The sequence below is a fragment of the Nomascus leucogenys genome, chromosome 14 (assembly GCF_006542625.1).
Source record: "Nomascus leucogenys isolate Asia chromosome 14, Asia_NLE_v1, whole genome shotgun sequence".
Lineage (NCBI taxonomy): Eukaryota > Metazoa > Chordata > Mammalia > Primates > Hylobatidae > Nomascus > Nomascus leucogenys.
Window position 1 is genome coordinate 84,943,146 of NC_044394.1, and position 272,749 is coordinate 85,215,894.

General features: G+C 55.5%; 15 protein-coding genes and 1 long non-coding RNA gene across 31 annotated transcripts; 8 read left to right on the forward strand and 8 right to left on the reverse strand.

Moving 5' to 3' along the window:
• The first annotated feature begins 3,156 nt into the window (after positions 1-3,156).
• Positions 3,157-4,726, forward strand: PPP1R27 (protein phosphatase 1 regulatory subunit 27). The gene is made up of 3 exons (XM_003282164.4): positions 3,157-3,437; positions 3,548-3,698; positions 4,367-4,726. Exons 1-3 carry the CDS (start codon positions 3,248-3,250, stop codon positions 4,488-4,490), a joined length of 465 nt encoding a protein of 154 aa, XP_003282212.1. The 5' UTR covers positions 3,157-3,247; the 3' UTR covers positions 4,491-4,726.
• A 188-nt stretch (positions 4,727-4,914) lies between these two features.
• On the forward strand, positions 4,915-13,840 carry MCRIP1 (MAPK regulated corepressor interacting protein 1). 3 transcript variants are annotated; one of them, XM_030828312.1, is made up of 6 exons: positions 4,915-4,998; positions 11,693-11,749; positions 11,843-11,961; positions 12,755-12,856; positions 12,949-13,058; positions 13,353-13,840. In XM_030828312.1, exons 2-5 carry the CDS (start codon positions 11,742-11,744, stop codon positions 13,011-13,013), a joined length of 294 nt encoding a protein of 97 aa, XP_030684172.1. In that variant the 5' UTR covers positions 4,915-4,998; positions 11,693-11,741; the 3' UTR covers positions 13,014-13,058; positions 13,353-13,840. The 3 variants fall into 3 exon arrangements, with proteins under 3 accessions (XP_030684172.1, XP_030684171.1, XP_030684173.1); XM_030828311.1 differs by having other exon boundaries at positions 12,949-13,840; XM_030828313.1 differs by lacking the exon at positions 4,915-4,998 and adding an exon at positions 11,212-11,270 and having other exon boundaries at positions 12,949-13,840.
• Positions 13,841-21,471: 7,631 nt separating this feature from the next.
• Positions 21,472-30,667, reverse strand: GCGR (glucagon receptor). The gene is made up of 14 exons (XM_030827608.1): positions 30,569-30,667; positions 25,882-26,116; positions 25,591-25,693; positions 24,560-24,667; positions 24,361-24,482; positions 24,164-24,270; positions 23,932-24,088; positions 23,682-23,841; positions 23,546-23,606; positions 23,227-23,296; positions 22,814-22,902; positions 22,533-22,671; positions 22,421-22,462; positions 21,472-22,005 (listed from the first exon to the last, which is right to left on the reverse strand). The coding sequence occupies exons 2-14, from the start codon at positions 25,939-25,941 to the stop codon at positions 21,790-21,792; spliced, it is 1,434 nt and encodes a 477-aa protein (XP_030683468.1). The 5' UTR covers positions 25,942-26,116; positions 30,569-30,667; the 3' UTR covers positions 21,472-21,789.
• Positions 30,668-53,698: 23,031 nt separating this feature from the next.
• Positions 53,699-62,343, reverse strand: SLC25A10 (solute carrier family 25 member 10). 2 transcript variants are annotated; one of them, XM_012512532.2, is made up of 11 exons: positions 62,057-62,343; positions 59,491-59,610; positions 58,952-59,066; positions 58,813-58,861; positions 58,504-58,545; positions 57,693-57,736; positions 57,488-57,558; positions 57,069-57,161; positions 56,700-56,777; positions 54,822-54,878; positions 53,699-54,733 (listed from the first exon to the last, which is right to left on the reverse strand). In XM_012512532.2, the coding sequence occupies exons 1-11, from the start codon at positions 62,147-62,149 to the stop codon at positions 54,632-54,634; spliced, it is 864 nt and encodes a 287-aa protein (XP_012367986.2). In that variant the 5' UTR covers positions 62,150-62,343; the 3' UTR covers positions 53,699-54,631. The 2 variants fall into 2 exon arrangements, with proteins under 2 accessions (XP_012367986.2, XP_030684106.1); XM_030828246.1 differs by having other exon boundaries at positions 59,491-61,313; positions 62,057-62,273.
• Positions 62,344-67,098: 4,755 nt separating this feature from the next.
• On the reverse strand, positions 67,099-71,257 carry MRPL12 (mitochondrial ribosomal protein L12). Its single transcript, XM_003274830.4, has 5 exons — positions 71,056-71,257; positions 70,196-70,382; positions 69,910-69,993; positions 67,583-67,717; positions 67,099-67,497 (listed from the first exon to the last, which is right to left on the reverse strand). The coding sequence occupies exons 1-5, from the start codon at positions 71,127-71,129 to the stop codon at positions 67,381-67,383; spliced, it is 597 nt and encodes a 198-aa protein (XP_003274878.1). The 5' UTR covers positions 71,130-71,257; the 3' UTR covers positions 67,099-67,380.
• A 1,281-nt stretch (positions 71,258-72,538) lies between these two features.
• HGS (hepatocyte growth factor-regulated tyrosine kinase substrate) lies at positions 72,539-90,171 on the reverse strand. Of its 2 annotated transcripts, none has more exons than XM_030828248.1 (22): positions 90,000-90,171; positions 88,415-88,499; positions 87,708-87,783; positions 87,097-87,189; positions 85,375-85,498; positions 83,969-84,021; positions 83,461-83,529; positions 82,628-82,752; positions 80,681-80,759; positions 80,510-80,608; positions 80,317-80,412; positions 79,461-79,499; positions 79,247-79,390; positions 79,091-79,150; positions 78,321-78,534; positions 77,816-77,988; positions 77,601-77,741; positions 77,350-77,524; positions 74,031-74,164; positions 73,829-73,948; positions 73,513-73,599; positions 72,539-73,148 (listed from the first exon to the last, which is right to left on the reverse strand). In XM_030828248.1, the coding sequence occupies exons 1-22, from the start codon at positions 90,034-90,036 to the stop codon at positions 73,038-73,040; spliced, it is 2,334 nt and encodes a 777-aa protein (XP_030684108.1). In that variant the 5' UTR covers positions 90,037-90,171; the 3' UTR covers positions 72,539-73,037. The 2 variants fall into 2 exon arrangements, with proteins under 2 accessions (XP_030684108.1, XP_030684107.1); XM_030828247.1 differs by having other exon boundaries at positions 73,513-73,635.
• A 7-nt stretch (positions 90,172-90,178) lies between these two features.
• On the forward strand, positions 90,179-92,922 carry ARL16 (ADP ribosylation factor like GTPase 16). Of its 2 annotated transcripts, XM_030828249.1 has the most exons (5): positions 90,179-90,409; positions 90,507-90,565; positions 90,971-91,084; positions 91,938-92,053; positions 92,205-92,922. In XM_030828249.1, the coding sequence occupies exons 1-5, from the start codon at positions 90,232-90,234 to the stop codon at positions 92,374-92,376; spliced, it is 639 nt and encodes a 212-aa protein (XP_030684109.1). In that variant the 5' UTR covers positions 90,179-90,231; the 3' UTR covers positions 92,377-92,922. The 2 variants fall into 2 exon arrangements, with proteins under 2 accessions (XP_030684109.1, XP_030684110.1); XM_030828250.1 differs by lacking the exon at positions 90,507-90,565 and having other exon boundaries at positions 90,348-90,409; positions 90,979-91,084.
• A 7,298-nt stretch (positions 92,923-100,220) lies between these two features.
• CCDC137 (coiled-coil domain containing 137) lies at positions 100,221-106,622 on the reverse strand. Its single transcript, XM_003274829.4, has 6 exons — positions 106,407-106,622; positions 105,471-105,604; positions 103,126-103,354; positions 101,760-101,842; positions 101,433-101,512; positions 100,221-101,094 (listed from the first exon to the last, which is right to left on the reverse strand). The coding sequence occupies exons 1-6, from the start codon at positions 106,538-106,540 to the stop codon at positions 100,885-100,887; spliced, it is 870 nt and encodes a 289-aa protein (XP_003274877.2). The 5' UTR covers positions 106,541-106,622; the 3' UTR covers positions 100,221-100,884.
• Positions 106,623-106,693: 71 nt separating this feature from the next.
• On the forward strand, positions 106,694-108,311 carry OXLD1 (oxidoreductase like domain containing 1). 5 transcript variants are annotated; one of them, XM_012512533.2, is made up of 2 exons: positions 106,694-106,789; positions 107,727-108,311. In XM_012512533.2, the coding sequence occupies exons 1-2, from the start codon at positions 106,730-106,732 to the stop codon at positions 108,144-108,146; spliced, it is 480 nt and encodes a 159-aa protein (XP_012367987.1). In that variant the 5' UTR covers positions 106,694-106,729; the 3' UTR covers positions 108,147-108,311. The 5 variants fall into 5 exon arrangements, 3 of the variants coding, with proteins under 3 accessions (XP_012367987.1, XP_030684112.1, XP_030684111.1); XR_001116919.2 differs by having other exon boundaries at positions 106,715-107,166; positions 107,727-107,907; XR_001116920.2 differs by having other exon boundaries at positions 106,715-107,162; positions 107,727-107,864.
• A 558-nt stretch (positions 108,312-108,869) lies between these two features.
• PDE6G (phosphodiesterase 6G) lies at positions 108,870-122,129 on the forward strand. Of its 3 annotated transcripts, none has more exons than XM_030828254.1 (4): positions 108,870-109,138; positions 119,414-119,618; positions 120,914-120,954; positions 121,442-122,129. In XM_030828254.1, the coding sequence occupies exons 1-4, from the start codon at positions 109,087-109,089 to the stop codon at positions 121,516-121,518; spliced, it is 375 nt and encodes a 124-aa protein (XP_030684114.1). In that variant the 5' UTR covers positions 108,870-109,086; the 3' UTR covers positions 121,519-122,129. The 3 variants fall into 3 exon arrangements, with proteins under 3 accessions (XP_030684114.1, XP_003282706.2, XP_012359655.1); XM_003282658.4 differs by lacking the exon at positions 108,870-109,138 and adding an exon at positions 116,895-116,937; XM_012504201.2 differs by lacking the exon at positions 108,870-109,138 and adding an exon at positions 119,067-119,104.
• A 1,691-nt stretch (positions 122,130-123,820) lies between these two features.
• Positions 123,821-135,055, reverse strand: TSPAN10 (tetraspanin 10). The gene is made up of 4 exons (XM_030827472.1): positions 134,824-135,055; positions 129,855-129,996; positions 126,967-127,604; positions 123,821-124,667 (listed from the first exon to the last, which is right to left on the reverse strand). The coding sequence occupies exons 1-4, from the start codon at positions 134,829-134,831 to the stop codon at positions 124,274-124,276; spliced, it is 1,182 nt and encodes a 393-aa protein (XP_030683332.1). The 5' UTR covers positions 134,832-135,055; the 3' UTR covers positions 123,821-124,273.
• A 23-nt stretch (positions 135,056-135,078) lies between these two features.
• On the forward strand, positions 135,079-209,312 carry NPLOC4 (NPL4 homolog, ubiquitin recognition factor). 2 transcript variants are annotated; one of them, XM_003274826.4, is made up of 17 exons: positions 135,079-135,310; positions 139,663-139,743; positions 146,864-146,976; positions 153,160-153,336; positions 156,145-156,193; positions 157,584-157,678; positions 159,578-159,701; positions 161,666-161,845; positions 165,891-165,977; positions 169,027-169,098; positions 170,095-170,221; positions 177,431-177,591; positions 193,871-193,942; positions 196,838-196,933; positions 198,388-198,504; positions 200,536-200,638; positions 206,782-209,312. In XM_003274826.4, the coding sequence occupies exons 1-17, from the start codon at positions 135,296-135,298 to the stop codon at positions 206,934-206,936; spliced, it is 1,824 nt and encodes a 607-aa protein (XP_003274874.1). In that variant the 5' UTR covers positions 135,079-135,295; the 3' UTR covers positions 206,937-209,312. The 2 variants fall into 2 exon arrangements, with proteins under 2 accessions (XP_003274874.1, XP_030683333.1); XM_030827473.1 differs by lacking the exon at positions 206,782-209,312 and having other exon boundaries at positions 200,536-201,422.
• A 4,508-nt stretch (positions 209,313-213,820) lies between these two features.
• FAAP100 (FA core complex associated protein 100) lies at positions 213,821-226,240 on the forward strand. Of its 3 annotated transcripts, none has more exons than XM_030827474.1 (9): positions 213,821-214,068; positions 214,192-214,316; positions 215,039-215,994; positions 216,884-217,040; positions 218,547-219,316; positions 220,346-220,482; positions 222,115-222,231; positions 224,734-224,820; positions 225,177-226,240. In XM_030827474.1, exons 1-9 carry the CDS (start codon positions 213,904-213,906, stop codon positions 225,306-225,308), a joined length of 2,646 nt encoding a protein of 881 aa, XP_030683334.1. In that variant the 5' UTR covers positions 213,821-213,903; the 3' UTR covers positions 225,309-226,240. The 3 variants fall into 3 exon arrangements, with proteins under 3 accessions (XP_030683334.1, XP_030683335.1, XP_030683336.1); XM_030827475.1 differs by having other exon boundaries at positions 213,852-214,068; positions 214,192-214,510; XM_030827476.1 differs by having other exon boundaries at positions 213,970-214,040; positions 225,177-226,235.
• Positions 226,241-228,737: 2,497 nt separating this feature from the next.
• Positions 228,738-239,326, reverse strand: FSCN2 (fascin actin-bundling protein 2, retinal). 2 transcript variants are annotated; one of them, XM_030827477.1, is made up of 5 exons: positions 238,301-239,326; positions 232,284-232,440; positions 229,730-229,851; positions 229,219-229,458; positions 228,738-229,131 (listed from the first exon to the last, which is right to left on the reverse strand). In XM_030827477.1, exons 1-5 carry the CDS (start codon positions 239,124-239,126, stop codon positions 228,926-228,928), a joined length of 1,551 nt encoding a protein of 516 aa, XP_030683337.1. In that variant the 5' UTR covers positions 239,127-239,326; the 3' UTR covers positions 228,738-228,925. The 2 variants fall into 2 exon arrangements, with proteins under 2 accessions (XP_030683337.1, XP_030683338.1); XM_030827478.1 differs by having other exon boundaries at positions 228,877-229,131; positions 229,219-229,386.
• A 10,505-nt stretch (positions 239,327-249,831) lies between these two features.
• Positions 249,832-251,394, reverse strand: LOC115838295. Its single transcript, XR_004033293.1, has 3 exons — positions 251,233-251,394; positions 250,545-250,655; positions 249,832-250,385 (listed from the first exon to the last, which is right to left on the reverse strand). It is a non-coding gene; the product is annotated as an uncharacterized LOC115838295 (long non-coding RNA).
• A 3,159-nt stretch (positions 251,395-254,553) lies between these two features.
• On the forward strand, positions 254,554-257,484 carry ACTG1 (actin gamma 1). Its single transcript, XM_003274822.4, has 6 exons — positions 254,554-254,711; positions 255,090-255,218; positions 255,308-255,547; positions 255,819-256,257; positions 256,340-256,521; positions 256,616-257,484. Exons 2-6 carry the CDS (start codon positions 255,096-255,098, stop codon positions 256,757-256,759), a joined length of 1,128 nt encoding a protein of 375 aa, XP_003274870.1. The 5' UTR covers positions 254,554-254,711; positions 255,090-255,095; the 3' UTR covers positions 256,760-257,484.
• Positions 257,485-272,749: the final 15,265 nt, after the last annotated feature.

Below are 272,749 nucleotides of genomic sequence, written 5' to 3' on the forward strand. Positions count from 1 at the left end.
AGTGCAGTGGCACGATCTCGGCTCACTGCAACCTCTGCTTCCCGGGTTCAAGAGATTCTACTGCCTCAGCCTCCAGAGTAGCTGGGATTACAGGCATACGCCGCCACGCCTGGCTACTTTTTGTATTTTTAGTAGAGACGGGGGGTTTCTCCATGTTGCCCAGACTGGTCTCGAACTCCTGGCCTCATGTGATCCGCCCTTCTCGGCCTCCCAAAGTGCTGGGATTACAGGTGTGAGCCACTGCGCCTGGCCAGTTTTAATTTTTTTTAAAGTGAAGGAGTCTCACTATGTTGCCCAGGCTGCTTAAACCCCTCGCTTCAACTGACCCTCCAGCCTTGGCTTCCCAAAGTGCTGGGATTACAGGCATGAGCCACTGTGCCCAGCCCTCCCATAGCATTTGGCCAAGGCTTTGCACCTAGAGGTGTCTAATATGTTTGCTGATTTGATATTGTTGGATGCAGATCAGCCTAATGATGCAAGGCTGTTGGTGGCCCAGCTCTCCTCTGCCCCTGCAAAGAGCTGCTGGCCAGTCTTGGTTCTGTCCTCATTCAGGCCTTTAGTGACCACCTGCAGGGTTTTACCAGCATTATGGGTTGACTCATGTGTCTCCTTAATTAACGTTGAAGTACTAGCCCTCAAGACCTCAGAATGTGACTGTTGTTTGGAAACAGGATGCTTGCAGATGTCACTGGTTAAGATGAGGCAATACCCAACTATAACCGTGTCCTTATACAAGGGGGAGATGTGAACAGTGACAGACGCTGGGAGAACACCGTGGAGATGAAGGCCGAGATCGTGGCGATGCTGCTAGAGCCAAGGACACCAGGATTGCTGGCAGCACCAGAAGCTGGGGAGAGGCTTGCGACAGACGCTCCTCAGAGCCTCAGGAGGAAGCTGCCCTGCTGAAACCCGGATCCCAGATTTCAGCCTCCAGAACTCTGGGAAGGACGGTCTCTTTTTTTTTTTTTTTTTTGAGATGGAGTCTTGCTCCATCGCCCAGGCTATAGTGGAGTGGTGTGATGTCAGTTCACTGCAACCTCCGCCTCCTGGGTTCATGCCATTCTCCTGCTTCAGCCTCCTGAGTAGCTGGGACTACAGGCACCTGCCATCACGCCCGGCTAATTTTTTTTTTTTTTTTGTATTTTTAGTAGAGATGGGGTTTCACTGTGTTAGCCAGGATGGTCTTGATCTCCTGACCTCGTGATCCACCCGCCTCGGCTTCCAAAGTGCTAGGATTACAGGTGTGAGCCACCGTGCCAGGCCTAATTTTTGTATTTTTTAGTAGAGAAGAGGTTTCACCTTGTTGGTCAGGCTGGTCTCGAACACCTGACCTCAGGTGATCCGCCCGCCTCGGCCTCCCAAAGTGCTGGGATTACAGGGGTGAGCCACCGCGCCCGGCCAACCATCTGTTTTTTAAGCCACTCAGTCTGTGGTCTGTCAAGACAGCCCCAGCGGACTCATCCAGCCAGCTTCAAGTGCTGCAGTGTTTCCAGCACAATCGATGGCTGTCCCTGACCACAAAGACCTCCCTGGTCAACTCTGTGTCTGTGTCCGGTCCCATCCACTTGCTCATGTCCTGTAGTCCAAGCCCCACTTGAGACCTCCACTGGGGCTGTTGCAAAAGTAAAGGCAGCCAGCAATGAAGAGCCTGTTGGAACACCAGTTTTAAAAATTCCCTTGGCTGGGCGCCGTGGCCCACGCCTGTAATCCTAGCACTTTGGGAGGCCGAGGCGGGCGGATCACAAGGCCAGGAGTTTGAGACCAGCCTGGCCAATATGGTGAAACCCCATCTCTACTAAAAATACAAAAATTAGCCAGAGAGGGTGGTGCGTGCCCCTGTAGTCCCAGCTACTCGAGAAGGTGAGGCAAAAGAATCACTTGAACCCGGGAGGCAGAGGTTGCAGTGAACCAAGGTTGCACCAATGTACTCCAGCTTGGGCGACAGAGTGAGACTCCGACTCAAAAAAAAAAAAAAAAAAAAAAAATTTCCCTTGGCTTTGCTTCTAGAGGTAAGATCACAGGGGCCAGGGCAGAGAGAGCACACCACCCAGGGTGTGATGGTCCCTGAACGTGGAGAGCAAACTGGACACCACCTTAAGTGTGAGTATGTGTGTCAAATCTGGAATGCAGAGACACTATGCAGGGTGAACCCATGAGTGTGTATGGAACACCCTGTCCCCCGCAGGGGTGTGAGGCAGGGGAGCCAGGCACATGGAGGAAAAGCCGCAGGACTGACTGGGCAGGAGCCTGAGGCACTGAGATCCCAGCCAAGGATGCCTGTGGGGTTTCTGAGCAGGAGGCCATCAGAGTCATTTTTTTTTTTTTTTTTTTTTTTTTTTTTTTTGAGACAGAGTCTCGCTCTGTCACCCAGGCTGGAGTGCAGTGGCACGATCTCGGCTCACTGCAACCTCCGCCTCCTGGGTTCACGCCATTCTCCTGCCTCAGCCTCCCGAGTAGCTGGGAGTATAGGCGCCCGCCACCACGCCAGGCTAATTTTTTGTATATTTAGTAGAGATGGGGTTTCACCATGTTAGCCAGGACGGTCTCGATCTCCTGACCTCATGATCCGCCTGCCTCGGCCATCAGAGTAGTTTTGGGAAAACCATTGAGAGTGAGGCAAGCCACGCTGGAAGGTGAAAACTGACAGGTAGGGAGATGGAGGGGCTCAGGCCTGTTTCCCTACGGCACAGTGGACCTGTGCTTCTGTAGATGCAGAGAGGGTGGCTGCTGGGGCTCAGGCCCGTTTCCCCACGGCATGGTGGACCTGTGCTTCTGCAGATGTGGAGGGGGTGGCCGCCCCTCACTCTCCAGGAGGTAGAGAGCAAAAGCCCTTCCAATGACCTTGGTACCTACTGTGCCCTTGATCTCACATTCCTAGCTATCTCATGGGTTCTGCACCGGTGCCTCCTCCTGCCCTCGGTAAGGCACCTTCTAGGTCCAGCTGTGGGGCAGGGAGCGACAGGCAGGAGTGATCTGACCCCTTTGGCCGGGCACGGTGACAGATGGGCTGAAAGATGAGTCACTAAACATGATCTGGGGCGCGGGGCGGGGGTGCAGCTCAGTTTCAGCCCCTCGCGCCGGGGAGGATGACCGTGCAGCTTTATATAGCCCCTGAGCCCTATATAAGCAAGTCAGAGGCCGGGGCTCGTCCGACAGGAGCCCTCAAGCTGATCTGGTCGGGACCGGATACATTATTAACCCCAGTGCAGTAGGGTCCCCAGGGGCAACCTGCCCCACAGCGCCCAAGATGCCTAGCAGAACTGCCCGCTATGCCCGCTACAGCCCACGGCAGCGGCGGCGGCGGATGCTGGCTGATCGCAGCGTGCGTTTCCCTAATGATGTCCTGTTCTTGGACCACATCCGTCAGGGTGACCTGGAGCAGGTGGGGCGCTTCATCCGGACTCGGAAAGTCTCCCTGGCCACCATCCACCCCTCAGGTGAGCAAGCCCTGGAAGAGCTGGCCAGGGGCTGTGGGGTGGTGGGGGAGGCCAGCAAGGAGGACCCGACCTGGGGCTCAGCCTTGACCCCTCCCGTCCTCCCTGCCCAGGCCTGGCTGCCTTGCATGAAGCCGTCCTCTCTGGAAACCTGGAATGCGTGAAGCTGCTGGTCAAATACGGGGCGGACATTCACCAGCGAGATGAGGCGGGCTGGACACCCCTGCACATTGCCTGCAGCGATGGGTACCCCGACATAGCCAGGTGAGGAGGCCTGGGTCTACACAGGCTTGAACCCTACCCCGCCGGGCCTCAGTGGGCCCCCAGGATGTGGGCCCCAAAATATAGCCTGGGTGGTGTCGGCAAGAACCCTAGAGGCTGAGCGCGGTGGCTCATGCCTGTGCCTGTAATCCCAGCACTTTGGGAGGCCGAGGTGGGCGGATCACCTGAGGTCAGGAGTTCGTGACCAGACTGGCCAACATGGAGAAACCCCGTCACTACCAAAAATACAAAATTAGCCAGGCGTGGTGGTGCGCGCCTGTAATCCCAGCTACTCAAGGCTGAGGCAGGAGAATCGCTTGAACCCGGGAAATGGAGGTTGCCGTGAGTCAAGATCATGCCATTGCACTCCAGCCTGGGTGATAAGAGCGAAACTCTGTCTCAAAAAACAAAAACAAAAACAAAAAAAGAACCCTGCAAACCCTAAAGGCTTCTGGAATCCTGTTTCTGCCTTTGTCCTCAATAGAGCCAACTTCAAACGCTGGCCACGCTTCCTAAGGGTCAGCTTTCTTCCTCCTCACCCTACCCGGACCTTAGGACCCCAAGGTGGGGGACACACAGGTGACCCCAGGACTCTGGCCCTCTGACCCGGGTGGGGGCGAGCACTCTCCTGGCTCCTTCCCGCTTCAGCCAGAGCGACCTTTGCACCCCAGGTACCTTATCTCCCTGGGAGCGGACAGGGACGCAACCAACGACGATGGCGACCTGCCCTCCGACCTCATCGACCCGGACTTCAAGGAGCTGGTGGAGCTCTTCAAAGGGACCACGATGGACTGAGCCAGCTCTGCCCGCCCGCCCCCGCGCCCAGGGCCGCCTCCCTGGAGAAGCCGCGCGTCGCCCAGGGGCCAGCACGTGCCCCACCTGTGGGCCAGGGGCGGCCGGACCCGTCCCTCCACGACCCCGCCACCCCTCCTAGGCCTGGCTTTGTCTCCAGGTGAATTTTTTACTGTGACACTTTTTACTTTTTCAATAAACGTGACTCCCAGGTGAGGGGGCCTGGGTCTACACACGTGGTGCCTGTGGTGGTGTCCTGATTACTGGGCTCTGGCCGCTGCCAGTGGCCGGCGGCGCTCACCGTTCAGGCCGGGGAGGTCCGGAGCTTCCGCCCCGAGCTCCATCCCCGCACGCGAAGCCCAGCCACCCCCGAAACCCGGCCGCCCCCGCCCTCCGCCAGCCGGGCGGTCACGTGGGAGCGCGCTGCGTCTGCGCCTGTGCAGCCGGCGGTGGCGTCACTTCCGGCGGGGCCTCCCAGCTGGAAGAGGCGGTGGCGGCGGGTCGGGGTGAGGTGAGGCGGGTGCGGCGCCGGGCGGCGGGGACGGGGCGGGGCGGGCGCGGCTGGGCCCCGCCCTGGTGTCGCCGCGCGGCCGCGGGTGCCCTGCAGGGCCGGGCGGGGCCGGGCGCGGGGGAGTGGCCGGGCGGCCGGGGTCCGAGGGAGGGGCCCGCGTTCCCCGCGCGGCACCTGCAGGAGGGCGCGGCCCGCGGGGCGCCTGGGAGCGCGCGTGGGGAGGGCGCGGCTCGGACTGAGCGCCTTTCCCGCCTAGGCCGGGGCAGGGGCCGGGGACTCAGCGCGGCCGGACGCTCGCAGCGGACCCGCCTTCTGCCGCCGTCGGGGCTGTGGGGCTGACAGAGCCCCGCTTTCCCGGTCTCCCGGAGGGACCGTGCCTGAGGATGCCTCCGATTCTCGGAGCGCTGCGGGCCCGGCCGTCCGCATTCTTCTTCTGTCCATTTTTCGGCCTTGCCCTCTTTCCCGTCTCCCCGGGCGCTGATGCTGGGCCTAACGGGGAGAACGGGTCCTCCGCCTGCCTTCGAGGCACTCACTGGGCGGTGGTTGTGACCGCGGGGGTGGCAGCCGTACGGGGCACGGGCTGTGCTTCTCTCCCTCTTGCCCCAGGGTAGCCGTCGCAGGAAGGTGGTCTTTCAACTGGATCCCCAAGGATGAGTAGGATAGTTTTGGGCAGAGAAGACAGCTTGACCAAAGGCCCTGAGGTGTAAAAAGGGCCCAGTGAGTGGACTTCGGGTGGGATGTGGCGAGAACATGTAGAGAGGGTGGGAAGTGGGACGTGAAGGAAGAGCCAACTCTTCCTAAAGGACAGGGCTGGATTTGGGGCGAGTCAGGGGAGGTTGTGGTTTGAGTAGGATCGGGAGGAGGGCGCACACGCTCAGTCTGTTGCTGCCACCACCCAGGGGAGAGGGTGAGGAGGTGGTGCAGCACTTAGAGGCTTTCCCCGTGGGGTCTTCAAGGGACCACGAGGTGCCATTGTGGCAGCTGTGACAGCGGTATCCTCGTGCGCCTGCTTGGGCAGTAGATAATTTTCTAGCCTCGTTGGCTGAAAAAGACACAGAACACGAAGAGAAAGTAGAGTCTTAGAAACTTTGAATCTCAGAAACTCCAGAGGAGCACAGAGTGACTAGCGATGGCATCACTGATTCTAACTCTGGAACCTCACTATTGTCACGTTGCTGGAGTGTTACCTCATGTCCTGTTCTTAAGCATGTGGCTGTGTGGGGGAAAGAATTTGAGACTGGGAGGCCAGAGACTGGGGTTCTGTCCCCTCCCCACCAGTAAGTCTCTAAAGCCCTTGGGTCCCCTGGAGGAGAAAGGTTCTACATAGTTCTACCCAATGCGACTCCCCTCCCTATCTGGAGGGAGGGCCAGTCTCTGAGCAAAGCCACATGGGTATCAGTGGGAGTGGGTCTTTCAGGGAGTCCAGAAACCTGCTGTGGGCTGCAGGCAGAGTGGAGGCAGGCTTTGGGGAGGCTCAGGCCAGCTGCAGCATTCGGGCCGAGCCCCAACTGCTGTGGCCCCGGAGGCCCTCAGAGGGGCACCGCTGCTTGGTGGCAGGCTGCTTCAGCGCTGAACTGGGAGTTCTCAGGGTATCTTTCTGGTCCAGCTGTGGGGACGTGGGCAATGTGTGTGTAAGGGCCCAGCATGGTGGCTGCCCTGCCCTTAGCCCCGACAGGTGTTTGCTGTGGCTGGTGGCAGTCTCTTCTTTCAGTCCTCAGTGCTTTTCTGGGCCTCCACCTCCCTAAGAGTGGGCTGACTCTACATTCCAGTTTACCCAGAAGAGTTGTTTCATTCTTAATAATCAACAGCATCCCTTTCGTTCTTTTTTTTTTTTTAAGGGCGGAGAGCAGAGATGGGTCTCGTTTTTTTTTTTGTTTTTTTTTTTTTTTTTGAGATAGAGTCTTTTTTTTTTTTTTTTTTTTTTTTTTGAGACGGAGTCTCATTCTGTCGCCCAGGCTGGAGTGCAGTGGCACGATCTTGGCTCACTGCAACCTCTGCCTCCCAGGTTCAAGCGATTCTCCTGCCTCGGCCTCCTGAGTAGCTGGGATTACAGGCGCCTGCCACCATGCCCGGCTAATTTTTGTATTTTTAGTAGAGACGGGGTTTCACCATGCTGGGCAGGCTGGTCTCGAACTCCTGACCTCAGGTGATCCGCCCACCTCAGCCTCCCAACGTGCTGAGATTACAGGCGTGAGCTACCGCGCCTGGCCCCAGCCCCTTTCATTCTTAACAGCATCCAGTTGAACGATAATAGCACGTGCTTGTCCTGTCCATCATCATGTTGGATAAGGAGCCACAGAGACTTCACTGAGCTGCTGGCTTTCCGTAGCTGTGCTTCCGTCCCTATTGGAGCAGGCGAGCATCGCTGTGGGCTGCATCACTTCGGATGGATGAGGATGCCGAGGCTCAGAGGAGCTTGCCTGGGGCCCCAGAGTAGGGGAATACCTGCAGCCCAGTAGGCCAGGCCCTGTAGGCTGGACAGCCACGGAAGCAGGCAGTCAGGTCTTGCAGAATGCACAGACCTGCAGGTCACCTGCGCTCTGTGTGGCTGGTGGCAGGTGGTCCTGTGGCAAAGGCTGTTGGGGCAGGAGTGGAGCAGCAGATGACACCTGATAAAACAAGTTGGGGCTGGACAGTGGGCTTGATGGCAGCAGAGGGCCTGGGTGACACCCTAGTGGTAAGTGACTTGGGGATAGGGTTTCAGGAAGATCACGTAGACATCTGTGTCTGCCTGTCCTGATGCTGGGGGTCTGGAACTGGAGGGTGTCCCAGCACTGGGTGGGGTGGGGTGGCGTGGGGTGTGGAAGACTTTGAGGGGAAGGAGAGAAAATACCTAAAGACCATGTAGCCTGGCCGGGCGGTGGCTCAGGCTTGTATCCAGCACTTGGGAGGCCGAGGGGGCGGATCACGAGGTCAGGAGATCGAGACCACGGTGAACCCGTCTCTACGAAAATACAAAAACTTAGCGGGCGTGGTGGCGGGGCTGTGGTCCAGCTACTCGGAGGCTGGGCAGGAGAATGGCGTGAACCGGAAGGGAGCTTGCAGTGAGCGAGACTGCGCACTGACTCAGCCTGGGCGACAGGCGAGACTCGTCTCAAAAAAAAAAAAAAAAAAAAAAAAAAAAAAAGACCATGTAGCCTGAGGGGTTCTGGAAGGGCGGTCCTGGGCCAGGAGAGTGTCATCGAGGGCATGTGAGACTCCAGCCATTGTGAGCTGCGCTGTATTTCACAGTACATTGAGAAAAACCACCATTGGTTAAACTCTGACGTGTTAGCAATTGTCAGGCATAGCCCAGTTTCAAAGATACTAAAATATGAAGACTATGAAAGAAAACTCAGAGACAGTGGGGCGTGGCGTAGCGACTGAGGAGTACGGGGCCGTGGCCGGGACATCGGCATGCTCGGTCTTGATTCTGACTGAAAGGGAAGGAAAACAGGACGGAGGCATCGCCTGACCCACCCTTGCTGCTCTCACCCTGGTGGTGGCCCAGGTGGGATGAAGGCCAGGGGGCCGGGCTGGGTGGGGTCTCGAGACCTCTGAAGTGGGGCTGTCTCTCTGGGCTGAATGGAGCCCCTCCTCCCACCCTTCACCTATGCTCAGCCTCGGTAAGGCCGCCACTCCCCTTTACCTGGGCAGCTGAGGTGTCAGTCTCCTGCTGGCTCAGGGGCTGCCACCTCAGGTGGCCATCTGCCGTGTGCTGGGTCTTTTCTGGCTGCCCCCAGCGCTTCTCTGGATGTGTGCCATTGTCCCCTGCTCACTCTCACCCACTGTGGTCCTGGGTCCCTCCACATCCACCACCTCAGGGACCCCATGCATGCGTGTTGTGCCTCAGGGTTCCCTCTGCTTAGCCAGACACCAGCCTGCTGCCCACCAGGCCTGAGCTAGGGCTGAGCTGCCTGCCAGCCACACTTCCTGCCCTCCCCACTCAGCTGTGTGCTTCACTGTGCTAGGCCACCCCGCTGAGGTTGTTGGAGGCCTTCTCATTGTGGCTCCATGGTGACCTCTTGGTTCAGAGCTCTCTTGACCTCCAGCCTTCTCAGTGGAGGGCTCCTTCCTGCCCTCACAGACACCGTCCTGGCCCTGGCTCCGGTTATGTCCGTGCCTCGGCCCTCTGCAGCTTCCTCCCGTGCCGTGTGTCCCAGGGCCCATCTGTGGCCCCTCAGGTCCTGCCTCTTGTGCTTGGTGTCCGTCTCTGCCGCGGGGGCTGTGGTGCCCCCTCTAGCTGCTGATTACCTTATGGGAATAGGCCAGGTGTGCATTGCTATCCTTCTGTGGTGGCTCTTCCCTTTGGGTAATTACAAGTGGAGATTCTCCAGCTGTCCTTGTACGCATCTTGGGTGTGTGTACCTAGGAGCAGAATGGTTGGGCCTAGGGTGTGCACAGATACTTGATTTTTAATGGAAAATTCCTTCTGGGTCAGAATTGGGCACCTAGTTCCTTGGCAGGGCCCCAGGAGGCAGTGAGGCTGAGTGAGCTGCAGAACTTTCTTGTGCTTCCAGGGGGACAGCAGGCCCCTGGCCTCCTGAGAACTGCTGGCACATCCAGGAAAGCCTGGGGCTATGTGTGCAGGGTGGGGGTGGGGGGTGGGAGGGGCAGTGTGAGGCCCTGGGGGTCGCTGAGCTGGAGGAAGAAATAGGGAGAGGTGGGAAGGGCTCTTCGTGTCTGGGAAGACTTAGAGGACACAGCCTGTGGTATTGAGAGTGTGGGTACATTTCGTCTCCTAAGAAGAGGAGGCAAACGGGACTCGTTGACTTAAAAAACCGTATGGGTGCGGCTGGGCATGGTAACTTATGCCTGTAATCCCAGCACTTTGGGAGGCCGAGGCAGGTGGATCACGAGGTCAGGAGATCGAGACCATCCTGACTAACACGGTGGAACCCTGTCTCTACTAAAAATACAAAAAAATTAGCTGGGCGTGGTGGCGGGCACCTGTAGATGGCATGAACCCGGGAGGTGGAGCTTGCAGCCAGCCGAGATTGCGCCACTGCACTCCAGCCTGGACGACAGAGCGAGACTCCATCTCAAAAAAAAAAAAAAAAAAGTATGGGTGCACAGTAGATGCAAAGGGAGCCCCGGAAGGGTAGTTGCATGGGAGGATGTGGGGGCCATCAGTGGGATCTGGGGCAGGAGTGACAACCGAGCTCAGCAGGGGGACCCCAGGCCAAAGGTGTGGCTGCATAAAGGCCAAGTGGCCACTGGAGGCAGAGGATGCATAGGGAGAAGAGCCACTGGGGAGGGCAGGCTGGGAGGCAGGTACCCCTAAAGCAGCAGTCGGTCAGTGGTGAGAGCCAGCAGGGGGCGAGGCAGGGGGCTGGCCAGTCCACCTGTTACCTGAGCTCTGCCTTTCTCTGTAACGGGAGCTTCCCAGCAGGCAGCGTGTCCCTGTGGGACCCTTAACCCAAACAGGCCTTTCCCTCCGTGCTCTGGTGTTCGTGGGCTGGAGTCCCTGGCAGGAGGACTAGGCAGAGAGGTCCCAGAGTCCAAGAAAGGAGAGGTGACTGTGAGCAAACTGGGTGCTGCTGTGGGTGGGGAGCCCCTGGCCCTGTTTGGACCCCACATCTGGCCTGGGATGGGACACAGAGTTCCAGGGCTGGGAGCTGGTTTTCTGCTCTTTGCTGGTTTTGCCCTTGAGCCCTGGGATTCTGATCACATGTGGTGTTTGAGGGCTGGACCATTGACATGAGGCGGAACGAGCCAGAGAGGACTCGAAGCCTCAGTGCTCCTGGCCCTCTGTGAGGGCTGCAGCCGTGTGCCCTGGGGTGGGCAGGGGAGTTGCTTGTGCTAAAAGCCCCCTCCTGGGAATCCTGGGACTCCCCTCCCCCAGAACCTGGAGGTACCACCTCTGGGGCAGGGCAGGCTGGAGACCAGCCCTGTTGGCTTCCCCACCTTGGGGTTGTGTGTCCTCAGCTGGAGTGGGGACACTGTCCAGCCTGCCAGTGTGAGCGTCTGAGCCTCAAAATAGACTCCCTTTTTCCAGAGCCGTGGATTCCCTTGGGCTGAGAGGCCATAAACGGGCGGCAGCCCAGGGTCCTGGTCACCAGGTCAGGCCCAGCAGCTTCCTCCAGGGCCATCCCCTCTGCCCACCAGGGGAGTTGGAGTTTGGTTCCATCTCCAGGGCACTAATGTGGCTCATGCTCTAGGGAACCAGGAAGCTGGACCTGGGTAGGTGCGGGGGAGCTGGGATCACCCTTAGGAAGCTCATCCTCATTTTACGGAAAGGAAGTCAAGGCTTGGCAGAAGCCGTGTGCCCAGCCCTGCGCCAGGGAGAGCAGGTCAGTTTCCTTGGGGCTGTGGGCCCTCTGCTGCAGTGAGAGGCAGCCGGACATCAGAGATGCTGACGGCCCCACCCGCCCGCGTGGGGAGGGGCTCTGGCCATGGTGCTCCCGGTGCTGGGGCTGAGGCCTCCACATCTTGCAGAGCTCAGGCCGCGAGCCACTGAGCGGGCTTGATCGCTTCAAGTCGTGTGTGTGTCTGGCTGGCTCTGGCCAGCTCCCTGCTACCTCCTAGGGTTGCCTGGAGCCCACTGGCTGCCTGTGGCTGGACCCCAGCCTGTGGGGGACACCCTGGTAGGCAGGGGAACCATGCACTTTGTTCACATCTGAAGGGAGGAGGCAAGTGTGCCCTGCGCCTCCCCCTCCTCCTGTGTTGGAGAGGGTGGCCCTGCGTCCCACTCCTGTGCTGGCTTCTGTTTCAGAGGCTGAGGGGATCTGGCGGTGGAGCGCTAGGATCAAGACGCCCCCGCGATGACCAGGTGGGTCTCAGGCAGGTGGGGTGGTCTCCACCGGGGTAGGGTGTGGGCTCCCACCCTGCTGTGTGCCCTGTCTCATGCGCCAGGCTCCCCCAGCTCCCCCGTCTCCAGAGTCGTGTACAACGGCAAGAGGACCAGCAGCCCCCGCTCCCCACCCAGCAGCAGCGAGATCTTCACTCCGGCCCACGAGGAAAACGTCCGCTTCATTTACGAAGGTGGGTGCGCCTGCCACACACAGCTCCTGCCCTGTCCTTGACACAGTTCCTGCCCTGTCCTTGGCGGAGTCAGCTCTGCCTCCAGCCCAGGACCCACACTCCAAGGAACCTCCTGCGGCCCCTGCCCCTGCCCCTCCAGGGCACAGATAGCCCCATCACTGTGTCCATAGCCTTCAGGGCCCAGGCGGGTGGGGGTGGCCGGGGGGACCTTGTGTGGGGAGGAGACCTGGTTCTGATCATGGGGGGAGCCCGGGAGGAGGGGCTGGGAGTGGGCTATGCCCCAGATAGAGGCCTTGTTGGGAGCCAGTCGTCCATGCTAGCAGCGCTGGAGGAGTTTGCTGGGGAAAGGGAGGGGCCTTTGAAGACAGACAGGCACGCACCCAGCCATGAACGGGCGTGTTGCAGAAGTGGCCAGGAGGTGGTTGTCTGGGATTAGGGGAGTGTGCCGTGTGCTGGGGCTGGGGAGGTGCGTGGATGAGGTGGGAAAGTTAGAGGCCTAGCTGAGGAGGATGCACTGCCCCCGAGGCGCAGGGAAGCCTGGGGTAGGGTCATAGGGGTCCCTCTGACCACAGTCCTGGTCATCTTGGGAAGGGACAGGCCTGCCAGAGGAGCAGGGACGGGGTCTGCAGGTGAGTGAGGCTGAGGCGGGCAGAGGGCTGTGGGGGAGCATGGAGGACACTTCTGAGGGAGAAAAGGGTCTGGGAGGGCAGGAGCTGAGGGCAGGCACTCTCCTCACGTGGATGCCACCCCCTGGGGCAGGGGGCTCTGAGCACACCACTCTCTGCCTCTGCAGCCTGGCAGGGTGTGGAGCGAGACCTGCGAGGCCAGGTGCCGGGCGGCGAGCGGGGTCTGGTGGAGGAGTACGTGGAGAAAGTCCCTAACCCCAGCCTGAAGAGTGAGTGGGGGCTGACCTGGGGGCAGGGCCGGGCCGGGCCTCATGGGCAGGAGGGGCCTGTGCCCACCACCTACCGTGTTGTCCCCTGGCAGCCTTCAAGCCCATCGACCTGAGTGACCTGAAGCGCCGGAGCACGCAGGATGCCAAGAAGTCCTAGAGCGCCCGGCGCCCCTCCCTGGCCTCCGGAAGATCAGGGTGCAAGGTGTCGGTTCCCTCCTGTCCTGTGGCCCTGCTCCTGGGACGGGGGTGCCTTGCTCCAGTGGGCTGCAGACCCCAGCACTGGCGTGACTGACGGCTGAGGCCTGCCCCTCCTTCCCAAGCCCCCTTCCTTCATCCTTGGGGGTCTCAGGCTGCCCCCATCATGGGGGTCTGGGCCCTGCCCACCCTCCTGCCCTCCCCCAGCCACCCGGCTGCATTTTTGAAGCTGCCTGGCCCCCAGGGGCCCTGACCTGACCTCTGTCCTCTCCCCTCACCCTCCTGTCCCTGGCCACTGCGGGATCAGGAGGGGAGAAGAAGGAGCCTCTGCTGCCTCCCAGGCTGCTGGGACTGGGCTGGTTTTGTCCTTGAAAGTGGCCAGGATACAGGACAAGGGCAGCCCCACCCATCCAGCCTGGGCACCCCGCAGACCCTTGCTGCTCCTGTGGCCTGGACACGCTGGGGAGCTTCTCACACCTACCCCTACCGTCCAGCCTGGCCCCTTCCCTGAATCAGCTTCAAGATGGCACCAGCTCTTTAGGTGTAGGATACTGCCGGGCCCCCCAAAGGGGTCCCCAGCAACCAGGCCTGGCCTCCTGGTGTCTGCGGTCACAGTGGCCCCGTGGGCAGGGGCACCCAGGCTGACCCTGAGGTGCTGCTGCTGGGTCTGTCTTGGCTCTGGGGTGTGCTGGGTCACCAGGTCCCTTTTTCTTTCTGTGCCCTCTGAAAACCAAGTGTCTGTGTGGCTGTGGAGCTCGAGGGTCTGTGAATAAAGGCGGCGGCACTGGGTGTGGCCTCTTGGCGGTCTGTCAGGCCTCTGCCCTTGTGGCACACATGCACAGCCAGCTCCCGGGCAGGGCTGGAAACCCCAGATCATGGCGAAGGCTTCTCAAGCCCAGAAATTCTCAGTCTAAGCCACTGGGGGTGCTCAGGTCTCCTAGGGCAGGTGGTGGTGGGGAGGGCATTCTGGAGGGAGAGGCTGGGCTGCCTGATATCACCACCCTTGTTCTGCTACAGGGGGTCCCCAGGGGGCCGCAGAGGTAGTAGGGCTACCCTGAACCCACTCTCTGGGGCACTGTGGCCCCTCCAGGAGCTGGCTCCTCCCCTGTCCAGATGAAGGGGGTGCCACTGGGCTCCTCCCCTGTCCAGAAGAAGGGGGTGCCTCTGGGCTCCTCCCCATCCAGATGAAGGGGGTGCCACTGGGCCCAGGAGAGAGCCACGTGCACTTGACCTTCAAACCTGGAAGCTGCCCTGGCCGGCCAGACAGGGAGCTCTATTCCTGCTCCTGTTGGAAGCCAAACCAGAATTTATTCCAGGAACACCCTTTCCCGGAAGAGTGGCCCCACAGGCGCCTCCTGGTGGGTGGGCTGGTGCAGGAGATGCTGGCGCAGGGCCGGCCTCCCCGGGGAGGAGGAGCAGGGGAAGGTGTTCCAGTAATAAACCAGCCCAGCTGCTGCCTGGCAGCCCTGAGCCAACTCCCTGTAAACACATGGCCTTACCTAGCCCCCATGGGGCCTGTGAGTCTTTTGAGGAGCGTTTCGAGTGCCCATCAGGCTAGGGTGACCCAAGCTGCCTCCCACTGTTGAGCCGATGCAGCTCCAGGGACACCATCATGGGGATGAGGGGCGGGCAGCTCACAACGGTCCTTGTGCCATGTGCCCTCCACTCACCGAGCCTCTTGGGGACAAGGCCCTGCCCTGTGCACCTTCTGTACAGTGGTAGCTGCAAGGGCCAGCAGAGGTCCTGCAGAGAGGGGCCCACTCAAACATGGGGTTCCCAGATTCCCAGGAGGAGGAGGGGTGGGCTTGAGCCCTGGCCAGGCCGTTGCTACACTGTGGCTGTGAGCAGGTTGGAGTCAGCCTTGGTTTCTTCAGGTGGTGATGACTACATCCTGGGTGGCGCAGCGCTTGGTGCTGCTACCTCTACGAGTCACCGTGTGGGTGTACTTGACAAGGTGCTCAGCCTCACACAGCAAGCGTGACCCTCAGCATTCGGCGGGGAGCCTGGGCTCTGCAGTCGGGCCTGGCACGCGGCCAGCCTGCCTCAATTTACCCCTCTAGGTTTTCTGTGTTTTGGTGTTTTTGTTTGTTTTTGAGACGGAGCCTTGCTCTGTCAACCAGGCTGGAGTGCAATGGTGTGATCTTGGCTCACTGCAACCTCCACCTCCCAGGTTCAAGCGATTCTCCTGCCTCAACCTCCCGAGTAGCTGAGACTACAGGCGAGTGCCACCATACCCAGCTAATTTTTTGTATTTTTAGTAGAGACAGGGTTTCACCGTGTTAGCCAGGATGGTCTCAATCTCCTGACCTCGTGATCCACCTGCCTCGGCCTCCCAAAGTGCTGGGATTACAGGCATGAGCCACCGTGCTGGCCTTTGGGTTTTTTTTTTTTTTTTTTTAAAGCAATTTATTAAAAGGGGCCAGGTGTGGTGGTTCACGCCTGTGATTCCAGCGCTTTGGGAGGCTGAGGCAGGTGGATCACAAGGTCAGGAGATTGAGACTAGCCTGGCTAACATGGTGAAACCCCGTCTCTACTAAAAACACAAAAATTGGCTGGGTGTGGTGGCAGGCACCTATAATCCCAGCTACTTGGGAAGCTGAGGCAGGAGAATCGCTTGAACCCGGGAGGCGGAGGTTGCAGTGAGCTGAGATTGCACCACTGCACTCCAGCCTGGGCAACAGAGCAGAGCAAGCTTGTCTCAAAAAAAAAAAAAAAAAAAGGCCGGGCATGGTGGCTCACGCCTGTAATCCCAGCACTTTGGGAGGCCGAGGTGGGCGGATCATGATCATGAGGTCCGGAGATTAAAACCATCCTGGCTAACACAATGAAACCCCATCTCTACTAAAAATACAAATATTAGCACGGCGTGGTGGCGGGCGCCTGTAGTCCCAGCTACTCGGGAGGCTGAGGCAGGAGAATGGCGTGAACCCGGGAGGCTGAGCTTGCAGTGAGCCGAGATCGCGCCACTGCACTACAGCCTGGGCGACAGAGCAAGACTCCGTCTCAAAAAAAAAAAAAAAAAATGAAAGAATGGCTATTCTACAGGCAAAGCAGTGGTTTATCTCTCTGTACAGAGTGTGGGCTGTGGTGATCCAAAGGCCTCTTCCCTGCATGGGTGCTGGGACTCCTGGGTAGCACACAGGAGGTGCCGAGGGAGCTGCTTGTATTAAGAGATGGACTTGATTTGGGCTTTCCTGGGTCATCTTACACTGGACCCTCGAATCCGGGCTTTCCCTACCTACAGCCAGGGGGTGGAGCTCCCCCAGGTATGGCCCCAGCACCTGGGCCTGCCACCAGAAACCTTCAATTTGGAGATCTTTCTGCCAAGAACTCTTCAGAGGGGGGGCCCGGCCTGGCCAGGCACATGCTGGGCAGGAGGGTGAGAGCCTGTGGGGAGCGCTGAGCCCACAGTGTTGCTGGAGGCCCCACCTCTTCACACTCCAGCCCAGTGCACCACATGGGGGATAGGGATTGGGGTGAGGATGGGGAGGGGACGCGGGAGAGGGGGCCTAACCTACCGAGGGCTGGGGAGGTGCACCCAGGGGGACCAGAGCTCTGACCCTGAAGCACACTTGCCCTCCCATCCCCTCTTCAGTGGACCACCCAGTGAGGTGGTCGCCACAGGGTGGTCTTACCCCAGCAGTTTGCCTAATGGCGTGAGAACTCAGTGTAGTCACAAAGGGGGGTCTCTACTTTCAGCTTGAGGAGCACATAAAGGGCTGCCTCAAGCTGAAAGAGTGGGCACCTCTCCCCTGGGCTGCGGGAGCTGACCATGGGGCACGGTCCCAGAGGGCGACGGTCCTCCCACCCCAGCCTGTCCTTTGGCCCTGCTGCCACTGCTTTGTCCGTGCAAGGCACCGGGGCCCTCCGAGCCTCACCCAATCCTGGAGGCTGCTGGGCTAAGCAGCTGGAGACACTCCCCTTTCTGCAAGGGCGACTTGGGGAAATGAGGCAACTGCAACCATTGCATGTTGTACCGTTGGCGTGCACGCACACACGTCACAATCTACTGTGTACCGTTGGCTTGCACGCACACACGTCACAATCTACTGTGTACCATTGGCGTGCATACACATGTCACAATCTGCTGTGTACCATTGGCGTTCACGCACACACGTCATAACCTACTGTGTACCATTGGCGTGCATACACACGTCACAATCTGCTGTGTATTGTTGGCGTGCACATGCACACACGAGTCACTATCTGCTGTGTACTGTTGGTGTGCATGCACACGTCACTGCTGTGTACTGTTGGCGTGCACACACGTCACAGTCTGCTGTGTACTGTTGGCGTGCACACGCACACACAAGTCACTATCTGCTGTGTACTGTTGGCATGCATGCACACGTCACTATCTGCTGTATAATGTTGGTGTGCACGCACACACATCACTATCTGCTGTGTACTGTTAGCGTGCACACACACGTCACTATCTGCTGTGTACTGTTGGCGTGCACACCCACACACAATTCACTATCTGCTGTGTACTGTTGGCGTGCATGCACACGTTACTATCTGCTGGGTAGTGTTGGCGTGCACACACATGTCACTCTTTGCTGTGTACTGTTGGCGTGCATACACATATCACTATCTGCTGTGTACTGTTGGCGTTTCCCCTGTACTTCTGTAAAATGAGGTGTGGTGCAGAGGCCTCCTTGGATTCATAGAAGACTTCGGGTGTCAAAGCATCTGGCTGCTGTGTGGGAATGGGTTGCAGGGTCCGGGGTAGCAGCAGGGGTCCTGTTAGGAGGCTTCTGCAGTGGACAGTGAGAGGAAGAAGCTGGAGGCGGGGTGAGCAGCTCGGTGTGGATATCCAGCTGTACATGCCAAGCTGAAAGCTGGGTCTAAAGCGTGGATTCAGCAGGGCCCCAAGTCGGGGGAGATAGATGAAGAGTTAGCTGAGCACTGCTGGTTTTTAAAGATTGATCAAGAAGAAATGAGGGTGGTGCCTGGTTCCTGGACACAACAGGGAGAGAAAGAAGAAAAAGGAACAGGGGAGGGCAAGGTCAGAGAAAGAGCAGGCAGGGGAGGACCCCGGGCTGAGTGAGTGCAGGGGAGGACCCAGGGCTGAGTGAGTGCAGGGGAGGACCCGGGGCTGAGTGCTGCCAGGGTGTCTGGGGAGAGGTTGAGCCAGCTCACGTAGTGGACCTGCAGCCCTAGCCATCTCCCACCCACCTTGCCTAGAGATGACCACTTTATTTTTGTTTTGTTTTGTTTTGTGAGCCGGAGTCTCGCTCTGTCGCCCAGGCTGGAGTGCAGTAGCGCGATCTCGGCTCACTGCAAGCTCTGCCTCCTGGGTTCACGCCATTCTCCTGCCTCAGCCTCCCGAGTAGCTGGGACTACAGGCACCCACCACCACGCCTGGCTAATTTTTAGTAGAGATGGGGTTTCTGCTTGTTAGCCAGGATGGTCTCCAACTCCTGACTTTGTGATCCGCCTGCCTCGGTCTCCCAAAGTGCTGGGATCACAGGCGTGAGCCACCGCGCCCGGCCACGAGATAACCACTTTGAACTCTTCACCTCATTCTTTGCATTTTTAAATTTTGCTCTGTATTTTTATTTCTAACATGAATTATTATTGATTTTTCCCATTTTGTTCTCTCCCCCACTCCCAGTACATACGTGATATTCCCGTCCACCACCCTCCCTAGATCTTTTTTCTCCCATGATTTTGGTTACATCAGTGTTGGTGTTTACATTATGATGTCTGTGTTTGTATTCAGAACTGAGTCGTGGTAAATTCTGCTTGTTTTGTTCTTTTCTGCCCACTTTTTTCTTTTCTTTGGAGTTATTAATTGCCTGCTTGGTTTTTTCTTTTTTCTTCTTTTTTTTTTTTGAGACGGAGTCTTGCTCTGTCACCCAGGCTAGAGTGCAATGGCACCATCTTGGCTCACTGCAACCTCCACCTCCCAGGTTCAAGCGATTCTCCTGCCTCAGCCTCCCAAGTAGCTGGTATTACAGGCGCCCGCCACCACGCCCAGCTAATTTTTGTATTTTTAGTAGAGACGAGGTTTCACCATGTTGGCCCGGCTGGTCTCGAACTCCTGACCTCAGGTGATTCGCCCGCCTTGGCCTCCCAAAGTGCTGGGATTACAGGCATGAGCGACTGCACCCGGCCTCATTTGTTTACTTTTCTATGTACTAGTCACTAATCAAGTCCTGAATCCTCTCCTCTAAATATTAGTGCACTCAATCACTTTCATCCCCTTGAGGGTGTCTCTCCTGAGCCTTCTGTCTGGCTCAAGTTCCCCTATTCCTGTGACGCACCCCTGACTCTCCTAGATTTGGTCCTTGATGTAGTTCATGTCTTCCCTTTTCCTGGTCTCCATTCACATTTTAGTAGTATTTTTGTGTCCACACACACCAGATTCTAGGGGGCCAAAGTCATCTCCCTCCCAGCCATGCACACACAGCACACAACTCTTGCAGATACCCCTTTGGGACTCCGGGCATCACATACCTGCCTGTAATCCCAGCTACTAGGGAGGCTGAGGCAGGAGAATTGCTTGAACCTGGGAGGCGGAAGTTGCTGTGAGCTGAGATCGCGCCATTGCACTCCAGCCTGGGCAACAAGAGCGAAACTCCGTCTCAAAAAAAAAAAAAATTAGCCAGGTGTCGTGGCACACACCTATAATCCCAGCTACTCGGGAGGCTGGGGCAGAGAATCATTTGAACCTGAGAGGCGGAGTTTGCAGTGAACCAAGATCATGCCACTGCACTCCAACCTGGGCAACACAGTGAGACTCTATCTCCAAAAAAGAAAAAAAAACAGTTCCTCCACCTACCTGCCTGCAGGGCTGCCTGGTTAGGGCCAGTGTTTATTGCCTGGGTGAGTCCACCCCCTGCCAGTCCCCAACTCCGCCCAACTCCACCAGCCTGCTCCAGTTCCCTTAGGGATGAGGGCGGGACAGGGGTGAAAGAGGACAAGGGCAGAGGGACTCAGGAATGGGGAGGACTGTCAGGAGGTCCCAGGTGAGGGGCAATTTCCCCAGGGCAGTCACCAGCCCTGAGCTCAGCTGGCATGAAGGAGAATGTCCACCTCCGTGTGCTGACTCGGAGCAGCCTTGCGCCCACACAGGCACCCAGGCATCCAGGGCTCAGAGGAGAGCCAGGACCTGAAGCTGGAGGGGCGTAGAGCTGGCCTGAAGTCTTAAGGACTGAGATCACAGGCCTCCAGCAGGTGCAGCTCAGGGGGACCGTCTCCTGGCCTTGCCGCCCCAATCACAGCAACCCCAGGGCCCCAGAAGGGTCCAGCGTTGCCTAATCAGCTCGCTTCCCTCCCTGCTGCACGCAGGCCCTGTGGTGGGTGGCAGGGTGAGGGCCCCCCCCCGCCCCCAGGAGGGCCCCAGTGCCTGGCGGGTGAGTAATTCTATTTACCTTTCCTCAGAGGCCTCCTGTCCCCTCATTTGCCCCAATTAGTCTGGCTCTGCCTGAGCAGCTTCAGCCCACGTGGCCCAGGCGGGGGCTGTGAGCACCCCTTCCCTCAGGGCCCAGCAGCACCTCCCAGCAGCTCCTCAGAGCAGGGGCACCTGGCTGGCTCCTTCCCCAGCCCATGCACCCACCTCAGCAGGTCTCACAGCGCCCGCCGCAGGGACTCCCCAGGGGGCTGACCACAGGCCCCTCACAGGCTTCCACCCTGGATTTGTCTCCACCCCCGCCGTGTGGTCCCTGGGCCCTTAGACTCAGGTTGGGCCCCAGACAATGGGAGACCCCACCCTGAAGCACCTCATGTGTCCAGCGTGCAGGAGGCAGCTCTTTCCTGGTGCTCCCTGGCCGGCAAGCAGGGCGCCCACCCACCACGCGGTGGTTCGAGGACTGGCGTAGGCCGGACCTCTCTGTGTGGCGCGCCGCGGGTCCTGTGCAGAGGTTGGGCAACCTGTGCTGCTCGGTCGCGTGGACCTGTGGCAATGTTCAGGCCCATTTCTTCCCGCTTCAATCTGCTACGTGGCCTGCAAATTGCCCGAGGGGGCTGGAGCTGAGATGAAGCAGAGGCCAGGAGGCTCAGAGGAAGGGCGGGCCAATGAGCCAGGTGCCAGTGTCCTCATGGCCTCCAGGGAGAAGATGCCCTCTGGGTGAATCCAGTGCTGATGGGGTTGGTCGGGGGACTGTGATGCCTCATGCCCCCTTAGCCACTGTGCCCCTCACGTCTCTGCTGGTGAATGGTAACCCTCTGGTGGCCAAAGCTTCCAGGGGGACTGCCCGCCAGAACCAGGATGGGAAGGTGGCCAGGGTCTGCTCAGATGGGCACAGGCTGGCTGCCTTTGGGATCCTCCGGGGTTCCAGTGCCAACTCTGTGTGAACTGGGACAGCAGGGGGACCCTTCAACAGCCCACACTGGCGCTGACCACCCACCACTGTTCCATCCCCCCACTGCTTCGGCCCCAGCATTTCCAGCCCTGCTTTCCAGGACACGCACGGTGACCACTTGAGCTCTTTATTGTTGGAGGACATTTCCACGCACACGGGACGTGCCGACATATGTGGGGACACTGGCGTGCATTTCACGGCACAGCCCGCACCCCTGCCCTGTACTCCTCTGCTCGCCCCTGAGCCAGGGACAGGGCAGGTGCAGGGAGGGGAGGCCCCATCTCGCAGACAGCCACACTGGGGGTGGGGGTAGGTGGGGGCTGCTGTTGGCTCCCCCTCCCCCAGCCTCAGCTGGGCGTCCAGTTCTGGGTTGTCCAGCCACGCCCTCTGGGTGCCAGAGTCCAGCCCTAGCTGGGGTCCCAGCAGGGTTCAGAAGGGGCTCTCAGCCAATCTAGGGAGGTCACCAGCCAAGGGGGTCTCCGCAGATGAATCCTGGCTGCCATCACCCCTCCCAAACTGCAGCTCCTTGCTGGGAAGGCCGCGGCCAGACGAAGATGAGGCCTTGTGGTTGCTGGTGCTCCGCTCCTCCCGTAGCACTTTGCCCAGGCGCCAGTGGTGCCAACGCCGCCGCAGCTCCGACTGCACCTGGGTGGGGCAGGGCAGGCCAGTCCCGGGACCTGCCTGTCCTGTCCACCCCACCGGGACCTGCTGTGGGCCTCGTCGGAGATGCCCAGTCTCTGCTCTGAGGGGTGCAGAGCGACACAAGCTCCCTGCTGGGCGCAGGTATGCCACCCAGCATCACCATGGAAAGCACAGTCTGCAGACACCTGGGGACCCCCACTGTGGACACTGTAGCGATGGGGCTGAGGCCAACCTGTCTTGGGGGCCTGACACCCAGCGCCATGGCAACTGCACCCGATAAGAACAGGTGGATGGAAAGGCTTGGGCCCCATGTGTTCCAACCCCTGGGCAGGGAGAAGGCTGGCATCCCGGTGCCTCTCTCTGCCCCTGACCCCGACGGCCAGTGCTGATGGTCTCAGACGCCCCCACTCCCACCTACCTCCTTGTTGAGGAAGCAGTAGAGGACAGCCACCAGCAGGCCCTGGAGAGACAGGGTGGTCAGGGGTGGCATACTGCGCCCCAGGTGGGGGAGCCAGCAGGCGGGCAGGCACCTGGAAGGAGCTGAGGAAGAGGTCGAAAAAGAGCTTGGCAGTGCGCAGGGTGCCCTGGGCATGCTCGTCCGTCACAAAGGCGAAGACCACTTCGTGGACACCCAGCAGGGGAATGAGAGTCAGCGTGGACTTGGCCAGCCTGCAGAGGCAGAGCCTGAGTCACCCACCGCCCCGACCCTCGGCCCGCACCATCCACGTGGAGCTTAGAGTCCCCACCCCCAGCTGCCCTCTGGCCCTGAGGGTCTCCAGGTCTCGAGACGCCAGCCCGCCACGGCACCCACCGTAACTTGTAGTCTGTGTGGTGCATCTGCCGCGCCCGCAGCTTGGCCACGAGCAGGTGAACGATGCGGACGAAGATGAAGAAGTTGATCTGTGTGAGAAGGGTGCAAGTCAGGGGCATCCCGAGCCCCAGGGGACAGCTCTGTGCCCTCGGAAGGCCCCACCTGACCCTCCTGCAGGTGGGCCTGGCAGCAAGATAGGCCCTGGGCCACATAGCCCCGGGGCTGGTGGGCACACGGCCAGGGAGGAGCAGCCTGGCTCAGTGCCCAGGGTGCTGGCCAGTGTCCTGGTGTCCTGTCTGGGTGCCGGCTCCCTCCCGGCCCTCCCTGGCAGGATGCTGCTGTCTCCTGGGGCAGCCTCAGGACGCCAAGGGAGGAGGGGCCTGGGGCGCGCTCCTCGCTCTTCATTTCCTCACCAGGATGGCCAGGAAGACAGGGAACCGCAGGATCCACCAGAAGCCCATGTTGTCATTGCTGGTCCAGCACCTGCGAGGCCAGGCCACTCACATACTGGGGCACAGCTCCCTGCCCCTCAGCCCCTCAGCCCCTCAACACCCCCCCCCATCCTGATTTTGCCAGGCTCTAATTCTGGTCTCAGGAAAGGAAGGGAAAAGGTCACGAATGACCCCCTCCCCAGGCACCAGGCTCATCCCCGGCCCCTCCCTGCCTCGGGCCAGAGCCCCGCACCCCAGCCCCCCGGCCCCTCCCCCAGACTGTCCAGCCACTCATACTCACTGGATGTTCTCGAACAGACACTTGACCACCGCCCAGGGGATGATGAACAGCATGGGGGCACCTGTGGGAGGCAGCAGCTGTGGTCTCAAAGGCTTGGCCAGTCTGCCCTGACCCCCTCCCATGCCAACTCACTCACCCCAGCCGATGCCCAGGTAGAGGCTGAAGAAGCTCCTCTCGGGGAGGGTGGCCAGGCCCAGCAGGTTGTGCAGGTACAGGCCCTCCACCAGCAGCCAGCAGTAGTTGGCCACGATGCCATATTGCATGAACACTGCGGCCACACGGCAGCCAGCCACCGCCTGGCACAGGTGCAGTGTGAGCACGGCTAGGTGGCCACCTGCCTGGCTGCCCACCCACCCGCCTGCCTGGGGCTGCCGAGGGGGGCTCACTCCATCACTGAGCCAGATGCTGACACTGAGGTCGTCACCAATCTTCTGGCTGTAGCGGGTCCTGAGCAGCCCATCAATGACCAGCACGGAGCTGGCTTTCAGCACGAAGGACGCAAACAGGTTCGCGTGGATGGCGTTGCGGGTGCAGTGCAGCGTGCTGTGGGGACAGCCAGTCAGTGCCTGCCCTCCTCCCTGCCCTCTGCGGCCACCCCAGGCACTGGCAGAACCCTACCTGAGGCCCCCCAGGATGGCCAAGGCGAGGATCAGGGCCCCCAGGGACAGGCTGTAGCCCACCGTGTACATGACCTGGAAGCTGCTGTACATCTTGGCCACCTCCTTCTGCGAGTTACAGTGGCCTGTGAGGGCCAGGCGGGGACCCCCATGCCCGTTCCCATCCAGCCCCACCGCGCCCGCCTGCCGCCCGCTGACCTGAACCTCAATCTCCTCGCCATCCATCTGGCACTGGGAGGCGTCACGCCAAGGCTGCCCCCGGGGTCCGCGCACCCACTGACCGTCGGGCCCGCATCTCTTGAACACGAAGCGGTGTTGCACTGGGGGTGTGGGGGGAGGCTGGGATCAGCCCCACCCCGGGCCCGCCCCTCCCACAGTTCCTCCCCTCTATGGGTACCTTTGTGGTGCCAAGGCAGGTACCAGGGGCAGGAGATGTTGGCCGTGGTATTGGCGGGGGTGTCCGGCCAGCAGGAATACTTGTCGAAGGTTCTGTTGCAGACCAGCTCTGCAGGGTAGGGTGGGGTAGGGCAGGGCAGGGCAGGGCAGGGCAGGGCAGGGCAGGGCGGGAGAAGGGCTCCCTCAGCAGGCCTCTCTCCTCTCTCTGGAAGCCTGAGCTTGGCCGTCACCTCCCCCAGGACATGGCCTGGGCTGCTGCCTCCCCCACTTGACCTCCACCTCCCCCATCTGACCTCCACCTTCCTCACCTGACCATCCACCTCCCTTGGGCCAGCCTCTGCTAGCACTCCCAGCCCAGCCCTGAATTCCAGCTCTGCAGGCCACCTTCCCTTGGAGACCCCCCATCTCAAATGTGCCCCAAACCCACACTGGGGTGCCCCATTCTCCGTGAGCTTCTTGCAGCAGCTTCCTCTCTGGGGGCTGAACCCCAGTGCCATTTTCATCCTTCCCAGGTGCACTGCCAAACCTGTGGCTGCCACACCCGCTCCCCTCTGCCCAGTGGAGGCTGCCTCCCTCGTCTGAACCAAGGCACTGCCTCCCGGGTAAGTCCTCCAGCCCTAGACTCTCCCTGCACCGCAAGTGTCCAGGCCATGATATACACTCTCCACCTGAGCCCTCCCAGGCCCCTGGGCCCCACCTTCCACACCCTGGCACTGTCTCCCCACTGAAAACTCCATGGGGCTATAGGTGGTATTACCCATCTGGGCCTGGGGGCACACAGCAGCAGCAGGTGCTGGGGCAATTCCACCGTTCTGCTATTTCCTGGCTCTGCAGCCTTGGGCAAGTCCCCAGCTCTGTGGCTCAGTTACCTCGTTACCTCACCTGCCCATGGTGGTGGGGGCCTGAGGAGTGACAGGGCCCCTTGGGGGGGGTCCTCAAGGGCTGCATAAGCACCCAGGAACCTTCCCATGAAGAGAACTCAGGAAGTGCTGAGGCCAGGCACAGGCTGGAAGGCTCTGGGTGGGGGCTCACCCGTGGGAGGGGGCAGCAGGCTCAGGTTGTGGTGACACTGGTCACCGTAGAGCTTCCACTTCTCAAACAGGAAGTCCATCACCTGAGCGGAGGGGGCCTGTGGCTGGGGGACACATGCACAAGCAGCCAGACAGACAGACAGGCAGACGGACAGGCAGATGGACAGGCAGGCAGATAGGCAAACAGACAGGCAGACAGGCAGGCAGACAGGCAGGCAGGCAGACAGAGAGCCGTCAGTGTGCAGTCCTCACAGGAGGGCCCCTGGGTGCTGCGGGTGCTGTGAGTCCTCACCTGGCAGGCCAGCAGCAGCAGCAACAGCAGCAGGGGTCGGCGTGGCTGGCAGGGGGGCATGCCTCTGGGCAGCTAGCTGCCTCCCACATCTGGCAGGGGCTGCACGGCTGGGGCAATGCAGTCTTGGTGGGTGTGCACACTCCTCTGAGGGCAGCTGAGTGGCAGAGCGGCAGAGCCTGGGGAATCCTGGCCAGTGGGGTATCCTCCCCTTAAGCTGCCCCTCTGAGCCTGAGTCCTACAGATAAAGAGGGAGCTGGGGGCCGGGTGTGGTGGCTCATGCCTGTAATCCCAGCACTTTGGGAGGCCGAGGGGAGCAGATCACAAGGTCAGGAGATCGAGACCATCCTGGCTAACACGGTGAAACCCCGTCTCTACTAAAAATACAAAAAATTAGCCAGGCATGGTGGCAGGGGCCTGTAGTCCCAGCTACTTGGGAGGCTGAGGCAGGAGAATGGCGTGAACCCGGGAGGCGGAGCTTGTAGTGAACGGAGATCAAGCCATTGCACTCCAGCCTGGGCGACAGAGTGAGACTCCGTCTCAAAAAAACAAGAGGGCGATAGGAGGGAGAAGACCCCAGGAGGAGTCACTCTTGCCACCCAGGGCTGGCTGGCTGGCAGCTCTGAGGGTCTCAGAGCCCCTCGTCTCAGTGCTAGTGGCAGCCACCTTCCTGCTGGGTGACCCAATGCTCTTGTTGGGGGAACCAGCATCCGCAGATGATGACCTCCTCCATCAGTTGACAGCCCCCGGGCACTTCCAGTCCTCACCATCCTCCTCACCTATTCTTAGCCCCTGGGAAAGCTGGCTTGCCAGGCTGACCTGAGCCAACGTGCCAAGTGTGAGGGTGGCGGTAGCTGGACCTTCCATCGCTTGGCCCCAGTGCCACGGTGAGCAAAGTGGCCGGGCTGGCTTGCAGCTGTGCCAGGCCAAGTGTGCGGGGCCCACACTCAAGGGTCTGTGTCACATGCATGCCCCCTGCCCAGCACTGGGGTGCCTAGGTGCCTCATGGGTGCCGTGCAAGGCTCAGCTGGCCTTCCTGGATCCCATGGGATGCCACAGGCTGGCTGCACATTCCTTTGAGATTAGCACTGCCGGCGCAGGCTCGGAGGAGCTGGCCTAGGGTGGGGGCACAGGGTGGGGAGGACAGCCCCTGTGGTGCCTGCTAGGGCTGCGGGAGTCACAACACCTGGTCCCCAGGCCAGAGCCAGCATCTGAGCTGGGAGTTTGGGGCAGCAACAGCTCCACAAATTGGCCTTTCACTGCTACAGAGCCCAGTTTCTGCAACAAATGAATTCTGTGGGAGAAGCAGGGAGGGTCTTTCGTGGGTCTGTGTGCATGTGCGGGGTCCTGCAAGTGGCGGCTGTGAGCCCCCAGGCGGCAACAGGGTCTTCTTTGGGGCACCCTCAAACGGAATAAGAGGTATGGATGGATGGTTGGGCAGACGGAAGGCCAGCCAGCTGGAAGGCAGTGCCAGGGAGAAGCCAGGGAGAGGGGCAAGGAGATGGGCGAAGGCTGCAACTGGAGCAGAGGGTTTCCAGGCAGGGCTGGACTGCTGGCTGCCACGGGACAGCCTGGATTTTAACCTCCTCCAGGCAGCAGCTGGATGAGCTGGCGTGGGGCCAGCTCCACCTGGGGCTCCTCTGCTAACGGGGCCTGAGATGCACCAAGCAGGGTGACAGCTGAATGACAGGGACAGGCACCTGCGTCACAGCCTGCTAAAGAGCTCCCAACTGCAGCCCTTGGGCCCTGGGCTCACGTAGGGGCCGATGGGAGGCAGGACCTGTGTGTCGCTGATCCCCAGTCCCTGAGCCAGGTGAGCAGCCATGCAGGCTTAGTGCTGGGGCGAAGGACCCACAGAGTAGGGGCCTCTCCCTGGCGGAGAAAGCGGCAGGCGGCTGGGGGAGGAGGGGCAGTTTTGGGGTCTCCAGCTCTGGGGTCACCCAAGGGGCCTTATCTTCCGTGATTCTGATCAAACAGCCCCATCTGCTGCCACTGCCCTGGGCGGCTCCGGCCACTGAGCCAGGCTGGGTGAGGAGCAGCAGGAGCCGCCTCTCTCCGCTGTGTGCACCCCCAACCCAGAGGGGCCCTGGAGGAGGGGCACTGATAGGTGGGCAGGCTCAGGGGTGCAGGGGAGACCTGGGGCTCTGGGCAGGGGATGGGGAGAGAGACAAGGGGCAGCTGGAGCAGGGTGGATGGTGGAGATGCAGGCAGGGGCCAAGGAGGAAGGACACTGGCCGATAAGCTGTTCCCTGCCTGGGGGCCTCGCAGTGGGGGTTTGGGGGATGCGTGCTCACCCTGGGGGGAGGACCGCCCAGCCAGGAGCTCCCTGGGCAAAATGACAGCCCCTTAGAGCCCAGCGTGGCCAAGCCTGGCTCTGCCCCAACTCTGCCAGAGAAACAGGAGCCATTCAATGCCTGCCATGTTGAATCTAGAGCCACTGGGAGCACCCCCAAGCCAGTGCCTCCACACATGAGGTCCTCGCATGCCAGGGCCCCACCTTCCAGCCGGGCAGCAAGTCTGGAGACCCCAGTGAGCCGAGGGAGGGGTGGGCTACCCAGTCCCCCAGGCCTTTCTTTGAAGCAGTCAGGACCCAGGAGTGGGGAGGAAGAGGGAGCGGGGCTCTCTGTGTCCCCTCAACCTCAACAGAAGGTTGGGAAGGTGGGGCTGGAGATCCTGGAGGATTCCCCTGACAGCTCAGTATCCACAGGCCACAGGTGGGCTCCCCTTAGGGCACCCCTAGTCCCAGATCCCTAGGGGTCAGGGCCTCTGAATACAAGAGGTGGGGTGGGGGGCAATTCTCCACTGGGTCTCTGATAGTGAGGCAGGAGGTGCAGAAGTGTGGGGGTCCTCCGTTCCCTGCAGGTGGTGGGTCCCGTGTGGGTAGGGAGACTCCAGCCCCTCATCCCAACAGGAGTGGGTGGAGCCGGGGGAAGGTACCAATTTCCAGCTGAGCACCCAGGAGAGAGCCTGGCCTGGAGAGCAGGGCTAAGGCTGCTGTGGTCCTGGGACGGGGACGACGATTTAACTTCCCAAGTGGGGACCCTGCCCCGTCACTGAAAGTGACACCAGCCTGAAGGGAAGAAGGGAGGCTCTTCTGTTGATCTCACCCAGCCTTCTCCCCCGACAGGAGACACTGACACCCCCGGGCCCCCGTCAGCCCAGGATCAATGTTTGTTGACTGAAGGAGTGGACAGAAACTCCCAGCTGTGGAGGTGCCACTTGGGGCTCCCCAGGGCCACAGTGCCCCGTATTACCCGCCCGGCGACACAGCTGGTAGGTGGGACGACCCACCAGGGACCCCACCCCTCCACCTTCACAGTCCAGGTGACCAAGCTCCTTCTCAGGCCTTGGAGTCAGCTGATAATTAGGGGAGGGGTTCCCGAGGTGCCCAATGTGGGGGGTTCCCGAGGTGCCCAATGCGGGGGGTTCCTGAGGTGCCCAATGGGGGGGCTCCCGAGGTGCCCTGCCTGCCGTCCCTAGAACCCCCCCACATGCCACCCCCTTCGTCCCTCCCACAGCTGCCTGCCAGGCCACACCAGCCACCACCAGGACTTGGGGCCACCTGAGCTCCACTGCCCCGGCCGCTTTGCAGGGCTGGCACCCCGTGTCCTGTCCCATGTCCTCCCTGGCAGAACACGTGACTCTTGGGCGCTCATGGCTCCACCAATTCCCACTGGGGGCGGCTGAGGGACCCGCAGACCTGGAGCTGGGCCCCCAGGATGCGTGGAGCGGCCACTGGCCCAGGAAGGCAGCGGGGCTCCCAGGGCGTCCGCAAGGGGCCTCTCAGACGCTTTGAGGAGCTTCGGGATGGGAGCCGGGATGTTTTTGTGAAACCAGAGAAGGTAGTGGAAGGTCAGGGCACCGAGGCAGGATCAGGGGCCACAGGCTGTTGACAAAGCCCTATCCCCGTGCCCTCACCCCGTGGGGGCGGGGCAGGCCTGGGTGCCGGCCTGGGTGCGCCCCGACCCCCCAACCTTCATGTCCCCGATACCAAGGGCATAGAGCAGCCCTGGCCGGTCCTTGGAAGATGCGGGCGCCGAGAGGGCCGGGGTCAGTCGGTTCGGAGTCGGAGCATAAGCCCAGGGGCCGAGTCGGCCGGGTGGTGGGGCGCGGGAGAGGCCGGAGCCGGGCAGGGCAGTGACCCGCTTGCCGGGGTCAAAGTCGCCAGTGTGGGCCGCGGAAGAGGAGCGGCCAGGCGGGGCGCAGACACCCATCACCCCATCCTGGGCCGCGCCGGTGCCACCGGGCAGTCCTGGGGGCAGGAGCCCACCGAGGGGAGCGAGCGCTGGTGAGACCCCGCGCCTCGGGGGCGCGTCCCCCGCGCTTTGTGCCGCTCCCAGGGCGGCGGGGCCCGGGGGCCCGGAGTGGGGAATGTGGCTGCTGCAGTATGGCCGCCGCAGGGTGCCAGGCGGCCAGCGACACTCCCGCCCCCAGCCGCGCCCCCGAGGACCAGAGAACGGGGGAGGGGCTGAGACCCCTGGACCTGCCCGACGGTGCGGGACCGGGTGGTGTCCGAGCCGGGGTTGGGAACGGGGGTGTCTGACGGGACTGAGGACCGCAACAGCCCGGGCCCCGGAGACCTCCCGGCCGGCTCCCCGCGCCCCCAGCCCCGCCGCGCCCGCCCCGCAGTCTCTGCCCCCACCGGGTCGACTCCCGAACGTCCCCTCGGGGCCGCGGCCCAGGTGCTCACCGCGCGGCGCTGCTCGGGGCTTGGCTCAGCTCCCCGCCGTCCTCCGGGCGCGCTCGGGTCGGGCTCCGGTGACCGCTCGTCTTCGCCGCGCTGCCGGATAGGGGTCGGGGCAAACTTTCTGGCGGCGACGCAGGGCGAGGGCGGCGGCGGAGGGCGGGCGCGGGGGCGGCCCCGCGGGGGTGGGAGCGGCAGCCGAGGGTCCCCGCCCGCCCTCCGCGCAGCCTCCCGGCGAGCTTCGGTCCTGCCCACCCTGCGCAGGGAGCCGGGGCGAGCGCCTCGTACCCTGGCCATACGCAGACCCGGCGCGCTGAATTCCACCCCGCGGACCCGCGCCCCACAGACCTTTGTCCCACGGGTCCTGGTTTCGCAGACCCTAATCCTGCAGATCCCTGACCCTGCGGACCCTGGCCCGGCAGGCGGTGGTCGCGGTGGGTCCGGGGACGCCCCGGGACGTGGAGGGGCGCGGCGGGCATGGGGGCCGTGGCTCAGCCCCCCTTCTTCTCGCTCCCTCCGGCTCCCTGGGCGCCCCCTCGCCCCCTTCTTCTCGCGTCCCCGGGTTCTCGCCGCTTCTTTCTTGCTACCTTCCTGATTTTCTGGAAGGACCGACACCCCCACTCGCCCCCACCGCGGCTCCTGGTTCCTTCCCCTGCAGAGCAGATGGGGGCTGGAGTGGGGGCCGACATGGGTGACATGGGTGGACCGGCAGGGCGGTCCCTGGGGTGCCCTTTAACTCTTTCTGTGCTGCTTCCCCGGTCTCCGGCCAGTCCTGTCGCGCTAAGGCCCCTCCAGCAGCGCTGACCCTGGTTCCCCCACCTGCTGGTCCTGCAGCCGCGGGGCGCTCTCTCCTCCGTCCCACCCGCTCCTTCCACACCACCTCCTTTCCTGGGAGTGGAGAAGCCCCAGCCAGAACCCCTGCCCTCCCCAAGAGGCACGCACAGGGGGACATTCTCCCCTTCCTCACTCCCCCTAAAGCCAACATCACACCTGGCTTTGGGGCCGCCAGAACCTCAGCCCTTGCCCTTCCCCTTCCACCCCCAGCCATCCCTGCTCTGTGCCCAGTGATCCTGGGGTCACCACAACCCCATGGACTCCTTGAAGCCTCACCTTTCCTGGCCTCTCAGCATCCTGGGACACTGATGGTCATGGCTTCCTTCTAGAAAGTTCTCTCCGAGGCTGTGGCTTCCAGGATGAGCACTCTCCTCCTCCCACTTCCTCCCTTTCTCCTTCCCTCTCCTCCCTTCTCCCTGGAGAGGTCTTCCTCCAAGTCCCAGTCTTCTTCCCCACCCAGAGCCCCTCTCACTGACACTTGTCTGCAGTGCCTGTTTCTGCTCCAGCTAGGAAGCCTCCCCTCCGGCATCTCCAGTCCATCTCCGGGTCCTGCTCCACCTGCATTTCCCTAGACCTGTCCTGGCCACCCTCGCCCTGGGACACCCCCTGCCTGTGAAGAGCTCCTTTGATAGATGCCGTCCTTGGTCTTGGGAGTCCTTTCTCCCTAATTCTACTTCTGTTTTAGGGGGCGTGGGAACCCAGGGTCCTAACCCCAGCCATTCCCCCTCCCAGGGGCCACTTCCCTCTGAAGCTTAGCCCAGCGCTGTGACCCCCACAGGCCTGCCCCCACCTGGTCCTCACTCCCCTGCATAGCCACACTGTGGGGGCTCCATGCTTCCCAGCCCATAGGAAGCCCTGTTCCCGGAGGGGGCCATGCTGTTTTAGTTCGAGCAGTGGCCAGAGGCAAAGGTCAGAAGGCAAAGGTCATAAAAGTTTGTCTCTACCTGCCGGCATCTGCCCCTGCTACCCCATCTTCTCCCCTCTCCACCTAAACCCTCCCTCAGCTCCTGCCCCCACCTCTCTGGAGGCAAAGACAACAGGGTTCTGATCTTGGATCATGGTGCTCCCCCCGCCAGCCTCAGTCCGAGACCTCTGTGAATGGGGGTGATGGCTAATGGGATGAGGGGGACCACCTCCTGGTGGCTGCAGGGACTGGGGTGAGGGTGCTGCAGGCTCTGCCTAAGTCAAGTGCCACGGGGCTGAAGAGTCGGCGCCCCGGCCCTGGAGAAGAGTCCTCCCTGCCCTCCTGTGTCTGGCCTTGTTTCCTGGAGGACAGGTCAGAGGCCCAGCAGTCCCAGGTAAGTGCTGGGTGGCTGCAGTCTGGTACCTGCAGGAAGAGAAGTAGAAAAATAAATTTGGAGTGTGTGAAGGGGGCAAAGCCTGAAAGGTTCGGACTCAGTGTGGGCAGGGAGACTCAGATGGGGTGGGGGTGGGGCCCCTCCCCTGGGCTGGGTGACCCTTATTTATATGACTGAATCCACAAGATTGTTTGCTTGACCAAACTGTAGTCCGGCTTCGGAACCTTCTCCCAGGCTCATCTGCATTCTGCCTTGTAAAATCCAGATTTAGCAAGAACTCTGCTAAGTCAGTTTGGCAAGAAGCCTCCATCCCCCCATATCTGATCAGTGTCCTCAGCCTCCGCCACCCCCAGGCGATGTCTGCTAACCCTGCCTGCCCTCAGCAAGCTTCCTGTTTCCTGGGTTTAGCCAGAATCCTCCAGACAGGTGTTTTGTCCCAGTCATTTTCCACCCACTGACCCCGCCCTGCTCCTCAGATCTAAATCCCCACTTGCCCGTGGCACATTCGGAGTTGAGCCCAGGCCTATACTAAAATCTTTTTTCCCCTATTACAATAGTCCTGAACAAAATGTGTGTTTCAACTGCTATCCAGTTCCGGTTTCCCTTGACATTGGTGAGACATAAACAGAGGGCAGCTGGGAATGGAGGGGGCAGGGCCTTCCCACGCAGCAGTGGGGGTGGGGGGACCTGCCCTCCATCCAGTCCCCAGGGTCCTCCTCATTGCAGGGGGCCCTCCTGGAGGTGTGTTTGGTCCTGTGCTGCAGGGTGGGCTGCAGCGGGGCTGGGGGCTGGTCTGCACCCCCCACCCCTGAGTGGTGAGTTTGTCTATCTGTGCTGGGGATTCTGGAGACGGCACCTTCAGAACTTAATTTCGGTGTCCGGCAAGACTTACGGAGCCCATACTGCCTGCAAGGCTCGGTGCCTGCCAGCGAGATTCAGAAGCCCCACCCTGGAGTTCTGCAAGGGGCTGATGAGGAGGAGGGATGAAAGGGGCAACTGGAAGCCAGGGCGGAGGGACCAGGGGTGGGAGGGGAAGCTGCATCTCGGCCCAGAAAAATGTGGAAATGCAGGCAGGGAAACAGATGGGTGGTGGGGCTGCCCCTCGGAGAGAACTTCTGTGAGCATTAAAGGGCATTTTTTTTCCAGGTGTCTTTACTGTGCATTAATACATTTTTACTTTGATATAGTTTTGTAACCAGCGTTTCTCCCCACAACCTATAACACAAGCATTTCGTCACATTAATTAAAAAAAAATTTTTTTTAAAGTGAAAAGAAAAAGAAGAGAGACTAGGATACAGATACACACAGAGGATGACCCTGTGTGAGGACTCAGGAGAAGAGGGGCCATCTACAAGCCAGGGAGAAAGGCCTCAGGAGGAACCAACTGCAGTCACCTTGGTCTCGAACTTCCAGCCTCCAGGACTGTGGGAGAATGGGCTGCTGCTGGAGCCCTGTTCTATGGCCCCTTGTTACAGAAGCCCCAGAAACCAATGCAGCTCCACCGCACCGTTGATGGCGAGCCTCATTCCGAAAGCCAGAGTGCAGACGGGGCCAACCCGTCAGGCCAAGCTCTGATTCCAGGGCGGTGGAGCCTGGTCTGCCTCCCGTGTTGAAGTCAGGGCCCTGGTGGCAGCGGGGGGTGGGACGCTATGACCCAGATGCGGTATTTGGGTAGAAGCCTCTTAGATCCCTGCCCTCCGTTCCCTCCGCAGTGGCGGGAGTGGCTGCCGCTGCCCGGACCTTGCAAAGGTCTCACCTGAGGCAAGTGTCCTCCTTAGGGTCTGCCCTGTCCCCCACAAAATTCTAGGCCGGTAACTAGGGCGTTCTGTCCCTGCGACTGGAGGGTGTGGGTTATTCTGCAAGGAGCTGCGGCCTGGCAGGACGGGGAGGACGGGTGGAAATGGAGACAGAGGATGCTGGAGGGGAGGGTGGGAGAAGGCCCGCGTGGGGCCTTTATTGATTGATAGGAGCATTTTCCAAATCCCGGTAAGGATGCCGGGAACCAGGCCGAATCCACTGCTGGGTCAGCTCCTGGGAGCTTGGGGCAGATGCACAGGCTGCCTCGGCCCAGTGTCGAGGGAGGGCCGGGAGACGGAGGAACAGGAGTGCTGGGTTGTGTTTTTGAGCTGGGAGGTGCTAGTATTGGAAAAGGAGCCGGAGGACACGCTGGTTGCCAGGCGATAAGGAACCACTGGCCCTCAGCATCAAGGAGGAGCTCAGTGTGCCCCTGGGCCAGGGTTGGTGGCAGGAGAGCCTCCCTCGGAACTGGCTCCTAGTATGTCGGGGGGAGGGGATCCCGGAATGGTAGCAACAAGGAACACGTGGCCCCTGGACAGGCGGCAAGTGAGGCGTGGCTCCCTGGGGCTTGGGCCTGCAGGAGGCTAGAACTTGGTGTCCTAAGGGCAGGTATTAGCTGTCTACTGCCCGTAACAAATCACCCAACACTCAGCGCCGTAGAAGAGCAGGCGTTTATTATCACCAAGTTTCTGTGGGACAGAAGTCTGGGTCCCCTGCGCAGGGACTTTCACAGGGCTGCAGCCGAGGTGTGGGCCGGGCCTGTGGGCATCTCAAGGCCCAACTGCAGGATCCCTTTGCAAGCTCACCCCCCGCTGTCTCAGGCCTCGGGTCCCTGACTGCTGGCTGGAGGCATCAGTTTCTTGCCACGAGGGCTTTTTCTCGGGGCAGCTCAGCACCTGGCAGCCAGCTCTGCTCAGAACGTCTAAGAGAGACAGAGAAAAATAGAAGCCCAGTGTTGGCGTGACCTCCCCTTGGAAGGGCAGCCCGTCACTCTGGCCACATCCTATCATAGAAGCGAGCCCACTCCCACCCACACTGCAGGTGGGGGTAACTCACTGGGGCACCAACACGAGTGGGCTCGTGGGGCCACCCTAGAGGCCGTGATGGATAGAGGGAGCGATGGATGGGCACCCGGGAGTGCCACAAAAGAGACGAGTGGGTGACCTGCCGGGCACAGTGGCTCATGCCCTGTAATGCCAGCACTTTGGTGAGGCTGAGGCGGGTAGATCATCTGAGGTTGAGAGTTCTAGACCAGCCTGACCAACATGGAGAACCCTGTCTCTACTAAAATACAAAATTAGCTGGGCGTGGTGGCGCATGCCTGTAATCCCAGCTACTAGGGAGGCTGAGGCAGGAGAATCACTTGAACTCGGGAGGCAGAGGTTGCGGTGAGCCAAGATTGCGCCATTGCACTCTAGCCTAGGCAACAAGAGCAAAACTCCGTCTCAAAAAATAAAGAAAGAAAGAAAGAAGAAGAGTGGGTGACCCCTTGCTGACATTTCAGACCTGAGCCTGGTCTCAGGCAGCCACACAGGGAGACAGGAAACCACACAGGTCACTTGTGAGCTGTGATTACGGGCCAGGCGCAGCGGTTCACATCTGTTATCCCAGCACTTTGGGAAACCAAAACAGGAGGATTACTTGAGACCAGGAGTTTGAGACCAGCCTGGGCAACATAGTGAGACTGTGTCTCTACAAAAAAATTTTAAAATTAGGCCGGGTGCGGTGGCTCACGCCTGTCATCCCAACACTTTGGGAGGCCGAGGCAGTCGGATCACGAGGTCGGGAGATCGAGACCACCCTGGCTAACACGGTGAAACCCCGTCTCTACTAAAAATCCAAAAAATTAGCCGGGCTTGGTAGCGGGAGCCTATAGTCCCAGCTACCCGGGAGGCTGAGGCAGGAGAATGGTGTGAACCTGGGAGGCGGAACTTGCAATGAGCCGAGATCGTGCCATTGCACTCCAGCCTGGGCGACAGAGCGAGACTCCGTCTCAAAAATAAAAAATAAAAAATAAAAAATTAGCCAGGTGCAGGCCGGGCGCGGTGGCTCACGCTTGTAATCCCAGCACTTTGGGAGGCCGAGGCGGGCGGATCACAAGGTCAGGAGATCGAGACCACGGTGAAACCCCGTCTCTACTAAAAATACAAAAAATTAGCCGGGCGTAGTGGCGGGCGCCTGTAGTCCCAGCTACTCGGAGAGGCTGAGGCAGGAGAATGGTGTGAACCCGGGAGGCGGAGCTTGCAGTGAGCCGAGATCGCGCCACTGCACTCCAGCCTGGGTGACAGAGCGAGACTCCGTCTCAAAAAAAAAAAAAAAAAAAAAAAAAACAAATTAGCCAGGTGCAGTGGTGCGTGCTTGTGGTCCCAGCTAACTGGGAGGCTGAGATGGGATGATCGCCTGACCCTGGGAGGTCAAGGCTGCAGTAAGCTGTGATCATGCCACTGCACTTCAGCCTGGGCAACAGAGAGCGAGACTCCATCTCTAAAAAAGTATCAACCAGGCGTGGTGGCTGGCCAACATGGTGAAACCCCGTTTCACTAAAAATACACAAATAAGCCAGGTGTGGTGGCGCGCACCTGTAATCCCAGCTACTCGGGAGGCTGAGGCAGGAGAATCGTGTGAATCCAGGAGGCAGAGGTTGCAGTGAGCCGAGATCGCGCCACTGCACTCTAGCCTCAGCGATAGAGCGAGACTCCATCTAAAAAAAAAAAAAAAGACAAGAAGGCAAATGCCCATCATATCCCTGTTAAATCCGTGGGCACGATTTCCACAAAAACCACATGGACCCTGGCAGATGCCATGGACGACCGTAAACTCAATAGAGCAGCAGCCACACAGCAGTGGCTGAGCCAACTTGCTGTCTTCCCTGGAGTGAGCCACACAGTGCTGGCCCACAGTAGGTGGAGATGGACCTAGTGGGCATGTTCGTCCCAGCCCGGCTCAGCAGGGTTGGAAGCTTGCATTCACCCGGAGCCCGCTCAGTCTGCAGTCCCTGCCCCGCCCCAGAATGTGTTAACGCTCCTGCCGTCACCAGCAATTCTAGTGCTTGAAAAGCCCAAATATCAGTTGAGATATTATTGGTTGTAAGTCATTGGAAACTCAACTGAAATGGGCTGGAAAGACAAATGGATCACATCACTAGATGATTTGGGGAGCACCCGCAGGAGCAGCTGACTCGGGGGCCGGGCTCCCTCTCCGAAGTTCCCTGTGGTACACCCACTGCTGTGTTGGATTCAGCCCTAGGCAACGGCCACTGTCTTGTCATCTGCACCACCTGCCACTCACACCCCTGGAAGTTAGGAGAACCTCCTCTCCACCAGCCATCAAACCAAAGTCCCCAGTTGCCAAAGACCAGCTCAGCCCAAGTCACGCACCCTCTGCAGCTCAGCCCTTGTGACTGAGAAGTCCCAGGAGACGGAAGGGGAAGTGGGTGTCTCCAGGCATCACGAAGCCTGCTCTGCGGGGCTACATGTGTGGACACAGGCTGGTGGAACGCCTTGCCGGAGAGCAGGGGTGGATCCAGGGAGGTTCCCAGGTCCCGGCTCCACTTTTGGCTGGAGGAAATGCTAGGAAGATGCCCTCCCGTCCGCAGGCTGGCACACGTGACTCAGCAGGGACAAAGCCACCTTTCCCGGTGCCTGGTCCCACAGGGGAAGCCCCAGAGTCTCCCCGGGGAAGGGACTCAGTGAGGTGCCAGTAAAGCTCAGACCCCTTGGGAAGCAGTGAGCCTTCCCAGCAGGGTGAGCGTGCCCTCTGCATCACACAGGGAACTCCCCCCAGGAGGTCCTGAGCCTTCAGGAGGGGATGGTGGGCCCTGGGTTCTGCCTGACCCGGACTCAGGGGTGGGTGGAAGCCCCTGGAAGGGCGGCCTGCAGAGCCCCCAGTGACCGGGACTCTGGGGACCGCAGGGGCTGGGGCTGAGCTGCAGCCGAGGGACCTGCTGTGGGAGGGGGGACCCCTTGCAGAGAGCCCGTCACGGCCCTGTTCCTGCCGCCAGGTGTGGCCTTGGTGTTGCTCCTGGGTCGCGGGCAGTGGTGGCCGCTGCACCAGTTCCCTCACTGGGGGCTCTTGGGGTTGGGTGCTGGGATAAAGGCAGGCCCCGAGCTTCCGGGATCATGGGTCTGGAGTTGTCCCTGGAAAATAGAGTGGACCCCGTTTGTGCCCTGAGGGCAGGTGACCACACGTGGTCACAGGGCAGGAGGGTGGATTGCAAGCTGGAGTGGGTTGGAGAGACCCTGGAGGTGTTGGAAGTCCTACGTGGGAAACAGCTGGGCCTCCTCTGCACCCGCCTGCAGCTGCTTCCCCTGCAGTGCCCACCCCCCGAGCCCTGCCAAGTCCCAACGGAGCCCCACAATCATCCCCCAACATTATTCCTCTCAGGCAGCCAGAGTCTCCCCTCCACACTCGAAGCTGCCGGGGTCTCCCTGCTGCAGACCCTCCCCCAGCAGGGACTCAGACAGACAGATGCTGGTGGCTGGACAGATGGGCTCCCAGGTCTAGGTTGCCCAGCCCAGCCCCTCTGTCTCTAGCGTGGGGTCATACCCCGGGAAGGATGCTGTGGCCTCCATCCTCTGTGGTCGGCCTGTCCTTCCAGGCTCAATCAGACGTCACCCCGCAGCCCTCCTGAGTCGCCCGGCCCTGCCGTGCCCTCCCTGAGGGGCTGACGGGGCCTTTGCTCTGGCTCTGGCATCCACCCATCAGCCCAGTGCCAAGTGGAATCCACATGGTGCCCGCCCAGCGCCGGGTGATGGTGATGGTGACAGTGGTGACTGTGCGGGGCCGTCTGGCCTGTGGAAACCTGATCCCACCCCTGGCCCCACGGCCGGCTAAGTCCCCAAAAGCCCAAAGCCGGGGTTCTAGTCCTGCTTGGGCCTGAGCTGCCCTCTCACTGAAGCCCTGTGGGCTCCTCCTCTGTCAGGTGGCCGCCTGGGCCGGATCTGGACCCCAGAGCTGTGTCGTTGCGTATTTGCCAGACCATTCATGTCCCAAGCAAACTGGAAAACACCGCCTTTGCCAGCTTCTCTGCAGATGGCCTGCAGCAGGCTGGGGTTGGGTGAGGAGGACCCTCCGCCAGGACAGGCCACCCCCGCAAACCGAGCCTGATCACCCTGACCCTGTTTCACCCTGGACAGCCGAGGCCTCCCCCAGGGCTGGCCTGGCATAAAGGAGCCCCCACGCTAGCCCTGCTGGGCAGCACCCCATCTGTCCAGGCTGTACTGGGCGTTGCCACCCTCCTCACTCGGCCTGGTGGCCCAGTCCCAGCACCATCCCAGCCCCAAGCCCTCCTGAGCCAACAGCGCCACATGGCTGCCACCCAGAGGCCACTCAGGGCGTAACAGGCCGCTGGCCAGCCGGGTGCACCACCCACCCCACCGCCTCTGCCGGCTTTTCCTCACTCACCTGTTCGCACACTCATTCATTTACTCAATGATTTGTTCATCTATCCTTCACAAGGCTGGGTCCTTGGCAGGCGGGGCACAGAGGAAGAACAGGCCTTGTGGCCACAGGGACACAGCCAGAGAAGACACACCCAGCCCTGCTCCCCTCCGGCTTCCCAGTGGGGACACAGCCGATGCCTGTAGTTCTTTTGGTTTTTTGTTTTTTTCTGAGATGGAGTCTCGCTCTGCCATCCAGGCCGGAGTGCCCTGGCATGATCTTGGCTCACTGCACCTCCACCCCCTGGGTGCAAGCGATTCTCGTGCCTCAGCCTCCCGAGTAGCTGAGATTACAGGCTAGCATCATCGCGGCCGGCTAATCTTTTGTACTTTTAGTAGAGATGGGGTTTCACCATCTTGGCCAGGCTGGTTTCGAACTCCTGAGCTCGAGTGATCTGCCCGCCTCGGCCTCCCAAAGTGCTGGGATTACAGGCCTGGGCCAATGCGCCCGGCTTAGATGCCTGAAGTTTGTAAAAACAGATAATGTCACAGAGAGGGGAGGTCAATGGAGGAAGCAAACTGCCCCCTGGATGTGTGGGGGGCCAGGGCAGACAGGAGGGGGCACGAGGGGCAGGAGGAGGGAAGAGCATGGTACCTTGAGCAGGGCAAGGGCCGACGGGCGGGGGCGGGGCAGAGATGCAGAGCGACTTCACATCCACCTCATGGGTGGAGGGCTGGGGGCCGGGCAGAAGGTACAGCCTGCATCCTCAGAGACCTCCTGGGCCGCCAGGAGGAGGGGCAACAGGTGAGGATGTGGGTGTGGCCTGGGCAACAGGTGAGGGTGTGGTATGGCCTGAGTGACAGGTGAGGTGTAGCCCTGGCCTGGGTGGCAGATGACAGGTGCAGCATGGCCTGGGAGGAGGGTGGTGGGGCAAGGCGCTCTACACGTCTCTTTCCTGGGTCCACCCGTGCCGCAGCGTTCACCTGCCCCCCACCCCAGGGCATCCCAGGAGTCTCTGGAAGCATGCAGGAGACTCAGGACTCTTCAGCTTTTACAGGCAGCCTCCTGCCCTCTGGAGGCTTCCCAGGGGAGGGGCCACTGGTGTTACTGGATGGAAGGTCTCGACTGTGAGTGGTTTAGGTTCTTGTGCGCAGAACAAAGAATTGAACATGCACAAAGAAAGCAACAAAAGAATGAAGCAACAACAGACAACAAGACGAGCAAAAAACGGAGTGATGAAAGCACAGATTCATTGAAGACCGTAAGGTGCAATTCACAGAGAGGTAGCGGGCGGAGCGGGCGTCTCCAGAGCCTCTCTGGCAGCACTCCCAAGGGTTTTTAGGAAGCCAGGAGAATTTGGTAACACCCCAGGTGCCCTTTAGAGGCCTCCAGCTGTGACTCCTTATGAAGGATTGGCTCACAGCAAATCAGAGGCTGAAGTGGAAACTGTCTTGTTACCATGGGAGCGAGGCCCAGTGTTACCCAGAACCGGCTGCCTTCGCTGTTCTCTTGCTCATGCCTCAACCCTGGGTCACCCCAATTATTCCCTCCTCTCCTGCCTCACTGCGAGAGGACAAATCAGTCAATGCTTCCAACTGTCTCACCTGCAGAGAAGCTCCCCGAGGCGCTCATCCTTCCCGGCAGCCCTGCCCTCTTGTCCTGCCTGACCCTGTCCGCGCCCCATTGCATGCCTGAACCCCCATATTCTCCTTTGTCTCCTGCGTCTGGGCCCGTGGGGAGTGCCCAGGCAGCCGGCAGCTTGGGGGGAGGGCACGATTCTGCTTCAGGCTTCGCGGATTCTCCTCTGCCCCAGCGGGTGCACATTTGGGCACCAAGACGGTACTTCTGCAGGGCACGGATCGGGGGAGGGCACATGTCTCTCTAGGCCTCAAATCCGGGCCAGGAGCAGGGAGCGGCTGGGCTGGGAGTGGGGAGCACCGCCCAGAGCACCAGCAGACAGTGGGCGTCCCCAGCTGTCACCCCTCCCTCCATTGTCTACTTGGTTGCCGGGTGTTTTTTTTTTTTTTTTTTTTTTTGGACGGAGTCTCGCTCTGTCGCCTAGGCTGGAGTGCAATGGCACCATCTTGGCTCACTGCAACCTCCCATTCCCAGGTTCAAGCAATTCTCCTGCCTCAGCCTCCCGAGTAGCCAGGATTAAAGGTGCCCGCCATTACACCCAGCTAATTTTTGTATTTTAGCAGAGACAAGGTTACACCATGTTGGTCAGGCTGGTCTCCAACTCCTGACCTCAGATGATCCGCCCGCCTCCGCCTCCCAAAGTGCTGGGATTATAGGCGTGAGCCACTGCGCCTGGCTCCTGGGTGTTTTTTTTTAATGGCTTTACTGAGACATAATTCACATACCACACAATTCAGAATGCGTCCAGCTCAGCAAGTTTCTGCATCTTCAGAGCTGTGCAGCCGTCGCCACAGGCAGTTTTAGATCATTTCCTCATCTCAGAAAGGGCCCTCCACCCTCCAGCTCCCACCCTCTTCCCGCATCCCTCCCTCCCCAGCCCTAAGAGCTGTCTCCATAAACTTGCTCAGGATGCCCCTGTAAGTGCTGCCACATAGCATCTGTCCTTCGGTGTCTGCTTATTTCACACCGCACAGTGCCCAAGATCCGTTGGTGCTGCCGCGTGGATCAGAACTTCATTCTAAGGCCCAAGAGTCCACTGCACCCTGTGTGACCATCCTCTGTTGATGGACACGGCTGTTTCCGCGTCTCTGTGATTGTGGATGTGCTGCTATGCACAGGCGCGCACAATGTTTTTTGTAGACTTTTTTTTTTGAGACAGTCTCACTCCGTCACCCAAGCTGGAGCGCAGTGGCATGATCTTGGCTCACTGCCACCTCTGCTTCACTGGGCACAAATGATTCTCCAAACTCAGCCTCCAGAATAGCTGGGACCGCAGGCACAAGACAACAACGCCCAGCTAATTTTTTTTTTTTTTTTTTTTGAAACGAAGTTTCGTCTTGTCACCCAGGCTGGAGTGCAATGGCATGATCTCGGCTCACTGCAACCTCTGTTTCCCAGGTTCAAGCGCTTCTCCTGCCTCAGCCTCCCGAGTAGCTGGGATTACAGGTGTTAGTCACCATGTCCGGCTAATTTTGGTATTTCTAGTAGAGACGGGGTTTCACCATGTTCGTCAGGCTGGTCTCGAACTACTGACCTCAGGTAATCTGCCTGCCTCGGCCTCCCAAAGTGCTGGGATTACAGGCATGAGCCACCGCGCCTGGCAATTTTTGTGTTTTTTAAAGAGACAGGGTCTCCCTGTGTTGCCCAGGCTGGTCTTTAACTCCTGAGCTCAAAGTGATCCATCTGTCTAAGGCTCCCAAAGTGCTGGGATTACAGGCGTTAGCCAACGCGCCTGGCAGGACGTCTTCATTTCTCTTGGGTCCTCACCTAGGAGTGGCATTGCTGGGTTGCGTGGCCACTCTATGTTTAATTGTTTGAAGAACCACCAGCTGGGACGTCTTCTTTATGCCCAAACCTGACCCATTGCTGCCCTGTCAAGGCCCCTCCCAGCTCCTCACTGCGTGACCCAGCTCTGCCAAGGACTCAGACGTGGCCCTGGCCGATGCCCTGGCCGATACTTCCCACCATGGCTTCCATTGTGTATATTTGTTTATAGTCTTGTGCCATGCATATTTTTTTAAATATTATATAATCAAATGTGTATCTTTTCTGTAATGCATGGGTTTTAAATTTTGCTACATCTTGTTAAGGAAATGCTCTTTATCAGATCAAGGAATTGTTCTTCTACTACTAGGTTGTAAAGCAATTTTTTTTTTTTTTTTTTTTTTTTTTTTGAGCTGGAGTCTTGCTCTGTCAACCAGGCTGGAGTGCAGTGGCGCAATCTTTGCTCACTGCAAGCTCCGCCTCCCGGGTTCACGCCATTCTCCTGCCTCAGCCGCCCCAGCAGCTGGGATAACAGGCACACACTGCCATGCCCAGCTATTTTTTTTTTTTTTTTTGTATTTTTAGTAGAGATGGGGTTTCACTGTGTTAGCCAGGATAGTCTCGATCTCCCGATCTCGTGATCTGCCCACTTGGCCTCCCAAAGTGCTGAGATTACAGGCATGAGACACAGCACCCAGCATTGCAAAGCGATTTTTAAAAATTGCAAATGAGGCCGGGCATGGTGGCTCACTCCTGTAACCCCAGCACTTTGGGAGGCTGAGATGGGTGGATCATGAGGTCAGGAGTTCGAGACCATCCTGGCCAACATGGTGAATCCCCATCTCTACTAAAAATACAAAAATTAGCCAGGCGTGGTGGCGGTCACCTGTAATTCCAGCTATTCAGGAGGCTGAGGCAGGAGAATCACTTGAACTCAGGAGGTGGAGGTTGCAGTGAGCTGAGATCATGCCATCACACTGTAGCCTGGGCGACATAGCGAGACTCTGTCCCAAAAAATATAAATACATTAAAAATTTTTTAAATTAAAAAAATAAAAGTTGCAAATGAGTATTTTTCTTTTTTGAGATGGGGTTGCGCTCTGTTGCCCAGGCTGGAGTCCAGTGCCACCATCACGGCTCACTGCAGCCTCAACCTCCTGGGCTTAAGCAATCCTCCCACCTCAGACCCCCAGTAGCTGGGACCACAGGTGTGCGCCCTGTGCACATATGCACCATGCTTGCCAAATATTTTCTTATTTTTTTAGATGGGGTTTTGCTACATTGCCCAGGTTGATCTTGAACTCTCGAGCCCGAGGGATCCACCTGCTTTGGTCTCCCAAAGTGCTGGGATTACAGGCATGAGCCATGACCCCTGGCCCCTGCAAATCAGTATTGAATTGCACAAAATGCTGTTTCTGTAGCTGTTGAGATGACTGCAGAATTTTTCTTCCTTTTTTTTTTTGACGGAGTCTGGCTTCGTGCCCAGGCTGGAATGCAATGGTGCGATCTTGGCTCACCGCAACCTCCACCTCCCAGGTTCAAACGAGGGTCCCGCGTCAGCCTCCTGAGTAGCTGGGACTACAGTCACCCTCCATGATGCCCGGCTAATTTTTGTATTTTTACTAGAGATGGGGTTTCATCATGTTGGCCATGCTGGTCTTGAACTCCTGAGCTCAGGTGATCCACCTGCCTCGGCCTCCCTAAGTGCTGGGATTACAGGCGTGAGCCACCACGCCCGGCCTCTTTTACTCTTAATGTAACATGCAGATTACATTAGTTAGTTTCCTGACATTGAAATTCTGATATAACCCCTACATGATCATGAGGTCTGATATTTCTTATATGCAGCTGACTTCAATTTATTAATAGTTTATCTAGGCCGGGCGCGGTGGCTCACGCTTGTAATCCCAGCACTTTGGGAGGCCAAGGCGGGCGGATCATGAGGTCAGGAGATCGAGACCACGGTGAGACCCCGCCGCTACTAAAAATACAAAAAAAAAAAAAAAATTAGCCGGGTGTGGTGGCGGGCGCCTGTAGTCCCAGCTACTCAGAGACGCTGAGGCAGGAGAATGGCGTGAACCCGGGAGGCGGAGCTTGCAGTGAGCCGAGATCGCACCACTGCACTCCAGCCTGGGCGACAGAGCGAGACTCCGTCTCAAAAAAAAAAAAAAAAAAAAAAAATAGTTTATCTAGGCTTTCTACATCTACAGTCATGAAACAGATGTGTCTTTTAATTTTCATTTTGGAGTTGAGATCATGCTAGCCTTCTGTGAACATTTCAAGACACGGATTTTTCTGTTCCCTGAATGTTTGGTAAAAATTCACCCGTAACACCAGCTAGAGCTGGCCAGGCGTGGTGGCTCACACCTGTAATCCCAGCACTTTGGGAGGCCGAGGCAGGCAGATCATGAGGTCAGGAGATCGGAGACCATCCTGGCTAACATGGTGAAACCCCATCTCTACTAAAAATACAAAAAATTAGCTGGGCGTGGTGGCGGGTGCCTGTAGTCCCAGCTACTCAGGAGGCTGAGGCAGGAGAATGGCGTAAACCCAGGAGGCGAAGCTTGCAGTGAGCTGAGATCATGCCACTACACTCCAGCCTGGGTGACAAAGCGAGACTCCGTCTCAAAAAAAAAAAAAAAAAAAAAAAGAAAAATTAGCCAGACCTGGTGGCAGTTACCTGTAATCCCAGCGGCTCAGGCATGAGAATTACTTGAACCTGGGAGTTGGAGGTTGCAGTCGGCTGAGATAGCACCACTGCACTCCAGCCTGGGTGACAAGAGTGAAACTCTGTCTCAAAAACAAACAGGTCAGGCGCGGTGGCTCACGCCTGTAATCCTAGCACTTTGGGAGGCCGAGACAGGTGGATCACGGGGTCAGGAGATCGGAGACCATCCTGGCTAGCGTGGTGAAACCCCGTCTCTACTAAAACTACAAAAAAATTAGCCGGGCATGGTGGCGGGCGCCTGTAGTCCCAGATACTCAGAGAGGCTGAGGCAGGAGAATGGTGTGAACCCGGGAGGCGGAGCTTGCAGTGAGCGGAGATCAGGACACTGCACTCCAGCCTGGGTGACAGAGTGAGACTCCGTCTCAAAACAAACAAACAAAAAATGCTGGGTACTGTGACTCATGCCTATAATCCTAGCACTTTGGGAGGTGGAGGTGGGCAGATCACCTAAGGTTAGGAGTTCGAGACCAGCCTGGCCAACATGGCAAAACCCCATCTCTACTAAAAGTACAAAAATTAGCCGTGGCAGGCACCTGTAATCCCAGCTATTCAGGAGGCTGAGGCATAAGAATTGCTTGAACCCAGGAGGTACAGGCTGCTGTGAGCCAAGATCAGGTCACTGCACTCCAGCCTGGGTGACAGCATGAGACTCTGTCCCAAAAAAAAAAAAAAAAAAAGAGCAGACACCCAAGAGTCAACAAACCCACGAGTAAAACCAACACCACAAAACAGAGGCACACACAATACACCCAGGAAGTAAAACTCGGGCCCCAACCCAGCAGAGCAAACAGAAGAAGATACCAGGAAAAGTATAATGAACCCGGCCTCCAGAGAGGCAGCAGCATGTCACAGCCAATACACAAATATCGGCTCTTTCTCCCTCTCCTCATTGCCTTCGCATCATCGGCTTTGGCCGGAGGCTGACTTGCCTCATGGTCACAAGATGGCTGCCAGCAGCCTCCAAGGCCATTTGCTGCATGGTTCACACACGACAGGAGCAGAGCTTCCGCCAGTAGGGCCGGGAGTGTCATCCTTGCCCAACCAACAAGCTGGCAGAGAAGCTTCCATCCCAGAAGCTACAATAAATATCTTACATATCATTGGCCCAGTTTAGGTGACAGGCCCATGCCTAAACCAATCACTGTGGGCCATGCCGACTGGTTTAAACCAACTCCATTCATGCTGGGAGCTGGAGTCAGGCCCTGGAGTCCCTGAGGCCCAAGGACTGGGGTGGGGTGGTGGCTGCTTGAACAAAATAGCAGGCATTTTACTAAGGGGTGGGGGACAGGATGTCAGATGACCTGAAGCATCACGTGACTATTTTATTTATTATTTATTTATTTTTGAGACGGAGTTTAACTCTGTAGCCCAGGCTGGAGTGCAGTGGTGCAATCTTGGCTCACTGTAATCTCCTCCTCCTGGGTTCAAGTGATTCTCCGGTCTCGCATGCCAGCACGCCCAGTTAATTTTTGATTTTTAGTAGAAACGCGGTTTCGCCATATTGGCCAGGCTGGTCTTGAACTCCTGACCTCAAGTGATCCACCTGCTTCAGCCTCCCAAAGTGCTGGGATTACAGGTGTGAGCCACGTATCCGGCCTGAATCGCCACATGAGTATTTACGCACACCCAAAACAAAATGACCCAGAAAGGCAGAACATAAGGCAGGTACGGTGATATTAACACCAGACAAAATAGAAGTGAAGACAACAATGATTACGTAGGACCTAGAAGAATATTCCATCACTGAAAAAAAGAATGGTCTCCCAAATGTAACTGTGGGACCATCAGAAGTGTGTCCACAGAAGCTCAATTGCATCAGGGCTCCCAGGGCACCTCCCCTCACGTCTTCCCATCAGAACTGGGTCACATGGAGGCCGGGCACGGTGGCTCATGCCTGTAATCCCAGCACTTTGGGAGGCTGAGGTGGGTAGATCATTTGAGGCCAGGAGTTCAAGACCAGCCCGGCCAACATGGTGAAATGTCATCTCTACTAAAAATACAAAATTAGCTGGGCATGGCAGCGCATGCCTGTAATGCCAGCTACTTGGGAGGCTGAGGCGGGAGAATCACTTGAACTGGGAGGTGGAGGCTACAGTGAGCCAAGATGATGCCACTGCACTCCAGCTTGGGCGACAGGAGCGAAACTCCATCTCAAAAAAAAAAAAAAAAAAAAATGAACTGGGTCACATGGTTTGCCACCATTCACCCGCCTCTCCCCTGTCTGGGCAGACTGGTGGGCTCTGTGCCACTAAGATGTTTACCTGAGACTAAAGCGGCAAGTGTAGACACAGGGCTGGATCACGTCAGGAAGGACTGTGAGGTGCACAGAGGGTTGGACAGATCCGGAACCACAGGGAGAACCTTTCACACGAGATCTCAGAATTTACAAGGTCGGCTCAACACAACCAAACAAGGACATAAAAGATTTAAACATTACGGCTGGGCGCGGCAGCTCACGCCTGTCATCCCAGCACTCCGGGAGGCCAAGGCAGGCGGATCACCTGAGGTCAGGAGTTCGAGACCAGCCTGGCCAACATGGTGAAACCCCATCTCTACTAAAAATACAAAAATTAGCCAGGCATGGTGGCAGGTGCCTGTAGTCCCAGCTACTCGGAGAGGCTGAGGTAGGAGAATGGCTTGAACCCGGGAGGCGGAGCTTGCAGTGAGCCTAGACTGAGCCATTACACCCAGCCTGGGCAATAAGAGTGAAACCTTGTCTCAAAAAAAAAAAAAAAAAAGAAGAAGAAGATTTGCACATTATAATTAGCATGCCTAATCAAAAAGTCATGAATACTTAAACTGTGTAACCAGGCTGGAGTGATGCACGTTACTCACTGCAGCTTGAACTTCTAACTCAACGATCTTCTGGCCTTGGCTCCATGCCCTGCCAGGGCATGAGCCAAGGCCCAGCTGGTTTTCTGAAGTTATGGAGATATTCAGCTGCCATGACTTTTGTGCCCTCATCACGTCTGAAAAAAGTGGCCTCTCGGTTACACAGTTTAAGTATTCATGACTTTTTGATTAGGCATGCTAATTATAATGTGCAAATCTTCTTCTTCTTCTTTTTTTTTTTTTTGAGACAAGGTTTCACTCTTATTGCTCTTACTACAGGCGCCCGCCACCACGCCCGGCTAATTTTTTGTATTTTTAGTAGAGACGGGGTTTCACCGTGGTCTCGATCTCCTGACCTCGTGATCCACCCGCCTCGGCCTCCCAAAGTGCTGGGATTACAAGCGTGAGCCACCGCGCCCGGCCGAAAACATTATTTTTTTGTTTGTTTTTTTTTTGAGACGGAATTTCGCTCTTGTTCCCTAGACTGGAGTGCAGTAGCACGATCTCGGCTCACTTCAACCTCTGCCTCCCAGGTTCAAGTGATTCTCCTGCCTTAGCCTCCCAAGTAGCTGGGATTACAGGCATGGGCCACCACACCCAGCTAATTTTGTATTTTTAGTAGAGAGGTTTCTCCATGTTGGTCAGGCTGGTCTCGAACTCCTGACCTCATGTGATCCGCCCACCTCAGCCTCCCAAAGTGTTGGGATTACAGGAGTGAGCCACTGCCCCCAGCCACACAAAAAAATATTTTTAAACTGTGAGGTTCAGGCCAGGCACAGTGGCTCACACCTATAATCTCAGCACTTTGGGAGGCCGAGGCAGGTGGATCACCTGAGGTCAGGAGTTCCAGACCAGCCTCACCAACATGGCAAAACCCTGTCTCTACTAAAAATACAAAAATTAGCTGGGTGTGATGGCATGTGCCTGTAATCCCAGCTACTTGGGAGGCTGAGGCAGGAGAATCGCTTGAACCTGGGAGGCAGAGGTTGCAGTGAGCCAAGATTGTGCCACTGCACTCCAGCCTGGGCAACAAGAGTGAAACTTCGCCTCAAAAAAATAAAAGGAAAATATGGAGAGCCAAGTGATTGATGATAAGGCAGATGCTCAGGCCATGGTGGGGAGCAGAGCCAGCGTTCCAGAAGCTTCCAGAAGCCACTGGTGCCGCCTCCCAGTTACAGGTTTCCCAACCCACACCCTTCTGACTTTATGGGGACTGTTCCCCCTTTTTTGTTTTACCACCTCAGTATGTGCTCCTAAACGCTACATATATTTTCTTTTTGTTTTTTTTTTTGGAGGCGGAGTCTCGCACTGTCACCCAGGCTAAACTGCAGTGGCGCGATCTCAGCTCACTACAACCTCCGCCTCCCGGGTTCAAGCGATTCTCCCGCCTCAGGTGGCTGGGGTTACAGGTGCTTACTACCACACTCAGCTAATTTTTTGTATTTTTAGTAGAGACGGGGTTTCACCACCTTGGTCAGGCTGGTCTGGAACTCCTAACCTCAAGATTAGCCCGCTTCAGGCTCCCAAAATGCTGGGATTACAGGTGTGAGCCACCGCGCCCGGCCCTACATTTTCATTTTGCTTCTTTGTTTATTGAGACAGGGTCTCACTCTGTTGCCCAGGCTGGAGTGCAGTGGTACAATTTCAGCTCACTGCAGCCTCCACTTCCCAGGCTCAAGTGATCCTCCCACCTCAGCCTCCCAAACAGCTGGGACCACAGGCGTGCGCTACCACGCCTGGCTAATATTTAAAAATTTTTGTAGAGATGGAGTCTCACTAACTTGCCCAGGCTAGTCTTGAACTACTGGGCTCAAGCGATCTTTCCACCTTAGACTCCTGGGTAGCTGGGACTACAGGAAGGCACCACCATTTGTGTCCAAGTTTCTATAAATACATGTTTTCTTTCCTCTTGGGTATGTACAGAGGCGTGGAATTACTGGGTTAGATGGTAACTCTGTGTTTAACACTTTGAAGAACTGCCAGACTCTATTCCACAGTGGCCACACCACCTTCCGTTCCCAGTAGCACTAGATGGTTCTAATTTCTCCACAGCCTCACCAACACTTGTCAGTTTCTGTCCTTTTGATTTTAGCCTAGTGGATGCTGTGGCATCTATGGTGGTTTTGATTTGCATTTCCTTAATAACTGATAATGCTGAGTGGTTTCTCATGTGTTTATTGGCCATTGGTATACCTTCTTTCCCATCCTGTGCCATTAACACAATTCTTTCTTGTAAGAGTTTTCTTATATGTTCTAGATTGTAGTCCCTTATCTAATATGATTTACAGAGATTTCCTCCCATTATGCGGACTGTCTCCCACTTTCCTGACAGTGTCCTTTAAAACACAGAAGTTGTTTTTTTTTTTTTGGAGACAGTTTTGCTCTTGTTGCCTAGGCTGGAGTGCATTGGTGCAATCTTGGCTCACTGCAACCTCTGCCTCCCGGGTTCAAGTGATTCTCCTACCTCAGCCTGCCGAGTAGCTGAGACTGGTGTGCTCCACCATGCCTGGGTAATTTTTTGGTATTTTTAGCAGAGACGGGGTTTCACCATGTCGGCCTGACCTCAGATGATCCACCCGCCTCGGCCTCCCAAAGTGCTGGGATTACAGATGTGAGCCCCCACGCCCGTCTTTTCTTTTCTTTCTCCACCGAGTAGACTTTTCTTTCCCCACCGAATTGTCTTGGCATCCTTGTTGAAATTTCTTGACAATAAATGATTATTGTGTAACTTTTTGTAAACTATGAAGTCACTTTAAAAAAATGCATGGAGGCTGGATGCGGTGGCTCATGCCTATAATCCCAGAACTTTTGGGAGGCTGAGGGGGGTGGATCACTTGAGGTCAGGAGTTCGAGACCGGCCTGGCCAATATGGTGAAACCTCATCTCTACTAAAAATACAAAAAGGAGCCAGGCTTGGTGGTATGCACCTGTAGTCCCAGCTACTCATGAGGCTGAGGCACGAAAATCGCTTGAACCCGGTAGGTGGAGGTTGCAGTGAGCCGAGACCTCACCACTGCACTCCAGCCTGGGTGATAGAGCAAAAATCCATCCGAAAGGAGAAAAAAAAAGAAAAAAAAAATGCACGGAAATGACTGCTGACTCAGCAGGTGACTGCTGAAATGCTGACTCAGCAGGGTCCAGATCTGTCCCTGGCGCCCAAGCGTGAAACTGGCTGGCTTCTGGCCCTCGGACCAGGTAGCCTGCAGGGCCTATAGGGTAAGGGCTGTGAAACCCCGGGACTGGCATCCCCTCTGACCTACCCCCATCCTGGGCCTGTGCCCCGGCCCTGGGGAGCTGTGGCTTCTGTGGAGGGTGGGTCAGGAGCCCTGCCCACTGGCCTCCTCTCCCACCCCACCCTCTGCACCCTGCCCTGTGGTGGCCCACTGCCAGGCCTGGCCCTGCCAAACCAGACTGGGCACTTTCATCCTCTGACTGGCACTGTCCCAGTGGGGCTGACTGCAGGGAGGGGCTGGGGGTGATGCCAGCCTCTGGGGTGGCCCTGGTGCCCTGGCATGACGGCTGCTTCCTCCAGGGCTCCCATCAAAGCAGCTCTGAGAATGTGTCCCTGCATCTGCAGATTTTGGGATTTGCTGGCCAGAGCTGCCTTTCTGAACCACCTGGTTTCTCAGGAAGCAGCAGCCTTCCCCTTGAACCTACCCACCCACTCCCTGGCTGTGAATTTCCAACGTGGGCACTGGGTACCATGTACAAACCTCAGAGCTCCCGCTGGTCCCCAGTTCAAACAAAACCAGCTCTTCACAAAATGCACATAGCAGTCGGAGAAATTTGAGCACTGAATGGTTATTCGAGAATATAAAAGATTTTTTTTTTTCTGAGACAGGGTCTTGCTCTGTTGTCCAGGCTGGAGTGCAGTGGCACAATCATGGCTCACTGCGGCCTAAATCTTCTGGGCTCAAGTAATCCTCCCACCTCAGCCTCCCAAGTAGCTGGGACTACTGGTGCGTGCCATGACGCTCAGCTAATTTTTAAATTTTCTGTACAGATGGGGATCTCACCATATCGTCCAGGCTAGTCTCGAATTCCTGGGCTCAAGAGATCTTGCCTCAGCCTCCCGCAATGCTGGGATTACAAGTATAAGAGACCACATCCGGCCCACCATTACATTATTTTGTTGAAATGGGGTCTCGCTCTGTCACCCAGGCTGCAGTGCAGTGGTGCGATCATAGCTCACTGCAGCCTCGAACTTGCAGGCTTAAGCGATCCCACCTCAGCCTTCCAAGTAGCTGGGACTACAGGCTGTTTGTGCCACTGCACTCCAGCCTGAGTGACACAGTAAGACCCTGTCTTAAAAAAAAAAAAAGCGGGGGGGGGCATCTTTGGGAGGCCAAGGTGGGCAGATCCCCTGAGCTCAGGAGTTTGGGACCAGCCTGCGTAACATTGCGAGACCCCAACTCTACAAAAACATACAAAAATTAGCCAGGTGTGATGGTGCACGCCCATAGCACCAGCTACTTGGAAGGCTGAGGTGGAAGACTGGTTTGAGCCCAGGAGGCCCAGGTTAGTAAGCCAAGATCATGCCACTGCACTCCAGCCTGAATGACAGAGCTAGATCCCGTCCCCCGCCCAAAAAAATTAGTGCTTGCTGTTGGTGGGGTGGCCCCACGGAGTCTACAATGTCTGAGACCCTCAACCCCAGCCTCACCGTCTCGTTCCCTTCCTCCCACACCGGTTTTGGTTCCTCCTACTTCCCCAATTCCTTCACCCAAAGGTCTCCCAAATGCACAGCGAGGACCCTGGCTCCTCCCCAGAAGGCTTTGGCCCTGTCCTCCTTAGGGGGTGCAGGGGGTCCTGCTGGTCTGGACAGCAAGGCAGCCAGCGGGCAGGCAGTGCAGGCAGGAACAGACGCGGCAGCTCCCGGCATTTATTGACTGCAGCCCCCACAGAGCACACTGCCCTTCCTAGGTGGGGTGAAGCCCAGCGGCCAGGGAGGCAGAGGATGCAGCATCCACCCCGTCCGACTCCTTGTCGGGGAGAAGGCCCTGAGGAGGAACCGCAGCCCGCCTGGGCCATTCCCCCAGGGAGCCAAGCGGGAGGGCCCAGGGGCCCGAGGGACGCAGGCACAGTCCCTGAACACAGAGGCCGCCTGCTGGTGAGCGGAGAGGCTTTGGCAAAACTAACTGCTAAAGCCACTGCAGGGCAGGTGGCGGTGCGCGGGACCTCGGTGGCCCTTGACCCTCACCCGCGATGGCTCCAGAACCACTCTGGGTCCCTCCCTCCCAGGCACTCGCTCGTGGTTTCTGTTTGTTCATCCCACCCAGCCGCGGGGTCTTGGGGGGAGTTGCAGCTGCCCGAGGACATGGAAGGTCTAGTCGCTCTCAGCGGACACAAAGTGCACAGCTAGCACGTGGGTGAGCAACAGCCTGGGTGCACCCACACTCTGCCACCCGAGTCCTCGATGGAAAGTGCTGGAAGGTGCTGCTTTGGGCCTCGGGGGCAGGAGGCAGGGATAATACCCCTCCCCTGGCCCAGGTGAGGGGAGAAATCAGCCTCCGGTAGCCCCTGTTCCCCGGAGGAGCTGCCAGGGGGAGAGGGGCAAGGCCACGAAGTGCCCAGCCGGGAGAGCCTGGGAGCCAGAGCAGGGGGCTGGTGCAGTTACAGCTGAGAGGGGACGAGGCCAGGAGGAGCTCAGCCAGCAGGTGGGGGGACAGCAGGGGCCTGCTGCGAAGGACGGGTGGCCACGGCCAGGGAGGTCGTGGCCCCAGGATCAGGTGCTGGGCTTGGGACTCTTTGGAAGAACCTAGTGTGGCTGGCCTGGCAGCCCAGCTATTCCCACGGCTGGTCAGGATGGCACTTTGATGCCAAAGTTTTTGCGTAGCTGTTCCAGAAACACAAAAGTGAGCACGGTGTGGGGGATGAGGCGGATGCCAGCTGGAACAAGGCCCTGGAGGGAGACAGGGAAAATGAGAGACACAGAGCCCGAAGGGACCCGCTCCCCCTTGCCCAAGCCACCACTGCCGCCACCACTGCACCTTGTAAAAGGCCAGAGGCCCGAGCTTCGCTGTCTCCACGGCGCAGTGGAAAACGCCCTGCAGAAAACGCAGTGAAACAATCAAAAAGGCTGCTTCTCACCCAAAAGGCAACGAAAATCCCCTCCCAGGCACCAGCCAGGCACGGTGGTCTGGGCACTCTCAATGTGGGGTGTGGGTGTGGGTGTGTGCGTGAGCGGCGGCTGCTGGCTGGTAACAGGTGACCACAGGTCTGCAGGCACCGGCCAGGTCAACAGCCACCCTGCCTGCTCATGCGGTACAACCAGGGCCTGAGGGTGCAGCCCAGGGTCCAGTGGGCAGAGGGGGCGGTGAACAGAACCATGAGAACCAGGGATGCAGCACGGCAGGGTCAGGGAGAAGAACAGGGACAGAGCCACGGGCTCAGCAAACATGGAAGCCCCATGGAGTTGGTGGGGGCCCGAGGCAGGAGACCCAGGGCACCTATGAGGCACAGACTGCCATGAACAGCACCAGCTCTGTTAATCTGTGAAAGAAATGTTTTGGCCGGGCACAGTGGCTCACGCCTGTAATCCCAGCACTTTGGGAGGCCAAGGCAGCAGATCACTTCAGGCCAGGAGTTCAAGATCAGCCTGGCCAACACGGTGAAACTCCGTCTCTACTAAAAATATGAAAAATTAGCTGGGCATGGTGGCGGGCGCCTGTAATCCCAGCTACTTGGGAGGCTGAGGCAGGAGAATCACTTGATCCCAGGAGGTGGAGGTTACACTGAGGGGGGGAAAAAAAAAAAAGAAAAGAAATAGTTTTTTTTTTTTTAAGACAGAGTCTTGCTTTGTCCCCCAGGCTGGAGTACAGTGGTACAATCTCGGCTCACTGCAACCTCCGCCTCCCAAGTTCAAGCAATTCTCCTGCCTCAGCCTCCTGAGTAGCTGGGATTACAGGCATGCACCACCAGGCCCAGCTAATTTTTTCGCATTTTTAGTAGAGACGGGGTTTCACCATGTTGGTCAGGCTGGTCTCCAGCTCCTGACTTGTGATCTGCCCGCCTTGGCCTCCCAAAGTGTTGGGATTACAGGTGTGAGCCACCGTGCCTGGCTGAAAAGAAATGTTTTAAGACAGTCTCACTCTGTCACCCAGGCTGGAATGCAGTGGTGCAATCTCAGCTCACTGTGGCCTGGACCTCCTGGGCTCAAGGGATTATCCCACCTCAGCCTCCTGTGTAGCAGAACCACAGGCATGCGCCACGAAGCCTGACTAATTTTTGTTTTGTTTTGTTTTTTTGAGACAGTTTCACTCTTGTTGCCCAGGCTGGGGTGCAATGGTGTGATCTTGGCTCACTGCAACCTCCGCCTCCCAGGTTCAAGCAATTCTCCTGCCTCAGCCTCCCGAGTAGCTGGGATTACAGGCGCCCGCCACCACGCCCAGCTAATTTTTTGTATTTTTAGTAGAGAAGGGGTTTCACCATGTTGGCCAGGCTGGTCTTGAACTCCTGACCTCAGGTGATCCGCTTGCCTCGGCCTCCCAAAGTGCTGGGATTATAGGCATGAGCCACCGCACCTGGCCCCTAATTTTTGTATTTTTGGTAGAGACAGGGTCTCAGTATGTTGCCCAGGCTGGTCTTGAACTCCTAGACTCAAGCGGTCTGCCCACCTCACGCTCCCAAAGTGCTGGGGTTACAGGCATGAGCCACTGCGCTTGGCCAAGAAGTCTTCTTTAAAAACAAAAACAAGGCAAAGGCATTCAAAGGCACGACCCTCTCCCAAGGCAAGTGCTGTGCAGAGACAGGCAACTAGAAGGGAGGGGCACCCTTCCCCAGGTCCCAGTGTGAGTATCCACCTCCCGGAGAGGTGAGGGGACTCGCTGGGCTGTGCAGCCTGACCGCACAGGCAGGGCCCCACTCACCTGATACTCCCCCTTGGAGTTCATCAGGCGCGTCTTCAGCACATCCAGGGGCTGACACAGGAACGTGGCACATCCACCCTGAGGAGCAGGCTCGTCACCAGCGGCCTGTCAGGTACCCCAGGCACCATCGCCGAATCCCACCCACACGCTGGTCCCTCGACCTAACTCCCAGAGCAGGCCAGGAACATGCTGGCGGGGGCACCAGGCTGACCCATGAGCTCCCAAGGCCCTGGAACCCACTTATGAGCCCCAGGGGGCACTGCCAGATACCCAAGGCCCCCGCCTTCCCCAGCCCTAGCCCCATCCTGGGTGCCCTCAGTGCCCAAGGCTGGCCCAGGGACACCCACCCTAGCCACGCCAGCCACTTACCGCAATAAAGCTGGCGACAAAGTGAGTGAAGATGTTGTCGGAGAGGTACCCGGTGCTCAGGACCAGCTGCTTGGCCTGGTCGTAGCAGGACAGCTGCAGGGGCACAAGGGCGGTCAGGGCTGTAGGGGGGACCCCAGCTTGGGGAGAGCACACAGGGCCCCAAGCGACACCACCTGGCAATGGCCAAGCACCTGCTCCATCCATCCGTCCGTGAGGCCCAGACAGGGGAGACACCTGCCTGAGGTCCTTCACAGGCTGCAGCCCTGACCCACCCATGCCCCCCACCCTGCCCCACAAGGTCACAGCTGGTGGCTCCCCAGGAGGGTTTCAGCGCCCAGTGCCTCGTTCTATGGCCCCTCTGAAGATGGAGGTCAGTGATTGCAGGCACTGCCCACACCCACCCCATGAAGGCGGCCTACCTGGCCCACAGTGACTAAGGCCCCTCGGCTGGATGCCATGGTCGCGCCCGAGAACAGTCTCCTGAGACCCTCTGCACAAGGAAGGGGTGAGGAAAGGGGTGAGGCCAGGCACCCGGCCCAAATCCCTGGGCGCCCAGTCTCATGCAGCACTGCCCACTCTGCCTGCACCCCAGACCCCTGCCTGTGCACAGCACCTGCCCCTCACCTTCACGAGCCACGCGGTACAGGCCATCCAGCGCGTGGGCGTAGCTGCCGGGGACACACAATGACCACATGAGACCCCCCCCCCGACCACCGGCTCCCACAGAGGGTCCTCCCGGGCCCCGCGGCAGGCTGGGGGTTCTCGAGGAAGCAGAGGCCTCATGGGCCTGAAGATCTCTCCCTGGGAACACCTGAGGCTGGTCCTGCCGTCCCACAGCCACCTCGCCTGCCCCGCCCGGCCCTCAGGGAGGAGGTTCCATCTTTTCCAACAGAGTCCCTGGCTGGGCACCACTCCTAGCACGCAGGCCTCCTGCCCGCCAGCCCCTGGGGGCCTGTGGGAACATAGTCTGCATGCACAGCTAGAAGCCAGAACTCCCCAGGGGTCCTTGGAAGGGGCGGGGGAAATGGCTCATGCTGCCGGTGGAGTGGACCCCAGGCCCTGGAAAGGCCCCAGGCCATGGCAGGAGGGCACAGCTGCCCTGAGCTGGGCAGGGAGGCAGCGCCTCCGGGCGTTTCTGTTGCACGCGCTGTCTCCATACCTGGGGCGTTCGCCTCCGCACTCACCGCCCTGGGGTGCAAACAGGCCCAGCCCCCAATCCAACAAGGCTCTCCCCACAGGAAGAACCCAAAGGTCCTGGGGGGGCGGAGTGACACCCCCGAGTCCAGAACAGCCGTCAGGACCCTCCATGGACCGTGCAGGAACCGCGGCCTGCTGGAGTCCCAGCTAGGTCACGGCAGAGCAGCCAGGGGTCCGCTCCCACCCGAGCCTCCTGCACCCCAACCACCCCGAGAAGGCAGGGCCGCCCATGACTCACTTGCGCCGCTGAACCTGGGGCAGCTTCACATCGTTCTGCATCCTGAAACAGAAGCAGGCGGCGGGAGGGGCAGGAGGGCCGAGGGGCATGGGCAGCCCTGGCAGCGCAGGGAAGCTCATGCTGGTCAGCGGGGCCCACAGGACAGGGCACGCCGGGGCTCAGGGACACCCACCCTCCTATGCCCAGGACACCAGGGTCTCAGCGGCTTGTTCCAGGCTGACCCCACTCTGCAGGCGACCCTGGCAGGCCCTGGCCTGTCTGGGGACAAGAAACCCCCTGGCCTTGCAGGTGGGGTGGGGGGACACCAACCTGACGTTGACCAAGTCCGCAGGCGTCCCCACGAAGCCTCCAGCCAAACCTGCGGTGACACAAACCCCAAAGACGAGCCGTGCTGACACATGGCGTCCTCGACCTGACCGCCCCGCGCCCCTCCTGCCCGGCAGCTCACCACTGAGGGAGCCCAGCAACACCTTCTGGTGGAAGGGGAGAGGCCCCTGGCTGCCCTTGGCCACGCGGTCCCGCACAGTCTCGTAGATGGCGAACCGAGTCAGGGAGTAGGTCATCTGGGGGAGAAGGGCCCGGCTTGGAGGGGTGGGCACGCCCCACACCCCTCAGCCTCGCCACCCGGCCCAGCCAGGAATCCCCCCTCAGCCCGAGGGGCCACAGGGACCCTGAGGGGCCTTCCCAAGGCCACTGTGCCAGCATGCGGCTGAGCCAGTTCACAAATCTAGAGCTGCACCCTGCTTTCTCACTCCCTGGGCCTCAGTTTCCCCACCGGTAAGTGGCGGTCTCAGGCCCAGCCCTGCGAACTGGGTGGGTGCCCGTGGAAGGCGCGAACTGGGGTCACCAGCTCTCGGCCTGGTGGGTCCTTCCTTGCACAGTCTTGAAAAGGGGACGGAAGGAGCTTGGATGCCAATGCAGGACTCAGCCCCAGTCTGGGAGCCCTGAGGGGCCATGGGGAGCCTAAGGCTGGCACACAGCACGCACCTGTCTGCACAGCGAGGCGCTCAGGCCACTGTAGAGTGCCAGGATGCCGTCGGTGCGCAGCACCCGCAGCGCCATGCCTGTCATGCGCAGCTTCACCTCCTGCTGCGTCTGCAGATGCACCTGCGGGAGCCAGTGCTCTCAGACCCCACAGCGACCCCGAGGGATCGGTGCCAGGTTCATCCAGAGAGGGGGAAACTGAGGCAGGAGGCAGTGATAAGGCCTCCCACGGCCCTGCCCGGGGACTCCACACCCATGCCTGGAACCAGCTCACACCATTGCTTTCCAACAGCCACCACACCAGTGGACATGGAGCTGAGAGTGTCCGCGAGCCCCGCGAGTGCCCCGCGCACCACCTGAGTACTGGCCGCACTGGCCACAGGGGCTCGCCGTTCTCCTTCTGCAGATGAGAAAACTGAGGCACAGAGAGGTAACTCACCCGCTGATGCCATCAGGATTTGGGCCCAGGGAAGAGACCCCAGAGCCCTACTTTTTATCCACCACACCATGTCTTAAGAGGGACAAACGTTTACGGGCACTCAGAAATGGCGAGGGAGCCTGCAGGACCATGGGAGACTGAGGAGGTAGCCAGAGAAGGCCTTGAAAGGCAGCAGGAGCTCAGCAGCAGACAAGGGGACGGTGTGGCTGGCGGCAGGGCACAGCAGCCTCCTCCACAAAGCACCTAGGAGCTGTGGGCAGGCACTCGGGGGCTGTCAGCCCGACAACCTCCCATTCCGTTGGCCTCCACCACTCACAGAAACTCTGCCTCCTCGCTTGGCCAGCTGAGAGCTCCAGGCAGAAGGCGGGTGGGCCAGGGCCAGACAGGAAGGCCAGCACCTGGCCCAGGATCCCAGCTCCTGGGTCCCACCCCCAGCACTGACCCCAAAGAAGTCTATCCACCGCTCAGTGTGACCTGCACGTGCGTGGCCCCTGTCACGCACGCCCACGGGTCGGCAAAAATGGGTGGGGACAGAGAGGGGCCTCCCATTGTGCGAGCCCAGCAGAGCAGAGGGACTGGGCCACACACGCAGCAGCCCCTGTCCAGGCCAGATGTGACGGTAGGGACTGTAGGGACATGGGACAAAGTGATCAAGAAGCTTTAAAACAATCTTTCCAACGGCCAGGCAGAGAGCCCTGGTGAGCAGTCCTCAGGAGCACACCCTGACCACAGCCCCATATGCTGCCAGCAGCTGGCTTCTCCCGCCCTCCCAGGCCAGAGGGCAGTCCCGCCTCCACGGGGGCGGCCTTCCCTGCCTCTCCCAGGCAGTGTTCTGCAGCCAAAGAGCGCCTGGTGGGGTGGGGCCAAGGGGCAGTGAGGCTCAGAGGGCCTTGGACAATGGACAGCAGCATGCAGGTCCCGCCTTCAACACCCAGAGGCCCGTGGGAGAGGGCCCCTGTGCAGCGTCCAGGAAGAAAGGAAGAGCCCGATGCCAAGGAGGGGCTCCTTCTGCCCATGCCAGCGCCTTCCTGTCACTGTGGCTGCCTCTCACTGGCCGTGGCTGCCTGTGGCCTGGGAGCTCTGAAGGCCTCTCCCAGGACCAGTGAGGTCTCAGGTGCCCCAAGACGCCCATATCTGCTCACCTGGCCTTCACGCAGTGGCCAGCATTGTTGCTCACTAGTAAAGTCAGTCCCCTCAAAGGCTACTGGAATACAAGTCCCCTGGGCAGGCTGCTAAAGTAAAGGTCCCCCAGACAGGCGGCTGCCCAGTGACCACAGCCAGGTTCACAGGGCATGGCCTGCTGAGCAGACTGTGCAAAGCCTCAGGCCCTTTCTTCTTTGTTCTCTGTGGCAAGACACGGTCAGAAAACAACGACCCTTGGCTGTCCCTGGGAAACAAGGAGAGCTCTGTCTTATTTTGCCCCATAAGCATTAAAAAAAAAAAAAAAAGTAGAAAAACAGTGGCTGCTTCTCGTGCTGAGAAACGCCCACTTTCATAGCGCCAGGACCACACGCGTGCAGGGTCTCCCGGCATCTCTCCTGGGGGTGTGCTGGTCCTAACATCGCTTCCAGTGCCCACCCAGCTCTCCAGAGGAAGCAGCCCAAAGCCGGGGCGCCGGGTCACCCCACTTGCCCAGGGACACGGCCGGCGGTGTGCTAAACACCCCTGGGTGGGGGGCGGCTTGACCCACGCCCTGGGTGTGCTACAGCCAGCAGGTCTCTAGATGCCAACACCTGTGCACCTCACATAACTCCCCCCACAACTTCTAACTAGGCGGAAGAAGTGTTCTTGAATGTATGGGGTTGGGTGGCTCAGAGAGGCCAAGTGACTCGCCCAAGGTCACCAGGTATTAAAGTGCAGAGCTGGGGCTGGATCGCCACCTGCCGAGAACTGGGAAGCCGGCTGGGAAGCTGGGGAGCGCGGCTGCGCCCTGCAGGCCTCGAGCTCGGCGGCCACCACTGGAGGGCCACCCGGGATCGGCCATCCGGGCGTCGGGGACCTCCTCGCGCTCTCCAGGAGGGTGCCCCGGGCGCGGCGATCCCCGGGTGCGTGGGGCCGGGCTGCTGCCGTTGCAGGCGTCTCGGCGGCGCCAGGGTCCCATCCTCCCCGCGTCCCGGGCCCCGGCCTCACCTTGAGCAGGTCCAGCGGGTGCGTGCAGCAGGCGGCCCCGCAGGAGGCCAGCCCCCCGAAGTACCAGCGCGACACGCGCGCCTCGGCTGCCATGGCCCAGGAGAGCCCAATCCCGGCCCGACCACAACCCGACCCCGGCCCTACCCCGGCGTGGACCGGCCCGCAGCGCCCCGCGCCCCGCGCCCCGCGCCCGGTTCAAAGCGCCGCCCGCGCGTCCGCACCCCGCACAGCCAATGCGCGCGCGCGCCCCGGGGGCGGGACCGCCAGGCCACGCCCCCCCCTGCGATGGAGGCGGACCCGGCTCCTTAAAGCGGCCGCGAGGGGCGCCGAGCGCTGTGGGTCCGGCCTGGGGACGCGCGGGTGCTCCGGGGCTGCTGCGTGGCCGCCTCCACTTCCCCGGGCCCCTGGCGTCCTCCTTTTCCCAGGCCGGAGTGCAGGGCCGAAGGCCACCGCCTGGGGACCGGCCCCGGGCTCACGGGACCAAGGCGGGCGCCCTGCCAATCCCCAGGAGGCCCGGCCCCTGGCCCAGAACCTGCACCCCTTGGCCACCCCGTCGCGCAGGCGCTGGCTCGTGAGTCACCCGGCGGGGGCCACGTGTGTGCGGCGTGGGCCCTGCCCCCACGAGGGCTCAGCCCCGGCCCAGCTGCAAGAGATCAGAAAACCGGCTTCGGGAGCCGGGCGCGGTGGCTCACGCCTGTAATCCCAGTTACTCAGGAAGCTGAGGCAGTAGAATCGCTTGAATCCGGGAGGCGGAGGTTGCAGTGAGCTGAGATCGCGCCACTGCACTCCAGCCTGGGCGACAGAGCGAGACTCCATCTCAAAAAAAAAAAAAAACAAAAAAAAAACAAAAGAAAAAGTAAAGAAAAAAAGAACCTGGTTGGGGCCAGACTGAATGAAAACTGGGAAAAAAGGCGGTTAGGAAGGACTTGCCTCCCCCTTCCCACACACAGATGCCCGGAAGCTCCTGCTCAGGTCTGGTCTGGCTCTGACCAGACGCCCCAGGCAACCACCCTGGAAGTGGGGCCCCGGGGTGGATCCTGGGGCTCTTGTTCCCAGGAGATGCCTGCCTGCATCTGGGCCCCTGCTTGGATTCCACTTCCCTGCGAAGAACAAGGAGGTGCTGGTGTGTTCCTGGCGCAGGTGCACCTGTTGGGCAAAATTAAATTTAAGTCCCCAAGGCTGCTTTAGGGCTGGGCCACAGGGAAGAAGAACCTGCAGCTCTAGCTTGGTCACTGCTGTCTGGCCTCCCCCACCCTCCAGGGCAAAGGGTGAGGGGCACTGGAAAAACAACTCGTGGTCCCTGGAACCCCTCAAGCACCAGAATGTGTCCAGCCCTGCCTCCGCGCATCCAGCGACGCCCTGGCTGTGTCAGAAGCGCAAGACGCACACTTAGGATTTTCACCTTGGCTGCGGGTTTATTGGGCCGTAACCCCAACGTAGGCAGGCGGGCTGTGTATTTGTCTAAATCGGCCAACCGGAGGAGACTGTTTTCTAGACCCTTAGGTGGCCTCTGACCCCAGAAGTCATCAGTGGAAGATTTGGGCTGGGGAGTGACCAGCTAACCAGAGGCGGTACCCCTGCCCGGAAGTGTGTCCTGGACCTTGGTTTGGTTGGGTCCCTCAGGTGTCGCCCACACAGACCATAACTACCTGGCAATCGAGAAGGGTGCCAGATGGACACTGGCGGTGAAAACACAGCCACGCCTGGCAGGGAAGCGGGTGGAGGTGCTCAGGAGGCAACCAGGAGAGTGCGGCACAGCGCTGCCGGCACCAAGCCTGGGCTGGGGCTCAACAGGAAGCGTGGAGATGGCGCAAATGCACCGCAGGGACTCAGAGGGATCACGCTGGGCTTAAAAGGCCCAGAGCAAACAGACTTCAACAGTTAGGAAGCAGGGGAAGTGGCCTGATCTTAACAGAAATTTCCCAGCAAGAGGATAGGCCTCCTTGTCCGGGGCCATCCAGGCTCACACCTGACTGAGTCCCGCAGACTTGGCTGTGCCCACAGCGCCTGTCTCACTCAGTGTAAACCAAGATGAGTTGCATCCATCGGCTCCCGATTACCAAGAATCAGAGGCGATGGAAACCTTGGGGGAAGCAGGGCCTGGAGGGCCAGTGTCCCCTGAGTCTGTGAGACACTCCAGGAAGGAGGGGGGCAGGCCTGGGCTGCAACCTGTCCCTCCCAAGGCCACCTGCAAGACAGGGCTGAAACCGGCTGCTGGCAGAGACCCCCAACTCACAGAACACTGGCTCCCTGCTGGAGGAGGAACTGCTCCAGAGCAGAAAAAGCAGGGCCCAGCGAATAAGGAGCGGGAACTGAAGAGCTTTACAAAGAACAACAAAGGCTGGGCAGGGCAGCTCTCACCTGTAATCCCAGCACTTTGGGAGGCCAAGGTAGGAGGATCTCTTGAGGCCAGGCGTTTCAGACCAGCCTGGGCAACACAGTGAGACCACATCTCTACAAAAAATCAAAAGATTAGCTGGTCGTGATGGCATGTGCCTATAGTCCCAGCCACCTGGGAGTTGGAGGTAGGAGGATTGCTTGAGCATAGGAGGCTGAGGCTGCAGTGAGTCTTGATCAGGCCACTGCACTCCAGCTCGGGTGACAGTGAGATTGTGTCTATATTAAAAAATAAAAATAGGCTGGGCGTGGTGGCTCACGCCTGTAATCCCAGCACTTTGGGAGGCCGAGGTGGGCGATCACCTGGGGTTAGGAATTCAAGACCATCCTAGCCGACATGGTGAAACCGTCTCTACTAAAAATACAAAAATTAGCTGGGTGTTGTGGCGGGCGCCTGTAATCCCAGCTACTAGAGAGGCTAAGGCAGGAGAATCGCTTGAACCTGGGAGGCGGAGGTTGCAGTGAGCCAAGATCGTGCCATTGCACTCCAGCCTGGGTGACAAGAGCAAAACTCGGTCTCAAAAAAAATTAAAATTAAAAAAAAAAAATAAGCCTGGGCACATTGGCACACACCTGTAATCGCAGCACTTTGGGAGGCCAAGACAGGCGATTGTTTGAGGGAGTTCAAGACCAGCTTGGCCAACAGGGTTAAACCCTGTCTCTACTAATAAAAATACAAAATTAGCTGGGCATGGTGGTGCATGCCTGTAATTCCAGCTTCTTGGGAAGGTGAGGCAGGAGAATTGCTTGAACCCGGCAGGTGGAGGCTGCAGTGAGCCAAGACTGCACCGCCAGCCTGGGTGACAAAGTGAGACCCTGTTTCATAAAAATAAATACATAAATAAGTAAATAAAACATTTAGAAAATAGAACAAAAGTGCAAGGAGCTGTAGGGGACTGAAGTTTGTGAACTCCATGAGCTAGAGATGCCGGGAGAGCAGTCAGAAGGCGAGGAATCCTGGAAAACAGGAAATGCATCCAGGGCCGGAGCCTTTTTGAAATGATGAATTTAGAACTGTAGGTCAGGGACTCACAAGGGTCCCTGATGGATTCTCAAACGGATCTTAAGTTGTCAGTAGGTCCGGGGGGTGGTTGGGGCAGACTGAGCGACCTCACGGGACAGGGCTCCCTGTCCAGCCTCTGACTGCAGCCTGGCACCCACTGCAGTGTCCTGCTGCTTGGCATCCACAGGTTATTTTGGGGGTCCCCCGGCAGGGAGGAAAGGGCCTCTCGGGGGCTCCTGCGAGTGGCCTGGCAGATGCCTGAGCCAGGGTAGACAGTGAGGAGTCACGGGCAGAGATTTTGCTGGTCTATCTGGCCTGGGTGCAGCCTGGATGAAGACAGCATGTCTGTCTGACCCCAAGCAGGGCTCGTCCCTGAGCTCAGATGTTCGCTGCCTTCCAGAGGGGAAAGGCAGTTGGGGTCAGCAGGGCACCAGGCAGAATGAACCCAGCCCCAGGTGGCAGTGTCACCTCCTGAGGGAAGATCGTTAACCCCTCAAAATGGCTACCATGGCCAGTGGGGACTTCCAGGCTTGGCTTGGGACAGCCTTTCCTGGGGACAGCAGGTTAGTCAGAGAAACTCTACCAGAAGGCCTTGGAAGAGGACCTGGGCCAGGCAAGGTGTACATGCCCAGTGAGCATGAAACTCCCTGCTGCTCCTGCTCCCCCAGGAGTCCCAGCCACTGGGCAGCTCCCAGACACACGGTGCCCCTTTCTGGTCCCATCCAAGGCATCCTTCCACCAGGAAAACTGAGGCTGGAGGGCATGGCAGCCCACGGGGCCGTCACACCGGGCATGTTTCCCGAAGCAGGTGCGGAACGTGCCCTGTCTCTGGCCTCGTGGTGGGCCCACAGCCTGGGAGCTGGCCTTGGTCATGGGCCAGCTGAGACAGAAATCCGCTGATTCTCTCCCAGGCTCGGCTGAAAACAGGCGTGTCCAAGAAAAGGTGGCCACGGGTCCTTAGAGCAAGGCCCTGGCCGTTCCAGCCAGTCCATGGGGCCACACCCCCTGCACTCAGCAGTGGCACCAAGGCTGCCCAGCACTGGGCCACACCTCACCAAGTGCACAGTGACCAGTGCTCCAAGCTGGCCCCGGCACTCCCAGTCCCCACGTCCACAAGCCCCTTCTGCCACTTTGCCCAGGTCCCAGGATACCCCACTTAAGGGCCCTGGAGGAACAGCTGACACCCCAACCCTGCAGATGCCAGGTGCATCCCACACCCCTCCCCACTCCCCCTGTGCAGCCCCCTGACTGGGCTTAGGTTCAGGGGTACTTGCAGCCTGAGCTAGGGGTGGCATCGCCGGCTCCAAGGCTGCCTCGGTTTCTCAGGCAAGTGCTGAATTTCCTGTTGCCTTAAAGAGAGGGCCAACACTGAAAACAGGGAGGTTCCCACTGCCCAGGTCCTCCACACCACTGCCGTCCATCAGGCCCACTGTGGGGTCTCAGGAGAGGGCCCTGCACACCAGGGACCCGATGAATGTCTGTAGACTCTCAGATGTCTGCTGAGGAGGCAGGAACAAGCCTCCCACCCCGTACCAGCCCCGATCCCCGTGCTGGCCTCACAGCTCGGCCTGAGCACGGCACTCCACACACTGCCCGGATCCCCGCACTGGCCCGGCAGCCCGGCCTGAGCACGGCACTCCACACACTGAGCTGCACAGTGTATTTTTCTCAGCAGCCACCAGAGGCACATTCAGCGGTGGCGCGTCCTGGTGGGCCTCCTGGTGCCGTCACCAGGCAGCAGCCGCCCCTCCCTCCCGCCACAGTAGGTCTGTGCGGCCTGTCCAGCCCCGCTGCGTGGCGCAGGCAGTTCTCCCAAACGGCTCCACTGGGCGCCTGGTGCTGGGGGTGGAGCCAGTGACCACGGGAGGGCAGGACCTCGCCCGGGTCCCAGGGACCCTTGAACACAAGTCCTCCGAGCTGGAGGCTACTCCAGAACCACGGTGCCGCCCACCGCCTCCAGGGCCGCCTTGATCTTCTCCGCCTCAGCTTTGGCGACATTGGCTTTGATTTCCTGGGGCAGGGACTCCACCAGCTTCTTTGCCTGCCAGAGAGAGCAAAGTCAGGGACTGGGGGCCCTGGGCCGCCACAACGGAACCTGGCCTCAGAACCCCCACCGCGGCGCAGACCTGGACGAGGTTGATGCCCTGGATGTAGTTCTTGATTTCCTTGATCAGCTTCACTTTGTCCACGGGCTTCGCCTCGGTCAGGCGGACGGTGAAATGTGTCCGTTCTTTCGCTATGGGGATATCTTCTTCCACCGCCTTAGGGAGCAGGAAAGAAGGGGAGCCAGGTGACAAAGGGCTGGGGGTAGCTAACACCTCCACTGCTGGGCCACCCCATTCTAAAGCCCCAAAGGGAGGTGCAGCAGAGGCCCCAGCGAAGCCTGGAGTTGGAAGTCATGTCTCCCAACTCATCAATCCTTAACCAGCTGGTGCTTTGTTTTTTTTTTTTTTTGAGACGGAGTCTCACTCTGTCATCCAGGCTGGAGTGCAGTGGTGCGACCTCAGCTCACTGCCATCTCCACCTCCCGGGTTCAAGCGATTCTCCTGCCTCGGCCTTGCGAGTCCAGCTGGTGCTTTTTCTCTCTCATAGCTAGTCAGAGGCAGATCTGCCCACTACCACTTCGTAACCATGCCTCGGACGGGAGTGGTGGCTCCGGGGGCTCACACCTGTAATCCTAGCGCTTCGGGAGGCCAAGGCGGGTGGATCACTTGAGGTCGAGTTTGAAACCAGCCTGGCCAACATGGTGAAACCCTGTCTCTAGTGGTGCGCGCCTGTAATCCCAGCTACTCGGGAGGCTGCGGCATGAGAACTGCTTGAACCCGGGAGGCGGGGGCTGCAGTGAGCCGAGATCGCGCCATTGCACTCCAGCCTGGGTGATAGAGTGAGACTCGGTTTCATAAATAAATAAAAACATGCTTCACAGTCCTTTCCTCAATACTCTACTCCCCTCTCGCTTAGAAAGCGTAACTTATGAGACAGGAAAGAACGACACCAAAAGTGCTTTGTAGATAAAAGCAGCGCCACTCCTTTCTCAGCTACACCGCAGTGCACACATAATGACAAGCTGACAACCCGCCATGGGACTGATGGGCACACTGAGCTTCTGACGTGGCACATGGAGACCCAGCACCACCCGAGGGCAGGGGGCTGCGTGTCCCCACAGCCTGGGAAAGCTATTAATAACATCTCCTCCCTCCTCAAAAGCAATAGTTTACACAACAGGCTCTACAGTAATCCCAACTATTCTTACCCAAACGCTCGGCCTGAATCTAATCAGCCTTTAAACTACCTTCCAGTTCCCAGGCATGAGTGATGACGCCCCATGGGCACCCCACGCATCTGGAACGTGGGACACTCTACAGTACACGACCTGGTTCCCCAGTTGGGGAAAGGGGCTGAGGGGAGGGCTCCGGCGGAGAGGTTCACGCAACCCAATGACCAAACGCAACGGGCGGCTTCAAGTTCACTGGTTTCCTTTTCCTTGCAAAGACCCAAGGACAGAGCTGCTTGTTACACCCCTTCGCCTGCGCCAGCCCCTACCTTGCTGCTGCTCCCTGAGTTGTCAGACACCCTCTTACCTGGTGACTCTGGTGCCTCCCCCTCCTCCGCCAGGAAGGCTGTGCTCTCTTCAACGTCTGCCTCCTCTTTGAAGCCCACCTTGAACTTGGAACTCTCCCTCCCACCTTGAGCCTCTTCCCTCCTTTTCCCCACAATGCTTACAATCTTCTATTTGGTATAATTTCTTCCTTTCTTTTTCCTCTCTTTTTTTTTTTTTTTTTTTTTTTTTTTTTTGAGACAGGGTCTTGCTCTGTTGCCAGGTTGGAGGGCAGTGGTATGATCTTGGCTCACTGCAACCTGTCTCCCTGGTTCAAGCAATTCTCTTGCCTCCCAAGTAGCTGGGATTACAGGCACCTGCCACACTGGCTAATTTCTGTATTTTTTTTTATTTATTTATTTATTTATTTATATTTTTATTTATTTGTTTGTTTGAGACAGAGTCTCCTGGGTTCAAGCTATTCTCCTGCCTCAGCCTCCCAAGTAGCTGGGATTACAGGCACGTGCCACCAGGCCCAGCTAATTTTTTTTTTTTATTTTTAGTAAAGACAGGGTTTCACCATGTTGGCCAGGCTGACCTCGAACTCCTGACCTCATGTGATCCACCCGTCTTGGCCTCCCAAAGCGCTGGGATTACAGGCGTGAGCCACCACGCCCAGCCTTCTTTTTCCTCCCTCAGCTTAGTGTTTCCCTCCATTAGAAACATGGTCTCCACATGCAAAGACTTGCACATCCATGGCAGGGAGTAGGTCCCAGGAGGCTGCATGAGGCCGGCACAGGTGTGCAGGCTGCAGACAATGACGGCAGCTGCAGAACCTGAGATAAGACACCATGGCATATGAGGCCACAGGCGAACTGGACACCACAGAAATGCCTCATTCTGCCCAGGACTCACCTCCTGGGCTGCTGCAGCAGGGACAGCCCCAGGCATCACACCACCCATCGGCACAAGCCCGACATCCTGGATCTTCAACGTTTTCTGCAGAGACAGAGAATAGTGTCCACAGCTGGCCCTCACACCAGCCGGAACCTACTGAGGAGGGGCAACTAGCCTGGCATGGACCTTGCACCTGGACAAACACACTTTTGACAATTTACCAAACTCCCAAAATACACCAGGAACAAAACACAGGGGCCCCCAAACTTCCAGCCCCTGGGTCTGTGCCACCCTCTCACGATACCTTCAGGAGCTCGTTGAGGTCTGAGATTTCCAAGAGAGTGAGGCTGGCGATGTCCTGGACCAGTTGCTGTATCTTGGGGGGGTACTCCTTGGGGGCATTATCCAGGGGTGCACCAGCGAGAGCCTCACACCTCCGATGGCCGCTGCTCCTCATATGTCGCACGGCACAGACACATGGCACCTGTCGCCTAGCCCCCACCCCCAATTAAAACAGACTTGTCAGTCCTGGAATGGAAGGGGCTGCAGAGACTAAGGGGGCAGGACAACTGGGGGACTGGTGGGTGCCATAAGCTCAGGCTGGTAATCACTAGGGCCGGAAATTACCCAGCTCCTTGGTCCCAGTCCAGGGTTCTCACACCTCAGGGGGTCCGTATTGGTAAGATTTGCAAATTACTTTAAATTCTTCAAAGAGCCTTAGAAAGCCACGTGTTTATTTGTAGCCATACCACTCAAACCTCAAGTTTTTGGTTTGAATGAACTACATCAACCCAGGGGTGGCGAAACTATTACTTAGGTGCATCTTCCTGCGCAAAGCCTCCCAAAACATGGGGCCACGTGGCCGCAAAACGCCGCACCCACGGATGGGCCTTTGCTGCGTAAAAGGCTGAGGCCAAGGGAGGAGCAGGGAATCGTCCAAGGTCATCTAGGGCCGACCCCGGCGCTTTCCACGGTCCAGGAGGGAAGGGGCGTGCGCACCGGGAGGCCTCCTCCCCGCGCCCCCGATGGGACCCCCAAGCCCGGCCTGTCCGCTGCAGGGAGGCCGGCCCCGCTGCCCTCCTCCGCCCGGATCGACCCCTCAGTGCCCGGCCGCCCCCTAACCTGCCTGCCGGCCCGGTCCTGGCGCCCCAGGATCCCGCGTACCTGGCGAGGCGGAACGCAGCGGACCGAAGCCCAAGGCAAGGCCCCCACAGGGGGCGAGCGGCCGCCGGCAGCATCGGTCCGCGGGCTGGAAGGTCACACGCGGTTCCCCGGGAGGAGGCGACGCTCTAGCCGCCTCGGCCGCCGAGCATTCGAGCTGAGGAGTGACGCTCTAGCCGCCACGGCTGCCGGGCATTCGAGCTGGGGAGGGACGCTCTAGCCGCCACGGCTGCCGGGCATTCTAGCCGGGAATGACGCTCTAGCCGCACCTCGCGCTAGCCTCGTCTCCCCCTGAGATTACCCACAAGGCGGCGCGCCGCGCAGACGCAAAAGCGTTGTCTGTGGCGGCAGCTGAACACCGGGCGACCCTCGTCCCGCCGGGTTTTGGGGTCGCGCAAACGAGCGACGGGGGCTGGGGGCTCCGGATTCAGGTGTTATTTCTCCAGAGCTCACGGGTTTCTGTCCGTGCGCGATGCGAGCGAACGTCGCGGTCGACGCTAGGGCCCCGAAGCCCGCAGTAACCCGCGTCTCTCGCCCGCTCCGGGCCCCCAGTGCCGCCGTCGCGGGTGGAGGCGTGAGCTCTGGGCCTTGGCGCCTTCGCAGCCGCAAGCGACATCCTCTTTCCTAGCTAAAGCCTCAAACGCCCAGGTGGCTTCCTGGGAGAGCACGGCTGAGCCTCCAAGGGCGGCCTGGGCCCAGTGACTGCTTATCCTGCCCGCCTCTCCACACCTCCTCTTTCCCTGTCCGTTCGAGTTCATTCCTTCCTGGAAAAGCCAAAGCCGCGCTCCCCTAAGAGGCCTGGATGTGAAGGTGCGTGAGACGCCCTGGCCTCTAGGTGCAAAGGCCGGCGCCTGCCGCTTTCAACACTCGGGAGGCGCATTTCAACCCTGCTCGCCCCCGGCCGCGGACTCGGAGCGCTGAGCCCCCACCGTTCCCATCAACCGACTCCCTTCCCAGGAATGAGGAGCACCCGGGAAGCTTCAGCCACTACACAGGAGGAGGCGCCAAGCCCAAACTCCTCCCCAGCCACCGGCGGGGTCGGTGCAGAGCCGCGCAGGGCACAGTTGAACCCTGGCACGCAGCCTCAGGGAGGGACAGGCTGGAAATGACCCTGCCTGCATGCCTGCAGCTGGGCCATCAGCCCGACCACCTGTCCCCGGAGCAAACGTTGATGCAGGTCGGGCTCGGTGGCTCATGCCTGTAATCCCAGCACTTTAGGAGCCCAAGGCAGGTGGATCACCTGAGATTAGGCGTTCACGACCAGCCTGGCCAACATGGTGAAACACCGTCGCTACTAAAAATACAAAAACTAGCCAGGCATGGTAATGGGGTGCACCTGTAGTCCCAGCTACTTGGGAGGCTGAGGCCCGAGAATCGCTTGAACCCGGGAGGCGGAGCTTGCAGTGAGCGGAGATCACCACTCCAGCCTGGGTGACAGAGTGAGACTCCATCTCAAAAAAATTAATTAAAAAAAGAAAAACGCTGATGCTTTCTGAAGTACATTTTATTATCGCTGTACCATTCTGGGGCACTGGAGATCACAGCTGAGAAGCAGAGAAGCTGGAGACCTGAAGCCTCCACCCTTGGCTGTGGCTGCCGAGAGGCCCCTGCAGAGGGAGCCCCAGGCCACACCCAGACGTCACAGCCAGCTCACGGGCCAGAGGGCACAGGCGGCTGGCAGGGGGGTGAGGGTCCCCATTCCTGCCACCTCTCACAGACCATGACCCACAGGGCTGGGGGCTTCCCCTGGGAGAAGGTCCTTCCCTCCCCATGGCCCAGCCCTGGGGAAAGAAAGCAGAGACCAACTCAGGGACTGCAGAAGGCTGAGGACAAGAAAAGAGGTGGGCCTGGGGTGAAGGCCCCCCCTCACTCGCAGAGAAGGGACGCTACCAGCAGTAGAGGACAGGGAGGCAGGACGACGGCAGTTAGAGACGAGGCGTTTCAGGTGAACTGTAGTGTTACTCCGGACGTGAGCATGGCCTGGGTCAGTCGAATGAAATGAGCTGGGCCTCGCTGCCCTGTGCCGGCGGCCCCTGCGCCTGCGGCTGCTGGGCCACTGGGGGCTGCTGCTGGGGGGGACCGCCAGAGGGTGCCATCTGTGCAGGAGGAAAGCAGGCATGGCCCTGGTCCTCCCTTCCCCAGCCCAGGGGAGGAAGGCTTTTGTCCCAGCAGAGCCACAGACCCACAAGTGCTTGTAATCCATGTCCACTGACTGAAGCTCATGTGGCCTTTGCCTTTCAAGTAAATTCACGGTTTTTCCTGTCTACACTTGCGGACACGTGTGTCTGCCCTAAGACTTGCGTCCTCGTTCTGTCTGCTGAGAAGAGGCCTCGGGAATGCGTCTCCCCCTGTGAGCAGGCGTATGGGACAATCCCTACTGGGGCCAGGGGACCCACTGGTAAACCATGAAGCCTGAGGGTGCCCTGTGGATGCCGCTGTGAGGCCCTGGGAATGGCTCACCTGCTGGTACATGGGCTGCTGCCCCGAGATGTAGGGCTGCTGGGGTGGCAGAGATGCGTCCTGGCTTGGGAGGGTGGTCATGAGATTCTGTTGTGAGCAGATGCCAGATGTGAGAGAGTAGCCCTGTGACCAGGCAGGCGGGGTGTTTCTGGCTTGCAACAATCCGAAGGTGACCACAAGGAGCACCCAGAGAGTGGAGGGGGAGGAGCAGAAGGGGTAGAGCCCACCCAGTGCCCGCCAGCCTCACCAAGGGACCCTCAGCATCATCAACTGCTCCCCCACCCCGGCCCCCAGCAGAGCCTGGAGGTGGCTGTACCTGCATGTTGTAAGGCTGGTAGCCCATGGAGACCGACTGGCTCCCCATGTAGCCCATGGTGCTGGACTGCGGAGGCTGAGAGATGGCCGGGAGGCTCTGTGGGGCCTGGGAGGCCACGTTCTGCGGAGGGAATGAGTGCCATGGGAGAAGGGGCTGGGGCTGGGGCTGGCCCTGGAAGGAGAAGAGCGGCCTTCCTGCATACCTGGTAGCCTGCTGTGGGAGTAGGCTGGTAGGATGAGTAAGTGGGGCTGGCGGTGGGTCCGGCCTGGGCCTGGGGGGCCGCCTGCGCCCCAGTGGCCCCTGCTGGGTACATGTAGGCACTCACCATGCTAGGATCTGTGACAAACAAGACAAGGGAAATGGTTCAGCCAGGGCAATGGGGAGGAGAGGAAGGGACACCCTACTCGAGTTTTACTTTTTTTTTGAGACAGAGTCTCTGTCGCGCAGGCTGGAGCGCAGTGGCGTGATCTCGGCTCACTGTAACCTCTGCCTCCTGGGTTGAAGCAATTCTCCTGCCTCAGCCTCCCGAGCAGCTGGGATTATAGGCGTGCACCACCACACCCAGCTAAGTTTTTGTATTTTTAGGAGAGATGGGGTTTCACCACGTTGGTCAGGCTGGTGTCGAACTCCTGACCTCAGGTGATCCACCCGCCTCGGCCTCCCAAAGTGCTGGGATTACAGGCGGGAGCCACCACCCGGCCAGGAGTTTTCCTTTTTGTTGTGACTTTTGGAACCAAGTTCAGGTTTCACGTTTCTAAAAAAAGGAACATAGGCGGAGCGTGGTGGCTCATGCTTGTAATCCCAGCATTTTGGGAGGCCAAGGCAGGCGGATCACGATGGCAGGAGTTCGAGACCAGGCTGTCTAACATACTAAAACCCTGTCTCTAATAAAAATACAACAACTAGCTGGGCATGGTGGCGGGCGCCTGTAATCCCAGCTACGCAGGAGGCTGAGGCAGGAGAATTGCTTGAACCTGAGAGGCGGAGATTGTAGTGAGCTGAGGTCGCACCATTGCACTCCAGCCTGGGCAACACAGCAAGACTTCGTCTCAAAAAAGAAAAGAAGATAAACCAACAAGGATGGGAGGAGAATCCTAGAATGGAACTAAATCAGAAAAAATGAACCAAACTGTATTTGAAATGAGTGACATGGTCTGACCAATGGCACGGGATAGTGAATCCCAGTAACTTCTGAACCCAGAATCTGGATTCCACGGCCTCAGGCTACAAATGACAAGAACTACAGACAAATGTTACACTCCAGTTAGGAGGCATCGTCTCCACAGCAGACCAGGTTAGCATTCTTAAAACTACTTTTTGTGTATTCTAGGGCTGAGCAAGTAAGTATATTGAAAACAATGCCAAAGAAAACTGTGCTATTGGATTAAAATTGCAAGTACTGGAATTAACTCATGGATTTTTTTTTTTTTTGAGACGGAGTCTCGCTCTGTCACCCAGGCTGGAGGGCAATGGCATGATCTTGGCTCAGTGCAACTTCTGCCTCGCAGGTTCCAGTGATTCTCTTGCCTCAGCCTCCCAAGTAGCTGGGACTACAGGTGCACACCATCATGCCCGGCTAATTTTTGTATTTTTAGTAGATGCGGGATTTCACCATGTTGGCCAGGCCAGTCTCCAACTCCTGACCTCAGGTGAGCCACCCGCCTCGGCCTCCCAAAGTGTTGGGATTACAGGCATGAGCCACCGCACCTGGCTGCACTCATGGTTTTTATCATATACAAAGATGCATGTATTCGCACATACACAGACACACCCACAACTGTGCACTTGTATTCATATACACACTTTCCAGCTCTGTCTGCTAACAACCTAGAGCTGTGAGCACACCCAGAATCTCGATCTTGGCTTCTAACCAAGATCCAGACCACCCTCCACTAAAGAGAACAAGGGCTCCTTGGAGAAATGGCTGCTTCCGGGGTTGAGAATGTACAAGACGAGCACAGAGTATCTAGCAACAGAAACTCAGGAGCATCCCAAACAGATGGCCCTACGCAACAAAGAAGCCACTGACGCCTCCCACGGCCACACCTGGGAAACTTTGAGCATCAAAGTAACGGGCCGGGTGCGGTGGCTCACGCCTGTAATCCCAGCACTTTGGGAGGCCGACAAGGGCGGATCACTTGAGGTCAGGAGTTTGAGGTCAGCTTGGGCAAAACAGAAAGACCTTATTTCTACATTTTTTTTGAGACGGAGTTTCACTCTGTTGCCCAGGCTGGAGTGCGGTGGCACAATCTCGGCTCACTGCAACCTCCACTTCCCGGGTTCAATTCATTCTCTGCCTCTGCCTCCCGAATAGCTGGGATACAGGCACATGCCACCACACCCACCTAATGTTTGTATGTTTAGTATGACAGGGTTTCACCATCCTGGCAGGCTGGTCTTGAACTCCTGACCTCATGATCCACCCCCCTCAGCCTCCCAACGTGCTGGGACTACAGGCATGAGCCACTGTGCCCAGCCCTTTTATTTTTATTTTTTTAAATTAGTCAGGCATGGTGGTGCAATCCTGTAGTCCCAGCTACTCAAGAGGCTGAGGTGGGAGGACTGCTCAAGCCCAGGAGGTCGAGGCTGCAGTGAACCATGATCATGGCACTGCACTCCAGCCTGGGTGACAGCGAGACTCTAAAGAGTGATGACAGAGGAGTGTCACCTTTGAAAGAAAAAATAAACATGTCTCCACGCCGCTGTGACTGACGGTAAGTAGGAGAGTGGGGAGCGTACCTCCCGCCAGTGGAAAGACAACGGCAGAATTAGAAGGCGCTATTTGGCAAATACCATAATAAACACAGGCAACATTAGCAAAAAATGCTAGACCTTGAGGAGTCCCAGGGTATTTGGAAAGCCTCCCCCAAGACACATCTGATAAAGGGCAAAACAGTCACTTCACAGTGAAAACCCCCGGCAGACCCCGTCTCAGCCGAATGGCCAGCAATGGGACTGACAAGATGCATGTCACCTCCACTGCCACTGAGGAAAAGCACAGCCTAACGGTCACCACGTGGAGACACCAGACAAACCTAAGCTGAGGACGGTCTGCTGAGGACTGGACAGGCCAGTGCTCTTGGGACAGTCGATGTCACAAAACACAAAGGCTGACTGGGGAACACTCTAGATTAAAGGCGGTGGGGGGGGGGGGGGCGGGGGGGGGCGGGGAAATGCCACGCAGCAGGGGGCGTGCTGTTTACAGGACACCACTGGGACAGTCCATGAGGGCTGAGCCTGCTACAGACGAGGATCGGCAGCCCAGCGCCTTCTGCTTTCAGGAAATGCTCGCTGTTGCATTCAGGGGAGAGGGCAGTACCTGCCACACACGGATTGAAACACGGCTCCAGCACGAAAGCCTGTGTGAGCGCGTTTGTGTGGAAACAGGAAAAAGCAGGGACAACATTCACATCGGGGCGATTGGGAAAACGCTTCGCACCATTCTTACTGCTTTTTTGTAAATTCGGCTAAAATAAAGACGAGGGAAAAAAAGCATGGTCTCTACCCCGACCCGTCCTTACCAGCCGCGGTGCCAGGCATGCTGGGGTAGGGGCCAGCAGCAGGGGCCGGCTGGCTCATGTACACGCCATGCATGGGGGAGCCCTCCACTGAGCCGGCGGGGCTGAAGGTGCTGGGGAAGCTGGCTGGTCCCGAGGGCTGGTAGATGACGCCTCCGGCTGCGGGCATGGCCTGGAGCTGGGGACGAAGGAGACAGTGGTGAGAGTTGGTCCTCAGCCCACGAGCCTCTGGGTGGCAGGAGGATGGCACATGCCTGGGCGTAGGGCAGGGGGAAGGCGGGCATCTGCGCGCGCATCTGGACCGTCTGCTTCTGCTGCTCCAGCCGCAGCTGCCGCTCCTTCTCCTGCTCCTGCAGGCGCTGGATGGCCAGCTGCCTCTGCACCTCCAGGTATTCCTGTGCGGCAAAAACGTGGTTATGCTGCGGGGTCCCCCAGCCCGCCCCGGCCCGTGGCTGGGCAGCCACTGCACCTGCTTCTTCTGCCGCATTATCTCCAGCTTCTGGGCCAGCTGGATCTGGCGCTGGCGCTCTGCCTCCTCGGCTGCCCGGCGAAGCTTCTCCCGGTGCTCTTCACGCAGGGCACTCAGCGCCCCCCGGGCATCGCGGATCTGTGCCAGCTTGTCCTGCAGCCCCTCATAGTACACTGTGGGGAGACGACAGAGCAACCCTGACAACTCTGGCACAGTGCCGAGAAGCTCCTGGGTGGAATGGACACACAGATGGGCTGCCCTGTGCCCAACCTTCTGCAGAGGGCTCTGAAGGCACTGGGCTCTTGGGGAGTCAGGCAGAGGGTCCTGGGCAGGGCAGGCCATGGTCATCACTGAGACCACTTCCTGTTGAGACCCTCTGGAGGAAGCCACGGCCCCAATGAAGGACTCACAAGAGCCCAGCACCCTCAGGGGAGGCCCTGGCCCAAGACGGCACTCACAACACCTGGCTGCCCCTGCGCCGAGGCCCCGTGACGCGGGCACCTACGCCTGCGCTCGTCCAGCTGGTTGAGCAGCTCCAGCAGCTGTGGGTGCATGCTGTTGATGGACTGGAAGAGTGAGAGCACGGCCGAGTCGTTGGTGATGCTGCGGCCCCGCATGTGGTTACTCTTCATGCGGTTCACGAAGGTGGTGACGGCGTTCTGTAGCGCCTTCAGGAACTGCTCGTGGCTCTCCTCGGACTCGCCATTGTGGAACTGTGGCTGCAGGCAGAGCAGGGTTTGGATGAGTGCGGCCACGCTCCAGCCAGCCTCCCTGGTGGGGCCTGGGATGGAGGCACCCAGCTACACTCAAGCCTGGAGCAGAGTCCGTCTGCTCCCTATGCGAGCAGCCCCTTCTACAGCCGAGGAAGGCGAGGCCCTGGAGGCAGGGTCCTTGTCCAGCAGCAAGCCCTGGTCAGGACAGAGCTAGCTCAGGGCCCCACTGCCTGCTCCCTCTCCAGGGACCTGTGCTCTGACAGCCAACCAGCCCAGAAGCCCCAGGCAATGCCAAGGACTCATCCGATGGTTCTAGGCTGCTCTGGAATATTCAGGTCCATGCTAGGTCCACAGAGAGTGGCCCAAGCTCTGGACCACGGCCTGGTATAGAGTTTCCATTGGGAGAGGCCACAAAGGGCAGGGCAGGCTGGGGCCGGGCTGGGGCGGACACCCTTGCTCTGGCACGGCCCTCTGGTTAGGGCAGGCACCTGTGCCATGTGCCTGGTGCTGTGGGCCAGGAGGCCATGTTTTGTCCTGGCCCGTGGAGGGAGCCACAGCTTACCTCACTAAAGGGGCCACCAGAGGGAGGAGTGGGCTGAGAGTCTGTCTCCGGGAGGGGGTTCTGGAAGAGAGAGAATGAGTGGGGCCTCCAACCTGTCCCGCATCCACCCCTTCCAAGGGACCCTGCCACTAGGAATGCTGGGAGTGGCCCCCTCACCTCCACCATGTTGGTGGGGGCTGCGTGCCCCTCCCCAGGCTGTGCAGCCGGCTCCGTCAGGGGCACGGGTGCAGACGGCGTGGGGCTCTTGCGAGCCTCCTCCTGCTTCTTCTCCCAGTAGTTCCGGTTGAGATACCGTGCGAGCTGCAGGCAATGACGGGGTCACTCCCAAGGCCAGAAACCGTGAGAGGACGCACCCCATGCCGGGACTTACCTCAGGGTCAATGTCCTCAGCCAGAGGCGCTGATGAGTTCTGGGGAGAAAGGGGCATCTGAGTCTCACAGGTGACAGAGCCAGTTGCTTCGGCAGGGACAGGGACGGCCCCAGTGTGGCAGATCCTGGAGACCAGAGCTGCAGCCTGGGCCCTCCCTCCGTGCCCTCCTCTGGTTCCTGGCATCTGAGCCGCCATCTTTTCTCCTCTTCCAGATGCTTAGAACTCCACAGAGGCTGGCAGCACTGCTGTCCTACGAGGCTCCTAACCTTGCTATGGGAGGAACAGGGTGGCACCGGGCCAGCCCTGGGGCCTCAAGGTGGACACTGGACAGCCCCCACAGTCCAGCGTGTGCGGCCCCAGCGGACAGCCCGGAAGGAGGGGAAGAAGGGAAGGGGTGGCTCCCTGGGGCAGTGACCTGGCCACTCCACGGAACCTACAAAATGACTTTCTCAACCTGCTGTCCCTGACCCAACCTCCTGCAAAACAGGCTGCCTCTTCACCCTCTACTGAGAGGTGAGGCCAGGGAGAGGTGACGTGGATGCCCCAGAAAGCAAGTCCTTCAGTTCCTGTGGGGCGGGAGGGGTGTGGAAGAGACGGGGTCTCACCAACAAGGCGCCTCCCCCACAGCCTATTCCATGTCCTCAGTCCCAAGGGCCAAACCAGGGACCAGGAGGAACGGGGGCCTGGAGCTGTGGGACTCTCTCCTAACGTCCGCCCGTGTGCTGGGGCTGTCCTCTCTGGGAAGCCCAGGGACCCGCATCCCCCACCAACCTGACTTAATCAGCTCGGGGACCCGCGTCCCCCATCAACCCTACTGCCTTCCGGGAGAGGCAGCTCCAGCCCGAGGGCCGCTCACCACAGGTGAAGAGTACAGGCTGCTGGCGGGGGGCGCTGAGGAGGCCGAGGGCGTGGGCTCCGCCTTGGGGTACGAAGTGTACGTGGACTTCTGTCTCTGAGGCAGAATCAGAAGGGGCGTCACTCTGGCCCCACCGCAGCACATCCAGGGGAGCTGGGCCCTTCCTGAGGCCGCCCCGCCCCACCCAGCTTACCAGCCTCTCCTTCTCCTCCGCCTCTGACTGTGACAGCGCCAGGGCCAGCTGCAGCTCCTCCTCCTCCTGCAGGGCCGTCTCATCCCTCTTGGGGGGCAGCTGAGGACAAGCGGGGAGGGTGAGGGGGGGCCCCAGGGAAGAGGTACCCACAGGACGGAGGGGGCTGAGTACCTGGGACTGCTGAGACAGGGGGCTGGTCAGGTACTCGGGGGGCAGCTCAGTGGTGGAAGTGGCCTTTCCTTCGGCTTTCCTGTGGGCACAAGGAATGCTGCAGGTCACCATGCGCTGACACTGCCCTGCCCCCGCCAAAGCTCTCAACCACACCTCTGCGGGCTCCTCTAAGTGTTCCCACAGAGTGAGGGCAGTGGTTCCACAGCCACAGGTGTCCCAATGGCCATACTCCAGAGCAGAGAGCAGGGCAGGACTCGAGGGCATCACACCAGCCACAAGGGCCCAGGTGAGTCCCTCAGGGTAAGCCCTAGTTCCTCTCCTGAAAATGGACATTGAGGACACCAGCCCGGCCTGTGAAGACCTTCCTACGGCACTCGGGAAACCAAACACGACACCGCCACCGTGGGACGGGCCCCACCCAAAAAGGGGCAGACAGGGCAGTGACTGTCATGCCCAGTAAGCTCTTCCGGGGCGCCCCAGGTAGTCCAAGAGCCACAGGCTCACAGCATGGTCGTAATTTCAAACCACGCATGCTGACCTTTGACCTGGGGCTCTTTTTTTTTTTTTTTTTAATTTGAGATAGAGTCTTGCTCTGTCGCCCAGGCTGGAGTGCAGTGGCGCGATCTTGGCTCACTGCAATCTCCGCCTCCCAGGTTCAAGCGCTTTTCCTGCCTCAGCCTCCCGAGTAGCTGGGACTACAGGCACCTGCCACCATGCATGCTAATTTTTGTATTTTAAGTAAGGATGGGATTTCACTATGTTGGCCAGGACAGTCTTGATCTCTTGGCCTCGTGATCTGCCCGCCTCAGCCTCCCAAAGTGCTGGGATTACAGGCATGAGCCACTGTGCTCGGCCGACCTGGGGCTCTTTTCTAAGAAAAAAGTCCACACTGAGGCAGACCTGCACAGCCCCCAGGACAGGGAAACGCCAGCAAGTGTGTGTGAAGGCAGGAATGGCGTTGGGATACCCTGCCGTGGAGCCGCTGGGTCACAGCAGACTCACGCATGTGGGCAGTGGCTGCGATGGACAGGACATTGACGTGGCTCAAGGCAAGTTCTTCTCAGTTACGAGAAGGAAAAGGAACTTTCCGGGCAGCAGCCCATCACCGGACATGGCTGGCTTGGATGGGACGCCCTGAGGAGGGCATGGCCTCACTCCTGGGCTTCCCGAACCTAAGTGGGTGGAAGCCTCAGACCTGAACAGAGGGCCAGGTGGCCACGGCCTGACCTCCCAGAAATGTCCACGGAGCAAGACAGGGAGGCAGTGACACGTTCCAGGAAAAGGGAACCAAGGAGGGAGCACAGCCCACATACAAAACATGCGCGACCCAGGCCAGACCCACAGCGACGCTGCTGGGACCACGGCAGAAATGGAACTGGACCACAGAGCAGAAGCCAGCATTGGGTGGCAGCGCAGTCCTGAACGACTGCTGTGGCCACGAGAGCACTGTCCCTCTCAGAGATCACAGGCGAAGATCTGAGTGCCAAGGGGCATGATGTCTGCACTCAAACAAATTCAGGATAAAACCTGTGTGAACATGCGCACGCGCAGGAGAGGGGAGGCAGAGTAAACTCTGCGACCAAACGCCGACCGCCGAGGCACTGGCTGCGGCCCCGCAGCTTCTCTGTGCTACTCTTGCACCTTTTTTGTAAGTTTTATTCCAAAAGTTGAAATGCAAACGAACCCAAACCCGAACCCAAGCAACAGGTCTGTCGGGGCAGCCTCGGTCCCTGGAGCCGCAGCGCCCAGTCTCGCACACCCACCTGCCCTAGTGTGGGGCAGGGTCTGAGGGCATGCGGTCGCCCTGGGTTTCCCTTGACCTTCCAGCTGCTGTGCTGTGAGGGCCCTCTGGGGTCTGCAGGCCTCGGGCACCATGGCCAAGAGGGACAGAAAACCCAGACTGGAGAACCTGTCCCGCCTGCAGCCCAAGCGGGGGCGGGGACTCACCTGTTCAGCTGCTCGTAGCAGGGCTCACACACGCGCACCTCCTTCTCAATGCCGAACTTGGGGATGGTGGAGTACTTGGAAGAACACTTTCCGCAGAAGATCTGCCCACATGCCCGGCAGTGGTGCTGTAAGATGGGGCGCGCGGGCCTGGTCACAGGCACTGGAGGACCCTGATGTGCCACCTGGCCCAGAACCACCCCGTACAACGCTGAAGCTGGGCCTCACAGGTGGGGGAAGGTAAGGGACAAGCAGAACAAGTGCCTGGGAAGACATTAAGGCCGGGGAACCTGGACATGCTCCCAGGAGTCTCAACGCCAACCACCGTTTTGGGGAAAATAAGGTAAGTTAAAAATAAGGGCCAAAAAAAATATACATCAATTCTGCTGATAAAACATGAGCTTTTGTGAGTGCAGTGGATGCTAGAAGCTGCTGACACCCCAAACCCCAAACATTCCCGGTTCCCAGCCTGGAGGGGGCTTTGGTGTGAAGATGGCTCGAGGGGTCAGAATCCAGATGGGCTAAGCCACACAGAGAAGGGGGCCACACGGCCCTGGCAAGCAGGAGAGTGACTGTGGCAAGGCCTGCAGCCTTAGGTTTAAGACATTATAATTCCAGAGTGAGGCTGGGCCCAGCCCAGGCAGTGGCATCAGGCCCTTACGTGGGCCCTCACTGTCCCCCTCCTGACGCCACACTGCCACCCGCTGTGAGCTGCACTCACCTCCTGAACCACCCACCAGGAAGGAAAGGCCCAGCAGGGACGGTGGCCTTGTGCACGGCAGGGGACCTGGTGTCTGGCCGGGGCTGTAGACAGAGCCCCCCAGGTGGGAACTCACCTTACGGGTCATCACCCCGAACTGCACCCTGCAGCGGTGGCATTCCTCAGCATCCACCCAGTCCGGGGCCTGAGGAGGGGCAGCAGTCAGGACCACACGCTTCCCGCCCCACCAGCTCCAGAGACACAGAGCCTCCCCCGCCCCACAGAAGGCAACGGACCCAGAGAGGACCCCAGCACGAGCGAGAGCAATGCCCCAGGCGGCCCTTCCCAGCTGCGTGGCCAGGGGTGAAGCTGCCGAGGCCTGAGGAAGGGACTTTCTTCCTCATCAAAAGTGCTTATTTTCCTTTCCCGAGCCCACTAGCCACTCTAAAGGCCCTCGGGCAACGTCTCCACCTCGCCCTGCAGAGAGAGCTGCTACGCCTCCGCCCAGGACACACGGGCATCCTCAGGTCCCAGACAGACAAGAGCTCAGCCACCAACCCTCAAGCAAGCCGGGGTCCTAGCACTCCCCTTCACACTTCCTGAGCAGCCCAACTCCAGGACCCCTGATGGCCGCCCACACTCACTCTCTCGGCAGCAAACATGGCGTCGCTCTCTTTGAATTCTGGAAAGACGTGTCCTGGAGAGATGAAGCCATAGTCACTGCCCACTCTCACCTGGCCTGCAAGACCTCCGGGAGCCCCTTCCTCACTCCTGGCAGCTGCGACACAGCAGTAACCGTGTACCCAAGTGAAGGTGTCTGGGGGCACCGAGACAGCCTCCTGCCCCCAAGGTTGGTGTCCCCATGGGGCCTCTATCCTCACTGTGGCAGCAGACAAGAGCCAGGCCCTGCTGCCCTCTTCTGAGACACTGCTCCCACCCCATCAGGGCGTGAGGCCCCTGCGAGGCCCCGCCCGCTGAGTGGCTCCCTCACCCTCTGCTCTCTGGCCAGGGCTCCCACTGTTCCTGAAGACAAGACCTCGAGCTATGCGTGAGACAAGACCCCAGAAAAAATCCAGGAAAGCTCCCACCCCAGGAAGGAGACAGGAGCACAGACCACCAACGTCCACCACCCCAAAGTTGAGAGTCCGAGGCAGCTCGTGCAGCGCCCCCTGCGTTCTTCCCCTGCATTCTCCACACTGGTCCTGCCCACCCTGCAGCCACAGGGCAAGCGTCCAACTCCTGCAGCGGGGACGCACCACCCCTGGAGCCCACCCCATTCCCCACACTCTCAGCCTCGTCTTCAGCAGAGCTCAGGGCCACACAGGACCCGCAGAGATGGGAGCAGCCATGCCCACCTCTCTCTCACTGAGTGGGCCGAGCACCAGCCAAGACCTGCAAATGCATCCTGAAGCACCCACCTCTCTATACACAATCCCCCAGTTCTCCACGGCCACAATGGCCGGGAGGGACCCTTAAGAAACACACCTTGGCTGCCACAGCCTAGATGAAAACCCACCAGAGGCCTCCTGCTGCGCTGAGAGCAACGCTGAACTCCAGCCCACAGCCCGGAGGCCCTCGGTGTGCAAGCCCGGCCGCACTCTCCTCTGGGCATGCTGGCCACCTTTCTGCCCTGGGGCCTCAACCCTGAGTGTCTGCCCACGGGTGCTGCCTGCCTGCTCACGCCAGCTCTGGCTTCTGTTCCAGTCTCAACACTCGGGGCGGCTCCTCCAGAGGCCTTCCCTGACTGCACAGCCCAACCCAGTCCCCAAGAGTCCTGCTACTCTGAAACAGGCTGTCTGCTGCCTTTTCACCTGTGTGTTGTCTGCCATCACTGCTTGCCCCTGCCCGTGGGCCGTGGGTCCAGAAAGGCAGGAGCCGGAGTGAACTCGCCCTCACACGCACAGCCTTCCCTGGCTCTAGGCCACCGCCCTCCTCCCTCCCACCACGGGGAACAGCCCATCTTCCCAGGCCCCTCACCACTGTGCCCGTTGGGCCTGACTGTCCGGCAGTTCCAAGCCTTGACCTGGTCCCAACCTCGGTCCTGACTCACCCTCCACCTTCATGATCTGGTAGGTGTCCTGGACCACCTTGTACTTGGGCTCGTTCCGGAAGGCATGCGCCCAGGCCTGGATCAGGTACAGGATCTTGTTACGGACGTTTACCTCCACTTGTCTCTGCAGGCAGGGAGGAGGGGGTGTGGGTCGCAGCAGACTCCAGGCGCCAGAGGCCTCGGTGTGAGGAAGCAGCTGGCAGACCTCAGCCTCTGAGTAGACAGGGCTGACACAGAGGCCAGGGAGGGCCCCCCCAAATGGGGCATGGGGGCCGTGCACCAACCTGTTTCCAGACCCTGAGTTCAAACCTCATGCCTGCCTCTACTTGCTGGAGCCAAACAACGCCACGTCTCTGTGCCCCTGACCACCTGTCTCTCCTTTTCCCCACGGGACCTGCCCACCCCAGGATCCCCAGTTCCCGTCAGCCTCCAACAGGCAGGGCCTGGCAGGCCTGACGGTGGCAGCATGGTGTTGGGGCTGAGAACACAGGGGCACTGCGGGGCTCCGGCTACGCCCCTCCTTCCAGTCACAGCCGGGGAGACACGGGGGGGCAGCCGCTCCAGAAACGCCTCCAAATTCAGAGCAGTCTCCAAGCCTCCTGCAGCCACCCTTTCCCCCAGGTTAGAGCGCAGCCTGGCCTCGCATCTAGGGCCCTCTCAGGGACACTGTCCCAGTGTGACGCGCAGGACGGCGTGCGATCAGAGGCTGCCGCAAGCAGGCTCCGGGGCACTTGCACCGCGGCCTAAGCTCCTTTCCAGAACCCCTCTGCATTCTCAGTGGCGCCTTCCATTCACAGCCCTGCCCCACCCCAAAGGAGCGAACCAGCTCATGATCTGCAGCCTGACTGAAGGAGCTCGGGTGCCCCAGGGTCGGGCAGGGCCGGACTCTGGCACCTTCCGCCTCTCAGCCAGGACAGGACGGGACAGGAAGCCAGCCAAGGTGGCCAGTGAGGGCCTTTGAGAGGCCTGGCTGTCCACTGGGATCCCTGGGCAGGTTCTCAGCTGTGTGGGTCCAGGGAGTCTCCTATGAGACCCAGGTCCGGCCCACGGGTCGGGACAGAAGGGGAGCAGCCTGACCACATGGGACACCCTTTCTCCTTGACACCTGCAGCAGCATCCCCGCTGCATCACAGTCCCTGCAGGTGTCCCCAGCACAATCCCTGCAGGTGTCCCCAGCACAATCTCCTGGGGATCTGGAGGGCTTTTCCTCCTCTGCCCAGGAAAGCATGAAGCCCTCGCTCTCCAAAACAGCTCTTAACCCCTGCCAGACATCCGATCTTACAAGCCCCCACTCAGAGCCCTCCCAGGCCCCTGCCTGTGGGATGTGGCCAGCCTGCCCTCCGGACCACAGCCACTCTCACACACGATAGCCACCACCTGCCCTGCCCACCCAGTGGCATCTACTCACCTTCCCTAAGACAGCAGGTGCCTGAGCCCTGCCTCCTGGAAGCTTCCCCCAGGCCCCAGAGTCGCTGTCACCTTGGTCCTCCAGACACAGCACCCCGGGCCGGCTCCTGCTCAACCCTGGCCTCCCTGGATTGGGGCTCACGGCCCTGTCTCTCCGACTCATGAGTGCGACCTCGTGCGGTGCAGGGACCACTGATCTGCACCTGCACATTTCCCGCCACACCTGGTGCTGTTCTGTCATCAGTGCCCAGTAAACACCCAGAGAAGCAAAGGTGCCAGCCTGGGTGGCCACTCACTTGCCCTCATCTCACCCACCTTCAGCAGGTCCTTCAGCTCCTCCATGGTCTGCTTGTTGGCCACCTCGTCATGAACTGTCTGGCCACAGTTCTTTACCACAGACTCCATGACCTGCAGATGCCCAGGAAGGGAAGAGTTGGGCCAGTGGTCAGGGCAGGGCCCCTCCTCCTCCCGGACAGACCCACCTCCCTGTGGGACAGCAGAGCCCTTCAACAGGCCCGTCAGGCTACCGGGCCAGTGGGGATCCCGGTGGGACAGCAGAGCCCTTCAACAGGCCCGTCAGGCCAGTGGGGAACCCACATCTGAGACTCAGCAGCCTGCACGGCACCGCTTCCTGTGACGCCAAGTCTCACTGCCAAGCACAGCGATGAGATCTGCCTTCTGGTGTTTACTCACGCAGGGCCGGCTGAAGAAGTGGTGCCCACTCCCTCCCCCATCTCCTGTCTCTCCCTTAGCATGACCCCCTCCTAGGTGGCACTGTTCACACGGGCACTCAAGGCCGAGTGGAAACTCTCTTGCTTGATGCATGCCCAGGGAGGTGGGCAAGGCCACAGGACAAACTCTTCTCGTGCTGTCATGACTAGGGGGTGGGGACCCTGGGGGCCACTGAGGCACGGGGGTCTACTTACCTCCAGGGCATACAAGGCGACGTGTGGGTTCTTGTCATTGACTTTCTTCTTGATGGAATTCACAGCATATTTTGCTCTGAAAAGGAAACGACATTGATAAAAGCAGACAGAAATGGGAAAAAAATAGTATCAGCAACTAGGATGAGAAAAGGTCATCTGCTGCCAGGTGCAGTGGCTCACGCCTCTAATCCCAGTGCTTTGGGAGGCCAAGGCAGGAGGATTGCTTGAGCCCAGGAGTCTGAGACCAGCCTGTGCATTATGGCAAAAACCCATCTCTACCAAAATACAAAAAATTAGCCGGGCGTGATGGTGAATGCCTGTAGTCCCAGCTACGCGGGAGGTTGAGGTGGGAGGATCGTTTGAGCTTGGGAGGCAGGGGCTGCAGTGAGCTGAGATCACGCCATTGCACTTCAGCCTGGGTGACAAAGCAAGGTCCTGTCTTAAAAAAAAAAAAAAAAGTCTGTCTGCCATCTTAGTCTTTGAGAACCCCGAAGCAAATACAAACATAACCAGGTATCTGCAAGCTGTACAGAGAAAACCCCTTAATTGCCCAAGATGTCAAAACATCCTAGCATGTAGACCACGCAGTTCTCCACATAAGAGCCTAACATGGTCAGCTACGTTGTGGAGAACCAACGGGCACCAAGCGAGCCCAGCTTAGTGCACGGCCGCTCCTCCGCGTCAGGGCACAGGCCCCGCTAACTCACTGCGTGTCCCCTTGGCGGATCAGGTCACAGATCTGCAGAATGGACTCCCAATCTGTCTCCAACAGGAGCTGGCTGGTCGCCTTGTCTGAGAGAGAAAATGCCATGAAGGGGGGGGTCATCCTGCTGGACGCCCCATGCAGCACCCCAGCTTGGCAGCAGCCGGGGCGACTCTCTCCTTCCCCTTTAGACATTTGGACCAAATGAAAACCCATGAGAATCCTCCTGAGCGCGCTGATGGGCAGGGAAGTGCCATCCTCCCCAGGGAAGCAGCAAACAGCATAAGAGCACACCAGGTGCCGGTCCAAGCCCTCCCACAACCCACGAGCGAGGTAAAGACACTCAGCAGAGAGACGAGGGCACTGCTGTGAGTCACACAGCTCACCAGAGACAGAGGCTGATTCACTCTTAAACATCAGACTCGGCTGCTTCTCAACAAAGAACCCTATCACCCGTCCCTTGGAGTCCCCGTTCGCCCAGATGCTCCCGGTTTCAATGGGATCTTCGCTTGGGCAAGGGCTAGAGAGGCCTGCAGCGTACACTCCAGGCCCCTCGCTCCAAGCCAAGTGCTTTGGGAATAAGGGCAGAACGGGGCTCCAAGGAGGACTCGCCAGCATACCTGTCATCATACCACATCACTGCTGTCTCCAACAACTGGCCCCTCTGGGGAGCAGCTCCAGCTCTTCCCACATCGCCTTTCCCGGACACAGAAACGACCTAACAAGCCAAGCCACGTCCACTTTCTATACAGATTCAGTACTTAACCTCTGGATTCATCCCTGAAGCACTGAACTACCTGTGTGGCTGAGATACTCAGTCTGCTTGCCGGTTCCCTTGGCAAGGAAGGTGTCTCATTTGAAGTCTCCTTGAAAACCATACTTAACAAAAAGGCAAACTTGGGGCAGCCCATTCGACCACCCAAGCGCCTACCCCCAAACAGAAGACGCATTTTCCCTACGGGGCTGCTGGGCACATGCACATCAACATTCGTTTCCCTCCTAAAACGTGTCAATTCCAGGAGGCTCAGATAGGATCAGCTTTCACCTCCAAAAACGTGAGAAAACGCCTTCCTAAACCATTAGGCACTTCCCGAAACCAGTGTAGGAACAAAAGGTGGGTCTGGGACCCGCAGCCCCCAAGAGAGCTCGCAGGTCCCAGAAAGAACACTGCCGGCTCCACCCTTCGAGGCCCAGTGTTTTGGGTCAGAAGCCCAAGTGCGAGCCTAACATCCGACTGAGTCACCCACTTTCATGACTCAGGCCTTGTGGCCCACTCGGCCAGGTGCTCGTCGGTCAAGGCGAAATCGGCCGAATGCCCGGGCCCGCGGAGGAGCGAGGACGCCGAGCGCCCCTGCCGCCCTGCACGGACCCTCACAGCGCCCAGTTCGCCAACGCCCGACGGACGCCGACCCCACGGCCGTGCAGAGGGTCCAGGATCGGCGGCTCCGCGCCCCGGAGGACAGCGGGCCGGGGAGAGGCGGGCAGGGCGGCCGGTCCGCGCCCCTCGGGCCCTAGGGGCCGCGCTGACTCAGCGCCGGGCTGAGGCTGCGGGCTGACCAAGGCCGTGCCGTCGGGTGGGGACGCGTTACCTAGGAGACGCTCGAAGGTGCCGCTGCCTCGCCCCATGGCGACCTCCAGCCCAGACCCAACGCCGCAAGCGCTCCCCTGCTACGAGCTGGCGCGCCCCCCGACTTCCGCTTCCGCCTTTTCCCTCCAGTGCGCGCACTCGCACGTCACCGCGCCGGCCCTAGAGCTGCGAGGAGGCGGGGTCTTCCGCTCCCCCACTAACGCTGCGCGCTAATTGGGCGCACCCTTGGAACAATGAGCCTAAGAACCAATGAGCAGTCCGGAGGTGAGAACTATCCAGTGAGAGTGGGCGGTGGGCGGGCCTTGCTCCGCGGCGCCGAGCTACGGGTGCCGGGTAGAGCGAAGCACGGAATGTGTCTCCTGCTGGGGGCCACGGGCGTCGGGAAGACGCTGCTGGTGAAACGGCTGCAGGATATCCTTCCGCGGGGGGACGGGACCTGGGCGCGGGGGCACTCGGACCGGGGCGGGGACTCACCCTTTAGCTGCTCGAGTCCTTGACCGCTCCGCACAGGTGAGCTCCCGGGATGGGCAGGGCGACCTGGGGGAGCCGCCCCCGACACGGCCCACGGTAGGTGTCCGCCCCCGCGGGTGGAGTTGCGGGGGGTCAGCTCTGCGCTTGGCGAAGAGCTCCGGGCTCCTCTAAGTGCACGCCAAGGCGCAGCGGGTCAGGTCTTGACTTAAGGCCAGCCTTCGGGAGCGGGGGGCGGCCCGAGCTGAGGATATTTGGCGCGAAAGTGCCTCCACGGGCATTTCCTCTCCCCTCGCAACGGTTCCTGTGGCTGGTCGCTCCCACACCGAGTCCAGCTACTGATGGGCGTCGGTCCCTGCTCGCCGTTCCTGCCTTAGGGACTGAGCCCTTGGAGAATGGGGCTGCGGGGTTCAGGCCACCGTGTAAGGTGTGGGCAGGGTGCTCTTCAGGAGTTCACAACGGGACAGCGCTTGTATTCTCTCTGCATCGTGGTTTTTTCTATAGGTGGGCACCAATCTTACTGACATCGTGGCACAGAGAAAGATCACCATCCGGGAGCTGGGGGGGTGCATGGGCCCCATCTGGTCCAGTTACTATGGAAACTGCCGTTCTCTTCTGGTAGGTTGTAATCCCACATGGGCTTCCTTTAGAGAAGTGTGTCTACGTTTCTGTGATGTCCAGTCCCCAACCTTGCTGTGTGTAGAAAGGGGTTTGGGTTATTTAGTGACTGTACTACTCATGGAAATAGGTCTTAGCTAGTGTTGCTTCCTGCTGGGCACCCCGTCTGGTTTCTGGTGCTTGCGCTCCCAGGCCCCCGGTAGAAGCTCACAGAGGGCTTGCTGAGGGCAGGGCTGTTGCTCCGCAGAGAACAGACTTAGCCCTCTGTGTCGCTCCCCGGTACGTCTGTGTTTATGTTGGATTTATACGTGCCTCTGGTTGGTCCCATCTTGACAAGGCCTGTGCCCCAGATTCCAGTATGGAGAGCTGATGGCCACATGAGGACAGAGACGAGTGACACCAGGTCGTCCTCATAAAACTCGATTCCCTCTGCTGCTGCTTGTTCCCAAAGCTTTGTTTAAAGCTGTTTTGGGCTGGGCGCGGTGGCTTACTCCTGTAATCCCAGCACATTGGGAAGCTGTGGGCGAATCACGAGGTCAGGAGATGGAGACCATCCTGACTAACATGGTGAAGCCCCGTCTCTACTAAAAGTACAAAAAATTAGCCAGGCGTGGTGGCGGGTGTCTGTAGTACCAGTTACTTGGCAGGCTGAGGCAGGAGAATCACTTGAACCCTGGAGGCGGAGGTTTCAGTGAGCCGAGATCGTGCCACTGCACTCGGAGCGAGACTCTGTCTCAAAAAATAAATAAATAAAAAAAATTAAAAAATGCAGTTTTGCTCTCCCAGTGCCAGGTCTGAGGCCCAGGGGAGGAAGTCTGGTAGCGGGGCATTGCTGCTTTTTCTTTTTCCTCAGTTTGTGATGGACGCCTCTGACCCCACCCAGCTCTCTGCATCCTGTGTGCAGCTCTTAGGTCTCCTTTCTGCAGAACAACTTGCAGAAGCATCGGTGCTGATACTCTTCAATAAAATGTACGCGTCCCTGAGCTGAGAGGGAGCACAGCGGGGGCGGGGGCTCCTTGGGGTTACAGCTGGCATGGCTCAGTAGGGAGGTGGTGTGGCTGGGGGTCCGGGGCAGGTGTGTGGCTGCCACTGCTCTGATGGGGCACCTCTTTCACTCCAGCGACCTACCCTGTTACATGTCCACGGAGGAGATGAAGTCATTAATCAGGCTTCCAGACATCATTGCTTGTGCCAAGCAGAACATCACCACGGCAGAAATCAGCGCCCGTGAAGGCACTGGCTTGGCAGGGGTGCTGGCCTGGCTCCAGGCCACCCACAGAGCCAACGATTGACTGCATGGCAGAGGCACAGCTGGCCTGAGCTGGGGAGAGGTGGCAGAGGGCAGTATGGCTTCACTGCCAATAGTTTCTTCTCACAGGGGCAGAATAACCCAAAGTAATCCTACATGATGGGGCTCTGTGCTGAGATGCAATGATGCATAAACTGAGGCATGTAGAGATGGAAGTTGACATCTGGCCTCTGAAAAAAGTGCCCCCAGGGGCCAGGCATGGTGGCTAACACCTGTAATCCCAGCACTTTGGGAGGCCGAGGTGGGCGTATTACCTGAGGTCAGGAGTTTGAGACTAGCCTGACCAACGTGGAGAAACCCTGTCTGTACTAAAAATACAAAATTAGCTGGGTGTGGTGGTACATGCCTGTAATCCCAGCTACTTGGGAGGCTGAGGCAGGAGAATCCCTTGAACGCGGGAGGCGGAGGTTGCAGTGAGTCGAGATCATGCCATTGCACTCTACCTGGGCAACAAGAGCAAAACTCTGTCTTAAAAAAAATAAAAAAATAAAAACCTGTCCCCAGACTGGGTGAGCAGGGCCTACAGGTGGCCGAGTGTTCTGCATCCTGGAGTGGTGCTATTGGGGTTGGCTCCCCTCCTTCCTGGAGACCTGCTGGACTGCCCCCAAGGCGTATGGACTGCACAGTGCCACTGAGACCTGGCCTCTTGCTGTAGCACAACCTCCAACCTGCTGAGCCGCTGGTACCCTGACTCTGCGTCTGCCACAGGTGGCATGAGGCAGGTGAAGTGAGTGTGGTAGTAAGAGCCAGGCCTCGAGTTAGAAACAAGCTGGTGGCCGGGCGCAGTGGCTCACGCCTGTAATCCCAGCACTTTGGGAGGCTGAGGCAGGCAGATCACGAAGTCAGGAGTTCGAGATCAGACTGGCCAACATGGTGAAACCCTGTCACTACTAAAAATACAAAAAATTAGCTGGGCGTGGTGGCTTGTGCCTGTAATCCCAGCTACTCAGGAGGCTGAGGCAGGAGAATCGCTTGAACCTAGAAAGCATAGGTTGCAGTGAGCCAAGATTGCGCCACTGCACTCCAGCCTGGGTGACGAGCAAAACTCGGTCTCAAAAAAAAACCAAACAAAAAAAAACTAGCATTCTCACTGGTTCACTTGTTCAGTGAACAGGTATTGCCCTGAAACGCCCACAGGCGTGCCAGGTGGGGCTCAGATGAAGCACAGGAAATGGTGGCCGTGCCTCCCACGGTTCCCCAGCGCCCTGCCTTGACTTTGGTTCTCAGCCGTGGCTACTTGTGGGAGTGTTGATTGACGGGTCAGTGTCCTGCGGCTGCCAAAACAACAGAAATTTGCTCTTAGTTCTGGAGGCCAGAGTCCAAAGCTGGGCTTTCACCAGGGTAGTTTGCTTCCAGAGGCTCCGAGGGAGCGTCCGTGCCTTGCCTGCGTAGTAGCCGCGGTGCTCCTCGGCGTGACTGGGCTGTGGCCTGCAAAGCCTCAGTTTCCGCCCCCACCTTCACGCAGCTTCTCTCCTGTGCCTGTGTTCTCTTACAAGGACCTCTGTTGGAAATCCAGGATGATTCTTCATTACATCTGCAAATGCCCTATTTTCCAAACAAGGGTACTCTTGCTTGTTCCAGGGGTTATAATTTGGACACACCTTTTGGGGGCCGTCATTTGACTACAAAGATTGAATAAGAAACCCTATAGTCCTGAAAATAGATGTGAATTTTCTACAGATGTTTTCCCAGCTGGCAGTCTAGTTTCCTTTGGTCATGGAAGGAGCCTCACACCCACCACCCTCCTCCGTGGCACAAACCTGCTGCACTTTGCTTGTGGGGAAATGGGTCTTTATTCCCATGGAGGGCTGTGTGCAATGCCTGGGAAAAGCTCTCAGCACGGCGTGTGCTTCAGGGTGGTTCGGGCTCCAATCTCTGCTTTCCAGTGTGTCATGGGCTCTCAACTGTACACAGCCTGTGCCCTGTTGGATGCCACCTGTTTTTTTTTGAGACACAGTCTCACTCTCGCCCAGGCTGGAGGGCAGTGGTACGATCTTGGCGGCTCACTGCAACCTCTGCTGCCCAGGTTCAAGCAGTTCTCCTGCCTCAGCCTCCTGAGTAGCTGGAATTACAGGCGCCTGCCACCGCACCCGGCTAAATTTTATATTTTTAGTAGAGATGGTTTCACCATCTTGGCCAGGCTGGTCTTGAACTCCTGACCTCGTGATCACCCGCCTCGGCCTCCCAAAGTGCTGGGATTACAGGCATGAGCCACTGCCTAGCCTGGATGCCACCTTCTTAGACACCACATGAATCCCCATGCACTGCTCCCCCTGCCCCTTACTACCACCAAACAGCTACTAGACAGGCGAGGTCTCTGTCCTGTTAGTACCATGGGGCGGAAAGATACGATACCTTTTTTCACCCATAAGGGTGACAGCCAACACGCCTAACAAACTACAGGTGAGCAAGAGAAAAGCATTAAATTAATTATTTGAATTAATTATTTGAGGCAAGCTCTCACTCTGTCTCCGAGACTGGAGCACAGTGGTGGGATCACAGCTCATTGCAGCCTCAACCTCCCAAGCTCAGTCAATCCTCCCACCTCAGCCTCCTGGGTAGCTGGGATTACAGGCATGCACCACCACGCCTAGCTAATTTTTTTGTATTTTTGGTAGAGACGAGGTCTTGCTGTGTTGCCCAGGCTGGTCTTGAACTCCTTGCCTCAATTGATCCGCTTAAGCCTCCCAAAATGCTGGGATTACAGACATGAGCCACCATGCCCGGCCTAAAAACATAACAAATGTATTAGTTTTACATGACAGCTGGGCACGGTTGCTCACACCTGTAATCCTAACACTTTGGGCAACCAAGGTGGGCAGATCGCTTGAGGCCAGAAGTTTGAGACCAGCCTGAGCAACATGGTGAAACCCCTTCTTGACTAAAAATACAAAAATTAACCCATCATGGTGGCGCCTGCCTGTAATCCCAGCTACTTGGGAGGTTGAGGCAGGAGAATTGCTTCAACCCAGAAGGTGGAGGTTGCAGTGAGCTGAGATCGCACCACTGCACTCCAGCCTGGGTGACAGATTGAGACTCCATCTAAAAAAAATAAGTAAATAAAGTTTTACATGACACGGGAGGCTTCAGCAATAAAGACCCAGGGAAAACCTTTATTTACTTATTTATTTATTTATTTTTGGGATGGGAGTCTTGATCTGTCACCCAGGCTGGAGTGTAGTGGCACAATCTTTGCTCACTGTAACCTCTGCCTCCCAGGTTCAAGCGATTCTCCTGCATCAGCCTCCCGAGTAGCTGGGATTACATGTGTGTGCCACCACGCCCAGCTAATTTTAGTATTTTTAGTAGAGACAGGGTTTCACCATGTTGGCCAAGCTGGTCACAAAGTCTTGACCTCAGGTGATGCGCCCGCCTCGGCCTCCCAAAGTGCTGAGATTACAGGCGTGAGCCACCGTGCCCGGCGTGAAAACCTTTATTTTTATATTTAGGTTTGACGAATTAACAGGCATGCAGAAATGTGGCTGGACACACAGGATCTAGCCTAACGTCCGTCTAACTGGTGATGGACACAGTGGGGAAACCCAGCAAGGCCACTGTGCACAATTCCCCTTCCCCTGGGGATAGGGCAGGACCCCCTCGGGAATGAGGGTCTTCCAGGGAGAAGGGAAAGAGTGACCTTGCTAGGTTTTATGGCTGGCTTTGGGAAAGAGTTCTAGTTTCTTTTCTTTTTTTTTTTTTTTTGAGATGGAGTCTTACTCTGTCGCCCAGGCTGGAGTGCAGTGGCGCGATCTCGGCTCACTGCAAGCTCCGCCTCCCGAGTTCACGCCATTCTCCTGCCTCAGCCTCTCCAAGCAGCTGGGACTACAGGCGCCCGCCACCACGCCCGGCTAATTTTTTGTATTTTTAGTAGAGATGGGGTTTCACCGTGGTCTCTATCTCCTGACCCCATGATCCGCCCTCCTCGGCCTCCCAAAGTGCTGGGATTACAAGCGTAAGCCACCGCTCCTGGCCAAGAGTTCTAGTTTCTATGACCTGCTGTGGGGAAAAAGAACTGTGGTTTCTGAGACTCACTTTGCAGAGAAAAGTGGGCAGGAACCAGGAGGGAAGGACAAAGACCTGGCTTCTGAGGCCTTCCAGTCTCCTCTGGGTCAGAGTAGTCTGCATGCCAAGGTGCCATACTTTGGGATTTAATGAGCCCTGACAGCAGGTCCTTGCAGATTTCACAGGCAACTTGTGATCCCAGTAATTGGGTTTCAGTCCCCCAATTTCAGAGGACTTTAGCAAAGCCTGGTTGAAATGGCCAAGTGTCGGCCGGGCATGGTGGCTCACGCCTGTAATCCCAGCACTTTGGGAGGCCGAGGCGGGCGGATCACGAGTTCAGGAGATTGAGACCTGGCTAACACGGTGAAACCCCGTCTCCACTAAAAATACAAAAAATTAGCTGGGCATGGTGGCGGGTGCCTGTAGTCCCGGGAGGGCGCCTGTAGCTACTCGGGAGGCTGAGGCAGGAGAATGGCGTGAACCCGGGAGGCAGAGCTTGCAGTGAACCGAGATCACGCCACTGCACTCCAGCCTGGGAGACAGAGTGAGACTCCATCTCGAAAAAAAAAAAAGAAAGAAAGAAATACCCACCATGACTGTTGCTGTGAGGCATGAAAATACAGGGGGGTGGGAGCCTGAGGTGCCTGTGGCCACCCGGCTGGAGGCGGGTGGGCTGCGCTTCTCAGCTTGCCTGGAGGAACGTTCCTTTAGTTGGGAGGGAGTGCCTTTCCTCAAGCAATCCTTGGGCTGGACATGCTGATCCTGAATGAGTCCTAAGAGTACAGGTTTCCGAAGACCCGAAGACAGCAAGCCTGTGTTCCCAGCCAGCGCTGGTGGCAGCTGGGTTCCGGGCAGGTGGAGCCGACGTGATCTGGAGCTGGCAGCCACACTATGGCACCTCCTCAGGTGGTTTTCAAGGGTGGGTTCCAGCCAGGGAGCTCTACGCAGGCGTGGCATGGTGCCACGGGAGGACGGTCTCGAGGTGGGTAGATAAGGACCCTCCTTGCCTGCTCCTGACAGGCCGTGTGCTGCAGGCCACTTTCAATGACCCACGTTCCCAAAACCATCAAGTCCCCACTTTGCTGGCACACGGTCTCAATTGGGGTATCCTGCCGGGTGGGTGAGGGGTGCTGGGGACTCCCCTGGCCTTGTCACCCAGACCCCCACCCAACTTTAGGGTCCCTGCGCTCAGTGGCTGTTCTGGGGCCAGGCACGCTGGACCCCCCTCGGTGCACATGCTGGAGCCCAATTCACTCCTGAGTCTGGGGAAATTGATGCTGCTGAGGACACCACTGTTCTCAGTCATCTCTGCTTCTGGACTCTTCTCAGCGCAGATGTAGCGCCTGGATATGATTTTTTTTTCTTTTGTTTTAGAGATGGGGGTCTTGCTCTGTTACAGCCCAGGCTGGAGTGCAGAGGCACAATCACAGCTCACAGGCCCAGACGGTGCAGCGGCCAGGCAGAGGTACTCCTCACTTCCCAGATGGTGGGGCGGCCTTGACCTCTCAGGTTTGAGTGAACCTCCCATTTCAGCCTCCCGAGTAGCTGGGACCACAGGCATGGTGCCACCACAGCTGGCCTGAATTTTCTGTAACGGTTTGGAGTTCCCATCAAACTAAACGCTAATCAAAGGATAGCATTATACTGTATGTGAAATTATAACATTAATATTTTTTTCCTCAAAAAAAATCACATTAATAAATGTGTGATAGGGTTGGCTGCTGAGAGAAAATCTGGCTAGTCTGGGAAAATTCTTTGTGGGAAAGTTTACAACTAGGGTGCTGCGAGACCTGTGTGTACAAGTAGGTGACCCATCTGGGATCACTGGTTTTGTCAGCACCCCGATTTTGTGCAAATTCAGTTTTCCCTTTATATGGAGAGATCAGCGCTGCCCCCTGGAGAGTGGAAGGCCCAGGGAGGCCCATCCATGGCCTTCACCTCTTAAACGTCGACTCTGACATGTCCACATCACCTCCTCCTGAAGATTCCGGAAGTAAAGGATAAGTAAGAAAAGCAGGATGGCACTTTGGGAGGCAGAGGCGGGCAGCTCACCTGAGGTCGAGAGTTTGAGACCAGCCTGACCAACATGGAGAAACCCCGTATCTACTAAAAATTACCAAATTAGCCAGGCATGGTAGTGCATGCCTGTAATCCTAGCTACCTGGGAGGCTGAGACAGGAGAATCGCTTGAACCCGGGAGGCAGAGGTTGTGATGAGCCAAGATTGTGCCATTGCACTCCAGCCTGGGCAACAAGAGCAAAACTCCATCTCAAAAAAAAAAAAAAAAGAAAAGTAGGAGGGGTGAGCTGCTCTCTCCTGGAACCCCAGCACTGAGGGAAGCCAAGGCAGGCTAATCTCTTGAGCCCAGGACTTGGAGACCAGTGTGCCACTGCACTCCTGCCAAGGTGAAGCAAGACCAGAAAAAAAAAAAAAGCCAAGTACAGTGGCTCACGCCTGTAACCCCAACACTTTGGGAGGCCAAAGCAGGTGGATTCCTTGAGTCCATAAGTTCGAGACCAGCCTGGGCAACGTGGCGAAACCCCATCTATACAAAAGCGCAAAAAATTATTTGGGTTTGTTGGTGAGCACCTGTTGTCCCAAGTACTTGGGAGGCTGAGGTAGGAGGATCGCCTGAGCCCAACAACTTGCTGCAGTGTGCTTATGCCACTGCACCCCAGCCTGGGCAACAAAGAGGCCCTAAAAACCACCAGGGGTTTCCCTTCCACCAGCTGAAACCTGAGAATCATGGATGCAGTGGAGAGCATGAGTGCTTTCCCAGCCCTGTGGGATCCCTTCGCTTAGCCACACGGGCCGATACTGACGCCCAAAACCAAAGGCACCGAGCGAGTGGGAGCGCCACCCGCTGCCGCCCCAGCCCTTTCCCAGGGAAAGGCCACCCCCTTCCAGCTGCTGCATGTGATCTGGGGCTGAGTTCTGGCTGCTGCAAAACCAACATCCCAACAGGAGAGCTGGGGCTGCCGGGTCCATCACAAGGTGGGAAACGCACATAAAAGGAAAACAGCCCTGACTTTAAATATATATTCTCCAATTTAAAACTTCTAACTAAAAAGTAAACTTTAATGTCGAAAGTGCAAACTTGGGGAAGACAGAAAAGATTACACACAAGGCTGTCACTTCACACTTGGAAGGTTGCACAGCGGCCGGGCAGAGGCGCTCCTCACTTCCCAGACAGGGCGGCGGCCGGGCAGAGGCGCTCCTCACTTCCCAGACAGTTGGGCGGTGGCCGGGCAGAGGTGCTCCCCACTTCCCAGTTGGGCGGCCGGGCAGAGATGCTCCTCACTTCCCAGACAGTTGGGCGGTGGCTGGGCAGAGACGCTCCTCACCCCAGACGGGGTGGCGGCCAGGCAGAGGCGCTCCTCACTTTCCAGTCCGTTGGGCGGCCGGGCAGAGATGCTCCTCAGTTGCCAGACAGGGCAGCGGCCAGGCAGAGACGCTCCTCAGTTCCCAGATGGTGCTGGGCTGTCGGACTCCATTGCTGGACGTGTGACTTGGGTTTAAGCCTCTCCCTTCTGCTCTCATCTGGAAATGCTGACAGCCTGGGCATTTCCTCCTTTGGCACTGGATGGAGACTGAAGCCTGGCCAAGGCCCTGCCCTCAGCAGGAACTCCCCCGGGACCCACTCTGTGACCCCCAGCCCAAGACAGGATTTTTCCTTTACCTTTTCCAGCCACTTTGGGCCTCCCGGCTCTCTCAGAGCCCTGTTAGGTAGGTGACAACTCTATTCACACTGTTTTTTTTTTTCGTGCATCTTTAGTAGAGATGCGGTTTCACGTTGGCCAGGCTGGTTCGAACTCCTGACCTCAGGTGACCCACTTGCCTCGGCTGCACAAAGTGCTGGCATTACAGGTGTGAGCCACCGCGCCCGGCCCCCGGTTCCCACCTCCTTAAGTGTATATGTTGTCATCACGTTTCACCCCAACCAAACCTTGGGTGGGCAGCCTCTGCAGACCACTCACAACTAGCCTGTAGTCACAGTCCCCTGCAGAGCCCTCCCAGGTGGTCCAGATGTGCCCAGTGGCCCTGCCCCGATGCGTCTTCCCTGCCCGTGGCCTGCTCTGCCTGATGTGCACTGTGCACTTCCGGGGGCCTCCGTCACACACTGTCACACACACAGGCCGTTACACACCGAGCCAGCCTCATCAGCTGTCTCAGTAGTTGGTGTTCAGGGACAGGGATCCAGCCCTTCCTAAGGTGTACCTGGGCTGAGACTCAGAATGGAAGTTCAAAACAAAGAGATGGACCTGTGAGTGACACAGGGCCCCATGGGCCCTCTGTCAACCAGGCCTTGGCCCTAGTCCGTCGGGCACTCACCCCCTGTAAGATGTGGACCCACTAGTGCCCAATGTGTGAACAAGTAGCTGGAGGCCTCACCCCACACTGCTGGCAGGCCTGCCTCTCTCCTACCCAGGTGTGGCAGCTCCTGGTGCCAGTTTTCCCGGAGTGTGGCCAGGCCCCAGGTGTCTCTCCATCACAGCTGCGGCTCTGCCTTCTTCCGGGAAGTGAGGTGGGGTTGCTCCCCGTGCAGCCGCCGCCGCCGCTGCTTCAACACTCTGTAGGCCTGCACAGCCCGCTCTCTCTCCTCCCCCACAATCCGCTGGCGGGCCAGGGAGGCGGTCAGAGGCTGGGACACACAGCCTGGGTTCAGAAGCATCCTCGGCATCTGCGATCTCCTGCCAGGCTGAGGGAGAGAGGGGAGGGTGAGGCACTGGCTGGGAAAGGAGGGGACGCAACAGAAAGCCTCACAGCTTCAACAGCTCTCCCACCAGTGAGAACGCTGCACTCTCAGGCCACACACCAGACAGCACACATGTTGGCTGAGGGTTTTTTTTTTCTTGACACAGGATCTCGCTATGTTGTCCAGGCTGGTATCAACTCCAGGACTCAAGCGATCCACCTGCCTTGGCCTCCCAATGTGCTGGGATTACAGGTGTGACCCACCGTATCCAGCCTGTCCAAGGCTTCTGTTCCCTGGCAGCACTGGGGGACAAACTCAAGTTGTCTCCATGCCCCACTTACCTGGTCCTTGCTTACACTCCTCCGGGGCCTGGCAGTCAGCTCTGGGGGCTGCAGGACAACCTCACCAAACTTCACCACGTCTGGAGGGGCAGAGTACAACTGAGGACTGCTGCCCACAGCCACTGCACTCGACACCCAGAGCCACCACCCGCCCACCTCCCTCCCATAGGGCTGGGACAGAACACCAACTCATCCAGCGGTCTAATGGCTGTGGATCCCAGGGGAGACCACAGGTGCCCAGTGCAGCCAGGGCTGGTGGGGAACAGAAGGCCTGTGCCCAGGCCCCACCCAGACCACTGCTGACACCATCGCTTTGGGAAGAGCCACCTTGCAGCAGCTCCTGCTCCAGCCTGTCTGCCGCCTTTTCCTCCTTTTTCCGTCGGACTTTATCTAGTCGCCGCTTCTGGAACCTGGGGAAGAAAGCACATGTCACTCGGATTCCTAAATTCTCTTTCCACCCAGGGAGGAGGCAGAGGCCGCCCCACCCACAAGGGATCCCCTGTGGCAGGGCAGGGACCCAAGAACAGGTGGCTGCCTCTGAGTCCCCGGTCCCCTTACCACCCCGAAACCCACAGCTGCCCACCAAAGAAGGCTCTGACCCCAAGAGGCCCCTCAAGGGTCCCCTCAGTGGTTCTCAGCTGGGGACGGCTGCCTGCCAGGGAACATCTGACAATGTGTGCAGATACGCAGGCGGGGGCTACTGGCACTTTGTGCATGAAGGCTGGGAATGCTGCCAAAGACCCCCCAACAGAGACTCATCCAGCCCATCCAGTGCTGCTGTGTCTAAAGGGCTTAACAAGTATCATATATCACGTCTCCCTCAATGTGAATCTGGAAGCTTCACCTTCAGCGACAGCTCTGGAGATCACTATGGTGCCAGGCTGTATCTGGGCCACGTTCTCTGTGATGAACTTTCATTGGCTAAGGTAATTGTAAGTAATACAACAATCCAGAAACAGGGAATCTACAGAGCTGAAAGCAACCTCTCTAACCTTCAAAGCTTTTTTCTTTTTTTTTTTGAGATAGAGTCTCGTGCTCTGTCACCAGGCTGGAGTGCAGTGGCACGATCTCAGCTCACTGCAACCTCTGCCTCCCGGGTTCAAGCGATTCCCCTGCCTCAGGCTCCCAAGTAGCTGGAATTACAGGCACGCACCACCACGGCCGGCTAATTTTTTTTTGTATTTTATTAGGGACGAGGTTTCACCATGTTGGCTAGGATGGTCTTCATCTCCTGACCTCATGATCCACCTGCCTCGGCCTCCCAAAGTGCTGGGATTACAGGCGTGAGCCACTGTACTCGGCCAAAGCTTTTACAGAATTAGAAAGGTGTAGTCTCTTGGACGAGGAAGGGCCCTAATGGAAACAGAACGCCCGGGCACGTCACCCTCAGACCGACCACCTCAGGGCTGATTCCCGCAGGGCTAGGGCTTTCCGGTGCTTTTCCTGTGAAAAGCAAGGACCAAGCGAGGTCTCCGCAGAGTTCCCAGGTTCCACAGCCTCCTGGGGGCCACAACCTCACTGGCTCCCAGCTGGATGCTCTGACTTGCCAACTCCCAGGGCTCTGGCTTGGTTTCCCTGAATCCAGGCTGCCCCACGGCTACGAAACAGGGTCCCTGCAGAGGGCCATCATGGGAACCCAATGTCTTCCCCCTGGCTCCAAGGGCAGACCCCAACCTCTCCCGCCTCCACTCACGCTTTTTTTGCTTTTTTCTGCTCAGACTTCTCCTTGGGAGCTGCCTGCATCTCTGGCTGCCGGATGGCCTGGTTCTTGCTGAGGAATAGCACGTGCTGGGCCTCTTGCTGCATGCGCTGGATATAGGCCCCGTCGGACTCCCCCTTCCTCTGTTTGAACTTGGGGATGGCGATGTCAGGCTCCGCTCCCTTTGCTTCCTTCTCCAATGTCTTTCTGAAGGTCACCTGGGCTGAGGACAAAGGGAGGCCTCAGAGGAGGCAGGAGGCCGACAGTGCCAGGCAGGTGGCCCATGCTCATTCCCCCCCCCAAAGCCACAGGAAGAGAAGACCAGGCTGGCTGGAAGCACCCCAACGATAGTAGCTGAAGAGGATGTAGAATGCCCGGCCTGGCATCCCCAGGGACGAGACCCCCCAGCCCAATGGCACCTGTCACAGATGTCCACTGCAGCACAGCTGAAAAAGGAAAGCAGAAACAACCTAATGTCCACCCCTAGGTGGCTGGTTGAATGAATTCTCCTCTGATCACCCACAGACTCCATTGCACAGCTGCCCAAGGAAGTCCAGTGGAGCTACACAGAGAAACGTGGGCAGACCTGCCAGGCGCAGTGGCTTACACCTGTAATCCCAGCACTTTGGGAGGCCGAGATGGGCGGATCATGAGGTCAGGAGATCGAGACCATCCTGGCTAACACGGTGAAACCCTGTCTCTACTAAAAATGCAAAAAAAATTAGCTGGGCACGGTGGCGGGCGCCTGTAGTCCCAGCTACTCGGGAGGCTGAGGCAGGAGAATGGCGTGAACCCGGGAGGCGGAGCTTGCAGTAAGCCGAGATCGTGCCATTGCACTCCAGCCTGGGCAACTGAGCAAGACTCCGTCTCAAAAAAAACAAAACAAAACAAACAAAAAACGTGGGCAGACCTACGACATCCACTGTGAACACAAGTGCAGGACCCTGGGCGAGTGTGGAACACAGGAGGTGGACAGTGCCAGGCAGGTGGTTGTGTTCATAAATATGTGAAGACATGCATATTGCCAGGCATGGTGGTTCACACCTGTAATCCCAGCACTTTGGGAGGCTGAAGTGGGGAAATCACTTGAGGTCAGGAGTTCAAAACCAGCCTGGCCAACATGGTGAAACCTCGTCTCTACTAAAAACACAAAAATTAGCTGGGCTTGGTGGCGTGTGCCTGTAATCTCAGCTACTCGGGAGGCTGAGGCAGGAGAATTGCTTGAACTGGGACAGGGGAGGCAGAGGTAGCAGTGAGCTGAGATTGCGCCACTGCACTCCAGCCTGGGCTACAGAGTAAGACTCTGTCTCAAAAAAAAAAAAAAAAAGCAAAAAAATTAGCCGGGTGTGGTGGTGTGTTACCTGTAATCCCAGCTACTCAGGCGGCTGAGGCAGGAGAACTGCTTAAACCCAGGAGGTAGAGTTTGCAGTGAGCCCAGATCACGCCACTGCACTCCAGCCTGGGCAAGAAAGCAAGACTCCGTCTCAATAAATAAATAAATAAATAAACAAACAAACAAAGGTGCCAATACACCACGGTTCAGAACGTGCCATCTGCTACCCAGGCCAGTGCGCCTCCTCCCTGCACCTTCCTCACCTCTATTTCACTATCCCTTTGGCAGCCATATAACCCCCAACAAGAAGCCTACAGTTTATACACAAATTATAAAACAGCTTTGCTGTAAAACCAGTCCCACGTTAGGGAAGAGAAATGTGTCTATAAGCAAAATATACACACAGTGGACACCGTTCCCCAACGTGCCCAGAGTGTTACCTCTGGGTTGCAGCAGTGGACACATGTGGATACCCTACCCAGACTTGGGGGAGAAAGGCAGACTTCTCAGAGGGGCTTGATCGAATTTCCTCCTTCAGCTCCTGACCACCCACTTGTCTTTACCATTGCTTCAGCACTCTTGTCTCAAGAATCACGGCTTATCCCTGGCAGTAGCCCTGCCAGCTGCCAGGTCCACTCCTGCTCACTCCATCACCACTCGGTGACCTTTTTTTGCTTAGAGTAAACATGAATTGGCTATGCCCTGCTAAAAACTCTGATGAATCTTCGCTACTTTCGGGGGGAAAAAAACGTCACTCCTTAGCATGGCTCCTGAGGCCCCATAACAGGTCCTCCCCGCCCACCCCACAGCCTCCTTCCAAGCCTCGTCTGAAACCACAGCGCCACCCGCTGCCAGCCACTGTTTTAGCTTTGGCCACGCTCCCCCACCTTCTGAGCACCGGGTCTTGGCATATTTCATCTGCCTGAAACGTTCTGAAGTATTTGGGCGATTGGGCGGGTTGAGACACACAAAGCTTCACTGCCGCCCAGTATGGGCCTGCACACACCTGCTTTCTTCCTTTTCTTGTTACTGATCGGGTTTTTCATCTCCTGGCGACTCCTCATAATCTCCCGGAGCCGAAAAGGGATCTCCTGTTCGTCCTGGTTCTTGGGCTTGCAGTTCACTTTCTTCTTCTCTTTGCTGGGAGGAAGAACACGGGGGTGAGACCCGTCCCAAGTAAAGCACAAGCAGAATCAATAAGAGAAACAATAGTTGGGTCTGGCAATAGAATCTACAGGGGCCGGCCGGGCGCGGTGGCTCACGCCTTTGGGAGCACTTTGGGAGGCCAAGATGGGCGGATCACGAGGTCAGGAGATCGAGACCATCCTGGCTAACACGGTGAAACCCTGTCTCTACTAAAAATACAAAAAATTAGCCGGGCGTGGTGGCGGGCGCCTGTAGTCCCAGCTACTCGGGAGGCCGAGGCAGGAGAATGGCGTGAACCCGGGAGGCGGAGCTTGCAGTGAGCCCAGATCGCGCCACTGCACTCCACACTCCAGCCTGGGCGACAGAGTGAGACTCCGTCTCAAAAAAAAAAAAAAAAAAAATCTATACAGGGGCCACATCTGGCTTCTGTGGTGCGAGACAGTCCAGCAGTCCAGGGAGCAGGGATCTTTCCTCTCGGTCTCACTCAGTGGCTGTCCTTGAACCGCTTCCTCACGGGACTCGAGGCCGAAAGGCACTCCGAAAGCCCAGGAGGCCTTTCCCCCCTGACCTCGTCCAGAACCGGGACACTGGGACGCGGGAAAGGCAAAACCAGGGACTCGCTCGCGCCTCCATTCATTCAACAGATCCTGGCGAAGCGTGGGCCGCGGGCATAGACAGAGGAGGGCACTGAGCTCGACCTGGGGAAGGGGTCCGAGTGAACGCTCCCTAGGGGGTCCCGGGCGGAGCCTTCAAGGCGTCCCCTTCTCTGGGCGGCCTCGCGGGGCAGCGCTGTCACCTGCGAAGCCCGGGCCACGGGGCTGGGCGCTGCTTTCCCAGCGGCTGCACTTGCTGCCGCCGCCGCGCTCGCCGGGGACTCCCAGGACCCGCCTGCACCCTGGGCACCGCTGCTCCTTGACCAGCTCGCGCCATCTCCACGCCTGGAGTTTTCCTAGCGAAGCCACTTCCGCCTTCCTGCACGGTTCCGCTCCACCGATCGGCACTTCCGCTTCCTGCGCTCAGCCCCACGATGGCTGGCGCGGCGCGACTTCCTGAAGGTCCGGGATTGGTCGGAGCGCCCGCCGCTCACGGTCCGGGGTTGCGGGATCCCGTCCGCGGGCGATGCTACTGCGGAGGGTGGTCGGGGGAGGCCGGGCGGTAGCCGCCGCGGCCCGTGGCTCGGCAAGTACCAGGAGGGGTCTTGGCAGCGTCGAAGGGCACGTCCGAGAGGCCGTTGTCCGGCGGCCCGCACGTACCGGGAGGAGCCCTGGCCCCTCCACCCGCACGTGGGGACGGAGCCGGGAGGATCGCGCGCTGGCCGCCGCCGAAGGGCCCCTCGCTCCTCTCCTCCATCCGCTTTTACCGAGTCCCCGCCCCGGAATCTGTGGAGGGGCCGCTTAGCCCCGGGAGAGGAAGCAGCCCGGTGAACGGCCACTTTCCTGTTTCTCAGTATCCGCCGAGCGCCTGTTGTGCGAGACCTTCTGGGCTCTGGGGATTGGCCGTGGACATGGAGCGGATGATGCTCCTCGCAGGACTAGTTAGAGAAATAAGTGAAGTTGGTAGCGTGTCAGTCCGTGATCTTGGGTAGATAGAGCAGGGGAGCGAGCGAAGGCTGCCTATAGGACATTCACGCTGGGATGAGAGGGACCTGAGAAGCCTGGGCTTTGTGACAGGGAAACTTGGATAAAGGGTGGTGCGATTCTTCCAGTTGGTCCCTCAGAGGTGGTGGGGCTTGGTTATACTGGTAGGGGTGCTGGGCTGGCCAGGAGCTTACAGGGTTACACCTCTCCCATACTCGTGTCCACAGAGCAGCCATCTTAGCTGGAGGTGGCGAGTGCCTCCCCTACCCCCCACCATCTACTGGAGTGCACACCCGGCGCCAGGCCCTGATCCTGGCACTTCCTGTGAATCACACCGTGTCATACCCATGACTTCCATTGCACAGTGGGGAAACTGAGTCTAGAGAGGTGAAATAACATGTCTAAAGTCACAGAAAGTGAAAAAGCTGAGGACATGGAGACAGTTGCCCAATGACAGGAGAGCTGAAATGTCCTCTCTGCTGGGGTAGACGGGGCCTCACCAACTTCCTGGAGAGTCACATGTTTGTCTGCATCCTCAGGGGGCTCGCGGGTTCTCCAGCCCAGACTGCTGCCAGAGGCTTCCTGGAGGTGGCAGCTTTCTTCAAAGGCACCATCCCGGAGCGCAAGCCCCTGATGGGCGCAGAAAATTCGGGACAGACAACGTACAGGTGGGCTCCCAAGCAGGTGCAGACGGCACCAGGCCGCCCAAGGCATCGCTGCCCAGTGGGGGCCCCTCAGAACCCCAGTACCCGCTGCCACCTGAGCTCCAGCCGCCCACAAACTGCTGCATGAGTGGCTGCCCCAACTGCGTGTGGGTGGAGTACGCGGACAGGCTGCTGCAGCACTTCCAGGACGGTGGGGAGCGGGCCCTGGCTGCCCTGGAGGAGCACGTGGCTGATGAGAACCTCAAGGCCTTCCTCAGGATGGAGATCCGGCTCCACACCAGGTGCGGAGGCTGAGCCAGCCCTGCTGGACTCCCTCCACAGGACGGAGTCCAGGACGCAGCCACAGCCTCCTTCCTTCACACCCCCTCACGGACTCCTTGTGTCCAACGGGAATAGGAAGAATTATTTATTGACTTCACCTGAGAAAAAAATAAATTCTCTGTGGTGGTTTCACAGGAAGCTTTTGTTTTGGGGGTGGTTTTTTTGGCAGTATGTCTGCCAACCAGAACGGCCGCTGATTTGGCCTCAACAGGAGGCTTTTGTGTGGTTGTCCGTAAGGCCTATGTTGCATCTTCAAAGCGAGCAGGTCCAGGTCGGCATTATTCACCTCCGAAGCTCTTGCAGCCATCACCCTGCTATGAGGGTAAAATAAGACCCCCGGCCGGGTGTGGTGGCTCACACCTGTAATCCCAGCACTTGGGGAGGCTGAGGCGGGCACATCATGAGGTCAGGAGATCGAGACCATCCTGGCTTACGTGGTGAAACCCTGTCTCTACTAAAAATTCAAAAATTAGCTGGGCATGGTGGCAGGCGCCTGTAGTCCCAGCTACTCACGAGGCTGAGGCAGGAGAATGGCGTGAAGCCGGAAGGCGGAGCTTGCATTGAGCTGAGATCACGCCACTGCACTCCAGTCTGGGCAACAGAGCAAGACTCCGCCTAAAAAAGAAAAAAAATTAGCAAGGCTGACATGCCTAAGTTTAGCAATCCTGAAAATGTGGATTATTCCATAAGAAATCTAAGAAAACAAGGAAAGAAAACAGTTCTCACTGACAGTCAGGGAAACCTGCCATAACCAAGTGGCCTGTTGTCTAATTTCACCTAGATGAGTTTTTAATCTTTGCAGATTCATTTGTGTAAGTACAGGATGTGGGATTTGCAACCTTATACGTTCTCCCTGCTCAACTAAGATGTAATCTAAGGCTACCCTATTATCTGAGACAACCTGAGCCAGTGAATGAATGCTGGGCAGCGTTGTCAATGCACTTTTCTCAACAAGAATTCCCGAAGTAAGGCCGGGCGCGGTGGCTCACGCTCGTAATCCCCACACTTTGGGAGGCCGAGGCGGGCGGATCACGAGGTCAGGAGATCGAGACCACGGTGAAACCCCGTCTCTACTAAAAATAGAAAAAAAAATTAGCCGGGCGTGGTGGCGGGCGCCTGTAGTCCCAGCTACTCAGAGAAGCTGAGGCAGGAGAATGGCGGGAACCCGGGAGGCGGAGCTTGCAGTGAGCCAAGATTGCACCACTGCACTCCAGCCTGGGCGACAGAGCGAGACTCCGTCTCACAAAAAAAAAAAATAGAATTCCCAAAGTAAGATTCCTCATCCTGTGCTCATGGGATGCCACTCCCCACCAAGTCGCCCAAAGACCCAAGTCCATGTTTTTGGTACCCAGGATCCCCAAAGCAAGTCCGTGGACTGCTTAGTTCTGCAGCCTCCGCCTCCTGGGTTCAAGTGATTCTCCAGCCTCAGCCACACAAGTAGCTGGGACTACAGGCATGTGCCACCACATCCAGCTAATTTTTTGTATTTTTGCTAGAGACGGGGTTTCGCCATATCACCCAGCTGGTCTTGAACTCCTGGGCTCAGGTAATCCACTTGCCTCGGCCTTGTAAAGTGCTGGGATTGCCGGCATGAGCCACTGTGCCTGGCCAACTGCTTAGTTTTCATGAGTTGTTTAGTTAGTGAGAGCTATAAACCAAAAGTACCTGAGACAGGCCTCAATCAATCTACTTATTGATTTATTTGAGACAAAGTTTTGCTCTGTGGCCCAGGCTGCAGTGCAGTGGTGTGATCTTGGCTCACCACAACCTCTACCTCGTGGGTTCAAGCGATTCTCCTGCCTCAGTCTCCCAAGTAGCTGGGACTACAGGCGCGCCCCACTGCGTCTGGCTTATTTTTATATTTTTAGTAGAGATGTGGTTTTCCCATGTGGGTCAGGCAGGTCTCAAACTCCTGACCTCAAGCCATCTGCCCACCTCAGCCTCCCAAAGTGCTGGGATTACAGGTGTGAGCCACCATGCCCGGCCAATTTATTTATTTTTTATTTCAATACTTTTTGGGGAACAGGCAGGTTTTGGTTACAGGGATGAGTTCTTTAGTGGTCAATAAGTTTGGAAAGGTTATTTTGCGAAGGTTGACTACGTGCCCGTTACAGCCTCAGGAGGTCCTGGCAACATGCCCAACATGGTCACGTGTTGCTTTTATACCTTTTAGGGAGACATAATACATCAATCAATACCTATCAGATGTACATTGGGCAGGAAAGGAGGGACAACTTGAAGGGAGGGGGCTTCCAGGTCATAGGTAGATTTGAAGATTTTCTTTTTTTTGAGATGGGAATCTTGCCCTGTCACCCAGGTTGGAGTGTAGTGGTGCGATCTTGGCTCACTGCAACCTCTGCCTCCCGGGTTTATGTGATTCTCCTGCCTCAACCTCCCGAATACCTGGGATTACGGGCACCTGCCACCATGCCCAGCTAATTTTTTTTTTTTTTTTTTTGAGACAGAGTCTCACTCTGTCGCAGGCTAGAGTGCAGTGGCGCAATCTTGGCTCATTGCAACCTCTGCCACCCAGGTTCAAGTGATTCTCCTACCTCAGCCTCCCAAGTAGCTGGGATTACAGGCGCCCGCCACCATGCATGGCTAATTTTTGTAGTTTCAGTAGCAACGGGGTTTCACCATCTTGGCCAGGGTGGTTCATCTTGAACTCCTGACCCCGTGATCCACCCGCCTCTGCCTTCCAAAGTGCTGGGATTACAGGCATGAGCCACCATGCCTGGCTGGCTTTCAGCCTTTTTGTCTTTGGCTTGAAGGTGGGGTTTCACTGGGGACCTGCTCTTATCTGCCTAGGCATTTGACTGCCTCCTGCTGCCATCAGGCGTAGCTCACTGCAGCCTCAACCTCCAAGGCTCAAGTGATCTTCCCATCTTAGCCTACCAAGTAGCTAGGACTACAGGCAAGTGCCACCATGCCCGGTTCATTGTTTTTTGTCTGTGTCTGTATGTGGAAATGGGGGTCTTGCTATGTTGCCCAAGTTGGTCTTAAACTCCTGTGCTCCTGCCTTGGCCTCCAAAGTGCTGTGATTACAGGTATGAGCTACCATGCCCAGCCTACAAAACAATTTTTAAAAACTTAGCTGGGCATGGTGGTGTGTGCCTGTAGTCCCACCTACTTGGGAGGCTGAGGCAGGAGGATCACTTGGGCCAGGAAGTCAAGACTGAAGTAAGTCATGATTGCCTCACTACACTCCAGCCTGGGTGACAGAGGCCCTTGTCTCTAAAAACAAAACAATCACACACACAATCATATTCATAGTTCAACATGAGCACTTGAAGTAATTAAAGACCCCAGGGCAGCACACAGAATCTGCTTAGCCTGTAGATAGAGAACACAAGAAAAGCCATGACAAAAAACTATGTACGTCTGGCCGGGCATGACAGCTCACCCCTGTAATCCTAGCACTGTGGGAGTCCGAGACGGGCAGATCACTTGAGTCTAGGAGTTTGAGACCACCCTGGGCAGCATAGTGAGACTTTATCTTTACAAAAAATACAAAAATTAGCCGGGTGTGGTGGTGAGCACCTGTAGTCCCAACTACTCAGGAGGCTGAGGTGGCAGGATTGCTTGAGCCTGAGGAGGTCGAGGCTGCAGTGAGTTTGTTTGTTCTCAAAAAACAAACGAAAAACAGTTTATAATCTTTACACACAGCTGCTTTGGGAAAGCTCCATTCCTTAACTTGTGTTTGTCTTGGTCTTCCTGTGTGTAGTTACTGCAGTAGAAAAGTATTAATAGCTTCATTTTTTTTTTTTTGAGACAGAATCTCTGTCGCCCAGGCTGGAGAGCAATGGCACAATCTCTGCTCACTGCAGCCTCCGCCTACTGGGTTCAAAAAATTCTCCTGCCTTAGCCTCCCCTGTAGCTGGGATTACAGGCACCTGCCACCACGCCTGGCTAATTTTTTGTGTTTTTAGTAGAGAAAGGGTTTCGCCATGTTGGCCAAGCTGGTCTCGAACACCTGACCTCAGCTGATCCACCTGCCTCAGCCTCCCTAAGTGCTGGGTTACAGGTGTGAGCCACCGTGCCCAGCCTAATAGTCTCATTTCGTTTCTTTTCTTTTTTTTTTTTTGAGATGAAGTTTCACTCTTGTTGCCCAGGCTGGAGTGCAATGGCACGATCTTGGCTCACAGCAACCTCCACCTGCTGGGTTCAATTGATTCTCCTGCCTCAGCCTCCTGAGTAGCTGGGATTACAAGCATGCACCACCACACCCGGCTAATTTTGTATTTTTGTAGAGACAGGTCTTCTCCATGTTGATCAGGCTGGTCTCCAACTCCCGACCTCAGGTGATCCGCCCACCTCAGTCTCCCAAGTCTGGGATTACAGACGTGGCCAATGCCCGGCCTAATAGTTGCATTTCATGTAAACATAAGTAACTTTCAAGCAATTACGTAGAGGGCTAAAATTGCACCTGGTATTTAAGTAATCGGAACCAGTTCTGCAAGTGACTGTGTTTTGCATTACTGTGAAGATATGAAAATGTGGTGAATGACAATTTAAACAGTGTTCCACATCACCGTTCAATTTCTTTTTTTTGACCAGGCGCAGTGGCTCACGCCTGTAATCCCAGCACTTTGGGAGGCCGAGGTGGGTGGATCACGAGGTCAGGAGATCGAGACCATCCTGGCTAACCTGGTGAAACTATACTAAAAATACAAAAAAATTAGCCGGGCGTGGTGGCGGGCGCCTGTAGTCCCAGCTACTCGGGAGGCTGAGGCAGGAGACTAGTGTGAACCCGGGAGGCGGAGCTTGCAGTGAGCCGACATCACGCCACTGCACTCCAGCCTGGGCGACAGAGCGAGACTCCATCTCAAAAAAAAAAAAAAAATTCTTTTTTATTATTTATTTATTTTTGAGACGAAGTTCACTCTGTCCCAGCTGGACAGTGTGCCTCTCCCAAACCTCGCCTCCGGGTTTAAGGATTCTCTTCAGCCTGGAGCTGGGATACAGGCGCCAGCCACCATGCCTTTTACTGGGGTCCCATATTTTTCATCTGACTTTTGATCGCCCAGTGTGGATTACAGGCTCACCATGCTGCCTATTTACTTTTTAGGTTTCTCACTCAGGTTAAAGTGCAATGGTACAATAATAGCTCTCTGCAGCCTTGAATTCCTGCAGCCACCGATATTTCACTACTGCATTCCAGTCTAGGCAACGGAGCCAGATCCTGTCTCTCAAAAAAAAAAAAAAAAGATATGGATTGCAATCTTGTTTCCTCTGGGGCTGAGTGAGGGATTGAGCCATGCGGGACAAGAGGTTTTTGACTTGTTCCATTTATTGCGGCATAACTTGAATCCAGCCGACCTTTCTGGACTAGTGATTTTTGCCAGTCTCATGGCTAGAGTTTTACAATCAAGGCTATAGGGTCTTTGTTTAGGTCTATTTGGAGCTTTATGTATTTTCATGTGATTGTCTTTGTATATTGTCTGTGATACATGATACCAAAAAAGGAGTACTCATACATTTTATTTTACTATTTATTTATTTTTTAATTTTATTTATTTTTTTTGAGACGGAGTCTCGCTCTGTCGCCCATACTGGAGTGCAGTGGCGCGATCTCGGCTCACTGCAAGCTCCGCCTCCCGGGTTCACGCCATTCTCCTGCCTCAGCCTCTTCGAGTAGCTGGGACTACAGGCGCCCGCCACCATGCCTGGCTAATTTTTTGTATTTTTAGTAGAGACGGGGTTTCACTGTGGTCTCTCCTGACCTCGTGATCCGCCCGCCTCGGCCTCCCAAAGTGCAGAGATTGCAAGCGTGAGCCACCGCGCCCGGCCTTACTATTTATATTTTAATTATTATTTTTTGAGACAGAGTGTCACTGTTGCCCAGGCTGGAGTACAGTGGTACAATGTCAGCTCACTGCAACCTCCACCTCCTGGGTTCGAGTGATTCTCCTGCCTCAGCCTCCTGAGTAGCTGGGACTACAGGTGTGTGCCACCACGCCCAGCTAATTTTTGTATTTTTAGTAGAGACAGGGTTTCACCATGTTGGCCAGGCTGGTCTTGAACTCCTGATCTCAAGTAATCCACCTGCCTCGGCCTCCCAAAGTGCTGGGATTACGGGCGTGAGCCACCGCGCCCATCCAGGTTTTGTTTTTAATTTTTCAAAATTTTCATATTTCTTCAGAGATAGGGTCTCACTCTGTCCCCCAGGCTGGAGTGGTTTGACCATGGCTCACTGCAGCCTCGTGCTCCTAGGCTCAAGGGATCCTCCTGCCTCAGCCTCCCAAGTAGCTGGGTCTATAGAAGTGAGCCACTGTGTTCGCCGGGCGCGGTGGCTTAAGCCTGTAATCCCAGCACTTTGGGAGGCCAAGGCAGGTGAATCACGTGGTCAGGAGATGGAGACCATCCTGGCTAACACAGTGAAACCCCGTCTCTACTAAAAATATAGAAAAATTAGCCGGGCGTGGCGGCGGGCACCTGTAGTCCCAGCTACTCGGGAGGCTGAGGCTAGGAGAATGGCGTGAACCCGGGAGGCGGAGCTTGCAGTGAGCCGAGATCGCGCCACTGCACTCCAGCCTGGGCGACAGAGCGAGACTCTGTCTCAAAAAAAAAAAAAAAAAAAAAAAGAAGTGAGCCACTGTGGCCGGGCACGGTGGCTCACACCTGTAATCCCAGCACTTCAGGAGGCCGAGGCGGGCAGATCACGAGGTCAGGAGATTGAGACCATCCTGGCTAACATGGTGAAACCCCATCTCTACTAAAAATATAAAAAATTAGCCAGGCGTGGTGGCACCCACCTGTAATCCCAGCTATTCAGGAGGCTGAAGCAGGAGAATCGCTTGAACTCAGGAGGTGGAGGTTGCAGTGAGCCAAGATCACACCACTGCACTCCAGCCTGGACAACAGAGCGAGACTCTGTCTCAAAAATAAAATAATAAAATAAGAAGTGAGCCACTGCACCTAGCTAATTTTTTCTATTTTTTGTAGAGATGGGGATCTCACTATGTTGTCCAGGCTGGTCTTGAACTCCTGGCCTCAAGTGATCCTCCCGCCTCAGCCTCCCAAAGCACTGTTTAAGAGCCACTGCTCCCGGCCGAGTTATGGGTTTTTATTTATTTATTTTAGTTTTTGAAATGGAGTCTCGCTCTGTCGCCCAGGCTCTAGTGCGGTGGCATGATCTCGGCTCACTGCAAGCTCCACCTCCCGGGTTCACGCCATTCTCCTGCCTCAGCCTCCCAAGCAGCTGGGATTCCAGGTACACGCCACCATGCCCGGCTAATTTTTTTGTATTTTTAGTAGAGTCGGAGTTTCACCATGTTAGCCAGGATAGTCTCGATCTCCTGACCTTGTGATCCACCCGCCTCAGCTTCCCAAAGTGCTGGGATTACAGGCATGAGCCACCACGCCCAGCCTGAGTTATGGGTTTTTAAAGGTGCAGAGGCAGAGGTCACAGGCAAAGTCATAAATCAGTACATGGAGGTCGCACACTGGTTTTGGCATAAATAGCAAGGAGATCTTGAAGCCAGGGACCACGGGTCATAGGTGGATTCAAAGGTTTTCTGATTTGGTGCGGAAGTGAATCTTTGTCTAAAACTTTGGGATCCGCAGGAAAGAATGTTAGCTCTGGGTTGTGGGCATGGCCTCCTGCAGGCTCCTCAGGAAGACATTTAGGTAAGAGAAGGGTGGTCAGAAGCCAGGCCTCAGCTCCCGCTCATCTGAGGTCTGTGTGCCAGCATGCCCCTTTGGTGGGAGTCCCAGTTTCTGGAAAACAACTGAGGGGCACCTACTAAGATGGCATGGTTTGCTTCTTTTTTTTTTTTTTTTTTTTTTTTTGAGACAGAGTCTGGCTCTTTCGCCCAGGCCGGACTGCGGTGGTGCTATCTCGGCTCACTGCAAGCCCCGCCTTCCGGGTTCACGCCATTCTCCTGCCTCAGCCTCCCGAGTAGCTGGGACTACAGGCGCCCGCCACCACGCCTGGCTAATTTTTTGTGTTTTTAGTAGAGACAGGGTTTCACTGTGTTAGCCAGGATGGTCTCAATCTCCTGACCTCGTGATCCTCCCACCTCGGCCTCCCAAAGTGCTGGGATTACAGGCGTGAGCCACCGCGCCCGACCACGGCATGGTTTGCTTCTATGGAGACTCTCGGGACTCTGGCTTCCATCTGTTGTTCTAAGCTCCTGTGACCTTCCTGTGACCTTCCTGTGGATTGGCTGCTCATTTACTTCTCAGGACTGGCTGGGGGCCTGGCTTGCCCTTGAAGGAACTCAACATTGTCCTTGCTTCTGTGCTTGGGAAGACCCACAGGCCCCTAAGAGGGGGTCCTCGTTTGGTTTCAGGAGCAGCGGGTGCAAAGGCCCTGGGGTGGGAGGGGCGAGATGTGAGGCCACAGCAGTGGGTGAGGGCCAGGCTGCAGAGGGCTTTGGGGACCATGAAGGTGGGCCCTTCAGAGATCAGGCAGGGTTAGGAAAGGCAGTGGGGAGGCCCAAGACAGCAGCCACTGTGGTTGCTTCCATCTGGAAGATGGGCAGCTGCAGGAGCCTGGCTGTTCAGGGTCACACTTCTCTCCCTGTGCTGGCCCCATCTGCCGGGTGTCCTTCCTTGGAGCCCTTGACGGCACCTGAGCCCCTCCTCCCCATCCCCTGAACCTTTGGTGGTTGGGCCCCTCCTCGGGGCCCAACAATCTCATTAGCGTGACACTGAAACGCCTAATCAGCTCACGAAGCAGCAAGATAAATGCCCGGGCTGACACCCTGCGGAGGAAGTCCCAGCACTCATAGCACAGCCCCCGACACCCACCCTGCACTTGGTGAGTAGTGGCCAACCCCGCTGTCTTTCCTAGCAGCCACTTCCCCCAGTGAGTTAGTGGAGGGTCTGCCCATCACCCAGGGGGCAGGGAGCTGAGAGGCTTTTACCACCATGGCTGAGGTCTGGGTCTGCAGAAGCCTACCCACCACCCTGTTATTCAGAGAGGACTCCCAGCCAACCACCTCCTCTGCTCCCCAATGGTAACCAGTGCTTCTGCCATCCCCAGGCCAGTGATGATCTGGGAACCTTAGGCCACGTGGGCTCAGCTGACCTGAGTGGATGCCAGTCACAGGCTGGGTTGGGCCAGGGCAGTGCAGGCGGCGGTTTCCACGTGGATGGCATCTGATGGTTGGAGCTCCATCAGGGCCCAGAGCTGCCCAGGACAGCCCATGTCCCAGGGCTGGGGAAGCAGCTGGATGGGGTCTGTGCTATCTAGGATATGAGGATTGGGTGCCCTGGCATCTGAGCAGCTGGGACCACCGGGCTTCTGAGTCCTGGTTTTGCTCAGGCTGGTGCTGGTCCCGGTCCCGGGGACAGAGGCTGAACCTTAGTGAGGGAAGGTGCCATGCCAGGGTCCACCCCAATCCCAGGTGCCCAGCACCCCTTGCAGAGCCCGCCTCCCCGGAATGGGCCACCTGCCCTTGCTTTCTGATCATTCTCACGCCTGAAGCTCGGCAAACAGCTGGTGGTAGCCCACGGCTGGAGTCAGGAATCCTAGCCAAAAAGACCAGGGGCAGGAAAGGGGACCCCAAGAGGTGGTCCCTGGGGCATCCAGTGCGGGCAAGCAGCCCCTCCTGTCTGTGTCATGTGCCTCCTTCCAGAACCTTCCAGCAGCATGTGCGGCTGACAGCACGTCGCTGGGAGATTAGGAATCCCCCTCTGCTGTTAATAGGCTTAGGGGAAGCTGAACTGCCCTTGGCCCAGGTCACTGGGGCTTAGGGCATCTGGGGAGAGGCTGTAGGCAGAGGAGGAGAGGCCACCCTGTGCAGCGGTGCAGGGACGCTGACCTCGTCCAGAGCAGCTGCGGCCACTCAGGCATGCCACGCCAGGCAGGTGACCCTGCTCCCCGAGCTGGCTCCAGACACAGAGAGGACCTGGGGATTCCCCCAGCAGGGGAGACACATGTCCAGCACCCTCCGTCCCTGAGCCCCAGCTTGTCCCTCTGTGAAGTGGGGTTGGGAGACACAGGGCTTCACAGCTCAGCACTGCATCTCTGAGACAGGCCCCTTTCCCAAGGGCACCATGCCTGGGAACCCTGCCCCCCATTTTGTGGGTCATTCTCCATCAGCACTGTGGGGTGCCCGTCATGGTGCCGCGGAGCTCAGGGATGCCTCCGTGAGTGGGTGAAGGGAACTGACAACACCCCAACTACAAAGCACAGACAAGAGGCAGAAAGCAATAAACCCATCAATAAGAATCAGAAGGCAACAGCCTGGGGAGACACCCACCAGCCCAGAATCAGGGCTAACTCGACGCGTGATGAGAAGCGGCAAATTAGAACCTGAGGACACAGTGGCTGCAGGGCGGGGGTTCAGGGGAGGCCTCCCTGAGCGGGGACCTGAGATGGAGGCAGCCCACTAACCATCAGGAAGGGCAGCTCAGAGGCAGGCTCATCTGCAGGGCCGGGCAGGCCGGGGAGGGGCCACTTGGGTCTCATCCCATTCCCAGCAGGAGCCCCAGAGGACTTTCAACAGAGTAGCATCTGGGCCGGGTGTGGTGGCTCACACCTGTAATACCAGCACTTTGGGAGACTGAGGCAGGTGGATCACGAGGTCAGGAGTTCGAGACAACCTCGTCAACATGGTGAAACCCCGTCTCTACTAAAAATGCAAAAATGCAAAAATTAGCCGGGCGTGGTGGCAGGCACCGGTAATCCCAGCTGCTTGGGAGACTGAGTCAGGAGAATCACTTAAACCCGGGAGGCGGAGGTTGCAGTGAGCCGAGATCGTGCCACTGCACTCCAGCCCAGGCAACAAGAGCAAAACTGTCTCTAAAAAAAAACAAAAAACAAAAAAAACAAAACAAACAAAAAAACCCTCAGAGTAGCAGTTAAATGCCAACTCCAGTCACGCTCCCCTGGGGTGGGGAATGCAGGGGAAGGGGCAGGAGGTTGTCAGTGGTCACCCACAGGGAGGTGGTGAGGACTCCAGGCTCAGGACCTGCCACAGGCTGGGGGGCTAGGTTTGCTGTGGATTGTGGGCCGGGGCGAGGCAGGCCAGGACGCAGGGGAGAGCCCGGAGCTGTGTGTGGCCAGAGTTGCAGGGGGTCATCCACTAGGCAAGGGGAATGGGAGTGTGCGGGTGGACCCCAGCAGAGCTGGCAGGCTGGCTACCCCAGGACAGATTGCAGGGGCTGCTGTCTGGATGATGCTGGGGCTGGCGGGGCTGGGTCTCAGCACCTCCACCGGTGGGTTTCAGACCCCCACAAGGGTTGGAAGCAGGAGGGCTGACGGGGACCCGGGCCTGGTCTGCCCCCAGACTGCAGCAGGAGGGAGTCCAGGAGCCAAGGTTGCCGCGGTGTCTCCGTCAGCCTCGCCATGAACCTGGAACCGCCCAAGGCTGAGTTCCGGTCAGCCACCAGGGTGGCCGGCGGACCTGTCACCCCCAGGAAAGGGCCCCCTAAATTTAAGCAGCGACAGACCAGGCAGTTCAAGAGCAAGCCCCCAAAGAAAGGCGTCCAAGGGTAAGCAGAGCTGGGGGATGGGGCCTCTGAAAGGGAGGAGGCGCCCCGAGGCTGCACAGGAAGGGGAGGGCGGGGCAGGGCCTGGGGCCACTTTACTGGGTGAGTGGCCCCAGCCTCACAGCTGGGGGAGGTAGGGCGGTGCCTGAGGGCCTGAGCAGGGATGGAGGAGGGGGAAGGGGAATTGGGGGCTCCTGTCACCCACTCCAGATGCTACTGCCAACCATGCTTGGAAACACAGACACTGCCGGCCAGGTGCGGTGGCTCACGTCTGTAATCCCAGCACTTTGGGAGGCAGAGGTAGGCAGATCACCTGAGGTCGCGAGTTTGAGACCAGCCTGACAAACATGGAGAAACCCATCTCTACTAAAAATACAAATGTAGCCAGGTGTGGTGGTGCACGCCTGTAATCCCAGCTACTCAGGAGGCTGAGGCAGGAGAATCGCTTGAATCTGGGAGGCAGAGCTTGCGGTGAGCCGAGATCACGCCACTGCACTCCAGCCTGGGTGACAGAGTGAGACTCCGTCTCAAAAAAAAAATACAACCACTACCACCCAGGGACAGCCATGGCACAATGCACCAAGGAGTGTCCACTCACAGGCACACACGGGCACCGCGCTCCCATCAGCACACTGAGGAGTGTCCACTCACACATGGGCACACACGGGCACCAGGCTCCCATCAGCGCACCGAGGAGTGTCCACTCACACATGGACACACACGGGCACCGCGCTCCCATCAGCGCACCGAGGAGTGTCCACTCACACATGGGCACACACGGGCACCGCGCTCCCATCAGCGCACCGAGGAGTGTCCACTCACACATGGGCACACACGGGCACTGCGCTCCCATCAGCGCACCGAGGAGTGTCTATGCACACACGGGCATGATACTCTCATGTGCGTGCACAAACACGCTTACACCTCCACATATGCACACGTGAGGCACACTCACAGACAAGCCACCCTCACAAATCTACACACTCAGACCATGCACCAACCACGCACCCCCTCTGAACTCCCCCAGGGCACGCACCTGCCCAGCACCCCGGGACTTGCACCTCCTTTTCTAGGCCTCAGCCCCATGATGCTCTGGGTAGCAGACTCACCCTGGGTCTGTGAAGGAAGCCTCCTCAGGCCCACCAAGCCCTGGGAGGTTAGGGAGGAGGTGGGTCTCTGCCCACTGGGCTCCCAGCCAAACTCCTCATCTCCTAGGAAGGCTAGAGATGACCTCGGGCCTCAGGCTGACTGAGCCAGGGCTGGGCCCGGCCATGTCCCTGACTGCTCTGTCCTTGCAGGTTTGGGGATGACATCCCTGGAATGGAAGGCCTGGGAACAGGTACGATGGCTGCCAGTACCAACCCGAGGTCTGCCCAGGTCCCCCCAGGCACACCCAGCACGCCCAGGGCCCACTGCAGCCCACCTCGGCCCCCACCTCCCCTGCTTTTCACTTAGGGACCCCCAGCCTGTCCACCACTTCTTCCCTAACACTGAGCTCCAGATCCACTGGATCCGGAGGGTGGGGCTGTTCCCATTTGGGACACTTGCACCAGGTGAGGGGAGGGGTCTGGGAAAGAACAGAGCCCCTCGCTGCCTCCTCCCCCTTCAGCAAGCCCCACCCTCCTCTGGTTCCCTCCCCTGGACCTGCTGCACCCTCCTTCCCCCGCGGCCAGTGTGTCCCCAGAGGAGGGCCCCACGCCAGCATCCGCACACCCCCGCTCAGCACACTGTAGGGCTACACCTGGGCTGTGGGAAACAGGGCCACAGGGGATGGGGGGCCCTAGGCCACGGGATCCTTTCTGATCCGGGGTCCGTTTCTCCCACAGACATCACGGTCATCTGCCCTTGGGAGGCCTTCAACCACCTGGAGCTGCACGAGCTGGCCCAATATGGCATCATCTAGCACCAGGCCCTGCTGAGGTCCAGACCCTCCCCCTCCTGCCCTCTGTGCTCTAAACCCTGCTCAGGATTCCTGTTGAGGAGACGCCTCCCTAGCCCAGATGGCACCTGGACACCAGGGTGGGACTGCAACCTCAGGTCTCCCCCTACATATTAATATCAGTCACCAGGAGTCCACCACCTCCCTCCAGCATGCCCCCTCAGGGGCTGGCCAGGCCCTGCTCAACATCCGGAGATACAGGCCCACCCCTCAGTCCTGCCCACAGAGAGGCTTGGCCAGTCTCCACTCCCAGGGAGAACGGGAAGTGGACCCCAGCCCGGGAGCCTGCTGGACCCCGGATCGTCCCCTCCTCCCAGCTGGAAAGCTAGGGCAGGTCTCCCCAGAGTGCTTCTGCACCCCAGCCCCCTGTCCTGCCTGTAAGGGGATGCAGAGAAGCTCCCCATCTCTGCATCCCTTCCCAGGGGGGTGCCCTTGGTTTGGACATGCTGGGTAGCAGGACTCCAGGGCGTGTACGGTGAGCAGATGAGGCCCCATGCTCATCACACCAGGGGGCCATCCTTCTCAATACAGCCCACCCTTGCAGTCCCTATTTCAAAATAAAATTAGTGTGCCCTCACCTGTCCATGGCATATTTGTGCATGGGACAGGGCCTGTGGTGGGGTCACTTGAGCAGGAGCACCTGGGTGAAGGGGTGGGCAGTGGGCAGTGGGGCAGGAGGGGCTGGCCTGACTGAGTGGGAAGACAGCCCTTGGGCTCACACCCTCACTGAGCCTTGCTGGTGGCCCCAAGACACACAATGTCAGGCCATGGCTGGGTCAAGGCAGAAGGCCTTGGTGCACACCCAGGGGCCATAGTCAATGAAGCGTGCAGGTGGCTGGAGCAGGCCTCACAGAGAAGGTGAGACTGGACATGGCTCACACCACATGCCGCGAGGCCAGAGCTCCTAATCCCACCTCACAAGAGAGAAACTGAGGCACAGTGACACTAGCAACTCCCCCAGAGCACCTAGCCAGCTCGTCCTTAAGCCAGTGCCCACTAAAACTGGCTGTATCTGGGCACAGTGGCTCATGCCTATAATCTCAGCACTTCAGGAGGCCAAGGCGGGAGGATCACTGCAGCCCAGGAGTTCAAGACCAGCCTGGGCAACATAGCAAGACTCTGTCTGTATTTGAAAATAACAATAGGCTGGGCGCAGTGGCTCACGCCTGTAATCCCAGCACTTTGGGAGGCCAAGGCAGGCGGATCACGAGGTCAGGAGATAGAGACCATCCTGGATAATGCGGTGAAACCCCATCTCTACTAAAAATACAATGACAACAACAAAAATAGCCGGGCGTGGCGGCAGGGGCCTGTAGTCCCAGCTACTTGAGAGGCTGAGGCAGGAGAATGGCGTGAACCCGGGAGACGGAGTTTGCAGTGAGCCGAGATCGTGCCACTGCACTCCAGCCTGGGCGACAGAGTGAGACTCCCTCTCAAAAAATAAAACAAACAAACAAACAAAAAGAAAATAACAATGAGACTGGGCACTGTGGCTCACACTTGTAATCCCAGCACTTTGGGAGGCCAAAGTGGACAGATCATTTGAGCTCAGGAGCTCGAGACCAGCCTGGCCAACATGGAGAAACCCTGTCTCTACTAAAGATACAAATTAGCCGGGCATGGTGGCACATGCCTGTAATCCCAGCTACTTGGGATACTAAGGCAGGAGAATCACTTGAACCTGGGAGGCAGCGGTTGTGGTGAGCCAAAATCATGCCATTGCACTCCAGCCTGGGCAACAAGAGCAAAACTCCATCTCAAAAAAAAAAAAAAAAATTGTCTGGGCGTGGTGGCGGGCACCGGTAGTTCTAGCTACTCAGGAGGCTGAGGTGGGAGGATTGCTTGAGCTAGGGAGGCGGAGGCTGCAGTCAGCTGAGACCCTGCCACTGCACTTCAGCCTAGGCAACAGAGCGAGACCCTGTCTCAAAACAAAACAACAAAAACAAAACATGCCCATTTGTAACCAAGATCCCACTCGTGACACCACATCCAGGGGAATCAAGAGCTCTGCAAGCTGGCCCAGCAGCAGGGGCCCTCACAGTAGTCCCCGGTTCACATGGACCAGTCCATTCACAGAAAGGGCCAGATCTGACTCTGGACAGACCCTCTGGGATTCCACTTATGTGAAAGCCCAAAACAGATCCGCTGGCCCTGGTAATGTAGTCCGAGCAGGGCTGACTTGGAGTTGAGCGCGCCGTCAGGGCCTGGAACTGCCCGCTGGGACCTGTGGTGGTTCACGGGCTTAGATGGATAAGAATTCCCACGCTGCCTCTGAAGATTGGTGTCTTTACTGTATAATGATACACCCGAATAAAACATTTACTATCGCCCCAAAAATGCACTCGGGAGGGAGAGGCCTGGACCTTAGCTCCACCATCACGAGCCCAGAAGGGGTGGCGGCCCCAGGGGAGGGAGGTGCCAGGAGGTGGGAACAGTGCGGCTGGGGTGGGAGTGGGGGCTCAGAGGTGAGGGTCAGCTCCAGGATTTCCTCCGGCCCCGCGTGCTCCTCCCGCCAGCCCCGTGGCTTCGCCAGGCGCCCTCCGTTGGGGGCTGGCATGGGGGACGCGGAGCGCGCGGCGTGGGCGAGCTGGGTAGGTCCCGCGGCGAAGTCTCCCGAAGCCCGAGCGAAATCAGGCGGCGGCGGCGCAGGCAGCGCGTTTTAGCCGGGCGGAGGCGCCCCCTGTATCCCTGTGGCAGCCTCGGGCCCCGGGGCGTGCGCTCAGCCCCGGGCGGGTTGGGCAGCGGGCGGGGCGCCGGGGTCGGGGCTCTGGGGGCCAGCGCGGTCCTCCCGGCGCGCTCCTGGGCCGTACGCCGCGCCCCTGCGGGCAGCGAGGGCCCAGAGTAGACGGGCGGCCAGCAGGAGCTCCGCGCCCTGCAGCAGCACCACCGCGATTGCGTAGCCGCCCGAGGCCGCCAGGTTCGCGCGCAGCCACCGCCGGAGCGGCGGGCCGCAGCCCTCCAGGTGCACCACTCTCTGAGCTGCATCCGCATCCAGGCGCAGGACCCCGAAGCCGCACTGGTAGTTGACAGAGGCTCCATCTTCGCGGGGGTCGATGCAGCAGGAGGCGGGGAGGCTGCAGGCCTGCACCCCGGGGGAGCTGCAGTTAAAGTACCTGCAAGGCGCATGGAGTCGTCAGTTCTGGCGGGGAGGGCCCGCTCTTCTGGGAACAGGCACAGAGGCGAATGTCGCCTACCCAGCTTCACCCTTCCATGGCCACACAGGCACATGCACACACGTGCATACGTCCTCATATTCGCACACACCTGCACACACGGACACACGCAGCACCTGGCTCTCTGTAAGGTATCCCTGTGCATGGCAGTCCTCTGCGCTTGCAGGTAGGGGTGGTGGCTGTGTTGACTAGCAAGCAGGAGGATATTTAATGAGACGGTTGAAGGGGGAACAGACAAGCATTGATAAGAGGACCTCCCTCCGCAGAGGCTGCTGAGCTCATTGAGAAGGTAGAGTTGGAGCAGGGGAGGGTGGATGGAACTCTGGCAGAGGCTTCTGGAATGGTCCACAGGTCTTACGGGGAAGAGCAAGAGCTTGAGAGGCAGTACCCGGCAGTGACAGAAAGCAGGGGCGGGGGAGGAGCTCCCAGGGCGGTTAGGGAGTGTTGATCTCATCACAGCCGAGGTCAGGCAGTCCCCAGGTGCCCTAGGCATCCACTGGCATCTGGGGCTCTGCACAGGGGCCCAGCAGGCCTGCAGGCTCATCCCCATGCCCTCTCCATTCTAGAAGAGTGTGCTCCCCTTAGGCAGGGGAGGGGGTCGAGGCCAGCAGCAGACGTGGCATCACGACACTCTAGGGGGGCTGCCACCAACTCAGTCACACGTGGCCAAAAACCAACCTATGTGGTGCTTTGCAGAGTCTGGAAGGACCCGCCTGTTAGCCACTGCTGGGTCCCAGTGGCCAGTTTTCAGGGTTGCCTATGACTTCATCTCTTATGTTCAGCTGCCCCTGGATACATGCACCAAGAAGGCTTGGGAGACAGAGTGCATATCGTCTGTCCTGGGTGTGGCATGGAGGGTAGGTGCTGCTCGGGGCGTGCATACACTGGGGATAGCTGATAAAACAGACAGCTACCCTCCTTGCAGTGAGCCGAGATCGAGCCACTGCACTCCGGCCTGGGCGACAGAGCGAGACTCCATCTCAAACAAAACAAAACAAAACAAAACAACAACAACAAAGAAAGACAGCTACCCTTGAGCAGAATATAAGAAAATCCTGCACTGGATCCTAAATGGACGGTGTTTAATGACACTCACGGTGCAGGGAAACTGTGGAGTCAGATTCCAGAATAATGTCCTGAATTCACCTAAAAGTCGTTTACTTTTTCTTTTTTTTTTGAGACAGAGTCTTGCTCTGTCGCCCAGGCTGGAGTGCAGTAGGGCGATCTCGGCTCACTGCAAGCTCCGCCTCCCGGGTTCACGCCATTCTCCTCCCTCAACCTCCTGAGTAGCTGGGACTACAGGCGCCCGCCACCACGCCCGGCTAATTTTTTGCATTTTTAGTAGAGACGGAGTTTCACCGTGTTAGCCAAGATGGTCTCCATCTCCTGACCTCATGATCCGTCCGCCTTGGCCTCCCAAAGTGCTGAGATTACAGGCATGAGCCACCGTGCCCGGCCTTTTTTTTTTTTTTTTTTTTTTTTGAGATGGAGTCTCGCTCTGTTGCCCAGGCTGGAGTGCAGTGGTGCAGTTTTGACTGCAACCTCCACCTCCTGGGTTCAAGTCATGCTCCTGCCTCAGCCTCCTGAGTAGCTGGGATTACAGGTGCCTGCCACCATGCCTGGCTAATTTTTGTATTTTTAGTAGAGATGGGGTTTCACCACATTGGCCAGGCTGGTCTTGAACTCCTGACTTCAGGTGAGCCACCTGCCTCGGCCTCCCAGAGTGCTGGGATTACAGGTGTGAGCCATCGTGCCCAGCAGAAAAATGACTTTCTAAGTCTGCGGGCTCAGCTTCTCCACTAAGCTCCTGGGTAGTCCTCCTGGCCTGGCCGGGGGAACAGAGTCACACTGGAGGTTGTGGGGGCCGCAGGGCTGATTGGGGCCCTGAGCCCATGGAACAAGGAGAGGCAAGCACCCCTATACCTTGTGTGCATGACACGTGTGTGTATGAACATGTTTGAGTGTGGGTGTGTGCCTGAGTGTGAGGCTGTTTTGTGTGTGCACGAGAACATGTTCATGTCAGTGTAGAGGAGTGTGTAGGTGTGTGTCCACACACGTGAAACCTGTGAGCACGAGACATGCCAGTGTGGATATGCGTGTACATGTGGGTATACGTGTGCATGCATGTGGGCATGCATGAATGAGTATGTACGTGTGAGTGACTGTGTGTACACACACAAGGGGGTGTGGCCTCTGGGACCCTGTGGCGCCCCTGTCCCTCGCCCACTCCAAGACTCACAGGTTCTGCTGCCAGTCCTGGTAGGAGGCAGCCCCGCAGCACCTCAGCCCGAGCTGGACTTGGTCGAGGAGGAAGCGCAGGTCTGGGTCGTCCTGGTAGCGGGAGATGGCCACACGCAGGGTGTGCTCCAGGCTGTCTTGCAGCGGGCCCCAGAGGGCCACCACCAGGGCCCCCGCCACGGCCTCAAGCACCAGGAAGGCAAGGATGCCCCCGGAGAAGCCACGTAACAGGCAGGTGTTCTCACAGAGGGCGCCCAGGCAGCCAGCCAGGCTCACTGCGCTGACCACCAGCCCTCCCAGTGCCAGCCCCAGCATGGGGTCTGCGGGCAGGGGCCCCCCCAGATCACTTCCCAGAGACCCCTTGACGGCCAGGCCCCAGAGCCCGACGGCCAGGGCCAGCAGCCCCAGCAGGGAGAAGGGGAAGTTGGAGAGGAAGATCAGATACTTGACGCAGCTGCTCCCTGTGGAGAGGGAAGGGGCTGGTCCTTTCCCGGGGGTGCCCCTCAAGGCCTGGTGCTTGGTCTCCGGGGGACAGCAGCTGCAGCCCCAGGCCTCCACCTGGTCCTCCCTGGGCACTGGACCTAGGCAGCCTGAGGTGGGTGGACTGTGCACAGACAGGGGCTTCTGGCCTGCAGTTTCCTGCAGAGGGAAGAGGAACAGGGTGAGATCGCATTCACCCAGACTCTGTGACAACTGGTGAGGGGTCAGGGAAGAGCACGGTGGCAGAGCCTTCCAGGGATGGGAGGATGCCGGAGGGCGGAGGGCAGAACTGGAGCTCAGAGACGAGGACAGCCAGGGGCAGGGGACCCTCAGGGCCATCCCGCTCGGCTGGGCAGCAGAAGGGGCAGTGAGGGTCCCAGCTCTGGTGGGACCCCACCTTTAGAACGGGGTGATGAGCAGACCCTGAAAGGCTGTGGTGAAGACCAAGGAGGGCGGTGCTCACTGAACACACTCACTCCCTCCCGGCCCTATGTGTGGGTGGCGGTGGCCTCCCCCGGTCAGGGCCGCCCTGGCTTTCGCGCAGTGCACAGGCCGGGCTGCTTCCCTAGAGTCTGAAACAGCCTCTGTCTGGATCAGTCTGTATGTGCCTGCCGCGTGGACCTTGTGTAGAGGGGCTTCCTCACCAGCCACAGGGGCTGGCCCACATGGCTGCCCTTTCCTTAACCCTCTGCAACCAGTCCTCACATCCCAGCACCCATTCATTCGGCCCCATCCACAGCCCACGCTGAGTGTGGACACGGCACTGGGCCCTGCTGCTAAGGACAGGACGGTGCCCACCCAACAGGCTCCCAGGACAGGGAGGAGGGTGCCCAGGAGCCCAGGGAGACCCTCTGGGGCTGTAGGGCCTTCAGAGGGGACCCCCTGGCCCACTGGCAGGAAAAGCCTGCTGGTCTCTCTTTGTGGGGGAAGATGCAGTCCCGCAGGTGCCCAGTTCTGCTCGGAACGGAGTTTTTTTAAAAAGGAGAATAAGAAGCCATGGCCGGGCTGGACGTTGTGGCTCACGCCTGTAATCCCAACACTTTGGGAGGCTGAGGCGGGTGGGTCACCTGAGGTCGGGAATTCGAGACCAGCCTGACCAACATGGAGAAAGCTCATCTCTACTAAAAAATAAATAAATAAATAAATAAAAATAAATAAAAACTAGCTGGGCGTTGTGGCACACACCTGTAATCCCAGCTACTTGGGAGGCTGAGGCAGGAGAATCGCTTGAACCCAGGAGATGGAGGTTGCATGAGCAGGAGGCGGAGGTTGCATGAGCAGAGATTGAGTGACGCACTCCAGCCTGGGTGACAGAGCGAGACTCCATCTCAAAAAATAAATAAATAAATAATAAAAAGAAGCCATGGCTGTGTGCTGGGCAAGGATCCCATTCCAGTCCAGTTTCACCAGGAAGAAGCTGATTGCAGCGTCAGGCTCTCGGCTCGCTGCAGCCTTGAACTCCTGGGCTCAAGCCGTCCTTCCTCCTCAGCCTCCTAAGTAGCTGGGACTGCAGGCACTGCCACCATGTCCCAGTAATTTTTTAAAATTATTTTTTGTAGGCGGGGCACGGTGGCTCATGCCTATAATCCCAGCACTTTGGGAGGCCGAGGCGGGTGGATCACGAGGTCAGGAGATCGAGACCAGCCTGGCCAACATGGTAAAAACCTGTCTCGACTAAAAAAAAATTAGCTGGGTGTGGTGGCATGTGCCTGTAATCCCAGCTACTCAGGAGGCTGAGGCATGTGAATTGCGTGAACCCGGGAGGCAGAGGTTGCAGTGAGCCGAGGTTGTGCCACTGCACTCCAGCCTGGTGACAGAGCGAGACTCCATCTAAACATATATATGTGTGTGTGTGTCTATATATATATATATATATATATATATATATATAATTTTTTGTAAAGACGGGGTCTCGCTACATTGCCCAGGCTGGTCTTGAACTCCTGGGCTCACGCAATCTTCCCTCCTCATCCTCCCAAAGTGCTGGGATGACAGGAGTGAGCCACTGTGCCCGGCCCCAGAGGAGGGTTATTTATCACCCCCAAGACCTCAACAAGTCACTAGAAGCAAAAGGACAGGCTGCCAGTGCCTGGTTGGCCAGGCTGGGGCCACTGGAGGCCAGAGGCCATTGGAGGCTGGCTGCAAGAGACATTTGCCTTCATCCCCTCCTGCACCCTGAGCAAAAGATTGCCCCGAAGGCCCTTAGGGAGATCCGGCAGATCCCTTGACCAGAGGCCAGCATGGGGCTGAGAGAACTGTGCAGTGGGGAAGGGGGAGGGGGCTGCCTAGAACCACCCCCTCAATCCAATCTCAGCATTGAGGTGTGGGGTGGCACCAGGGGCAGGGGTGGGTGTTAACCCAGCCCAGGGACTTCCCTTAGGAAGGGCAAGGCCTCTTGGCATGGCTCACCTGGGACAGTAAGGGGCTCCTCTCCCCCTCCTCCATCCTTGACGCTGGAACAGAAAGCCCCCAGCACAGGCACCGGGAGAGGTTCGCTGGCTCCTCTGTGGCTGGGCTGCTGGGCTGGTACTGACTGCGGCCCTGGGCTGGTCTGTGAACAATGCAGCCCTGGGCATGGGAATGGGGGAGCTGCGAGCCCCACCCAGATGCCGGAGTCACAGTTGAGTCATGTGAAGAATCACATTTTAGAGCTTAAGGCGGCCTCTGCTTGTGGAGACACATTTCTCTCCAGCCCTGGCTCTGTGGGTGCCCTAAGCTCAATGCAGGTGTGACTCAGGCAGGCATGTTTGGGTGCCAGCCTTGTGGATCTCACTGCAGGGCCCCCATGCGGACTTCAGCTCTGCAGGGTCAGCAGCCGCTCCATCAGTTCCCAACCAGGGAATCAGACCCTGGCAAATTGGTTCACAACCCCAGTCCCAACAGACCCATGGGCAGCCCCAGCACCAATCTATCCCCCGGCTTGTTCACTGCACGAATGAAAGAGCGTCCCCCCACCAGATCACCTCCTTCCCGGTTTTTGTTTTTGTTTTTGAGATTGAGTTTTGCTCTTGTCGCCCAGGCTGGAGTGCAATGGCGCAATCTCCGCTCACTGCAACCTCGCCTCCCGGGACTACAGATGTGCGCCACCTTGCCTCACTAATTTTTGAATTTTTTTGTAGAGACAGGGTCCTGCTGTGCTGCCCAGGCTGGTCTTGAACTCCTGGACTCAAGTGATTCTCCTGCCTTGGACTTCCAAAGTGCTGGGATTACAGGCTGGAGCCACTGTGCCCGGCCTCAGCCACCAACACTCTCAGCAGTCCAAAGAGGTGGTCTGGGTGGTGCAGCACAGCAGGCACTGTACTGATGGAGAAGGCAGAGGGTTTCAGGCGCACGAGATGCCTGGGTGGGAGCACACCGGGCAAGTTTTAGGAGGAAAGGTCACCTGGCCGTGTGGGGCAAGTGGAGATGGGAGTGGGAGGGAGGTCCATGAGGTGACAGGGCTGGATCAGGTGAGGCCTTGAAGGCCACTCTGAGTCTTCAGATTTTCCTCGGAGGAGAAGTGGGGTATGCTGCAGGTGGGAAGTCGGGGCGAGGACCAGAGCTGCAGGCTGAGCTTCTGGGCTCCAGCTTCCCTTCACCTCCCCAAAGGTGACAAACCCAACCTCATGGGCCCTGCAGCAGCTCCACAGCCAGGGTCACGGTCACGGGGACTGTCCATGGCCTCCATCTCAGTCTGTTCTAAGGATGGGTAATCTTTTTTTTGAGACAAGAGTCTCGCCCTGTTGCTGAGGCTGGAATGCAGTGGCACGGTTTTGGCTCACCGCAACCTCTGCCTCCTGGGTTCAAGCGATGCTCCTGCCTCGGCCTCCTGAGTAACTAGGATTACAGGAGCCACACCTGACTGATTTTGTATTTTTAGTAGAGATGGGGTTTCACCATGTCGGCCAGTCTGGTCACAACCTCCTGACCTCAAGTGACCCGCCCGCCTCCTCCTCCCAAAGTGCTGGGATTACAGGCGTGAGCCACCACGCCCGGCCAAAGTCTGGGTAATCTTTTAATGAAATGATTGTCATCTACCACTGTTATGGCTGAATTGTGCCCCTTACATTCTTACGATAAATGATAAAGTTCCAGCCCCCCGGACCTCAGAATGGGACTTGGAGACAGGGCCTTTAAAGGCCATTAGGGGCTGGGCGTGGTAGCTCACACCTGTAATCCCAGCACTTAGGGAGGCCAAGGCGGGCGGATCACGAGGTCAGGAGATTGAGACCGGCCTGGCCAACATGGTGAAACCCCGTCTCTACTAAAAATACAAAAATTAGCTGGGCATCGTGGCGCATGCCTGTAATCCCAGCTACTCGGGAGGCTGAGGCAGGGGAATTGCTGGGACCCAGGAGGCAGAGGTTGCAGTGAGCCGAGATGGTGCGGCCGCACTCCAGCCTGGTGACAGAGCAAGACTCCGTCTCTAAATAAATAAATAAGTGCCATTAGCGTGGGCCCTAATCCAACATCCTTACAAGAAAAGGAGATTCGGACACATGGAGAGACACGAGGGATGTGTGCACAGAAGAAAAAACGTGAGGTCTCAGGGAGAAGGTGCCGTCTTCGAGCTAAGGAGAGAGGTATAAGAAGAGACCTGGCTGGGTACAGTGGCTTATGCCTGTAATCTAAGCACTTTGGGAGGCTGAGGTGGGTGGATTGATCGAACCTCGTAGTAGTTAGAGACCAGCCTGGGCAACATAGCAAGATCCCATCTCTACTAAAAATACAAAAAATTAGCCAGGTGTGATTGTGAGCACTTGTGGTCCCAGCTAGTCAGGAGGCTGAGGTGGGAGTATCACCTGAGCCTGGGAAGTTGAGGCTACAGTGAGCCACGATTGTGCCACTGCACTCCAGCCTCGGCAATGGGAGTGAGACCCCAGTCTTTTTTTTTTTTTTTTTTTTGAGATGGAGTCTTGCTCTCTCCCCCAGGCTGGAGTGCAGTGGCGCGATCTCGGCTCACTGCAAGCTCCGCCTCCCTGGTTCATGCCGTTCTCCTGCCTCAGTCTCCCCAGTAGCTGGGACTACGGGCGCCCGCCACCACGCCCGGCTAATTTTTTTTTAATTTTTAGTAGAGACGGGGTTTCACCGTGTTAGCCAGGATGGTCTCGATCTCCTGACTTCGTGATCCGCCCGCCTCGGCCTCTCAAAGTGCTGGGATTACAGGCGTGAGCCACCACGCCTGGCCAAGACCCCAGCCTTAACAGAAAAAAAAAAAAGAAGAAAACAAAGGAGAAACCACGTCTACTGACACCTTGATCTGGGATTCTAGCTTCCAGGACTGTTAGAAAGTAATTTCAGGCCGGGCACGGTGGCTCATGCCTATAATCCCAGTACTTTGGGAGGCTGAGGCGGGTGGATCATGAGGTCAGAAGGTCGAGACCAGCCTTACCAACATGGTGAAACCCTGTCTTTACTAAAGATACAAAAATTAGCCGGGCGTGGTAGCGCACGCTTGTAATCTCAGCTACTCAGGAGGCTGAGGCAGGAGAATCTCTTGAACCCATGAGTCAGAGGTTGCAGTGAGCCGAGATCGCGCCACTGCACTCCAGCCTGGGTGACAGAGGGAGATCCTACTAAAAAAAAAAAAGAAAAAAAAAAAGAAAAGTAATTCCAAACCACCATCCAGTCTGTGAGAGATTTTGTTATGTTACATTTTCTTAAAACTGAGATAATTATTAGAGTTAAAGAGATCAGACTTAACTGAACCCATCTTGCTTCTAACCTCTAAGCTGTCCTTGTTCATTCCTGGGTGTAAGCTGAACTAACTTCGGGAGGCACTTAGTTTATAGTTTAGCTTTGAAACAAAGATGATAACAGCCCTTTACAAAACAAACTCCCTACCTGGGGACAAGACTGCCTTTTCAGGACTAACAAATTAGCCATAAGATTAGAAATTATGGTTTAGGAGTCATGTAGCTGGAGGCTACAAGATTCTAAACCTCCCAAATTGCTCCTCAGGATAACATCACTATTAAAAAACAGATAGTGCTTGAGATACTTTGCAGACTCTGCACTCCATGGATCAGCTGGCACCACCCAGATTGATAAACTGGCTCATATCTTGTGGCCCCCACCCAGGAACCGACTCAGCACAAGGGTACAGTTTTGACTCCCTGTAATTTCATCTCTGACCCAACCAATCAACACTCCCTACTTTCTGACCCCATACCCACCAAATTATCCTTAAAACCGCGGATCCCCAGCCAGGCACGGTGGCTCACATCTATAGTCCCAGCACTTTGGGGAGGCCCAGGCGGGTGGATCACCTGAGGTTGGGAGTTCAAGACCAGGCTGACCAACATGGAGAAACTCCGTCTCTACGAAAAATACAAAATTAGCCAAGCATGGTGGTGTGCGCCTGTAGTCCCAGCTACCCGGGAGGCTGAGGCAGGAGAATCACTGGAACCCAGGAGGTAGAGGTTGCAGTGAGCCGAGATCACACCACTGCACTCCAGCGTGGGTGACAGAGTGAGATTCGGACTCAAAAAAAAAAAAAAACAAAAAAAAACTCTGATCCCTGAATTCTCAAGGACACTGATTTTTTTTGAGTAGTAATAAAACCTCAGTAACCTGTACAAGCCGGCTCTGTGTGAATTAAACTCTTTATTGCAATTCCTTGTCTTGATAAAGTCTAGGCAGTGGGCAGGGACAATCTGTTGGGCAGTTACAATGGCACTCTGAGCAAACTAATACAATTACTAACATAATTTAATCAATTAACGTAATTTAACATAGTTTAAAAAAACCGTCATGGTAATTATGATGTTGTGAAATACATATATATTTGGTCTTCCGGTTTCCTGGCAACCAACTCCAAAAATCCTTAGAATCTGTGAAGTGATGTCTTTTTTTTTTTTTTTTTTTGAGATGAAGTCTCACTCTGTCACCCAGGCTGGAGTGCAGAGTGCAGTGGCACCAACTCGGCTCATTCTAACCTCTGCCTCTTCGCTTCAAGAGATTCTCTGGCCTCAGACTCCCAAGTAGCTGGGACTACAGGCACCGCCACCATGCCCGGTTAATTTTTGTATTTTTAGTAGCGATGGGGTTTCACCACGTTGGTCAGGCTGGCCTTGAACTCCAGACCTCAGGTGATCCACCTGCCTCGGCCTCCCAAAGTGCTGGGATTACAGGCGTGAGCCACCGCATATGGCCTAATTTTGTATTTTGAGTAGAGACGGGGTTTCACCATTTTGGCCAGGCTGGTCTCGAACTTTTGACCTCAGGAGATCCGTCCACCTTGGCTTCCCAAAATGCTGGGATTACAGGTATGAGCCGCCGTGCCCAGCCTGAAATGCAGTTTAAACTCATTTGTTTTTCTTATGTTAAATTTAAAAAATACTTAAAAAAATAACATGACGGTGTGATCCTCCCTTCCTGAAATTGTTTCTCTTCTTACCTGTGCATGGAGAGAAGTTTGGAATGCTGTTTCCCCAATTATAATACGCTATAATACGCAGCAGTAGTTATTTTTGGGTGAGACTTCGGATGCTCGTCTTTGCCTCCTTTTTGGGCTTTTCTGTACCGCTTGGGTTTCCGAGGACGAGCATAAGTAATCGCAGAGGCATCTTTCCAAAATCCCCTCCTCCAGTTGCAGGGATGGGGCCGCGCGTCAGCGGCGCCCTGCGCATGCGTCGAGCCGTTGGTGGGGCCGGAACCTGGTTTCCCGGCCGGGCGCCCGAGGGGAGCGTATTGAGCGAGGCACGGGGACGTCGGCGGTTGGCGGAGCCGGGCGGGCGAAGCTGGATCGGCGGTGGCGGCGGCGTAGGGAGGCCGGGGCCGGGGCTGAGGCCGCGGCCGGGTCTGCGAGGCCCTTGGGGCGGCAGGCGGCGGCGGCCCGGGGCTCGAGCCCGGAGGCAGGAGCAGCCGCCATGGCCGAGAGCATCGTGAGTGCGGCGGCCGGGCGGGAGCGGGGACGCCGGGATGAGGCAGCAGATTTGCCGGCCTCGGCCTGTGGGGGAGGCGGGCCTGCCGGCCCCGCGACTCGGCCCCTTTCCCTTCCCTCGCCGGGGCTTTCTCTGTAGTGGCTGGGCCCCTCTCGGGGACTTTCACCCCCTCGGCTGCTTCCCGTCCCTGTCCCTCCCCGGAGGACTTGCGACCCCGGTTCCCCGCCCTGGGCAGGGGAAGGCCGAGCCTTTCTGCAGGGAGAATGGACTGTGGCAAAGAGAAACCGCCCTCCTTCCCCACCCGTTTCCCGGCTCCAGGAGACTTCCTGGTCTAATTCCAGGGACTCCCAGCCAGTCCTGCCCCTCTCAGAGCCAGGGACACCTCTTATCCTAATCTCCCTCTGATTCTCTCCTCCTGCTCTCCCCCTTCCCAGCAAGTGCCTTGTCATGAGTCACTGAGGAGAGCAGCTCTGCAGACGGGGACCTTACAGAGCTCCCTCCCCACCAGAGGACCTGGGAAAATGAAAACACAGTAACTTGCCGGCTTTGCTCCTTGCTTGGAAGAACAACTTGACAATTCCTCTTTAAAAGGAATGTTGTGAATGATGTTGATTTCACTTTTTACCTGAAATTAAAATTGTCGGCCGGGCGCAGTGGCTCACGCCTGTAATCTCAGCACTTTGGGAGGCCGAGGCGGGTGGATCACCTGAGGTCAGGAGTTTGAGACCAGCCTGGCCAACATGGCAAAATCCCGTCTCTACTAAAAATACAAAAAATTATTGCCGGGCGTCATGGCGCACTGTAATCCCAGGTACTTGGGAGGCTGAGGCAGGAGAATTGCTTGAACCCGGGAGGTGGAGGTTACAGTGAGCTGAGATCCCTCCATTGCACTCCAGCCTGGGCCATAGAGTGAGACTGCGTCTCAAAAAAAAAAAAAAAAAAAATTATCACACAACCTGCCTTAAGGTAAAAAATATCAGTGACGAATCAGAGAAAACCAGTCCCTCGTTAACTTGTGAGAAGTTTCTCCCCAAAAGTAAATGTGATGGGAAAATAACTGACCATTGGACAGAAGCATTTTGGTTAATATTAAGGAAGATTTGGGATTTCTGGGGGAGGCTTAGCAGTATTGGGTGAGGAGTAATGTTCCTACTGACAGTCTGCAGTTTTGCCAGGTGTTGTCAAGAACAGGTCTCCAGGCCCGGCGCAGTGACTCACACCTGTAATCCCAGCACTTTGGGAAGCTGAGGTGGGTGGATCACCTGAGGTCAGGAGTTCAAGACCAGCCTGGCCAACATAGTGAGCCTAGGTGGCATCACTGGACTCCACGCTGGGCGACAGAATGAGACTGTGTCACACACACACAAACAAATGGATCTCTGGGAGAACCTAGCACTTAAGTGCAAGGCTTTTCTCTGGTGGTTCCATCATCTCTCCATTCAGGGGCCCTCCTGGTGCCTCCATGTTTCCCAACCTGGAGATGAGTGGAATGAATATATGGCCCAGGAGAAACTTAGGAAACGTTGACTCCTTTTTTTTTTTTTATATATCTTATTTTATTTTTTTGAGATGGAGTCCACTCTGTCGCCCAGGCTGGAGTTCAGTGGTGTGATCTCTGCTTACTGCAACCTCTGCCTCTCGGGTTCAAGAAATTCTCCTGCCTCAGCCGAGTAGCTGGGGTTACAGGTGCTCGCCAACACGCATGGCTGATGTCTTTTTTTATTTTTAGTGGAGACGGGGTTTCACCATGTTGGCCAGGCTGGTCTTGAACTTCTGACCTTGTGATCCGCCCGCCTCGGCATACCAAAATGCTGGGATTACAGGCATAAGCCACTGTGCCTGGCCTTTAAATCTTTTTAATTAAAAAAATTTTTTTATAGAGATGAGGTCTCTGCTGTGTTGCATAGGCTGGTCTCTGAGCTCGAGGGATCCTCCTTTCTTGGGGTCCCAAAACTGCTAGGGTTACAGCCCTGAGCTACCATTCCCGGCCAAGAAACCTTTAACTCCTTTGAAAAATAAAATGTGGCCATGCAGTGGCTCATGCCTGTAGTCCCAGCACTTTGGGAGGCCGAGGCGGGCAGATCACGAGGTCAGGAGTTCAAGACTAGCCTGACCAACATGGTGAAACCCTGTCTCTACTAAAAATACAAAAATTAATCGGGTGTCGTGGCAGGCACCTATTATCCCAGCTACTCTGGAGGCTGAGGGAGGGGAATTGCTCAAACCCGGGAGGTGGAGGTTGCAGTGAGCCCAGATTGCGCCACTGCACTCCAGCCTGGGCAACAGAGTGAGACTGTCTCAAAAAAAAAAAAAAAAAAAAAAAATGTGTTAATCATTGGTGACTTTGCCTAGAAATAGGTTAGGAATTAGCACTCAAACCTTCTTTCAAACTACCTTTGTACTTTTAACTGAGTTAAAGTAGCCATTGACAAGTGAAAAGTGTTTCAGACAAGGCCATTTTTTTTCCCACTAGTGTATAAGGCTAGGCTCTCATTGACAGCATTGGATCTCATTCAATTTCTCAGATTGTGAGGAATTAAAACACTCTTCTTTTGAAATTGATTTAAAAAGTTATTTTGAATTTAAGAAAGAGGTCTTTTGAAAAGTTTCTGGGCTGGGCATGGTGGCTCACACCTGTAATCCCAGCACTTTGAGAGGCCAAGGCAGGTGGATCATGAGGTCAGGAGTTCGAGACCAGCCTGGCCGACATGGTGAAACCATGTCTTTACTAAAAATACAAAAATTAAGGCGTGGTGGCTCACGTTTGTAATCCTAGCACTTTGGGAGGCCGAGGCAGGTGGATTGCCTGAGCTCAGGGGTTTGAGACCAGCCTGGGAAACATGGTGAAACCCCGTGTCTACTAAAAAAAAAAATGCAAAAAATTAACCAGGCGTGGCGGCGTGCACCTGTAGTCCCAGCCGCTCAGGAGGCTGAGGCAGAAAAATTATTAGAACCCGGGAGGCGGAGGTTGCAGTGAGCCGAGCTCGCACCACTGCACTCCAGCCTGGGTGACAGAGTGAGACTCTAACTAACAAAACAGAGTGAGACTCTCTGCCTCCTGGGTTCAAGCGATTCTCCTGCCTCAGCCTCCCGAGTAGCTGGGATTACAGGTGCCTGCCACCACGCCCAGCTAATGTTTGTACTTTTAGTAGAGATGGGGTTTCACCATGTTGGCCAGGCTGGTCTCGAACTCCTGACCTCAGGTGATCCGCCTGCCTCGGCCTCCCAAAGTGCTGAGATTACAGGCAGGAGCCACTGTGCCCGGCCTAATCTCTTTTTTTGAGACAGGGTCTCACTTTGTCACCAATGCTGGAGTGCAGTGGCACCATCTCGGCTCACTGTAGCCTCGACCTCGCTTGTTCAAGTGATCCTCGTGCCTCAGCTCCCCAAGTAGCTGAGACCATAGGCATATGCCACCATGCCTGGCTAACTTTTGTATTTTTAGTAGAGATGGGGTTTTCCCATGTTGCCCACTGGTCTTGAACTTCTAAGCTCAAGTGATCCACCGCCTTCGCCTCCCAAAGTGCTGCAATTACAGACGTGAGCCACTGTGCCTGGCCATTTTTAAATCTTTTTTAGGGAAAGTAAGTAATAGCTGGCGTGGTGGCTCACGCCTGTAATCCCAGCACAGTGGCAGGATCACTTGAGCCCAGGAGCTTGAGATCAGCCTGGGAAATATGACACTCCGTCACTACAAAAAAAAAAAAATTAACTTGGTGTGGTGGTGCAAGCGTGTGGTGTGGTTCCAGCTCTCGGGAGGCTGAGGTCAGAGGATCATTTGAACCTTGGAGGTCAAGGCTGCAGTAAGCTGTGATTTTGCCACTGCACTCCAGCCTGGGTGACAGCAAGACCCCGTCTCAAAAAAGTACAAAAATAGTAACAATTAGAAAATTTCCTGTGATTCTTTTAAATTGTAGGACTCTTGAGGACTGTCTAATGTTTGTATATAGATCCTGGAACAAAGTAACATCTTTTTTTTTTTTTCCCCCCAAAGTAACATTTTTTAAAGAACACAGTTCATTCGTGCTTCATGGTGGGTTTTTTTCTGTTTAAGTTTGAAGAGACAAAAAGTGTTTTACATATACTCTATAAATAGTGATTAGGAATTAAAGTTGTTTTCTGAGTGAAACTAAGAGTTGAGAGGACAGTACTCTTAAAATATCTCCCCATATGTTGATGAATCTCACCCCTCAGCATCATCTTCTAGAAGGATTGAGCTGGGTATTGAAAGGTGAAGAGTGAGGTTTGGCTTTAATTTTCAGTGACCCAGATGCTAAAAGACCACAGATGGAAGCCGTAGCCTCAGGACCACACTAGGCTGTGCAGTAACCATCATGTTTTGTTTGCAACAGATAATTCGTGTCCAGTCCCCAGATGGAGTGAAGCGGATCACAGCAACAAAGAGAGAAACAGCAGCAACATTTTTGAAAAAGGTATCTGTGGCCTGGGTATTGACCCTCAGGATATTTTTCATCCTCTGCTGTTACTCCCATCGATACCTTTTCCCTTTTCCTCATTTTCTTATTTTCCCTATTCTCAAATTGCCTCTTGCATTGCTTTTCTCTATCACGGTTGGGTTGGATTGCTATAGGATGAGGTGTTTGTCACAGCTGATCACTGCTCAAAATTATAGGACCAAGAGTCCAAAAGTAAGTGTAAAAATATTTCACGGCTGGGCGCGGTGGCTCACACCTGTAATCCCAGCACTTTGAGAGACCGAGGCGGGTGGATCACGAAGTCAGGAGTTCAAGACTAGCCTGGCCAAGATGGTGAAACCCCATTTACTAAAAATACAAAAATTAGCTGGGCGTGGTGGCAGGCGCCTGTAATCCCAGCTACTTGGGAAGCTGAGGCAAGAGAATTGCTTGAAGTCAGAAGGCAGAGGTTGCAGTGAGCCGAGATGGGGCCACGGCACTCCAGCCTGGGCAACGCAGTGAGACTCCGTCTCAAAAAAAAAAAAAAAAAAAAAAAATTCATAAGAGTGGCCAGGCACAGTGGCTGACGCCTGTAATCGCAGCACTTTGGGAGGCCGAGGCGGGCGGATCACGAGGCCAGGAGATCGAGACCATCCTGGCTAACACGGTGAAACCCCGTCTCTACTAAAAATACAAAAAATTAGCCGGGTGTGGTGGCAGGCACCTGTAGTCCCAGCTACTGGTGAGGCTGAGGCAGGAGAATGGTGTGAACTCGGGAGGCAGAGCTTGCAGTGAGCCGAGATTGCACCACTGCACTCCGTCCTGGGCGACAGAGTGAGACTCTGTCTCAAAAAAAAAAGAAAAAAAGTATGAATTGTAGATATGACTACAGTTGACTCCAAGAATCATCCCTGGCTCCTCCCTGGTCTCCTGACCTGCATTGTGTGCAGGATTCCCATGACAGTTTTTCTCTTTTTAGCCAATCACAAAATATTCCATTTACTGTGATAGTTGAATATTATGTACTTGTTAGCTTATCTTCACAGTTTCTTCCTTATTTACTTTTCCCGTGGATTCCCCCAGACTATTTCTGTCTGGTGTTATTTTTCTTCAGACTGAAAAACATCTATTAGCCTTTGTTGTAGGTAGGTTTGTTGGTCACAGACCCTTGGGTTTTTTGACCTGAAAATGTTTTCGTTTTGCCCTGTGTTTATATAAAGGATATTTTCTTTTTTTTTTGAGATGGCATCTCGCTCTGTTGCCCAGGCTGGAGTGCAGTGGCATGATCTCGGCTCACTGCAACCTCTGCCTCCTGGGTTCAAGCAATTCTCTGCCTCAGCCTCTCGAGTAGCTAGGATTACAGGTGCTCGCCACCATACCTGACTAATTTTTTGTATTTTTAGTAGAGACGGGTTTCACCATCTTCACGCTGGTCTTGAACCCCTGACCTCGTGATCCACCCGCTTCGGCGTGAGCCACTACGCCCGGCCATGAAGGATATTTTCTTTTTCTTTCTTTTTTTTTTTTTTTTTTTTTTATGAGAGGGAGTCTCGCTCTGTCTCCCAGGCTAGAGTGCAGTGGCGTGATCTTGGCTCACTGCAAGCTCCGCCTCCCGGGTTCATGCCATTCTCCTGCCTCAGCCTCCCGAGTAGCTGGACTACAGGCGCCCACCACCACGCCTGGCTAATTTTTTGTATTTTTAGTAGAGATGGGGTTTCACCGTGTTAGCCAGGATGGTCTTGATCTCCTGACCTCGTGATCTGCCTGCCTTGGCCTCCCAAAGTGCTGGGAGGATATTTTCATTCAATACAAATTTCTTTTTTTGAGATGGAGTCTTTTTCCGTTGCCCAGGCTAGAGTGTGGTGGTGTGATCTGGGCTCAGTGCAACCTCCGCCTCCTGGGTTCCAGCAATTCTCCTGCCTCAGCCTCCCAAGTAGCTGGGATTACAGGTGTGCACCACCATACCTGGCTAATATTTTTTTTTTTTTTTGAGACAGAGTTTCGCTTTTGTTGCCCAGGCTGGAGTGCGATGGTGCGATCTTGGCTCATTGCAACCTCTGCCTCCTGGCTTCAAGCAATTCTCCTGCCTCAGCCTCCTGAGTAGCTGGGATTACAGGCATACGCCACCAAGTCCGGCTAATTTTGTCTTTTTAATAGAGACTGAGTTTCACCATGTTGGTCAGGCTGGTCTTGAACTCCTGACCTCAGGTGATCCATCCACCTGCCTCGGCCTCCCAAAGTGCTGGGATTACAGGCGTGAGCCACTGCGTCCAGCCTCAAAACGGATTTCTGAGTTGACTTTTCATTTTTGTTCCCCACCATGCACCAATTTTTTTTTTTTTTTTTTGAGACGGCGTCTTTCTCTGTCACCCAGGCTAGAGTGCAGTAGTGCGATCTCGGCTCACTGCAAGCTCCACCTCCCAGGTTCATGCCATTCCCCTGCCTCAGCCTCCCGAGTAGCTAGGACTACAGGCGCCCACCACCACGCCCGGCTAATGTTTTTTGTATTTTTAGTAGAGATGGGGTTTCACTGTGTTAGGATGGTCTTGATCTCCTGACCTCGTGATCCGCCCGCCTCGGCCTCCCAATGTGCTGGGATTACAAGAGTGAGCCACCACACCTGGCTCTTTTTCTTTTTTTTTTAGAGATGAAGTCTTATTGTGTCGCCCAAGCTGGAGTGCAGTGGCATAATCTTGCCTCACTGCAACCTCTGCCTCCCGGGTTCAAGTGATTCTCTTGCCTCAGCCTCCCGAGTAGCTGGGACTACAGGTTCGTGTCACCATGCCCAGCTAATTTTTGTATTTTTAGTAGAGATGGGGTTTCACTATGTTGGCCAGTCTGGTCTCAAATTCCTGACCTCAGGTGATCCACCCGCCTCGGCCTCCCAAAGTGCTGGGATTACAGGTGTGATCCACCCTCGCCCAGTCCATTTTAAAATTAATATTATTATTATTTTTGCCTAGGTTGGAGTACACTGGCACAGTCACAGCTCACTGCAGCCTTGACTTCCCGTGCTCAAACGATCCTCCCACGTCAGCCTCCTAGCTAATTTCTTAATTTTTTGGTAGAGATGGGGTTTTACCATGTTGTCTAGGCTGGTCTTGATTTTCTTAAGTGATCCTCCCCGCTCTGTCTCCCAGATGCTGGGATTCCAGGCGGGAGCTGCGGTGCCCAGTCCTGTTGAGCATTTGAAGCTGTCGTTCCACCCTCTTCTTGTCTTCATTGATCTCTGGCTGTCAGCAGTGTGACTCTGGTGTGCCTCACAGTGGTGTTCTTTGTATCCTAACTTGAGAGAGTTTGCTGAACTTCCTGGATTTGTTATTTGATGTTTTTCATTAAATTTTGGGGTTTTGGCCACTCTAAGTATTTTTCTGTTATATCTTCATTCTTTTCTTTCTTTTTTTTTTTGAGATGGAGTCTCGCTCTGTTGCCCAGGCTGGAGTGCAGTGGCGTGATCTTGGCTGACTGCAACCTCCGCCTCCCGGGTTCAAGCAGTTTTCCTGCCTCAGCCTCCTGAGTAACTGAGATTACAGGCATGTGCCAGCACACCTGGTGAATTTTTTTTTTTTTTTTTTGAGATGAAGTCTCACTTTGTCGCTCAGGCTGGAGTGCAGTGGCACAATCTCTGCCCACTGCAACTTCCACCTCCCAGGTTCAAGTGATTCTCCTGTTTCAGCCTCCTGAGTAGCTGGGATTACAGGGGTGCACCACCACACCTGTCTAATTTTTGTATTTTTAGTAGAGATGGGATTTCACCATGTTGGCCAGGCTGGTCTCAAACTCCTGACCTCAGGTGATCTGCCCAACTCAACCTCCCAAAGTGTTGGGATTACAGGCTTGAACCTCTGCACCCAACCCTCATTTTTTTCTAGTGAGAAGCATATAATGCTGTACCATGGGTTCCTAAGGCTCTTTTTTGTTTTTTTTTTTCCCAAATCTCTGCCTTCAGATTATATAGCTGTTATTTTTATTGATTCATTTATGTTTTTCTTTTTAGAGTTGGTTGGATTCTCACTTTGTCACTCAGGCTGGAGTGCAGTGGTGTGATCATATCTCATTGTAGCCTTGAACTTCTGGGCTCAAGCAGTGCTCCCACCTCAGCCTCCCGAGTTGCTGGGACCACAAGCTATTCACCTATGTTTAGGTTGACTCTTCTGCTCTCTCCCTTCTTCTGATAAGCCCATTCAGTGAATTTTTTATTTCTGTTTTTGTGTTTTTCAGTTCTAGAATTTCCATTTGATTGTTCTTTTATGATTTGTTTCTTTACCGAGATTCACATTCCTTTTATTTGGGTACATCTACTCTGATGGCCCCTCAGTGTAGAGCTCTTGCTCTGGCCCCTTGCCTGGGCTCAGACACAGATGCATACCTGCCTGCTGGATGGCTTCACTGCAGTGTGTCTGGTTGTCACCTCCGATCTCAGTGTCAAGTGGAGGTCCTGATTTTCCCTCTAGTCGTCTTCTTTTTTTAGCCTTTCCTTTCATGGTTCCTGCACAGGTGTTACCTCCACATAGTTTCTCAATCTAGAATTCTCAGCTTTACTCTGACCTCCCTCCTTTCATTCCGTTCCTGCCCCTGGTCCTGCTTGGGCCCGGCAATGACCACCGCTGGAAGGTGTGCTCTTGCCTTCATCCCCACCATCCTGTCCCATCTCATCCCGTGTCAGCCCGTCTCTCTTGTGTCTAGGATTGGCACTCTAGCTTCCTCTTCAGTGTGGTGTTGAGAAACAGGGATTTTATGGATGATGATTCCCCCTGCCTTTCGTCTGTGTGGCTTCCCATGGCCCTGTCTGCCTCTCCAGCCTCATCTCGTTTCATCTTCCTTATTGTTTATTGGGCTCAGGCCTCCGTGTTTCCAACGCCCTTCCTGCCTCCTGGTCTTTGTGCTTGCTCCTGCTCCCTGTGGCCTTTTCTGCCAGCTCGCGTGTGGCAGGCTTCCCCACCGCTAGGTGGGCCCTGCTCAGTTGAACTTCTTCAGAGAGACTTCTAGCCTCCCATCTGAGGTTTCTTTTCCTTTTCTGTCATAGTGCTTATTTCGACCTTTGTTGACTTTGTCTCCCCCATTTGTTGGTAAACTGCTTGACAGCAGGCACCTTGTCTTTTTTTTCTTTTTTCTTTTTTTGAGATGGAGTCTTGTTCTGTTGCCCAGGCTAGAGTGCAATGGCGTGATCGCGTCTCACTGCAGCTCCGCCTCCCAGGTTGAAGTGATTCTCCTGTCTCAGCCCACCGACTAGCTGGAACTGTAGGCGTGCACCACCATGCCTGGCTAATTTTTGTTTTTTTTTTTTTTTTTTTTTTTTTTGAGACGGAGTTTCACTCTTGTCGCCCAGGCTGGAGTGCGATGGTGCGATCTTGGCTCACTGCAACCTCCACCTTCTGGTTTCAAGCAATTCTCTTGCCTCAGCCTTCTGAGTAGCTGGGATAACAAGCATCTGCTACCACGCCCAGCTAATTTTTGTATTTTAGTAGAGACGGGGTTTCGTCAAGTTGGCCAGGCTGGTCTCGATCTCCTGACCTCGTGATCTGCCCGCCTCGGCCTCCCAAAGTGCTGGGATTACAGGCGTGAGTCACTGCGCCTGGCCTAATTTTTGTATTTTTAGGAGAGATGGGGTTTCACCATGTTGGTCAGGCTGGTCTTGAACTCCTGACTTGAGGTGATCCACCTGCCTCGGCCTCCCGAAGTGCTGGGATTACAGACATGAGCCACCACGCCCGGCCAGAAACCTTGTCTTTTCTAGTTCATTTTTGTGGTCTGGACACCCAGAATGGAGCTGAGCACATAGAACTGCTTAATACTTGTTGAAGGAATGAGTGAATATTCCCAGCATCTAGCAAAGTGCCCTGCATTTTATGATTGAATTAGTGGCACCATTCTGTGTTAGGTTTCAGAATTGGAATTGGGTTTTTTTTTTTTTTTTTTGAGACAGAGTTTTGCTTTTTTTTTTTTTTTTTTTTTGAAACAAAGTCTTACTGTGTCGCCCAGGCCGGAATGCAGTGGCATGATCTCGGCTCACTGCAGCCTCCACCTCCCAGGCCCAAGCAGTTCCACCTCAGCCTCCCGGGTAGCTGGGATTACAGGTGTGCGCCACCATGCCTGGCTAATTTTTGTATTTTTAGTAGAGACGGTTTCATTATGTTGACCAGGCTGGTCTCGAACTCCTGGCCTCGTGATCCACCCACCTCAGCCTCCCATAGTGCTGAGATTACAGGTGTGAGCCTCCACACCCAGCCAGAGTTTTGCTCTTGTTGCCCAAGCTGGAGTGGAATAGCGCGATCTCGGCTCCCTGCAACCTCTGCCTCCCAGCTTCAAGTGATTCTCCTGCTTCAGCCTCCCGAGTAGCTGGGATTACAGGCATGTGCCACCATGCCTGGCTAATTTTGTAGTTTTAGTAGAGATGGGGATTCACCATGTTGGTCAGGCTGGTCTCCTAACCTCAGGTGATCCTCCCACCTCATCCTCCCAAAGTGCTGGGATTACAGGCATGAGCCACTGCGCCTGGCCTGGAATTGCATTTTTACAATTGAATTCAAAAGTAGAAATTGAACTTTTCAAACATAGCCATTGGCCGTGCATGGTGGCTTATGCCTGTAATCCCAGCACTTTGGGAGGCCGAGGTGGGCGGATCACCTGAGGTCAGGAGTTTGAGACCACCCTGGCCAACATGGCAAAACCCCCCTCTACTAAAAATACAAAAATCAGCTGGGCGTGGTGGCAGGCGCCTGTAATCCCAGCTACTTGGGAGGCTGAGGCAGGAGAATCACTGGAACCTGGGAGGTGGAGGTTGCAGTAAGCCAAGATCGTGCCACTGTACTCCAGCCTGGGCGACAGAGCGAGACTCTGTTTGAAAACAAAACAAGGATAGCCATTAACTCTTGTTTGCTTCAAAGTCTTAAATGTGTTGCAAAGTTTGATCATTGACAAGACCTTTGCTTTTTTGGCCATTTTATTCATTTTAATTGACACCTTTGTGAGCAGTACGAATTTCTTTAAAAGAGCAAAATAGCAAGAGGAATTTGGTAAATGATGGGCACTTTCCAAATTTGGTGAATACTCTTCTAGTAATGTCTGGTGTGTGTACGGTATATGTAGTGATACTTAAGCATTTCATTAAATTTCTGTTCTTTGGGCCTTGTTTTAGGTTGCAAAGGAGTTTGGCTTCCAAAATAATGGCTTCTCGGTTTACATCAATAGAAACAAGACCGGAGAGATAACAGCCTCCTCCAACAAATCCCTCAACTTGCTAAAAATCAAGTAAGTGTCCTCTGAGGAGGAAGCAGGGAATGGGGGAAATGAGGTCCCCATGATGTGCCCGAGGTTGCTGAGTTTTATCCTCTTTCCTCTTCACACGACTCATTATGGTCTTATCAACTGACCAGAATACACATGACCGTATTGCTTGCCAGGGATTCAGTAATTATCCTGAATCTGCAGTTACTATTGAGCAGATTTGATTGACTTTGCAGAATTCTGGAATTTGTGTCACTGAGGAGAAGGTTATCGTCTCTGTCCATGTACGGCGTGGAGTGAGCTGCATACCAGCTGCTTGTCTGGAGTGAAAGACGTGGAACGCAGCTGTGTGCCGGGAAATCGTGTTAGCCCTGCTGGCTTGGGTAGGAGTGCCGGCAGTACAGTGGCCATGCCACCCTGTAGAGTTGGTCATTCAGGACCTTCAGGACTCAGAGACCGCTTAGCACAGCCTGGCTACTGCCTGTTTTTGTAAAGTGTTGTTGGAACACAGCCAGGTCGCGTTGTTGGTGCCAGTTTTCATGTTACAAGAGCAGAGTTTAGTTGTGATAGACCGTGAGGCCTGCAAAGCTGAAAGTATTGACTGGCCCTTCACAGAACACGTGTGCTGGCTCCCATCGAGACCGTCTGGGCACTTGCTCACATGTACCTTAGATCAGTTCAGTCCTTAAGGAGCGAGTGGTCAGTTTTCCTCTCGACGCTGCAGGTTGCATGTGCTGTGGCCACTGGCTCAGTGGTGGGCCTGGGACCTGCTGGCAGTTGGCTGTGAGCCTGTTTACCAGCCAGAGTGATAGGCTGGTTTTACACTTGGTCACTTTTAGATTCACAAATTAATATATCTAGGGACACAGTATGCAATCGTAGCATTCATTTGTTCTTAACAAAGATTTATTGGGCACCTACTGTTTGCCAACCCCTGTGATGAGGTGAAACGAAACCTCTTGTTGATGTTCATTTCCAGAGTGACCCTGGTTCATCCTTCCTTTGAGATTGTGAGGGGTTTTGCATCTTGATATTTTTCTTTTTCTTTTCTTTTCTTTCCTTCCTTCCTTTTCTTTCTTTCTTGAAGGGTTTTGCATCTTGATAATTCCTTCCTTCCTTCCTTTCCTTCCTTTCTTTTCCTTTTCCTTTTCCTTTCTTTCCTTTTCTTGAGACAGAATCTCACCATGTCACCCAGGCTGGAGTGCAGTGGTGCGATGATAGCTCACTGCAGCCTCTGGGCTCAAGTGATCCTTCAGCCTCAGCCTCCCGAGTAGCCGGGACTACAGGCACATTTTTCACTTTTAAATCAAATCTAGCTGGTAATTTTTTAAAAAAAGTTTAAATCTGGAACACGTAACCATTATCTAAATGTGAAGAGAATGACTGAGTGCACACGCTCTGTCCCAGCCAGAGGAACTCTCAGCTCAACCAGGCTTGTGTCCCACTGCTCTTGCCCTCCTTCCTTCTCTCCTGTTGCTTGGCCTTTTTTTTCTCCCTCTCCTTTTTAATTATTAAACAAAATGCGTACTGAACACCTCAGAGAACAGTGTATGCCTTGATGGATGAACCTTATGTGTCACCATTGCAAGCACCAAGCAGGTCTGGGGATAAGGCATTGGCAGCCACTGCAGAAGCTTCCCTAACGGTATCTGCTGTTCTGGCTTCTGTAGTAATCACGGGTTTGCATTTTTTTATTCCTTTTTTTTTTTTTTTTTTTGAGACAGAGTCTCGCTCTGTCGCCCAGGCTGGAGTGCAATGACGTGATCCCAGCTCACTGCAACCTCTGCCTTCCAGGTTCAAGCATTTGTCCTGCCTCAGCCTCCTGAGTAGCTGGGACTATAGGCTCGTGCCACCATGCCTGCCTAATTTTTTAATTTTATGTAGAGATGGGGTTTCACTATGTTGGCCAAGCTGGTCTCGAATTCCTAACCTCGTGATCCACCCGCCTTGGCGTTCCAAAGTGCTGGGATTACAGGTGTGAGCCACCGTGCCTGGCTTTTTATTCTTTCATTACTTGAGTGTCTATCCCTAGACGCTGCCAGTTAGTCTTGCTTTTTAAGGAAATTTGTATGTCTTACTTCTTGTAATCTTCAGGTTCCCCTTTCCTCTCTTTCCTTTTCTTGAGATTTATCTGTTGAGGAACTTGGTCCATTGACCTGTAGGGTTTCCCACCTCTGAGGTCTTGCTGATTTCACATTCACAAGACCCTCCAGCATGACCCTCTGTGTCCTGGATTTCCTGCTGATCCAAAGCGGTAAACAGAGGCCTGACAGACTCAGGCCGTTCCCTCAGCAGGACCATGGGGTGCTGTACACCCACCTTTTTTTTTTTTTTTTTTTTTTTTTTTTTTTTGAGATGGAGTCTCAATCTGTTGCCCAGGCTGGAGTGCAGTGGCGCAATCTCAGCTCACTGCAACCTCTGCCTCCCAGGTTCAAGCGATTCTCCTGCCTCAGCCTCCTGAGTAGCTGGCATTACAGGTGCCCACCACCATTCCCAGGTAATTTTTGTATTTTTAGCAGAGACAGGGTTTCACCATGTTAGCCAGGCTGGTCTCAATCTCTTAACCTCAAGTGATTCACCCGCCTCAGCCTCCCAAAGTGTTGGCATTACAGACGTGAGCCACCGCGCCTGGCACCTTGCCTCTTTTCTTTTCTTTTCTTTTCTTTTTCTTGAGACAGAGTTTCATTCTTGTTGCCCAGGCTGGAGTGCAGTGGCATGATCTCAGCTCACTGCAACCTCCGCCCCACTGGGTTCAAGCGATTCTCCTGACTCAGCCTCCAGAGTAGCTGGGACTACAGACACCTGCCACCACGCCCGGCTAATTTTTTGTATTTTTAGTAGAGACGGGGTTTCACCGTGTTAGCCAGGATGGTCTCAATCTCCTGACCTCATGATCCTCCTGCCTCGGCCTCCCAACGTGCTGGGATTACAGGTGTGAGCCACCGTGCCCGGCCCGTGTGTTACTCTTCTACATTTGGTTTTTTGGTTCTTATGACAGGTTATATTTGACCAGACTTGGTCTTGGGGAATCCTGAAGGATCCAGATTTAGCAGCTTTTCTTTTCTTTTCGTTTCTATTTTTTTTTGAGATGGAGTCTTGCTATGTCTCCCAGGCTGGAGTGCAGTGGTGTGATCTCGGCTCACTGCAAGCTCCGCCTCCTGGGTTCACACCATTCTTCTGCCTCAGCCTCCTGAGTAGCTGGGATTACAGGTGCCCGCCACCACCCCTGGCTAATTTTTTTTTGTATTTTTAGCAGAGACAAGGTTTCACTGTGTTAGCCAGGATGGTCTCAATCTCCTGACCTCATGATCCTCCCACCTCGGCCTCCCAAAGTGCTGGGATTACAGGTGTGAGCCACCGTGCCCGGCCCAGATTTAGCAGCTTTTCTACAGAGAAGGTTTGCATTTGCTTTTGTTGGCACAGGGGAGTGTGATGGACCTGCAACTCCTTTGAGTTAATTTCTGTCTTTGGGCTTTCTGAACCAAATGGCATCATTCCTGGTCCTGCTCCAGATGCATGGCCCAGCAGGCCTTTAGTTACAGAGTCTCAGAGGTAACTTTGTTGGTGTTTTTTGCTGTGTACTGGATAGAGGCAGATGGGATTCCTCCTTGGTTCGTATTTTTAGCTGGTGGGTTTTTCACAGGTGTTCAGGCATCCTTTGGTTATCTGCATTTATGTGGAAGTTTCAGACTCAGTCGCCCCCTCTGGGCAGGGAAGCTCAAGTTCTTGTCTCCCAGTGCCCAGCAAACCGCTGTAGGCCCAAAGCTGTGAGTGAATTACTGAGAGTGGCCTTGGCCCCGCTAGCAGCTCTGAGTTCTGTGTCGCTGGCTGCTGTCTGAGTGCACTGCTGGGTTTGTCCCTTGGGGATTTCCTCTACTTTCTTTAGAGCTCAGCAATTGATTTAGAGTATATTTGTTAAAATTGATCTAGTGTGTAAGTCAAGTTTTTTATATTAGTAGTTAGAGGGTGTTTAGGAATATGTAATCTGCTATTAGAAACAGACGTCTCGGCTGGACGCGGTGGCTCACGACTGTAATCCTAGCACTTTGGGAGGCCGAGGCAGGTGGATCACCTGAGGTCAGGAGTTCAAGACCAGCCTGTCCAACATGGAGAAACCTCGTCTCTACTAAAAATATAAAAAGTATCTGGGCGTGGTGGCACATGCCTGTAATCCCAGCTACTTGGGAGGCTGAGGCAGGAGAATCGCTTAAACCCATGAGATGCAGGTTCCAGTGAGCCAAGATCATGCCACTGCACTCCAGCCTGGGTGACAGAGCAAGACTCTGTCTCAAAAAAAAAAAAAAAAAGAAAGAAACAGACGTCTCTGATGTGGTAATGTTCAGTAATGTTCATCACCCCCAAATGAGGGAAGAAGAAGAGGAGGAAAGAAATTAGTTGAAGAGCTGCACCTGAGCCCCAGTGTCTGCGTGTCCTTGAGGGCCTGCACTTTGGCCTCTGCTCTTCCTTCACCATGTTGGTTTGGAGCTGTGGATCCTGCCCTCTCAGTCAGTCTCCTGTGTGTGTATCTTGTTGGCAGCAGTTAAATACCTGTCAGAGGACATGCTGCAGCCTTTCTTCCAAGGCTGGCCTGGAGGGTTAGTGTTGGCAGCCATCTCTGGTCACTTGGGACCCCAGGCGGCTTCTGTGGACTGTGAGTGGAGATGCCTGTGGGCCTCTGAGGTCAGCAGTTTGCCATGCCAGGCAAGCCTGGCACCAAGTTGGCAGCGTGACTCTGACCAAGGGAAGAACACACTTCAGACTGAAAGTGATAGAAAACCAAATGTGACTTGTGGCAGCCTTTTTGGAAAGCAGTACGTCAGCAGCTTCAGAGACAAGAAGAAACCCTTAAGTCTGACTCCTGGGAGTTTGCCCTTTAGAAGGAAAACCACAGGGATGTCTGTCCGTGGGCCTTTTTGGGTGGTGTCGATGGTGGCAGAAACTGGCAGACGGTGTGCATACTTGTCATTGTGGGAGTGGCTGAGGGGGTGGTTAAGCAGCCTCACTGGGGAATTGAGGCAGCCATTGTCATAGCAATTAGACATGGACCCCTTATATTTGGAGGATTTTTTTTTTTTTTTTTTTGAGTCTCGCTCTGTCACCCAGGCTGGAGTGCAGTGGTGCGATCTCAGCTCACTGCAAGCTCCGCCTCCCGGGTTCACGCCATTCTCCTGCCTCAGCCTCTCTGAGTAGCTGGGACTACAGGCGCCCGCCACCACGCCCAGCTAATTTTTTGTATTTTTAGTAGAGACGGGGTTTCACCGTGATCTCGATCTCCTGACCTCGTGATCCGCCCGCCTCGGCCTCCCAAAGTGCTGGGATTACAAGCATGAGCCACCGTGCCTGGCCTATTTGGAGGATTTTGTAAGGGGTTGTTGAAGTAGAAAAGTATGTCTCTGGTAATCCCACTTGTTTTTTTTTTTTTTTGAGATTGAGTCTCGCTCTGTCTCCAGGCTGGAGTGCAGTGGTGCGATCTTGGCTTACTGTAACCTCCACCTCCTGGGTTCAAGTGATTCTCCTACCTCAGCCTCCCGAGTAGCTGGGACTACTGGCGTGCGCCACCATGCCCAGCTAATTTTTTTATATTTTTAATAGAGACGGGGTTTTACCCTGTTGGTCAGCATGGTCTCAATCTCTTGACCTCGTGATCCGTCTGCCTCAGCCTCCCAAAGTGCTGGGATTACAGGCATGAGCCACTGAGCCTGGCCAGTCACACTTTTTAAAAGCAGTGACAGCTCCTATGTGTGTCTGTGCTTATGTGTGTATGTGAATGCCGAGAAAGCAGTGGAGATACATGCAACCAGCACATGCAGGGTTGGGGGAGGAGAGAGCCTCCCAGAGGCCAGAGGAATGGCTGAGGGAGGTGGGGGCCAAGCAGAGGGTGAGAGGCGGGAGGAGAAGCCCTGAAGCCCAGCAGGTCCATTGTGGCTGTGTGTGCAAGCAAAATCATCTGGGTGTATGGAGGCTTCACAGACTTTAAGGTAAAGTTGTAAGAGAAATTAAATTCCAGAGAAGCTGCATACTGGTCTTTATAATGCCAGGAAACATAGGGGAGATGTTAGAAGAGAATTCTCGTCTTAAAAATTAGAAACCTCATTATTTATGCCTCCAGGGGTGGTTGGCATTTGCTTTTTGCAGATATCCGAGTTGGGCTTCCATGAAGCTCAGGTGGTAAGGGAAGGCATCGGCCTCCGTTTGTCATTTGAACAGGCATGGCGATTTGTTGTTCCTGTTTCCCTCGAGCCTTGCTGGGCCCTCATCTGAAATGGAGACGTCAGCTCCACCGGGCTTCAAGGTCTTTGGCGCTCCCAGCGTGGTGGAGGATGAGATTGATCAGTACCTCAGCAAACAGGACGGGAAGATTTACAGAAGCCGAGACCCACAGCTGTAAGTGATCCATGAGATTCCAGGGTCCTACATGTGGTGAGCTTAATGGGTGAATAAAGGGAAATATTTATAACATGTCCTGTTTTAATAAGTATCTGATGAAGAAATGTAAGTCTTGAGTTTTACTGTCTTCAGATTAAACTTCAAGTTATCTTGTTAGCTTTTTATCAGTTGTGGTTTTTTTTTGTTTTTTTTTTAGCTTTTTATCAGTTTCAACCTCAAAATATGTTCCCATAAAAAGTTTTGAAGCATTTGGGTACAAAGAGACCGGAAAGGTATTGGGGGAGTTAGGGGCCTCACACCAAGTCTTTACTGTGATGTCCCCTGGAGATGCTGACTCCCGTGCAGAGTGGGGTGTTAATCAGCAGCCGCAGGGGAGGGAGGAGGGAAGGGACAGGTGGTTGTGTGTGTGCATCCGTGTGAGGTACATGCTGTGTCTCTCATTTCACAGCGGTTGGATGATTTTGACCTGCCACACTAGTGTGCGCTCTCTATCCCTGCAGTAAGCATTTCACTTGCAGAAGATGCTGTGCCTTGGAATATTCCCTCCTCACCTGGGGCTATATGAAGTGCTTACGCATATGTACATTTGTTTATTTTAGATTTCTTGCAATTCCTTTTAAATAAACCAGTGAGAAGGATCTGAGTTTACACTTGGCCATGTGAAATTGTCTGAGCGAAGGTTGTCTCTGCAGTGGGGCCTTTTTTAAAATGCATCACTCTGTAGATGTGACGGGGTGCTGACTTTGAGGTATTGGGATTCCAAATGCTGCATTAGCAACTTTTATGTCTTAGATCAGAGAGCCATAAATGGCGCTCAGCTGCCATTGGCATGGAGCCACTTTGTAGCCATAGCCATTAGCCGGCGTGTCTCCTCCATTTGTGTTTCCTCCCAGGGGCCTGGCGCTGGCTTGCTTGCATGATCTGTGTCTTCATTGCTTCATTAGCAGCTTGTGAGAGTGTGTGTGTGTGTGTGTGTGTGTGTGTGTGTGTGTGTGTGTCTGTGTGAGAGAGAGAGAGAATTCTGACCCATCATCACTTAGAGCCTGCCTATTAGGAAGTACAGAGACCACCTCTGTTCTGCAACACAGAGCTCATACGCATCTAAGAATTCTGACCCCATTTAGAAAGGGATCTGATTGAGCCCCAGAGGGACTGCCACCGGCATTCTCACCACCCCACCGCTGCCCTCGTAAACTAGCATAACTCTCCTTCAGATTGTGCGTGTTGTGCTCCCAAGGCTTCTGTGACTGAAAATGTCAGAAAGCCATGGGATAAGTTCTTTTCGTTGTTGTTATTTCCCAAAATGCACATGAAGTAGGTATTTTCCAAACTTGGAGTATTTATGCACCGCTCTCAGGCCCTTTGCCATGTTCACGTATCAGCTTTGTTATTATTTATTTAACACTTTTTTTTTTTTTTTTTTGAGACGGACTCTCACTCTATCGCCCAGGCTGGAGTGCAGTGGCGTGATGTCCGCTCACTGCAAGCTCCGTCCCCCAGGTTCATGCCATTCTCCTGCCTCAGCCTCCCAAGTAGCTGGGACTACAGGCGCCCGCCACCACGCCTGGCTAATTTTTTTGTATTTTTAGTAAAGACGGGGTTTCACCGTGTTTGCCAGGATGGTCTGGATCTCCTGACTTCGTGATCCACTCGCCTCAGCCTCCTAAAGTGCTGGGATTAAAGGGTGCAAGCCACCACACCTGGCCTATTTAACACTTTTCTTTAAATGGACTTGGCCAGGCACAGTTGCTCACGCCTGTAATCCCAGCACTTTGGGAGGCTGAGGCAGGTGGATAACCTGAGGTCAGGAGTTTGAGACCAGCCTGACCAATATGGTGAAACCCCATCTCTACTAAAAATACAAAAATTAGCCAGGCATGGTGGTGTGCACCTGTAGTCCCAGCTACTTGGGAGGCTGAGACAAGAGAATCGCTTGAACCAAGGAGTTGGAGGTTGCTGGGAGCGGAGATCGCACCACTGCACTCCAGCCTGGGTGACGGAGTGAAACTCTGTCTCAAAAAAAAAAAAAAAAAAAAAAAAACCAACTATTTTATTTATTTATTTATTTATTTGAGTGGAATTTCACATTCATCTCCCAGGCTGGAGTGCAATGGCACAATCTCAGCTCATTGTAACCTTCGCCTCCCAGGTTCAAGCAATTCTCCTGCCTCAGCCTTCCTAGTTCCTGGCATTACAGGTGCTTGCCACCATGTCCGGCTAATTTTTGTATTTTTAGTAGAGAAGGGGTTTCGCCATGTTGGCCAGGCTTGTCTTTAACTCCTGACCTCAGGTGACCCACCCGTCTCAGCCTCCCAAAGTGTTGGGATTAGAGGTGTGAGCCACTGCCTTCGGCCAATAAACTACTTAAATTGACTTTGAGTTTATTCACTTTTATCTTTGGTTTGTGTCATTTTAAGCAGTGGATACCCATGAAGTCACAGGTTTGATGTGCGCATCAGTTTTTTCTAATTCATATCAACATAAGTAGTAAACTTTTGGGTGTGGTGGTGCACACCTGGAGTCCCAGATACTCGGGGAGGCTGAGGTGGGAGTGCTTGAGCCCAGGAGGTCAAGGCTGCAGGGAGCCGTGATCACCACTGCACTCCAGCCTGGGCGATAGTGAGAGCCTATCTTTAAACAAAACAAAACAACAATTAAAATATAAATGTTTACCATGTGCCATCTGGAATATAACTCCACGTGGGCAGGGAAACACTGTTAAAGTAGGACGTATGTGTGAGACGGCAGCAGCGGAACACAGACATCCTCACTGCTCTGCCTTTTTCTGCCTTGTACTCTCCTCAGATGCCGCCACGGCCCTTTGGGGAAATGCGTGCACTGCGTCCCTCTAGAGGTGAGAGTCTCTGCGGAGTAAGTTCTGGGCCGGTGTGGGGGGCTGCGGGTAGACAGCTGTCTTAAGTGCTTTCCCTGAGTCCACGCACTTGGTTGTAGTGGTTCAAAGAACTTATCTATTTATTGTCCTGGGCCTCATATTCTCCCTAGTGCAAGCTGCACACAGGACGAGCCTTTATTTATGGGAGTGACCTTCTCGCTGGATTATGAATGGCTGAAGCATTTCTGTGGCTGTGATAAAGGGGCAGCATTTACAGCGTGCTCCCTGGACAATCCTTTTCAGATCTGACACAAAGCTGAGCCTGTCGGCTTCCATGCTTATCATTGTTTTGATTTACTTTGCCTTGAATCTCACATCTCTTCTACTGGTTTGTCCTGGTGAGATTGAGAGTTACCATAATAATGCTGACTGGAACTGTTAATGCTGGATTTACAGCAGGAAGGCCAACCTGATTTTCTTCATGAGGCGTCTCTTGCCTCATCTTGTGGCATTTCTTTTTGCACAATTTTCCTGAAACTCATTTGACTTAGAGCGTTTTGTGTTTAATATAGGTTCATTTTAATCTTGAAAAGATAACTGGCACACAAAGAAAAACTTGCTTCTGGCTATGTGTGGTTACGCTTGTAGTCCCAACACTTTGGGAGGCCAGGGCCAGAGGATCACTTGAGCCTAGGAATTGTTCAGCCTGGGCAACTCTTTTTTTGTATACCCTATCTCTACAAAAAAATTTAAAAAATTAGCTGGGTGTGGTGGTTCACGCCTATAGTCCCAGCTACTCGGGAAGCTGAGGCAAGAGAATCACTTGAGGCTGGGAGGTCGACGCTGCAGTGAGTCGTGATTGCACCACTGTACTCCAGCCTGGGCAAAAGTGTGAAACCCCATCTCTAAAACAATTAAATTGGCCGGACTCAGTGGCTCACGCCTGTAATCCTAGCACTTTGGAAGGCCAAGGCGGGTGTATCATAAGGTCAGGAGTTTGAGACCAGCCTGGCCAATATGCTGAAAGCCCGTCTCTACTAAAAATACAAAAATTAGCTGGGTGTGGCGGCGCGTACCTGTAGTCCTAGATACTTGGGAGGCAGAGGCAGAAGAATTGCTTGAACCTAGAGGTTGAGGTTGTAGTGAGCAGAGGTTGTGCCACTGCACTCCAGCCTGGGCGACAGAGCGAGACTCCGTCTCAAAACAAACAAACAAAAAACAAATTAATTAAAAAAAGAAAAACTTGGTTCTGACCTAGAGTGGTTAAGGGAGACCCCAGTACCTGCTTTTGCTGTGGGCCTTGACTTGCCGAGGCCATGCTGCCTGGCCTCTCCCTGTGCATAGCGGAGGCTCAGAGCCTGGAGTGCCCGGCAGGTATGAGACTGCACTCGCTTACTCTGTGTCTTGGCAGCCGTTCGATGAGGACTATCTAAACCATCTCGAGCCTCCCGTGAAGCACATGTCCTTCCACGCCTACATCCGGAAGCTGACTGGAGGGGCTGACAAGTAAGCAACTTGCTGTAACCTGGTTGTGCGTAAATTCCTTTTTGTGTATCTGGCAGTTGTTGCTTATAGCCAGTGAATGTGTGAATGAGAGAAGTAAAGATGAGAAGGGGTCACACACCTTTGAAAGTTACCCTGGTTCTATATTTATTTATTTATTTATGTTTTATATACACATACATGTTTTTAAGAGATGGGGTCTCACTATGTTGCCCAGGCTGGTCTGGAACTCCTTGGCTCAAGTGATCCTCCTGCCTTGGTTTCCCCAAAGTGTTGGATTACAGGCATGAGCCACCTCGCCTGGCCAACCTGGTTCTAGAAGGGAGCTAGCAAGGCAGCGACTGTGCAGGCGCCTGGCTGCATGGCCACAGTGCAGTATCAGACAGAGGCTGTCCCCACACACACCGCCCCAGCAAGTTAGCATCTGTGATGGTGGCCTGTTGGTTTTGTGGTCTGAGTTCATTCTCTGCTTTTCAGAAAAACAATTACCCTGTGATAATCTCAGCTTCCCCACTTCAGTGCCTGGTAACCCTTTCCCCAGAGCCTGGCCTCTGAGTCAGCTTGGTTTTCAGCCACAGCAGGGGCTGCAGCCACTCATCCTCATGGTACCACAGTAGTTGCCCACAGGCTCAGCCAGGTGGGCACAGGTGGTAACAGTGGCCAGAAAGGGGTGAACTGAGCATTTTGATTTCTTTTAAGCCATGGCAAGCCCTTGCCTGTATGACCTTCTCCTGTTGGCTCTCTGTACACCCTACCAGAATACCAGGCTTCAGCTATTATTTTATAATTCCTGCGACAAGACGAGATGGTGGCTGAACTGAAGTCAGCAACATTTTGTGAAGGATGTCATATTCGCCTGATTGTAGCTTTTCTCTGACAACCCGCTGACATCCTAAAATGACTTTTTAAAAATGTTAGACCAGAAGAAAAAACCTACTAGAAACCCACTATTGCTTGTCATTGGGGAAAGCTATGGAACTCTCTGGACTAAGGAGTGGGTGCGGATTGATTGTAGTGAAAGAGACTTGGTCAGCCTTTTGTCAGTCTAGGTCAAGGAACACAGTCTCTAGTGAGGGCGTGTTTGTGGCTGCCATTAACATGCAGATTCAGTGACGGGTCATTGCTTCCTAGATGCTATGATACCAAAAATGGCTCACCACAAAAAACGATCAGTATGTGAGGTAATGCATATGTTAATTAGCTCAATTTAGCCGTTCCACAGTGTGGACATGTTTCAGAATATCATTTTGTACACTGTAAATATATCGTTTTTATTTGAAAAACAAAACCTCACGTCCACCTTAAAGATACAGATTTTTTTTTTTGTCAGTTACATTTCAGTAAAGCTGGAGAAAAAGTTCAGAGCAGGGTCCAGGATTTTCTCATTGACAATCTTCAACAGTAGTTTTTATTTTAGCCTAAAGCAGAGTAAAGATGCCTTAATTATATATCCTAATCAGATTTTTCCCACGAATAAGATTTTTTTACAAATATCTAAGTACTGGGCTAATGTCAAAGTTTCTGATAATTTAATGAAACCTGAACGAGCCTCATGTCCGCTCAGTGGCACAGGTGAGATCAGTAGATATTCTGCTGTATTCTTGAAAACTTTTTTGGATGTTAGTGATAGATGGTAAAAAACACCACAGTTTGGTAGGAAAGTAGTCGTGTGTTCCTGTATGGTTGAAGTATGTGGGACAGAAGCTAGGATTCGGAATGTGCTGGAACTGTAGGTAGAGCTTCCATTAGAATCATCCTTAGCCCATCTTCCCTGCTGCTGCCACTTGCTTAGCTCCTGAGATGCTGTTCAGGAGATATAAGATACATAGCATGTCATTTCCAGCCTCTTGCTCAACTTTTCACCAATGTGATGTTTAATTAAGTTGCTTCTCTTCTATGTAGGGGGAAATTTGTTGCCCTGGAGAACATCAGCTGCAAGATTAAGTCAGGGTGCGAGGGGCACCTCCCGTGGCCGAACGGCATCTGTACTAAGTGCCAGCCGAGCGCCATCACGCTGAACAGACAGGTGAGATGTTCCCTGTCTATCTAGATTTATTTTCCTGGCTGAGAAACGGATATTTCCAGAAGAGCCCCTTGGAGTGGAATGCTATTAGCACTATGTGTGGTGGATTTTCAGTACTTTTTGATAGATTGAATGATCCTTTTGTGGAAGTGGTACACTGAATATGTCATTTTTAAGACTTCTTGCTCTTGGAGGTATGGAGTGCGAGCCCTCAGTTCTCTGTTTTGCTGGCTCGTATGGAGGCAGAATGTTCCTGGTGATTATTTAAAATCCTCAGTGGTTGTGAGGAAACTGGCTCTGAAGGTTGGTAAAGGGGCACCCCTTGGACCAGCTCTGAGTACCTGTCCAGGCTGGCTTAAGGAGAGAATGTGGCTCAGGAAGGAGGGGGCGTTCCGGCCTTTCTGGATGTTCTGCTGTCCTTGTCCCGCCTCTGAGAGTAGCCTACCTCGCCTTCCTGCTGCCACTGTGCCCTTAGAGAAAACGGCTCCTTAGAGAGAATTCCGTGGCCTCCTTGACTTTTTTGGAAACCTCCTGTTCTCTATTCCTTTTTTCTTCTTGAAAACTACTTTATTTTGGCCAGGCAAGGTGGCTCACACCTGTAATCCCAGCACTTTGGGAGACTGAGGCGGGCGGATCACCTGAGGTCAGGAGTTCAAGACCAGCCTGACCAATATGGTGAAACACCACCTCTACTAAAAATACAAAAATTAGCCGGGCATAGTGGTGGGCGCCTGTCGTCCCGGTTGCTCAGGAGGCTGAGGCAGGAGAATCACGAACCTGGGAGGCGGAGGTTGCAGTGAGCCAGAATCACACCACTGCACTCCAGCCTGGGTGACAGAGCGAGACTCCGTCTCAAAAAAAAAAAGAAAACTCGTTCGTTTTTTGCCCTAGAGATTGTGCAAACCTGTATTTTAGGTTAAATCACAATGGAATTATTTTGAATTTATTGATAGATGAAACCCATCTCCATCCTCCTATACCCCCCTGTCCCGCCACTGGACTCTGAAGTGGTCTAAAGGGCAGAGCATTTTTTTTTTTTTTTTTTTTTTGAGGCAGAGTCTCACTCTGTAGCCCAGGCTGAATTGCAGTGGTGCAATCTTGGCTCACTGTAACCTCAGCCTCCCAGGTGCAAGCGATTCTATTGCCTCAGCCTCCCAAGTAGCTGGGATTACAGGCATGAGCCACCATGCCTGGCTAATTTTTGTATTTTTAGTAGAGACAGGATTTCACTGTGTTGAATAATTTTTGAGGTTTAACTCCTGGCCTCAAGAGATCCACCTGCCTCGGCCTCCCAAAGTGCTGGGATTACAGGCATGAGCCACTGTGCCTGACTGGTTTTTTTCTTAAGTAATGTGTATTTTTATTTTTTGAATAGAATAGCAGATTATTATTATTATTATTATTTTTTTTTTTGAGACAGAGTTTTGCTCTGTCACCCAGTCTGGAGTGCAGTGGTGCCATCTCAGCTCACTGCAAGCCCCACCTCCCGGGTTCACGCCATTCTCCTGCCTCAGCCTCCTGAGTAGCTGAGACTATAGGCGCCTGCCACCACGCCTGGCTCTGGCTAATTTTTTTGTATTTTTACAAAATACAAGAAAAATAGAGACGGGATTTCATCGTGTTAGTCGGGATGGTCTCGATTTCCTGACCTCGTGATCCGCCCGCCTTGGCCTCCTAAAGTGCTGGGATTACAGGTGTGAGCCACCGCACCCAGCCCAGATGTTTATTTTTTAAGATACAAGGGGTCTCACTCTGTCGCCCAGGCTGGACTTGAACTCCTGGGCTTAAGCGATCCTCTAGCCTCGGCCTCCTGAGTATCTGGGACCATAGGCATGCACCATCACACCCTATTGGTTTGTTTTTTAAAGAACTAGGTAAAAGATATTTATGAATGGTTTGTGTTAGAAAAACAAGTGATTTCTTTTTGATGGCATGTTTTCATCAGCCCACTCTTGTTAACTCTACAGAAGTACAGGCATGTGGACAATATCATGTTTGAGAATCATACCGTCGCTGACCGCTTTCTTGACTTCTGGAGAAAGACAGGGAACCAGCATTTCGGGTACTTATATGGACGGTACACGGAGCACAAAGACATTCCCCTTGGCATCAGGGCTGAAGTGGCTGCGATTTATGAGCCACCTCAGGTAAACATGACGGGATTCAAGTTCCTGAGTTTCTGCGTTTGGAGGCTGTGGGGGACGCCCTTTCGGAGAGGCCTTGCCCTGTTCGCTTTGTTGTTTGTGCCCCTCTGTCACACGCCGGTGCACATGCACAGCATTTTCTGAGTTATTGGAGAGTGAGATCATGGCTCCTAAAACCTTCAGTGTATGTTCCTAAGGATAAGGATATTTTCTTACACAACTGGTACATTTGCCACTATTGATACAGTGTTTTTATCTCGTCTGCTGTGTCCAGGTTTGCTCATTGCCTCCGTAGTGTCCAGGTGCTCAGTCCTCCTTGTGTCATTCTGTGTCTCTTCCACCACGCAGCAGTCACTGTCTTAGGAACCATGGAGAAGGCCACAGACACACCTTAGCACCAATCACCAAAGTGTCACCAGAGTAACAAAAACTGCCACCAAAATAGGACTGATAACAATTTAAGATTTGTTCGGAGGGGAAAGAAGTGTCCTGAGGGTATATCCCGTAGGGTGTGTGCACAGCTAGTCACTGTGCTTGGAAGTCATTGGAAGGCCCCCTCGGTATGATTATGCCACCAACTAGTTACACATTGTATTTCCGGTTTTTAGGAATTGGGCTGTGTGTGTATATTTATATAAATTTCAGTTTGTTTTGTAATTATGTATAATATTTATGTAGTATATTTTACATACATTTTATTGCAAAAGTAAAAAGTAAACAAATATTGAATGCTAGTTAATGATATGCGTGCTGTACTATTTAGGGAGAAGTACATTTATGTCTGTAATATACTTGAAATCCAATAGAAAAATAAAATGAATTGATGGGTGACTAGAGGGACAGATAGTGCACAGGAAATGTTCATGCTGAATCTAGGGGTGGGTATATGAGTATCCGTTGTAAAATTCTTTAAATTAGCTGTATGTTAGACATTTTTAATTTTTATTTATTTATTTTTTAGAAATGAGTCTTGCTCTGTTGCCCAGACTGGAGTGCAGTTGTGCAATCATAGCTTACTGCAGCCTTGACCTCCTGGGCTCAAGCGATCCTCCTGCCTCAGCCTTCTGAGTAGCTGGGACTACAGGTGCATGCCACCATGCCAAGCTAGTTTTTAAATTTTTGGTAGAGTCAGGGTCTCGCTATATTGCCCAGGTTGGTCTTGAACTACTGGCCTCAAGTGATCCTCACATCTTTGCCTCTTGAACTGTTGGGATTACAGGTAGGAGCCACTGTGCCCAGCCAGAAATATTTTTAAAAGTTGGAAAAGAAAAAAAATGTGCACATTTCCAAAGTCATATTTACAAACAAGGTATATTCATTTCCCTTTACCCTGCTTTCCTCTGTAGGTAGCCCCTAGAGTTTAAAACGTTTTTTTCTTTTTGAGACAGTGTCTCACTCTGTTGCCCAGGCTGGAGTGCAGTAGTGCCATCACGGCTCAGTGCAGCCTCAATTGCAGCCCTCTTGGGCTCAAGCAATCTTCCTGCCTCAGCCTCCCAAGTATCTGGGACTACAGGCGTGTACCACCATGTCTGACTTTTATATATATGTGTGTGTGTGTGTGTATATATATATGTATATATGTGTATATATATATAGTGTGTGTGTGGAGACAGATCTCGCCATGTTGCCCAGGCTGGTCTGGAACTCCTGGGCTTACACAGTTGACTCGCCTCAGCCTACCAAAATTCTGGGATTATAAGCGTGAGCCACCATGCTCAGCCTAAAATCTTTTTAGTTGGACTTCCTGAAGTTTGATTTTTTTTTTTTTTTTTTTTTTTTAATTTTGAGACAGAGTTTTACTCTGTCACCCAGGCTGGAGTGCAGTGGCACGATCTCCACTCACTTCAACCTCCGCCTTCCGGGTTCAAGTGATTCTCCTGCCTCAGGCTCCTGAATAGCTGGGATTACAGGTGCCGCCACCATGCCTGGCTAATTTTTGTATTTTTAGTAGAGACAGGGTTTCACCATGTTGGTCAGGCTGGTCTCAAACTCCTGACCTCGTGATCCACCTGCCTCAGCCTCCCAAAGTGTTGGGATTATAGGCGTGAGCCACTGCGCCCGGCCTGATTTTTTTTAAATTGTTTAATTGTTTAATTTTTTTTCTATACAGAGAGGGTCTCTGTGTGGCCCACACTGGTCTCAAACTCCTGGCCTCAAGTGATCCTACTGCCTTGGCCTCCCAAAGTACTAAAATTACCAGCATGAGCCATTGCACCTGGCAAAAGTTTGGGTTTGTTTGTTTGTTTGTTTTGTTTTGTTTTGAAACAAGGTCTCTCTCCTGAGCGAGATCCTCTTACCTCTTTCTCCCAAGTAGCTGGGACTATCGGTATATGCCACTGAGCCTGGCTAGTTTTGTTTTTTTTGTATGTGTGACATTTTTAGTGTAAGCACATACACACACACGTGCATGCACACACATTCATACTATCCGCCTTCTTTGTTTCTTTGTGCCTATACTATATTATGTGCACTTTTTCCACCTAACACTGTCTTGTGGAGATCACCGGATGGCTAGCCTCCTATTTAGATAACCTGACTGGGAGGCGGGCTGGAGTGCCTTGCAGCTGCTTTCAGTGTTTGCTGATCAGAGTCTGAAACTGCAGGCTATGCACGGGTAATAGCTGGTGTACAGGCTTTCTAGTAGCCCCTGCACAAATGTGTGTCTTTCTTGGCTGTATTTATATGGATTTTCAGTGACATTTTTGGTATCTTTGCATAGCAATAGATGTAGTGTTTCATGAGGCCTTGCCATGGTTCTTTTAAAAAGAGACACTAGATGGCAGTAGAGACCCCGCCAGTGAAGTCTCAATCCTTAGGTCACTGTGCTGTACTCAGGATGCTGCTTTTCGAAGCACAAAGTATTCAGATTCAGTTTTTTTAAAGGGTCTCTTTCATGGAGAGTCAACGGTTCTATTAAAAGTATAATTGAGGCCAGCCGTGGTGGCTCACGCTTATAATCCCAGCACTTTGTAGGGGTGAGGCAGATCACTTGAGGCCAGGAGTTCAAGACCAGCCTGGCTGACACAGCAAAACCCCGTTTCTACTAAAAATACACACACAAAAATTTGCTTATGCAGCTTATGCTGCCACATGTCATTAAACAAGTCCTTTTCTTAGATTTTTCTCTGAGTTTGTGATTTAACCTATGTTCTGGAGGTATTAATGACCTCCATATGGGTAATATCCAGCAAACGTAAACTTCTTTGTGTTTTTGCCAGATTTTGACTGATTTACAAGGATATGCCCAGTTACTGTAACTCAATTTGGGATTACCTTTACCTTTCCTATTCTTATGGCTGGGGTTTCTGCATGGAATGATACCTATTAATGACCCGCAAGCTACATTTAAGTGAACATTAATGATTTTGGTAAGCTTGGTCCACTCTGGGAAGTGATGTGCTGTGGTTGGTTTCAGTTGTATGGGAGCCAGTCGAAGCTACAACTCATCGACTGCCCTGTGCCAGATGGAAGGAGGTGGTTGATTTTTGAACACCTTTTCCCTTCCTTAGGGTTGGTGAGCTCATCGCTCTCTGTGGAGTTCATAGTGTCTCTCTAACACAGTATCTTAGTTGTGAAGCCCAGCATTGTCCCTGCAGGAGTGGCACACAGATTTTCCAAGGCTGTTTTCTGGGAATGGATGTTACCTTACAGTTTGAGTCTTGCCTAATTTAGCCAAACCTGTTTGGAGTGAAGCTACTTATCCAAGGAAGTTTGAAAGTAACTTAATTCCCTGATGAAGAACTTTTGAAACAGGCAGAGTATAGACCTTCCCTTCGTCCTGAACGCTCCTGATGCAGAGCTGTGCAGCACACATCAGCTGGGCCCTGCATGCCACATGTTGCAGCCCTGGTAAAAGATGCAGCACAGCCCGAGAAGGAGAGAAGCCGGGAGGCGTGTCGCATGTGTTTTATCTGTGGCTGTAGTTCTCCTTTCTGACAAGGAGGCCCCCAGCACTCCTTGTGACCTGGAGCTGGAAGTGGAAGGGCTTGGGGTGCTGCTTCCTGAGCCCTCTGCTCTAAATCCATCTTCTCCCTTTGATTCCCTGCAGATTGGTACACAGAACAGCTTGGAGCTTCTTGAGGATCCAAAAGCTGAAGTGGTCGATGAAATTGCTGCCAAACTTGGCCTGCGGAAGGTACTGAGGCATCCGGCAGCCAAGCAGGGGGCATGGCTAGGCTCTGTTGGGAATCCAGGCCAGGGGGAGTTGGGGGAGTGGCTGGGCTGTGTGGGGGACTGGCTCTCCCCAGCTGCACAAGGTCAGGTGCAGGCAACATATGTTTTGAAACTTCATGTATGTTTGTTGGGCACCAATAACTTTTATGTTCCTCTGACTTAAACTAAAATGAGAACGTTTTCTTGAGCATTAAAAAAAAAAATCCCAGTGCAGATCTGGCTGTTATATTTCAGCCTTCCAGCCACACTTCATGAGGACTGCTTCAAGTGGGAAACAGAAGCAGGAGTCAGACCCCAGCCGCACCCCTGCTGGCTCCCCTGTGCATGTGTGTCCCTTCTGCCTGAGCTCTCCCTTCATGTAGCTTGGAAGCTGAGGACGGTCAAGGCTGGCATTCCATTGACAGTGTTCATGTTCCGTGCCATGCACTTGGAGCTTCTGCTGTTCCGTCATCAATCATCATTTAATTTCCTGTTTATAATTTAGCTCTCTGAGCCTACAATTCTTCCTAGTTTCATGGAACAGTCAGAAGATGAGAAAAGGATTAACTTTTTTATTCTATTGATCTGGTTTATCTGACATTATTGATAAAATTCCCAGGAACGATTTTAATAAATTCATGTAGAGCCATGAATTTGAACATATCTTACAAGTTTAATGTTAATAAGTATGTTTTATCCTTTATTTCCTAATCAACTCAGACCATGAAAAATAATCTGTAGATTATTTAATCTTCTCTACAGATGAAGCGGGTGAGACTGCAAATGTGACCTAAAACCTAGTAGTGTCATTGAGCAGTCCACACAGTTTTACTCTCTTAGGAAAGAAACATCCTGTTTCTAACAAGGAGTCAACATCTTCATTTAGAGGCATATTTTCGTTCAAATTCTGGAAGTTCTCTCGTTTAAAAGAGATTGGTACAATTTTTTGACCTAATTTGTTATAATCTTATAGTTCATAATCTTGAAATTACTTAAATAATTTTCTCCAAAACACAAGTTTCTCTTTTTATTTTATTTTATTTATTTATTTTTTTTTTTGTGGAGCCTTGCTCTGTCACCCAGGCTGGAGTGCAGTGGCACGATCTTGGCTCACTGCAACCCCTGCCTCCTGGGTTCAAGTGATTCTCCTGCCTCAGCCTCCCGAGTAGCTGGGATTACAGGCGCCCGCCACAACGCCCAGTTAATTTTTGTATTTTTAATAGAGATGAGGTTTCACCATGTTGGCCAGGCTGGTCTTGAGCTCCTGACCTCAGGTGATCCACCCGCCTTGGTCTCCCAAAGTTCTGGGATTATAGGCGTGAGCCACCATGCCTGGCCCAAAATACGAGTTCCTAAGCCCTTATTTTTCTCAGTTTGATTTTAATTTTGCTTTATTTACTGCATAATTACATTAACCCTTTAAGTGTCATTTTCTCTGTTGCCACCACCTTGGGTTTTTCATTCATTGGGGCATGTTTAAAGACAGTGAAAGTCTCCCAGTGGGCTAGTCATGTCTGCCGGGGATGGATGGGAAGAGTTGTGTGTCAGGTAGTGCTGGAGAGAGTCATGGGCAGCAGATCCTTCTTGAGGACAGAAGTGACAACTGCCCGGACTCAAGTACTCTCCTGTGGCGTCGCGACAGGCTTCTCTTGCAGGAATTCACAGGCAGAGGCGGGCCTAAGGATCACACAGCACACAGGCACTGCCACTGAACGTGCAGGGGATGCTAGGTCATGGGTTTCAGATCCTGATACCCTCAGATGCTTCCTTCCGGCCTTGAGCAGGAGCTCCCAGGAGCAGCTGTGTGAAGTCTGCATTATATTACCCCTTTTATATTATGTGTCTTTCTCTAGGAATCCTTTTTCTTAGCTTGTCGGGAAAGACCTACTCTCTGAAGTGTTTATTTGCTTGCTTGTTGTCTGTCTTCCTCTTGGGAATTTAAGTGCCTTTTTCACCCACCTTCTGTTGGTCTCACTCACTGCTGTGTCTCTTGCACCCAGCATGGTGCTGGGCAGAGCTGGTGCTGAGGAAACTCATCTCTAACCCAGCAGCACCAGAGGGAGGGTGGCCAGTTTCTACTGAACAGAGATGGAGATCCCTGGGTGTGGCCTGGCATCTTACTTGAGGAACCTGTTGATGTAGATTAACCTGGCTCACAAAAAGGAGTTTCTGACTGAGAACATTCTTTTTAAGCTCTCTGGGCAGAAGCCAGAAAACATTCATCATCTGTCTTTTTTTTTTTTTTTTTTTTTTTTTGAGACGGAGTCTCGCTCTGTGGGCCAGGCTGGAGTACAGTGATGCAATCTCGGCTCACTGCAAGCTCCACCTCCTGGGTTCACACCATTCTCCTGCCTCAGCCTCCCGAGTAGCTGGGACTGCAGGCGCCCGCCACCACGCCCGGCTAATTTTTTTGTATTTTTAGTAGAGACGGGCTTTCACCGTGTTAGCCAGGATGGTCTTGATCTCCTGACGTCGTGATCCACCGTATTGGCCTCCCGAAGTGTTGGGATTACAGGTGTGAGCCACCGCGCCCGGCCACGCCCAGCTAATTTTTTTTTTTTTTCAAGATGGAGTTTCGCTCTTGTTGCTCAGGCTGGAGTGCAATGGCGCGATCTCGGCTCACTGCAACCTCTGCCTCTCGGGTTCAAGTGATTCTCCTGCCTCAGCCTCCCAAGTAGCTGGGATTACAGGCATACACCACCACCCCAGCTAATTTTGTATTTTTAGTAGAGACAGGGTTTCTCCATGTTGGTCAGGTTGGTCTCGAACTCTCGACCTCGGGTGATCCACCCGCCTTGGCCTCCCAAAGTGCTGGGATTACAGGCGTGAGGCACCGCACCCGGCCTAATTTCTGTATTTTTAGTAGAGATGGGGTTTCACCATATTGGCCAGGATGGTCTCGATCTCTTGACCTCGTGATTCTCCTGCCTCGGCCTCCCAAAGTGCTGGGATTATAGGCGTGAGTCACTGCGCCCAGCCATTCATCATCTATCTTGAGGAGATGTTTAAAAGATACTTTCCTTTTTATTAAGGTTGGCTGGATATTTACAGACCTCGTCTCAGAAGATACCCGAAAGGGTACAGTCCGCTACAGTCGAAATAAGGTGAGGTGGAGACAGGACTGTGCGTGTGGCCCTATGGCTTGGTTATAGATGGTGTTGGCCTGCATTATCAGGGTCTCTTTGCACCGCTGGTTCTAGCTTTCAGGCCCCATTATTTATTTATTTATGATTTTTGAGACGGAGTCTCACTCTTTCGCCCAGGCTGGAGTGCAGTGGCGCAATCTCTGCTCACTGCAAGCAATGCCTCCCGGGTTCACGCCATTCTCCTGCCTCAGCCTCCGGAGAAGCTGGGACTACAGGCGCCCGCCACCAGGGCCGGCTAATTTTTTTGTATTTTTAGTAGAGATGGTGTTCCACTGTGTTAGCCAGGATGGTCTCGATCTCGACCTTGTGATCTGCCCGCCTTGGCCTCCCAGAATGCTGGGATTACAGGCATGAGCCACCGCGCCCAGCCCTCAGGCCCCATTATTTTTCAAGAAGTTCTTCTTGATCAGTGAAGGCCGGATCTCTTGGTCTCATAGAGCTAAACGCATCTTACCTTTACAAAGCAGTGACTTTCAGGGCTCAGCCCAGGGCGGGGTGGTTTGCATAGTGCTTCTGGCCTTCCTAGTCGTGGGTGGTTTTAGGTGAGGAATTGTTAATGGTTAGGAATTGTAGATACTTGTTTCAAAGTGGTTTTGAGTTTTATAGTTTGGTTCTTATTTTTTATTTTTTTGAGACAGAGTCTTGCTCTGTTGCACATGTTGGAGTGCAATGGCACAATCTCAGCTCACTACAGCTTCCTTCTCCTGGGTTCAGGTGTGCGCCACCATACCCAGATAATTTTTTAATTTTTAGTAGAGACAAGGTTTTGCTGTGTTGGCCCAGCTGGTCTCGAACTCTTGTCCTCAAGTGGACCTCCCGCCTCTACCTCTCAAAGTGCCGGAATTAGAGGTGTGAGTCACTGCTGCTGGCTTAGTTCTTATTTTTTAAAGAAGAAATAGAAGTATATTTTGGCATGATGCTGTAAAATTTGATAGGCTGCTTCTCTTGTCTTAGGACACCTATTTCCTAAGTTCAGAAGAGTGCATCACTGCAGGAGACTTCCAGAACAAGCATCCCAACATGTGCCGGCTCTCGCCAGATGGACATTTTGGATCCAAGTTTGTTACTGCAGTAGCTACAGGTATAACAGGGACAGTTTGTACTGTAAATATTACCACCTCGTTAATATATTTTGTTCCTCTTTTTGGTAGCTTTTTATCCTTAACTTAGTTATACTGGACTTTCTTACTGGGCTTGTGGGATATAAATTCCTCCTCTCTTTTTATGGTAAAAATTCTGAACTTAACAGCATAAAACTGTAAACACAAACCCCAAAACTCGTAACAGAATCAGGACCTCCACAGAGCTCTCCTCTAGGCCAGTGCTCTCATTAAAAGTCCACTTTTTTGGCTGGGCGCGGTGGCTCACGCCTGTCATCCCAGCACTTTGGGAGGCCGAGGCGAGTGGATCGCTTGAGGTCAGGAGTTCGAGATCAGCCTGGGCAACATAGTGAAACCCCCATCTCTATTATAAATATAAAAATTAGCTGGGCGTGGTGATGGGCACCTGTAATCCCAGCTACTCAAGGAGCTGAGGCAGGAGAATCACTTGAACCCATCAGGCAGAGGTTGCAGTGAGCTGAGTTTGTACCAGTGCACTCCAGCCTGGGTGACAAGGTGAGACTCTGTCTCAAAAAAAGAAAAGAAAAAAAAGCATATATATATATACACGTATATATATTTATACATATATATATTTATATACGTGTATATTTATACGTATATATATTTATACGTATATATATTTATACGTATATATATATTTATACGTATATATATATTTATACGTATATGTATATTTATACGTATATGTATATGTATATATATTTATACGTATATATGGACAAGGATGTTCCCCTGGGCGACATAGTGAAACTACATCTCAAAAAAAAAAAAAAAAAAAAAAAAAAAAAAAAGCGGGTTTTTTTTTTTTTTTTTTTTTTTTTTGACAGTCTTACTGTCATTTAGGCTGGAGTGCAGTGGCACAATCTCGGCTCACTGCAACATCCACCTCCTGGGTTCAAGTGATTTTTGTGCCCCAGCCTTCAGAGTAGCTGGAATTGTAAGTGCACACCACCATGCCTGGCTAATTTTTGTATTTTTAGTAGAGACTGGGTTTTGCCTTGTTGGCCAGGCTAATCTTGAACTCATGACCTCAAGTGATTCACCCTCATTGGCCTCTCAAAGTGCTGGGATTACAACATCTGTAATCATAGCATTTTGGGAGGTTGAGCCAGGAGGATCTCTTGAGACTGGGAGTTTGAGACCAGCCTGGGCAACATGGGAAGTCCCCGTGTCTACAAAAAATAAATAAATAAAACATTTAAAAAAAAGAAAGAAAGAAAAATGTTCAAGCTGACTGCAGAAGTTTTTGCACTTTGCTGCATATTATTGAGCTTGCTGGGTTTTTGTGTTTTTTGTTTGTTTGTTTTGAGATATGTTCTTGCTCTGTCACCCAGGCTGGAGCACAGTGGTGCAGTCACAGCTCACTGGTGCGACTCCTGGGCTCACGTGATCCGCCCCCATCAGCCTCCCATGTAGTTGGGACTACATGTGTGCACCACCACGCCCAGCTAATTTTTAATTTTTTTTTTTTCCCCTAGAGACGGAGTCTCACTCTGTTGTCCAGGCTGGGGTGCAGTGGTGCGATCTTGGCTCACTGTAAGCTCCGCCTCCCGGGTTCATGCCATTCTCCTGCCTCAGCCTCCCGAGTAGCTGGGACTACAGGCGCCTGCCACCACGCCCGGCTAATTTTTTTGTATTTTTAGTAGAGATGGGGTTTCACCATGTTAGCCAGGATGGTCTTGATCTCCTGATCTTGTGATCCGCCCGCCTCGGCCTCCCAAGTGCTGGAATGGCAGGCGTGAGCCACTGCACCTGGCCTAATTTTAAAATTTTTAGTAGAAATGAAGTCTTGCTGTGTTGCCCAGCCTGTAGTTCCTTGATTTAAGGTGCATTTAGATTGATTTTTGAAATGAATTTACTTTTTGAGGAGTGATAGGCATCTTTCACATGTTAATTATGTTAATAATGCATGTTAACTATTTCACATGTGAATTAGTTGAGTCAGATTTATTTTCCTAAGTTGTTGCTTGGGTTGAGTGCTTAAGGGAAGGGTTGGGAATTTGGGCTAGGATTGAAGGAGGGTCTGGGAATTCTGCGTTACAGAACCTGTTAGTGAGGGCACCCTGGGAAGGATGCTGTCATGGTGGGGGACTCAGGGTAGCTGGAGAGCAGCTGGAGCATCAGGCAGGGGGCACTGGGCACCCAGGAGGGGAGCAGAGAACAAAGGCGCTCATGTCATTTAGAATTCTGCCTGGCCAGCATTGTATTTAGAGATGGGGAGAAAAGTGTCGTCATAGTCTTCTCGGTGTCACATCCCCACACCCCTGCCACGTGTAGGCTGATATCTGGGTACAGTAGTGTAGGCTGGTAGTTTCCAAGCCTATCAGACTCAACTCCTGTTTTTAGAATACTTTGTGATACCCCTTTACTATGCAGAAATAAAATTCATGGGTAACATAGTTAATGTAGGCTGCCAACACACAGAATTCTGAAATGGAAGGCAGAGTAGTATCCTAACTGTAACATCAACGGAAAGTGATAGGAAAGAAACAGAATAAAGTCGTATGTTTAGGTGTGTCAGTGCTTCTGGACTGACTCGTGAGGACAGCACAGCGGGATCCGTGCTGGCCTGTGTGGGCAAGGGCTGAGCACAGGGCTGGGTCCAGGCCTCTCAGCTGGCCTTGCCGTCAGCAACATGGCTTCCTGAGAGGCTCAACAGCTCTCCACCCAGTTCCAAGCAGAAGAGTGTGCCCTTGCCTCAGCTTACACTATTGTAGTCCCAGATAATTCAGTGTGCATTAAAACTGTGCCTGTCTGTTTTATGGCTGTTTATAAAATAGAATTGCTTCTAATCTCATATCATTGTAAGTAGTGGTTTTTGCCTACATAAGTGTGTAGCGGGCATTCAGAGTCTTGTGGGATATGGAACAGTTCCATAGTATTTCAGTGTGGTTTTAATGTCTATTTTATTCTGAGTGAAATTGAGGATCTTTTATTTTTATTTTTAATGTTTTTTGAGGCAGTCTTGTTCTGTCACCCAGGCTGGAGTGCAGTGGCACAATCTTGGCTCACTGCAACCTCTGCCTCTGGGTTCAAATGATTCTTGTGCCTCAGCCTCTCAAGTAGCTGGGATTACAGGTGCACACCAACACACCCGGCCAGTTTTTGTATTTTTTGTAGAGACGGGGTTTCACCACGTTGGCCAGGCTGGTCTCGAGCTTCTGGCCTCAAGTGATCCGCCTGCCTCGGCCTCACAAAGTCCTGGGGTTACAGGTGTGAGCCACTGTGCCCAGTCTAATTACTGTTTCTGTGGAGAAATTATTCCATGGGCCAGAAGAACTGGCACATTTTTAGAATTACAGTTTCTAACTTGGGGGCTATGACCTTGAATTTGAGTCATACCCCTTGTTGAGAGTTGAGAGATTATATAGATCGTCCTTGGGCTTTTTTCGCCTCTGGAATTGGCATTTACTGAAAGGTTTTAGAACTGAGAGACAAGAAATAACCTAATTTATAAGCAGATAGGCAGTGACAGCCCCTTTGTGTCTGTGGGAATCACCCCTCTTGGTGCTCAGACTCGCCATGGTCTCCCTTTCCCAAGGGTGGTGGCCGACTGAGGAGTGCTTATCCTCATGCGTGTTTTTAATCACTACAGCTCGGATGAAGGTTTTCTAACTCAAGTAAAGTGTGCTCTTTCCCCTGTGTTAGGGTTTCTTGGTCACGGCCACGTGGGGACCCCATAGCGCTGTTGGAAATTGTACTTGTTGCATTCCCGTCCCACGTCCCTCCTTAGACAGGAAGGTGCAGACTGAGCCATGTGGCACAGGGTGCGTGGCGCCCCTGCTGGCAGCACTCAGGTCCTGGCTGGGATGTGGAGGCCTCGCCTCTCCCTCTGCATCTGTCCTTCCTCCCCTTTCCCCTTTCATTGTACTCAGGTATTCTCTGGCACGAGAGTTTGGAGTATAAGAGCCCCAATGAAGTGTGCGCTTTGCTCGAGTGACCCTGAGGGGCCCTGTGGAAGGACAGTGCACTGTAGAACTTACCCCCAACACTGGGCTGGGCGTCTGTGTCCTCATAGTCTAGCATACTCTAAATTTACAGGCTGTGAAAATTACTTGCTGGGGATCTGGTTAAAAAACCAGAAATGCATTCAGATTCAATAGCAGCTGAGGTTTTTCTGTCACTGCCTCTTTGTAGGCCTTGTGATCCTTCCCACGTAGGGATTTCCTGACTTGCTGATTTATGAAGGGCATGATAGTTAACTTGTCCTGCCAGCCGTTCTGGCAGGGTTACACAAACCCATCAGGACATGTATTTCCTGCTGCTCCATGTGGAAAGGGGAGTTTGCAGTTCATCTCAGTGAATTTACCCTTGAAAATTATCCATATGGCCAATTTTGCTGTTTATAAACAGCCTTCAGTTTTATAAATACTGCTTTCCATTTTTCCCGTATTCTCAACTGCTAGATTTTTCTTTCTTGAATGACCTATCATGTTAGTGACCAATCTAAACACCAGAGCAGGGTTTTTTTGTTTGTTTTGTTTTGTTTTACTCCGGAGACGGAGTCTTGCTCCATTGCCTAGGCTGGAGTACAGTGGTGTGATCTCAGCTCATCGCAGCCTCCACTTCCTGGGGTCAAGCAATTCTCCTGCCTCAGCCTCCTGAGTAGGTGGGATTAGAGGTGCACGCCACCATGCCCGGTTAATTTGTGTGTGTATGTATATATATATATATATATATTTTTTTTTTTTTTTGTTTGAGATGGAGTCTCGCTCTGTCACCCAGGCTGGAGTGCAGTGGCGCGATCTTGGCTCACTGCAAGCTCCACCTTCCGGGTTCACGCCATTCTCCTGCCTCAGCCTCTCCGAGTAGCTGGGACTACAGGCGCCCGCCACCACGCCCGGCTGATTTTTTTGTTATTTTTAGTAGAGACGGGGTTTCACCGTGGTCTCGATCTCCTGACCTCGTGATCCGCCCACTTCGGCCTCCCAAAGTGCTGGGATTACAAGCGTGAGCCACCGCGCCCGGCCTAATTTGTATATTTTTAGTAGAGACAGGGTTTCACCATGTTTTCCAGGCTGGTCTTGATCTCCTGACCTCAGGTGATCTGCCTGCCTCGGCCTCCGAAAGTGCTGGAATTACAGGCGTGAGCCACCGCGCCAAGCCCAGTCCAGGTTTTCATGGTGTCCTAACCAGATGTCTGCACCGTGGCTCCCCGGCGCTCTGTCCAGCCTTTGCCTCTGCTCCCTCTGAGCCCTGCATTCTTTCAGTGCCATTTATGCCACCAAGCACACGGGCAAGTGAGGTGCCTGTATCTTTGCTGAGATATTAGTGGTTGTGCAGAGTTGGCTACCTCCTGAGCATTTGAGTTTGGGGCAGGGAGAAAATCCTATGCTAGTGAACGGTGCCTTTGGAGCCAGTTTGACCCAGGGTTTTGAAGCCAGCCATCACCTGCCTCCTATGTGCGTTGAGAGCTTCGTGGCAGCCAGCTCTGTTTCCTCCCTCACCTTTTTTGATTGTGTGGCCGTCAGGTTTGCTTTCTGATGCATGTTTGAAAGCCACATGCACTACGTTTCTGTTTTCTGATCATAAATGATTCTTTTTGTCAAAGAAACTGAAATAGAGGTATTGAGGGTTTTTTTTCATCCAAAGCTATAACAAATGTTGAGGGCTGGGGACAGTGGCTCACACCTGTAATTCCAGCACTTTGGGAAGCTGAGGCAGGAGGATCACATGGGGCCAGGAGTTAGAGACCAGCCTGGGCAACATAGTAAGACCTTACTTCTAAAACAATAAATAAATAATGAGATTGTAGTCAGCGAGTAACTTGAGATTGTAGTCAGTGAGTAACTTCAGTTCTGGAAGCACACCTCTGCGGTTGGGTGGGTGTCTCCCCCATGCCTGCCTCCTCCAAAGTCTCAGGCTGCCCCCATGGCATCATCTGCCCAGCTCACTTCAGGGACCTGGTCTAACTGGACCACACTGCCGCCTCTCAGCCATGATCTTTAGTTCTCTTGTCCCCACATGAAGTCATTCTGGAGGCTTCGATGAAGTGGAGACTGGGAGAGAAGAACGGGGTGGGCGGTGTGGAGGGTGAAACCGTGGAGGAGCTGGGCTCCCAGGTCTGCCCCCAGCCGTGGAGTGGCACCTGCACCTCCACACCATGTGATGACGCCTGGTGGCATTGACTGTGCATGGTGGCCGTGTAGGTTTCTGTAAGACAGAGGCTGCTGTGTATACAATACAGTGACTGGATTGTATTAAAAATAGTTGCCGTCTTGCTCTTCTCCCACTCCCTCCCCCATCTGTCTGCCTCCAGATGAATTTATCCTCCCATCGTTACCGTGAACCTAGGGATCTGTCTGCTGTTTACACCCCTGGTGTTATTATGAACCAGGAGTCCAAGTGCTGATGACACTGAGCCTGGCTTTAGGGGCAGATGCTAGACAATGTTTAACAATCTTTTTTTTTTTTTTTGATTGATTGATTGATTGTAAAGATAGGGTCTCACTATGTTGCCCAGACTGGTCTCAAACTCCTGGGCTCAAGCAGTTCTCCCGCCCTGCCCTGTCAGAGTGCCCAGATTACAGGCGTGAGCAATTGTACCCAGCCTTTTCTTTTCTTTTTGTTCTTTTTTTCAAAAGTTTAACAATCTTGATTTCCTGATTCTGATAGAGCACGTCCTTGGTGGCACCTGTTTGTGGAGCCAAGTGTGTGTGGAGCTGCAGGGTGTCCTGACCTGCATGTCTAGGTCTTGTGCTGTGGCCACCCATCAGTTGACTACTGAATTTTTTTTTTTTTGAGACGGAGTCTCACTCTGTCACCCAGGCTGGAGTGCAGCGGCACAATCTTGGCTCACTGCAATCTCCGCCTCCCAGGTTCACGCCATTCTCCTGCCTCAGCCTCCCGAGTAGCTGGGACTACAGGCGCCCGCCACCACGCCCGGCCAATTTTTTGTATTTTTAGTAGGGACGGGGTTTCACTGTGTTATCCAGGATGGTCTTGATCTCCTGACCTTGTGATCCTCCTGCCTTGGCCTCCCACAGTGCTAGGATTACAGGCATGAGCCACCGCACCCGGCTGACTACTGAACATTTTTTAACTCTTACCCCCGACAAACTCTTGAGGGTTTGTTTTTTCTGTTGATCAGAGGTGAAGAGTTAACAGATATGGACTGGTTTTGAATGCCGTTTGGTAGACTCTTTTTAAAGGTCTCTCTCTTGCAGGTGGTCCTGACAACCAAGTCCACTTTGAAGGGTACCAGGTGTCCAATCAGTGTATGGCACTGGTCCGTGATGAGTGTTTGCTGCCGTGCAAGGACGCCCCGGAGCTTGGCTACGCCAAGGAGTCTAGCAGTGAGCAGTACGTGCCTGATGTGTTTTATAAGGTAAAAGTATGGTAAGAAAAAGAATTCTGTACATGGAGAATGGTGTGAACCTGTCTTGGACCTTTCTAATTTGGGCACATTCTGCCTATAGCAGCCATTCATCAGCTGTAGTTGAACCCTGCTTGTCACTAAAGGCTTCTGTCACATTTCTGGGGCTGGATATTAGCTACTCATGCTTCCATGGTGTTTGGGCTTCTCACCAGAAGTGGAGCTACTTGCACTGGGTTTGAGATCAGTAGCACCAAATCCGACCATTGCAACACAGACAGTCTCAGTTTCTAAAGATGAGAAGATGGGGCCTTGGCATGGTGGCTCATGCCTGTAATCCCAGCATTTTGGGAGGCCAAGGCAGGAGGATCGCATGAGTCCAGGACTTCAAGACCAGCCTGACAAACAGTGAGACCCTATCTCTACAAAAAATAGATGTGGTGGCATGAACTGTAGTCCTAGCTACTCAGGAGGCTGAGTACCTGAGTCTGGGGAGGTCAAGGCTGCAGTTAGCCATGATGGTGCCACTGCACTACAGGCCTGGGTGACAGAGTGAGACCCTGTCTCAAGGATGGGGGTGGAGATGAGAAGACAGTGGGAGATGTTTAGGGACCTTTTTTAGAATCCTGCCAGTTGCAGCTGTTCAATGTTTTTTCTTTTTGGTGGTTCCCGCTCCTTTGGGGGCTCCAGTTACACATATATTTGGCTGCCTGAAGTTGTCCCACAGTTTATTGATACTCTGTTCATTTTGTTTCAGTCTTTTTCAGTGTTTCATTTTGGATAGTTTCTGTTAGTCTTCACATTCGTTGATCTTGACTTCTACAGTGTCTCATCTGCAGTTAATCTCATCCAGCATATTGTTCATCTCAGACATTGTAGTTTTCATTCTAGAAGTTTAAGTTGTTAATTGCTTCCTGTGTTTCTACTTAACTCTTTGAACATAGAGGATACAGTTATATTAACTTTTTTGGCCGGGTGCGGTGGCTCATGCCTGTAATCCCAGCACTTTGAGAGGCCGAGATGGGCAGATCACAAGGTCAGGAGATCGAGACCATCCTGGCTAACATGGTGATACCCCGTCTCTACTAAAAAAAAAATACAAAAAGCCGGCCGTGGTGGCGGGCACCTGTAGTCCCAGCTACTCAGGAGGCTGAGGCAGGAGAATGGTGTGAACCTGGGAGGCAGAACTTGCAGTGAGCCAAGATCGTGCCACTGCACTCCAGCCTGGGGAACAGAGCTAGACTCCGTCTCAAAAAAAAAAAAAAAAAAAAAAAATTTTTGTTTCTGTTTTCGTTTTTTTTTTTTTTTTCTTTCAAAAAGACAGGGTGTCACTATGTTGGCCAGGTTGATCTTGAACTCCTGGCCTCGAGCAGTCCTCCCGCCTCAGCCTCCCAAAGTGTTGGGGTTATGGGCGTGAGCCACTGCGCCCGACCCATATTAACTTTTAATGTTCTTATATACTAACTCATATCACCTGCTATTTCTGCATCGGTTTTAATTGATTGATTTGTTTTCTAATTATGGGTTAGCGTATGTGGGTCTGCAGCTGCAGTGTGTTTTCTGTGGACCATCTGTCTGTCTGTCCTTGTTACTGGCGTGCCGAGTGTGTGTGGTGTGCTGCTCATTGTGTATCACAAGCCAGAGACTCCAGCAGGGTGTCTTCTTCCAGAGAGGGCTTTCCTTTCCTCCATGGGAAACGTGGTGGTGGTGAGCCGTCCATCTCCATCCAGGTGGCAAGTAGCTGGTCAGAGCTGACTTGCATTTTGATGAGACTTCGTCTATTGTTGATCCTTCCCTTTTTCTACAGTGTAACACCTTAGGGGTGCCATCTGAGAGCCTGGTAGAGCTCTTTGTGAGGTGACAGTCTTCCTTAAATCTTTGTCTCATTGGCCCTGAAAGGCTGGGCGATACATTCTGTCCAGAAGTTTCTTGTTTTCCTCATGCCTCATACAGCTTAAATATGTAGGTATCCCATGTACCTTAAAACTTTTGCAAGCATCTTTTTTTTTTTTTTTTTTTTTGAGACAGTCTTGCTCTGTTACCCAGGCTGGAGTACAGTGGCGCGATCTCGGCCCACTGCAGCCTCTGCCCCTTGAAAGGTTCAAGCGATTCTTGTGCCTCAGCCTCCCGAGTAGTTGGGACTACAGACGTGTGCCACCTACCTGGCTAATTTTTTGTGTTTTTAGTAGAGACTGTGTTTTACCATGTTGGCCAGGCCGGTCTTGAACTCCTGGCCTCAAGCGATTTGCCCACCTTGGCTACCCAAAGTGTTGGGATTACAGGCGTGAGGCCACCCAAAGTGCTGGGATTACACCACAGCCAGCTGCAAACATCTTGAGGGGGGAGAATGGCTGCATGTTTGAAATTCCTGTGTCTCCAGAGTCTCTGCCAGACCCTCATCTCCCAGCACTCACTTCCTGCAGGAGGAGGGAAGGGGCTTTCCATCTCAGTGCCACAGTCTGCTTTGCTGGGGGTCTTCTTATCTGGTTTGGATTCAGGCCCCTGCCTCACTTTCCTCCCTCCTACCCAGTTGGGCAGGCTGGTCTAGAACTCCTGAGCTCAGCAGGCAATCCGCCCGCCTCGGCCTCCCAAAGTGCTAGGATTACAGGTGTGAGCCACCTTGCCCGGCCTCGTTCCCATGTTCTTTAACGTCTCTTAGAAAGGTTTTCAGGCCGGGTGCGGTGGCTCACGCTTGTAATCCTAGCACTTTGGGAGGCCGAGGCGGGTGGATCACGAGGTAAGGAGATCGAGACCACGGTGAAACCCCGTCTCTACTAAAAATACAAAAAATTAGCCGGGCATGGTGGTGGGCGCCTGTAGTCCCAGCTACTCAGAGAGGCTGAGGCAGGAGAATGGCATGAACCCGGCAGGTGGAGCTTGCAGTGAGCCGAGATTGCGCCACTGCACTCCAGCCTGGGCGACAGAGCGAGACTCCGTCTCAAAAAAAAAAAAAAAAAAAAGAAAGGTTTTCAGTTTTCTCTGTAGAGGTCTTATGTATCATTTGTTAGATTATTCCTAGGTACTTTAATTTTTTTTTAAGTGTGTTACAAAATAGCACTATCTTAAAATTACATTTTTAAACTGTTGCTGTTTGAAACAGGTAAATTTTTGTATCCAGCAACTGCTATCTGTTCCTCAGTATTATTATTTATAAGTTTAGTCTTTCGCATTTCCTGCACGTATTATCCTTTCCATCATCAGCCCTTCTCATTCTCTGGGCTTTTCCCAATGTTGCCTCAGATCTCCCAAACAGCACTGTATGGCAGTGGAAGTCTCTGGCACCTTTGTCTTGCTTTCAATCATAAAGCAAGTGCTTTTAGGATTTTATCGTTAACTGTGAGTTTGCTGTAGGATTATTTTTAAATACCCTTTTCAGGTTGGAAATTTGCTTTTTTATTTCCATGCGTTATTGTAAGTTTCTTGCACTTAGGAATGGAGCTCCCTTTTGTCATGAAATATGTGACATTTCCTTAATCATCCTGTTGTTTTCATAGAGTGCTTATTTGCCCTCTGTTAGTGAGAATAGGCTAGAAATACTTCCCAAAATTGTTTATAGCCCTGTAGGATTTGAGACAGATTTCTCATGTTTCAGGAAAATATCAGTTGGAGCAAAGAGAACTGTAAAAGCAAACATTGAAGTCATCCTTTTAGTCCTCCCATGGACTTTGCGGTTGAAGGTAAAATATGCCTTGTAAACAAAACCTGCACCAATATCTGTCTAAGGCTGTTGTTCATCATGTTGTTGTCTCTGGCAATAAAAATTGGAAACAATTGAAAAGCCCCATCCCAAAGGGACATTAAGTTACAGCTGGACTCTGGGATAGCATGTGGTTACTAAAGGTTTGTGTTTGCAAATTATTTAAAGATAAGGGATAAAACTTAGTAAAATTAAAAGTGCATCTATACCTAGAGTATAATACCAATTTTTTTGTTGTTTTTTTGAAGACACATGTAGGCATTTGCACATGTATGTGGACATACATTTACATGCACTCACACACGGGGTGGGAGTAGAAGCTTCCTGACTGTCCTTCAGGAGGGAGGAGAGTCTGCAGCTTTGTCCTGTCCCGTATGCAGCCAGTAAGAGAACGAGGAAGAGCCCTGTGGACAGACGAGGGGAGCTGTGCAGATGCTGACCTTGGAGAAGTGATTTGAAGGCACATCTGTGTCATGGTTCATGTGTAGTTTTTTTAAGAAAGCATGGGTGTACACATAGTCCTGTGAGGATGAGGAGCTTCCCGAGGGACTAGGGCCAGCCAGCCGCACTCGTCTCTGGGGCAGTCAGGTGGCTTGAAGTGGGGCTTTTCTCTTTCACCTTTCTTGTGAAAGGGAACACTTGTCCCCTGCAGAGAAACATGAAGAAAACATATTTAATGGTAACTGCTCTTTGCATCTGATAGAGTTCTCGTTTCCTTTTCTATTCTTTTAACTTCAAAACAAAGACTTGTAATTATGGAGAATAAATGAGTGCATTTATTGACTGTATGGCCAAATCAGAATGTATTTAATTGGTCTTGTGTTGATGGCCTTTGGTTCCTCCTGGTTGTTACAGAAAGTGCCACATTTAACACCCTATACATCCTCATGTGACATCTTTGTATATCTTCAAAATAGAATTGCTGGGGAGGAAGGTTTTTTGAGTTTTGATAGATATTTCCAACTCGCTCTCTAAAAAGTCATACTAACATCTCTCTTGATAATTAGGAAGAAGAGTTTAAAATAACTTTCCAGCCACGAATGCACATGGGTGTGTCACATGCACTCTGCGTCATGTGGCAGTAGCTGCTGTGCTGGCACACATGGGCACTCAGTCGTGAGTGTGCAGGGGCAGCGCCACAAGGAGGAGGCCTGGCCCTGGCCGGGAGGCTCCTTGGGTTTTTGTGTGTTTCTTCAAATCAGGAGGCTGGCTGTGGCTCACTGCCCATCAGCCTCAAGAGCCTGCAGCTGTGGAGCCTTATGTGCAGCCCCAGAGCCCAGCTGGTGGGGATTTTGTTTGGGCAGGCTGGGACCTCCTGCCCATCACACAGGGACAAGACTCACACTCGTAGACTGTTGTACAGCCAGGAGGCACTTGACTGTCTCCTGTCTTTTCCTTTAAAAAGAATACTGATAGACTAGGTGTAGTGGCTCACACTTGTAATCCCGGCACTCTGGGAGGCCAAGGTGGGAGAATTGCTTGAGCTCAGGAAGTCGAGGCCAGTCTGTGCAACATAGCAAGACCTCATTTCTGCAAAAAAAAAAAAAAAAAAAAAAATTAGTCGGGTGCTGTGGCATGAGCCTGTGGTCCCAGCTACTCAGGAGGCGGAGTCAGAAGGATCTCCTCTTTAGCCCAGGAGTTCACGGCTGCAGTGAGCTATGATTGTACCACTGTACTCCAGCCTGGGCGACAGAACAAGACTCCTCCAAAAACATGCAGACATACATACACACACAGAACACCGTTAGATGCTTAGGTGTTCAGTTGCTTCCCACTGAAGGTAAACCTCAGGTCCATGCCCCTCATCGTGCATCATAGCTGAAAACCTCCTGGTATGGATGTGACGTGCAGGCATCTTCAGCTTGCCCTTTCATGCCCATCACGCCCCAGCTCGCTTACCTCATGGCCCTCCTGGTTGTGCTGCTGCAGCCTGCGGGACAACTGCTGGGCCTCAGCTTGGGCTCCTAGAATCATAAGTTCTCTGGAAATGTTCCCTGAGTAAGGCTTCTGACTGGCTCCGTCTATGCTCCGTGTTTTCTGGTGATTCACTGTGGTGTCTGGGCTCCTCGGGTATTCTTTGGTACCGAGGAGCCCTCCTCATGTTCCCTCTCTGACACCAGGGTGTGGTGGGTCCACTGTAGAAGCATGTCTCTGCTGTCAGCACGTCCCAGAGACATTTTGAGATGGTCTGGGACTCCATCCAGGGTGTAGCGAGGCTACTAGCTCTGCCCAGAAGGTCTAAGTTATTCCTGCACCTCTGCTTTCAGGAATGCTCTTTCCTGCGCCTGTGTGATGTGTGAGGATGTGGCAGGCTACAACCCTTCTCCCACAGAGATCACACAGCCCCCAGTCCTTTTATTCCCACTCCTCTCGACATGGGACAGTGGCTCGAGTGCCTGGAATCTGACTTGGCTTTGTAGCTGTGCCCTTACCACCTTGCTGGCTGGCACCCTGGGAGTATACTGTCTTCCCGTGGACTGCCTCCACTGGCTGATTTCTGTAATCGTTGTGGGGGAGTGAGGAGAGGTGGCCTTGGTGCTCTGGAGGACTGGCTGCCTCTCTGGCTGGAGCCAGTTGTCTCCTCACTGCCTGCACCTATGCCAAGGGTCTGGGCGGCCACAGGGCTTATTCCTCTGGGGAAGGGAGAATTGGTTGATTGGGTTTGAGGGAGCCTCTTGAGGACAAGTAACAATTAGGTACTTTGACAAGGGGCTGGCTTCCAGTTCTTTTGTGACATGGTGATTTTATTAACTGCCTTTTTTTTTTTTTTTTTTTTTTTTTTTGGAGATGGAGTCTGGCTCTGTTGCTTAGGCTGGAATGCAGTGGCCCAATCTCGGCTCACTACAACCTCCGCCTCCCGGGTTCAAGCAATCCTGCCTCAGCCTCCCAAGTAGCTGGGATTACAGGCACCCGCCACCATGCCTGGCTAATTTTTTTGTATTTTTAGTAGCAACAGGGTTTTACCATGTTGGCCAGGCTGGTCTCAAACTCCTGACCTCAGGCCATCCACCCGCCTTGGCCTCCCAAAGTGCTGGGATTAAGGTGTGAGCCACCACTTCCAGCCTTACTGTGTTTTAAAATCTCTATTTTTTTCTCCTTCAGTCATGAGGAAATAGTCTGACGGGCGTAAGCCCAGGGGTGGGCTGGCCCAGGGCCGCTTCCGTGCTGTGTCTCTCCCAGGCCCCCAGCTCTGGGCGTGGGAGGCTGGCCCTGGGCCTTTCGGAGCTGAGCGGGGAGCAAGAGCTATTGTGTTTGGGTGTCCAAGCCCTTGGTAGCACTGACCTGATTCACTGTGCGATGGTCTCACAGCATCCATTCTCTCATGTTTAGAGAACACCTGTGAATTGCCAGGCCCTGGAGTTCATGGAGAATGGAGTAGGGCTCCCTGCATCAGGGATACTGCTGCAGCAGGCGAGGTGGGCCACCACAGCGGAACCGGTAGAGAAGCTTGGAGTGCCCTGGAGGGTCGAGTCCTGAGAGGGGACAGAAGGTGTCAATTGACAGAGCAGCTCTGGGCATGTCTGGAGGAGATTGTTCAGACAGAGGCAGCAGCCTGTTCCCCACACAGAGAGTGATAAGCAGGGTGGCCTGCTGGGGTAGAGGTGGGAGGGGCCCCTGGAAGCTGAATCTGTGGTTGGAAGTGAGATGGGGGCTTCTGAAAGGTGCTGAAGGGAGGTGGCTGTGCTGGGGCTGTGAGATGATCACTCTGGCTGCTGGGCTCGGAGCTGGCAAAGGAGACAAGGGTAGAGAGTAGAGATGGCTGTGCAGTAGTGAGGGGGTTGAGTGTGTGGTGTGATCGAGAGAAGAGGCAGGCAGACTGCAGGGTGTCCAGTCCAGGCTGGAAGGCTGGGGATCTGTTGGTGATGTGCTAGTGCAGGGGCACCACCCGGGGTGAGCGTATTGCTCGGGAGAGGCACATGGTACAGATGGTGTTGGGGTGGTGCTTGAGGCCTGGTTAGAGGCCGAGTTGTCCATCCTGGAGGGGATGGCTGAGGAGAACCCCTCCTTGGGGGAATGAGGTGGAGAGCACTGGGAGGCAGAAGCTGGGGAGGAGGGGCAGGAGCATAGCGCCCTGGAAGGCAGGCAAGAAAGGAGCTACCTGGTGAGTCGGGAGAGGAGGCTTTGCCTTCAGCAGCTCAGGGGTGTTGGGAGCTTTGATGAGCCTGGCTGAGTAGTGGATGAGCGGCTGCCGAGAGTGAGCTCACAGAGGAGAATGGGGGGAAAGCTCACAGAGGAGAAGTGGGGCTGAGCTCACAGAGGAGAATGGGGGGGTGAGCTCACAGAGGAGAATGGGGGGTGAGCTCACAGAGGAGAATGGGGGGTGAGCTCACTGAGGAGAAGTGGGGGTGAGCTCACAGAGGAGAATGGGGGGTGAGCTCACAGAGGAGAATGGGTGAGCTCACAGAGGAGAATGGGGGGTGAGCTCACAGAGGAGAATGGGGGGTGAGCTCACAGAGGAGAATGGGGGGTGAGCTCACTGAGGAGAAGTGGGGGTGAGCTCACAGAGGAGAATGGGGGGGTGAGCTCACAGAGGAGAATGGGGGGTGAGCTCACAGAGGAGAATGGGGGTGAGCTCACAGAGGAGAAGTTGGGGTGAGCTCACAGAGGAGAAGTGGGGGTGAGTTCACTGAGGAGAAGTGGGGGTGAGCTCACATCAGCAAGCTGCACGACTCTTTCAGGGGGGTTTCACTGCAAGGGAGAGCAAAGGACAGTCACCAGTGTGGGAAGTGGGATTGAGAAGTTTTCTTGTTTGGGTTTTTATTAATGTAAGGGAAATACTGGCATGGGCGTGTACTGCTTCCTGGTGTCCAGCAAAGGAGCTAATTGGCACACAGAGAGGAAGGGGCATGGTCTGTGTGTCAGGGACAGCTTTGGGGCATCTGGAGACAGGTCAGTACAATGAGGATGGGAGGCAGAGGTGGGTGGAGCTGGCAGGAGCGATGGGATGCAGAAGGTTTGGGGATCAGCTTGCTCACAGGAAGCCACAGGGTCAGCTGAAGGGGGAGGCTGGAGTGGAAACCACCTTTTAGACCAGGAACTTGTGAAGAGGGTATTGTCCAGGCAGGAGGGAGAGGCTGGCAGCAGGAGGGTCTCAAATCTAAAGATCCACATGCATCAGACAGCTCGAAGTCTTTATTTATTTTTGAGATGAAGTCTCGCTCTGTCACCTAGGCTAATGTGCAATGGCATGATCTTGGCTCACTGCAATCTCTGCCTCCCTGGTTCAAGCAGTTTTCCTGCCACAGCTTCCCAGGTAGTTGGGATTACAGGCACCCACCACCATGCCCAGCTAATTTCTTTTTTGTATTTTTAGTAGAGAGGGGTTTTGCCATGTTGGCCAGGCTGGTCTCAAACTCTTGACCTCAAGTAATCCACCCGCCTTGCCTCCCAAAGTGCTAGAATTACAGGAGTGAGCCATCGTGCTAAACGGTAATGCATGCAGTCTATGCTGTGTGCACCTGTGGCCCCAGCTACTCAGGAGGCTGAGGCAGGAGGATCGCTTGAGCCCAGGAGTTTGAGGCTGCAGTGAGCTTTGATTGCACCACTACACTCCAGCCTGGGCAACGTAGTGAGACCCTGTCTCTAAACAAATAAATATGGAACATTTTAAATATGAAATGAGATGTATGTTTATTATGAAAAAATTAAATATTGTAGATTAGTAAGAAGAAAATGGACGCCCCCTAGCACCCTTTGTGATATGGACAGGCTTTGTGTCCACACCCAGACCTCATCTTGACTTAGAATCCCCAGGTGTCAAGGAGAGATGAGGTGGAGATAATTGAATCATGGGGGTGGTTCCCCCATGCTGTTCTCAGTGATAGTGAGTGCATTCTCACAAGATCTGTTGGATTTTTAAGGGGCTCTTCCCCCTTTGCTCGACACTTCTCTTTCCTGCCACCTTGTGAAGAAGGTGCCTTGCTTCCCCTTCCCCTCCTGTCATGATTGTAAGTTTCCTGAGGCCTCCCCAGCCATGCTGAACTATGAGTCAATTAAACCTCTTATAAATTACCCAGTCTTGGGCAGTTCATTATAGCAGTGAGAAAACGGACCAGTCACACCATTTATCTGTTGAGAGCTTCCCGTGGGTCAGGTGTTAGGCCTAGGGCCTGGGGCGCCATGGTGAGCAGGTCCCTCATGGTCCCTCTTCTTGCAAACTGTGGAGGTGTCCTGTTGGGGAGCAGGGCACGCCGAGGTGGCCATTCACAGTGCTGAGACTGGAGTATGTGAGAGGAAGCCACACGGAGTGGGATCTGCTGAAACTATGTACCTGGAGAGCACAGCATGCACCTGGGGGGGCCAGTCTAGCTGGAGTGGCTTGTGGACAGTGGGAGGCCATGGAAAGAGTTATAGAAAGTGAGTTCTGGAATGTTCCTGCTGGAGGTGTCAGGAGGGGTAGTCTGGAGGCAGGAAGCTTTTGCAACAATCCAGGCATTGGATGCCAGTAGCCTGAGTCAGGAGAAGGCAGCAAGTTTAGAGGAGTGAGTGGGGCTGAAATCCAGGTAGGAGAGGCAGTGGACAGGTGCTGACAGCCGGATGGGGTGGGCAGGGGAGGTCCCTGCTGTAGAAGACCCATCCTGGGCTGCAGTGTGGGGAACGGTTTGGAGTTGGGGAGCCCAGTGAGAAGCTGGTGTTGTTGGCAATCCAGGCTACATGTCAGTTCCCTGTGGCCTTGGGGACGAGGATGGTGTGCTGGGACTGAGAGCTTCGGAGGCCTGGCAGGCGTGCAGAGAGGAGCACAGGCTCAAGCCAGGTTTTGGGGAGCAGGGTTGGCACTGGTGCCAGAGTAGAGCCATGGGTCTGTGTGGGAGGACGGTGAGTCCAGGTGTCAGCACGCGAAGTTTGAAGATGGAGCAGGACAGACGGTTGCCAGGACTCAGGTCTGGAAGCTCAGGCAAGAGATACAGGCCAATAATGCCCTTTTCAGACTATCTGTGGAGAAAGCCTAAATTAACCCGGAAGTAGATGAGCCAAACTGTGTTTCAGAGGGAGAAAAGAAGGCGTTGAGCTAACCCGGAAGTAGATGAGACAAGCTGTGGTTCAGAGGGAGAAGAGGGCGTTGAGCAACTCCAAGGATGGCTGCTCTAAAGAGGTCAAGGAGAAGGTCTCGGAGAGGTGGGAGGGTGATGTCCTGGTGCCAAGGGACAGTACTGGGATCCTCTGTCTGGAGAGCTGTGCGGACAGGCAGTCTGGCGAGGACTACACAGTGCTGGGGTGGGGCGGGTCAGAGCGCCGTGGGGAGCTGAGGGGGCATAGGAGCAGCAAGGGAACAGCGTTCCTTCAAGGAGCCGGCTGTGGAGGGGCCAGAGGGCATCTCTGAGGAACCCACTGCCCCTTGCTGCGGCCAGGCATTGCTTACTCAGCAGGCCGTGGGGTTTGTTGGCATCTGGCACTGTGAACAGCACTTGGTGGACCCTGTAACTCATTCCCAGAACTAGGATTATGTTGCCGAAGCTTACTGTGTACTGGAAGGGTCTGTGTGTCCTCCCACGTTTCCTCTGGGAACGTGGCAGGGTGGACACTTGCAGGTGGTGCTGCAGACCAGCCTTGCCCTCACGCCTGTGACGCTGGCAAGGACCAGGCAGGCCCAGGACCCTGCTCTCTGTGCTTCTTTGACCACAGGGAGTCTCCTGTGTTTACTGACTGCTTTGTGAGTAGCCTCTGTGTGCACTTAAGTATTTGTAAAGTGATTCATCATTTTTGGCATTCATTTGTGAGGTCTTTGTATATTAACCCTTTGTCGTGTGTTGCAAACACACGCCAGGTTTTCATTCTTTGTCTTTCATACAAAGAAGCTGAAATATTTTCTGATTTCAAAGATACCTTAACTCTTTTTCTTGTAATTTCTGCCTTTGTCATCGTACTTTGGAAGTACAGTTGTCCCTCAGTTGACACAGAGGATTGGTTCCAGGACCTCCATGTATAGTCAAGTCCACATACACTCATGCCCCAGAGTGGACCCTTCCAACCTGCTTATATGTAAAGTTAGACCTCCGTATACATGAGTTTCCCAGTCCTGGAATACTGTATTTTCAATCTGTGTTTGGTTGAAAAAAGTCTGCCTGTGGGTGGACTTGCTCAGTTCAAACCCGCATTTTGCAACGGCCAACTGTAATTCTTTCCCCCAGAACTATGCATCTACCTACATACTCTTTCCGTGCTTTTAGGATTTAATTTTACTTTGAGATCCATAATCCATTTATGCATGATACTGGTACAGGTAGGAATCTAGCTTTTGTGCTTCTCTAGATGTTTGCCTGGTTGACCTAGTCCCACTGTTCATTGTAAACCAGGGTATCTGTGTCTCCTCATGTCTTACTTCTGGTCATCGTCCTCTGTGCCACTTACCTGCAATCTATTGTTTTGTTGTTACCAAACTGTCTGTTTGCTATAGCCCCGTAACCCACTTTTGTATTTGTTGAGACAAGACCCAGCAGCACGCAACTTTTTAAAATAAGCCTTTTCACTCATAGGAGATTGTGTTTGCTTCGAGCATTATTCAGGCCAGTTTATCAATTAATCAAGAAACTGCTATGGAGAGAAGAGATTCTGAATCACTTATTATAGCGTATTCCCAGTCTAAGAGAAAATTTTGCATCTTCCCTTGCAGTGGAGGTGGGAGGGTCTTACTCAGTGTGAGACGGCTGTTGGGGTCCGAGCCTCAACTTCAGGGTTCCCCAAAGGCAGGAGGGAGGCCTGCATGTGCCCTGGCCCTGCAGCACCAGCACTGACTTGGGAGGCGGGGAGCCTGCGCACATGGTGTGGGGGGCCCAGTCTCTACACGGCTGTCCAGCTGTCCTTGCCGATTGCTTTAGGAGGTTCCCTCATCTTTGTAACCCTTCCTGTCTTGGGCAGCAGTAGTGCCTGTGACCAGTGTGGTTGTGAGGACGAAGTGCCTCTGTGCACACAGCTGGCCCCTGAGAAATGCCAGCTGCCAGTTCTGTGTGCATCCAGTTGTTGCACACGGACTGGACTGTTTTCTGAGTGGTGCTTTTAAGAAACCAAGTGTCAGCCGGGCGCTGTGGCTCACGCCTGTAATCCCAGCACTTTGGGAGGCCGAGGCGGGTGGATCATGAGGTCAGGAGATCGAGACCATCCTGGCTAACACGGTGAAACCCCGTCTCTACTGAAAAACAGAAAAAAATTAGCCGGGCGTGATGGCGGGCACCTGTAGTCCCAGCTACTTGGGAGGCTGAGCCAGGAGAATGGTGTGAACCCGGGAGGCGGAGCTTGCAGTAAGCCGAGACTGTGCCACTGCACTCTAGCCTGGGCGACAGAGCGAGACTCCATCTCAAAAAAAAAAAAGAAAAGAAACCGAGTGTCTGAAAGCTTTGTTTTTTTCTTTTCTTTTTTTTTTCGAGGCAGAGTCTCGCTCTGTCGCCCAGGCTGGAGTGCAGTGGCGCAATCTCAGCTCACTGCAAGCTCCGCCTCCTGGGTTCATGCCATTCTCCTGCCTCAGCCTCTCCAAGTAGCTTGGTCTACAGGCGCCCGCCACCACACCCGGCTAATTTTTTTTGTATTTTTAGTAGAGACGGGGTTTCACCATGGTCTCGATCTCCTGACCTCGTGATCCGCCCGCCTCGGCCTCCCAAAGTGCTGGGATTACAAGCGTGAGCCACCACGCCCGGCCCGAAAGCTTTGTTTTTTCTGAGTTATCCTGTGGCGGCTCAGATCCTGGTGTCATTCGTGCCCCTTCTTGCCAATTCTTAGAAAAGCAACACATTCAGGATTTCATTTACCTTTTCTAAAGCAGGGTTGATGCCATTCAATCAATGGAATTCACTGTTGTCCTGGCACAAAGCCCACATGCTTTTGTGTCTGTGTGTGTGTGTGTTTTTGTTTGTTTGTTTTGAGACACTCTTGTAGAGATGGAGTTTCGCCATCTTGTCCAGTCTGGTCTCAAACAACTGACCTCAAGCCATCTGCCTCCCAAAGCGCTGGGATTAAGGCATGAGCCACTGTGCCCTGGGTATCCCCAATGCTTTTGAGCTAACAAAGACATCGATCCCTGGATTTCTCTTGGTGTCAAGACCTTGGCGCCACTGCTTCCAGAAGTGGCCTCTGGCGGGTGGCGAGGCGTTGGGGCCACAACCTCCGACCTCCTGGTGCCTCGCTCCAGGTGGAGATAAAGCTGCTGACACTTTGACGGCTGCCAAACTTAGAATTAAGACATCCTCCTCCCAGTGCATTCCAACTGACATTTGCTAAGGCCCATAAAAAGTAATTGCCTTTTAAAATGGTGTGTAGGCCTAGGGATTGACTGGCGAAAACATGTGAGTGAAGGCTTGGGGGAGAGGTAGAAGTGACCTGTTTCCCCAGGGAGGAAAGGGGAATACAACACCTTTATTTTCTTGGGGACTGGAAAAGGTGCAGTTGGGTAGTTAAGTTTGAAAGAGAATAGCATGACACAAAAAAGAGAGAGGGGCATTTCACAAGAAAAATCCCTAGAGGGAGAGATTAAAGTGAACAGGTGCTGGAAAAATGTTTCTGCGTATTAGAGCTTAATTAGATTTGAAGATGAATTCCAGATGGGCTAATTATGTGTGAGTTGTTGCAGGTTATTTCTTGTAGGGGCAAGCGTGTATTTTTGGAAATGGTGATTTAGTTTGATTGGATTTGATTTTTGCCTCCTACCAAATCTCCATTGAGAAACCACCTCTTCTGGGGCCCCAGGACCCCATGCAGTAGGCCCCATGTCTTTAGTGCCCCCATCACAGCCAGCAGAGCACAGAATGCGGAAGCCCGTCCTGACTGGCAGCCACTCGTCACGTGGAAGGAGGACACACGACCCTCACCCAAGTCAGTGGAAAGTCATTTCAGTGTCCGAGGAAGGCAAATAGAGCAGAGCTGTGTATTTGCAGGAATGTAGCCTTTGATGGGGCGGGGAGCAATACGTGAAATGGAAATAGAGTCTGGGTTCGTTCTGCTGCCCTCCTGGAAACATTGGTGGGATCTGTTTGGACCATTTTCTCTTGTTGGCAGCTCTCTAGCTGTGAGTAGAGAAAAGGTGTGAGGGTATGGAGAACTGAGACACATTTCAGGCCAGAAATTGAATTTAAAAATTTTTTATTTTTTAAGACGAGTCAAGTATAGTAGTGAGGAAGGGGGAGAGAGTAGAACAAGGAGTTGGATCTGTAACTGACCGTTAACAATCAACTGAGGTAACTCACCACCTTCGGACCAGCCAGAAATTTAATTTTCAAGCAAGGAACAGGGCCAAGGGCCAAATGGGGCCTGGGGCTTCTCATTAGGATAATGGACTTGGTTTGACTTGGGAACAGCTTGTGATGATTGTCTCAGAAGACAGCGGGGCTCCCTGACGTCCCCAGGAAGGTGTGGCTGTGCTGGGGGTGGCTTCCCATCACCCTGCACACCTCAGGGAGATTTGCTTGGCAATCATTTCGGGTCTGAGAGCTCCAATAAACGTAAACTTTTATGTAAGGCCCTATAATTGGAAATTATGGATGTATAATTTATGTATGACTTAATGAATGATTTATATAATGTTAAGTGATGATTTAGATAGAAAATATGACCCCCTCTTGCAGAATCTTTAATGAAAAGCTTTGGTTCTTATGAATTTATTTCTGGAGCTCTGTTTGAACTCAGCATGTTTGACATAAATCAGATCTAATTGTCATTTTATGATTAATGAACATATGCTGGCCATTTTTCCCCATAATTAAACTTTATGTTCCGTGCATCTGACAAAGCAAAACAAGTTGAGACTTTGACAGATTGGTGTGGGGTTCCTGTGTCTTTGTATTTGTGTGTGCGCTCATTTGTGCATGCCTTTATTTTATTAATGTCCAAGTACTCAGTTTCTGGAAGGTCGAGTTTTCAGAGGTGTGAGTAAGATTCTAAGAGTTAGCATTCAGACTGTGAAGCTTCATGTGCTTTTGGAGGATAGACAGGGCACGGGTCCAGCCTGAGGGGAACGCGGACCCTTCTGCCTGTCGCAGATCGCGCCTGAGTGCCAGGCCATGCGCCATGGGTGGAGGGGAGGCATTTGATGTGCTCTCCCAGTGGGGAGTCCCAGTGCCCGAGAGCATGCCTGCTTTCTCAGGCTGTGGTTATAATGAGCTCCAAGAAATGGTGGAAGGTGGTTTCACTGCAAAAATATGCACGTTTTCCTTTCTGCTATCCATACACTTCAGTAAGATTTGAAGTAATTTAAAAAGTGAAGGCCGGGCGCGGTGGCTCACGCCTGTAATCCCAGCACTTTGGGGGGCTGAGGCGGGCGGATCACGAGGTCAGGAGATCGAGACCATCCTGGCAAACACAGTGAAACCCCATCTCTACTAAAAAATACAAAAAAAATTAGCTGGGCGTGGTGGCGGGCACTTGTAGTCCCAGCTACTTGGGAGGCTGAGGCAGGAGAATGGCGTGAACCTGGGAGGCGGAGCTTGCAGTGAGCAGAGATCATGCCACTGCACTCCAGACTGGGCGAGACAGGGCAAGACTTGGTCTCAAAAAATAAATAAATAAATAAATAAATTAATTAATTAAATAAAAGGTGAGACAAGCATGTGAAAGGAAAATCCTTACCACTGATCGTCTTTGCTCACCACTGTTCCCCTCTGACTATTGCAGGACGTAGACAAGTTTGGCAACGAGATCACCCAGCTGGCCCGGCCCCTGCCTGTGGAGTATCTCATCATAGACGTAAGTGCCCCCCGTGCACAGCTTGGGCAGGTGGACCCATCGGGCACTTTGTACATGGGACTGCTGGGTGGTGGCTGCTCAAGGGAGGAGGCTGCAATTTAAGGCACCCTCTGCCTTATGCAGTGCCCACCCCAGAACAGGCACCCAGGAGGTGGTTGTAGAATCAGTGAGCGTGTGGTGTTGCTGAAGTGCTCACAGTTTTAAGGGCTTTTTGTTTTAGTTTCAGGTTTTTATTTCCTTGACATCAACCTAGGGGTTAACTGTCCCCATACTAAGGTACAAAGGACCACCCACCCCAGGCTAGGCAGCCTCTGGAAGGCAGTGAACCCCCATTGCTCGGGTCTCCAGTCACCGGAGCATCAAGCAGTCTTGTCCAGATGTGCTGTGCTTGGTGTGTGGCTGTCAGCTGTCCTGCACGTGCAGGTGCTTGCCCTAGCCTCAGCACAGCTGCCACAGCCCACAGTGTGTCTGGGTCACTCCGTCCAGGGTGGTCCCCAGGGGACACACCTGTGACTCAGTGTTCTTGAGTGAGGGCTCAGCGTGGTTTAGTGGGTGGAACTCCAGGAGCCACAAAGGCCTCTGGCTCTTCCACATCTTCCCTGTGTCTCAGTTCCTTTTTGGAGGCATTTTATGGTCATGGAGACATGGCTGTACCATTGGCCACAGGGCAGCAAGGATGGCAGGATGAGCCTTTGCAGAAGCCAGTGCATCAGCCCCACCAGAGCTCTGTCCAAAGTGGACGGGAGGCGGCTCATTTCCTATGCCGCTGCCATGCCAGGATCTATTCAGGCTGCATTTGAACTCGGATGGGCATGTGATTCAGGCAGTAAAATATCATTGCATTCGGAGCAGCAGGTCCCCACGAGCCAAGCCCATCGATGCACCATTCCAACTGACAGCTCCCGAGAACATATTTATTACCTAGGCCGTGAAGGCATCTGGTTTTTAGACTACCTAGGGTGTAATTAAGATGAAAACAGATTGATGGAGCATACACCCAGGAGGAGCCGGCATGATTTAAAACCAGCTTTCTCAGGTCTTCTACCCGAGCAGCCTCCCCACCCCTTTCCTCTTCTTTTATAAAGGAAGTTAAGTTTTTGCCTTAGTGCAGTTTTTCAGAAGTACTTGTTTGTGGGAGAGCATTCTGCTCTGTGATGCCAAGCTCCTTGACCCTGTGGAAGTGAGGCATGGGGAGTCCTTGAGTGCAGGTGCCCAGAGAGGTGTGTCAAGCTCCATGCCCAGTCCCGGGCCACAGGCGCTGGCCTGGGCCAAGGTTCTTAAACCTTGGGATGGGATGGCTGGGGAGGCAGGAAAAGGCACCAGCCAGTGTTACTGGGGTTTCTTTGTGGGTTCTGGGAGCATCGTCTGGCTGATAGACGATGGGTAGGGTAGGGAAATGGCTTCAGTGTAAGATGGGAGCTGATGCCCTGCCTTGGGACATCTGGGATGGGCTGTGTGGACTTCGGTTCTGTTCCCCTCCAAGGGCCAGTTACAAGGCCAGCAAGACCCCCCGTCGGTCCCACTAGCTCGCTCACTAGCACGTGTTCTGGGAGTGCTGCCCTCTCCATTTCTAGGCCTTCCCAAAGGACGCACCAGAGTGGGCCAGGCTTTTGTCTCTGCAGGAGGTCAGTACCTCCCCTGTCTTCAGCTGGGACCCAGCACTGTGTGTACCAACACTGTGTGTACCAGCCCCGTGCCGGGCACCCAGGAGGCGAGTACTCCGATCATCTTCATCCTGAGGAAGAGTAAAGTGAGGCCCAGGATCCCTAACTGACAAGGCCGTGTAGCTGACACGTGGCACTGCGAGTCTTCATGACCCGCCCCGCCGCTTGCCCGTGAAGGGCCAGCTCAGGCCAGAGATGCTGCCGGTGGCTCAGCTGTCTTTCCAGAGCAGCTGGCGCTGGCACAGCAAATCCTGGGCCAGCCCACTCAACAACTCATTGCCTTTGCTGATGCAGAAAACAGACCAGAACCACACTCATTCTTTAGAAATAGTCCCAAAGGAACCAGAATAGTTCCCCTAAATCTGGAAGAGGTGTGACCTCTGCTGCTGCTGTTGTGTTGCAGAGAAAAGCAGCATCAACTCAACTTGGCGCTTCTTTGGGGAGGGGTGTCTGTCATGAAGAATAAAAGTTGTATTTCTATTGATTCTTGCACATTTACACTGTCCCTGTAGCATCTATTGACTATATGTTAGGTGCAAAGTGCCCTCTGTTGTCATTAAGGCCTGTCTGAGCCAGTGAAGGACTGAAGGACTTAGCTGGCCTTTGGGTATCAGCTCTGAGGGAGAGAGAAGAGCTGAACCCTGTGTTCCTCAAGGGCCTTATTCACCCCTGCCTGGAAAAGCCCACAGCTCCATGGAGTGGCTCCCAGCATTCAGAAGGGGCTTAGCAAGCTGCTGGAGGGTGCTTTGTTTCTTGAAAGCTGGCTGATTCCTCATGTGCCCTCCAAATCCAATGACATGAATTTCTCTTGAGCAAAGTCAGCTCCTGAGACGGCCTCCTGGCCCCTTCCGTTCCTTTCTTGTCACCTGGACAAGGGGTCAAACCAGCCTTTAGTTCCTCCATAGCAGAGGGAGAGAACCTGTGTGATTCTGAAGGGAAGCTGTGCCGTGAGGGGAGTCCCGGTGCCCTTTTTGTCCGATGTCGAGGCCGGTGCACAGGCCAGAGGCTGCCCGGATATGGTGTAGTTTGCCTCCAAGATGGCGGAGTTTCCAAGTGTTTGTTTAGAGATGACACTAATAGATAACGGTTCCCTTTGATGGAGAGCTTGTAGAACATTCTCAGAATTGTGGGAGTCATTAATTCGGGCTCTGGGAGATGCTCTGGGCTGGCTGGGAGTCGGCCACACCATTTTCAGCCTCATTTATCATGGGTTTGTGTTTTTCTTCATTAGATCACAACAACTTTCCCCAAGGATCCAGTTTACACTTTTTCTATTTCGCAAAATCCATTTCCTATTGAAAACCGGGATGTATTGGGTGAGACACAGGTGAGCTCTTTGTCTTTAGAAACATAATTTAAGGTAACTGCTGATTGTTTATCTAGTGTCAGTATTGTTTTTCCAGAAAACATCAAGCTTTCAAACACTCCCGATTCATTCTTGTGACAGGCCAGCTAGGGCCTACTGTGGGGCACTGTTGGTCACGTGGATGCCCTTCCCATGGCTGGGTGATGGATGGCCACAAAGACTAATCCCCTGACGTCCTCAGACTGGCCACATCTTCAGTGGACCTTGTAATTTTCCCAAATGTGTTGCTTTGTGTCTTCTGCCAGCAGCCTCGTCACTATTGGTTTGGCCTGGCCCCTGCCTGGTCACCTGCTGCTCTTCTCAGGCACCTTGGGGCTGTGTGGCCCCTCTCGGCATGGCCTCGGCTTTCCCGTGTGTAGTGTTGATCTGCTGCTTGGTGTGGCTCCCGTGTTGGCCTCTGCTCTCACTGGCAGATCGGGCCAGGTCCTTCTGCGTACTGTGTAGACAGGCTGTGTACACATGATTGTTCTTAAATCATAACTTGCTAACAGACATTTCAGAAGGTGGTCAAAGAATGTCTGTAATGAGGTTTTCTTCAGTGGCTGACAAAGCTTCTTCTATGCTTTGATCCCCACAGTGCCCATCTGCCCAGGGGACTTGGGGTGCTCATAGAGGTGCAAAGCCAGTTATTGGGGTACACTCTTGAAGCTCTCTGTTTGGGTCTGCTGAAGATGTCTGTGCTGCATCATGGCTGCCCTGCACATTCCTCCCTCTTGCCGCCCTAGATGGAGAATACAGCTCTACAGGAAAAGCCAGACATGTCTCCCTGCCCTGAAGGGGGCGCCAGGCCCCTCCCACAGCCCACTCTCCACCTGGGGGCCAGGGCACGTTTCCATCTGTTTGTTTCTCTGTCTGAGTCAGCTTTTTTTTTTTTTTGGAGACAGAGTCTCACTCTATCACCCAGGCTGGAGTGCATTGGTGCGATCTTGGCTCACTACAACCTCCACCTCCTGGGTTCAAGCGATTTTTCTGCTTCAGCCTCCCGAGTAGCTGGGATTATAGGTGTGCACCACCATGCCTGGCTAATTTTTTTTGTATTTTTAGTAGAGACGGGGTTTCACCATGTTGGCCAGACTGGTCTCAAACTCCTGACCACCTGCCTGCCTCGGCCTCCCAAAGTGCTGGAATTACAGTGTTAGCCTCCACACCTGGCCAGTCTGAGTCAGCTTTATAAGCATGTCTTCTTGCACATCTGGGTAGTCAGGTGTGCTGAGAGCATCTTCTTGGGAGAAGAGGGTAAGCTTGCTTTGCAGCTGCCTGCTCCTCTTTCTTGGACCCTGTTCGTGGTTGCAGAGGCAGAGGGAGAGGTGTCTCTCAGCATTCAGTGTATTGAGTTGCGTCTTAGTAGGAAACTGTTTCGGGGTCTGGCGCTGGGGAACTGTATGGAACATTCATGTTTATTCCCGTTCCTCTAGGACTTCCATAGCTTGGCCACCTATTTGTCCCAGAATACCTCATCTGTGTTCTTGGATACCATCTCAGATTTCCACCTCTTGCTGTTCCTGGTCACCAATGAAGTTATGCCTCTGCAGGTGCGTGTCCAAGTGTGGTGTCCGCCTGAGCAAGTGGGCTTTGCCTGCAAAGAGACGCCTGTGTCTTGCTTTCTTTTCCTCCCAGACCAGAGCATGATTGGGAAACTGGGTCAAAGCTCGGGGTCACAGGTTGTCCCCCTCATTTGTCCTGTGGGCAGAGTGTAGGCAGCAGCTTTTCACAAGAAGCTTGTTGATAGAAAGATGAATTTTTTCACCTTTAGCGTTTTCATTGAGTGTCTGCACCTCTGTGAGGAAGTATGGTTTCATCTGTTACAAACGAATGGGAAGCAGAGGTGATTTAGCTCTGCCTCCAGCATTAGAGTTAGACAGTTTAAAAAATTCCTGTTCTAACAGTTCAGAGTCACAGCCTCTGCTTTTTACTCATATCTCCCCTCCTCCCAAATCAACTCTGGTTTTATTGCCTTGGCCCAGAAGGCTTGGCCAGCTTCCAGACCCCAAGCTCACAGCTGCACAGTTGGCATTTTTAAGAGACACCGTGGGGGGAGAAGAGGGCGAGTGCTTTGCAGAAGCGGCTGCTCTGGGTAGTGGGGGCCAGTGGGCAGCAGTCCCCAGGAGGTTCTTGCCGTGTGTGGGGGTCCGACTTTGGCTTTTTCTTCACTGTTCAAGCCGACAGGAAATGACAAAGAGAAAGGAGCAAATTCTTTCTGAGCTGCTCTGCCACTGACTCAGAACCTTTCCCTGAAGGAGACAGAATAGAGAGGCTCCTCCTCCCGTGGCCTTTAGAATAGAGAGACTCCCCCCTCCCGCCTTTAGAATAGAGAGACTCCCCCCCTCCCGCCTTTAGGATAGAGAGGCTCCTCCCCCCGGCCTTTAGAATAGAGAGGCTCCCCCCCCCTTTAGAATAGAGAGGCTCCTCCCCCCCGGCCTTTAGAATAGAGACACTCCCCCCCCCCCCCCCCCCCGCCTTTAGAATAGAGCGGCTCCTCCCCCCGGCCTTTCTCTGTCAGGAAGCCGATAGCTGTTCTTGTATCCTGCTAGTTTATTTTGTGTCTGTATTTTGTCTCAAAACCACTCACTCGGGTGTTTGACATCAGGCACCCTGTGCCTCTTCCCTGCCTGTGCCTTCCCTAGTCAGCCCAGAGAACTGCACCTCCTGCTCCGAGGTTCAGCTGCTGCCCATCTGTCTGGACAGGTGGTGAGAGGTGAGGCTCCCTCTACACCAGAGCCACCTTGCTAGTGTACTGCACTATTTTTGCAATCATCTGTTGGAAGACATTGTCTGGAGGTACTGAGAGCTCCTGAAGGCTTTATCTGTTTCTCATATATGAATTATTTTTTTAAGATGGAGTCTCGCTGTGTTGCCCAGACCAGAGTGCATTGGCACAATCTTGGCTCACTGCAACCTCTGCCTTCTGGGTTCAAGCGATTCTCCTGCGTCAGCCTCCCGAGTAGCTGGGATTACAGGTGCCCGCAACCACGCCTGTCTAATTGTTGTATTTTTAGTAGAGACGGGAGTTTCACCATGTTTGTCAGGCTGGTCTCAAACTCCTGACCTCGTGATCCGTCCGCCTCTGCCTCCGGAAGTGTTGGGATTACAGGCGTGAGCCACTGCACCCATCCTTAATGCATTAATCCCCTGCAGTTTGACTCGGAAGGCTAGGATAGAGAGTGCCTTTTTCCAGACACGATGGAGAGGAGAAAGAGGCAGGAGGATGAAATGTGAGGGAGGAGGACACGTCTCACAGCCAGGGCTTCCACCCCTCCATCCTAGCCTCCAGGACGAGAGGCATGAGCTCCTATCCTCCGGGCTGTTGAGCACCGTCAGCGCAAGGCAGAGGCACAGATGCCCACTTGGGCCTATTTGGGAAGAATTTAAATTCTAGTTCAATTTAGCACTTGGCGTTTATAGATGTAAGTTGTGGCAGTTTGCATTTTATAGTGATAGCCTGTAAGATTTTTAAAATGTCCTCAGAAATACGTCTTGGTGTTGGGGAAAAAGAAACCTGTTCCAGCAGGAAGCTACTCACCTTAGGCACAGCAAAGTGGAACCTTCCTTTTGGCTTCTTGTAGGATAGCATCAGCTTGTTGCTGGAGGCTGTGCGGACCAGAAACGAGGAGCTCGCCCAGACATGGAAGAGGTCTGAGCAGTGGGCCACCATCGAGCAGCTGTGCAGTGAGTACCCCCACCCCCTGCCCTGGCACCCCATGGCTGGGGCTGGAGAGCAGCCCACTCCGCACAGCTCCCCACTGCCTGTGGTGCCCCGGATTCCGTACCCAGCTGCATCCTGGCAGGTGCCATGGGCAATGAGACGAGTAGAGACTCGACCTCCCTGCCAGGCATGTGGCAGTTTCCAGTGATGTAACCTACGTTATCCAGGCCATACGTCTTAGGTACACAGCCCTGTAAATTTTATAAATGTATACATCAGAGATACTAATCTCCAGGCATCCTAGGAGCACTTTGAACATCATTGCCTTAAGAGAATCAGAAACTTTATGGAAGCGCCGGAAGCGTGGGATCTTTTGGTCTCCTTTAGAATTTCCCTTTAGTGCTTAAAGCTGTAAGGAGGAGAAGCCTACAGCATCCATGTTCTTGCTGGTGGACACTACAGAATGGACTGCAGGCATTGCGTGTCTTCCGGACCCTCAGTCACCAAGTCCTGAACGATTCCCCACCCGTGAGAACCTCCTGTCAGCATTGCTGCAAGGACTCCTTACGCATCGTGGTGCCCTGTGCAACCCAAGTGCCTGCCCTGAGTCCATCCAGCTAAGAACACCAAAGTGCCCGAGAGCTACAGCCTTGGACCAACACTAGAATCCTTCTATTAACACAGCCTTCAAAGTACATATCAAACACCTTTATACCATTTTCTCTCTTTTTTTTTTTTTTGAGACGGAGTTTGGCTCTTGTTTCCCAGCCTGGAGTGCAGTGGCGCAATCTTGCCTCACTGCAACCTCCACCTCCTGGGTTCAAGCGATTCTCCTGCCTCAGCCTCCCAAGTAGCTGGGACTACAGGCATGCACCACCACGCCTGGCTAATTTTTGTATTCTTAGTAGAGACAGGGTTTCACCATGTTAGCCAGGCTGTTCTCGAACTCCTGACCTTGTGATCCGCTTGCCTCTGCCTCCCCGAAGTGCTGGGATTACAGGTGTGAGCCACCTCGCCCAGCCGAGGTTTTCTTTTCATACAATTCTTTGTTTATTATTTTTATTTTTGCAGAGACAGGGTCTCAATCTATTGCCCAGGCTGGAGTGCAGTGGCACAATCATAACTCACTGCAGCCTCAAACTCCAGGCTCAGGTGATCTTTCTGCTTCAGCCTACTGAGTAACTGGGACCACAGGCTCGAAACACCACACCCAGCTAATTCTTGGGGCTTTGTTGTTTTTTTTGTTTGTTTTTTAAAAATAATTTTAACTTTTATTTTAGATTCACAGGGTACATGTGTAGCTTTGTCACCTGGGTATATTGCCTGATGCTGAGGTTTGGGGTATGATTGATTCCATCACCCAGGTACTAAACATAGTACCTAATAGTTTTTCAGCCCACCCCCCCCTTTTTGTTTTGTTTGTTTTTTGAGCTGGAGCCTCACTCTGTCTCCCAGGCTGGAGTGCAGTGGCGCAGTCTTGGCTCACTGCAAACTCTGCCTCCTGGGTTGAAGCAATTCCCCTCCCTCAGCCTCCCGAGTAGCTGGGATTACAGATGTGTACCACCACACCTGGTGTTGCCATCTTTATGTACATGAGTACCCATGTTTAGCTCCCACTTATAAATGAAAACATGTAGTATTTGGTTTGCTGTTCCTGCATTAATTTGCTTAGAATAATGGCCTTCAACTGCATCCATGTTGCTGCAAAGGACATGATTTCATTCCTTTTTATGGCTGCAAAATTTTTTAATATTTTTGTATCAATGAGGTCTCACTGTGTTGCCCAGACTGGTCTCAAACTTTGGCCTCAAGCATTCCTTGCACCTCAGCTTCCCAAAGCCTTGAGATTATACCTGGGAGCCACTGCACCCAGCCCTTTGATGCAGTTATAACAATGACACCAGTCTTTTTTTTTTTTTTCTTTTTTGTTTCCCTTTTAGCGACAGGGTTTCACTCTTGTTGCCTAGGCTGGAGTGGCTGGAGTGCAGTGGAGTGATCATAGTGATCATAGCTCACTGCAGCCTTCAGTTCCTGGGCTCAAGCGATCCTCCTGCTTCAGCTTTCTGAGTACCTAGGAGTATAAACATGAGCCACTACACCCAACTAATGTTTTTGGTTGTTTTTTTTTTTTTTTTAGAGATGGGGTTGGCCAGGCGCGGTGGCTCACACCTGTAATCCGAGCATTTTGGGAGGCTGAGGCAGGTGGATCACGAGGTCAAGGGATTGAGACCATCCTGGCCAACATGGTGAAACCCCATTTCTATTAAAAATACAAAAATTAGCTGGGCATGGTGGCGAGCGCCTGTAATCCCAGCTACTCGGGAGGCTGAGGCAGGAGAATCACTTGACCCAGGAAGTGTAGGTTGCAGTGAGCTGAGATCGTGCCACTGTACTCCAGCCTGGGCAACAGAGCAAGACTCCGTCTCAAAAAAAAAAAAGATGTGGTCTTGCCATGTTGCCCAGGCTAGTCTCAAACTCCTAGGCTCAAGTGATCTTTCTGCCTTGGCTCCCAAAGTGCTGAGATTACAGCTGTGAGCCACCGCACCTGACCTTTTTTTTTTCTCCTTTTTTTTTGAGACAGGGTCTCACTCACTCTGTCGCCCAGGCGGAAGTGCAGTGGCACTTGAGGTCAGTCTCACCTTGACCTCCCCAGGCTCAAACAATCCTCCTGCCTCAGCCTCCTGAGCAGCTGGGACTACAAGCATGTGCCACCATCCCTGGCTGATTTTTTAAATTTGTTGTAGAGATTAGGTCTCACTATGTTGCCCAGGCTGGTCTTGAACTCTTGGGCTCCAGCGATCCTCCCGCCTCAGTGCTGAGATTGCAGGGGTAAGCCGCCATGTCCAGCCAACTCTTTAATAATAGGCAGTTCTGACTGGTGTAAGATGGTATCTCACTGTGGTTTTAATTTGCATCTCTGATGATTAGTGATGTTGGGCATTTTTTCATGGGTTTTTTGTTTGTTTTGAGACAGAGTCTTGTTCTGTCACCCAGGCTGGAGTGCAGTAGTGTGATCTCAGCTCACTGCAGCCTCCATTTCCTGGGTTCAAGCCATTCTCCTGCCTCAGCCTCCTAAGTAGCTGGAATTACAGGTGGCCGCCACCACACCCAGCTACTTTTTTTAGTTTTAGACAGGGTTTCTCCATGTTGGCCAGGCTGGTCACGAACTCCTGACCTCAAGTGATCCACCCACCTCGGCTTCCCAAAGTGTTGGGATTATAGGCATGAGCCACTGCGCCCGGCCCTCATGGGTTGTTTTGTTTTGTTTTGAGACAGAATCTCACCCTGTCACCCAGGCTGCAGTGCAATGGCATGATCTCCGCTTACTGCAACCTCCACCTCCTGGGTTCAAGCGATTCTCCTCCCTCAGCCTCCTGAATAGCGGGGATTACAGGCTCCTGTCACCACGCCCGGCTAATTTCTTTTTATTTTTAGTAGAGATAGGGTTTCACCATGTTGGTCAGGCTGGTCTCGAACTCCTGACCTCAGGTGATCCACCCGCCTCGGCCTCCCAAAGTGCTGGGATTACAGACGTGTATACACAAGACACAAAGATCAACTCAGGATGGGTCATAGGCCTAATGGTAAAAGGTAAAACTATGAAGCAGGCTGGGCACGATGTCTCATAGCTATAATCCTAACACTCTAGGAGGCCAAAGCTGGAGGACACTGTAGCCCAGAAGTTCAAGACCAGCCTACACAGCATAGTGAAGGCCCGTCTGTACAAAAAAACAATATTAAAAAAAAGAATTAGCTGGGCATGGTGAGTGGTCCATGCCTATAATCCCAGCTTCTGGGGAGGCTGAAATGGGAGGATCCCATGAGTCAGGAGGTCGAGGTCACAGTGAGCCATGATTGTACCACTCCAGCCTGAATGACAGAGCGATACCCTGTCTTAAAAAAATAAAAACTGTAAAACAGTTATTAAGTTGAATCTCTTCAGGGCCTTGGGGTACACAAAAATTCTTTTAGGCAGGATGCAGGACCTTGGGGTAGAACACAGAAAAACACTGGCATAAAAATAGGTAAATTGATAAATTTATCCAAACAAAACACTTGTGCTCATCAGAGGGCACTGTTAGAAACATGAAAAGGCACCAATGCGGGACGCAGTATTAGCAGTACATTCACACATGACTTCTATCTGAAACTTAAAAAGAACTCTGCCTGTTGATAATCAAACAAATAGCATAAGAAGAAGCTGGGCGGAGGGTGAAACGTTTCACAAAAGGAAATGCAGGTCGGGCGCGGTAGCTCACGCCTGTAATCCCAGCACTTTGGGAGGCTGAGGCGGGTGGATCATTTGAGGTCAGGAGTTCGAGACCAGCCAGGCCAACATGGTGAAAACCCATCTCTACTAAAAATAAAAAAATTAGCCAGGTGTGGTGGCACGTGCCTGTAATCCGAGCTACTTAGGAGGCTGAGGCAGGAGAATCGCTTGAACCCAGGAGGCAGAGGTTGCTGTGAGCCGAGATTGCGCCACTGCACTCCAGCCTCGGCAGCAACAACAAAAAAAGGAGATGCAGGAACAGTCACAATCATTAGTCATCAGGGAAATGCAAATTAAAACATGAGAAACCATTACACATTCATCAGTGTGGCTGAGATGAAAAAAAGGCGACCATATCAAGTGTGAGTGAAGATGCGAAGCAGCTGGAACCCTCGCACCTTGCGAGTGGGAGGCAAAACCGTGCCACCCTCGCGAGAACTGTGTCTCAGGGTCTTAGAAAGTTCAGCACACAATTCATTACCCTGTGGGCCGGCAGACTCATTCCTAGGTGGGTTTTTTTTGTTTTTTTTTGTTTTGTTTTGTTTTGAGATGGAGTTTTGCTCTGTTGCCCAGGCTGGAGTGTAGTGGCGCGATTTCGGCTTACTGCAACCTCGGCTCACTGCAACTTCGGCTCACTGCAACCTCCGCCTCCTGGGTTCAGGCCATTCTCTTTCCTCAGCCTTCCGAGTAGCTGGGATTACAGGTGCGCGCCACCACCCCCAGCTAATTTTTGCATTTTTAGTAGAGATGGGGTTTCACCATGTTAGCCAGGATGGTCTCCATCTCTTGAATTTGTGATCTGCTCACCTCAGCCTCTGAAAGTGCTGGGATTACAGGCGTGAGCCACCGCGCCCGGCCTGTTTTTTGTTTTTGAGATGGAGTCTTGCTGTGTCGCCTGGGCTGGAGTGAAGTGGCAGGGTCTTGGCTCACTGCAGCCTTCCCCTCCCAGGTTCATGGGATTCTCCTGCCTCAGCCTCCTGAGTAGCCGGAACTCCAGGTGTCCACCACCATGCCTGGCTAATTCTTGTATTTTTGGTAGAGACCGAGTTTCGCCATGTTGGCCAGGCTGGTCTCAAACTCCTGACTTTTAAGTGATCCACCCACCTCGGCCTCCCAAAGTGCTGGGATTACAGGCATGACCCACTGCACCCAGCCTCACTCTGTTTTTATCCAAGAGAAATAAAAACACAGGTCCACAAAGAAATTGTAGAAGAATGATCCTGGCAACTTTGTTCATATTAGCTCAAAACTGGAGGCTGGGCATGGTGGCTCACACCTGTAATCCTAGCACTTTGGGAGGCCAAGGTGGGTGGATCACCTGATATCAGGAGTTCGAGACCAGCCTGGCCAACATGGTGAAACCCTAGCTCTACCAAAAAATAGATAAAATTAGCCAAGCATTGTGGTTCATGCCTGTAATCCCAGCTACTTGGGAGGCTGAAGCAGGAAAACCACTTGAACCCGGGAGGCGGAGGTTGCAGTGAGCCAAGATCGTGCCACTGCACTACAGCCTGGGTGACAGAGCAAGACCCTATCTCAGAAAAAAAAAAAAAAAAAAAAAAAAAAAAAGGCTGGAAACAACCCAAATGCACATCCCCCAGGGAGTTACGTTATTCACAAGGAGAAGCACCCTTTGCAACAAAAAGGAACCAGCAAGCACAGGCTCCCTGTTACTCCCCGTGGTGCAGGAGGCATTTTTCTGAGTCTGTCACAGCCAAGGGCATTAAGCACTTCGAAGCGTGCCTGTGGTGGGAGTGCTGTGTGGGCAGGACCAGCACTGGGTGGGATGTTGGGGGCGGGGAGCTCTCAGCTGCCTGCCCCTGCCCCAGTGCCCACACTCTGGCAGTCTCTGGTGGGCCAGAAATGATGAGTGCTCATTTCTCTCCCACCCTGCAGGCACAGTTGGCATGCAGCTCCCAGGTCTCCATGAATACGGCGCCATCGGCTCCACACACACGGCCACTGCAGCCATGTGGGCCTGTCAGCACTGCACGTTCATGAACCAGCCAGGCACAGGCCACTGCGAGATGTGTAGCCTTCCCAGGACCTAGGGCGCCTGCCCTCTGCTGGCTAGGACCGGGCCCAGCCCAGCCCTTCCTGAAGCCAGAAGCGTTGCTGAGTGTGTTCCCTGTAACTGCCCCACAGTGGGCAGCCCTGGAGGGACAAGGGGCTGGCTGTCCTGGGCTCCCTGACCCACTGAAGCTTCTCAGCACGTTCCTCCCTGGAGAGTGGGCACCACGGCTGGTATTCTGCAGGCTGAATGCAGTCTCCAGACTGGAAATGCAGAGCGGCTCCTCACGCCTAATCCTGTTGACAAGCCCCCCACTGTGTTGGAAGGACCTCTCACCTCTACACGGCACCTGGAATTGGGGAGCATAGGGAGGGGCTGATGCTGCCACCACCCAGCCTTTTCCTTTCAATGCTTTTTGTTTGGCCTCCCTGCCCCCCACGTTTTTCTGGCTGGGAGCTCTTGGTTGCCCCCTTGTCTGACTGCTTGGTGGCAGACACCCTGCCTGTGAGGGCCACTTTCCTCTTCCGGTAGCTGTTGTCTGCTGGGGACGCAGTGGCCCTGGACACAGCTCCCCTCTGCAGGTCTTCAGGTCGGTTTGCTGCCCACCCTCCTCCTCTCACCCGACGTCCAGGTGGGATTTTAAAGTCTGCATTGGTTATAATAACAGTTATCAGTAATTCCTGCCCAGAAGACTTTTATTTATTTTTTTTTAAGATAAAAACTGCACAAAAGGGGAGTGAGAGAGACTAGTTTCCACATCCTTCCCTCCTTTAGTGAAGCCCCCGAGGTTGTGTCCAGGGTGATCAGTGTGGACGGGGGCACCAGTCAGTTCTCCCTTGAAGTAAACCTCAGTGCCTGAGACTTTTCTACCAAGCCACACAGCTGCAGCAACTGCAGATACTGCGGGCTGAGCAGGAGCAGTGGTGGCGTCTGCCCTGAGGCTGCCCTGCGATGGCCTGGATGGGAGAGCTGGGTCGCCGGTGCCGATGCTCTGGCCCTCCCTAATACGCTGCTTCGTCCCACTGCACCACCTGGCTGAGGGCGTTAGGGGCTGTGCCTCTTGTGAGGGCCATTTGGGACCTCTCTGGGGCACTGCACAGTTGATAGTGTACCAATAGAGGGCGCCTGGGCGATCTGGAACGGCACCTGGTGGGATCCTGCGTGTGTGCTCTGTGGGCTCTGTGTTCCTCTGTGGCGTGGCTGGGCCGGGGCATGGCTCTTACCCGGGGAGTGGTGGGCATCTTGATGCTTCTTTGCCTTAATGATGGCCACATCTGGGCTGCTCTGCACCCATGGGAGAGGCTGGCCCAGCTACAGACTGCCTAGGGACTTCTGTGTCCATCCTGGGGGGTAAGCCCATGTGACCCTCCCACATTCTTGGCACTATGAACAGACAACACTTGCCTGTTGGCTTCTCAAGTGGTCAGGGCTGTGGCTGGCACCTCCAGGTCCATCTGGCATGGGACACCAAGTGGAAGGCCCAGGCAGCTCATCTGCTCTTGGGACCAGGGGCCAGTTGGGTTGGGTCTGGTCACGGTAGAGCTGTTGTGGAGGGTCAGGAAGGGTGGAGAGGAGCTGGGTTGAAGCGGACTGCTGGGGGTGCAACTCCCAGCTTGCCCACCACGGGCCGTCTGCTCTCCCTCCTAGCAGCTGTCACGCTGACGTTTTGTCCTCTGCTGTCTGGTCCCGAGATCAGCTGTGAGCCTAGGTGGCCACGGCTTCCTGCATTGCTTCCCTGTGAGTCCAAGGCCTTCCCCACCACTGGGCAGGGGCTGGACAGCACGGACTTCTAGAGACAGCTGCGTTGCCAGTTCCTCTCCCACTCGCTCATCCTTATCCACCACGCTATTACAGTTTCCGTTGTCCTCCACCAGCATTTCCCTTACTCTGAAGTTCCGGCATTCACATCATTCATGTTTTCTTTTGTCTTTTAGCTAAAGGAAAAGCATTGGCCATTTGTCTGCTTCTGGTTTTGAGTTACTCTTTGTTCAGTAATGCACTTTATTTTATTGTCCAAAGAGAGTCAGAGCTAAGCATACAGGCTTGGGGGTGAGCCCTGCTGTGAGAGCTCAGGCCCTGGGAGGCTCAGCCACCTCCTCTTGTGGGAGGGAGGTCTCAGCCCCACCTTGCATCTTCACCTGCCCTTGGTGTGGACACACCCTCTCATGCTACCAGCACCATAACCCAGTGGGGGTGACTGGGTACACACCTGCCCAGGTGAACACAGCGGCTGCCAGTCTCCTGGCCCAGAGAGGAGGTGGGGCCTGTCCCTGGCTCCCTCCAACCAGCTGCTCCTGGGACACAGGTGCTCCTGCTTCGGCTCTGTTTCGGCTCACAGGTGTGCATCACTGGGCTTGGATTCGCATTACATTGACCCCAGCCCTGCAGTGGAACCTAATAAAAGCGCCTGAAGCAACTGCCTGGTCCTGGTCTGTCCTTCCTGCGCACTCAACTGTTGTCTGGCATCTGCTCAGCATGGGGGGATTTGTCCCCAAGATATCACTGTTTTACGCGTGCATGGACCATTTAAAGGTGGGGATCCTACTTCCCCAGCCGATCCCAACCTTGGCTGCTCGATAAGTTTCAAAGTGCTAACATCTGGGTGGGGAGGAGTGTGTGTCAGTGTTTGACGGCCCGGCCGCCCTTGGGTGCCTCTTCTGCCTCTGCCCCACCTGTCAGCCCTGTGGCTGCTCCACAGTCACTGCTTTGTGAACAGGTACATGTGGCCAAACAGCAGGTGAAGGACAAAGCCCAAGAAGGCCAGACTGCACAGGTGCAGCAAGGACTGAGGCCTGGGGGCGACACGCTGCCTGTGTTCCTGCTTGAGCTGTCTTTCCCTGTGACAACAGAAAGCGTCTAGAACAAGTGCCCTCTGAGCCTCAGGTAGGAGCCTGGCAGCCACTGTTCAGCACTACTTTGTCCTTTGGCCAGTGACTCATAGCTGACTTGAGTAGTTACTGAAAAACAAAAACCCCAACTAATTTCTGAAGGGGGGCCCTGGGGTGAAGCAGGCCACAGGGCAGTGACCAAGGGTTCCTGGCTTCTGGACTCCAGGAGCGAGAGGGTGAGTCCCCCAGCACCCAGACTCCAATTTTGCACCTTCAACAGAGTGCAGTTCACTTGATTACCCACAGCTCCTGGGATCACTTGAGCCCAGGAGGTCGAGGCTGCAGCCAGCTGTGATTGCAACTCCAGCCTGGGCCATGGGGTGAGACCCTGTCTGAAAAAAAATTTAAAAGGCTGAGGTGAGGAGGCTTGGGGAAGTTGTATCAGAGAAAGCAGCAGCCTGGGCCATGCAGTGAGCCAGTACCTGGTCATGGCCGTCTTACGTGAGAGCCAGTGAAGATCCTCGGCCCTTTCATCCTCTTTAGTTCTATGTAAAGATAAAAGCCAGGTGCAGTGGCTCACACCTGTGATCCCAGCACTCTGGGAGGCCGAGGCGGGTGGATCACCTGAGGTCAGGAGTTCTGGCCAACACGGTGAAACCCTGTCTCTACTAAAAGTAAAAAACTAGCTGGGCGTGGTGGTGCACACTTGTAGTCCCAGCTACTTGGGAGGCCCAGGCTGGAGGATCACTTGAGCCCCGGGGGCAGACGTTGCAGTGAGCTGAGATTGTGCCACTGCACAACTCCAGCCTGGGCAACAGAGCAAGATTGTCTCAAAAAAAAAAAAAGAGGGGGTGTGGCAGCTCACGCCTGTAATCCCACCACTCTGGGGAGGCCTAGGTTGGTGGATCACTTGAGGTCAGGAATTCGAGACCAACCTGGTCAACATGGTTGAAACCCCATCATGGGGTAAAACCCCATCTCCACTAAAAATACAAAAAATTAGCCGGTGTATTGATGTGTGTGCGCCTGTAATCCCAGCTACTTGGGAGGCCAAGGTAGGAGAATTGCTTGAACCCAGGAGGCTGAGGTTGCAGTGAGCCGAGTTTATGCCACTGCACTCCAACCTGAACAGTGTAAGACTCTGTCTCAAAAAATAGGCCAGGCGTGGTGGCTTGTGCCTGTAATCCCAGCACTTTGGGAGGCCGAGGCAGGCGGATCAAGAGGGCAGGAGATGGAGACCATCCTGGCTAACACAGTGAAAACCCGTCTCTACTAAAAATACAAAATAATTAGCCGTGCATGGTGGCAGGCGCCTGTAATCCCAGCTACTCGGGAGGCTGAGGCAGGAGAGAGAATGGCATGAACCCGGGAGGCAGAGCTTGCAGTGAGCCGAGATGGCACCACTGCACTCCATCCAGCCTGGGCAACAGAGTGAGACTCCGTCTCAAAAAACAAAACAAAACAAAAAAAACACTGTCTCAAAAAATTAAAAAAATTTTTTTAATCTGTCGCCCAGGCTGGAGTGCAGTGGCGTGATCTCGGCTCACTGCAAGCTCGCCTCCTGGGTTCACCCCATTCTCCTGCCTCAGCCTCCCGAGTAGCTGGGACTACAGGCGCCGCCACCATGCCCAGATAATTTTTTTGTATTTTTAGTAGAGACGGGGTTTCACTGTGTTAGCCAGGATGGTCTCAATCTCCTGACCTTGTGATCCTGCCCACCTCGGCCTCCCAAAGTGCTGGGATTACAGGCATGAGCCACTGTGCCCGGCCAAAATTAAAAAATTCAAAACATAGTTCTGGATGCCACTCCCCCATGAAATCAAGCAAATTGTACTGCTTAGAAATAGAACTCAGGCCCGGGGTTCAAGACCAGCCTGGCCAACATGGCGAAACCCTGTCTCTATTAAAAAAGACAAAAAATTAGCTTGGTGTGGTAGTGTGCACCTATAGTCCCAGCTTCTCGGGAGGCTGAGGCAGGAGGTTGGCTTGAGCCTGGGGTGTTGAGGCTGCAGTGAGCCGAGATTGTGCCACTACACTCTAGCCTAGGAGACGACTGAGAACCTGTGTCAAAAAAAAAGAAGGGAGAAGTCGGGTTCCTGGGTCCCTGCCCCACCTTCCTGCTGTGTTCTCCTTATTGGGCTGTGCTGCTCTGAGGAGAGGTCCCTCAAGGCCCAGCCCTCTTCGCCCTCAACACAGCCTGGAGCTTCATGGTTGCCCTCCCCTCAGTCTGACCTTCTCAATTGACTCCTTCATATAATTTGTGCTTAGGGAGATGATACCACCTCCAAGTTGGGCATAGAAACGCAGTGTCCAGCAGTCTGTGCTGCTGTCTTGAAGGCTTCCTCTAGGAGTGTGTGCATCTTCCACACCCACGGGCAGAGAGGCTGCCTCAGCCCTCATCACCCTTCGCCAAGTATAGGTGGGGCATGGCACAGCCCAGCAGCTGATGGAGAGCCGGCCTTGAGCCCTTTGCTTGTGTCTAACTCACCCCCTTTCCCCTGGGATCCATGCTTAAGGTCCCCCACATGACTACTGATCATAAATCTTGTTGCAGATAGAAGGAGCTGGGCTTGGCGTGGGGCCAAAAGCCTGCTAGCCTCCGGAGCAGAGTGGAGTGGGCAGCGGAGTAAACCGTCGGGTGAGGCTACTGGTTTGGCGGGCCTTCTCCCACGTCCGTTTCCCCCTCCACGTGATCGTGATCATTTCCTCTAGGACAGTCTTGGCATGTTACCATCCGTATGGAAGAGATGGCCTGGGAGGACTGGATGGGAGTTGGTGTGTGTGAGCGAGTGATTCACAAGGCTTCAGAGGGTTAAAACCAGCAGTCAGAAGACCCGCGGATTCCTGTGGGGAAGTTCGGTCAGAAGACCAGCGGAGGATCCCTGTGGGGAAATTCACAACGATATGACATCTGCACTTCCTGACTCTGAAGGCCAAATGAGATGCCCCTGGCCCTCCTCTCCCCAGCATCAGACAGCATTTCCAGCCCAAACACTTTCAGAGCAGCCCTGGCGAGAAAGAAGCAAGGAACTGACTCCAGGTGCCGCACTTGAGTCTGTCTAACCCAACATCCAGAATCAGACATCCCCGTTGCTTTAGGGTCAGTCCCCACCCCAACCTCAAAGGGTGGGCGGTCAGGACGTCTGCACGTGATGCTTTGTGCTCCAGCAGGTGCACCCAGACTCCACGATGTCTGCCTAACTTCCAAGCCCAGTCTTGCAGCCCTGCCCCTAGACTCTCCCTCAAGGGTGTCTGGCCTTAGCGCTCTTCAGATTGGCTTCTTAAACGAAGGGAGGCGGGCCGGGGGCGGGGTTCCTTGTTCATTTACTTGTGAATGGTGTGCCTGGTTTCCGCTCTCTTCCCACCACGGAGCAGGTGTCCGTATTGCAGGCCCCTCCAGGAGCGTTCTCTGGTCAGTACTTCTCTCCTGGAGGAAGTGGAGAGCTGCCAGGAGGGAGAGGGTGGAGGTGTCTTGCCCTGGCTCATAGTCATTTTCTTGTCCTCTGCCCCCAACCCAGAAACCCCATTGGTGTACTCCCTGTCCCCACGTGTTCAGCCACGGAGGGAGGGACGCACTTCCACCTAAGCTGGCTCACACCGCTGCGCCCTGAACGTGGGGGCGGCCGGGGGGCGGCTCGCGGAGCACAGGGCAGAGACCCATCCCTAGGATGACAAGAGCGGGCGCTGCCCCACCCCGTCCCCGGCTGAAGTGCGCTCCGGCAGGACCCAGCTGCTCTCCGAGAGCCCAGAGAATCGAGGGGTTTACGCAAAAGCCCGAGGAGCTGAGCCCTTGCTCCGGAGAGACGCGCAGAATGGAGCGGGATCCAGCCCCGCCCAAGAGCAACCTCTGCTCGGCCAGGCCCCGCTTCCTCACCCTGGGGAACCCGTGCAGCAGCCGGGGCCATGAAGCCGCCGAGGGCTCCCACCAGCCCGGCCGGGTCAACCTCGACCTGCGGCACGATGCCGCAGTCCCTAGGAAGGCTCCCCTGCTCCCCGCGGGTCCCAGCGGCCGCCCCAGCTCCCCGAGTCCCAGCAGCGCGGCCTTTCCGGCCCGCCCCCTGCACCGCCGACCGCTTTACGGCGGACGTCGCGCCGCATAGCGGGCTGCCGTAAAGCGCTCCGAGGCGGAGCCGCCGCCGCGCGGCCCGGGCTCCTCACTCTGACGGGCCCGCGCGCAGGATGGCTGGCGCCGCGCCGCGGGTCCGCTACCTGGCGGGCTTCTGCTGCCCTCTCGGGGGCCTGGCGGCGGGCAAGCCCCGCGTGCTGTGCCACGAGGCGGAGGTCTTCCTGTCCACAGGGAGCGAGCTCGTCTACGTGTACGACCAGGAGGGCGGGCTGCTGACCGTGAGCGCCGGCCCGCGGGGGCGGGAGGGGGCGGGAGGGGCCGGGCGGGGGTGGCGGTTCGCGTGAAAATGAAGACCGCGGGCCGGCGCGTCGCGTCGGCCTGACCCGCGCCCCGGTCCGCAGGCGGCGTTCCGGTTCCCCGACCAGGTGTGGCACCTGGAGCTGCTGGCGCCGCGCAGGTTGCTGTACGCGCTGTGCGCCCGGAGGGGCCTTTACTGCCTGTCGCTGGACCACCCGGGCAGGAGCAGGTGAGGGCGGGCCCGCGGCCTCCCTCCCGCACGCCTTTGCTGCCCCCGGACTGCTTCAGAGCGAGCAGCCCCACCTCATCGCGCTTGGGGACCCGGGCTGCCGCCAGCTCTGAAGCCTTGACCGCCATCCCTGCCCATATCTGGAGCCCCTGTCCCCAGCACTCTTTCTGCAAGTGTCTTGCTCACAGTCCTTAGTAAGTGGGGTTCACATGGTTAAGCCCACGGTGGGGCGCGGGATCCTGTCCTTTGGGCCCTGGTGGCCCGGTGCTGTCTGGTGAGACACGCCTCCAAGGCTGGGTCTTTATTGGAGGGAGGAGACAGCAAAGGCACCGTGACCCCGAGTCATTGATCAGTGGACACCATCTGGGTCGGAAGGAAGCGAGCTCCGGGCAGCCAGGCCTGTCTTCAGTGCAGAGCCAGCAGCTGCTGACCGTGGCCCAGGCTGTAGAAGGGGCAGCCTGTGTACTTTGCAGCCTGGGCCTCAGCCTGACGGTTCTATGCTGAGGGGTGTCCGTTCAAGCTGGTTTTGGTTGCTTGGTACTTCCTGTGAAGAGTATCCTTCGTGGGGAAGGTGGGAGGCCATGTGGCAGATGGACTGCTGAGCGGCCTTGGGGGTCACTGTGGGAACCCCTGAGCCAGAGTACACCATGCCAGGTTATTGTGAAGAGAACGTGGGAATCCCACCCTGCCCAGGCCTGACCAGTGCGTCTCTGTTCTCAAAGGTCTACGAGCCAGGATGACAGGGACAGCGAGGACGGTGACCAGCCTTCCCCCGTGATCCCTGTGGACCCTGATGCCTGCATCTTTCCCGATGCTGGGCTGTGCGCGTTCACCTTGCTGGACAGTGTCCTGGTCACCCTGGTGCAGGGCCCTGCCCGATGGAAGATGCAGCTGTTTGAGCAGCCCTGTCCTGGGGAGGACCCCCGGCCAGGAGGCCAGATCGGTGAGGTGGAGCTGTCCTCCTACACCCCCCCAGCCGGGGTCCCAGGAAAGCCTGCAGCCCCCCACTTCCTTCCAGTGCTGTGCTGTGTGTCACCGTCAGGCTCCGGGGTCCCACACGACCTCCTCGGGGGCTCTGGGGGCTTCACGCTGGAGGATGCCCTCTTCGGGCTCCTCTTTGGAGCTGATGCCACCCTCCTGCAGTCACCTGTGGTCCTCTGTGGTCTCCCTGATGGCCAGCTCTGCTGTGTGATCCTGAAGGCCCTGGTCACCTCCAGGTCAGCCCCTGGTGACCCAAATGCCCTTGTCAAGATCCTCCATCACCTGGAGGAGCCCGTCATCTTCATAGGGGCCTTGAAGACAGAGCTACAGGCTGCAGAAGCTGCAGAGAATTTTCTGCCTGATGAGGATGTGCACTGTGACTGCCTGGTGGCCCTTGGTCACCACGGCCGGATGCTGGCCATCAAGGCCAGCTGGGTTGAGTCCGGGAAGCTGGTGCCCGAGTTGCGGGAGTACTGCCTCCCAGGCCCCGTGCTCTGTGCTGCCTGCGGTGGGGGTGGCCGCGTGTACCACAGCACCCCTTCTGACCTCTGTGTGGTGGATCTGTCTCGGGGAAGCACCCCGCTGGGCCCCGAGCAGCCTGAAGAAGGCCCGGGAGGCCTGCCCCCCATGCTGTGCCCAGCCAGCCTGAACATCTGCAGCGTTGTCTCGCTGTCCGCGTCTCCCAGGACGCATGAAGGTATGAGCTGCTGTCTAAAATGAAAGATGGGAGCCCAGGGTGGAGCACCCTTTTTGGCTGTCTGCTACTATCAGGCCGCCTTCCTTTCCTGGGCTTGTTCTTTTGCAAGGCTGACGGGTGCTGATACAGCCTAGTGGTTAACTCTCTTCTTGTCCCAAGGTCAAGCCAGGGGCTGGTAGTGGGTCTATGTGTTGCTCTGCCTCTGGGGTCTAAGGTGTGGCCCTGGGCCTGGTAGGAACTGAGTTTGCTGCTTGTTGGCTGTGGACTCGGAGGAAACTGCATCTTGGGGGTCCGCCGCAAGCGCCTCTTTGGCAGGTCTTGTGTGGCAAGCAGTCCAGGGAGATCTGTTCCGGACTCACCTTTCTTCCAAAGGCTGCAAACGCTTGCTCGTGGCATGGTGTGGCCTGCCTGTGAGTCTGCTCTGGACCAAAGGCAGATGGCATTGTGGAATTCTAGTTTTGTGTTTTCCACAGAAAAAGCCAGAGAGGATTTTAGCTGTGTGTTCCCAGTGTTGGGGTGAGAGGAATAGAGCCACACACCTCCTACCAGTGCACTTTCCTGAGTGTGCTCACATTGTGAGCATGCTAATAAATCTCGCCACGGAAAATACATACACAGCACGAGAGAAGGGCTTTGAAGGGAAACGCCAGACTGTCTCCAGTGCGGAAGAGAGGGCTACGGGTGGGATCAGAGATGGTGTGGCTCGGGGCCACTGACAGAAGCCCAGGGTGGGGACAGCGCGTTTGCCTTGGGACCTTCTCTTCCTCACTGGACACCGGCCTTGGCCGTCTTCCAACTTTTTTCCTGGAGTCCGGGGAAACACCACTGAGTGTCACGCTGCTTGCCCCTCCCAGCCTGCTGACCAGGCCCCATGTGTGTCTATCACCAGGTGGCACCAAGCTTCTGGCCCTGTCCGCCAAAGGCCGCCTGATGACCTGCAGCCTGGACCTGGACTCTGAGATGCCTGGCCCAGCCAGGATGACCACAGAGAGTGCAGGCCGGAAAATAAAGGAGCTGCTATCTGGAATTGGCAACATCTCTGAGAGGTGAGCAGCTCAGCTCAGGCCAGGTAGAGGCTAGCGCTGCCATCCTCAGGAGGTAGTGTCCCTGTGTGGGGTCATCCTGGGTCTGGGTGTCCTCGGGTGGCAATGGTCCAGGCCAGGCCATTACTTGGCCTCTTTTTTTTTTTCTGAGACGGAGTCTCGCACCGTCACCCAGGCTGGAGTGCAGTGGTGTGATCTTGGCTCACTGCAAGCTCCGCCTCCCAGATTCACAGCATTCTTCTGCCTCAGCCTCCCGAGTAGCTGGGACTACAGGCGCCCGCCACCACGCCCGGCTAATTTTTTGTATTTTTTAGTAGAGACGGGGTTTCTTCTTGTTAGCCAAGATGGTCTTGATCTCATGACCTCGTGAGCTGCCCACCTCAGCCTCCCAAAGTGCTGGAATTACAGGCGTGAGCCACCGTGCCCGACCCTACTTCACCTCTTTTTTTGAGAGAGAATTTCACTCTGTCACCCAGGCTGGAGTGTCGTGGCACGATCACAGTTCAATGCAACCTTCACTTCCTGGGTTCAAGCAATTCTCCCGCCTCAGCCTCCTGAGTGGTTGGGATTACAGGCACCTGCCACCATGCCTGGGTAGTTTTTGTATTTTTAGTAGAGATGGGATTTCACCATGTTGCCCAGGCTGGTCTCGAACTCCTGGGTTCAAGTGATTTGCCTGCCTCGGCCTCTCAAAGTGCTGGGATTACAGGCGTGAGCCACCGTGCCCAGCCGTTACTTGTCCTCTTAAGATGTCTTGAGAGCCTCATGCGTCCCACTGTTTGGTGACAGGCTACCTGGCTGCCTCTGGAAGATGAGCCGGGACTGCCCCCAGCAGCCCACCCTTTCTCCCTAGTGGGGCACGGGAGACGTCCCCTGCTGAGTCCTCACCCTCCCTGCTCTCAGCGCAGGATCCAGTGTGCTTTTCCTCCCGCAGCACTGGCTTCGGGACATTCAGAGAGAACACACTGAGTGCGCGCAGCCTCCCCTGCTCCCCTCACATAACCACTGGGGTCCTGAGAGCAAGGGGCTTGTCACTCCAGGTCCCTGTGGTTTAGGGCTGTTTCCGTAGTGCCTGCGACCCCCCTGGTTTTCACTATGAAGGCTGCAAGGGAGAAAAGAGGCCCGCTAGGAATATTTTGGGGAGCTGAGGGTGGGGTAATGCACCACCTGGCCCCTGCGTGGCCCAGATGTGGGTGGTGGGCTTCTCGAACCTGGCAGATTAGCCTAGGCCCCCCGAGCACCAGCTTCATCCTCTGTCCTCTTTCCTTCTGTGGCCCAAGAGGAGAGGTCAGGTCAGATGGCTGGAGGCAGCTTCCAGAGAGGCTCGGTGTGGGTGGGACCAGGAGAAACAGGCCCCTGGGGCGGGGGCTCACTCTCTGGCCTGGCTCCACATCCACCGTGTGCTTGTCGTGGAGCCAGGTTCGGTGCCTACCGGGCCTGAGTCAAGATGTGGCACCGGGCGCTGTGGGTGTCCCCCCCTCTCCTGGGGGTCATGTCTGTCCTTTGCAGAGTGTCTTTTCTAAAGAAAGCGGTTGACCAGCGGAACAAGGCACTGACAAGCCTCAACGAGGCCATGAATGTGAGCTGTGCACTGCTGTCAAGCGGCACGGGCCCCAGACCCATCTCCTGCACCACCAGCACCACCTGGAACCGCCTGCAGACACAGGATGTGCTCATGGCCACCTGTGTGCTAGAGAACAGCAGCAACTTCAGCCTGGACCAGGGGTGGACCCTGTGCATCCAGGTGCTCACCAGCTCCTGTGCCCTCGACCTGGACTCGGCCTGCTCTGCCATCACCTACACCATTCCTGTGGACCAGCTCGGCCCCGGTGCTCGGCGGGAGGTGACGCTACCTCTGGGCCCTGGTGAGACCGGCGGGCTCGACCTGCCTGTGACCGTATCCTGCACGCTGTTCTACAGTCTCAGGGAGGTGGTGGGCGGGGCCCTCGCCCCCTCGGACTCTGAGGACCCCTTTCTGGATGAGTGCCCCTCCGACGTCCTGCCTGAGCAAGAGGGCGTTTGCCTGCCCCTGAGCAGGCACACAGTGGACATGCTGCAATGTCTGCGCTTCCCTGGCCTGGCCCCACCCCACACACGGGCCCCCTCCCCACTCGGCCCCACCCACGACCCTGTGGCCACTTTTCTGGAAACTTGTCGGGAGCCTGGCAGCCAGCCAGCAGGACCCGCCTCCCTGCGGGCCGAGTACCTGCCCCCATCTGTGGCTTCCATCAAGGTGTCTGCGGAGCTGCTCAGAGCTGCCTTGAAGGACGGCCACTCAGGTTGGTGGCACTGATTGGCTTTGCTCAGCCTTGGGGATTTTTTTTTCTTTTTTTAAGAGACAGGAACTTGCTCTGTTGCCCAGGCTGGAGTGCAGTGGTGCAATCATGGCTCACTGCAGCCTCGAGCTCCTGGCCTCAATCGATCTCGTCTGGGCCTCCCAAAATGCTGGGATTACCTGCATGAGCCACTCCACCCCACCCAGCTCGGGCCTGTGGACATGGGCTGTTCCTCCCTCTCCCAGCTGCTTCTGGGGCAGCCTGGCCCCCCAGCCTGGCGAGCTCTGCTCAGGAAATGAGCTTCGCCTGCATTCTCTCCGCTGTTGGTGTCTGGCCTTATGTGGAGCCCTCTCACCATGTATTTCTTTTCAGTTGTGTTTTTTAAACCTATATATGGAAGCATAACCTAAATACAGAAGAGTCACAAAGGAGCCAAACTATGAGCTTCACAGTGAGGGCACCCAGGGAGGGAGGCAGCTGCGCTCACCCCAAAGCCCCAGCACTGTTCATCAGGCGTGTGTGAGCTCCACGAAATGGAGTGTGCAGTCCCTTCTTTGTGTCTGTCCTTTGCTCCCCCATGTGTGTGAGACCCTCTGTGTTGCAGGTGCAGATGTCACCGTTCTGCTGCAGATGGGTATTTGGATGGTTTCTGGATTGGGGCTTGTGCAGAGTGGGCAGCCGCAGCCATCCCTTGGGGTGTTTCTGCCTAGTGCCGGGGCGGAGCTGCCTGCTCCTAACATCAGCCCCCAGTAGCATTAGCAGGTCCCCCAAAGTGAGGTTTTCACCTTCCACAGATTGTAACTGCCACCACCCATCGTAGGACTTGTTCAGCAGAGAAAGATGAGCAGTGGCCTCCTTCCCCTGGGTCAGCTGGCCACACCGCAGCTTAGGGTGGGGCTGTGGACAGCTGGGATGCTTAGATGGCTCTGGGAAGGGCACTTTGGGGCAGCTATGCGGATGCCCACCTGGTAGGATCGGCTGAGCCCACCTGGTAGGATCAGGCTGAGCTCTCGGCTGGTGCCTCCCCTCCAGGTGTGCCCCTGTGCTGCGCCACCCTGCAGTGGCTCCTTGCTGAGAATGCTGCTGTGGACGTCGTGAGGGCCCGAGCGCTATCTTCCATCCAGGGAGTGGCCCCTGATGGCGCTGACGTTCACCTCATCGTCCGAGAGGCAAGCAGGGGTTCAGGGAAACGAGCCTCGGCACCAGCAGTTCTTGGGGTGGGGCCCCTGGGCCGGAGCTCGGGAGGACCCCTCACCCTGGGTGGGAGCCCGGCAGCCTTTTCCCAAGCTTCCCAGAGGACTCTGATGTGACAGTTTCCCCTCGCAGCAAGCAGACCCCACTCAGGCAGGGAGGGCCTTGCAGCTCAGATCCCCCAGGACTGGCCCTGTCCAGCCCTGTCCATCGTGGGGGCCCCCTTCCCCTGCACATGACTGAAGTCATAGCGGGTTCCACAGTGCTGCCGCCAACACCTGTACCCCAGGAGCAGCAGCCCCGCTAACCCTCTGCACTGCCAGAGGGCTTCAGACCTGTCGCGGAAGCCGCTGAATGGCAAATGGCACTGCTGGTCTCCAGCCCCTGTCGTGCACACCTTTCCAGAGACTCGTGACTGTGGTGCCTCCAGCACACCCTCAGGTCCCACCAGCAGAGGCTCTTGCAGGGTAGCCCAGGCTGCCAGGACACGTGTGTCCCTGAGGATGGGCAAGGCTGCCTGGGGCTCAGAGTCTGCACTTGGTTTTGGTTTTGGTTTTCTTTGAGACAGGGTCTCGCTCTGTCGCCAGGCTGGAGTCCAGTGGCGCGATTTTGACTCACTTCAACGTCTGCCTCCTGGGTTCAAGCGATTCTCCTGCCACAGCCTCCTGAGTAGCTGGGATTACAGGCGCCCGCCACCACGCCCGGCTAATTTTTGTGTTTTTAGTAGAGATGAGGGTTTCACCATGTTGGCCAGGCTGGTCTTGAGCTCCTGACCTCAGGTGATCCGCCCACCTCAGCCTCCCAAAGTGTTGGCATTACAGGCATGAGCCACCGTGCCCAGCCAGAGTCTGCACTTGGAATCAAGCCTCGGCCCTCGGGTACCTTGGCTGCCCTCTACACAGCCCTTTCAGCCCTGATGCTGGGGTCTGTTGGTGGCCCTGCAGGTCGGTGCTGACAGCCCCTGTGGGAGAGCTGCAGGTGACTGTGTCCTTTCTGGGCTCCCCAGGCCCCTGGCGTCTCACCTCATGTGCTGTGTGTGCAGAATAAGCTCGGCTTCCTGGCTCTTGGCCTGTTCTTGCCATTCTTTGTTGTCCAGCTCAGCTCAGTCCAATCTTCCTAAGGGACAGGTGGGTGTCCCATAGATAGGCCCAGCAGCTCCCAGTGCCCACAGCGATGCCCTAACCCTGCTGCCAGAGGTGATCTGTGTAGCTTGGTGTGGGGGTACAGGTCTGGGCCCCCCAAGGGTGTGGCAGGATCTACATGTAGGTTGTCCATAAGGTGTCACAGTAGTGGCTGCCTTCTGGAGCAGGCCCCAATCTGGCTCAAGGCCCTGTGTGAATTCCACAGGTCTGAGGGACGGGCTCTTCCTGGACACATCTGGGTGCAGAGCAGGTTCTTGCCATTGGTTGGTGGCTGGTTCTTCAGGTGGAGAAAGCTAAACCAGGGTACTAAGCTCTGCCTCCTTCAGGGTATAGGACAGCCCAGGGCAGGGGGTTGGGACCATCTCAGGGCCTCACGTGCTGCCAGCTGGGGAGGCTCCTGTGTAGCCTGAGCCCCCCGGGCAGGTGGGAGTGCCATTGGCAGGCAGTGAGGTGGCTCCTGTGTTGCAGGTGGCCATGACTGACCTCTGCCCAGCAGGGCCCATCCAGGCCGTGGAGATTCAAGTGGAAAGCTCCTCTCTGGCCGACATTTGCAGGGCGCACCATGCCGTTGTCGGGCGCATGCAGGTATGTTGGCCCGCCTGGGAAGGTGGCCAGGATCTATGGGTCGCTCACTAAGGTCCCTGAATGGGACCCTGTAGCTGCTGGCCACGGGGTCTGTGGCTCCCTGCAAGGGAGTTGTAGGAAGATCCAAGCCTGCTCTGCTGCTGTGTGCAGTGTTGTGCAGTGGGGCTTTGGGCGATGAGAGGCATGGGGTGGACCCTCTCAGGAGGCCGATGCTGCTCCCCAGGTGTGCCGTCACCCCCTGGGCACCTGTGAGTCCAAGGACTGCCCAGGCTACTAGGCCAGTGGGTTTCTATTTGTGACCTGCAAGGTCAGCCCAAGGTTTCCTCCCTTCTCTGGCTGGGCAGAGGCTGCATGGAGAGGCCGTGGCCTGGGTGTGGATCCTAGAACAAGGTGCTAGGAGCCTCCATGTCTTTGCCAAGAGAGTGGAGTTTGCAGCTCCCCCCACTCACAGCCCCAGGAGTTCCCTGGCACAGAAATAGCTGCTTCCATGCTGTGCCCAGAGCCAGCTTGGGCCAGCGACTGCCAGATCTGAGAAGCTCTCCAAGTTCCAAGCTAAAGTCTAAGCTCATGCCCTCAGCAAGGCAGCCATCATGCCCGCCTGCCAGGACTGTAGCGCAGCTTTGGCCCATATGGTGGGTCTGCAGCGACCCTAGAAACCGGTTCTGGAGTTTCTTGTTAGGGGTGGTCCCTGCCTCGGCTCCACCTGGGCTTGTTATCAACGTGCATGCCCAGGCCTGCCCAACCCTGAGACCCAGGGCCTGTAGCCTGACGCCAGCTCCACTCCCATGGGCACTGTGGTAACGCTTGGAGACCAGGCCCTTCTGCGAACAGTGGCTCTGCCCAGCCCTGGCAGGTGGCTCAGATGGCCGACCCCAATGAACACGTCAGCTCACGCAGCACCATGACCCAGAGATCTCATTTGGTGCAAGGACCCTGCGCCCTGCACTGTGACACTGCCATGAGCCTGATGAGCATGTCACGCAGCACCATGACCCCAGTGATCTCACAGCACCACGATGGGGCTGCCCGGGCTTGGGGGTCTAGTCCTGAGTGCTGGGGGCACCAGGGGGTTCTCCAGGGCTGAGGTGTTGCCTGTCAGAGGAAACTCTGCCCACTGGGCCATCTGGTCCCCAAGAAAGTCCCATCCCCTGCCAAGAGCAGAGCACCAGCCCCTGGGTTTGTGTCCAGATATCCCTCTTCTTAAAAGGACACAGTCGTGTGGGGTCAAACCCACCCCAGTGACCTCATCTTGATCATCTGCAGATACCCCATTTCCAGACACAGCCAGGCTGTGAGTGCTGGCACTAGGGCTTCTGCATGAATCTGGGGGGCCTGAATCAGCACACAGGAGCCCATGCACTGCTGCTGCCTCCTGGACAGAGATCTCATCTCGGGCCGCAGACCTTAGTGTCCCCCAACAGCCAGGTGCCCGCCCCATGAACAGGAGTGCTCAGGACCCGACCCAGCCCACAACAGCTACCAGCACTTCTGGGGCCCCAGGCAGGCCAGTGCTGCCCCTCAGGGTGTCATGATCTCTTCTCAGTTGCTTTGCTCCAAGAGCCTGCAGGAGCCTCACTGCCCAGGCTCGTCTGGAAATTGTTTTGTTTGTTTGAGATAGAGCTCTGGCTCTGTCACCCAGGCTGCAGTCCAGTGGTGAGATCTCTGCTCACTGCACCTTCTGCCTCCCAGGTTCAAGCGATTCTCCTCCCTCAGCCTCCCGAACAGCGGGGATTACAGGCTCCTGTCACCACGCCCGGCTAATTTCTTTTTATTTTTAGTAGAGATGGGGTTTCACCATGTTGGTCAGGCTGGTCCTGAACTCCTGACCTTAAGTTATCCGCCTGCCTTGGCCTCCCAAAGTGCTGGGATTACAGGCCTGAGCCACCACACCCGGTCCCATCTGGGAATTTAGATCCAAGCCCAGGGAGCCGGTGCCGCAGCCCACACTGGGCTGTGCTGCATTAATGAGTGAATGGCCAGGCCAGGGTCTCCGCACAAGACGCCGAGGCAGCTCCCTGGCTGGTCTGTTCTCCTGAGCGGCCTTCAGGCCTGAAGCCCAGGATGGGAGAAGGGGGCAGTAGGCAGGTCTGGATCTGCACAGAGTGTGGCTCTTGGGGACAGGGAAGATCCCAGCAGTGGAGAGAAAAGAACCAAACGAGTTTGCTTCCAAGAAACTGTCAGGCCAGGGGCTCTGTGTCCTGCCACTTTGGAGGGCAGTAAGTCGAGGTGAACAGCAAGGTGGAAAACAGCAATGCACTGGGGCGGGGAGGGGTGCCAGGCAGGGAGGTGGGGGGAGGTGCCAGGGAGGTGGGGGGTGCCAGGCAGGGAGGTGGGGGGAGGTGCCAGGCAGGGAGGTGGGGTGCCAGGCAGGGAGGTGGGGGGGGGGTGTCAGGCAAGGAGGCAGCACTGGGCAGATAGAGGGAGAGGGTCACCCTGCTCCAAGGGGTGTGGGGGCAGGTGCTGGGGCACACCCTCTGCAGCATGCTCCCTTTGTCCCCCCAGACGATGGTGACAGAGCAGGCTGCCCAGGGCTCCAGCGCTCCTGATCTCCGTGTGCAGTATCTCCGCCAGATTCACGCCAACCACGAGGTGAGCACCTGGTGCCCCGGGCAGTCCCCTTCACCGGGTAGCCAGGAGCGCCCATCGCCAGGCCCCTCTCCAGTCACTCGGGGTCCGCAGAGTCCTCACAGCGCATGGGCTTCGCTCCCATGGGCCTGGGGCAGAGTCCCAGCGGCCATGGCTGTTCCGGCCCCTCATCCTACTTGAGGGGCCGGGTGTCCAGGCCAGGCTGCGTGTCCCATGTTTTAAGGTTCCGGATGAGTGTTCTTCCTCGGACCACCTGCCACTTTCCAAGTAGGGTCCTGCGAGTGGTGGGTCCCCTAGAGGTACCCAGTGACATCTCCAGGGCCAGGTGGGGGCCTGAGCTGTGTCTACTCCACCTGCAGACGCTGCTGCGGGAGGTGCAGACCCTGCGCGACCGGCTATGCACAGAGGATGAGGCCAGCTCCTGTGCCACTGCCCAGAGGCTGCTGCAGGTGTACCGGCAGCTGCGCCACCCCAGCCTCATCCTGCTGTGACCAGGCGGGCCTGCCCCTGGCCGCGGCTCTGGCTACGTTTCCAGCCTCTGTAACAAACAGCCCCTCAGGCCTTCATGGTTTTAGAGGAAACCTGAGTTGGCCTGGCCAGAGCCGTCAGGGAAGGTGGGACCTGGCCACGTAGGAGCAGAACACTCATGAAAGTGCTTGGAGGCCGTGGAGCACAAAGCAGATTCTGATTGGGAGCAACTGAGGTGGGCTCTGAACCTGGCCGGTCCAGCTTCGCGTCCTCTGCTGCTGTCTCTCCTCTGACCGCGGCCGCAGCCCCTGCACTCGCCTTCCTCACTGCTGGGCAGCCTTCCCGCCACAGCAGCAGCCCCTGAGGCCAGGAGGCAATGCCGTGCATTCTGGACCCTGAGGGCCGGAGAAACAGGATTTCTGGGGTTTGGACTTGGGGTGAGTAACTGTTGCTGCCACACCGCCAGGAGCACCGGCTGCCCCTCTGGGTGGCACTACCAGGTGCCCCACGGTACTCTTGTCACACTGTTCATACCTGCCCGGCTGCCCACTCTGGGACCCCGAGGTAGGAGGGTGCTCCCTGAGACCAAAGCACAAAACAGCATGCAGGGAGCTCCTGCAAGTGCCCGTGGCCTCGTGCCACACCAAGGAAGGGCCATCTGGTGGCCTGTGGCCAGAATGCTCAACAACTAGGTGCCTCTGGCCGGGGCAGTACCCAGCACTGTGCACTATTTTCAGGGCCACTCAGGGTGGCGCTGTGGCCCGGGGGGCACCCTGAGCCCCAGCCCCCAGCCTCCTCCCTCAGCCTGGGCTACGGCCCACCTCCTGGTGCTGGTGTTTTCATCTGGGGAGGGTGCTCGCGCCGCTCCCGCTGCAGGCACTGTCCGCGATGAGTGCGGGTAGGAGCCGTGAGGTGCTTGTCTGCTGTGACAAACGACCCTGTCTGTGAAACTTCAGGCCTCGGCTGTTTTTTTCTCACCCCTTCCCACCCTCTCTGGGCTCCCTCTAGAGCCATGGCGCTGCTTGGGATCCCCCAGCACTGGGGTGGCCTCCAAGGAAGAAGTGTCCATGTGACCCGGTTACCCTGAGGAGGGCTCTGCTCCAAGGGGGTGTCTGGGAGGCCTGGGGCCCCTGCCTGGCTCTCCCCTGTGTTCCTCTTCGTGGAGTGGGAGGGGCCTGTGGGGTGCTCCTAGTCAGGGTTTGTCTCCCTCAGTGGTTGCCACATCTCAGGGAGCAAGGCCCCCCATGGTGACACTCCAAACCCGGCCTTTTCAGTGGGGCCACGGCCCGTGCTTGCTGGGAGAGCTGAGGCCAAGCGAGCCACCCACCGAGGCGGGCCTGCACCCCTTAAAGGTCCCATCCCTGCTGTGCTCCAGGGCTGTCCTCTGCCACCCCCAGGCAGGAGCCTCTGGCTCTGACCTTCGTACAGCGCTTGTACCTGTGTCTTGCTCTGAGCATCAGGGGGAGAGTGAGGGGCTAGACCAGCCCGTGGGGACTCCCAAACAGGCCCTGGATGAGTGGGCGGAGGACCGTGCAGGGTCTGTGTTCACGTGCCTGGGGGTGGGGGTTGTGTCCAGGGCTGTGCCTGCCCCTCACTCGCCATCACAGGCTACAACGATCCCAGAGCTGACAGATCTGGGTCACCTGCAGGACTCACCTCCCCACCCTCAGCTGGATGCCAGCAGGTCTCAGGAGGCTGGGAGCCTTCCACAGGGCTGCTGTCTGTCCAGAACAGTGGCACCATCTAACCCTGTCAGCCTCAGCTGTGCAGGGGGTGTGGGGGCACCATTGTGGCTCGTGAAAGAGCAGACACTGGGATGAGCCGCACTGGTGTCCCCACACCCCCGGGCGCACACTGGGGGTTTAGGTGGCTCGCTGTCCTTGGCACTGCAGCCTCCTGACCTAAGGCAGTGCTGGCCACCAGGGCTGACGCGCCGTCCCAACTCTGTTGGGGCATTCTCCAGGGTCACCCATATGGAGGCATCAGTGCTGGTGTGTTTAAAAACGTTCATGCCCACCTGCCAGCCCGAGATCCTGCTGTGGGGATGCCTAGTTCATAGACGCCATGTGGTCCCCCCGAAAAGAAAGCTGTGGCGCAGACCCTGAGGGGCCAAGAGAGCAGGTCACATGGAACAAAAAGCAGATTTACAGAAGCAGGAGAGGAGGGATCACAGTGGGCAGTCCCCAGCCCCACCCTGCCGCCAGAGTGTACCGGGACTGGGCGAAATGCACCCAACTCACAGGCACCTCCAAGGAACCTGCTCTCAACACTCGGCATTTGAGGAGGGCTTAGCCTCAGAGGCAGGTGGCAGGTCCACAGCTTCTCGGGGAGCCTGCAGACCACGGTGTGGCCAGACCCTGTCGCCCATCCTGGGCCTCCCTGCCCTCACCTCTTCAGTGCACACCTCCTGGGCTCTCAGCGCCTGAGCTCTCACTATGTGAGGCCCTTCCCCGGTGGCAGGGGTGGCCTCTCGACCTTTCCAGCTTCCTCCACCTGCTCCAGCTCCGATCCTGGCTTGACACCGTAGCCTTGCATGACTCTCAGTCCAACTCTCATGTGGGGTGACAGCAGCTCTTCCTCACCCTCCTCCTACGGGCAACTGCTAGACACCACCTGGCAGCTGTCTCTGCACGGAGTACCTGCCTCAGCAGCAGCAGTGGGGCCTACCCTTCCAGGCCCAGCCATTATTCCATTCCAAAGAGTTTCTTTGATCTCCCACCCCACCCTCCGCTTCCTAGCCTCTGCCTCCCGCCGTGCCCCAGGCTGTGGATGTGGATGGAAGCGGGTGTTCCCGCAGTGGCAGGCCAAGTTCACGTCAGGCAGGGCAGTGCAGGGAGACCCTCTCCAAGGCTCTGCTGAGGGGGGAGCCTGGAGGTGCTGAGTGCCAGCCACTGCAGTTCCACCTGGTGCCCCCAGTCCTGCCCCAGCCACAGACTCCACCTCGCCTTGGCTGCCACCAGGGGACACTGCAGGCTGCAGGGACAGCCCCAGCTCCAGGGCCACTGCCATTCCCTGCCAACTTGGACCAGGTGGCACCTGGTCCTCCAAGGGTTAACTCGGACTCACCTTGCCCACGTGACTGGGGAGTTCCAGCCTCTTACCATGGAAGCCTGCCCTTCTTTGTTGCTAAGGCTGGTGGGCTTAGGGGAGGGGTATCCCAGCCAGTTCCTCCCCTTGCTGGCTGGCTGGTCCCACCTCCCCAGGACTGGCTCTCCCCCACCCTCTGCCACTTGCCTGGCCTTGAGCAGTGCACAAGGAAGGACGAGCACTGCAGGGGCTGCCAGGGGCTAGGGAGGGTTGAGGACCTAGGTTGGGGAGTGGCGGTGTCCAGTGAGGTCATCTGTGGTCGGTGTTGATGGCCTCAACCAACCCAGGCTCAGTCCCCCAGCCCCTGTCCTCCCCACGTCCTCAAGACCTCCCCACCTCCACCGGCCTGGGTTACCCTGCCCATCCACAAGACCACCTCCCAGACAGGAGTCCTTGGGCACTGGGAAGTTCTGGGCGCTCTCTGGTTTGGGGAGAACTGTGGGCCTCCTCCACCTCTGGCTGCAGGACCCCCAAGCGGCGCCCGCCCCGGAGCCCACCCACAGCTGCGGGACAGACACGGTTTAACGCGCGACAGGCTGGTCTGGGCGCGGCCTCAGTACTCCCAAAGCGCGGTCCCGACCGGTGCGTCGGCGTCGGCCCGCAGCAGGCCCGAGGCGCCGCCGCGCAGGTACTTGCCGCTCCGGGCGCGGATGGCCAGGCGGCCGAGTTCGCGGAACTCGAAGACGAAGTCCTCGGCGCGTTCGCCGTCGCTGCACACGCTGCCGTGGCTGCCCGTGTACCAGAATCCTCCGTCGCGGCCTGGGGGAAGGGACGGCGTAGGGGGTTGCCCACCTGCCCGCTGCCACCCCCGCTCCCGCGTGCCCACCCCGCCCGCCCGCCGCGCACCTCGGATCTGGTAGGCACCGTCGCTGAAGCTCAGGTGGAAGACGTCGTAGACGGAGCGGTTGGTGTCCAGCTGGTTGGAGCCGCGGTGGTGGCAGACGAAGCCGTCCAGGCCGCGCAGCACCAGGATGGGCCGGTTGATGAGCTTGAGGGTGAACTCCTCGTCCTTGCCTGGCGGGGAAAGCGTCTGCTGCGCTGCCCCTCCCGCCACCTTCCCTGTCCAGGCCAGGCGGGGTGGGGCCCCTGGGAAACGCCACACCTGGACTTAGGGACCCAGACCTGCCATTGTCTCATGTGCGGCCTTGGCAAGGCGCCTAGGGGGTTCCCAGCAGCGGAGATAATGACACTCAGACCTGTTTCCCTTGCCAAGACGAGTTATTTTGACTAGCAAGTATGACTCCATGACAGCACCCGTTCCATGGCCTGGGCGGGGGTGGAGATGGGGTGTCTGGGCAGGTCCTTTCCCTGGGTGGAGACAGCCCCTGCCCCAGTCCCTGGCAGGCAGAGTGCTCACCCGCAAAATCGCTGATAGCCGCCAGCTGTCCATTCTTCTTCATGCACACGTAGCGCCCATTGCTGGCTTTGAGTGCTACCCGCCGGCCACGCCACTCCATCTCAAACATGGTGTTGGCGGAACTGGAGGAAGCAGCAAAAGGTCTCCTCAGGACAGCAGGAGATGGGGGTGCAGGGTCTCGCTTCCCCATCCTCCTCAGGTTCCAAAGAGTGGGACAGGAGCCTGCCCTCCACTGACACACCCACTACCATCAGGAGCTACCCCACCCCAGTGGGCTTTCCTTTCTGACTGAGCTGCTACGGCAGTCCTCATGGCCGAGGCAGTGATGGTGGTGGAAGTGATGGTGCAGGTGATGGGAATGGGGATGGGGATGGAGAGGGGGATGGTGATGGTGGAGATGGTGATGGGGATGGAGATGGGATGATGGTGGAGATGGGGATGGGGATGGGGATGGGATGATGGTGGAGATGGGGATGGTGGTGATGGAGATGGGGATGGTGGAAATGGTAATGGGGATGGTGATGGGGATGGTGATTATGGTGATTATGGTGATGGGGATGATGGGGATGGTGATGGGGATTGAGATGGGGATGGTGGTGATGAGGCTAGTGGAGATGGAGATGGGGATGGTAGAGATAGAGATGGGGATGGTGCTGATGGTGATGGAGATGGTGGAGATGGGGATGGTGGAGATGGGGATGGGGATGGGGATGGTGGAGATGGGGATGGGGATGGGGATGGTGATGGGGATGGTGGAGATGGAGATGGGGATGGGGATGGTGATGAGGATGGTGATGGAGATGGTGGAGATGGGGAGGGTGATGGGGAGGGTGGTGATGGAGATGGGGATGCTGATGCGGATGGTGGAGATGGTGATGGGGATGGTGATGATGGGGATGGTAGAGATAGAGATGGGGATGGTGATGGAGATGGGGATGGTGGAGATGGGGATGAGATGGTGGAGGTGGAGATGGAGATGGTGATGGAGATGGTGGAGATACAGATGGGGATGGTGATGGGGATGGATGATGGTGATGGGGATGGTGGAGATGGGGATGATGGGGATGGGGGTGGAGATGGTGATGGTGGAGATGGTGATGGGGATGGTGGAGATGGGGATGGTATGATGGTGGAGATGGGGATGGTATGATGGTGGAGATGGGGATGGTGGTGATGGAGATGGTAATGGGGATGGGGATGGTGAAGATGGGGATGGTGGTGGTGGGGATGGGGATGGTGGTGGGGATGGGGATGGTGGTGGGGATGGTGATGATGGTGGTGATGGTGGAGATGGAGATGGTGGTGATGGAGATGGTAGAGATGGGGATGGGGATGGTGATGGGGATGGTGATGGGGATGGTGGTGGTGGGATGGTGGAGATGGGGATGGGGATGGGATGGTGATGGTGATGATGATGGTGATTATGGTGATGGGGATGGTGTGGATGGAGATGAGGATGGTGGTGATGGGGATGGTGTGGATGGAGATGAGGATGGTGGTGATGGGGCTGGTGGAGATGGAGATGGGGATGATAGAGATGGGGATGGTGGTGATGATGGTGATGGAGATGGTGGAGATGGAGATGGGGATGGTGATGGGGACGGTGGAGATGGTGATGGTGATGGGGACGGTGGAGATGGTGATGATGGTAATGGGGATGGTAGAGATAGAGATGGTGGAGATGGGATTAAGATGGTGGAGATGGAGATGGGGATGGTGATGGAGATGGTGGTGATGGGGATGGTGGAGATACAGATGGGGATGGTGATGATGGTGATGGGGATGGTGGAGATGGGGATGGGGATGGTGGAGATGGTGATGGGGATGGTGATGGTGGAGATAGAGATGGGGATGGTGATGGGGATGGTGAAGATGGAGATAGGGATGGGGATGGTGATGGTGGAGATGGAGATGGGGATGGTGGGGATGGAGATGGGGAAGATGGGCCCTGAGCCCCAGCCCCATGGGTCATGGGTATGGTGATGGGGATAGTGGTGATGGGAATTGAGATGGGATGGTGGGGATGGGGATGATGGGGATAGTGGTCATGGGGATGGGGCCGGTGGAGGTGGGGGTTGTGGGGATGGAGATGGGGATGGTGGGGATGGTGATGATGGGGATGGTGGAGATGGTGATGGAGATGGTGGAGATGGTGATGGGGATGGTGATGGTGGAGATAGAGATGGGGATGGTGATGGGGATGGTGAAGATGGAGATGGAGATGGGGATGGTGGGGATGGAGATGGGGATGATGGGCCCTGAGCCCCAGCCCCATGGGTCATGGGTATGGTGATGGGGATAGTGGTGGTGGGAATTGAGATGGGATGGTGGGGATGGGGATGATGGGGATAGTGGTCATGGGGATGGGGCCAGTGGAGGTGGAGGTTGTGGGGATGGAGATGGGGATGGTGGGGATGGTGATGATGGGGATGGTGGTGGGGATGGTGGGGATGGTGATGATGGGGATGGTGGTCATGGGGATGGTGATGGGGATGGTGGGGATGGTGATGGTGGTAATGGGGATGATGGAAGAGGGAGGGATGTGTGCACTCACACTTGTGTGGCTGTGGCCTGAATGCCCCCATGGGTGACCAGGGTCCAGTAGCCCCCAGTGCTGGAATAGAAGGTGCACTTCTTTGTCTCCTGGTCAATTTGCATCAGGAAGGTCTCATGGTCTAGTTCATCATCCTGATTGGCTGACACGTTGACCCCTGGAGGGAAGAGATGGGGAAGCCCCTCACGCCTCTCCTGGGTAGGGAGAAGGGGAGGGGGTATACTTTTGGGGGCACCCCTGAAGCCAGAGGGGGGGTCTCATCTAGAACCCTCTTGACTTGAAAAGATTTGGAAGGCACCTCTCAGAAAGCCTGGGAACCCCGCCCCAGGGCCATATGTGACATCTGTGGACCCTGCACACTGTCCCCAAGGGAGCCATGACCTCCCTCCACACCCCCAGGAGCCAGGCCCTTCTGCTTGGCACAGCCCCCACTCTCTGCTAATCAGTAATCAGCAGGTAATCTCCTTGCCCTGCTCTCTTGACCCAGGGCTTACACCAGCCTCTATTTATAACTCACCCTAAGCTGCTGGATGGGCACAGGCAGGACCTAATGAAGCGGATGGTGGTGGGAATGGGGATGGTGATGGGGCACCCCTGGGCACCAGCCAGGGGCTGGTCCCTGTCACCTCTGCAGCTTCCCCCAACCATCTGTGCTTGGTCTCCCAGGACCCCTGGGGGAGGACAAGACTGCCCTGGGCTCCATCTGGGGTTCCTGCGAGGGGATGGAGGGGGACCCATGCCCAGCATGGGGACAGCAGGCACCACAGCCTCCCCAGGATCTTCTGTGAACTGAGTCCTTGGCTCCTCCCACAAACCACTTCCCTGTTTGCATGGCAACCAGCCACTGGGAGTGGTGTGTCAGATTGCAGAGCCCCCCACGAGGCCCAGAGACTCTGGTGGCCTGTCCAGCTGGGAACCGGAAGGGAGTGGTGGGCAGAGCCCCACAGGGCCTGAGGGTGGGGCCAGATCCCATCCCACGCTGTCCCCAGGGGAGAGGGCGCCAGGCTGTGACCATGCCAGAGAGCTTGGGACCTGTTGCCTTCTGCCAGCCCCAAAGCTGCCCCTCACGCCCCAGGCTGGGGTTTCCCTCACACTCATCACTGATCAGATGCAGAGGAGCTCCCAGCATGTCCCCTGCACTGTGGCTGAGTACTCGTGCCAGCATCCCCACTGCCACCCGCTCTAGATCCTGGCAAATACTGAGCTAAAAGCAGCTGCCTGGGCCCAGTGGAGGGCAACACTGACATGGTGCCCGGGGGCAGCAGGAGCCCTCAGGAGGAGAGGCCCGTGAGAGGTGTGGGAACACCGTCCCGGCGGGCACTGAAGGAAGCCACAGCATCGCAGGGCTCCCCCCGCCACTGCACCTCCCAGGCCAGCACTTTGGTGTCCCCAGTGTTGCCCCCACACCTCCTTCAGACAGGATGCTGTCTGGGGCTACCTCATTCAGCCATCTGCTTCCAGGGACATGGCCTCAAAATAGGAGAGGTGTGGAGTCCGCACTGGTCTGTGCAACACTGGTTTTACCCTCCTCCAGAGGAGCTAGTTGAGCAGTTGGGGGACTCAGTTCTGGCCAATGAGCATGAAGAAGTGTCTGCTAGGACTCAGGGGAGAAGTTTTCTTACTCCTGAGAAGACACAAGCAGAGCTAGTGCTTCTTTTTCCTCTGGACTTTGTCCTGCCTGGATGTGAGGCCTGGAATACCAGCAGCAACATTAGGACCATGAGGGCATCAGGCTGAGGTCTGAGGTCAGAGCTGACCCAGGAGAGTGGTTCGGTGAGGAGGTAAGAATGGAGGACTCTGGGGAAGCTGCTGAGCGGGTGATAGTGGCTGCCTGGGAACCCACCATGCCCAGGGCTCTGGACTCCCGTTTCAGGAGATGACCAGTGTCACTGCTTGAGCCAGCCTGTGGCCAGTTTTCTGTTACTGACAGCATCAGACACTGCCTGCCATGCTGTCTGTTGGCAGAAATGAGCAGGCTCTGGCCAATGGGGGGGATACATGCAAGCCTGGGTGCTCACTCCCCTCTCAGGGGAAAGAAAGGGTTAGGGGCCGCCCAGCCAGGGCGATGCCTCGATGAAGGGCCTGCCATTTGGCCACTTCACAGAGGCCAGGCAGGGGTGATGCTATGGTACCACCCATGTTGCAGCTGCCTTGGAAGCTGTGGGGTTCCATGCCCCAGGACTCAGATGCCATATCCTGCTCCCTACAGTACTGGCCGCCAATCCAGAGCCTGAAACACCTGGTGGCTGGGTCCTTACCCTCAGCCTGTTGAAGGCAGGGAGGCGAGTGGCTGCTGCTTCCTGCTTCTAAAGTGGGAGATGGGAGCTGGTCTTGAGTAGGAGATTCTCCTCTCAAAGGGATGATAGGGTCAGATGCAGGGTGGTTGAGGATCAAGAGACTGAAAAATGGTCCATACAGTCCCCATCCCTCCACTGCTCTTACTATCAGCACCCCTCCATCACCACCATCATCATCATCATCACCACCGTCAACATCATCATCATCACCACCACCATCACCACCACCATCACTATTACCACCACCACTATCGTCGCCATCACCATCACCATCGTCATCACCATCACCACCATCACCACCACCACCATCATCACCACCACCATCACTATTACCACCACCATCGTCGCCATCACATCACCATCGTCATCACCATCACCACCATCACCACCACCACCACCATCACCATTATCACCATCATCACCACCACTATCACCACCACCATCATCGCCATCACCATCACCATCATCACCATCACCATCATCACCATCACCACCACCATCACCACCATCATCACTATTACCACCACCACTATCATCGCCATCACCATCATCACCACCACCACCACCATCACCATCATCACCATCTCCATCATCATCACCACCATCACTATCATCACCATCACCATCATTATCACCATCACCATCACCACCATCATTATCACCACCATCATCACCATCACCACCACCATCACCATTATCACCACCATCATCACCATCACCACCAGCACCACCATCACTATCACTACCACCATCACTATCATCGCCATCACCATCATCACCATCACCATCACCACCACCACCATCACCACCACCACCATCTCCATCATCACTATCACCACCACCATCATCATCACCACCATAACCATCACCATCACCACCACCATCATCACCATCACCACCACCACCATCTTCATCATCACTATCACCACCACCACTATCATCGCCATCACCATCATCATCACCATCACCACCACCACCACCATCACTATCACAACCACCATCACTATCATCACCATCACCATCATCATCACCATCATCACCATTATCACCACCATCATCATCACCACCACCATCACCATTATCACCACCATCACCATCATCACTATCACCACCACCATCACTATCATCACCATCACCACCATCATCACCATCACCATCACCACCATCACCATCATCACCACCACCACCATCATCACCATCACCATCACCATCATCACCATCACCACCATCACTATCATCACCATCACCATCACCACCATCACTATCATCGCCATCACCATCATCACCATCACCATCATTATCACCACCATCATCACCATCACCACCACCATCACCACCATCACTATCATCACCACCACCATCACCATCATCATCACCATCATCACCACCACCATCATCACCATCACCATCACCACCACCACCACCACCACCATTACCACCATCACTATCACCACCACCATCACTATCATCACCATCATCACCACCACCATCATCATCACCATCACCACCACCATCACCATTATCACCACCAGCACCACCACCATCACCATTATCACCACCATCATCACCACCACCATCATCACTATCACCACCACCATCACTATCATCACCATCACCATCACCACCATCATCACCATCACCATCATCACCATCACAGGCATCACCATCACCATCATCACCATCACCACCACCACCATCACCATCATCACTATCATCACCACCATCACTATCATCATCATCACCATCACCATCATCACCATCATCATCACCATCATCACCATCACCATCATCACCATCGTTGTTGCCGCTGCCACCACACTGTCGTCACCACACTGTCATCACCGCCCTCACCTCCATGCCACCATCCACATCACACCACCAATGCCATGGCCACGGCCATGACTGCCACTTTGAGTCTGCTTCCCAAGCTGTCCATATACAAATGCCTAAAGGTCCAGTGTCTTTGGCTCCCACAGAGGAAGCATTCTCACTGCCACTGTCCCATTTACCCCCTTTAACCACCTAAGGATTGACACACACCCGGGCCTGGGCCCAGGCCAGCAGGCATTGCAGCTGGACTGTGGGCTGTGATGGGAAGGAAGGGCCATGGCCGTGCATCCACAATTGAACCCTCACTCATGGGACCCTGTCACTGCTGCGACAGGCCCGAGGACGCTGACTGCAGGACCCCATAGCCATGGCTGGGCTCCCCTCTTGGTGCGCAGGGTGGGGCCTCTGCCATCTGGCCGCAGAGTATCAGTGTGCCCAGGGGGCCTGGACATCCGTCAGGGTGGGGGCTTGGTGGGCACCTGGGAGCTGCCAGGAGATAGGGGAGCTCTCCTTGCCCAGCTGATGCTGGTCTGGAAGGACCTGAGTTAGGAGGAAGAGTTCCATGCATCCGGCTCTCCCCACCTCGCCTTTTCAGACCACCTCAGAGCCACCCTGGGGTGCATGGAGCCAGGAGCCCAGGTGGGTAGTGACTGCTCGGGCCAGGGCGTTTCCCTCAGAGCTCAGCTTGTGGGGAAGGAGGAACTGCTGGGGTTCACCCATAGGCGGTGGAGGGAGTCACGCAGGGAGGCAACTGGTGACCTGGGAACTGGGGAGAGCTAGGCCATGCCCCACTGGGACAGGGAGGTGCCTCCCCACCAGGAGCCCAGGCCTCGGGTGAGGCCGCCTGCCCACCGTGTCCTCCAGCACTGGAGCTGACCTTAAGCCCCCCACTTCTGAGGACATGAGCCTCCATTGGTCAGGCATGTGGCGGTGCTACCCCCGGCTCCGTGCCCTGCCCTGGGCCCCTCCCCAATTCTCTTTAAAGTCCAGAAAATGCAGCCAGGCGCGGTGGCTCACGCCTGTAATCCCATCACTTTGGGAGGCAGAGGCGGACGGATCACAAGGTCAGGAGATAGAGACCATCCTGGCTAACACGGTGAAACCCTGTCTCTACTAAAAAATACAAAAAATTAGCCAGGCGTGGGCTGGGCGCGGTGGCTAATGCCTGTAATCCCAGCACTTTGGGAGGCCGAGGCGGGCAGATCACGAGGTCAGGAGATCAAGACCATCCTGGCTAACATGGTGAAATGCTGTCTCTACTAAAAATACAAAAAATTAGCCGGGTGCGGTGGCGGGCGCCTGTAGTCCCAGCTACTCGGGAGACTGAGGCAGGAAAATGGCGTGAACCTGGGAGGCGGAGATTGCAGTGAGCCAAGATCACGCCACTGCGCTCCAGCCTGGGCGACAGAGCGAGACTCTGTCTCAAAAAATAAATAAATAAATAAAGTCCGGAAAACAGGGTGGAAGAAAAGAATGGGAGATATGGGCCCCCCACAGCCTCCTGCCCACATGCCCCTCATGGCGCCAGGCCAGGCTGTGGGCCTCCTGCCCCTGCTGGGCACTGCTTATCGCCTGGCCCACACCTCTCCAGTAACAGACTCCGCAGCTGCCTAGGGCTTGGCTGAGACATTCTCCAGCTATGCTGAGAAAGGCCAGGAACTCTTGCCTCTGACCCTGAAGCCACCACCCCTCAGTGGGGGTCCCCTGGGCATGGTCCGAGGCCCATCCACCTGCATTTTGGCCACACATGTCCTACATGGATCCCCAGCCCAGGACAGACATGTGAACACACAGACACGATACCACTCCCCGTGAGACCTCCACAGCCTCCTCTCTGAAGCAGGGGGTTCCCAGCAACCCTCAGCAGGTCACCACCTGTGCCCTCCTTACCTTGCCGCACAGAGACATAGCGGTGGTTGGCGGCCACCAGCACCACCTGTGGGTGACTCTCCTCCAGGTCAAAGAGCTCATCTTTGCCAGGTCGCGTGTTCCGGCCGGCCTTGAGGGTGCCAGCAGGCCCCACGGGTGCCAGGTAGCGGCCGTCGCAGTCCTTGAAGGCCAGCTTGCCCGCCTTGAACTCCAGCGTGTAGCAGGCATGGGGCTCAGGCTCCCAGACCAGGCGGCCGTCGCTGCGCAGGTAGCGGCTGTCACAGGACTTGAGGCAGTACCGTCGGCTACGGAAGATGAGGGTGAGGAGGGCGTCCACGCCCCAGGGCTTGTCACCGTCTGCAGCCATCTCATCCTCCCGCGGGCACAGGTGCACGTAGCGCCGCCGGCTCACACTCAGCAGGTGGGCCTGCGGGTGGATGGCCAGGTGCACGGTCCACAGCTCGGCCGGGGAAACGGCTGTGGCAAAGCAGGACAGCTGGTCCTCGGTGCCTCCGAAGAAGCGGCCGTGCGGCTCTGACTGCAGCACCCAGCGCCCATCTGGCTGCGGCAGGACCAGGAAGCGGCAGTCACGGCCCGGCTGCTCTGCCTCACAGGCCACGCGCCCATCCTCTTCTGCCGACAGGTAGCGGCCCAGGTGGCTGCTGCGGAGCAGCACGGCCGTGCCTTGTCCTGGGTCGGGTTCCAGCACCCAGGTCTGCTTCCGCTTGAGGCTGGGTGCCGAGGCATTGACCTTGAAGCCGAAGCTCTCGGCTGTCAGGTAGCGGCCAGTGTCGTTGACGAGGCCAAACTGGATCTTCAGCACCTGGTGCAGGCCGTTCGTCGGCATCTTCAGGCTGGCTGGGTCCCCGGAGGGGCCTGGGACGCTCCCTCTGAGTGCTCACGGCCCCCGCGGTCCCCGAGAAGCCTGGGTCGGCTCGGCTGGCCCACGGCCCCCAGACCCAGCCGGCGTCATGAACCCCCTGCCTGCTCTGACCCGCCTCTGACCTGCGGCAGCAGCCTGGGCAGCTCTTAGAGGGCCCGCGGGCAGCAGAGGGCGGGCAGGGAGGGCGGATCAGAGACGTGCGGCTTAGGAGCGGCACCTTTCATTACCCTCGGCTTGGATTTCAGCCTCTCCCGGATTGAACAGAGTCCAGAGCCTGAGAGCCTGAGGGCCTACAGGGCTGAAGGGCAGGGTCGACTCCCCTTTCCTCGTAGTGTGGGCCCAGCGCCCCTCTTCATGGCCCTGCACCTTTTGGCCTCTCTCGTTCCTGCCCACCTCCTCCAACCCCGTGTGGGCTCCCAGCCCGGCCCAGCCCTTCCGGATGTAGAAGCTGCCCAGTAGAATGCTCACGGCTCGGCCGCAACCTGATCGCTGCCCGTACCCTCGGTGGCCGCCAGGCCCTCAGCCGGATCCAGTTACTGCTTCTCTGATTCCTGCTGCCAGAAGCACAGCAAGGACCCCACCCACAACCTGCAGCCCAGGTTGCCTCCACCCCAGACTGGCCTCTGGCCATGCCGCTCAGGCCCCAGAATGACACACTGGACTGCTGCCCACCCTGGAGGGTGGAACACAGTGACAGTGCAGCCCTGCAGGCAGGGGGCAGGATCAGAGGCCCCAGCGCACTCCTGTGCACTCTGAGCAAGTTGCTGGGCCCTGAGGCTGCCCCTTCCCCCTGCTGTGAGCTGGAGTGAAGCCAGCCTCACTTCACTTTGGAGTCTTTATGGATGTGGATCCAGGAGGCTGGTGGGACGATGTCCACCCCATGCTCCCAGTGGTGGTCCTTGGAATCTGGGAGAGGATGAAGGCCAGCAGGCTGGGAGAGACTGGAAGTGGTCACACCTGTCCCCAGCACCTCCTCGCTCTGGGCCACCTGGCTATACCCCTTCCCCAGAGCCTGAGGGGCACTGGGCCCTGCTCACTGTGCCTGGCTCCTGCACCTGCCTCAGGGGCTCACAGCCAAGTAGTGAAACCAGAGCTGCCCACCCTGGGCCAGGGCCAGCCCGGTGTCCTCTTCCTCATAATAGCGTGTGACCCTCCCATCTCCCTGGGGACTGGGAACAGGGGCCACAGGGCACTTCCAGTCATGGCCTGGAGTCACTCCCCTGTCCTCCTGGGCCCCCAATCTCCTGAGTGGCCATCATGGGGGTCCCCATATTGCAGGAGTCTAGCCAAAAGCAAGGGGCCTGGGCTGGGCACCTGTGGGCTCCAGAGGTGGGCAGGGCCGTGGTGGCAGAGTGTGCACAGACTCGGGGCTCTTCCTCTGTCCTCTAAGCCCTGGACAGCAACCGTGCCAGGCACCTGCAAACACAGGGGAGGAAAAAGAGGAGACCTCTCCCCACTGTCCCCACACTCAGGGGCCAGGGTGGGGGCAGACAGACTCCCACATGCAAATACCCCCTGCACGGTGTATGCCACGACGCCAGGGCCTGTTCTCGCCTCTCCCTGTGTGTTGGCCTCATCCGCCTCTGTGATTCACACGCATTTATGAGGCACCAACTGTGTGCAAAACCAGGTCATGTGCCAGGCACCATCCTAGGGAGACAGTCTGGGGTTTCACCCCCTCCCCAGAGACGATGCCCACACACACTCTCCCACAGTTTCCAGGGAACTGAGGACCCAGGCCTAGCATTGATGCCAGGGAAGCGTCCCTGGTTTAGGGGCACAAGCTGGGGTGCTGCCTGCACCTCAATTTCCCATTGGATCTTGTTTTTAAAAAAACTTTTTTTTGAAACACGGTCTCGCTCTTTGCCCAAACTGGAGTCCAGTGGCGCAATCTTGGCTCACTGCAGCCTTAGAGCTCAAGCAGTCCTCCTGCCTCAGCCTCCCAAGTAGCTGGGATTACAGGCACTTGCTACCATGCCCGGCTAATGTTTATATTTTTAGTAGAGATGGGGTTTCGCCATGTTGCCCAGGCTGGTCTCGAACTCCTGACCTCAAGTGATCTGCCTGCCACAGCCTCTGAAAGTGTTGGGATTACAGGCATAGCCACTGTGCCCAGCCTCCCACTGGATTTTGAGGGCACAGCTCAGTTGGTCTGTGAGCGGTGGGGGAAGCCAGAGGGGCAGCTGTGCCCATGGTCCCCCCACCCCAGGCACAGACACTGGCTTCACCTCCACACCCCAACGCCCAGCCAGGCTGTGAAGGAGCCCAGGCAGCCTGCCCCTGTGATTGGCATGACGGCCTCATTAGCACTGTCTGGGCTGGCAGGGTGCTTAGGCATCAGGTGCCCAGCGGGAGGAAGCCTGGCCGCCAGGCGCTAAGTGGGCCTGGCTCTGGGCAGCCTCTTGGTGGCAGAGCCAGAAATGATGGCGGCTCCTCAGTTCTGGGGCCCCACAGCTCCACGTTGGGTGGGGCTGCCTGGCACTGACCCAGGTGTGTGAGCTAAGGGGGACTCTCGGGCCCCAGGGGAGGGTGACTGAAGGGTAGGCGCCTGGGCCAGGCTTCCTTGGAGGGAGGCCATTCACAGGGATTCCAGCCCCTCCTGCCTCCACCTCAGGACCCCAGGCTCTTGCCCAGCCACCTGCTAGGATCGTTTCCTCTGGATCCCCAGCAAGGTTTCTGGCACACAGCAGGTACTTAATAAGTGCCTGAAATTGTTAGATTGTCGGCAGTCTGGCTCTTTATTATTATTATTATTAATTTTTTTAAGACGGAGTCTCACATTGTCACCCAGGCTGGAGTGCAATGGCACAATCTTGGCTCACTGCAACCTCTGCCTCCCGGATTCATGGGATTCTCCTGCCTCGGCCTCCCGAGTTGCTGGTATTACAAGTGCCTGCCACCATACCCAGCTAATTTTTTGTATTTTTTAGTAGAGACGGGGTTTCATTATGTTGGCCAGACTGGTCTCGAACTCCTGACCTCGTGATCTGGCCTCTTCAGCCTCTCAAAGTGCTGGGATTACAGCCGTGAACCACCGGGCACAGCCTTTTTTTTTTTGAGACAGAGTCTTGCTCTGTCGCCCAGGCTGGAGTGCAGTGGCACTATCTCGGCTCACTGCAACCTCTGCCTCCCGGGTTCAGGCGATTCTCCTGCCTCAGCCTCCCAAGTAGCTGGGACTACAGGTGTGTGCCACCATGCCTGGCTAATTTTTGTATTTTTAGTAGAGATGGGGTTTCACCATGTTGGCTAGGCTGGTCTCAAACACCTGACCTCAGGTGATCCACCTGCCTCGGCCTCCGAAAATGCTGGGATTACAGGCGTGAGACACCGTGCCTGGCCATCTGGTTCTTTTTTATTTATTTTAGAGACAGGGTTTTGTTCTGTCACCCAGGCTGGAGTGCAGTGGTGCTATCTTGGCCAACAGCAGCTGCAACCTCCTGGGCTCAGGCGATCCTCCCACCTTGGCCTCCTGAGCAGCTGGGACCCCAGCACAGGGCCAGGTTCTTGTGTGATGGGCTGAGCCTCTGCCCATGGGTGCAGCGTTGTGCATGTGTGTGAGTGTGGTGTGTGTGTGTGAAGGTGCTCATGGATGAGAGTGGGCAAAGGTTGCCAGAAAGGTTGCCTGCTGGGCCAACTCTGGACCCTGGTAATGTCATCCTGGATCCCAGCCTGAGAGCCTATTCAGGGCTGCCCAGCAGGGAGCCCAGGTTGTACACTGCCCAAGGGAGGCTGTTTCCAGGGTCCCACTCATATTCCAGACATACACAACTAACAAGAGCATGTGGTGGGCTGGGGCACTCTAGCCCCCTGCAGTGTTCTCAGGCAACAGGGAGCACCCCTCCCACTGACCCCCACCAGACCCTGTGGCCACACCTCCGGAGGTGCCACGCAACCACTCACATGGTGTACACACACGCCTGCCACCCTGACCTGTGCAGGCTACACTGTGGGGACATTCAAAGCCGCTGCCACTCTGAGAGCTCCATGCCCCACCCTCAGCCACCTCTGAGGCTGGCGGAAGCCCCTGCCCGGTGCGTGCCTGAGGCCCAAGCTGAGGTCTGCACCTGGGAGGGGTGCCTTGTCCTGGTGGGCACTGAGAGGCTGTTCGGGGTGGCAGTACCCCCAGCCCCCTGGTCCAGGGAGCAGCCAGCTGTGACAGACTTCCTGGCCTCACCTGAGCCCAGAGGGCAAGGAATGCCTCCACCATCAGAATCCCCCGGCAGCCTCCGCTGAGGCCTGAGCCTCAGCCTCTATCCCTCTCAGTGCAGGGCCAGCGGGGCAGGACCAGGAAGCCATGCGCCCCCACTAGCCCCTGGTGTCCACCCTCAGGTTTCCTGAGAGCCCTCAGGAAATCGTTCCCTTTCTGAGGTGCTGGTGGACGGGCTGTCCTGGTGCTCCAGGGTCCCCCTTCCCCTCCCCCTCACTCAGTTGGCCCCTCTGGTGCTATAAGGGGAAGGACCCCAGGCCCCCCAGGCCTAGACCCCTGACCCTGGATGCTTGAGCCCAGCCTGGGCTCCTGCTGGCACGCCGTCTGCTGCCATGGCAACTGGCACGTGTTCCAGGCTGGATGCCCTGCAACACTGATCCTGGTGGTGTGAGCTGGCACAGGCCTGCGTGTGTGCAGCTGGGGGAGAGGTGGCTCCTCGCTCCTGGCCTGGAGCCCTGGAAACTGGGAAATGGAGCCCTGGGGCCACCCCGAGGCTGAGGACCACGCCTTTCACAGGCCAGCAGCGCCTGCAGCCCTCCCTGTAGGCATCGGAGGAGCCCCCGCCTCAGTGCCAGGCCCTGACTGCTGCCACTCCTGTTGGCATCCCTGTGATTCCCAGGTACTCCACCCTTCCCCCGTCCCCGTGCCAAGCCTCTGCCCAGGCTCTGTTGTCCCCTTGGCCCTGTGGCCAGGTGAGGGCCACCCTGCTGGGCACACTGGGCTTTGATGTCCTCACTCCTGGCCCAGCACCTGCTCCCAAGGGCCCAGCCCCTGGTGGTGTTCCTGAGCACAGACCTGCAGCCCAGCGACCTCATGATTTTTTCATGGCTGAGCTATCGGCTCCGCTGCAGTTCCACTTACACGGGCGAGGGGGCCGCACTTCTCTTTCTCTGGCCTGGGTTGGTTTACTGAGGCCGGGTTTAGGGTGACAGGCTCCATCGGCAAGGCAGGGGGCAGGGCAGGGTTGGAATGAAGAGCTTGGGGAGGGGCTCTCCAGCGTGGCTGCATCCCCCTCCCCTCCCTGCCCCTCCCCGCAGGCAGCTTCCCGAACTGCAGTTGGGGTTCACGGCTGGCTGCTCCGGACCCTCCCCTTGGAACTCTCAGGGCAGACAGCCCACACACTCTACTGGCTTTTGTCATCTGTGAAACCATAAGGCGCTGGTGGGGGGCTGTGCCTGGAAGGGGAGGGGAGGAAGAGCACCCGGCAGAGGGCTCTAGGCTTTGCCAGAAAACTCTGGACCGCAGCAAGGACAAAAGCCCCCAAAGGGACCCCGAGGGCAGAAGCAAAGGTGTCTCGACAAGCCCAGATGCCTCACAACCACTGGGGTGATGGAGCCTCTGACCCCTGAGTCCCAGGACCTTTGCACATGCGGGGGGCGGGGGGGGGGCAGGAGGAGAGTGTTCATGAAAACCCCATGAGCCCCTGGCTGCTTGGGGCTTAGAGTGACGAACAGATCAACTTTCAGAAAAGAGATGGCTGTCTACAGCCCAGCTGGACTTACACACGGGTGCACACCACAGACATGGACACCTGGCGTGGACAAGCCCACAGCTCTGCAGGTGGCAGCCTCTGCCCAGCCCCGTCCACCTGCATCTACACACACACACACAGGCGTGCATACGCCCTGCCCATGTGTAATGCCACGTCCACCTGCAAGTTCAGTCGTGCAAGAACCAACCATCACAGGCACTCAGGGGGTACCTATGGTGTGCCAGGAACCGTGCTGGGGAAAGGAAAGGAATTAACTCTACCCCTGACTTCTGGGACAAAACAGAAACACACCATTTATCACTCTACAGTGAGAAGGGCTCTGCACATGGTCACCATCATGGTGTCACCCAGCTCCCTTGGGGACAATGCCACACCACTCAGCTCCATGCATTCAAGTCGGTCTGCTTTCTAAAAAAGTCTCATTGCCTATAGTTAATGAAATGGTGCAGAGAACAAGAGAGGCCTTGGGAATTAAAAGTATGATAGTTTGGCTGGGCACAGTGGCTCACGCCTGTCATCCAAGCACTTTTGGAGGCCGAGACAGGTGGATCACAAGGTCAGGAGTTCGAGACCAGCCTGACCAACATGGTGAAACCCCATTTCTACTAAAAATACAACAATTAGCTGGGTGTGGTGGTCCATGCCTGTAATCCCAGCTACTCAGGAGGCTGAGGCAGGAGAATTGCTTGAACACAGGAGACGGAGGTTGCAGTGAGCCAAGATCGTGCCACTGCACTCCAGCCTGGGCAACAGAGTGCAGAGTGAGACTCCATTTCAAAAAAAAAAAAAAGAGTTTACGACAACAAAATGTTATACGTGATTTTGGATTAGATGAGGAGAACACATTATGGAAGACATTTCTGGGACAAGCGTCATTACCAAAGTTGTATGATCCACGCCATCATCGACTGTCAATTGGATAAACAGTGTGATACTGATGTTGCCTGACTTTGATCACTGTTCCGTGGTTATAGAAGAAAACATCCTTGTTCTTAGGAAACACACACTAAAACAGTAAGGGCAAAGTGCCTGAAACCTGCTTCCAAAGGGCTCAGAAATAGAGAGAAGGAGAATGATAAGCAAATGTGTCAAGATGTTTAAAACTAGGTAAGTTTGAAATTTCAAAACAAAAGCTGGGTGTGGTGGCTCATACTTGTAATCCCAGCATTTTGGGAGGCCAAGGCGGGTGGACTGCTTGAGCCCAGGAGTTCGAGACCAGCTTGGGTAACATGGCAAAACCCTATTTCTACTACAAACATTAGCCGGGCATGGTGGCATACACCTGTAGTCCTGGCTGCTGGGGGATGGAGAGGGCTGAGGTGGGAAGTTCGCTTGAGCCTGGGAGGTCGAGGTTACAGTGAACCGAGATGGCACCAATGCACTCTAGCCTGGATGACAGAGTAAGACCTTGTCTCAAGAAAAAAAAAAAAAAAAAAAAGCCGGGCGTGGCTCATATCTGTAATCCCAGGACTCTGGGAGGCCAAGGTGGGTGGATCACCTGAGGTTGGGAGTTTGAGACCAGCCTGACCAACATGGAGAAACCCCATCTCTACTAAAAATACAAAAATTAGCCAGGTGTGGTGGCACATGCCCGTAATCCCAGCTACTAGGGAGGCTGAGGCAGGAGAATCGCTTGAACCTGGGAGGCGGAGGTTGTGGTGAGCCAAGATCACGCCATTGCACTCCAGCCTGGGCAACAAGAGCGAAACTCTGTCTCAAAAAAAAAAAAAAAAAAAAAAAATTTCAAAACCAAAAGGTTAAAAACTATAATAAATAAAATGAAAAGTTCCACTGAAGGGTTAGAAGTCAAGGAAATATCCCAGAAAGTTTAAAAAAAAAGAAGAAAAAAACTAGAATATTAGAGAATAAATCCAGAAGGTATAATGCCCAATTAACAGAAATCCCAAAACAGAAGAACAGAAAAGAAAGAAATTGTAAAAGAAATAATACAAGCAAATTAGCAAGAACAGGGACTAGGAAGTAGCCAAGATAATGAATGCAAAAGCATCACCAGGGACATTAAGCAATTTTAGATCAGCAAGAAAAAGCCTGAAGGCTCTTAAAGAAACACAACACCTGGACTCTGGATCAGGAATCCAGTGACATTCATTTTTCATTAGCAGCAGTGCCAGCAAGAGACAGGGACTAAGCCTTCAAAATCCCAGGCCAGTTCTCAACTTGAAATTCCATCTCTCACCAAACTGCCAGTTCCAGGGGTGTGAGCTCAAGGCACTTGCCAATACGCAAACTCAACACTGACTCAGGGGCTCACCTTCCCAGCTTGGTGACGCCCCCAAAGGATGCCTTGTCCTAAGGACTGGAGGAAATGGGGCCTGCCAAGGTGCTGGGCACAGTTAACCTTCAAGAGAGCCCAAGGGGTGTGTGGGTGGGGGCCAGGCAAAGGGGGCTCTCCAGGGCGATTCCCTCCCACAGACCGAGTGGACACATGGGTTGGGCCAACCACTGTCCTTCCCTGGTCATGATGTGACCCCAGCTCGGGCCTCTCCACCTTCAGGGTCACCTCCTGAGTCCGTTCTCCCACGGCCCCAGGAGGAAGTGTGACTGCCCTGGTGTGGCACTGGACATCCCCTGTTCGGCAGTGCCCCCTCTTACTTTCCAGGAGCCAGCCCAGCCGCAAACAACCTGGCCCCTTGGGACACTGGTCTGGGGAGGCCCCTGCCACGGCCTGACCCAGCCCTGGGAAAGCCGGAGAAGCCTCTGTCCCCAGCAGGTGTGTGTAGTGAGAGCTCTGAGTCCCACCCCTGCAGACCTGGAGTCACCTTTTCCTGCTGTGTTGCCTCCATCCAGCCTCTCAGCCCCTCTCTTTCCTTTTCTGGGAACTGGCGGTTAGCAGGGGCCATCTGCTGGGGGAGCAGAGCGCCGGAAAAACGCCCTGCACCCAGGTCCAGGGTCCTCGTGTTGGGGGCCCTCTGTGGGTGCCTTCTGTCCTTGGTCGCAGGAGGGACCCCGGACATCTAGGATGGGAAGTGAGTGGAGGCCCGGGCCACCCCCTCATCCACTTCCATGGGTGACCCCATCCCACTTTTCCGCGTCAGCCCTGGCTGAGGTCACCGGCCCCTCCCCAGGCAGCCTTGCCTCCGTCACCGTCCGGTGTGCGGCCGTGACTCAGCGGCCGGCCCCGCCCAGTGGCGGAGGGAGGAGCGGGGGTCCCTCCTGGCGCGCCTGGGCAAGCGCGGTCTCCGGCAGCGCGACAGGTGCGGCCTCGCGGCGATAGCGGGACCCACCTGGCGGCCCAGGTGGGAACGACACCGGCCCGCCATTCCCGGCCTTCCCGCGGGACCCACTCCACGGGCGCCATCTCCTGGCCCCGGGCCTCCGAGCTCGTGGTCCTGGGGGTGCGTCCCCGCTGCCAGACAGTGCTCGGCGGGGGAAGCGCGTGCTGAGTGCGGGTCCTGCGCCCACCTGAAGCTCCGGTGCCGCATCCTGGGGGGAGTGCGCGGAGCTGAGGCCCAGGCCGGCGCCCTGCGTACACCTGGGGGTCAGGAGAAGCTGACTGCGTGGGGAGGGGGCGCAGCAGCGCGGGGTGGCGGGCCGGGAGCTGCAAGGGGCGCGAGACTACGTGCAGCCGGGCTGGACCGCCGCGACCTCGCACCAAGTTAGGGCGTGCAGCCCTGGGTCCTGCCTGAGAGACGTCCCGGGGCTCACCTTGCCCGAATGCAGACCAGCTCAAGTCCCAGCTTCCCGGGCGGGGCGGCGACGCAGAGCCCGTGTCCCAGCCACGCCCGCCCTGCTGTGCCCGCCCCCGCAGGACGCTGGGGGAGGAGGGCGTGGCTAAGGCTCGGGTACCCTGACCAGAGTCCGGGCTTGACCCCGGGCACCCTCTATTCTCCGCAGACCAGAGGCAGCCCTTAGGACACAGCGCCCAGGGCAGTAACCCCTTGCCCTTGTCCCGCCCTGACCCGCTTCCCCCTCTTCCGCGTGGCGCCAGCCGTCCCTCGAGTGGAGACACCTGGAGAGGCCCTGACCTAGTCGCTCTGCAGAGCTGCTTGGGCGAGCTGCAGGCCAGAGCAGGAGGTGCTGGACGGGTTAAACAGGCTTCCCCTACCTCAGTCCCTCGAGTATCCTGGACAAGACAGCCGCTCCCTGGCCTGCTGCGGCGGGGAAAGGTGGAGGAGCTGACCAGCTAGAGGGCAGGAGAGGGTCCGTGGGGAGAGTCAGCAAAAAGGATTCCCCTCCCTCCCCGCCCTAGAGTCATAGCCCCTTCCACGTTTTTGAGATAGGAGGCAGCTGCGAATGGGCCTGGCCTTCCTCTCCGCTCCCTCCTCCAGGGCTGGGAACTCCTCCCTCTATTCCACCCCTACTCGGGCGTCCTGCAGGAGCAGCTGCGGGGTGGGTGCTATGCCAGGTACAGGGGCACCAGCTTCACTGTGGAGGACAAGGATGCTGTGCCCCAAGAACCAGTGCTCTAGGGCAGAGGGCGGGTGAAAGAAGCTAATAATCAATAGGAGTTGATGGGAGGTCGTGGGTGGCATGGGGGCGTGGCACAAGGAGGCAGCCAGTGGGAAAGCTTTGGGGGCAGAGGAACAGCCAGGCGGTGGTCAGGGCGCTGAAGGAGTGGAGGGACAGGCAGCGCCCACTCTACGGGCCTCCAGCACCAGGGGAAGGGGCTTAGATTCTACCCCGAGGCAGCAGGTAGCCTTGGGAGCAGCGGGGATTTGAAACATGGGGATTGATTGTGGAAGCCAAGGCCCTGGAGTGGGAAGGGTTGCAGGACGCGCACTGCCAGGGAGCAGGCATGGCCACATGAGGCAGGCTGTGGCCTGGGAGGGTGGTTTCTGGCTTTAGCCCTGTGAAGAGCGTGGGGGCTCCTGGGTTTCATCTCCGTTTCTGGCTCCTCCCCTGCAATCTATGACCGCAGCTAAGAACCACCTTGAGGGGAAATACAAACTTCAGGCCTCGCGGCCTCTGGAGAAGGAGTGAGGCTGGGGCGGGGGCAGGAGCTCCTGGGGTGGGGCCCACAATGGCCAGATGGAGAGCAGACCCTCCCCACTCTGTGCGGCTCCGGGAGGCCACAGGGGACTGAGGCCTGGGGAAAGGTTCTTCTTGGGCCCAGTGGAGGGTCACAGACGGGCCTGGGGCTATGCCCTCGGGAACAGAGGGAGGAGCAGGCATCTGGTCTCAGGTCTCACACACGACACACGGAGGCACTGAGCACGTCTTACTCATCACCGAAAACTGAACCCCTGGGCGTCAGGCAAGACACCTGGGGGATTTGCTGGGCCGCCTGACGGCCTCCTGTCCCCAGACTTCTTGTCCACACAGGAAAGCAAGCAGCCTCAGAGCCCCTGATGGGCCACACATCTCACATCGCACACCCCTCTCTTTTTTGACAGGAAATGGGGTACAGAGCGGTCACATGACAGGCACAGGGCTGAGCCGGGCCCAGAACCCGGGTGTCCGACTCCCAGCTCAGGGCTCTTCCAGGGGCCTCCTTGGTTCCTGCTGCACAGCGGGGATGGGGAGCGTCAGGTAAACTGCAACAGGGATCCTGTCTCCGGAAGGCCTGGAGTAGCGGGGGTGGGGCGGGGCAGGGGGGTGGGTTTGAGGGACCCTAGGCCTGAGTGTGTGTGCATTCAAGCCCCTAACCCTCGTGTGGAGTACCCGCACCACCCTCCAGAACCTCCTGACCTCCCAGGATGTGACCTTGTTTCTGGCTCATTACCCTGATCCAGGAGACCGCCTCAGTTTCCCACCCTGTGAAACTCCACGGTCTGGGACTCTCCTCCAGTGGTGAGAACTGGACAACACATGCAGAGAGCTGGTCTGGTCTGTCCTGGGACCAAACAAGCAGCACCTGGCCACTCACAGCCAGCTGCCCAGTGACTCCGCAGGGGTAGGGGCAGCCGGCTGAGCCTTCTGGGCTTCAGTCTGCACAGTGGGGCAGAAGAACCAAGCCCCAAGCTGAGCATCAGCCAGGAGACAGAAGTGTGGGACCCTGGCCTTGTCCCTTGAGCCAAAACTCAGAGGCAGCCAGGCTGAGTTGCAGGAAACCAGCCCTGCCCACTGGGACCAGCCTTGGGACCACTGTTCTGAAGAGGCAGAGCCCACTCCAGGCCTGCCCAAGGGAGCCAGCCAGGCCCTGGAAAGAGCTTCAGGAAACAGGGCCATCACCTTGCACTTGATCTGTCCGAAAGGGTGTGGGAGAATAGGGAGGTGGGCTGAGAGTACGTAAGCTTTGCTTGCCTTGGATTCAAGTTAGCTTTTTATTATGGAAGAACTTTAGACTTACAGAAAAGTTACAAAGACAGTAGGAAGGTTCGCCAATGCTCTATTCCCAGTGTCCCCTAACCTAGCGTCTTACAGGGTCATGGGACAACTGCCATAACTGAGAGATTAACCTTGATACTTACCACCAAGCTCGAGGCTCTGGGTTTTGCTGGTTCTTCCGCCACTGTTCACTGTTCCTTGTTCCTCTTTCTGCTCAGGGTCCATCGTTTCATTTAACGGCGGAAGATGCGACATTCCAGGCTGGGCCAGGTGGCTCACGCCTGTAATCCCAGCACTTTGGAAGGCCTAGGTGAGTGGATCACTTAAGGTCAGGAGTTCAGGCCAGCCTGGCCAACATGGTGAAACCCTGTCTCCACCAAAAATGCAAAAATTAGCCAGGCGTGGTGGTGCATGCCTGTAGTCTCAGCTACTCGGGAGGCTAAGGCCCGAGAATCGCTTGAACCCCGGAGATAGGTTGCAGCCAGCCAAGATCGCGCCACTGCGCTCCAGCCTGGGCGACAGTGAGACTATCTCAAAAACAAAATAAAATACAAAGAAAAAATAGACATTCCAGGCAGGTAGAGTGACAGAGACAAAGGCTAGGGGTAGGGACCCATGCCCAAGCCCCCATGTCTGTCTGACAAGTAGCCGGCCAGGTGGGAGGCCGTAGGGACTTGGGGGCCCTGTCAACAGGTGTGGAGGTGACCCAGAGTCCAGGGGCTGATCCGGTGCAGAGGGAGGAACAGAGCAAGGGCCTAGAGCTGGGGCAGTGCAGGCCGTGGGGCGCGCAGGCCCTGGGTTAAGTCTCAGCTCTGCCACACCTCCCTGGGCCACCGTTGTCATATCCACTAAATGGGCCGAAACTGAAATAAGACATAACAAGGTCATGATAAAAAGCCACCAAAGCCAGCACTGAACAAGAAAAGGAAAATCACATCGCTTCTCTGAACCCCAAGTCTCCCTTCCTGAAATGTGAAGGACACACCCACTTCTGGCGGAAGTGCAGCTGCTGACTCTCCTGGCTCCGGGGGCCGCCCAGCTCCATCCATGCGGTCCCCTCCACAGGCCCAGCTGCCTGGCCCTCTCCGGCACTGGTTCCAGAAGGGTGGCGGCCGCCCTGCGCCACCGGCTTCCCAGAGCATAGCCCAGGATGGGCACGGCGCGACCTTGGGCGAAGCCCCGCTACAAAACAGAAAAATCACAGCGTCCGGTCCAGCCCCCTGCGCCCCACGGGCTCGAGGCCTCGCCCTGCCCGCCCACTTCCCAGGGGCAGGCAGCCCCGCATCCCCGCCGCCCTCGGACCCGGGACTCCCCAGGCTCCGAGGCCTCCCACGCCCAGCTCCCGCCCCGAACCCTCGGAGGGGTCTGGCCACTCCTGCGCCCCGAGGCTGCCCCACCGCCTCCCCTTTGTCCCGCGCGCCAATCGGCAGCCTCCTTGACTAAATAAGGCCAGGAGCGCCGGGCGGGCGCCCCCCGTCCGTTACTTCCGCCCCCCGCCCGCCGTGACTCAGGCCCGGCGGCGGGCGGGGACGGCGCTGCCCCGGGCCGAGCTTCCAGGCGGCGGCGGGAGGGGCTCCGGCGGCGCCGAAATCGCCAAATATGGCCGCGCCGCCGCCCCCCGCCGCGTACCTGGGCCGCACCTTGACCCCCGCCGCGTGACGCGGCCGCGGAGGAGGAAGTCGCTCTCCACCCCCGGCCCGCGGCGGCGCCCCCTCCCCGCGGCTCAGGCGCTACGGGTGGCGAGGAACCCGGGGGTCTCGAGGCGCCAGCCCCGCCCCCCACGACCCTGGCGGCCTCGGGTCCGCAACGTGGGGAAGGGTGGGGGACGGGGACGCGCGCCCGGGGCCGGCGCCTCCCCGCACTTCCCAGACAAAGAAGTTTCGGAGGAGGCCGGAGGCCCGGAGGGGCAGGGTCCCCAGCCGGCCCGGAGCAGAACGTAAGGTGGGGTGAACGCAGGATGGAGGGGCCTGTGGCTATTGCCCACCCGCCCCGCGTCCCTCGGTGTGTGACGTCGCATCTTGGGACCCCCCCCAAGTGGAAGTCCTCACCCAGGGGTGGAGCAGGCTGTGTGGTTCTGCCCAGGGACGCGAGTCCGTGTGGGTTTGTTGGAGGCCCAGCCCCGGCTTTGCCACGGGAGGGAACACACCTGACAGCCTTGCCCGGGCCCCCGGAGAGTTTGGGCCTGGGGGGCTCAGCACCCCTGGGAGGCCTGGGACACGGGCGCCTTAGCCACGGGTCTCGGCGTCCGGAGTGACTGCAGCCCGCAGGTGAGCTGGGCAGGCCGCCTTGCCCTGACTCGCTGTTCTTACTCCCAAACACGGGGTCGCGAGCTAACCTTGCAGGGCTCGGGACTCCGCGTGGGGACCCCGGCCCCGCCCCCCAGCCTGTCGAGTCAAGCTGAACGCCCTGCGACCTCGGGCGAGTCCGTCGCCTCACTGCGCGGCCTCACTGCCACCCCTCCGCGGCCGGCGCTCCAACCCTGAAAATTGCAGCAGCGCACAAGGAAACCGTAGTGCCGGGCGCCTCTCGGGATGTAATCAAAGCACCGGTGCCGCTCCTGGCGAGGAGTGAGCACCCCGGACCAGCCTGAGGCTAAACCCACGCCGGCTCTGGTCCCTGGTCTTAACTAGCATCGTCAACAGAGGAAGGTATCCCCCCGACCGCCCGAGGCTGGGGAGCCGAACTTCAAGAAAGTCAGGGTTCCCGTTGACTACCTCAGTTTCCCTATAATGTCTACAGGTGACCAGAATGAAACAAAGGCCTCGCTCCACACCACCTCCTCAGCACATAAGGGGGCGGGGTAGCCCTAACGCGGAGCGTGCGCCTGGGGACAATCGGGCCTGTGATTTGAGGGGCAGGGATGTGTCGGGTCCGGTAGAAAGGGGCCTCGGTCTTCAAACCAACGGAGATCCGGGGCAGGGCGCCCCGTGGAGGGACCTGCATGGTAGTAGCTGCGCTCGGAGACGGGCGGGCTGTTTCCTATGGTGACCAGGGCGAAGTGAGGGCTCCTAAGAGCTCCCCGGCACCCAGGGACGCAGAGGGTCACGGACCCCCGCCGCGCCCCTTCCTCAGCCCGGCACCGGAGCCCGGGATCCTCGTGGAGCCCGAGGGGAAAAGCTGCAGGGGACGTCCCAGGGAGCAAAGCCCCGCAGCGTGGCCGGGGACTCGGGGACCCGGCGCGGCCCCGCCCCGGGTCAGGCAGTTTCGGGGCGCAGCCGGGCCCTCCCCACGGCGCGGCAGTCTCGGGGAGGGACAAGGCCCGTCAGCCCTTCGGCCCTCCCGGCGACCCCCGGAGGGCACCCCAACCCAGACCCGCCCTCCGGCCCGCGAAGGGTCGCGAGCGCGCGGGGGTGGCGCGGGCGGGGTCGTTGGGAGGTGGTGCGGGCCGGGGGGCGGGGCGGGCCGGGTCCCCACGTGTCCCTGACGGGCGGGCCAATGGGCGCCCGGCTTTTGGAAAGATCGCCATAAATGGACATGTTCTGGGGCCGCGCGCGCCGCCGGGCCGCGCGGGCGCGCCGCTTTCGCTTAAATAACGGCGGGGGAGGCCGCGGTCGGTCTCAGTCGCCGCTGCCAGTTCTCGTACTGTGTTCTTCCGCCGCTCCGTTGTCCCACTTCTCGGCCGGTAAGCGCCCTGCGCCAGGGCCTGAGCTGGCTGTCTCAGGCCTGCAGCCCCCCAACCCTGGCTGGCCCCTCTTCCAGCTGCCGAGACCTTGCCGCGCCTTTCTCGGGAACAAAAGGCGGGGTGGGCTAGGTCGGACAGACGGGGCTGGACGGACGCCGGGGGTCCAGGGCGGGGCCCGGCCGCAGTGCAGAATTCCGAGCCGTGGATGTTAAGTAAAAGGCCCGGTCTCCGGTTCTAGGTGGTTGCGGTCTTGGAGGCTTCGGTCTCCGGGGTTGGGGTAGGGGTCATGCTCCTTCGCGGGAGGGCGTTAGTTGGCTTTGGGGGGGGGCGGTGCTGTCTCAGAGACGTGCTCGCCTGAGTCCATCCTTTTTCGGGCAGGTCGCAATGGAAGAAGAAATCGCCGCGCTCGTCATTGACAATGGTTCTGGTATGTGCAAAGCTGGTTTTGCTGGGGACGACGCTCCCCGAGCCGTGTTTCCCTCCATCGTCGGGCGCCCCCGACACCAGGTGAGTGGACGGCGCCGCGGGGCTGCTGGGTTCTGCGTTGCGGGGTGGGCTCGGTGTCGTCGGCGAGGCTGACAGGTCGTCCGCTGCAGGGCGTGATGGTGGGCATGGGCCAGAAGGACTCCTACGTGGGCGACGAGGCCCAGAGCAAGCGCGGCATCCTGACCCTGAAGTACCCCATCGAGCATGGTATCGTCACCAACTGGGACGACATGGAGAAGATCTGGCACCACACCTTCTACAACGAGCTGCGCGTGGCCCCGGAGGAGCACCCAGTGCTGTTGACCGAGGCCCCCCTGAACCCCAAGGCCAACAGAGAGAAGATGACTCAGGTGAGGTTCGGCCGACGCCTGTGTTCCCCTCGTTTCCCCGGTCATTTTCTGCCCAGCTTGATCTGACATTCAAGTGTTTCTTTCGCTGTTCCAGGCTCTGTTCCTCTCCCGGCATTTCTTCCCTGAAGCCTCCAGGTTTCTCATTTGGTTTCTGCCTGCGTTCTTTTCTTTTCTCCACACATCACACTGGCATGCGGCATGTTGTGGCGTGTGAGCATGGGGTGGCCGTGGGTCTGGGTCCCTGACTAAGCCGCCCCTTGTCCCTTCTCAGATTATGTTTGAGACCTTCAACACCCCGGCCATGTATGTGGCCATCCAGGCCGTGCTGTCCCTCTACGCCTCTGGGCGCACCACTGGCATTGTCATGGACTCTGGAGACGGGGTCACCCACACGGTGCCCATCTACGAGGGCTACGCCCTCCCCCACGCCATCCTGCGTCTGGACCTGGCTGGCCGGGACCTGACCGACTACCTCATGAAGATCCTCACCGAGCGAGGCTACAGCTTCACCACCACGGCCGAGCGGGAAATCGTGCGCGACATCAAGGAGAAGCTGTGCTACGTCGCCCTGGACTTTGAGCAGGAGATGGCCACCGCCGCATCCTCCTCTTCGCTGGAGAAGAGCTATGAGCTGCCCGATGGCCAGGTTATCACCATCGGCAATGAGCGGTTCCGGTGTCCGGAGGCGCTGTTCCAGCCTTCTTTCCTGGGTAAGTGTTGTGAGCTAAAGGTTTCTGCTCTTTTCATTCTGGGCGACACAGCATCACTAAGGGGGAGGGGTTTGTCCCCTAGGCATGGAATCTTGCGGCATCCACGAGACCACCTTCAACTCCATCATGAAGTGTGACGTGGACATCCGCAAAGACCTGTACGCCAACACGGTGTTGTCCGGCGGCACCACCATGTACCCAGGTATTGCCGACAGGATGCAGAAGGAGATCACCGCTCTGGCACCCAGCACCATGAAGATCAAGGTGAGTCGAGGGGTGGTTGGCCCTCTGCCCAGCTTGGGAGTCCTGACTGGGGGGCGCTGTGTGAGCTTAAAGCCATGCCTGGCTGTCTTTGCAGATCATCGCACCCCCAGAGCGCAAGTACTCGGTGTGGATCGGCGGCTCCATCCTGGCCTCGCTGTCCACCTTCCAGCAGATGTGGATTAGCAAGCAGGAGTACGACGAGTCAGGCCCTTCCATCGTCCATCGCAAATGCTTCTAAATGGACTGAGCAGATGCGTAGCATTTGCTGCATGGGTTAATTCAGAAGTATAAATTTGCCCCTGGCAAATGCGCACACCTCATGCTAGCCTCACGAAACTGGAATAAATAAGCCTTTGAAAAGAAATTGTCCTTGAAGCTCGTATCTGATATCAGCACTGGATTGTAGAACTTGTTGCTGATTTTGACCTTGTATTCAAGTTAACTGTTCCCCTTGGTATTTGTCTAATACCCTGTACATATCTTTGAGTTCAATCTTTAGTACATACAGCTTGGTCACTTCGTGGCTGAGGTAAGAACGTGCTTGTGGAAGACAAGTCTGTGGCTTGGTGAGTCTGCGTGGCCAGCAGCCTCTGATCTGTGCAGGGTATTAATGTGTCAGGGCTGAGTGTTCTGGGATTTCTCTAGAGGCTGGCAAGAACCAGTTGTTTCTGTCCTGCGGGTCTGTCAGCTTTGGAAAGTCCAAGCCATAGGACCCAGTTTCCTTTCTTAGCTGATGTCTTTTGCCAGAACACCGTGGGCTGTTTACTTGCCTTGAGTTGGAAGCAGTTTGCATTTACACCTGTAAATGTATTCATTCTTTTAATTTATGTAAGGTTTTTTTGTATGCAATTCTCAATTCTTTAAAGAGATGACAACAAATTTTGGTTTTCTACTGTTATGTGAGAACATTAGGCCCCAGCAACACGTCATTGTGTAAGGAAAAATAAAAGTGCTGCCGTAACCGATGACTGGCTCCTGTTTGGGGAAGTAGCAAGTGGGCTGGGAAAAACAGACCCACCTCGAAGGATTGGGTGGTCTTGGGGGCGGGGGGGTGATGCTCAGCTTGGCTTCGTGGACTGGTGTAAAAATGGCTTACAATGATTTGAACAGTTGTATTTCTTCCAAACCGAAAGTGCAAGAACAAGGCAGCCTAGGGAGTTTGGGTGTTGGATATAACTGAAGCAGCATCATAAGCAGGCTGGGAGGGAAGTCCTGAGATGGCTTTTTCCGTTATTTGGGAAAAACTAGATGACTTGATGACATCTTGGGTAAATACTTGGCATAAAATAAAAACCACCTGAACCAGCAGGGGGCCTGCCTTAGCAGTTTCCCCTCAGCCCTCAGGTGGACACGGGATATGAGATTGTGTCAAGAGCGCAGCAGTCATGGAGTTGGCTGATTATTGAATCCTGGAACTCAGTATCTGTCAATGACAGGGCCTTACTTGGTGCAAGTGGCTTAGTGAGTGCCCTTTGTACTTTAAGCTTTTCTCCCCACAGATGCCAGGGTAGATGGGTTGGGAGTCCAGTGCATAGCTCCTCTAAACTGCTTAGAGCTGCAGAAATCATTTGGAGGTTGGGTCAGGGAAAGGAGATCTCCACCAGTTGAAAACAGATTTGGAAGAACTATTTCATGTTAAGTTGGGTCAAGGGATTGTTTCTGCTGTTGGGAGGCAGATTTTACTCGAGCAGAGGAAGTGGTGCTTCCTAGCTCCCCCTCCCATATGGGGATGGGGGAGAGGAAGCTCTCAAGCTGGTTGGGGGTCGGGGTGGAGGCAGGCATGATAAAAGGAGCTTACTGAGCTCCAGGCTCCCATCCTACCTTGTTCTGTGACCTCACGTCACAGCATGACTTCTCAGAGACTCCGATACCTGCAAAAGAGAAATTCTCTTTGTCCTGTGAAGCATTGCACTTACAGGACAAACTATGAGATGCTCATGGATACTGGGCATCAGCAAATGCACATTAAAACAAATTAGATGCCAGTTTCTATCAGATGAGCAGAAATCAGGAGATGGGTAGTACTGAGCATTGGCCAGGGCATGGGGACCAGGGACAGTCACGCACTCTCCAGGCGTTGAAAGCTGCAGCTCTTCTGGACTGCCCAGTGCAGGTTCCCAGCGAAAATGAGATGATGAGTACATTCTACAGCTCCCAAGCCCCATACACCCTAGAGAAACCTCAGAGACAGGACATGCAAGCTACTTGTGAGGGCGGTGGGTAAGTGACGTGGCAGATGTGCACCTGCGGCACTGAGGAGCTAGAGCTGGGTATCAGCAGCACTGTTGAATGAAGGTTATGAACAAAGTGAGCTGTATTTCACAGCTCCATTTATATAAGTAAAAACAGGTCCAAAAGACTATGTGTAATACCAGCACTGTGCAAGGCTGAGATGGAAGAATCATCTGAGTCCAAGAGTTTGAGACCGGCCTGGGCAACTTGGCAAGACCTTATCTCTACAATTTTTTTTTTTTTTTTTTGAGATGGAGTTTCCCTCTGTTGCCCAGGCTGGAGTCCAATGGCGTAATCTTGGCTCACTGCAACCTCTGCCTCCTGGGTTCAAGCAATTCTCTTGCCTCAGCTTCCCGAGTAGCTGGGATTACAGGCATGCGCCACCAGCCCAGCTAATTTTGTATTTGTAGTAGAGGTGGGGTTTCTCCATGTTGCTCAGGCTGATCTCGAACTCCTGACCTCAGGTGATTTGCCTGCCTTGGCCTCCCAAAGTGCTGGGATTACAGACGTGAGCCACCGCGCCCAGCCAATTTTTTTTTTTTTTTTTTTGAGACGGAGTCTCACTCTGTCACCTAGGCTGGAGTGCAATGGCATGATCCTGGCTCACTGCAAGCTCCACCTCCCGGGTTCATGCCATTCTCCTGCCTCAGCCTCCCGAGCCGCTGGGACTACAAGCACCCGTCACCACACCTGGCTAATCTTTTTGTATTTTTTAGTAGAGACGGGGTTTCACCGTGTTAGCCAGGATGGTCTTGATCTCCTGACCTCGTGATCTGCCTGCCTCAGCCTCCCAAAGTGCTGGGATTACAGGTGTGAGTCACCATACCTAGCCCCAATTTTTTTTTTTTTATTAGCTGAGCATGGTAGTGCATGCCTGTGGTCCCAGCTACTCAGGAGGCTGAGGAGAAAGGATCTCTTGATAGGAGTTTGGGGTTTGAGACTGCAGTGAGCTGTGATCAAGCCACTGGGTTGCTGTGAGCCTGGGTGACACAGTGAGACCCTATCTCAAAAACAAACAAAAAAACCCCAAACCCCCACAAAAGTATGTCTGATAAGGATCTAGTATCCACAATATGTAAAGAACGCCTACAAATCAACAACCCAATTTAAAAATGGGCAAAGGACTTGAATAGTCATTTTCTCCCAAGCAGATATACAAATGGCCAACAGGGAGATGAGAAAGATACCCAACATCACTAGGGGATCATTAGGGAAGTGCAAATCAAAATAACAGTGAGATATCACTTCACATCCAGTAAGATGGCCACAAAAAATAAAAAAAATGGAAGATAGTAAATGACAGTGAGGGCATGATGGCTCACACCTGTAATCCCAACACTTTGGGAGACTTAGGCAGGTAGATCACTTGAGCCCAGGAGTCCAAGACCAGCCTGGGCAACATGGCAAAATCCCACTACAAAAGATACAAAAAATTAGCCTGGCTTGGTGGCACACGCTTGTAGTAACCCAGCTACTCAGAAGGGTGAGGTGGGAGGATCACTTGAACCTGGGGAGATGGAGGTTGCAGTCAGCTGTGATTGAGCCACTGCACTCCAGCCTGGATGACAGAGCAAGACCCTGTCTCAAAAAAAAAAAAAAAAAAAAAATTGCCGGGCACAGTGGCTCAGGCCTGTAATCCCAGCACTTTGGGAGGCCGAGGCAGGTGGATCACGAGGTCAGGAGAACGAGACCATCCTGGCTCTGTCATCCAGGCTGGAGTGGAGTGGTACAATCTCAGCTCACCGCAACCTCTGCCTCCTGGGTTCAAGCGATTCTCCTGCCTCAGCTTCTTGAGTAGCTGGGATTATAGGTGTTCGCCACCATGCCCAGCTGATTTTTGTATTTTTAATACAAATGGAATTTCGCTACGTTGGCCAGACTTCAGGTGATCCACCCTCCTTGGCCTCCTAAAGTGCTGGGATTACAGGCATGAGCCACCGCACCCAGCCAATTGTACACTTTTTTTTGAGACAGTCTTGCTCTGTTGCCAGGCTGAAGTGCAGTGGTGCGATCTCGGCTCACTGCAAGCTCTGGCCCCTGGGTTCAAGCGATTCTCCTGCCTCAGGCTCCCCAGTAGCTGGGACTACAGGCGTGTGCCACCACACCTGGCTAATTTTTGTATTTTTAGTAGAGACGGGGTTTCACCTTATTGGCCGGAATGGTCTTGATCTCCTGACCTCAGGTGATCTGCCTGCCTCGGCCTCCCAAACTGCTGGGATTACAGGTGTGAGCCACTGCGCCTGGCCTATACACTTTTAAATGATTAAAATGGTAACTTTTATGTTCCATATTTCTTTTTCTTTCTTTTTTTTTTCTTTTTTAAGACGGAATGTTGCTCTGGTTGCCCAGACTGGAGTGCAATGGCGCGATCTCGGTTTACCGCAACCTCCACCACCTGGGTTCAAGCGATTCTCCTGCCTCAGCCTCCCGAATAACTGGGATTACAGGCATGCACCACCACACCTGGCTAATTTTGTATTTTTAGTAGAGATGGGGTTTCTCCATGTTGGTCAGACTGGTCTCGAACTCCTGACCTCAGGTGATCTGCCTGCCTTGGCCTCTCAAAGTGCTGGGATTACAGGCGTGAGCCACCGTACCCGGTCTACATATTTCTTTTTATCATAATACATATTTTAGGTTATATGCATGTCTGAGGACATGTAGCAAGCACACGATTTGTGTCTATGGGGAGAGAATAGGATGGGAGGGAGAATGAAGTGTGTGTTGGGGAGGAATAAAATAAGAAAACCAAGAAGGATTGTGCAGAAGCAGCTGATAGGTGAGCTGTGAGCTGCAGGACCCAACTTTCCAAGTCTGACATCTAACAGCAAAGCCAATCAGATCAAATTGTTTCCAGGCTTGGAGTGCTCCCCAGCCTTGGCGGGGTCCCCTGCCCACTCCACCGCAGCCAGCCCTGTTGCAGGCTCTTGATTGGTGAGGACCAGGTCATGCCTTCAGCTCTAGACCAGACCAGGCTCTACGCCAGCCCTCAGGGGAGCTCTGTGGAGTGCAGCAGCTGCTGGAGCATGGGCGCGACCCCCAGCCCAGCGCATACCTGGCCCAAGGTCAGCCCGCTGTGTGTTTCCAGATTACAAGAGATGCTAACGAGAAGGCTTTCATTCAGTTTTGTTTAGCAAGATATATATATATATATAAATTTTTTTTTTTTTTTGAGACGGAGTTTCGCTCTTGTTGCCCAGGCTGGAGGGCAATGATGAGATCTTAGCTCAGTGCAGCCTCCGCGATGCGGGTTCAAGCAATTCTCCTGCCTCAGCCTCCCGAGTAGCTGGGATTACAGGCATGCACCACCACGCCCAGCTAATTTTGTATTTTCGGTAGAGACAGGGTTTCTCCATGTTGGTCAGTCTGGTCTCGAACTCCCAACCTCAGGAGATCCGTCCACCTCGGCCTCCCAAAGTGCTGGGATTACAGGCATGAGCCACCGCACCCGGCAGCAACAATATATTGACTCAGAGGAGGACAGGTGCTGCTGAAAAGGGCTGAGAGAATCTGATCCTGGCTCAGCACAGCTGGGGATTGGCCTCCTCCATGGCTTTTTGTTTGTTTGCTTTTGTGCTTTTTTTGGAGACAGCATCTCACTATGTTGCCCAGGCCGAACTCCTAGACTCAATGATCCTCCTGCTTAGGCCTCCCAAAGTGCTGGGATTACAGGCATGAGCCACCGCACCCAGCCTAGGACTCTTTTTAAAAAAACAACCACAAGCCGGGTGCGGTGGCTCATGCCTGTAATCCCACCACTTTGGGAAGCCAAGACGGGCGGATCACGAGGTCAGGAGTTCAAGACCAGCCTGGCCAACATGGTGAAAACCACCTCTACTAAAAATACAAAAATTAGCCGGGCATGGTGGCGTGTGCCTGTAATCCCAGCTACTCCGGGGGCTGAGGCAGGAGAATTGCTTGAACTTGGGAGGCAGAGGTTGCAGTGAGCCGAGACTGAGCCACTGCACTCCAGCCTGGGTGACAGAGCAAGACTCTGTCTCAAAAAAAGAAAAAAAAATCACAGTATCATGCCCCCCACCCACCAATTATTGATCAATACTTAATATCATCTAATTTCCTTGGTTGTCTTAAATTTTTTTTTCGTTGTTTTGTTTGTCTGTTTTTTGGGGGGACAAGGTCTTGCTGTGTTGCCCAGGCTGGAGTGCAGTGGCACAATCACAGCTCACTGCAGCCTCGACTTCCTAGGCTCAAGCAATCCTCCCACCTCAGCCTCTTGAGTAGCTGGGACCACAGGCGCGCACCACCATGCTCAGATAATTTTTAAACTTTCTGTAGAGATGCGGTCTCCTTGTGTTGCTTAGGCTGGTCTCAAGCTCCTGGTCTCAAGAGATCCTCCCACCTCGGCCTCCTAAAATGTGGGGATTACAGGAGGTATGAGCCACCATGCCCAGCCTTAAATTTCCTTTTTTTTTTTTTTTTTTTGAGACGGAATCTCACTCTGTCGCCCAGGCTGGAGCACAGTGGTGTGATCTCGGCTCACTGCAAGCTCCGCCTCCCGGGTTCACCCCATTCTCCTGCCTCAGCCTCCCGAGTAGCTGGGACTACAGGCGCCCGCCACCACGCCCGGCTAATTTTTTTTTTGTATTTTTAGTAGAGACGGGGTTTCACCGTGTTGGCCAGGATGATCTCGATCTCCTGACCTCGTGATCCACCCGCCTCGGCCTCCCAAAGTGCTGGGATTACAGGCGTGAGCCACCGCGCCTGGCCTCTTTCTTTTTTTTATGGAGTTTTGCTCTTGTTGCCCAGACTAGAATGCAGTGGCGTGATCTCGGCTCAGTGTAACCTCCACCTTCTGGGTTCAAGCGATTCTCCTGTCTCAGCTTCCCAAGTAGCTGGGATTATAGGTGCATGCCACCATGCCCAGCTAATTTTTGTATTTTCTGTAGAGCCAGGGTTTCACCATGTTGGTTGGCCAGGCTGGTCTTGAACTTCTGACCTCAGGTGATCTGCCCACCTTGGCCTTCCAAAGTGCTGAGATTACAGGCGTGAGGCACTGCGCCTGGCCTTTTCTTTTCTTTCCCTCCCTCCCTCCCTTTCTTCTTTCTTTCTTTCTTTCTTCCTTCCTTCCTTCCTTCCTTCCTTCCTTCCTTCCTTCCTTCCTTTCCTCTCTCTCTCTTTCTTTCTTCTTCCCAAGGTCTTGCTCTGTCACCCTGGCTGGAGTGACGTGGCAATAGGGGCTCACTGTAGCCTTGACCTCACGGGCTCAAGCAATCCTCCCACCTCAGCCTCCCTAGTAGCTAGGACCAGCACGCCTGGTTAATGATTTTCTAATTCTATCCTTCCTTTTTTTTTTTTTGAGATGGAGTCTTGCTCTGTCGCCCAGGCTGGAGTGCAGGGGCACGATCTCAGCTCACTGAAAGTTCTGCCTCCCAGGTTCACACCATTCTCCTGCCTCAGCCACCTGAGTAGCTAGGACTACAGGTGCCCGCCACCACGCCCGGCTAATTTTTTGTATTTTTACTAGAGATGGGGTTTCACCGTGTTAGCCAGGATGGTCTCGATCTCCTGACCTCATGATCCGCCCGCCTCGGCCTCCTGAAGTGCTGGGATTACGGGCGTGAGCCACCGCGCCTGGCCTAAGTTTTCAATATCTTAAATGCCATTCAGCTTAGTTGACAGAAACTTCTGGAAGGGATGCCTGCTCTGAGAAGTGTCACACATGCTGGGGAACTTCAGGGCACTCCTGAAAGGGCTCCCCTTCCCCAGGATCCCTGGGTCCTGATGGTAGGCAGAGGTGGAGGATGTTCTCTAAGGGGAGCAGAAGGCTCTCCAAGCTGAGCCTTCCTGCAGCATTCAGAGCCTGTCCACACCACCGGCATCCCTCTCCCCAGACCAACTTGCCCCGGCAGGAGATGGACATTGTGTTTATTGGATGCAATTTCAAACCCCTTTCATGTTTTCATAGAGGATGGAGAGACCAAGGGGGAAGTTCAATGGTTCATGTTGGCAAATCCTGGCTCCGAGGACTGAGAGATTTTCTGACTTACAGGACCCTTGCTTGGTTAGAGGTGGGTCCCAAACTTCAGAGCCAGAGACAGCTGTGGGCAGGTGTTTTCCTCTGTGCAGCACGTGAGCTGCCAAGTGCTGGGGCTGCCTGCTATAGGCAGAGCCCCTCATGGCTTCCCATGGCTCCCTCAGCTATGCTTGGCCTGCCCTCCTGCTGGTGGTTGTTTGGAATCCTTTCCTGCTGGAAAGGATGTGTCCCCATGCTGTCCAGCTCCCTGCTGGCGGCCCTTCTCAGGGTGCCCTCCAGAGAGGACTGCCATGGTGCATACTTCCCACATGATATAGCATCATAGTCTTTGTGAATGGCATCCCCTGGAATTGTGCAGTGCACCACCTGTGCAGCTGTCCGCAGCATCCCCACACAGCCCAGTCCTCCCCCGGGAAGCACGCCTTCCTCTACTTCCACCCTCTGTTACTTGTCCATCTCCCTCCCTGATATGCAAGATTAAAAAACAATTTCTTTTTTTTTTTTGAGACAGAGTTTTTGCTCTGTTGCCCAGGCTGGAATGCAATGGTGCAATCTTGGATCACTGCAACCTCTGCCTCCTGGGTTCAAGCAATTCTCCTGCCTCAGCCTCCCAAGTAGCTGGGATTACAGGCGTCCACCACCACACCCAGCTAATTTTTATATTTTTAGTAGAGACAGGGTTTCACAATGTTGGCCATGCTGGTCTTGAACTCTTGACCTCAGTTGATCCACCCTCCTCGGCCTCCCAAAGTGCTAGGATTACAGGTGTGAGCCACCACGCCCAGCCCCCAAAATATTTTTTTTTAATTATGGTAAAACATGCATAACACAAAATTTATCATTTTAATCGTGTTGAAGTGTACAGTCATTACATCACAAAGGTGTGCCTCTATCACCACATCTTCAGAATTGTTTCATCTTCCCAAACTGAAACTACATCTATTTTCTTCTATTTTTTTGAGACGGAGTCTTGCCCTGTCACTAGGCTGCGGTGCAGTGGCACGATCTCGGCTCACTGCAGCCTCCGCCTCCTGGATTCAAGTGATTCTCCTGCCTCAGCCTCCTGAGTAGCTGGGACTACAGATGCCCACCACCACATCTGGATAATTTTTGTATTTTTAGTAGAGCCAGGGTTTCACCATGTTGGCCAGGCTGGTCTCCAACTCCTGACCTCAAGTGATCCACCTGCCTCAGCCTCTCGGTCGGGATTGCGGGCGTGAGCCACCGTGCCTGGCCCTTCCTTTTTAAAGCTGAAAAATACTGCAGTATATGTCTATACTACATTCTGCTTGTGAAGTATGTGTTCAAGAGCCTGCCTGCAGTTCTCTGCGGTCTGTGGCTGGCATGGGCTGATGGTCATAGGGTCATTCTGTGCACCTTTCTGAGGAACCAGCAGTTTTCCACAGCAGCTGCCTCATCTTGCATTCCCATCGGCAGTGGACAAGAGTTCCAGTTGCTTCACATCCTCAGTGGCACTTGTTTTCTATTTTTTGGATAATTGCCACCCTGGCAGGTGTGCTGCAAGCCCCTGAGGACAGGGCTGACCTGCTCACTGGGCCGCCCACCCCTCACCCAGGACCTGCCAGGCTCAGATGGAGCCTCCCAGGAAATAGCTGAGATTCCTCTGAACCAACAAACAGACTCCGTCCAGCCTTTCAGGCTCTTAAGACGCAGCTGCCCAGGGACATACTTAGCTTAGAGTTTAGGGAGCAGAACGGAAACAGGAAGGGACAGGAGGCCTGTCTGCCCCCTGGCAGGACGGGTGGTCCAGAGGAGCCCGGGACTTTCAAGCATGGAGGCCTACCTAGGATAAACGGATACCTGGGCTCAACCCACTTGGAGAACTTCAGCCTAGAGGGTCCCAGGCTCCAGAACCTGCAGCCAGGGTGGCAGGGCTGTTGGCAGCCTGGCTTCCCTACCAGTGCCTGAGGGGCTCTGCTCCTCCCACGGTGGTTCCCCAGACAGATGCTCAGAGGAAAGCCAACGCATGCCCCAGCTGCGGCTCCGCAGTGGGGTCCCCTCCTCCCAGGCCCAACAGAGGCCCTCCCGTTCCTCTCGCCACGGCCCCCTGCTGCTCCTCACTGCCTAGGGTGGCCTGGACCTGGTGGCCCAGGCAAGCGTCCAGCTTCTCTCCTGGGGCAGAGGGTGAGGGGACTGAGGGGTGGTGTCTGTCCGAGCTGGAGTCCCACCCCGGGGCTCATCCTGTGGGACCCCCACTTTGCATGGCCGAGGGCTGGAGGGGCTACAGGGCCCGCGGGATCAGAGTTGGCCTGGGTCCCAGCCAACGCCCATTTCCCGACTCTCCTGGCTGGGGTCGGCACCCGGATTTGTGGCGTCCCCTCCCCTCGTGGCTGCAGGACCGCAGGGCTGCCTGGGGAGGCCCGGCCAGGCCCTGCCCTCTCTGGGCCGCTTCCCTCCCCAGATCCTGGACGCGTCCAGCTCAGCTCCGCGGCGCTAACAAGCCCCCAGCCGGGGTGCGGCAGGCGGGGGTCACAGAGAAGCTGCGGGGCTGGGCCTGGACAGAGCGCGGCGCCGGCGCGAAGCAAGAGGAGCCGCAGATGGCCGGGGCCGTAGAGCGGGGAGCAGGGCCGGGGCGCTCTCCCGGGCGAGGCGGGGCCGGCAGAGAGGACGTTGGCGCCACGCCAGCGCGTGCCCCTGCCTTGGTTTCCCCAGAGCGAGGCCGATGTCAGGCTGCGAGCTGGGCGCAGGGGAAAGCCCCGATCTCAACCCCCTCTGTCGCTGAGGCACTGCCTGGTCCATCCGCTCACCGCCTCCGCCCTGGAAAGCGCACCGGCTCTCCCGAGAGGCTCGCCGCGCCCTGACCCCCGAGGGCTGCAGCCCCATGCACTGGGCTCCCATCCGCGGCCCGTGAGGCCCACGCCTCCGGTGCCCAGGGGTGGGCCCTGACCCCGCCACCCCGGCAGGACGCATGGGGCTGGTGAGGAAGCTCCACGTACGCCTCAGCGGTGCCAGGGGCCTCAGAACTGCGGGCCACTGGCTGTGACTGTGGCACCTGGGCTGGCCCTGGTCAGAGTCGCTGGAGCAGGCCGAGCCGCGAGGAGATCTTGCTTGTACGCAACAGGCATAGCTTCCTTTCCTTCTTTGAAATTGTTTTAAATTTTGAGACAGGATCTTACTGTGTCGCCCAGCCTGGAGTGCAGTGGCAAGATCACAGCTCACTGCAGCCTCAACCTCCCAAGCTCAAGTGATCCTCTCACCTCAGCCTCCTGAATAGCTGGAACTACAGGCACGTGCCACCATACCCGGCGCTTTTTTTTTTTTTTTGACGGTGTCTCGCTCTGTCACCCAGGCTGGAGTGCAGTGGCCTATCTCGGCTAACCACAACCTCCACCTCCCGGATTCAAGTGATTCTCCTGCCTTAGCCTCCCAGGTAGCTGGGATTACAGGCACGCACCACCACGCCCGGCCAATTTTGTACTTTTAGTAGAGACAGAGTTTCACTATGTTGGCCAGGCTGGTCTTGAACTCCTGACCTCAGGTGATCTGCCCACTTCTGCCTCCCAAAGTGCTGGGACTACAGGAGTGAGCCCCTGCTCCTGGCCATCCACTTTTGAGCATACAGTTGGGCACTGAGCATCTGCACTGTTGTTTAGCCAAAATCTCCAGAACTTTCATCTTGCAAAACCAAAAAGCTGTACCCATCAAACAACTCCTTCTCCTCCACCCAGCCCCCAGCCACCATTTTATTTCCTGTCTGTATGAATTTAGGTGCTCTAGGTCCCTCCTACATGTGGAACTGTACAGGATTTGTTCTTTTGTGACTGGCCTATTTCACTTAACGCACTGTCTTCAAGGCAGACCTGTGGTGCAGAGTGTGTTGGAATTTCCATGCTCTTTTTTTTTTTTTTTTTTTAGAAGGAGTTTCACTTGTCAGCCAGGCTGGAGTGCAGTGGCGTGATCTCAGCTCACTGCAACCTCCGCCTCCTGGGTTCAAGCAATTCTCCTGCCTCAACTTCCCAAGTAGCTGGGACTACAGGCTGTGCACCACCACACCCGGCTACTTTTTGTATTTTTTTAAATTAGAGATGGGGTTTCACCATATTGGCCAGGCTGGTCTCAAACTGTTGACCTCAAGTGATCCACCCATGTCAGCCTCCCAAAGTGCTGGGAATACAGATGTGAGCTGCTATGCCCGGCCCAAAAGTTTTAAATTTTAATAATATCAATTCAGTTTTTTCTTTAATAGATAATAGTTTTGGTGCTGTATTTTTTCTTTAATAGATAATAATTTTATGGTACTAAAAAAACTCACGACCTGGCCAGGTGCAGTGGCTCATGCCTGTAATCCCAACACTTTGGGAGGCCGAGATGGGCAGATCACTTGAGGTCAGGAGTTCAAGACCAGCCTGGCCAACACGGTGGAACCCCGTCTCCACTAAAAATACAAACATTAGCCGAGTATGGTGATGCGCACCTGTGATACCAGCTACTTGGGAGGCTGAGGCAGGAGAATTGCCTGCCTGCCTGCCCGCCCGCCCGCCTGCCTGCCTCCCTTCCTTCCTCTCTTTCTTTTTCTTTCTTTTCTTCCCTCTGTTGCCCAGGCTGGAGTGTGCTCGCCTCGCTTCAGACTCCCTGCCTCTGGCTCCCGTGATTCTCCTGCCTCGGCCTGCAGCCTGCCTGGGATTGCGGGCGCGCGCCACCACCCCTCCCTGGTTTTTCTCCTTTGGCTGGAGGCACGGTTTTGCCATGTTGGCCAGGCTGGTTTCCAGCTCCTGACCTTCAGTGGTCTGCCCGCCTCGGCCTCCCGAGGTGCTGGGACTGCAGACGGGGTCTCGCTCACTCGGTGCTCGGTGTTGCCCGGGCTGGAGTGCAGTGGCGTGGTCTTGGCTCGCTGCAGCCTCCGTCTCCCAGCCGCCTGCCTTGGCCTCCCAGGGTGCTGGGATTGCAGCCTCTGCCCAGCCGCCGGCTGGTCAAGGGGGTGGGGAGCGTCTCTGCCTGGCCGCCCATCGTCTGGGAAGTGAGGAGCGCCTCTGCCCGGCCACCAACCCGTCTAGGAAGTGAGGAGCGTCTCTGCCTGGCCGCCCATCGTCTGGGATGTGGGGAGCGCCTCTGCCCGGCCACCGCCCCGTCTGCGAGGTGAGGAGCGCCTCTGCCCGGCCGCCCCGTCTGGGAGGTGAGGAGCGCCTCTGCCCGGCCACCCCGTCTGGGAAGTGAGGAGCGCCTCTGCCCGGCCGCCCATCGCCTGGGATGTGAGGAGCGCCTCTGCCCGGCCGCCCATCGTCTGGGATGTGGGGAGTGCCTCTGCCCGGCCGCCGCCCCGTCTGGGAGGTGGGGAGCGCCTCTGCCGGGCCACCCCGTCTGGGAAGTGAGGAGCGCCTCTGCCCGGCCGCCCCGTCTGGGAAGTGAGGAGCGCCTCTGCCCGGCCGCCCTGTCTGGGAAGTGAGGAGCGCCTCTGCCCGGCCGCCCCGTCTGGGAATTGAGGAGCGCCTCTGCCCGGCCACCCCATCTGGGAAGAAGTGAGGAGCGTCTCTGCCCAGCACCCCCGTCTCGGAAGTGAGGAGCGCCTCTGCCCAGCCGCCCCGTCCGGGAAGTGAGGAGCACCTCTGCCTGGCCGCCCTGTCTGGGAAGTGAGGAGCGCCTCTGCCCAGCCGCCCCGTCTGGGAAGTGAAGAGCGCCTCTGCCCGGCCGCCCCGTCTGGGATGTGGGGAGCACCTATGCCTGGCCGCCCCGTCTGGGAGGTCTACCACGGAGGCCAGACACAATGTGGGGGCTGGACGTGGTGGCTCACGCCTGTGGTCCCAGCACTCTGGGAGGCCGAGGCGGGTTGATCACTTGAGGCTAGGAGTTCGACACCAGCCTGGCCAACATGGCGAAACATATGAAAAATACAACAGGCAAACCAACCAACCAACCCAGCGACAACAAAACAGGTCTACCCTGGAGTCATACTCTAATTTTTTCTATTTTCTTCCCTTTCTGATCATTTATCCCACTTTCTTTTTCTTCCTCTTCCTTCTCCTTCTTCTTTGTCAAATAGAGGATTGAGTTATTATCATTGAAAAAAACAAAACAAAACAAAAACAAAGAACAAACAAAACAAAACAAAACAAAAAAAAACAACAATTCATGACCTAATTTAAGGTCATGTAGATTTTCTCCTATGTGTTGTTCTAGAACCTTTTTTTTTTTTTTTTTGAGACGGAGTCTTTCTCTGTCCCCCAGGCTGGAGTGCAGTGGCGCAATCTCGGCTCACTGCAAGCTCTGCCTCCCGGGTTCACCCCATTCTCCTGCCTCAGCCTCCCGAGTAGCTGGGACTACAGGCGCCCGCGAACACGCCCGGCTAATTTTTTGTATTTTTAGTAGAGACCGGGTTTCACCGTGTTAGCCGGGATGGTCTCGATCTCCTGACCTCGTGATCCGCCCGCCTCGGCCTCCCAAAGTGCTGGGATTACAGGCTTGAGCCACCACACCCGGCCTGTTCTAGAACTTTTATAATTTTACATTTTATATTTATGTCTATGGTTCTTTGTTTTTTTCTTTTCTTTTTTTTGAGATGGAGTCTCACTGTGTTGCCCAGGCTGGAGTGTAGTGTCGCAATCTTGGCTCACTGACATAGCTGCCTCCCAGCTTCAAGCGATTCTCCTGCCTCAGCCTCCTGAGTATCTGGGATTATAGGCATGTGGCACCACACCTGGCTAATTTTTACTGTATTTTTAGCAGAAATGGGGTTTCACCATTTTGGCCAGGCTAGTCTCCAACTCCTGACCTCAAGTGATTTGCCCACCTCGGCCTTCCAAAGTGCTGGGATTACAGGCATGAGCCACTACGTCCCGCCACCATTTTTTTTTTTCTTTTTGAGATAGGGTCTTACTGTATCACCCAGTCTGGAGCGCAGTGGTATGATCATAGCTCACTGCAGCCTTGACCTCCTGGGCTCAACTGATCCTGTCGTTTCGGCCTCCTGAGTAGCCAGGACCACAGGTGCATGCCACCATACCCACCTAATTTTTTATTTTTTGTAAAGAGGAGGTCTCACTGTATTGCCCAGGCTGGTCCAATTCCTGGGCTCAAGCGATTCTCCTGCCTTGGCCTCCCAAATGCTGGGATTACAGGAGTGAGCCACTGTACCTGGCCTATGGTTCATTTTGAATTAAGTTTTGTGTAAGATGTCAGGTCTGAGTCTAGGTTCTTCTTAAAAAAATTATCCATCTGTGGGCCGGGCATGGTGGCTCATGCCTGTAATCCCAGCACTTTGGGAGGCTGAGGTGGGTGGATCACGAGGTCAGGAGTTTGAGACCAGCCTGGCCAACATGGTGAAACCCCATCTCTACTAAAAAAATAAAAATTAGCTGGGCGTGGTGGCACGTGCCTGTGTCCCAGCTACTCAGGAGCCTGAGGTATGAGAATAGCTTGAACCCGGGAGGTGGAGGTTACGCTGAGCTGAGATTGTGCCACTGCACTTCTGCCTGGGTGACAGAGTGAGACTCCATCTCAAAAAAAAAAAATCTATCTGCACATGTAATTGTTCCAGTACCACGCATTAAAAGATTATTTGTCCATTGCATTTTTGACAAAAATCAGTTAGCTATAATTTTGTGTCTACAATTGACTTATCCATTCACTCACTGATGAACTTTTGAGTAGTTTACAGTTTTTGGCTTTTACAAACAAAGCTGTTCTGCCATTCATGTACAAGTTTTTTTTTTTCTTTTTTTTTTTTTTGAGACGGAGTCTCGCTGTGTCGCCCAGGCTCGTGTGCAGTGGTGCGATCTCAGCTCACTGTAAGCTCCGCCTCCCAGATTCATGCCATTCTCCTGCCTCAGCCTCCCAAGTAGGTGGGACTATAGGTGCCTGCCACCACGCCCAGCTAATTTTTTTGTATTTTTAGTAGAGACGGGGTTTCACTGTGTTAGCCAGGACGGTCTCCATCTCCTGACCTCATGATCTGCCTCCTGACCTCATGATCCCAAAATGCTGGGATTATAGGCATGAGCCACCATGCCTGGCCCATGTACAAGTCTTTATTTGAACATATGCTTT

What these genes read in the sequence shown, in the direction of transcription:
- ARL16 (XM_030828249.1), top strand. Translation starts at nt 90,232, where the DNA reads ATGAGCCTAAGAACCAATGAGCAGTCCGGAGGTGAGAACTATCCAGTG. An exon ending in GAAACTGCCGTTCTCTTCTG is followed by an intron (nt 91,085 to 91,937) that starts GTAGGTTGTAAT and finishes CTTTTTCCTCAG; the next exon opens with TTTGTGATGGACGCCTCTGA. An exon ending in CTGATACTCTTCAATAAAAT is followed by an intron (nt 92,054 to 92,204) that starts GTACGCGTCCCT and finishes CTTTCACTCCAG; the next exon opens with CGACCTACCCTGTTACATGT.
- CCDC137 (XM_003274829.4), bottom strand. Translation starts at nt 106,540, where the DNA reads ATGGCGCGAGCTGGTCAAGGAGCAGCGGTGCCCAGGGTGCAGGCGGGT. An exon ending in CAAGAAAAGGAAGAAAGCAG is followed by an intron (nt 103,355 to 105,470) that starts GTGTGTGCAGGC and finishes CTTTGTCCTCAG; the next exon opens with CCCAGGTGACCTTCAGAAAG. An exon ending in GGAGCAGGAGCTGCTGCAAG is followed by an intron (nt 101,513 to 101,759) that starts GTGGCTCTTCCC and finishes CTGCCCCTCCAG; the next exon opens with ACGTGGTGAAGTTTGGTGAG.
- MCRIP1 (XM_030828311.1), top strand. An exon ending in CGTCCGCTTCATTTACGAAG is followed by an intron (nt 11,962 to 12,754) that starts GTGGGTGCGCCT and finishes CTGCCTCTGCAG; the next exon opens with CCTGGCAGGGTGTGGAGCGA. An exon ending in CCCTAACCCCAGCCTGAAGA is followed by an intron (nt 12,857 to 12,948) that starts GTGAGTGGGGGC and finishes GTCCCCTGGCAG; the next exon opens with CCTTCAAGCCCATCGACCTG.
- OXLD1 (XM_012512533.2), top strand. Translation starts at nt 106,730, where the DNA reads ATGCTACTGCGGAGGGTGGTCGGGGGAGGCCGGGCGGTAGCCGCCGCG. An exon ending in CCGCCGCGGCCCGTGGCTCG is followed by an intron (nt 106,790 to 107,726) that starts GCAAGTACCAGG and finishes CTGCATCCTCAG; the next exon opens with GGGGCTCGCGGGTTCTCCAG.
- GCGR (XM_030827608.1), bottom strand. Translation starts at nt 25,941, where the DNA reads ATGCCCCCCTGCCAGCCACGCCGACCCCTGCTGCTGTTGCTGCTGCTG. An exon ending in TGCTGCTGCTGGCCTGCCAG is followed by an intron (nt 25,694 to 25,881) that starts GTGAGGACTCAC and finishes TGTGTCCCCCAG; the next exon opens with CCACAGGCCCCCTCCGCTCA. An exon ending in CTGTCTTCCTGGCCATCCTG is followed by an intron (nt 22,903 to 23,226) that starts GTGAGGAAATGA and finishes CTTCTCACACAG; the next exon opens with ATCAACTTCTTCATCTTCGT.
- FAAP100 (XM_030827474.1), top strand. Translation starts at nt 213,904, where the DNA reads ATGGCTGGCGCCGCGCCGCGGGTCCGCTACCTGGCGGGCTTCTGCTGC. An exon ending in TTCACCTCATCGTCCGAGAG is followed by an intron (nt 220,483 to 222,114) that starts GCAAGCAGGGGT and finishes CCTGTGTTGCAG; the next exon opens with GTGGCCATGACTGACCTCTG. An exon ending in CCGTTGTCGGGCGCATGCAG is followed by an intron (nt 222,232 to 224,733) that starts GTATGTTGGCCC and finishes TTGTCCCCCCAG; the next exon opens with ACGATGGTGACAGAGCAGGC.
- SLC25A10 (XM_012512532.2), bottom strand. Translation starts at nt 62,149, where the DNA reads ATGGCAGCCGAGGCGCGCGTGTCGCGCTGGTACTTCGGGGGGCTGGCC. An exon ending in GCGGACTTGGTCAACGTCAG is followed by an intron (nt 58,546 to 58,812) that starts GTTGGTGTCCCC and finishes CTTCTGTTTCAG; the next exon opens with GATGCAGAACGATGTGAAGC. An exon ending in GTACCGCGTGGCTCGTGAAG is followed by an intron (nt 57,559 to 57,692) that starts GTGAGGGGCAGG and finishes TTCCTTGTGCAG; the next exon opens with AGGGTCTCAGGAGACTGTTC.
- PPP1R27 (XM_003282164.4), top strand. Translation starts at nt 3,248, where the DNA reads ATGCCTAGCAGAACTGCCCGCTATGCCCGCTACAGCCCACGGCAGCGG. An exon ending in GGCCACCATCCACCCCTCAG is followed by an intron (nt 3,438 to 3,547) that starts GTGAGCAAGCCC and finishes CTCCCTGCCCAG; the next exon opens with GCCTGGCTGCCTTGCATGAA. An exon ending in GGGTACCCCGACATAGCCAG is followed by an intron (nt 3,699 to 4,366) that starts GTGAGGAGGCCT and finishes TTTGCACCCCAG; the next exon opens with GTACCTTATCTCCCTGGGAG.
- NPLOC4 (XM_030827473.1), top strand. An exon ending in CAGCAACATTTTTGAAAAAG is followed by an intron (nt 139,744 to 146,863) that starts GTATCTGTGGCC and finishes GCCTTGTTTTAG; the next exon opens with GTTGCAAAGGAGTTTGGCTT. An exon ending in TGGAGTATCTCATCATAGAC is followed by an intron (nt 193,943 to 196,837) that starts GTAAGTGCCCCC and finishes TTTCTTCATTAG; the next exon opens with ATCACAACAACTTTCCCCAA.
- ACTG1 (XM_003274822.4), top strand. Translation starts at nt 255,096, where the DNA reads ATGGAAGAAGAAATCGCCGCGCTCGTCATTGACAATGGTTCTGGTATG. An exon ending in ACAGAGAGAAGATGACTCAG is followed by an intron (nt 255,548 to 255,818) that starts GTGAGGTTCGGC and finishes GTCCCTTCTCAG; the next exon opens with ATTATGTTTGAGACCTTCAA. An exon ending in CCAGCACCATGAAGATCAAG is followed by an intron (nt 256,522 to 256,615) that starts GTGAGTCGAGGG and finishes CTGTCTTTGCAG; the next exon opens with ATCATCGCACCCCCAGAGCG.
- MRPL12 (XM_003274830.4), bottom strand. Translation starts at nt 71,129, where the DNA reads ATGCTGCCGGCGGCCGCTCGCCCCCTGTGGGGGCCTTGCCTTGGGCTT. An exon ending in CTGCTGCAGCAGCCCAGGAG is followed by an intron (nt 67,718 to 69,909) that starts GTGAGTCCTGGG and finishes CTGCTCCCTAAG; the next exon opens with GCGGTGGAAGAAGATATCCC. An exon ending in AGGGCATCAACCTCGTCCAG is followed by an intron (nt 67,498 to 67,582) that starts GTCTGCGCCGCG and finishes TCTCTCTGGCAG; the next exon opens with GCAAAGAAGCTGGTGGAGTC.
- HGS (XM_030828247.1), bottom strand. Translation starts at nt 90,036, where the DNA reads ATGGGGCGAGGCAGCGGCACCTTCGAGCGTCTCCTAG. An exon ending in CACCTTCGAGCGTCTCCTAG is followed by an intron (nt 88,500 to 89,999) that starts GTAACGCGTCCC and finishes TTTCTCTCTCAG; the next exon opens with ACAAGGCGACCAGCCAGCTC. An exon ending in CTCCCACAGCAGGCTACCAG is followed by an intron (nt 73,949 to 74,030) that starts GTATGCAGGAAG and finishes TTCCCTCCGCAG; the next exon opens with AACGTGGCCTCCCAGGCCCC.
- FSCN2 (XM_030827477.1), bottom strand. Translation starts at nt 239,126, where the DNA reads ATGCCGACGAACGGCCTGCACCAGGTGCTGAAGATCCAGTTTGGCCTC. An exon ending in CAGGCCACAGCCACACAAGT is followed by an intron (nt 229,852 to 232,283) that starts GTGAGTGCACAC and finishes TGCTTCCTCCAG; the next exon opens with TTCCGCCAACACCATGTTTG. An exon ending in GGCTATCAGCGATTTTGCGG is followed by an intron (nt 229,459 to 229,729) that starts GTGAGCACTCTG and finishes GGCGTTTCCCAG; the next exon opens with GGGCCCCACCCCGCCTGGCC.
- PDE6G (XM_030828254.1), top strand. Translation starts at nt 109,087, where the DNA reads ATGAATGCTGGGCAGCGTTGTCAATGCACTTTTCTCAACAAGAATTCC. An exon ending in TCTCAACAAGAATTCCCGAA is followed by an intron (nt 109,139 to 119,413) that starts GTAAGGCCGGGC and finishes GTCTGCCCCCAG; the next exon opens with ACTGCAGCAGGAGGGAGTCC. An exon ending in AATGGAAGGCCTGGGAACAG is followed by an intron (nt 120,955 to 121,441) that starts GTACGATGGCTG and finishes TTTCTCCCACAG; the next exon opens with ACATCACGGTCATCTGCCCT.
- TSPAN10 (XM_030827472.1), bottom strand. An exon ending in GGAGCCCCTTACTGTCCCAG is followed by an intron (nt 127,605 to 129,854) that starts GTGAGCCATGCC and finishes TTCCCTCTGCAG; the next exon opens with GAAACTGCAGGCCAGAAGCC. An exon ending in CAGGACTGGCAGCAGAACCT is followed by an intron (nt 124,668 to 126,966) that starts GTGAGTCTTGGA and finishes TGCGCCTTGCAG; the next exon opens with GTACTTTAACTGCAGCTCCC.